This window comes from Typopeltis vanoorti, chromosome 7 (assembly GCF_054136105.1).
Source record: "Typopeltis vanoorti isolate ZY-2024b chromosome 7, IOZ_Tvanoo_1.0, whole genome shotgun sequence".
NCBI lineage: Eukaryota > Metazoa > Arthropoda > Arachnida > Uropygi > Thelyphonidae > Typopeltis > Typopeltis vanoorti.
Genome location: NC_143555.1, coordinates 59987668 through 60276025, shown reverse-complemented (window position 1 = coordinate 60276025; position 288358 = coordinate 59987668).

Genomic DNA, 288358 nt, shown 5'->3' with positions numbered 1-288358 from the left:
AACGATATGATGTCCCAGTAAGTCAATAAGAGTTCAATAAAGTGATTGGTGAAGCTGTGTCGTTATTCGGAGAATATTTGCTTTTTGTGAGAACCATTCCAAGAAGAAGTCAGTAAATAATAAGAATGGGAAAAACAACATTGTTTTTTTTTGGAAAATATAATGTGTTATAGTAATTTTTGTTACTGTAATGGCTTTATATTAGAATATTCTGAGTTTTCTTAAAGTTACAAAAATATTATTTTATATAGAAATTAAAATAAAAGTATTGTATTTTGTCCAGTGTACAGCTACTCGCCACTATGGGCGACTACTGATCCTTTGCGTTGTACAAGAACGAAACCTGATCGGTTTAACAATACAAATTTCCAAGTGCTATTTTAACCACTCTGACGTATTACTTCATACAAGCCGGCATTTGTTGCATTGCTTGGTAAAACCTGATTCTGGTTAAGCAGTTTACTGCGATTGCAAGAGATGAGCTATTTAACATGTTCATTGCCAATCAAGCGATATCGCGTGATGCCAGTTCTCACCAAACGACCGATCACGCGTTATCGCGTGGACGTCGCTAACTAAATAAAAAAAATAAAAAAAAATTTGGCCACCACACGAAATTCCAATTTTCAGCTTGGCAATGAAAGTGTTAAAGAACAATTTAGGGAAACTCCAAGATGAAAGTCCTCCCTCTCTACATCTGCTGTACCATTGCCGTCGGCGTTATTACGTCTGCGAACTTTGATCTCACACAGTCCTTTCATCCCTTAATGTCTAGCAGCGCCACGTATTCTCGGGATCAAAGTCCTTCGTACATCTGTTGAGGTCCATAGTCTTATTTCCGCTCTTATAACTGATAAACGTTGCGAATTCTCGGGTTTTCTTACCACCATATAATTGGTTAGGTATAAAATTGCTTGATATCTCCTTTGGTAAACCTTCTTCGAAAAGAAGCAAACTGCACATGTATCGTACAGTATTATTTCCCTGATAAACATTCCAGAATTTTAGTTGGTTAGATGATATTAGACTGAATGTTTTTCTTAATTTCGAGTAAATTTAGCCGCAGAGGTTAAGTGGCCAGAAAGAAAGGAAATAAATATATCACTGCATAAGTGATGTTTTCCACGCCAGCAGTAATATGTAACTAGACCTCATCTAAATATGATCTTCAAACCGACATTGAAGAATGTTTTCCTTCTCAGGCATTTGGTACAACTTGCACGTTTGAAATTTATCATTTATATTTTTGTTTATCTAAGAAAAGCTTTAAGATTTGAGTGATCAGCATTATGGCCTTGTGGTGTTTCACTTTTCTTTTCAGGTTTAGATCTTTGGTTATGGCTATGACTATAGCTCTGGGGTTTCTCATTACTAACGCAGATTAAATTCGACAGAAATATAGTTTGCAAATTCGTTCATACTCTAAAAATGTGATATGGATTCGATCTTTTAAAAATGAAAACAGTGAAATAAAGATGGTGTCTTATAGTGAAATTTTCGTTGTGAAAATTTCACTCTATACTGAAAATTTTCAGTGAAAATTTCTTATAGAGTGAAAATATCGTTCCTTATTTCGCAGCAAGTAATTCATGTTTGTTTTCTGTATATGTTTTATCGTTAATTTTATACTGGCTGAGAACAAAATTTGAATATCATGAAAGCAGTTTACTAAATAAATGAATTGAAGGCAGAGAAATCGTAGCAGAATGGTGCTTGCTTTATTAACCTCATTGTATACGTCTACAGTGTACAGCCAAATCTGATCGCAAATCAGGATTACTGTAGTCATGGTTGATATGCCCTAATGGGTACCTTTCATTGCTAGGGGAATTTTCTATTGATGAGCTGTGCAGTCTAGACTGGCAAGTCTGTCAACTGATCTCATTATCTTCTCTAATAGTGCTGGTTTTGTTTTTCGCCTCTGCGTCAGAACACCCTATTTGTGCTGTCTTAATGAGACACTTGACCAGTGGCGGACTGCTTGTGGACATTAGATTATCTCGTCTGTAGAGATCAATTATCCCACCTCTAGAATGTCCAATGCATTTTCTCTCTCTCTCTCTCTCTCTCTCTCTCTCTCTCTCTCTTTCTCTCTCTCTCTTCTGCTCCGTAGAAGACACGTCTCCTGTTAGCGTACTAATGTTCCTTAAAAAAAAAAAAAGAAATCAAAATTAGTAGTAAGAATTTCTGATCGAATTATTCAAATCCCTCCGTTCCCACTTACTCACCAATTTATTTTCATTTCCTTGCCAGTCTAAGTTATCGACGTTATTATCTCTTTCTTTCTTTCCAGTTCATGAAAATCAGATGTCCCTTTATATGTTTTTTATGCAGTAATGGGTTTTCAGTTTTCTGATTTTTTTCTAAGATTTTTGACTTTGAATTATGTGCTTTTTCCCCCTCTGTACCGATCTTAAAATGCACATACAGAACACTGACGTGACGTAAAGCAATAGAACATATTTATTGTTTTTCAGAGTTATAGGTTGGAATTACGGCTGAAATAATAACCAAAAATTATGAAGCCACTTAACTGCATGTGTTTTAAGAGTATTGTGACTGCTACAGTACATTTGCTGTGTAGTACTTTGTGGTATCTTCTTACACAATTGGAAGAAAGATATGTATCCTTCCTTCTTAATTTTTATCGAAATCATTGTACTTGTATTCCATTTCATTAAACTTGTGAACACATTTTTACTTAAATTAGTACGTGTATAAATATATGAGATTTTATTAGAATATTTTTTTTTTTTTTTAACCTTGGGAAATTAACAGCAGTATCAGAGTGACAACTATGTAGGACAATCGCAACATCATCTGATGATACAAAAGAAAGACGACACGTGACTTAATCTTGAATAAGCTGATCTAAAATGCAAGCAAAGTTTGTCGCTTACACTGCGAAATTGTGTCGATGTAGTAGTAGTAGTACGTGTGCATAAGCTCTGATTTAAACTTTGTTAAATAGTCAGAGAAAGGCACGAAATATTACAAGTATGCGAAGAAACATTGTCGGCCAAATATTGGTATTGGCTGTAATTGTGGCCGAAGGAACTAGTCTAGAGTAATTTCTGTTAATTAGACGTGTGTTAATTGTGTATGTTATTCAGCATTTATCTGTTTCGCAGGAGGAGAGAAGCCCTCTATCTCCGTATGAGACAGGCTAACTCATCTCTAGCGAAAGCCTAATGAAGGCTTGTTTTTTCCTAGACGGAATTTGAATCCAGGTATTTTCGCCCGAAGGGCAAATGTCGTGTCATCCTTGTGACTGTATTATAAATATGGCGTTAGCTGAAGAACCAGAAAATATCAGGCTGTTCCGGAGAACCATTCTCCAACACAGATTGTGCACGATAGTACGCCCTACCATGCAAGGATGAGTGGACAGGATTCTTAGCCACGGTCAGAATCCTCGGGGTTTCCACGTTGCGGACTCTTCCTACTTTCACTTTTAGCTCCAGGCTAAAAATTATCTTGAAGAGGAAACGAGGCATTTCATTTCAAGAGAAACTCTTGAAATGAAATATCTTACTTTGAAGGTAATTACTCAAAGTAACTGATATGAACATTAATTTCTGGATAAAAATTCTATTCAGTATGTTTAATCAGGATTGAGTTAAATTTTCTGTATAATGGATTAGATTCACTTCATCTAATATGAAAACTTCGCATTATGGTTTTTAGGATACTGTAAAAGAAGCAAAACATTTTTGTATATCTATATTTATTATTATTATTATGATTATTACTAATTTATTACTCATTAATATTAACTAATTTAATTAACTAATTAATATTATTACTAATTAAGAACTAAAATAGTAATAGATAACAAGATCTTAGAACAGGTGAATTCATTTAACTACCTAGGATGTATGATCACATGTGAAAATGAAAAATATATAAACGTAAAAATTGCAAAATATTTAAAAATAACAGGTATAATTAACTCTATATTTAAACCAAACCTAGTTCAAAAACAAACCACACTAAAAGTATACAATACATTAGCCCTAACAGTCTTAATGTATGGAAGCGAAATCTGGACAATAAAACAAAAAGACAAACAAAGATTAACAACAGCAGAAATGAAGTTTATGAGGAAAAACTGCAAAGTATACCCTATTTGATCACAAAAGAAATGAAGAAATTATGAAAGAATTAAACCAAGAACAGTAATAGAAAAAAATTAAAAAATATAAACATAAATGGATGGAACACGTTCAAAGAATGAAAACAGAAAGATTACCAAAACGAGCCTTAAAGTACAAGCCATTAGGAAAAAGAAAACCAGGACGTCCTCTTAAACGATTCAACGATGACTTCTAAGGCCGGAACAGGCCATGCTAGGCCCAAATCCTTGATACGCATGATGATGATGATTATTATTCTAATACTTCCGCCTTCCACCGGAAGACTCAAATCCTTCAAGGGTACATAGCATTAACTCTAATTATTTTCAGTGTTCCATACTAAATTCATGATGCAAGAACCGGGGAAAACCCAACACTTGTCATAGTGGTGTCCACTTTTAGCCCATAATTCAGCTTCTTCAATTTCCTACTTCGAATAGCATTCCTCGCATTCATAACTCCTTCCTTGTTTTAGTTCTCATCCTTTTATAGTGTGTTCATATCTAATATCTTTAGAGTATTCTCGCAGCGGATCGTAATGGCTTTCAGTGATTAGATTGTAACATCTAAAGTTTTGGTCACTGCCGATCGTCAAGGAAAGATCGGCTATTATGCACTAGAGTAGTTCTATTGCATGCTATAGTTAAGGGCGACAGAATTTAATTATAATAAATATTTTTATTGTATTAATTTATATGCATGAATATAGCTGAGTAATCAGGTCAGTGATCTGATACAAATTTAGATTCCGTATGTAAACCAGAATCTGAATTTTTGGGATCAGGAAGAGATATACAGTCACTGGCTACCTATTTGTAAAATAGTCTGCTATTTATGTAGTGCTTTGTTTTCCTCTGGAATTAAACTCTATCCAAATTACGGAAGGTGATTATTTATTTGATTAATTAGGAGTTTGCCGATACGCGTATGAATCTTAAAAAGGTGTTACACAAAAGTTTTAAAACCACAAGATTCTTTTGATTGACTACAGGATAAGTAAGGATATTTACAGGATAACTATGTCCTTACACGTCATTATTAAATATTAATGGCGTGTGAAAGCATGTTTATTAAGCAAACTACAGCATTTCAGAATGAAAAAATGCTCGAATTATATTTTAATCAAGCATATGAGCTAAACCATGTGCTAGAATTTCATTTTTTCTTTTCAGTCCATTTACTTATTATAACGAAATCATTTTTCTTTTTGTAAATTGCTGTCTTGTTACTTATTACGTTCATGCTTATCACGCATGTGGCGTTTATGAATATATTTCCTTTGCCTTTTAGAAATAATCTTGAGGTTTAAACCTTAGAGGCAAAACTCGTGGTAGCAAATAAAACAACGTGCCACAGAAATGGAAATTCCACTTTAATTACTCCAAAAAAGAGCACAGAACAAGATAATTAATGAGATATTTTGCTAAACTTAACTTTCTCCTCTCTCTCTCTAGTGTGCTATTTTGCTCAATGTGGAGTCGTCCTCTCAGAGTCATTCACTCTACCTTGAGAAATTGCAAATAATTTTTTTATATAGGGTGAACTGAATTTTACCCTATATAAAATGTCTAAATGGGACAGTTCACCACAGCATAAGGGCAGATGTTGTGGTGTTTATGATTTAGAATAACCAATTGACAATTATGGAAAAAATAAAGTGAAAGTGGGAGGGGGGGAACAGCATATGACAGTGGAGAAGGTAAAGACAAGCTGATGCTTCATCTGTGGTATAATCTCTCTCTCTCTCTCTCTCTCTAACATTGCAGTATTTCAGCATTAAATCAACGAAATCAAAAACTATTCCAACCCCCCCCCCCTCCCCTGATATACCCAAGAGTCTACAAGATGATGTGCTCCTGTAACATCTCATATCTTGACAAGATAGAAAAATCCATCGAACTGTAAGCAAAACATGAGAGCAACACGTACACTGTATAGGAATACATGCCACGAAATTAGTCAGATACATTTCGACATCAGATCTGTTAGCCGAATGTTTGTTACGTCAACATCACTAAGGCTACGAAAGTTATTATGTTTTAAAAAAACATAATACACTTTCAAAGGCCACTTTCAAGGTTTGGTGGAAGGCAAAAAAATGTTACTTCCTTACATGACGTTAACATACGTTTACTTTAAAACTCCTCTTTATGTTATGACAGGAATCGAATTGAGGAAAATTATTGCTACGGGGAATTTCTCTGACGCAATATATCATTGGATTATTTACATAACATACAATGAGACAAAACTGGCAAACTCACCACTCTTATAGTAGACGGGAAAGAAGATCTTAGCCGCAACTGAAATGACCGAAACTTTCTGTAGCCAGAGACATCAGCTTACAGTGTACAGTATGTGGCGCGCTGTTGGCTCTGCTACGGTATTTTTCGTATTGCCCTCTCTCTCTCTCTCTCTCTCTCTCTCTCACACACACACACACACACACACACACTTACAGTCATTCAACCAAACGACATCAAGCAAACCATCAATGCTATTGAAAAGGTGTCTTCTAACTGGAGCGACATCCTTTTCCACTGTGCTTGATTTATTGAAAACTGAAATGAAATGTCGATCTTGTTCGCTAAAGCGATATAACATGACAGATAATTCCTTCTTGTTATATCGCTTTAGCGATATAACAAGAAGGAATTATCTGTCATGGCTGACTTGGCAACGTTACGAAAGTGAACACCGATTTGAACCTCGTGATTTAGCAAGACAAATTTTCCAAGGAATAATCACTTGTTTCTTGATGATCGTCTTCTTAAATTTGTCATTTAGAAGAAATCGGAATGCTTCATATATGAAAGTGGAACAGAAAACAGATTTTCCATTCTACTTTCACAATTCTGTGAGATTAATTCGTCTCTGAGACGAAACAAATAATGGAAATTCGTAATACTGTATCTATGATTTTAGAGTTATTCTGAAAATTCAGCTCTAAAATTTTTCGAATCATTTCAGGTATAATATGATGAAAGAAATATATAAAAAACAATTTTGAAAACTGTCTTTATTTTGAAGCGATGTTTTTATCTTTTCTGTCAGAAAAGGCAGAAAGGTATCTCTATGAATAGTAATAACTTTATAACTTCTATTAAGAATAAATATTAAATAATCTCTATATAATTCCGTTTAATGTGGTAGAAGTAAACCGATTACAAAGGAACTAAATTCTCTTCAGGATGAAAATAAAATAAGTACGTGGCAAGTGAGGAAAATAATCTTGAAGATTATTTAAATAATCAGGAAAAATGCTACTTGGTATTTAAAAAATGATTTGATGGGTAGATATACCCAAGGAAAGTTTGCTCCTATTCCTATTTATTTAAGGGAAAGGCGGAGAAAGGATGTTGAACCCAGGAAGTTTTAGAATATTGTTATCACAAATATCGTAGTTTTATCTACCTTATCAGAAATATAATTATGTTTGTGTATTTTTCAAAGTAAACAGTATCTTAAATCTCGAAATAGTGTTTATCATTGGACCATCACACATGTTAGTCAAAATCAGTAATTTCTGAGAAAAAAAAAATCCCTTTTTGTAATTTTTATGTGACGCTGTTTTTAATTAGGAATGTGCTGGAGGAAAAATAAATATTGAGAAAGATTAAGTCCTCTCTTTTAAAGTTTAGAAACGACAAGTTTTAAATAAGTTCATGATTTGTTTAGATATGGGCTTCTTCAGAACATTTTTTAAATGAAAAAGAACAGACATTTGTTGTTCAAGTTTGCTCCACTTAATATTTTCGAAAAAAAAAAAAAATCTTTTACACTGCTGATAGAACAAGTGCCGGAGATATACTTACTGACAGCATGTTGTTCGTTAATACCTTTCAGCGGTGGTACAGCTAACGATTGACGTTTCAGGACGATGGGTGTGTTGCAGCTTGTATTAACGGGACCACAAATATGTACCTATATAATTGCAAATATAAAACTAGCAACGAATTAAGAAGCAAATGGGCGATTGCTGGAAAACTGTTTTAACGCATATAACGTATTCTAACGTATATTTTCAGTAATCAGGCGTTGGTCTTTTCTCTGTGGATTGTAAACCTATAGCATATTAGTATACCAGGGTTGGTCTGAAGGTTAGATAAGCCGAGAATTCTACTCTCCAGACCAAACAGGATACTTATGCAGGATAGTGGCTCATATTTGGGCGACATCCAAAGCCTATTTAGTTGCAAAGCAGAAGACTTCACTGGACCAATCAAGTGAGTAATTTTGTTGGAGTAGTAGTAGTGGTAGTGAAGGAAGGGGGGGTCCTAATTCTGAATATCTGTATATATTATCAACAAATGATTGAGCACGCAATTTGTTTCTTTTTTCCTAAGCGTAGACATAATCTATGCCTTCACTGTTTAGCGAACCCAGGTTTCTAGGAGGAAAGCCATGCCATTTATGCAATCGAAGAACTTTTCTCAAGGTTTTTCGCGTTGCTTTTTTTTCTGAAAAAGGCAGAAATGTATCGGTATCAGTGTGACTGTCCCTTTAGTGTAATGTGCAGGCAGGAGTTAAGATAAAAAAATATGTGCTAATCTTCGATTTGAGTAGCTGGAAGTTGCAGTCTTTGGCGAACACTTTGTGAGAATGTCTTTTGAAAAGAGAGCATGCACATGGAATGAAAATGCAGTTGTACTGTAAATGGATGTTGAGCTACTAGTGCTGTTATTATACGTAGGAATGCCATGGAAAGTAGAAGAACACTAGATACCAGCTGAGTGGAACATTGCTCATGGAGATAACTGTGGAAAATGTTAAGCCTTTTTCTGCAGTTACGCTTTGAGATCGCAGTTGAAATGACTTTCTAAGAGAGGAATGGCAGATTAGTCGTACTGCCCTCTTTTGGAGAGCATCAATCGACACTACCATTGCGTAATTATTTGGTACATTATTTAAAGTCATTTAGCATTTGTGTTCAAACTGTCTTTCATTTTGAAGAAATTGCGATTTTTTTATCTTTTTTGATTTTGAATTGATGATGTACCAGAGCCGTTTTGATATTCAACTTGAGAGTAAGTTACTCAATACATCACTTGCATGATTATGACCTGATTAGGAAACACACCAAAAACAATCACCACGTTTCATTAAGTTCACATGGCTTTCTTTGTAAAATGGGAGGTGGTGTGAGAAAAAAAAAAGAGCTAAAGACGTGGGTCGGACAGAAGTGGGCTATATTTTGATAAAGAACGTCTAAACTAGCTTTCAATCAAACATTTTGAACTGCTCAAGTTAACTTTGAGCCAGTTTACTGGTTAACTGGCTCTTCCTGAGTTAAAGAATGTGCTTGTCGTGTTTCAACAGCACACGGAATTGTAGGGCGAAATGAGAAAGACTTACACTTGCTGAGGTTTCCAATTCGAAGTACACGCTGTCTTGAGAGAGTGACATTACAGCAGTGGCGGTAACTGTAGCAGCTGTTAGCAATATGTGCGCACGTCTGTACGTATGTCAAACTTGGCGCCAGGAGTTAGGCATTAATTCACCTTCAGAAGTTAAAGGCAAGTGCGTTATGTAGCCAGCCTTCTTTACTGCCGCTCTTGAGTTATTACATAATCACAGGATGAGCAAAGTCGTCATGTGTCGTTTTTAGTTTGCGACATTTTTCCATTCGATAACTTCTTAGCGTTGTCCATTAGACATGTGTTGACGCCACAATGGTGAGTAGTTGAAACTTTAATTTTTTTTTAATCTGTTGATGTTGTATTAGATTACCGTAATTTGTTTCTTGAAATGGGCGTTTTGGAATTTTTGAAAAAATGAAAAAAAAAACCTTGATATTCTGACAAAAAACAGTTGGGATTTGGCTGTATGCAACTCACTGCACGGTAAAGATCACATACAAAGATCGCGCGTTAGAAAGAACGCGCGATCTTTGAGAGCTTAGAGGAGGTCTTGTCAGAAAACAAAATTAGATGAGCTCGGGTTCGATACTGAACAATTACGGCATTATGTCTATTTGAATAAAATGGAATGTTTACTGCTTAAAAAATGAAATAAGAATCATACATGCAACTAGTAAAGTATTTATTCAGGAATTTGCCGGCGTGGTTGGCCGAGTCGGTAACTTATCCGCTCTGCAACAACCAACAAGCTGTGGTTCACATCCCGCATGAGCATGGTTGTTAGTGATTGTTTTTAGGTGGGAAATGAATTCGATCGCGTGATGTGAGACCACCGCTCCGCTTACTGGAGGCCTGAAGTGGCTTGAAAAGTTCCATGCTTAGTCTCTAGAGCAGGGTTTCCAGATTATGTAAAACATTTAATTTAAAAAATACAAAAAATATATAAAATTGATAAAAATCATGGCACATGTTTTTTATTTTTTACGGTACATTTTGTACCGTGAAAAAATCCTCGGTACAAAATGTGCTATAGGTTTGTAAACCTTCGCGTGTATGAGCAACATAAGAAAAACACGTTTACAATAGAAATATCATCTCCTAGCTTAGTTTGCAACGATGGGCTTAAAGATTCAAATGTTACTAAGCAATATTTCACAAAGCAAGATGATAATGTTTGTTGTTATACTGTATTCACAAATATATACATTTCCTCAAGGTATTGTATAATAATAAATTTCTTTGTAATCATTCGTTGGTGGTGTGTGAAGTATTGGCGAAAAGTTCAGATAATGCGCCATTTGTGTTGAACTGCATTCAAGAGTTAAACTATTTCACATAAATCTTTTGTTTACAAGTTTTTATTTATTTATTTTTTATTTATTTTTTTTTTTTGATAACAGTAAATATACGAGTATTATCATCATTCGGCCTTATGATAATACTAGATTTTGCAGTGACGTATATATAAAACGAAAGCTTAAGTATTGGTAATATGAGATTACTAAGGGACCCATCCTTTGCAAACACTTATTTTTCTTAGCTTTGCAAGTTTTGAAAAAAAATTTATTCAATGAAACCAAATTGCACTTATCATTACAAATATTTGCTTTTCCTGTATATGCGCGCGCTTTTAAATAGATGTTCAACTGAAGGTGAGTTAGGCAGTTTTTGATATACGGAGGTGGAAGGAGCCGCCGGTTTGTATGTTTTGCTGATTTATATCCAGCGGAACAGACAAACCAACAGAATAATTTGCAGCTTAATACTCTGCTTCATACATTGTCGTCGGCTGTGATTCCAGAACACAACAACACGGATTTTAAATATTTCAGCCTAAAACAGATAAATTAAGATAAATTCTCTGCACTTAAAACAGTATAGGCTTAATAAAAAAAATTATCTCCTTTAGCCTAAAAGCTTTAGTCTATAAAGGAGTTCTGATCAAACCATTGTCGACAAGGAGAACTCATTTGTTCTTAATCTTGGACTGGATTCCGGTTGTGAAGAAGGACATACGCGGGTGGTCTGAAAAGTTCTCGGCCTAACAGTGAAAAAACGAATTTATAATTTCAAAATTATTTTTATATTTCAACATAATTTCCCTTAAGACTAATACATTTATTCCAGCGCCATTATCCCGTTCCAGTAGTGGTTCTCAGTAAGATCTGCAAAGTACCGCTCTATAGCTGCAATCACCCATTGATTCGAAAAAAAAACGCTGACCAGCGAGGAAGAGTTTTAGTTTTGGGAAGAGATAGAAGTTAGAGGGAGCCAAATACAGAATTCATAGTGCAGATCCCTTAATTTTCTCATCGCCAAAACACCTTTGTGGGCAGGTGCATTGTCCTGATGAAAGATGATTTTTTCTTCTGCCAACCGATCCTTTTTCATGAATTTTTTCGTCTAGTCTGGTTAAAAGATCGAAATAATATCCCCCGGTTATTGTTTTATCCTTTTCAAGATACTTAAAAAAAACAACATGCCTTTAGTATCCCAAAACACCGATGCCATGACCTTTTCTGATGATGGAACCGACTTTGTCTTGGCGCTGAACAACCGGCTCCTGTCCACTGTTTTGACTACTGTTTGGATTCTGGTGTGTAATGGTAATCCAAGTCTCATCCATAGTAATAAATCACTCACAAAATAGTTTTATTCTTGTTAACACTCTCCCAGCACTGTTCAGAGATTTTCATGCAAGTGCGTTTTTGATCTGCTGTGAGCAAGAGCGGCACCAATCTTACGCAAAGCTTTTTCATTTGCAATTCTTCATGCAAAATATATCCTACACGTTCTTTTGAAATGCCTATAGTCTCAGCATTTTCACGGACTTTGACTCACCGGTCATCCAATACCATATCGTGCACTTAATCAATGATTTCCGGTGTTGTTACACTTTTTGGACGTCCTTCACGTGGATCATCTTCAAGGCCACGTTTAAACTCGGTAGCCCTTTTCTTAATTGTCGAAAACAAAGGAGAGGAGTGCCCATAAACTTTTATGAACTTCGAATGAATTTCTTTTGGCGTAAATTTACAAAGAATTTTATAACCGCACGATACTCAATTTTATCCATTTCAAGGGATACAGATAAAATTTTTTGCTTCAGACATCTGTATAAAACAAACTACTTGGTAGAATGAGTTGCAATTTCACATGGATGCTTATGACAGATGTACCAACTTAGAAAAATAAATCTTGCTGATAGTGTTGCCATCTATGGTCGAGGCCGAGAACCTTTCAGACCACCCTCGTAAATTATGTAATCGAACTTAAGACAATGAGTGCTTGAAAAGGATTGATATTTTGTGATGGGAGCGCTGGTATATGATGATGTCATGTCAGAAAGAAGTCGAAGCACTTTATTAGATAGAAATTAAATTTTATGTGATTAGAAATCCTAATCCCTAACAAAAACTGAAAAAAAAACGAAAATACTTTTTGAAATTTAAAAAAATAATTTTTTAAAAATTCAAAAGCCTTTTTCGATTTTTTTCCTTATATAAACTGCTGACATCGAATAATGCTACAAGAATAACAATAAAGCCTTTTCTTCTTTGTTTAAAATTAGACTACTCAAATTCAATTGAAATTGTAAACCTAAGGATCAGTTTAGTTAATAGAGCTCGAACAGCATTTGCCTGTGCTAATTGAGAAATATGTGGCATTTTTTATACAATTTAAAATGCGACGAAAAATGCTACTAATATAAGTGAAATATATAAAGTGAAAATAGTTGGTATATTACCTCATTATGATCAAAATTAATTACGAAGGGCTATGGTGGCAAAATGATTCGATGCGTAGGCTGTGTATAAAGAATGGGTGCAAGTTTTTGGATGTGTAGTGTGTGAGTTTGAGGGAAGATTAGACCCGAATAAGCGGGATGGACTGCACCTTCAAGGAAACTAAGTTATAAGGGAAGACATGGTGAGAATATGAGTATAAGAGCGACAATGTTATATAACTGTGTTATGACGGGAATAGGCAATATCATGGAAATGATGACGAGGGGAGAACGATTTCGACTTTGTGTTCGTCCGGTTCGGATCCATCAAACGTATGCAAAGATGTCTACATGTATAAGGTGTCAGAGAAGAATAGAGCTCTGTAAGTTGTCCAACTGTGTCATGCGGACTTCAGACAAAAGCATACAAAGGAACATGCAGGTAGATTATTATGTCTACAGGAATGCTAGAGGTATCAGAAACAAAGGGATAGAGTTTGTTGCCTTAGTGAATATGTTGGGACCTCATATTGTAGGCATTAGTAAGATTTGGCTGTCGAATCAGACATACTAACTGGTATCGAGTGTAAAGGGTGCAGTATTTTTAGGGAGGATAGGCAGGATAGGAGAGGAGGGGGGGGGGACATGCTACTCATGATATCAGATGACTTGAATCTAGTCAGAATTGAGAGCTATGATTGCAGTACTAGTAACAGTATTTCACGTGGCAGTGAATTTCAAGCCATCTGGCGTGAGGTGGAATCTTACAAGATCAAATGGGGTGCTGTTAGAAACCGACCTGGTGGATCGGTTGCTAATGATCAAGAAATGCATCACCAAATAACGACGATGGGCGCGAAAAGAGTAATCGTAATGGGAGACTTTAATTATCCAAACATTGATTGGGTAGCATCTCATGACAAGAATGAAACCGAATTTATTGAGCTGTTGCGAGACAACTCCCTCAAGCAGCATGTGACAGAAGGAACTCAAGGTCAAAGAGTGTTAGATTTGATTATAGTGGAGGGTCTTTCAGTTAAAGACGTAACTATTCTGCCTCCGGTTTGTGACAGTGATCATGCGGTACTCACTTGGAAAGTGACTAAGTTTATGAATGTTCCATTGAGAAAGAGTTACATGTTGAACTACAAAGCAGGAAATTATGACTAACTGAGGAGTATACTGATTTCAGTGCAATGGCATTGGTCGATGAATGGGAAGAATATCGACAGTGCATAGGAAGCATTTAAAAAATACTTAAATGATGCAATATCAGAATATGTCCCGAGATTTCGAAGAATAAATAGGGTAGGAGTGAAATGGAGGTGTAATCTTATTAAGCAAGAGACTCGAAAGAAAACAATGATGTGGAATGAATACGGTGTGCATAAGGATAACGTCCGTTATGAAAATTGTAAGCAGCAGGCCAGATCTGTCACAACTGTTGTAAGGAAAGCAAAGTCTGAGTATGTAAAGAAACTGGCTTTGCAAGTTAATGACAACCCACAAGAATTATATATGCTGTAAGTAAAAGAAAGAATGAACATGCAAGAATTGCTGAATGCTGACGGTGTGAGGGTGACAGATGCAGAAGAGGTTGTTCAACTGAGTGCCCATTTTGTTAAAAGCTATCAACCTGGTGTATGCAACATTCAGCTCACTGTTACCTCTTCACTGGATGAAGAAACTCAGGTGTATGAAAAAGGAGGTATTATAGCTGTTGCACAAACTGAATAAGAATTCAACAATAGGGGCTGATGATATATCAGCACGGGTGCTAAAAGATTATTTAGCTGAACTGGCTGTTCCTTTGACCAGGCTATATAATGTGAGTCTGAGAACAGGGAAGATTCCGCAGGAGTGGAAAGAATGTAATCCCATTGCACAAGGGTGGTTCAAAGAATGATGTATCCAACTATCGACAATCAGCATCTCAGGAGTGGTGGTGAAGATTTTGGAAAAATTGATTAGGACTCGCATTCAGAAATGGCTTTACTAAGGAAAGTTATATTTTAGCAATTTGCTCGTATTCTATAATAATGTTACCATTGAACTAGACAAGAGGAATGGATACACCATGATACTTTTGGATTTTTCTAAGGCTTTTGACAAAAAGCAGCATGGCAGACTGTTGCAGAAATTGGAGAATTTGAGTTTGGATTATAGAATATTAGCTTGGATACGAGGATGGCTGACTGACAGATATCAAAAACTGGTATACGGGAGATGTGAGTGTGCAAGATTTAAGTAACCACTAGTGTACCACAAGGATCAGTATTTGGTCCACTGTTATTTAATCTATACATTAATGACATTGGGAAGGATTTGACAGGCGACATACAGCTATTTGATGATGATGCAAAGATAGGTAGGGTAATCAGGAATGCTGTCGATATGCAGTACTTGCAGAATGATTTGAATAGGCTGGAAATGTGGGCATGGGAAAATATATGTCAATTCAACGTCAGTAAATGTAAAGTCATGCACTTTGATTAGATATCCAGTGTCGTATTATATTGGTGGGATTATACTAGTAGAAACTAATATAATCCCACCAAAGTGAGGCTAGGGATCTTGGAATGCTAGCTGACAGAAAGTTGAAGTTCAGGGGTCATGCAGCAAGGATTGCAAATACAACTCAAAAGATACTTGCAATGCTGAAACGAACTTTCATGTAGTGAAAGGATGTCATTTTGTCTCTTTATAAGGCCTTGGTAAGGCCTCATTTGGACTATTGTGCGCAGATCAGGTCTCCTGGTTTCCGTTATGATTCTGATTCAGTGGAGTGAGTGCAAAGGAGAATGTTAAAAATATTACGACTGTGGAATATTGATTATGAAGACAGATTGAGAATTTGTAGACTGCATACACTAGCAAAAGGATAAAAAGGGGTTATGTGATTGAGACTTCTGAAAGGGTCATACAGGATTTCAGTTGATGGAATTTTTTATTTTATGGAGGGTGGGGAAATGACAAGAGAGTATCATTGGAAGCCGAGAATGAATACCTCTAAGAAGGGGGGGGGGGTTGAGAGCTAGATTTTTCTCTCATGGTGTGGTGCGTAATTGGAATGGATTACCATTGGATGTTGCGTGTGCAGGCAGTGTGAATGAATTCAAGAACAAGTATGATAGCTGGTGCGTGTAATATGTGGTCCCCCACGATTATTCGCTGACTCCATTGAGGTCTCTCTTAATAATAATAATAATAATTTCAATCAATTTTTTTCAATCACTCAAACTTTATTATTATTCATACATAATATTTACAATCGATACTTGCACACTAATCTGCATACAAGTATTTACACGTACTGTTAACATATATTTTTAAATAGTCATAATAATAATTTTTTTTGCCTAAAAGTACATGCATCCATATACATTCACATCACATATACATCTATTAACACTTTATATGCCTCAGATAAATTACATACATATAATAATAATAATAATAATAATAATAATAATAATAATAATTTTTTTTAATTTAATTGATTTTTTTATTGATTTCTGAAATATTTACAGAATTACAATAATCATCTTTATTGACATTCCAACTTGTAATTTTTACAAATTCAGCACTAAGTGCTGCATATGTGATTAATTTTCTACATTGCATTTCAATTAAAATTTTGATAATCTATATTTACAACACGTGTTCTTCTAATATTAACAATGAAGATTACACGGAATTTTTGAATAATGGATAATAATATGATAATGTCTCAGATAAATTATATACATATGATTATTACAGACATTTTTTGCATGTTTACACGTTATGTATAAAATAACATTTTTCTATTTTCATCGTAGAGAGTATTTACATATTTACAATTAATACATATTACACTTGATGCTCTGTACTAGCGTTTCCAAATTCCCGACATTTTGGAACCTTCGGGAATCGAGAACGAGAAATCGTATTTCCCGAGAATTCTCGACAATTCCCGAAATGATCTTTTTTTATTTAATTTTCGTTGATCATCTGTAATAATGGCTTATAACAGTAAATGTTAATAAACAGAAAAGCCGTAGAAGAAGGTGGGGGCAACCGGGGTTCATGGCTCCGGCGCAGTCTTTCAGAGGTTTCGAGACACTCCTATATGTAAAAGGTCGAAGCAAAAAATGAGTAAATGGAGGTCGACCGGAATTTCATGACTAGTGCATCTCTTGCCCTGAGCGCTAAACAGGGGTCACTACGGTATCATTTTGGCTAGTTTTCTGTTATATTTCAGGTTTTCTCAAAATATAAACAATGTAATTAATGTAAACTTTATTTAACCAAACCTTATAGTATACAGTGAGTTTTTACATATATCACACAATGTATTAACATTCCCAATCTCATTTAAATATTTTATTTATTAAATTAAACATTAATAGAAAACAAATGCAAATATTATTCTTTTGAAAATTAAAAAACTTCAAATAGTTTTTATTTGTTATTTTTAGAATGAAACTTTAAGAAACATAGAACATTAATTGCTCGATCAGACAATCGTGATCTTCGCTTTATAGCAAATATACTTGATGTGGAAAAATTTCTTTCATTTTCTGTAGACGTTGGTCGAATTGTTAAGAGTGCGTCTAAAAGCATCTTCAAGTTGGGAGTGAGAGAATGGTTGCTTCATATAAGCTCATTTCCTTCCTTAGAGAAGCAAATATTTTGTCTGCATGCATAGGGCTGCTAGGCTTTGATGTCGAAATTGATATTGCTTTAGTCAATTCACTCTTCAGATCAGATTCTGATTTAATGTCAGAACTCTCTGTAAGGACATCCTTTATTTCTTTTATTGAAACTTCTTCTGCTGTAAACGTTCCTTTAAAAAGTCTTTCTATTAATGATATTCGCCAATTGTGCAATTTCATTCTTACTTGACAAGGCAAAAAGTTCATTCTCTTCCATCTCACATAAACAACTCACGTTGCTCAAGTACTTTGTGAGAGACACAAGATCTCTATTTCTACGTTTAACCAATTCAAATTTTATTTCCTTTAAAAGCATTTGGCTCATTGAAGAATTCTGTTTTTCTAAATTACTGAACAGGAATTTAAAAATTCCTTACAGGTTGTAAGCAATTCAACATACCTCTCAATATTTCATAATACTCTTCTTTTCATAAGTGATCGAGTTTCAGCTCTCGTAAAACAGTCTTAATCGGATTTACGATCTTTAAAAATCTCTCTATCATTCTCTCCAGTGTGTGCCAGCGTGTTTTACAGTCCAAAATGACTTCTAGTTCCCTCTTTTCACTCTTGGTTATTTCGTGCTGCAAAAGAGAATTTTTTACTGGAGAATAAAATATTTTCATAATTCTTCGTACGCTGCTAATTGCCGAAGATAGATCATCTCGCAAATCATTCTGATCAGCTCGGGCCACACCATCCAACTCAGAATGACTGTTATCATCTTTATCGTATTCAGAATCTGTATTGAATTCACTATCACTGCTACAACTCACCGATGCTTCACCTTTCAACTTTTTAACATAAAATACTTTTGTTACAGCTAGATGTAGCGCATGGGTGTCGCAGTACTGTTGAATAGTCGGTGATAATTTTGAATCAAGGATAACACTTTTTTCGCAGGACAGTTCCCATGTATTCTTACTAAACCAAGTTCATAGAGGTCTCATTGCAGTATACGTGAACATTCGTGTATCTGTGATTCTTGCAACTGGTCCACTCGTCTATTGAAATACTCAGTTTTTTATTATCACATTTGAATACTTCCAATTTCTGGATGTACAGTTGTTTCACTTTACTATAATAATTATGTATTAGTGTCATAACTGAAGATGAACTTCTCGGCAACTGCATTTCTTTGCTTGTGAATCTTTCCGTAATAAACTCACTTTTTGTGATGGTGTTGACTGATATCCGACCCAAGGTTGCTAATTTGCTTACGGTTTCTTCTAAATCCAGTCCCTTGACATAATGTAAAATTGTCGTTTGTCTCTTAGAAGATGAAGACATAGGCTCATCATTATTCAATTCAGACTATTTTTTCCTTTTCATTCCATGAATGTATACTAGGTGCCTATGTAGAACCGCTGGTTGATTATGCTATGCATTGCAAAGTTTTGGAGCATTCTGGCAACGAGCTGATTCGTTATATTTATCTTTTCTAAAATATTCCCAACATTCTTTATACTCTTTACTCATTGTGACGGCAATTTATAAAAAAAATATTACAATATGATTTATGATTTACTAAAAAATAATTTATTAAAATTTTTCTCAATTTCCGACTAAATTTTTTCTGGATTTGGGAACGGGAAAATGAAAAAAATTCCCGAGAACGGGCAAAAATTCCTTTCCGCCCGGAAACTCTACTCTGTACATTATAGTGTACGCAGTTTAAGGCACACTATTTCTTTTCAATATTTTTTTGAAAAGAAATATTATTATACACCGTACTGACTGTTTTGTTACATAATTTGCAGTCTTTGATTATGAGGAATACGCGTGGATGAGTGAGGCAGATTAATCCCACCTACTTCGAAGCTTGGGTTAGCTTTTATGAAGAGAGCGGGATTAGTCTTCACTATTTATCTTGTTGTTACTGCTTATGGATGGGATGTAGGCATTGGATGCTGGTGATTTGTGATAAGTATATTATCACAAATGGCATATTGGTTTTGTTGGTATATTTTCCAGAGGTCATGTTTTAATGTTCTGTAGTTGTCTGTTTTAAATTACCTGGTAGGTTGTTGAGTAGCGTGGGTATCTGATGTAATCGCACCAAAGAACCATATGAGTTGTTGAGGGATGTAAGGATGTAGAGAGTTGTTGTGGGTCGTTGCTGTTGTTTCGATAGATGATGTTGAAGTAATTCCTTAGTAGTATTATATAGTGTTTCAGATTTTTAATGCTCAGGATTTTGTGTATTGCCATATGGTGGTCGAATATTGGCTGTTGTGTATAAGGTGGTAATAGTAATAATAATAAACATGAACTAAATCATATATATATATATACAGTATATATATATATATAATATTTATGTTAAAATAAAATTTGTAACGATAAGTGTAATTAAAATAAATTAAATAAATATTATATTTAATATATTATATTATATATATTTATTTATTTTATTTTATTTTATTTTTATTACATTACATACGTTTGTTACAGTTATTACATACATTACATGCATTTGGTTATATATGATACATACTTTTTTTTATTTTTTATCTTGGATGAGAAGTAATTTCTCAGCTTTCATCCTCGAAGCTTATCCTCGAAGTACTGTAGTCTCAGTGTACTTTTTAACTAATACTTTTGGCAAATATAGATTTGCATTTGCAGTTCACTGGTAAAATCCGCGCTGGAACTTCTTCCGAACATTCTATGTTCGAACCGAACTTATGCCACAGGTATTTTTTAAATTGGAAAAAAAACGAAGAAAGAAAGAAAAAGGAAAAGGAAAATGAGTAATATTTTCTAGCTTTAAAGGCTGGCGCACACTCACTCACTCACGCACACACATATATATTTAATTAATTAAATTATTTATTAAATGCACGATATTAGTCACGCCTTCCATTGAGACGTATTATAAATATTCACGAGAATTTTGTTGGATTCAAAGAAAAAAAAAATCAGAAAAATATACTTGCTGCATGTACGCAGCTAATCACACAACATGCAGTCTTTCGTCGCCTCATTTATCAGAATGCGTGTTCCACGAATAGCTGAATGATTACTGCAACCTCGACTCTAAACCGCTAGTGGTTAATCGATAGAAACATATACTTCACGTGGCATTAACTTTACCATCGCTCACATTAAAGTGCTCCGCAAAATTGTTTGAAGCACTAAAACAATCAGAAAAAGAGTCATTTAAAAGAAATTATGGAGAAAACTACTGAACAGGTTTAATAGAAGCGCTACCGAGCCATAAACAATCTAAAATATTCATGTCTATAAAATTACGCATTGCATCTAGTTATTTAAAAGGGATAGAGTAGCTTTTCATTGGTATCAGTAATACAAAAGTGAAATAAATATTCAAAACATATTTATTTACTGAAGGACTAGGTTCAAGTACATATTTTATAATATATGTGTTTTTGAAATACATTGTTTTCATTTTAAAATTTAGTTTAACAAGCACACCAATTCAACAATTATTTAACATTGTCTTGACAAAGTAAAGCGCTAAAAAGTCTTCAATCTGGCATTCATATGGCAGGGGTAATTATTAAAAGAGAGGATAACAAATATCAATTGTTATTTTTATAATAAGTAGGCAAAGAAAGACAAAGAAGCAATATTTCTTATTTAACTCGTAGATGTTTTTTTTTTTAACACTAGATGTATTTCTTCGACATGTTTCGCTGTCCATATGGCTGACAGGTCCGCGCGGTTAGTCGAGTGGCTTTGCGCTTCGCAACCATATGACTGGGGAAAGAGTGTCCCAGGTTCGATTCCCTTCGAAGACGTGAGGAATTTGAGGATCTGCCATAGCCAAGTTAGCCGGTCTTGGGCGCGGGCAGTAGGGTTTTTTCCGCCAGTTTATCTGGCGCTTTTCATCCTCCAAGCAGGCAAACCGGCCCCGTGAACACACAGGATACAGTCATAGGATATAGTACGGCAAGGAAGGCAACGAGAAACCACCTTGCTCATAATCATTTCCCTAGATGATGGCATATATATAGATACCCACAGACAGTCGTAAGGCTAAATACTATCAATAAAATGGATGACAGCATCTTCAGGAGGTTATTTAACATAAATGAAAAACCGACAAAAACGAAATGTTTCCTAACTGCCGTTACAGTATTTGTATAAATTGAAATGAATGGAATGATAAATTTTAATCACGTGTATCATTTAGGCATGTTACGTGCAATCTCTGAATTGTTGTGTAAACTATTTATATATAAAAATGTTTCCTATTTTGAAATTTAGAAACTCCGGATATGACCGAGAGTTTACTAGCACGATAAAGCAGTCCTTGGCATTTGAAATTGCACTGCTTGAAAGTAATGTCCATCCTGAGCATGTATCAATATGGTCTTAGCTAAAATCAAAAATTAAACACACTAATAAGAAAACGAGCTTACGGATACGGGTTTTTAACAGTTTGTGACGTTAATTTAACACCTTATGCCCAAGGTTGTATTGCCCATAAGTTCTCATTCACGTTTGGAATATTTTCCCCAAATTTCAAAAAGTGACAATTGTTGCCTAATTCCCCAATAAAATAACAATGATTATTTATAATATTTCTTTTAGTAACTTATCAATCAGTTTTACTAATATATATATATATATATATATATATATATATATATATATATATATATATATATATATATATATATATATTAGCATACTGTGTACCTCAGTAAGTTTTCCTAGCTTTAGATAATCATTTTCGAAATCTCTCCATTTGCAATCTTTGTGTATTCGGTAACCAGTAACGATGCGCTGTGATAACATTTCACTCATTTATATTAGTGTACAGTGAAACACAGACCGAAATATCTCCACTAACTGCTTGTGACATAATAGATCAATGTCCTTTACTGAACACTGAAGCAAATCCAACCAACCTCATCACAATAGCACTGATGAATGTTCACAACTCAAACAACGTGATGCTAAAAGACGTTTATTTTGGCCAAATGTTTAGATTTCCGGCACGTAGTTTCCTAAATGTTAGCTTTGTCGCAACATTCAGCAATAATTGGTACATCAACATCTCGTTCGTCAACCGTAAGTGTGACAATATCCAGCAAACGCAGTATAAATATTTATAACTGTATGCTTTATTAACTTGGATTCACGATGCTGGAATACGCTAACTGCTATTAGATTTACGCATGTGCCATGTTTCACCGCTTTGCACTGATGTCCATTCATTGTTGAATAATAGCCAGTGAAATTTGAAACATGTCGATGGTAATTTAGGACCGGACATTAGCCTTTTCATGTTTGTAAAACTTCTTATGGTGTCCATATTGATGAAACTCAAAACATGTATTTTATATCTTAATTTAAGGCACATCTGTGTGTGTGTGTGTGTGTGTGTGTGTGTGTGTGTGTGTGTGTGTGTGTGTGTGTGTGTGTGTGTGTGTGTGTGTGTGTGTGTGTGTGTGTGTGTGTGTGTGTGTGTGTGTAGTCCAGTCAAAATATTATGACCATCCCTGTTATTTCACAATAGGCCAGGTGTTCCGAACTTGTCGATCAACATGGGGAAAAGAAGTGATCTGACAAACTTCAAAAAAAAAAAAAAAAAAAGAAAAAGAAAGAAAGAAAGAAAGAAAGAAAAAGGCAGAATTGAAGGATACCGGCTGAGGGATAGAAGTATCCAGGAAACGGCCACTGTTGTAGGCTGCTCGCGGATTGGTGTAGTTAAAGTTTTCTAACAGTGGAAGGAAACTGGGCAAACAGCAGAGACTTGTGGTGGACTTAGGTTCCTCCCCTCCCCCACTCTTATGCAAACCCATGGACGAAAAACTATGGAACGGCTGACCGTGGAATTTGACTGATATACGAATGGTGGTGTTCCCAGACCACAATCTAACGTACTCCGTATGAGCCTCTGTAGTAGCAGGCATCCAGTCAACACCATGATTATTTCTGCAGTTTGAACTGGAGAAGCGTCCTTGGGCTATTTAAGAATAGGAGAACGTTGCCTTTTCAGATGAATCTTATTTCTGACTTATGCCGTATGGACGATAAGTAGAGGGTTTGGCGATAACCTGGAGAGAGGAATTACCCTGATTCCTTTCCCCACATTTTCACCTGACTCTCATGTTACGTCCATTAGAAACAGGCAGCAGCGTTATTGTTTGGGGGGGGTTGTCATGGAATCTCTTAAAGCTCTGATACCTGTAGAGTGTAGCCCGCATTATGAATGCTACAAAATATCTGTCCCTTGTGGCTGATTCTCTTCGTAGTGACTTTCTTCCCAGATAGCATAGGTGTATTCCAGCAGGATATCACGTTGCAGGTATTACTTGAGAGTGGTTCGCTGAACATGAAAACGACTTTCAGGTGTGGCCACTGAATTCGCCAGTTTTGAATCCCACTCAGTCCCGTGTATTGTGCGGATCGAGGGATTCGAAAATATTGCAGGTACATAGGTATATTCCTGATTAAACTATATAGACCGACTTTAGTTTCTTCAGTGGTGCGTATTCAAATAACTTCTTCTGAAGAAATTAAAAATAATCCATCGGTATGTGTATTTTATACCATTTTTCCTCGTACTAAATGATCGCATAAAGCGTCAACAGTTACATGTATATTCCACTATGCGAATCAACCTAGTCTAAAATGCTAATTTGTATTTGTTTAAACCTTCTCCGCCGGGCAGATCAACAGTTCTAATTTTAAATATAAAAAAAATAGACTAAAATGTCAACTGACCCTATTATTTATTTAAATGTGTGTATAGCCGTGGCATGACAATGTGAGAAATTCTCTGTGTTAAAACGTAAATAACATAATTCAGTTTCTCAGCCATAGAGCTGGGAAATTACACTACCTCTGTGAATAGTGAAATGCTCTTTAGCAGAAAGAAATAAATTAACTATGTTAATTATACAGAATTAATATTGAAACAGTGTACCTTAAGGCAAGATCAATGTATTTCTGTAAGTGTACCTCCAGATTTGGCTTTAAATCAATTTGCTTATCAATATTCCTTTATTCTAGAATCCGTGAACTGAAGAATATGTGTATTTGTTCATTATAATCTATACGTGACAGTGTTTGAAAAATGTCATTTTCACAATTTCTCTGATTTATAAGTTATTTAATTGCATTCGTGGAAACGATAAATTATAAATTGTTAACTCATGCTATGGTGACTTCAAAACGTACATTGTTATTGAATAACTGCCTTATAACAATAACTTTCTTGATCATTGTATACGAGTTATCAAGAAACAAACCTTCTTAATCCTTTTAAGGTAATAAATAATAATAGTTATTATTAAAAAGAGAGGATGCAGCATTCTGTTTTGAATTATTATTTACTAGCTCTGTCTTTCCACATTATTATTTCCTCATATCTTTCCTCACTTCTAATTTACATTTTTGATAAATTAAAGGAAGGCATAATGTCAGAGGAAAAAGATACTGCATTTTCTGATCTCTATGTGAAATATAAAATACAATAATCAATGCTTTGTGAATATCTACACGGCGTAAATATTAAGCATTTATTAAGCAAATATTAAGAGAGAGAGAGGGGGGGGGAGGTAGAGTAATGCAGTAACACCGACAAATTACGAATTTACGGTACAAATTATTCTAAATAGACTGACATCCGTTACGTGAGAATACTTTGAACTTTCCGTAATTGTCCCCATGTACCTCCAGGATGAGGGCTCGCTATCACAAGGCATGCCACAGTCGCATATATATAGGCTGTGAGTCTAGGTCATAACTAAATAGGCGGAGTTTATTAAGAGGCAGTTTATTGAGTTTGCATGCATGTAAAATTAGGTGCCTGGTGTTGGATTTTAGGATTATTTTGGGATATGAAGGGAAATAATAATGATGTGATTTCCTAGTGATGAATCTTCAAAAATTTATATTGATAAACATATGTGAGGAAACTGCCTCACTTTATAAACCGTAAGAACTATTCTTATTGCTTTTCACATTCTGTGAAATAGGTTTATTGAGTTTATTAGGTGCACATAGCTAACGGCAAGTAACATACACAACTTCTCAGATGGTTTCCATGGCGCCTAAAGCGTTGCAGGAGGAAGCTGGAGTATAAACATTCGCCTTTCATGCTACTGGGATCATTTCCGACTGTGTTTATCATTCTATCCTGCTGAAAGTAAGTTACCAAATGGATAATCAGTGAGCAACAAAGCTCTGATACACCGTTATTAGGGGATATAACATATACCAAGTAAGCACTTCCCAGAACATTATATCACCATAAATCTGCACCACCGTTGTCACTTAAATGCTAGTCCATTGAGTCACGCTCTTGCTATCCTCATATTTTGGCCTCCCCGTCATCTTGAGACAATTGGAGACTTGGTCCGACGAATTCTTTTTTCGTTTCTTTAAGTTTTCGGTGTCGGAGTTCCTGTTGTGCCCATACCTGCTTATAGTGAAGCGAGTTGAAGTCGTTTGCTGGTATGCCCACATCGGTCATGTTTTCCAACATGCTTCTTTACAGACCGCTGGGTTGGTTGATATTTAACCAGTTGGTATCTATCTAGTAGACGGCACGAATTCTTTTAACGTGTTGACCTCTCACGTAAATAAATAAGAACGCCGGTTAGTTGGATGTCTTGGTATTTAACCATTTGGTGGACTATTCTCGGCACATTCTAGACACTTTTACGTGAACGCTCCTGAAGGATGGGGTGTTTACAATTTCTGTTATATATTCACCTGCACGTTTGGTACCGACTTAGTATGACAGTGCTGTTCGCTCATTAGCGTGTTTTGAATTATACACCCTTAGTCCCTCGATATCTTACTTGCCGTACGCAGTCCGGTACAAACAAATAACCCGTGACGCTGTTTCTTACAAAGTAAAGGATTTAATGGATGATTGTGGTCTAGTAAATTGTACACAGTACATTGTATACATCGTAAAAATTCTAGTTTCCACTTTAGGGATTTTAAACATTCTTATAAATAAATAATGAAAAGAATATGTAATAATAATAATTGGCATCGTGGCTAGCCCAGGTATATGCCAAATATTTGAGAAAGAAATAATGAAAATGGAATAAATCTGGTACAGTTTTGTACAAATAATTAATTAAGGGAAAATAATATATTCTCTGACTATACGACATACAAAACGGGATAATAAAAGAAGCCAAATATCTATGAGTACATTATAACTAATAGAGAAATCACACCAGAAAAATATTAATGTACTTGGAAAGTTAAAACTATATAAAATACTATATATAGTATTTTATTTATTTGTTTTTGTTTGGCCTACAATTTGTTTTTCTCTGTATAGAGGAAAAACAAAATGTCAGGCAGAATTACTCTAGGAAGAAAGTATAAGATAACAATACCAGAAAAAAGTCTGTTAGATAAACTGGAAACGTAAAAGACAACAACAAACAAATGGTAGAAAAAAATTGACTCTTTTAAAGATATTGCACGTAAAGCAGCAAAAGAAACATTAGGAGAAATAAAAACAATTAGTTCAAAAGTAATGAAAGATGGACATCATGATATAAAGAAGAATAAAAAGCTTAGTGACAGAAAAGAAATGACAGTCGCATTCCGCCGATACTTCCGGGATAAATCAAATACACCACTATATGAACAATATAAAATTATACGAAACAAAGTAAATAATGAGATAAAGAAAATTAAACAGGAATACCGGAATAACTTCATCAAAGAATTAAAACATGGTTTTTAGAGTACTCAAAAAATATGGAGAACGATACAAACTCAAAAGAAAGAACTAAATGAAAGTATAAAACTAACAAATATTGGATTCGATAATTGGAAAGATTATTTTCAAAATCTATACACAGAAAAAAATCAAGATAATGAAGTAACTTTTGAAATAACAGAAATATATATTGATCAAACTCTTAAGGAATTGGAAAAAAAATCAGCTGGAATAGATCTGACACAGAAGGAAGTATTAAAATATGGAGAAAAACAATTATCAAAAAAAACTGTGTGTTATTCTAAATACAGTATTTTAAAAAATGAAAAATACCAAATGGCTGACGAAAGAGCTTAACAATATCAGATTTCAAAGAAAGGAGACAGGACAAATCCAGAGAACTGCGGAGGAATAAATCTGATGTCTACCACATTATTAAAATTATGCACAAAAATAATTGGAAATATGATAAATAATTTGATTGAATTATTCGATGAGCAAGAAGGATTTAGGATAAATGGATCAACCATAGATGCAATATTTATATTAAAGTAAATAATAGAGAAATCAATGGAATACAATAAATAAGGCCTCTTTAAATGCGCTTTATCGATTTAACAAAAGCAGTTGATAGAATGCTGTTAGAAGACATAATAACCATGTTAAAATGGGAAAAATACCAAAATGAATTTCAGAACTATTTTTGAATAAATATATACCGATAACAGTACGATAACAGTACTATAATAAATACAGAACCCGGCATAGACCGAACAAATCAAAGGACTTATTAGACAAGGTGATTCATTAAGTCCCGCCTTATTTAATTTAGTGATGGATGAAATAATAAAAGAAGTAAACAAAATGGAAAAGCGTGGAATACAAAATAAAAATTAAAATTAAGAATGATTGGATATGCTGATGATATAATCTTACTAGCAAAAATGAAGATGATTTACAAAAGATTACAATATAATATAAATATTCAGCATGTATTATTGAATATATTCAACAATGAAACAGAAAAGAAAAATATGAATATATCAGCAAACAATAACAACAACAACTAAAACTATGACAATTGCTCGAGAACCCATAAAATGTAAAGATGTAAATTAGATATCAATTATTGAATAATTTAGTAAAATAAAATATGTAGGAATAGAATTAATTAACTATGGCATACGCAAAATGAAGTACAAAATCAATCAGTGAAAGCAAGTAGAATACCCGGATGTCTCACCTGGAAGAAAAACAACATAAGTAAAGAAACACACACACACACAAAGGACCAAACACAAAGGATTTATCAGGCCAGTATTAATATATGCAGCAGAATCACGTGCAAAAACTACAAAAAATTACACAAATGAAAGGAACCATTAAGAAGTGAGCATTAAGAAAATCTGAAGGAGTGTGACAATATTAAACAAAACTAGGAACTCACAAATCAGAGTAAAATACAGCTAAGAAATGATTGGTTCCAAAAATGGAAGGAAAGATGGCAAAATCATCATATAGAAATAATGCAGGATAAAAGACGGGTTAAGAAAGTAAAGAAATCCGCACTAAACGACAAGAGAAGTAGAGAAAGATGGAAGCAAGAATTGAAAACAACAAGCATTTTGGCTTAATAGTGTAAGAAGAAGAAGAAACATTCACACTAAACAGGTTTTTGATGAACTTCCAACAGCAGTTCACAAGACGAGCAAACATTACTGCAGTTTGTCTATATACTTTGCTTCGATGAGTGTGGTTTTGTTTCTTTTCTTTTTTGTGTGTGAGATAGATCTCTTACCTTTGTATTATATCTGATAGTGCGTATATTCTGTGAACAGTTTGCCCGTCTTTTTCGAGAAAAACCTAGTGTCGCTAGAAAATCATGCTTTTGAGACCGGTTCACTTAGCGAATTGAAAAGCTCTTACACCGCAGTGCTTTTCAGTCACACAGATGACGCATGGCGAAACCACTGATTTGAAAAGCACATTACTGAATTAATATCATAGGAGCACAGTCAGGTGTAATATGCAGTTTGTAAACACAGATTCACGATTAACTTCCTAAACTGTGTTTAGTTAAGTTAATCGTGATTAGGATAGTGTTTGTTCATCGAATACGTGGGATAATATAGAAATGGATATGTATATAATGCAATTCTCTTCAAGGCAGAATAAGTACCTATCAAATACATAATCATTATGAAAAATAAAGTTAAGGTAATGCGAAACATTTAAAGGTAATGGAGCTTTCCTGGTATTCCAATCTATGTGTAGAGTAAAAACTGTTTTATTAATTAATAAAATTATTATATTAGAATATGAGTTTGATATACTTGGTATGTATATGTTGAAAGCATGGATGACATGACATATTATTTAATAGAGAACTTAATGGTTGAGCGAAAATAGTATGAAATTGAGAGCGATGTGACCGATTCAGTAAATGCGAATTGGCTGAATCAGCCGATTCAGTATATTCACATTTACTGAATTGGCTAATATGCACTCGTTGGTAAGTCCATAATAAAAATTATGGACTTACCAACGAGTGCTGAAAACACGTTTTGAATGCATTCGGCACAAAACTCAGTGAATTTCCGTGAATTCAGAACTCAGGAAATTTATCTGCTTTATCAGGAGGCTCTCCCTGGTCGTCAAACGTTCGCTCGTCTTCACCACGTTTTTAGAATGGCACTGTTTCTGCGCCAAGAAATGAAGGTGAGATGTCGATGAACATCTCGGAAAGCGAGGTAAACATACTTTATCTTTTTTTTCTTTCTTGGCTCTTTTTTCTAGTGGTTCGCAATCCACGCATTAGCACACGGAAGATTGCAGTTGAAGAGGATGGTGCTCAAACAGCTGTGTGAAGGAATACTACGTGAAAATCAGCTAGCCCGTATCACTTCCAGAGGGTTCCAGCACTTTTAACTAGACAAAACATCATCGTAGATTGGTATTTTGTCAGTGGTCTCTACACAACAGTATACGTGTACAGATTTCTGGCTTCTGTGCTTTTCATAGACTCGGCGATGTTCACTCGAGATCGTATTTTCAATTATCACAATAATCATATGTGGGCCAATTCAAAATCAGCATGCAGTTATTCAGTCAAGAGATTAGCAACAATGTTCAATCAACGTGTAGGTGGGTGGGTGGGTATGTTTGGAGACAGGCTAATAGGACAGGTAGTTTGTATTAGAGAGTACATCATCTAATATGCTAGATGATGTACTCTCGGCGTGGAGAAGAGACATGTGGTGTATGCATGACGGAGGAACATCATATCATTTGCGAGAGCCCAGGGTATCTTGATCAAAGGTTTTACTGAAAGATGAATTAGCCGAGGTGGACCCATTAATGACCTCCTCGGTCACCTGATAGTCCACTTGGGCATAGTATACCAATGATTTCGAATGGTCCAAAATAAAAATCCACAGGATTTTTATTTTAGGCCATTCGAAATCATTGGTGTACTATGCCCAAGTGGGGAATTTAATAAATTGTAGGGATTTTTAACATGTATGCATGAAGTGTGAGGCCTTTAATGGTAAGACATGTCACTGGCTTGTGTGGCTAGCAACAGAGATCGTGAGATAGTTTTCAACACTTGCTGTCTACAGTGTTTCTTTTGTCAGTTGCTAAGAATTTATTCTTTTTTTTTTTCTCGGCATTCTGCCTTCTGTTTGCATCACAGGTTGCCAGCGTCTGTGCTACCACTACGAAGTGCTGTATGCGTGTGTGTGTGTGTGTGTCAGGAAATCTTATGTTTGTGCGCTCTACATTGCAAATAAATTTTCATCATTTTGCCATTCATAATGTTGTTAATAAGATAGAAGAGGAACGATGAAGTTTTTGGCTATCATCAACTTGAATAACTTTTTTTCCGTTTCTATTTTTCAGCACAGTTTGCTCATTTAGTAATTTTCCAATTAGTATTCATAAACTTACGCAGGATCATATTTTCTGAATCTCGAAATTCGTAAGAAATAATCGATGAACGAATTAGCAAATGCAGTTAGAAGTGCATGCACAAGCAATTATCGAATAAGCACGACTTTGATAAAATGATAATTTAATTAGCTGTACGTAGATACCATGCAATATATCGGAAATTTGTTTCTGCGTGTTAAGAATACTAAGTGCTCATGACATTAATATTTTTTTATGGTTTATGTGGAGTATTCTTTGGTCACAGCAATTTATTTTACTGTGAAAGGTGTCCTAGCTTATCTCCTACTTCCTATATTTCTTACATAGTACGAATGCGCTAGATTCTCTTTTAACAGCAGTTTCACCAAGCGATCTAAATACAAAATAACACAATACTCGTTATTCATGTTTTCTACATTTTTCAGTGTGTAGACATAGAAGACAGAACAGAAGAAACTGTGACAGAAAAAAATAATGAAACATGATTTCTTGTTTTCAATCAGACTACATATGCATAAATGACATACAAGAACACAACATTTCTCCAGAAATCCGTCAACATTTTACGGTAATTTTTATTGATCCATTCTCAGGTATATATTCATCATAATAGAGAGAGGGGGTGATGGTGGTAGTAGTAAAGCTAGTAGAAATTAAATAGGATATCGTATCATTCCACTTCACTTCTACCGAACATTAAGCCTATACGAGACTCAAGTATTAATTCTGCTCACTAAGCAGCTTAGGCTGGTAATCATATCGATATTTTACTTGTTTGCTACTTTGATTGCCACCGTTATCGACACTCTTTTCAATAATATTTTATGTTACATTTTTTTTGTTTGCCTGAAGTTCTGAATAATTAAAATACATCAATGAACTCCATTGTTTGCATTACAGTAATCTGCGAGGTGATACGCAGATCAAAAGAGTGAATAAAAGAATAAATAAAACGCAATACTTTACATAAGATGGACATCCTGAGAGGAAGGTATTTTCAAATATAGCTATTGAACTCTTTTAATAATCAAAATGTATTATCTATTGCTACGCAACAGCTCGTATATTAAAATATTTCATATATCCATTTCTTAATTTAAATGTCAACTTTAATAGTTGTGCCTAGTTAGTTCAGTATTCCTTGTTTCGTGTTCTTGTCGCTAGGGCTGTTGCATGATAAAATCTGGTAATTTTATCATGTATTTGAATACAATTATTATTTTTTTATCTGATCATTACTCAAAAGGATAATGAAGAGGGCCTGTTTCCTTATTTGTTATTTTAACAAATATGAAAATTTGAACTAATGGCCCAAGGGGAGACAATTTTCATTAAAATTTTCGCATTTTTAAATTGAGCGGTATATATTTACAGTTTAATGTTAAGTATCTCATTTTGATACCCTTCATTATTGCAACAGTTGAATTGATTGCGATGTAGAAAGTCCTGTTGCCAAATTAGAGTTATTAGAATACGGTCTTCCGCTGGATTCCATCCTTTGCAGACTGGTTAAATTATTTAGGACTATTCGATACTATTTGATAACGCCAAATGATTTATGTGAGCAGTCAATAATTAACACTAGCAACTCTGGTCCGAATATTAAATGAGCTTGCAAGCGATAAATTTCGTATGTGTCATAAATGCGAGTCCATATAACATATCACAGCTGCGTTTCAGTTACATCGTCACAGGCAATCAAATCTGATCATTAATCAACAATTAATATTCAGAAAAAAATTGAAATATTCTGTAATTGCTTATTACAGGTGCGATCTACAGAACGTTCTCGAAAACATGGCTCATCGATCATGCCGAGTTAACATAATAAATCGGTTATCCATAGTAAACCGGATCAAGTATTTATATGCACTTACAAAAAATCATAATCCCTGAATGTACATCATGGGAGAGCAAGCAAAAAAATAGCAAAGCATCTTTTCAGGCACAGAATTTATATGAAACATTTTTAATTCGCTTTAGGTTTCTCTTGGCGTATTTCGTATGCTTTCACAAGTCCCGATATGAATAATTTCCTCGCACAGCTATCACGAATGAGAGATGAGACGTGTGTTCTTCTATAAATGCTATTTCCTGTCTGCAAACACTAATATGTTTAAAGGCAACAGGCTATTTATGGCTTCCGTACAAGATATAACCTTATGCTAATACGTCAATTAGCTAGGATCAATTGAAACAGCTCATTTGTCATCCTGTTCCTCCAAGGATATTTACTGAAACGGCCAAAACAGGAATATACGGATGAGTTTATAATCAAACATCGAGTAAAAGCGATCGATTGAAATTCAAATAATTATACACGCAATTGCAGTCCTAACTGTATTTCCATTCTAAAATCTCCTTAGCCGTCCAAAGGAAGAATCTGTTAATGCTTTCCCTCATCGATTGGCTATCCTGACGTAAATGTCGTACTGGATTTCACAATTAGAAAATATACTCAGAGTAATACAACCGGAAGTCTCTAGCATTTAACAGCTCACGAAATCTGTTTCAAGCGATGAGATTAGATTTCGTGCAGTTACACGTGCTAAATAATGTCTTTGTTAGTGAAAATAAGGTAATTACCTTTACTGCCACAATTGGGAGATAATTACAACGAGTATATGCTTTGCCAATTCCTTTTGTAGTTAGCTGGAGAAGAGAATAAACTGAACCGGTATTGTTTGTTCGAAAGTTGACATTAAAATGCGGAATATATTTAGGACAGAATAAGCCTTGGTTTATCATTTATAGTTCAGGATTTATTCTTGACACGTGTAGTAGTTGCTCATTTCAAATTGAATTTTTATCTGATATGCTTGCGATAAAGGAATGTTCCGCTGGCTGAAAAAAAAAGCAAAAACAAAGTAGCAAACCTTTCCATTATAAAACGTGAAGTAAAAGGTCGATTAAATTTCTCCTACTATCATTGTAAGATAGAGCGAACAGTAATCTCAGCAGAGAAAAACTCCTCATCACTTTTAACCTTGTTTTCTTGTTCACATTGGTTTAATTTCACCTTAATTTTGATTGATTATATGAATGCTTGTTTTAGATGTTAGCTGATCAGGTTTTTTTTTTTTTTTTCCCACTTTCGTAATGACTTTCGCACTGGATGTAATTATTTTCTCGTTTCTGTTTCGCGCTTTCTCTTAGATTAACGACACACGACTATTCTTCCGCGGTCATTGATATAAGTTGGCGTCTCTAAAAAAAAAAAAAGGAAAAAATCTGGAATTAAACTGAATTGTTTTCTCTGGAGTACAAATAGTTTTGTCTCTCAATTTAAGTCAGGATATTTTATTAAAATTATAACCTGTACCCCGTATACCGACGAAGTGTACAGAAGAAATTTTTTAATAATGAAAGTGGAAATATCTTAAAGTAAGAAATTTATAGCGATAATTTCCCTGTTATTCGAATAGTTTAATTACTTTTAATTATAAATCAAAAAAAGTTTCATGATCAAATCTTTGACATTCAGTTTATAAACACGCGACGTAGTTACTAGAAAGCCCATTCAAGTGGAAACAATGGTCTACTGATATAAGTTAAAAAGCCAAGTAGACAATGGTCTAATTCTTTTCATGTATATTTTCCGAACATAAGACCTTGTTGCCATACAGACAGATGCTCTGTTGTTAGCAGAAACATATCGCGAGACATGCTTAAACACGAGCTGATGTTTAAACAATAACAGCGTAGAAATTTGAGTTACTCTGCGCATGCCGACATACCCCATAGCTCATGCATGCTATACCACGAGATAACAGTGATATTTGACACTTCTGTCAAGCCACGCACTTAACTGCGATAGATAAGCGAGGTACAATATTAGATCCATTTGGACTTTATGTAAGGAACAAATTGATCACGGTTTTAATTCCAGCGTTATTACTCACGAAATATTAAACAGAACACTACTTGACTACAATGCTCCCTTTATAGCCACAACATCTAAATACAGCTCTTTCTCGCTTAAATTGAGTAAAACGTACTGTGGGTTATTAATTAGACTTGCTACTAACGCTAACCTTTATTAATTACTAAGTAACGTGCTAATTAAGCCAGCAAAACATTTAAGAATTACGGAATGTATGCAGTTATTTATCTTAAAGTAAAATATTCTCCTAGAGATTGTCATTTTACAGCTTGGTAACTTGGTCCGAATTCTGTTTAGATTAATTGACTTCCAAAAAATATTGAGTAGGTAGTCGTGAGCCGTATTTATATGCTACTGCAAGAATATTATTATTTTTTAAACTAACGTAATTTTTGCTACTATTCTTTATATTTTGAATATACTGCCTTCCTTGATGAAATGCTAATATTGATTAGGAAGATTTTGTACGCTATTGTGAACCTTCTTAAAAACTTGCTAAAATTGCTATTTACACGAAACAGCTACTGTTTCATCACAGATATACAGACAGTCCCCGGGTTACGGACGAGATAATACGTTCCTGAGAACGTCTTTATATGTCGGATTTGTATGTAACCCGGATCCCTGATGAACAGCGCATATACGGTAATAATAATAATAACAATACTATAATGGTTCATATGTGGCAATAATAATACAGTGTAATACCGTAATAATAATAATACCCCTGTACTGTAATAGTAAGTTACAGAAACTATTGTGCTCTTTCTTTTAATTTAAACCAAACAGAACATATGCTTTCATTGGAGCACTGCCTTTCACATGTTCCTTTATTCTCACTTTATTTTTTATAATTGTTCCGATAGTCGAGCTACCGAAGTCTAACTTTCCCAATGAATGATGGCGTCTGGCCTCTCTCTCTCTCTCTCTCTGAACGCTTAATTTTTTCTGCTTTCGTTTCCATTGTAATCGCCTTTCTCTTCGCTGCAGACTCACCTGGACTTGCAGTGGACTTTCGCTTTGGAGGCATGGTCATAAGGGTAATCACAGATTCACAAAATCGAATAAAAAACAGTTAAGACGAAAGTAATACTGTGCGTAAGCGACCGTATAAACAATAAGACTAGCCGCCAGAGTAAAGATGCTGCGCCAACGAACTGCGTACGCTATGCGGATTTGTTCACATGCGCTGAAGAAACTAGTTCCCGAATTATTAATTTAATTGTTAATTATCCTAATGGGAAGCCCGTCCGTAAGTACAGAACTTCGTAAGTCAGGTCGTCCGTAACTCGGGGACCGCTTGTAATGCGAAAGTAACATTATACTTATTATTTCAGGTTATCTTAATATCCTGTAAGTACAGTGTGTAGTAGAGTCGGTCTAGTTTCTTATTTTTTTCGTATTTATGCACATTTGCCTGGATCACTAGATGATCAAAGATGTCAAATATCTATTTTATTTTAAATAGTGTATTATTTAAATGTTTTCTTCGTAATATTCGTCACACAATTAAGTTACATAATAAGCACCATACAAATCGAACGCATTCAAATTTGGAGCCGTTTACCCAAACTTAGAATGGCTCCGAATTCGATTTCTCATATCCACAAAACTACCATTCTTTCATTTTTTTTTTGATTTTTCTTTATTTGCCGAATACCAAACGTTTTGTGATTTATATACTGTATAAGTTGAACTGATTTTTCTTTGTAAATTGTTCGCTGAATGACTTAAGTTTGCCTTATAATTAGACATTTGGTAAATGTAAATGTCGTAAAGTGATTCAACGTCTTTTTTTTTTTTTTTAATCTCATAATGAAAACCCAGAAACATAAGTATTTCTATGAGACATGAATGTAATGTATAATTAAATATCAGATTAATATTATAGTAACAGATATATATTTAACGATCAATTTTACTTATTAAACATAAATTTACTCTAAATATCAGATTTGATGGGCATTTAATACGGGAGGATTGAGTAAAACGTCATTTTTCTCAACTTTGGTGTATGCAAAGAATAAGGCTGCACTAAAAGTGGAAAACCATGTGGATTTATTTAATTTAGCTCCAGCATGCTGAGTAAGCCTAATAACAGCTTTACTGCGATACTTGACGACTATCCGTCGAGAATGTTAATGTATTAATGCTCGCCACGCAACTATATAATCAAAAGAAAACCGTTAAGTGCATGACAAAAATGTATATGTATATCATAATTAAGAGCAATAATAATAATAATGATAATGATAATAATATATTAGTTATATTACAGTTATTTTTAGTTCTAATATGCGAAAGCCACATTTTAAAATGCATTTTTAATAATAATTTACGATAATAATTGTAATAATAATTAACAACAAATTGATTTTTAATAATAATTTATTTTGACGTATTATATAATAATTCAGTTAATAATATGCTTGCGTATTGGTCACACTGTACTTGCAATACTGAAATTTCATTCGAATTAATCATGCTGTTACCTTATAAGCAATCACCGGCACTGTTATTCATGGCTAAAAACGAACATATGCACAAACTGTTTTGTGTGTTCGTTAAGAGTTTGTGCTTCTCTGAACATAGTGTGTTGAATGATTTGAATTTAGTGAATTTGACACGATAGTTCTAGCTGCTTGTGAAATAATATTATTATTCACTCGATGAAAAAAATAATCAGAGTTATATGCTGATTTTATAGTAATTTTGCATTCCAAACATAAAACTTAAATATTTTAAAGTTCATCTTTGAGGTTTTCTAGTAAAAAAGGGATGATCCATGGAATAATCTACACCTTCTCCCTCCTCTCCAAGAAGGATCTGTTTCTCATTGATGAAAAATCAAAATGACGATTTATAAATGGAATTATTTTTGCCTTTACTGTTCAAGCTCCTACGAGTTTATAGTCAAGCTATACGAGTTTATAGCATGTTGGTAAATGACAGTTGAAAAAAAAAAACAACTTAAAATAAGTGTGAACGCTTTCCAGTGTGAATTCTACTTACTTCATTATGCATCTCCGATTTTTTAAAATTGGGTTGTTTTTAACTTGTGACACCATTCCTTTTCGTTGAAAGATGGTTTACCAGAAAGTTGACAATTGCTGGTATAATTAGAAACGTAAATTTCAACGGGTGTTTTTTTTTTTTTTTTTTTTTCACTAGCCAAAAGACTTTCCAAAAAAGTGACTACTGGTTGTGGTGAAATATTGTTGTCACTTTCGCTTATACCATTGACATAAAATTAGTATCGCTGGTCTTCCCCAATTGTATACTCTCCCCTCCCTCTCGGAATTCCATTAACCTCATGATTGGTGCAGCCTTACCGCAGACTTATGACCTTCTTTCAAATTCGAATATTTCTCCTGTTGATTCAGATTCAGTTAAGACGCGATTCTTTTTACTTCTGATCTTTTAAGATTTCCAAGGTTAACTTAGAAAATTAGGAAAGTTCAGTAAGTTCTGTTAAGGTATAACTCTCTCTCTCTCTCTCTCTCTCTTTCCACCTCTAACAAGTTCTCGAATTAATGGAACATTTCAGTAACATCTCGATGTTCCAACATGGCAATAAGCATTGCACTTGTGATACACAAAAACATATTTCTTTCCTATCAGCCCTCGAAAGGAAGGTGAAAGGCTTCGCACTGTTCACATAGACTTAAGATGTCGGAAGAAATGTTTCTTTTCGCAATGCATTCTTTTCCGTATCAAAGAAACAAGTAACTATGGAAATTTAAATAGACAAATAGTGTAAAGTCAAGCCGAAAGTAATTAAATCAAACGGGAGATTCACATACATACCAACAGGTAAGTCAGAACAAAAAATATTAATTAAAGTTAATTGTAACGTGTTTATCCTTAAGTCCTGACCGCGAGTCTGGCGACAAATGAAAATAGTCTCACAAAGATTTTCTGTAGTCTGGGAAAAAATAATCTTGTAAGGTAGAGCTGTCTCTAATTACATCATATATTAACTAAAATATGCGCCTAATTAGAATATGGTAATTACAGAGTATAATTTATTTATTCGATTTAGTTGTTTAATTGTGCTCATTTTCAGATTATAGCATCACAAACAGGTAGCTAAAGCTAGACGTGATTAACCATTCGACATTTCTCCTCTAAGTGTAGTTTGATTGGTCACATCTGCTATGATTTTCACCTTTTTTATTATCCGATTAGAGCAAAATCGATTAAAACAAAAATTTAATGATACTAATCCAGCATTTAAAAAAATTGGACTAATGCTCGGGTTTTTATCTTTTCTATTTAATTGCTAGAATCGAAAACAGCATCTGGCCAAAACACTAATTATATATATATATATATTGGCCATTTGCCCATCTGCGTATGGGCAAATGGTCAAAAAGAAAGAAGAAATTTGTTGATGTGTTTCTTGAACACCTGAAGATAATAGTTTTTGAGATAAAAACAGCATGAGAAGAGAGCCCAAAGAGTAGAAAATAACAGAAGAGAAAAAATTACAAGTTCTGTAAATTTACAGTTGAACTTATTAGGATGTTGATCAGCAGCTACTCGTATGATTATATTCTTAGAGAAATGATGGTGGCCGGTACGGTGAAACATTGTCCATGAAAGAAACTATTGACAAGGCATAAGGCAGAAACAAAACGTGTATGAAAAAATTATTGGAAGGAGTGCTTTCTTCTGGACAGCATCAAGAATTATTGAGGGAGGGGAGGTTTTTGATGCACCAATAAAATGTAAGATCTTTGTTTTAAGGTTAGACTAGTATGGTGTATAGTGTTACATGCTATGCAGGTGAGAAGTAATGTCTTGAACGGAAAAAGGACGCCAAGTTCTTTGGAAGCTGAGGAAGTCATAGATACGATGTGTTCGTTTTAGGAACGGCTGAAGATGTAGTCAGTCCAAGAAGAGAAATCTGATCTTGACTGTAGACCTGAGTATTATCAGCGATAAGGAGAAGCGGCATGAAACCATCTTATGTCACTGCTCACACTTTATAGGAAATACGGACTGTGGTTTAGTTTTGCTAAAATCCACTCAGTCGTTCTCGGCTAACTAGAGAATGCAAAAAATGACAAGGAAATCACTGTTTATGACATTTCCTATGAAAGACCTTGAAGCTTAGGTAAATTTTAGCAATGTAGGATTTATCGAATGAAGAAGACGAATGTACTGTCATTAAGTAAATTATGTGTTGGATTTGAGAATACTGAGAGTAGTGAGGGAATTTCATTAGTTATAGGGGAAAGTGTGTAGGCAAAGGTAAAGGGCTCTGGATTTCTCCGATATTCGTAAGAGAGGAAACCATCTATGATATACAATGAACGCTAACATATGAGACTTACGACCGCTTGCAAAGGAAGACAGGCCATAGCTTTGTAAGTAGACCTCCATTTTTGGGATTGCTTTGTTTTAAGAATATAATATAAGCTTAGGAATATAATATAAGAGGAAGAGACTGATGTTACAAGTCGGTTTTATAATTAGGTAATGTCACAAGCGTCATCATGATCATTATTTTACTTTTATTATTAGGCCCAGTAGCCTGTTACGGTCAAGTAACTTGGCTTCTAGAACCTTATTATTCCTCACGATAGGTCGGTTAATGCTGTCTACATTGTCTACTATATATGCAAATTGTCTGTATTCATCTGGCCGGTTTGCCTATTTTGCGAGATGAAAATCTCTTCAATTTCCGTATGAAACCGGCTATCTCACCTTTACTTGAAAAGTCCCGATTCTTCGCTTCCTGGACAGGATTCGAAACTAGGTTTTTTGGTCTTTCCGATCGAAGGGCGTCATCAATACTGATTAAACTATTAAGGCTTGCTATAATGGTAATACTTGGAAATAGTAGATAGGTGGAAGCGTGTGTGTGTGTGTGTGTATACATATATGATATTTATAAATAAAAAAATATATATATTTATTTATTTTTAATACAAATGGTATTGGTTGCCGATTACAATGATTACAAAGATCTATTTGAAATATGACGAACTTTTATCTGCTACGTCTTTGGCACATTACAGTCTGAGTTACAATGAAAACAGCTGACACGTATATTATATTTGGTAGGAGCGCTAATTAAGAAACTGTCCAAAGTTTTTGAGAGTGTGATGATTATCTCCTGTTTCCAAGTATTACCATTATAGCCTTAAGATGAGTGATTTGTGTTCGATCATTACTAAAAGGAGATAGTTCGACATCTTTTGTAGCTTGATAAGTAATGAATGTTATTTCATTGTTTGGATAATTAGATTTCAAAATCAAACTTGAGAGTAAATAATCAAAGCGGTTCTGAGTGGTTATCAGAATTTTGAATTTGCAATCAGGAAAGAAGTTCAATGTAATAAAAGGGGGGGATTTTTAATCCACAGTGGTCCATAAAATATAGTCTTTTTTGCGGAAAAATAAATAAGAAAAAGTGCAATTTTTTTTCTATAAATTTTTTGCCAGTTTCGGAACATATAATAGAGTAGTGATTAGGTTGCTGCAACAACGTGCGTTTTCATGTCTTTAAAAACACTTACGAACGCCAAAGTAAGACTTGTATCTGGAATTTGGTTTTAAAAGAGCTGATACGAATCAGTTCATAGAAAAGATTACACTAACTTATCTGTTAATAATACCAGTACTGGCAAAGCACGCTGGCCGGATCCCTTCGTTCACCGTCATTTACTTAACTTTGAAAAATAGGTAGGAACGTTCAACTTGATGTCTATGAATTACGGTTTGACAAAAAAAGTTTTAGTTTTCCATGAATTATATAAAAAGAATGGAGTGATGAAATGACGCACTCTAATGCAAAACTATTTTTGTTTTAGTTTTTTTATTTTAATTTCATTAATTTTATATTTTTTATCACTTACGGCTGACGAATGCAATACTGTATATCAACCACGTTGCACTTCACACGCATGCTATTTTAACACTATATATATGCAAAATGCATGATAGTGTTAAAATAGCATATATACCCGAGAGAGAGAGAGAAAGAGAGAGAGAGAAAGAGAGAGAGAGACGAAATGCATTTCACTCATATAACTAGAAAAACTAAACCATACAGTTGTTACATTTTATTACGCATTATTACGGATTAAAATGAAATCAAATATCACTAGAAAGAAATTAAACTGTTATAATTTCTGTAATAGAATGCTGTATTGGGATTTTATTGGTAGTGACTGTACTCGTAGAATTAGATTCTGATACATTAAGCGTAACAAATTTAGGGTGCTTTAAAAAGTTAGAATACGACACTGTCATTTCGTTCCAATTACCTTGGCGGCGGAAGGATGAATTTTGAAAACACACACACACACACATACAAAATTAACAGACATGATATGCTAGCCTCATAGCCTTAGTTGCCTCTAATGAAATCACAAATAACAACAAGTTATTTGAACCTAAATTAAATACATAAAAATATTTCTTGTGTAGTTCAGTTGCATGTAGATAAACAGTTTAGTTTTTTCCTCTGGTATAATATTATATAAAAATGCAAATTTTTAAGGTTAAAATATTATTTTAATACCTTACACACACACACACACACACACACACACACACACACACACACACACACACACACACACACACACACACACATATATATATATATATATATATATATATTTGGCTTTTATTACATATATATCACATATATATTGTTCGATTTTTCTGTAGTTTTTTTTGCCTTGTGACACTTTAAATTCGAAAAGAGTGTTAAGGCTTTCCCTTGTTATCATTCTTTCATATGTAATAAATCAGCCCTTTTTCATTAAGGAAACTAAAAAAAAAAAGATATAAGCTTTAGAATTCTAATTGTCTTCCTTAGTAAATGACAAGGAGCGACACCATAGATACAGCGGTGTCTAATTTCTTTGTCCTTACTTGTTATGAGGGTTCCAGTGAATTACTTATGGCATCCTAAATTAGCATAATAAATTATGTTATCTTCAATTAGCTTGTAACAAGATAGTGGCGCCATCTAAAAGCTAACGTTGTATGTATGCGAAGACAAGACTTTCTTCAAACTTAATTGCAAGAGGAGAAAGAAGGAAAAATTGAAGTACGGCGTTAATTTTCATATTTGAGTTAAACACGTACAGAAATGATTTAATATCGTATATAAACTATGGAAAGAAAAATCTCAATGACATTATTTTAATGGGAAATCACTTACTGTGTATGCGTATATAACGACCTGAAATCATTATCCCTTTGATTATAAAGAAAGAAATTTTAAAATTTCCTCGTAAAAAGTGGTTTCCTGGCTTCTGTTGGCTAAAGTGGATTCTTTGATCTTCACATTATGCAATTACTGAAATTATACTGGAGTACACGGATAACGTAAATGAATACTGTATAGCAACGATAGCAATCTCAACAACTTCATTTTATTTTTCATAAAAATGTTGTTATGGATCTTTATTTCTCTCTCTCTCTCTGTGTGTGTGTGTGTGTGTGTGTGTGTGTGTGTGTGTGTGTGTGTGTGTGTGTGTGTGTGTGTGTGTGTGTGTGTGTGTCGGTTTCTCTTTCTCAGAAATTTAACAAGCCTAATTAGCACCCCTGATATATATATATATATATATATATATATATACTGTTAGTGGTTTGACTGTCTCCGACTTTTCCAGAAATGTGTGTAAAAATAAATTTACTAATCTTAGATTTTCTTTGTTTTCCTTGTAAAATAAACGAGTTCTTTTCAAAATTCAATAGACATGTTGTAAACGTCTTGAGATAAATGAAAGTGTCGAATTTGCTCTTGTTTTTATTCTGTCTTCTTTTTAATTTACAGAAATCCTTTTACAGATTCATTATTAAGAGCATAAATGCGAGTTGTTAAAGACTTTTTGACTGTCAGAACGACCTACATCAAAGGATTATACCAGGCACAATAGAAAATAAAAGAATTTGACAAACGGATGCTTAAGAGGCACTTACGCTCTTTTGCTTTAGATATAAGTTTTGTTGAGCAAATGGAATTATCCGAAAGTTTTTATCTGTCTTGTCTAATACCGTCTTTCAAATATTCCGAAATTAATACCGCACATTTTCTAGTATTTGCTAAGAGTAAAGTTACTTTTAATTTTGTGATGTTTATTTGTTATTTATATTTTTGGAAGATCATGAGCAGCAAAAAGAAACGACGATTTAGATTTCATTAACTTTCACAGTTTTGTTAGTGGTTGTATATCATATTTTGAAGGAGAGAGAGAGAGAGAGAGAGAGAGAGAGAATACACTAGCTTCGGAGACTTAATTGCTTCGGTCTTTGACAATTGATGACAATTTCCTCAGCAAGTATTGTCGTTAAGTCGTTATTTATTTCTCACCCATGTACCTCTGGGATTCTTCTGTGCTTATTTTGATTTAATATTAGTCAATATTAATATTAGAATTAATAGGTTGTGCTTTTTATGTGTATGTGGTTTTAAGATCACTTTCAAGAAATATTTCAAAAATATGTAATTCAGCTATCAAAGGGCACAATTCCTTCCACTCCTCCAAATACCACTTTTGTCATATAGTCTAAAGTTGCGAATAAAATTTGTAATGATTAGCATTATGCATTTTCTTATTTCGTCTGCCTTTTTTTCTCTCTTCATCACCTTTGATGCCACAAGAGTTGTTCAGTCAGCTAAAGAATTGGTTTTCATCTTCTGTTTGAGACCGAGAGGCTTAAAGAACTATAGTGTAATGCTTTTTATAAGCAAAAGAAAAAAAAAACTTAATTTAAGAACTTAAAGTTGACATATCCGAAAATTGAAACATTGGAATCAAATGTAGAATAAATTTACAATTAATAAACTAAAGAATAATTGCTGAAATTTCTGCAGCTTGTCTATAGTATTCGACAGGCTGTTAGGTCTCGTATTACCATTCAATTGGCCTGAAAATATTGACTTTTTTTTGGCTATAGAAAGGGGTGAAATGATGATGATGATACATATATACTGAGTTATTCTCGACAGTTAATTTAAAGAGCAAAAATGTAGATGAACATAAATTTAAAATAATTTTCATTCGGGTAAGTTTTATTGGATTAAATTATATATGGAAATAAAGAAATATATAGTAAGAATTCAATATTTTGTACTAAGTATTTATGAGCTATTTAATTTGCCATTACTTAAAATAAATTTTAATGAGATGAACTGTTACAGAACTGAGATGAACTATGCAACAGAATGACAGAATGAGATTTATAGAAACTTGATCCTTCTGTGATATAAATGCAATCATTGCATAGGTGGGTTGTTTATGAAGTGCTTTGCTCGTATATTTCCTTTCAAATATATGTGGATAAAGGAAAGCATCCAATCTTTCTTTGCGCACCAACATTTTCAAGAACATCTGGAACAAATAAATCACGAATGCGCTTTGTTTAAATAGCTCCTTCTAAACAAAGCTAATTGTCTTCCTTGAGTTAAAGTGTCTTTTAAATGAGCTAATCTCGGATCTCTTTCGAGAGTTATGTAGTCAAAAACAAAGTAAAACTATTTTAGCTCGTCTGACGTTATCAATCATCCCCCCACAGATGGTCGCGATTTATTTTCCTAAAGCTCTAACAGCGAATATTCTAATAACATTTTTGTTGTTGCGTGTCTTTTGTTATGAAAGATGTGGCCTTCCAGTCCAATACAGTTTAATTGCATGTCTGTTTACAGCCGGCAAAATACAATACCGGTGACATCCTGGTGGCACGAAAGATGGACATTTTAAAAGAGGAATACAGCGATGGTTGGTTAATATTCAACATCACGGAAACGATGGAGTTTATTTGCCAGCCATGAATTATAGCCAAACGTTTATCATAGGATATTCAATTTCAGATTGATTTAAAATGCTGCTAAGATACAAATCACTTTATAAATATGAATCTTTCAGAATGCTGTGCATTAAAATTACTAAACCGATGTTATTAAATATCTTCCTATTCAGTATTTGTATGCAAACGATTTATCGTCCATTTATTTGGTTTCTGTACACCAGCTAATAAATGTAAATGCATTTCGAATTTATTAGATAACATCTTAAACTGGAGGTTATCTTTACATAATGATATCTTATATACTCGGACATTTTTTATAAATACAGATTTTTAGACTTTGGCGTTTAGAGGTCAGTGGCAATCTGCTGCTTAAGTATTCTTGTTTTGTTGGTTAGAATGCCAATTTACGAAATAGTTCTTATTTTTGAAGTAACTTAAATAGCTCATAAAAATATTCGATATAAAAATTAAGCAAGGTACCGAGGAAGTAGGTCAGTTGTTTAAAAGCAGCTGCTTACTGAGTGGATTTACATTATACATTTTCAGGGATTAAAAAATAATGTCAGTTAATCATCCACTTTTAAATCATAGCAAATCTTTTGTTTCTTTCGTATGTGGTCCATTTTTAGATGAAAGTTTTTTTTTTTTTTAAGAATACGACTTTTTTTTAGACGTGGTAGTTAAACAGTTGAAATAAATTTTAAGAATTGGTTGAGTGGTGAAACTTTATAGTAATGTCTGTGTCATTAACTCTGCCTTCGATGGCCTGATTGGCCGAGTGGTTATCGCTTGGTTTCCAAACCACCTGTGGGTTCGAATCCTGCAGTGGGCATAGATGTTTGTAAAATGTCTTTGGGTGGAAGATGGATTTCATCACTGTTGTGAGACACCTTCCCTTTTATTGACGATAGCAATTATCTTCACATAATAAAGTGCTGTGTCTGATCACTGTAGCAGAGTTTCTGAATTATGTAAAAATAAAAAAACAACAACATAGGTTTGCAATTTGTCGGAATCATTTTAAAATGTGGTGAAATTGTTTCTAATTTTATCGAAAAACGGTTAACCTCTAGCGGTATCTATGCCCCCCCCCCCCAATCTCTCCAGTTTAGGCTAATTAGGCTGAATTTCTCATTTCTCAGACGACCTTTAGAGAAAACAACTAAAATTTATATTTCAAATTTGGTTCAATCTGCTCAACAGATTCGATCAAATTCATTTCACTTTCTAATGTTTAAAATCATAGTAAGACACTATTATGACAGAAATCAGAGTCTGCTTTGCAAGCGAAAGAAGTGCCACCAAAGCATATCTCCAGCGTTTTTTTTTTTTTTTTTTTTGGAATCAAAGCAAAAACATTTGTTCCCAGATTTGGGATAATGCTTAAAAAACTTCTGTGAGAAGGGTTTGGCATTAGATACATTCAGAGGAGAGAGAAAGAGAGCAGTTGGATTAATTGATGCCCTTCTTTTACGGATCACATCAGTCACTTCCTCATGGAGGTTGTGTTTCTGCCTTCTTACAAATAGCGTAGCTATGTTTTTGGCACTGTTGGCAAATTCTTAGCTGTGCGCTTTTTTTTTTTTTATGTGTGTGTGTGTGTGAAAGTTTTGATAATTAATAAAATATCTTGACACTCACACCCTTCTGAAACCGACGCCCTTGGCAATTGCTCTACTGCCGTAGCGTTCTTTAGGCTTCCGCTTCTTATCTTTTCAGAGGGATTTTCACGGATGATATTCCGCTTAAGAGACAATCATCATTCGCAGCTTTCCTCAAAAATTGCAAGAAAACGAGTTACTGCTGGTAAATATCCATTTACTGTCCAAACTACCCAACCAGCTTCTCTTTGTTCTCTTTCGTTCCACCTATCTCTGTTCTTAAGTACGGCTTTCTCATTCTTGTATTTCCCAAAGGCAATTCAGGTTCTACTATTCAAGAACACATCCCCAGACTCCTACTTTCTCCTTAACCTCTTGCCCACGCACGGTACCGATGTTCTCAGTTTTTTTCTTTTTATTTATTTATTTTTTTACCACTTCAGTCTTTCGAGTGATGGGATGATATAAAATTTTATTGCATACTGTTTGCAAGTTCAACTTTTATTAGCGAATCTTTGAATATTTTGAGGACTTTTTCGATTTTCTAATTTAGATAATTATATCATGCTTTTTTTCCCCACAAATAATTATTGGATTAGGTGCCAATGGCATACAAAGCATGAGCGCATTGGATTCGAATCGTAAGCATTTGGGATTTTAATAATGCTTTCGGTAGAAATCAAGAAAATATCCGACATCTGTTAATCTTACCGCTACTTTTACTCGTAGTAAGCATGCAATGCGATCTGCGAGTCTTTCGCTATAAAATGGCGATTTCTAATTCTTTAACATAAATTCTGTGCTTGAAATTGGAACGTCGTAGAAACGAGAATAGAATCCTATCCATTTGAATAAAATTTCAAATGATTAATGTAGGAGATGATGAAAGAGCCGATTGTCCATTATTTATATAGAATATTAGATCCTCAATGAAAACATTTTGATGTGAAGTGCATATCATTATATCTCAACTAATAGTAGAAGGCGTTAAAGACAGAAATAAAAATTTCCATCGGTTATTTTCCTACATCCCTGCTAGTTATGAATTCAGTTAAATCTTTATGCAAATTCCTGTTTTAACTTTTGCACACTTGTGATGTGAATGCCTAATATAGCGTCATAATGCATTACGATAATTTCCTAGCTGAAATTCTGCAGATGTATTTGATTAGTTTTCTTTTCTTCTTTTTCTTGTAAATGGGTTTTGAAACGCCATGTCTTAAAAGCAGTTACACAGAACGAATAGGGAAGTCGCGTCGTCGCAAATTAACAGCGGCCGAGTTACTTTAATTTGCTTACAAAACCCGGGAGAAGCGAATTATAGTCCGCCATGCAGATAGATTCGATAGGATAAAAGAAAAAACTGCCTGATTTCAAATAGTTTCATGTCCTATATTTTCGAGAGGGTGTCATTAATTGAATTTCAGCAAAGCTTGTCTTCACAGGCAATGTGATTTCACAGGCAAAGCGTTGTCTGTGAAATCCTATTTTATCTGGCTCTAAGTTGCTGATCAGCACTGAGTTAATATTTTTCCCACAACAGTGGAAACGAAACTCAAGCACATTGCATAAATAATAATTAGAAACTTGCAGTGCCTAACATTTTTAACTTCGCAGTGTAACATCGCAATGTTCTTTTTTTAGCCCTTTTGAAAATCGGTAGTCTCCATTCATCTCTTCTTAGCGGCAGTTGAGAGCGTATTTCTGTTAGGTTATTAGATGAAATGTGACTAAAATATGCCTACCTCGCATTCCTAATCAGCAATATTTGTTGTATTTATGTATTATTCCATTTTTTTCCGAGTTGTGGGACTAAAAACCAGAGTTTCTTCATGGAGAAGTCTTACTTAGTTGCGCTAAAGATCAACAAACTAAAATGCCTGAAAAAAAAAAAAAAAAAAAAAAAAAAACACACACACACACACACACACACACACACACACACACACACACACACACACACACACACACACACACACACACACACACACACACACACACACACACACACACACACACACACACACACACACACACACACACACACACACACACACACACACACACACACACACACACACACACACACACACACACACACACACACACACACACACACACACACACACACACACACACACACACACACACACACACACACACACACACACACACACACACACACACACACACACACACACACACACACACACACACACACACACACACACACACACACACACACACACACACACACACACACACACACACACACACACACACACACACACACACACACACACACACACACACACACACACACACACACACACACACACACACACACACACACACACACACACACACACACACACACACACACACACACACACACACACACACACACACACACACACACACACACACACACACACACACACACACACACACACACACACACACACACACACACACACACACACACACACACACACACACACACACACACACACACACACACACACACACACACACACACACACACACACACACACACACACACACACACACACACACACACACACACACACACACACACACACACACACACACACACACACACACACACACACACACACACACACACAGAGAGAGAGAGAGAGAGAGAGAGAGAGAGAGACGTGCTCCTGCTTTTACCTTGAATTAGTGCGGTATCGAACAGAAAAACTGGATGTATCTGGCATCGACTGATAGCTCGTACAGTGCTCTATCTTACAGCGAGTAATTTACTCTATAGCTTCATAGTTCTAAGCGCTTATGAGTGAAATTTTATTTTATCTTTATGAACTGAATACTACTGGCCAGACACTCTATTGTTCAGCTACCTCGAGGATAACATCCCGGTCATAATAGGATTAGCTCTACAGCAAGGGCTAACTCCCCCCCCCCCCCCCCAACTGCTGCCACTGAAGCCTATTCAATGGAATCGCCACTTCTAGGAACAAGCAGAAAAACTGTAAGTACACTTTCTTAAACTTTGCATCTTAGAAAGCGTAGCAGTTTTAAGATGGCGGGACGAATTAGAGTTCGAAAAAGTCTTAGGTTTACTGCGTAACGTTGCCAAAGTAAAAAGTAATTTAAGAAACGATTTAAAAAAGGACATACTAACCGCAGTTAACGAACTAACGAAGGTTTCAATAAATTGAAAAACGAAACTAAAGTAGCAATAGAACTGCAGGCAGCTACAAACAACCAGGAACAGGTTAACTTAGCTCAGCCTACTCAGCTATACTCGCACGTCGTTAGAAACAATGATAAAAGCAAAGACGAATTTGAAAGCAATCCATGCTATAAACTTATAGTGAAACCGATAGTTCAACTAAACAGCGAGGAAACTAAAGATGTCATCAAAGAAAAAATAGACCTAAGGAAAATCAAAATCGGAATAATAAAAATGAAAAGCATTAATGACTGAGGAGTCTTAATTGAATCCAAAGAAAAGACTGACATAGAGTTGCTACATAACGAAATCGAAAGAATGCAAAGACACGTTAGTAGCAAATCCCAGCAAGAATTATCTTCCAAGACTAATTATATATGATATTCCCAGTGAAATTGATACGAACAACGCAATCGACTCAATCCGCATGCAGGAAGACCTCTTCAGAACCGATACAAAGCTGACAGAATTTTATCATGACAAATAAAAAACGAACAAGAGAAACTTAATTATTGAAGTCGATTCAACGGTGAGGACCAAATTGCTAAAAACTATTAAAATGCTGTGGAGAATTTGTCATTGTGCAGACTATGTAAACGTTCTGAGATGCTTTAACTGCAATAAATTCCACCATCACACACGAGACTGCAGGGGAAAAACCACCTGTCCATTCTGCTCTAAAGAATATACGTTCAGCGAAATAAGTGCGAGATGAACTGCATAAATTGCCAAAATCACAACAAGCATGCCAAAACCAAAATTGACTGCAAACATATGACACTAAACAGACTGCCCGACATACAACTACTACAGACAGCTCAAAATTCAAAACACAGATTATAGAAAGCAATAATAAAGCTAGCAGAAACAGCACTACTTCCCTGGCATGTCTTCAAATAAATCTTCAATGCTCTATAAAGGCTGTAAATGACTTAATAGAATGCATAAATAGAAAAAATATAGGACTTGTATTAATACATGAATCGTGCAACATCAACACCAAAATATACGGCTTTCCAAGTAATTATGAAATATTTTCAAATGGATCAGAAAGAAATTGAGCTTCAATACTAGTGATCAACCCTGAAGTCGAGGCAACATTAAGTTCTCAGCAATATTAATTCCTCTGTATGTAATTTCTATAAAATTACATACAGAGGAATTAAAACTTTTGCTGTAAGTGTGTATCTAAACTATCACGCTAACATAAAATACGACCTAGAAAAAATGGGTAGCATCGTGGATTTTACCATCAACCACGGCCAAATTCTAGGAATAGATAGCAACGCCCATTCGGTGTTATGGTTTAACGAAAACACAAACAATAGAGGAAAAAATTTGGAACAGTTCATAGCATCAAATTCCCTACACATACTAAACGACGATTGTAACAGTCCATCATTTGAAAATATCAGAGAAAGCAGCTTCATTGAGCTGACAATAGCAAACGACGCTATTCAACCCCGGGTTTCTGAATGGACATGCGAAGAAGAGGAAAGCTGTTCTGACCATCGCATATTAAGTTTCATTATCAGTAACAAAAATTTAAACGGAATACACAACACAAATCATCGAATTAATACCAAGTACTTCACCAATAAAACCAACTTAGAGAAATTTATGAAAGCATTAAAAAGAGAATTTTCACGCCTAATCTCAGAAGATCACTATAACGCGAACAGCGAACAACAGCCCAGCTTAGACAAAAACCTAACCATCTGAGCATCAGTAAAAGCGACACAGACTTCCTTGCTTCTACGCTTTCATCAAGTCTGATAAAAACCAGCGACCAAATACTCAGACCAACCAATAAGCTAAACATCGATGGAAGAAAATCAATACCTTGGTGGAACGACGAACTAACAGTCCTAAGAAAATGTGTTAACGCACTCCGACGACTATACCAAAGAACATAGAATAACCAAGATTTGAGAGAGAGAGAGAGAGAGAGAGAGAGAGAGAGAAAGAGAGAGAGTAGAAAACAGAACTACTATAAAGCCAAATACAGTTTTATACCAAATGCATTAAAAAACCACAACTGCAGCGAAGTTGCAGCTGTGGGCTAGGTTTCTGGAACATCCAGTACGACTCGCTTCTAAGACTTCCTTTCACTACTGAAACAAAAGTCATAGCATTCGCCGATGATGATGATGATGATTCGGGGACGCGACGGCTTACAGTTAGAAGTAACAGCCAACGAAGAACTCTTTAAAACTGCAGAGTGGACACGCGAGAAAAAAGTTACCTTCAATAGCACTAAGTCTAAAGTGCTCCACATCTCACGCAAAAAATCAAAACAATCATATAGTGTTAATAGAACAGACAAGAAATCTAGTTCGGAATCTCACTATAGTGGGATGGGAAATCTTGTTCTGCTGGGTGAACGCGCATACTGGGTTAGCAGGAAACGAGAGAGTGGAGCAGCTGGCTAAAGAAGCAGCTAGAAACGAAGCTAGAAACAAGTTACCAAAAGTACTCAAAATTTGCTATAAAAACACTTGCAGAAGAGAAAAGCGTAGACTTATGGGAAAAGAGAATGGGACATAAAAAACGGATCAACAACAAAAGAATTCTTGCCCAGCATCAGAAGCAGACTCCTGCTGAAAAGACACCGCCATTTCTCCAGGTAGGTTTAACCACGCTACTAACGGGACATGGAAAACTAAGACACTACTTACACAGATTCCATATCTTGGAATCGCTATCATGCACTTGTATTCCACACCTTCAACAGACTGTTGACCACATACTCTACGATTGTCAGCTACTGGACTCCATCCGGATGCCCCTAATACAACATGTCAACACTTCCGGAGACAAGTAGCCAGTATCAAAACAGAGACTATATAGAAGACTATATACAGAGACCATACCGAAAAGTATTACTCAGAATTAATTAAAATTTTCAATAAGATCAACTTCCAGTGCTTGTAATCTAACATAAATTACTGATATTGTGTGAATTATATGGTGTTAATATATGGATATATAAAAATATAAATGTAAATATGAATATTGATATAAAAACATAAATGTAAATATGAATATTGATACAAAAATATAAATGTCAATCAGTACTTGTAAGCTACATGTAATATGAGCATTGTATGCAATGGAGCATGTAGGAATAAATTACCTCCTGGTAGGTTACTATTGGGAGGAAAATGCAATAACTAGAATACAACTTATAGAAGCTGCTTTTTCCGATTCAGTTTTATACAAGGGACCACGACGCTATGCAGGGAAATGCTTTATAATTCATTTCGATTATATTTTCTGAGATAGTTGACTATACTTTTCTTGTGGTATCACTTTGAAGTCGTTATTAAGTGGATATCCTTAGGCTAAAAATCCTAGTCTTTTTTCTTTCCCGCATTTTCTTTCACATCGTCACAGATCTTCACACCTCTCCTTTCCCTCTTCCTCCTCCTTCTCATCCATATCGCATCTGAGATTAAAAGAAAAAAATATTCATAAGCGCATAATTTTGTTTAAAATATGCAAATGTTTTATTTTTCCATTTGTAATGGTTATAGAGATACACTGCTTGGAAATAAGCCAAAGGACAACATATTGTGAGGAACAAACACCCATGGCACCCATCTTAATAAGGTGTAGGAGCTCCTTCCGCTGTAATAAGTGCAGTAATCCTAAAGGGCATACTTTTCCACAAGCTTACGATAGCGATCAATGGTAATTTTGGGCCATTCTTCCTGTTGGCATGTACTGAAATCCTGGACTGTTGTGGGGATGGACATCCCGTGATATCACCCGACGCTCCAGTTCATCCCACAGATGTTCAGCGGGTAACTCCTTCTTTGTTGGCAACTCCTGTCAAAAGATGGAAAGCACTTTTAGTTTTTGTGTAGATTTTGGTACATGATAATGTCCGAAGCCTTTTGGCAAAACTCGTCAATCGGCTTTTGCTCAAGCAATATTTAGAAATATCGGTGCACTTAACTTACTCTCCATTTGCATGTTTTCTATGCGTACAAGATTTTCTGTGCAAGCACGACATTTTATTTTCAATATTCCAGGTTTCCCCCGCAGCGATTCAACAACGCTGCTCTGCGGATGGGATTCCTCACGCATGAGGGAAGAAGTTATCCGAATCGCTAGCGATATATTTTGAAGAATCTAAAGTCTTTCTACACTTTTCCCTAATCTCTGCTAGTATCACTCATATCATGTAAAACAATAAATTGCAAGTGAAAAAGAAAAGAGGAGAAACTGTGGACTGAAAACCCAATTCAGAACTTAACCGAAAGCCACTACCTAAAGCCATTTCGGGCCTAAGTTTAGACACTGGCATTTCTAATTTCCCTTAGAAAATTCTATCTAGTTATAGTTCTGATGGAATAGGCAGATTCTTTGAGACGGTTTTGTTATCATATTCTTATATCTATGGAATCTGTTCAGTAATTATGAAAACAGCTGCATATTTCAAATAAAGTAATTTTATTCATCTACTTAGCTTTCTCTAAGTGTAACTTATATTTTTGTGATTTTAAAAATAACGAAACAGTTCAAAAATTAATTCTCAGTCATTATCTAATTAATATATCATTTTCATAAAACGAATTTCTAAATCAGTTTAATTCTACACATAATTTTCTAGAATTGTTATTTATAACAGTAGAAATTGAAATCTTTTATACTTGAATTATTAAATTATAATTTTAGACCGATTTAGTTTGTTTTTATCATCAGCAGCATCTCTGAAAATTTTCTATTTTTACCTGTTCCCATTCCAGCAACTTTTAAAACTGCGGTCTAACAAGCAACAATCTTCAAGAATTTCCTCTTGGAGCCATTTGTTTCTTTCATTTTAAGACCATCCATTTCTTTTACCACTTCACCGCAATTCTCCATCGTTACTAACTTATTTATTATTTTATCCATTTATTCATTTTGTTTTCTGCCTCACAATGTTTTCGCTTTCATTTGTGCATTCATTTATCCCGCTAAACGATTTTTATATAGATTTTTTTCCATACCGGACATGCTTCTAGTACTTCCTTCTCTTGATTAATTGTTTGGTTTTCTCATTTACATTCAAATACTTCGTTATTCTGTCTGACTAGCTCCAGGGAAATGTAAGTTTCTCTGTGGATTTTGCTTTATTTAACTTAGCTGTTCCGTTATATTCAGAATAATTGCATGGTTGTTTTTGCTTTGTGATTTCGTTTACCCAGAGACTATAGCTGTATGATTAGGGAAAGAAATCTGCCATATCAAATCACTGTATCGTTATCTCTTGTTTTATTTATTTTTTTACACGCTATTTTAGAAATGTAAAGCTTAAGATGTATCAGTAACTAAGCTAACAACATCTGGAGAGAGAGAGAGAGAGAGAGAGAGAGAGAGAGAGAGAGAGAGAGAATAATTCGCCCCTCCATCTTAGGACAACTGGCAGTTTTCTATCACATCTCACTCTTAACATTTTTCCAAGTTTGGCATATTCTGGAGCAGCATCGTATGAACTAGTGTTTTTATTATTTCATTTTACGTATTATATTACAATTCAGACATTACTTATTAGTTGAATTGGGTTGCTTCTGGTTATTTCTCTGTAATCCGATTTCGTGCTGCTTCTGTCTGAAGTTCTTATCTCTGAATTTGTATCTCTCCTTTATATAAATAAAATATTCTCATAACCTTCTACCGCTACTATGTATAAAATGTATTTATTTAATAAAGCAAGTATTCTGTGTAATATTGTTTATACATCTGTACAAATACAGATATTTGTATATCTGTAATGTACAAGTATCTACTGTATGTACAAGAGAAAGAGAATCGATACGTAAATAATAAAATCCGTCTGTAAATATGGAAAGAAAAGAGCCTAATAGCCTTCATTCGAAACCGCTCATATTTAGATCCAGTGGATTTTTGAGCCAGACGGAGAGAAAAAGAGAGAGCAAAACGGTATTTGTCTTTGTGACTTACCATTTTTCGAAAGTGACCGATAGTTCAAAAGAATAAAATTCGAATACAGTATATAGTTTTTTTTTTTTTTTGGACAGAGTTCATCGTCTTTTTTAGTGGTGCAAGTCTCACTCTATCTTTGTACTCTCGTAAACTGTCGGTGATTCAAAAATCTTAAAAGATTCGAAAGCAACAAGCAAGCATTGGTTTGCTCCTTGGCTATAAAATAATAATAGTGTTTATTATACACTTTTTTACTGATGGAATACCATTTTTTGGTTAGTTTTATCTATCCCGTTACCTGTCATGAACTATTTTGTACACAGTAAAAATTAAGCCTAATTTGGTCTGTTCTGAGATGCTTACGTAATGAAATCGTTTTATTTTTTTCTTTTCTTTTTACTTAGTGGATCAGAGAAGAGTAGAAACTGGCAGTATGGTCAGGATAGTTAGGTTTTACTTATCTCATGAACTATTAATTGAAGTTCAGTTCACTATAGGATATTGATGAATAAATGGTCTTTGATTTTCTTCCTATGTCTCTCTTCATCGCTCATCCTTCTAGATGTGTACTAACAGACTTCATTCCAAACCTATTTTATCATATCGCCTGCTCTTCAGTTGAAATGCTCCATCTTTGTGACCCATAGAGAAAAACATTTCGCAACTTGCGAAATTTGTAAGAAACATTTCGAGAAGTAAGGTGAGGGGTTCTGTTTTCCAGATCACCCTTACTGATAAGTACATGGAGATGTCATTTGTTGGCGTTTTTGTGTATGTTTTAGTAGCCTTAATGAAAAAAACCTTTCATGCTAAATGTTTTATTATTCTAAATATTATACTGATATTGTCCTAAAAATGATATAGCAAAACATCTTAGTAATCTTCTCTCCATCAAGTACAATTGTCTGTGCTCACTGTAGTTGCGGTTCATTGTGTGAAGAGTTAGATGGATTTGGATGAAATCTGGTATGCGATTTCATTTTTTATTAAATATAACTCAAAACTAAACTACGTGTATTTATCATGCCAAATTGTTTAATATAATAATTTATTATTTAATAACCTACCTAATTTGAGTGACTGAGAGTTAGATAAGCCCTGCCTAGAGACGATACATGATTTCTTTTACACATCGAATAAACGAGATGGTGGTCTCAGACTGGGCGATGAAACTCATCTGTTGGTAAATCATTTATGATTTCATTACTTACAATATTCATAATATTAATTAAAATTATTAATTATTAATTACTCACAATATAATATTAATTAAACTGTAATATTACTCACAAATCATTTATAATTAATGATTCGTGAGTAATATTATTGGCAGCGACATTTCATTCTTAGTTTCAGTTTTGTAGTCTGATAGACTCTTTGATGTTTTTTAGTTCATATAGATTCATAAAGAATTTTTGCTCATGCATAATATTTCATTCTTCATCCAGTAGAATTTTTATTTCTTAATAGTCATTGATGAGCTGCAAAATACGTCATCAGCACATTTATTGCAATACGCATTTATCACTCTCTCTCTCTCTCTCTCTCTCTCTCTCTCTCTCTCTTTTGCAATATTAAAAATGCAATGAGTTGCATGCACACGAGAGGGACTCTCATTGCGAATTTATTCTTAATAATCATAAAACTTGTATCTTCTGAACATATTTCCAATAACTGCTTTTAAAGAATTTACATTTACCGAATATCTATAATATTGATCACAAAAGAAATCAAGAAAATATGAAATAATATCAGTAATCAGTAATAAAAAAAAGTAACAAATATAAACCTAAATGGAATGGAAAACGTTGAAAGAATGAAAACAGAAAGATTACCAAAACAAGCCTTAAATTACAAACCATTAGGAAAAATAAAACCAGGACGTCCTCTTAAGAGATTGGACGATGACTTCTAAGGCCGGAACAGGCCATTTAGGCATAAATCCTTGACAAGCATGATGATGATGATGCTGATCTATAATATTTTTAATATAGCTATTCTATAGCTTTCAATTCAGCATAGAACCACACTGTAATCTCAGGATTTCAGTTTTACTCATATCTGCTATTCAGTTCTACTAAAAACGTTTCGTTTGAAGATGACGTTTTACTGTTCAGTGACAAGACTGATTCTAGAAAAGAACGCGCATTCATAATCGATCAACTAAATATTTTCATAATGGAGAAAATAAGATAATTTAAAGATGTTAAATGACTGTATTATAGAAGTATTTACCAACTGAAGTTTGTTAATATTTATTATTATTATTATTATTATTACGAGAAACTCCAAGGAGTCCCTAGACTTATCGAGGTAGGCACTAAACATCATGTCAAGAACTATTCAGCATTTGCACAGTATCTATCATACTTTGAACTAATTCACAGTTGGCACCCACAACAGACTCTGGCAGCTTATTCCACTCATTCACCACTCTCCAAGTAAAAAACTTAGTTCTAAACACTCTTGCTCAGTTTTTCATGGATAACCCCCTAGTTCTCCCACCACCACCACACCTGTTCTGAAAAATTTCCTCTGAATTAATCTTGTAAAAACCCTTCAGTAATTTGAATGTCTCAATCTTATCACCCCTTTTCCGCCTATCAACCAATTTCTGTAACCCACAGATCTTCAATCTGTTCTCTTAAGGTTCATTCCATAGACTAGCTACCATCTTGGTCACTCGCCTCTGGATCCTCTCTACCTCCTCTCCATCAAGAAGATCTGGACTTCTTGACATCTTGACTTCTGTACCCAGATCTGGACAAAGAAGTCAAGATGGGGTCTTATCAAGACTCGATAAAGAGAACAATAACCTTCTTATCTCTGCTCGACAAAGTATTCTTTAGTAACCAAGTGATTTGATGAGCTGATTTAGCCACTTTTGCTGTGTACCCCTAAACTTCAACTCCCTATCCATCAACACTTCCAAATCTCTGGCTTCGTCAATATCCTGGAGTACAGTTCTACCAATGTGGTATTTAATCTTTTCACCCCCAAAATGCATAACCTTACATTTTGCCCATTAAACTAACATCCATTCTCCTTAGCCCAGTCATCTGCCAATCTATCCAAATCATCCTGCAAAATTTTGACATCATATATATTCATTATTGCTCTACCCAACTTTGCATCATCCGCAAATAAATGAACAGTTTCTCTCAGATCCTTTCCTGTATCATTAATGAACAAATTAAATAGCAGTGGTCCAAGAACAGAACCCTGTGGCACATCACTAGTCACAGGCCTTCTTTTGGAACTCTACTCCTGAATAAACTACTCTCTGATATCTCTCCATCAACCACCCTCCTATCCATTTCACCAGCCCTATATCCATCCCCCATGTGATGCAGTTTACTGATTAGAATTAGAATTCCATGTGGTATCCTGTTAAATGCCTTAGCAAAGTCCAGCAAGTATCACTGTAAACATATTACCCTTATCCAGTTCAGCCGTCACTGTATTATAAAACGTGAACAAGTTACTGAGGCATGATCTACTCCTTCACAAACCGTGCTCCCTGCCATACAGTATCCCATTTCCATCAATCCATTCCTGTATTTTGCTCTTGACTAATTTCTCCAATACCTTGATAACGAGTCCTGATATGCTGATCGGTTGGTAATTTGTAACATCAATCTTGGAGCCTCCTTTATGCAATGGAACTATTTTCCCTCCCTCTTTCCACCCCCTCGGGACTAACCCAGAGCTGAGACTTAAATTAAACCATATGGTCAAAGGCACTGACAATTCCTTTGCCACTTCACGTAAGACTCGAGCTGGTATACCATCCAATCCCACAGATGTATTCACATTAAGGTTCTGTAATATACTATTCACCTCCATTTCATTCCATGTCACTGTGATACGAATCGAACTAAAGGTTTGTTTCTCTCCCTATTAATTTTATATACCAAAAGAACACTGCTCTTTTGGTATATTTGATATCTTTGTCAGTCATAATACATGCTGTTATTTCATTAATAATACAACTCGACTACTAAACTATTGAATTTGAACTGTTGAAGCTTCTGAATAATTGGGATCGAAATGATGAACAGTAATTATCATGTAAGGAATTTTGCATTTGCTTGGTTGCAGACATTTCCATGGCAGTGGTGTGTTGTGGATTTGAAATGCCACAAAAACTCAGTATTAGGATACTGAGATTTCTTGATTCTTAAGTAATCATTAGTGAGTAATCACTATGGAGATTATTTATGTGATCAGTTTATACTACATGTGATCATTTTCGTAATTTTTCAGTAAATAATAATTTCCATTTATAATCTACGTCAATTGACTTTTTTATACTTTGAAAAGAATGACGACACTAATCATTATCAAGATTCTCTCTTTCTTTCTTTTTTTTTTCCCTTTCTTTTTTCCCCTTTGGGCTGTGCTCTTTTGGTATATAAAATTAATAGGGGGGGGGGAACAAACCTTTAGTTCGCCTCGTGTCACAATAACATCTAACTATTTTCATAATATCTTTAACGACTTAAGTGCTACATATTCATACAAAATTTCAGGGAATTAAATGACAGTGGTGTGAATCATAGCCTGAAATTTCATAACCATGAGTTTCAGGTTGTTTTTTAAATTGTTCTGCGTATAAAGATAGGCATAATAAAAGAACATAAGTAAGAATATAAATTTTGTACTTTTTGAGACTTTTTTATTGTATTTAATTTGATATGCAAATTATACACCGAATGTTATGTTCTTTTACTTTAAAATCTAAAATATAAGATGTTCTCGATCCAATTTACACTATGTTGAAATAAGTATTAGGAGAACATTCCAAAGAAATTTGAATTACACACACCAGTAATATGTAAGCTTTCCTTTAGTCCCAATCACACTTTCCATCCCTTTAGATATCCCAATCACACTTTACAGTTCTTCTCAAAAAGTATTTTGTTGGATTGATAGCCCGCCAATTTTTTCATCATCACTTTCCCCAAACTATGTTGCTATAGTACCTGCAGCATGACTTGAAAGAGCATGAGTCTTCTTTTGCCGTTCATCCTTCTAGGATCAACGGCAACGAATATGAACGAAATAGGATGAATGGAGATATAATGTCCTGTAGCTATTACGAAGATAGAATATTAAACATAACTGACGATTAGAGACCATTACATCTTCGTAACCCAATTTCACTATTGAGATGACTGGTCGAAAACGATGTAGCATGATTCGTCGCTCAATATCACAGATATTTAGTACTCTATGGACTAGTCACGATGTTTTTACATCAGCTATTTCAAGTCACCGCTGAATCAACTAAGGCAATGAGGGTAGCTTATTATGTCTGTTAATTACGTTTTAGCCAGCTTAGTTGCTACGGTGTTTACGTCCATGGTTGATATTTGACTTCGTGCGGCTAACTGTCTGTAAAAACTGAGATTGCAGCTCTTTATGCAGCCCTTTTTTTATTAATGAAGTCTTGTAGACTCTTTGAACCTTCTGATAGATTGTTCTCATATCGGACTTCCGATAATTCCTTACCACTTTCAGAATAGCCTTTGAACCCTTGGTGTTAGCATCATGTATATTTCTTAGTTGATAATATTGCCTTTATTTGATTTTTAGGTGACATTGTACTGTGTCATACTGCAATAAATCTGTCGTCATTGAAGTACTTTTAATGCATAGAAGGAAGAAAGAGAAATATATGGTTATTCATGACTTTCTTAGTTGTCCTTTTTTAATGTGAAAGAACTACTAGCTGACATTATTCATGTTCAGCTGATATTTATCATCTAACATAAGTTTCATCCTTTTCATTAAATCTATGTTGCATTAAAATTTTACGATATAATTATGTCTCGTAGAATCAAGCAAACAACTTTGGGTTCAGGTATTATATTCATTACAAAACTTCCTGTTAATTTAATACTGAAATCATCTTAATTACCACGCTTCATTTAAAATTTAAAATAAAACGCTTATTAAACATAACTGATGATTTATCTTTACAACAGACGCTAGTACTTTATGCATGCATGCCACTATAGGAGGTAGATTATTCAATGTAAGATAAATCTAACGAATATTATTTTCGCATTGTCTCGAGTACTGTAATTAAATTTCACTATTAGTCTTTCATGTGCGTGCGCGCGTGTGTGTGTGTGTGTGTGTGTGTGTGTGTGTGTGGACGCCGTTAGAAATTTTAACGCTAATGATTAACGAAATGTATAACTGCAGCTGTCAATATGTGATTAATTTGAGAGTTCTTGCAAAGATTTAGTAAATTAACTGTGATAATTATTTTTAAGATAAACCCGTTAATCATTAAGGTACAAGAATTCTTTGTACCTCATGAAAATTCGAAATGAAAATTCTTTACCTACTACGTACCTAAACCGACAGTGCAAGTTATAAAAAATCTCAAAAAAAAAAAAAAAAAGAGAAAAAACGAAAATTACGTTCTAAGAAATAGCACTGTGACTTGGATATGCGATTATCTTTTTTAAGTGGTAGATGATTTTATCATCCATTCTGAGCCCTACATTCCGCTTATTGGATCCCTGAAATGAAAACTTACCATGCTTGGTCTCCAGAGCAAGCCTGGTAAGTTTTCATTTCATTTTAATTTTCATACGATTCCTCCAGCAAAAGCCTGACTTTTGCTGGAGGAATCGTATCGTCATAATAATAATAACGGTTTGTCCGTTGATCATTAAATGATACTAAGTGGATAATACTTTTTAAAAAAATTCAGACCTCTTCAATTCATTTACTCATTTCTGAATGAATTAGGTAAATAGGATTCTCGCATGATTGCAGCATGGTTCGGAAAGAAAAACTAATGCTCTGAACACGTTAGATTTGGATAATAAAATAAGGACCTATACCTGGAAACAGTCAAGGCTCTTTTTATTTAGGTATGAGAAAACGATAAACAGTAGTCACAACATTTTTTTTCCATTTCCAGTATTAATATGACTGAGTAAAGGAACGATGACGGATTTATTTGTTTATTTCCTGCAAATTTATTTGCAGGAAAATAGTGAAACCGATTGCAAATCATTCAAGCAAGTTATTGATGTATAATACGGAAAAACCGAACTCCAATAATAACAAAGCCGGCCATTGATAATGAATTATGTTCATTAGTCGTCGATTAATACCAGATAATGAATTAAATTCGAACATTTATTTCATAAACCTATAAAAATGTATTCTTGCACTAGCTCATTAACTGGAATCCTGCATTTATAAAGCCAAAAACAACATCTCACTTTCTTCACTGTAAATGTCGCAGTTTTGATATCAAAGATATCAATTTTTTGATATAGTTTTGATATCAAAAGGTGATATCGAATTTTGATGTCACTTTATTACACCTATAATGTAATAGGATGGTTCACTTGCTGTTTGGAGTAAAGTTTTTGCTTTACTTTTACTTAATGAATTTTTATGGTGCTATACCCAACATATTTTCGTGCAGCACGAGAACTTGCAACATCTCTGTAAAATTTTACTCTTTTTTTTTATAATAATGTTATATGAATACGAATGATTTGCAAACCTTTATAGTACTTTAGTATTGCTGGTGGTGAGCTAACAGTTAAGTAATTCGAAACCTACCTTTCTCTAGAGACCACATGCGGAACGTTTTCAACCTGTCACCTAAAGAATTCTCAGACGTTCGTGTCCCAGCGGGGTGATTTATTCTTTACTTCATACATGTTCAGAAGGTAGCTCTCAAACTGTTCATCCTAAGTGACATGTGCGCAGCAAACTGCATGATATGGAAAATTGAAAAACAAATAGATGCCTAATTAGAAATTAAAATCAGTATATTTTTTATAAAAACGCTGTCTGTGCATTTACAATTAAGGTAACAAGATCTATCAATGACTAGAATGCATTGTATAACGTGATCTGCCAAGTAACTCGCACTAATTTAGAGTATAACAGCTTGTTTGTCCTTTATGAATAAATAATGAAATACTTTAATATTTAATGGCACTTCCAGTAAAACCTATTCTAGTAGTTAATATAAGTCAAAAATATTTTTGTTTATTAAAAATATAATGTTCCTTTCTAATTTATTTTCGTATCCTGCTTGTTTTTGCTCCCTCGAGTTCCATTGTTGACGACTTCATTAACAGAATAGTTTCAGAAACCCAAGGTGATAAGATAAGATTTTATTTTTTATAGCCTATCGATTTTCTTTTCGTGAACCGAATATTCAGATGTTTACATAAAAGAATATCTTAACTTTATATGAATATTAAATTCAAGTTCATATATACAGCGAACTGCAACGCAGGGAAAACAGACAAATCAAGAGATGCTTAATGACGAATATTCAAATATTAGAGCCTCCGTGGCTCAGTCTGTATAGAAGAAACCTTTTGGTCAGAAAGACTTCGGTTCGATTCTCGTTTATGACTTGAGGAACCTTCATCTGGTCTATTTCGATTAACGGTGAGTTAGCCGGTCTCATTCAGAGGTTTTTCCACCCGGAAACTTGGGTTTTTCGTCCCTCAGAACAGGCAAACCGGCCCCGTGAACACTAACTCATCTACGGAAATGGGACACACCGGAAGGCATAAGGCTAACCACCATCTTCGAGTTACGGTTGCGAAATCCAAGAATACTTGGAAAGGTCGTGTGGGCGCTTTGTTAGAACCACTGATAAGATAGGATCCTTCATCAGGAGTGCTGAATCCATCTCACCAAAAGGACTGGGGAGAAAGAGGGGCGGGGAACCCCATATGAATATTATTATTATTATTATTCAAATATTAAATAAAAGAATGCGTTGATTTTATATGGATATTAGAATCAATTTCACAATAAGTATAACAAATTCGATTGAATGTAATACATAGAATGCAGGCATATAAACTCAAGACCAAAAGTGTCATATGGAACTCTACGTCTTCTTTCCCATGCATATCTTGTAGTTTAGAGAAGACAAGAGTATTGTAAAATTTATCGTAAATATTAATTTTTTTTATGATACACTATTCCCATAACTTGTTTAACAAAAATATTTATCACTGCTGCAATAATTCAGTGTAGTGGAGAGGACCCATCCTGACCATGACATCTTACAGGAACGACTTCGCTCGCCTTAGTCCGTTTAGCTACTGGGTGGTAAGAACTGGAACAGGATCACCTCAGATACGAATGAAACCCTACGCTTCTCTCTGAACACTTCAATGCTTGTTTTTATTTGTACTGTTCAGTTTTCAGTCACTCTTCTTGTACATAATCTGCCATTGGTTGATTATGACAGAATCTGTTTTGCGGGATGATAAACTTGAGTTTCCGCTAGGAGACAAAAAAAGTATTATCTCATTGAGCTGCTTATTAGAAGTGTTTCACTGGGATGTAATAAAAATATATCCTCGAAAAAGAAACAAACCAACTAATTCTTCTTGGCTGTTTTTGCTTGTTCAGTTTTCAGTCACTTTTTTTCGTTTCTTTTTCTTTTTTCCTTTTTCCCAAAACAAGGAAAGTAAATTATCCTAAGATCTGGTTTTTTTACGACATTGGCTGGAATGGTTAGAATGTAAGTTAACACAGTCTACCCGATGTTTGGTTATTTATAGTCAGTGAGATTACATTTAGTATCTTTTGATTTCGTAACACATAAAATTTTACTCCTACTGCTATAGAAGAAAGAAACGATAAGTCATTCTGTTTATTTGACCTGTTAATTGTCCAAAAGGCGAAATGGTTCTATGTCATAAATGACTTTCGAAAATTTAACTAATTCTTTTATAGAATCTTTAAATTAGTGAAGAAGCACCATTTCAACAACTTTCGCGTAAAATGGAAAATGAAGAAGTAATTCTAATCATATATGATTTAATATGTACTTAATTCATAGCAACCTGAACGAAGCAGAACGTTTTGAACTTTATGAACTAAATGTATCTCTTCAAGTAAATTAGTATAATAGACTCTTATTGTAACATAAGACATTCGCCTCTTGAGCTGCTACAGTTGATGATATTTCTTACCAAGATTTTCAGCAATAGTGTAATAGTGGCAAAACTTCTGAACATTGCATAGTCTTGAAAGAGATATTATTTCGAAAACTAACAAATCTCAACAAGGACTTGTTTTACCGAGTTGAAAGCAAGTTAGAATTCCACCGCTGAAAGACGTTTGGTAAAAGACATCAGGTAGTGGTCATCACCAAGCGTGAAGACCATTACCTGACTTATTGGAGGCCATAAGTGACTGTTTGAAAAAAGTTCGATGACTGATCTCTAGACCAGGGGAACCGAATTAATTTAATCCATACATTAGATGGGAGAAGAATTTCATCGCCCAGTGTTACACCATCACTCCGCTTATTTGGAGGCTTGAAGTGACTTTAAAAAGTTCCATGTTTGGTCTCTTGAGCGGGAATTTTGAAACTATGTAAAAAATAAATTAAAAATACAAAAATATATAAAACTGATAAAAATAGAAAATAATATCCTTTGTCTATCCACGGTAGAAAATATACTATAGGTTAGCAAATAACCTTTCTCGGGTGGGAACAACATCAAAAAATGCTCATGCCGGCACGAATTAATATATAAATATTGATTAGTATTAGTTTCTTAATATACTGTTAGTACCTTAATATATTTGAAAGCTTTTGTGGAAGGTGTATACAAAAAAGAAGCGTAGGCTATTTACAGTCCAAAAGAAAGCAAGAAAAAGTTCCGAAAATCAGTGAGGAGTTTTTCATTTACGTTGTCCTTTTTCTTTCCCATCGAGGCGCTATATTTAAAAAAGGAAGCGGTTTTCAAACTAATTATCACAAATATAATTTATATTTTAATTTTATCAAGTAGCAAAGATGATTATTATCAGTGGTGAGCTATGGAAATTTTAACAAAGAGCAAAAAAAAAAAAAAAAGGGCTAACTTAGCCCTTATATTGCAACTTTGTAGAGCTTCTGACAGATATGATAATTCCTGTAGGATATCAATCATTAATGCTAGATCTTTGAAAAATTCCAATTTGAGATGTCGGTTTAAAAAGCCCTTATATTTATCGTTCGATGCTAAATGCTTGCATAAAGCTTCATAACAGACGCCCGATCTTTAAAATTTCGATACCACTATTTTTTTTCAATAGTATTTAATTCTCGTTGATTTTTTGGTGATTGATGATAAAAAGCATATAATTTATCCATAAATATTTCAAAATGATTTATTTCTTTAATGTTTTTTTATCGAATCGTCTAATGCTAATTGTAAACGATGAGCAACGCAATGCTGGGAATCACAATGTTGGGAAATTTTTGTAGAAATTTGATTGATACAAATAAATAACGGAAAAAACTCACGTAGAAAGATTATTTAATAGTATAATTTTCGCCTGTGTGTCACAGGCAGCTTCAGTACATTAAGCTCAAAATTAAACACTAACTGACAATTCCAAAAAGCGCCACCTAAGTAGCTGGTGTAAGATAACTAAAAAGGTCAATAACTTTCCTAAAAAAAAAAAAATTAATACAATAAAAAGTTAGGAAAGATTAGCTGATTTGTAAAGTACTATCTCCCATAAAGGGGATAGACGTAAGCCGTTGGATCTGTTTAAGTTAGGAGAATGAAGTAGAGTTTCACATGTTTCTTTATAAAAGCGTTCCATGAGAAACTGACTTTTGTGAAGAACTCTTGTCTTTCTCCAATGAACTCTGTGTCTAGTGAAGATGGCATATTCAGAAAGTCCAGACTTTTCAGGTTTAAAGTATTCAATATAAGATTGGTGTTCTTCTAGCCGAATAGAGGCAAAATATTTCGGACAAACAGGAAGATCTGCCCCTATTCGGCTAGAAGAACACTAATCTTATATTGAATACTTTAAACCTGAAAAGTCTGGACTTTCTGAACATGCCATCTTCACTAGACACAGAGTTCATTGGAGAAAGACAAGAGTTCTTCACAAAAGTCAGTTTCTCATGGAACGCCTTTTTAAAGAAACATGTGAAACTCTACTTCATTCTCCTAACTTAAACAGATCCGACGGCTTATGTCTGTTCCCTTTATGGGAGATAGTACTTTACAAATCACCTAATCTTTCCTAACTTTTTATTGTATTAATTTTTTTTTTAGGAAAGTTATTGACCTTTTTAGTTATCTTACACCAGCTACTTAGGTGGCGCTTTTTGGAATTGTCAGTTAGTGTTTAATTTTGAGCTTAATGTACTGAAGATGCCTGTGACACACAGGCAAAAATTATACTATTAAATAATCTTTCTACGTGAGTTTTTTCCGTTATTTATTTTGTATCGATATGTCTACTCACGGTTTACCTCTTTTAAAACTTAGAAATTTGATTGCAACACCTGATTTGTCTCTAATTTTACACTAGCGCCATCAGAACAAAATGCAATGAGATGATTTTTAAATAGTTATCAGAAAATTCATAAGAATTTAAAGTAGCAGTTATAGTAGCATGTATACATTCTGCGGTGGTATTTTCTAGTTCTACAAAATTATTAAACAAGAAGAACAAGGGGCTCGCAAATTTGAGAAAAATTTAATATGGTGAGCCCCTTATAGCTTACCATTTTTAAAAAAATTTTTTTTTTTAAATAACGAAGTCTGTGGTGCGATCATAATTAAAAGAAACACACGTATTAACCACAGTGAAAATTATTTAATTGTAAATATTTCATCCTAAGTATCTTAGGATATCATCAGTACAGTAGTTTTAAACAGTAATAGGAATAACATACAGTTAGGGCGCATGATTACAATAGAATCTCATTAAACATGCATAACGTGCTATAGTAGTACAAAAAAAAAATTAATTATTTAACACAATATTGTGTGACAATTTCCCATACTTTAGGTAATAGTAAGAACGTTGTTGCGGTTTAAGTTTGGTCTGTGTAGTAGGGCTTCAGAACTCTCCTTGTATAAACGTTCATGTTTATATAAAGATCTATGTAAAAGTTTAGACTTTTCCCAATGGATCCTATGGTTTGGATTTTCAATTCCGTTCTGAGAGAGGCCAGATTTCTGCGGTTTAAAAACTACTTACAAACGTACTTACAAACCCATCAACCAAATTTACAACGTTACCTTCTCCTAAGGACAAACTCTCACCTTTGATGTTGCCTGGCGTTTATGAGATTCCATGCTCATGCAAATTATCTTACTTTGGACAGACAGGTAGGTCTGTTCAGAAACGCATCTCGGAACATCAAGACCACATTCTTTTTTAAACCGCAGAAATCTGGCCTCTCTCAGCACGGAATTGAAAATCCAAACCATAGGATCCATTGGGAAACGTCTAAACTTTTACATAGATCTTTATATAAACATGAACGTTTATATAAAGGGGAACGTTTATATGAACGTTTATATACAAGGAGAGTTCTGAAGCCCTACTACACAGACCAAACTTATACCGCAACGAAGTTCTTACTATTCCTAAAGTATGGGAAATTGTCATACAAAATTGTGTTAAATAATTAATTTTTTTTTTGTACTACTGTAGCACGTTATGCACGTTTAATAAGATTCTATTGTAATCATGCGCCCTAACTGTATGTTATTCTTATTATTTTTTAAAACTACTGATGATGATGTCCTAAGATACTTAGGAAGATATATTTACAATTACATAATTTTCACTGTGGTTAATACGTGTGTTTCTTTTAATTATAGTTTACCATATAAAACAGCAAGAACTGCACTTGTTATCGGCATCTGCATTTTCTTCTTGCTGTTGATTATCTGATAACCTATTTGATATTCTTACACTTTTTTTTTTGGTTGTTTCTCCGTTCTAAACTTTTGTGTAGTATTTAAATAAATGGCGGTTTTTATTTATACCCTTAAAAAAAGGAAGAAAGAAATAAAAGGAAAAAATATAATTAAGTAAAATATAATTAAATAATATAAGAGCGAATTAAAACATTATTTACCAATGCAATTGTTTATGATCAAATTATTTTCAAAATTTTTCTTTTCAGTTTATGAAATAAAACTAGTTTTTTTTTAATTTTTTGGACTTGAACTTGGTCTTAGACTACGCTGGACTCGACTCGTCGAGTTTCAAAACACCAAGTTATCTTAAATTCTACGTAGAGCGATGCGTTTTGAATTAATTAAAATTATCTACAGGCGCGTTTATGTAGATTAAGATGATTATTTGCGAGGATACGAAGTTTAAACTAAATACTGTATTACGAATACAATGAGAAACTGCTTAAATTTCATAACACTTTGAACCAGTTGTTTGCCATTTATGTTCGCTGAAAATCAGTGACAAGTATTAGTGATTTACTTTCATGCTATACAAATTTGTTCCTCGCTCTGTAAGCGGTAACTTTGCGGTCGATTAGAAAACAGTGATGGGGAACCTATTCTAGCTAGTGTGATTCAGATCCACCAAAAAAGCAAAATCTTTTTCATTTCATGCGACAAAACTGAAGCCCTCTTTAGATGTTAGTTATTAGAAGTCAGTCAAGTTTGCGCCTGCAAGTGTTGCAAGTCTAGCTGACCCTGCACGTAGTGCAAGACCAAGGCAACTCATGGTAAAAGTAGAATAAGCTCTGATCAATATTCTTAATATTTACCCTTAATGTAAAGCACATCTCCTGGAGGAGATGTATGATGCTATGTATTAAAGGCAAGGGGCCACTACCCAGACCGGTTTCGACCTTATGAATAAGTAAAGCCGTCTCTAAAAATTCGGACGATCCCTAGCCACTCAACTGTGGGCGAAAGACCGTCCATCTCAGTATTGGCTCCACTCAGTGATGGCCTTCCACCCACCGCCACCACCACCGAGCAGAACCGCTCATATTCCGAAGAAAAGCATTCACCGACAAAGCCCCTCACCGGACGGTGCCGGAAAACATTTTCCCCGGAGACTCAAAGTGCTCCCTTAAGGCAAAAACCTTAAGAGAGCGAACTCATAATAGCCCCCACCGGTTTCGACCTTTATTGAGGTGTATTTAAGTAAAGATCTCTCTAAAAATTAGGACGATCCCTAGACCACTCCATAATGGCCGAAAGACCGTCCAACTCAGCGTTGTTCCATTCAGAGACAAGCTCAGCTCGTCACCGAGAAGAACTTCTCAGCGTTGGCTCTACCCAATGGCAGGCTCACCCCATCACCAGTCAGAGCCATAATCTCAGCGGTGGCCCTACTCAGACAGGAAAAACCTATCCCCAAGCAGAGCCCCTCAAAGCCAGCCCCCACCAGTTCCGATCCCTATCGAGGTGTATTTAAGTAAACACCTCTCTAAAAATTAGGACGATCCCTAGACCACTCCATAGTGGCCGAAAGACCGTCCAACTCAGTGTTGTTCCACTCAGTGACAGGCTCACTCCGTAACCGAGAAGAACTTTTCAGCGTTGGCTCTACTCAATGGCAGGCTCACCCCACCACCAGCCAGAGCCATAATCTCAGCGGTGGCCCTACTCAGACAGGAAAAACCTATCCCCAAGCAGAGCCTCTCAAAGCCAGCCCCCACCAGTTCCGATCCCTATCGATGTCTCATCAGTGGGAGCCAGGCAAAGAAATACTAAGTTTTAAGTAATACAGAGCTTATAAATATTTTACCAACACAAGTTACCATAAGGTGCTTTGACCTTATTAAATAAAAATCTCAGGATGAGAGATAGATGTAGAAAGTTTTTTACCTTGGGTATAATATATGTTAAAGATACCAAGTTATTTTAAATATAAACCTGGTTTTAAAATAACTTGGTATCTTTAACATATATTATACGCAAGGTAAAAAACTTTCTACATATATATATATATATATATATATATATATTATGCAGCAATAAAACTTAATTTTAAAATTAAACTATTAATTTTTAAACCTTAAGCGAGCCTTATTTTTGAATATGTGCATTCGCAGAACGCAGAATATTACTTGTTTGTTTGGTGAAGCACTAATGCTTTTCATATTCCCCTTTGTCTGTGAGGGATAAATTCTTTGAGTGGAGTGTTGTTGAGCTCTAGGTTTGCCCGGTGAGGGCATTGAGATTAGCTGTGTTCAGCTGAGCATAAGATAGATTTGGGTCTTTTATATGTATAGTGTTCCGCTTCATTGTAGTCCAAAGCTTGTTTGATTAGCGGGTTTGGATGATTACTTGCCTTGATCTAGCAGAAAAGTTCATGAAGAACTTTTCTACTAGATCATGGAGAAGGGAGGAGATATAGGGAATGTTAACTGCTCTGTGAATCTGGGAGTTTCTTATAAACCATGGGGCATCCAGAATCATCCTTAGGCATTCGTTCTGTATCCTCTGCAGTTTTTGAATATTTGTATTCGAGGTATGACTCCATGCAGGAGATGCGTAAGTGATGACTAGGCGTATTACCATCTTATATATAAGTAGTTTGTTACGCATATCCAGCTAGCTTCTGCTGTTGATCATGGGGTAGAATGGGGTAGAGTGCGCGATTGCTTTATATGTCTTCAAGCTTATGTGCTTTATGTGCCTGCTGAATTTTATTTTTTTTTGTCAAACAGCACTCCGAGGTATTTAATTTCAGTCTGCCACGGAATCTTGACTCCTAATAGGTGTATGTCCTTCTTGCTCTGGACCTTCTTTTTGGAAAACATCTGATTTGTGGAGGTTTACTTGAATCCTTCAGTCCATCAGCCACTTTTCTAGTATATGAATTCTGCTTTGGAGTCTTTTGATTGTCAGTGGGGGAGGGGGAGGGCTGAAAGATCTTGCTAGCAGAGCGGTATCATCTACATTTAATGCAGTGATGGGTGTACTAGGGTTTTCGGGGATGTCAGCTATCTAGATTGAAAATAAAAGTGGGGCCAAGAGAGGAGCCCTGAGGCACTCCAGCCAAAATTTCCAGTCTTGTTGATGTAATTTTATTTATTTTGACCTGCATATATCTGTCTTTGAGGTATGCATCAATCGTTTTTATTAGCTTGATTGGTAGGTTGAATTCTATGAATTTATAAAGCAGGCCCTGGTGCCACACCTTGTCAAAAGCCTTTGCAACATCTATGAAGACTGCAGCTGTATGGAGGTTCCAATTGTAGCCTTTTGTGATATGCTCAACCAGTCTATGTATCTGATGTACAGTATTATGGTCTTTACGGAATGCAAATTGTTCTTTTCGAGTGATTCCTAACTTGTCCGTTTCAGATTGAAGCCTTGTGAGAATAACTTTTTCAGCGACCTTACCTAGACAAGGCAGAAGACTGATAGGTCTGTAGTTTTCTGGGAGTTGGGGGTCCTTTCCAGGTTTTTTGAAAGGGATGATGTCGGCATTCTTCCAGATTTTGGGAAATTGCTGAAATTTAAGAGTAGCGTTGATTATGTTGACTAAATGAATTATAGCTTTTCTGGGTAGTAATTTGATTAATATGTTGGTGATGCCATCTGGCCCTGAAGCCTTTTTGTTGTTCAGGTGGGTTATGATACTTGTTATTTCTGCTGGAGAAGAAGGTGTGTGATAGGTTCTGAATTATCTTTTTGTTGTCTTAAGGCTTGCTTGATTCGGCAGTGAATTTTGAGATAAGGTTGATGTTTAAAATTTCGTATGAGGGGTTGCATTGCATTTCCAAGTTGTCTGTTACAGCTTCAGCTTTTTCTTTGTCTGTGTGCGCTGTTCCCTTCTTGATCTGTATTGGGGGAATAAGTTGTCTTTTAGTGCGGAGGGATCTGAAGAATTTCCAGATGGAGTTGTCCTCTGGGTTTAAATTAGTCAATTTGGTTTCCCAGTCTTGGTTTCGGTGTTCTTGAAGAGCTTCACGAACTTGCCGATTTAATCTGTTCAGTATTGTTTTGTCTTGTGGGGCTCTTGTGTTGTGGTATCTCTTTCAGGCTTTGTTTTTTGCTCTTATTAGGTCCATGATTTCCTCTGGGATACGGCTGATCGGATGAAAGACTGTAGTTTGGGTAACTAATTTTATTGGATTTTTAATTTGGCTGGTTAGGTTGTTTACGGCAATGTCTATCTCCTCTCTATTGTGAATAACGGGGAACCGATGTACTCTGGGAGAATTCTAGAGAGTTTGTCCCATGGTATAAAGGAGTGCGAAGGAGTAAGTTGCTCTTGCGTACCGAGCTTAAGCAGGATGGAATTGTGGTCGGAAGACAGCTCGTTTAGTGTTTCCAGCTTATACTGGTATCTAATGTTTCTGAGGATGACTATGTCAAGTACATCTGAGCTTCCGACTCAAGGTTCTTGGTTTGCGGATTGGTCAGGGCGTTCTGGCTTAGATAGTTTTTAATGAATATGGCTATGCCTCCTCCTCCTTCTCCACTGGAGGTGAGTCTATCTGTTTTGTACAACATGACTATTAGGCCTGAGATGTGTTTCATTTACTAAGACTATATCAAGGTTGTTCGCCCACCGATTAGAGATCCTTCGACACTTCTGCGCATGTGTCAGAAAAAGGAGAATCCATTCCGATAATAGGGTAATCAGTCCGTATTGTGGGATGAGTTGTTTATTATTACAGATCGGAAAATTAACTTCTCTTTTATGATTATTGTAGTTAATTATGTTGCTTGTATAACAGTTGGAAAATTTTACCTATAAAGCATGTGATTTCACGTGTTGGCAACCAATTCGTACGTCTTTCATTTCTTTCTCCCCTTCGGCATGAATCGACTATTCTTGGCAAGACGCCAAGCAGAGACCTACAAAACGGTGGGTGAACTATATCTTTGAGTGAACTCTTGCAGTTCCAGGATTTTGTTGCTCAGTCCATTTGCGTTCCACGCAGAGATGATGAGGGAGTTAGGCTTATATTTTCTTTTATTCATGAGGGCTGTCAAAATTGAATGGGTGCCTTGCAGGAATCTTTTCGTGGAGGATGGCGAAGGATTTGTCATACTGAATTCCTGTAACATGGTAGCTAGTGAGGCAGTTAATACTGACGTTAGATTAGAGCTAATTTGTTCATGGGATGGAATAGCCTTAGTTCGTACGGCCTCGGCATAAGTTTTGGTCACTGCTGCAGTTCGTTTTCTTTTCTGAATTGGCGATCTGCACGCTGCCTTGAGTGCCGCTGCGGGGTGGTGGAAGGACAGCTTTTGCCAACCCGCGGTTCTTTGGGTGTGCAATGCATCCGTTGTAGTTTGCCGGGTGAGGTCCTTCGCAGTTGGCACATTTTGCTGGAGTGGATCTTGGTTTGGTGCATGTGATGGTCTGGTGGCCCTCGCCACGTTTTAGACACTTGAAGTTGGCCTTGCAAAGTTTTTGGGCATGGCCAAACCTTTGGCACCTCTGGCACTTCCCAAAAACTGACGACTTTTTCCTTAGCGGCTCAGTAGAAATTCTGAGGCCATAGTAGCAGTCAGTTCGTATATCTGCTTCTGCATCTTGTCAATCTCTGCTAACACCAATGGCATAGGCTGCAATGGCATAATCTGACCGGAGCATCCTGCTCACTTTGACTAGGATCAGGCCTTGACTCATAAGATCAGCAGTGATTTCTTCAGAGGCGACACTTTGGGTGGCCCTACAAAGTACCATCTTCAAATTATTTTCACTTGGTAAAGCAAATATAAGGTAAGGAAGACTTTTGTAGTTACCTTGGTCATTTGTCTATAGTCAGCTACAGAGGCTCGCTAGATTCCTTCATCTAGGTTTTAGGCCCAGGAATATGAGATGTTAGGTTCCCTAAGGGCTGATGAGACGATGGTCCATTTACCCTTGTCCCTTAATATAACAGGGAAACCTTTTTAGTGTTCCTCGTGACATAAGGTGTTGGTGAGTCTTCATCCATCTCGTCTTCTGTAGTTCTGTGTCTTTTGTTTGAATGCTCCCCTGTGAGTTGTTTTGGAGGAGAAATTTTGATGGCAGAACAGTAATGAATTCACCTTGTGTTACCTCCTCCTGCTCCCCATCCTGATCACTAGTTTGAGTATACTGCTTTATAAAACCCGGCAGTCGGATTCAAGCTTGTTCATTACGAACTTTAATACCTCCAGTGACTGCTCCTTATTAAGGATCCGGATCTGCTCTTTGATATTTTTCATATCAAGGTGGCGTTTCCTGCCGGCTGGAGCTGTTTGAGAGCAGTAAAGAATGAGAGTCTTTACAGTGAAGTAAGCCTGTTGTCCTATAAATATAATTCCGCAGTGATAGGGGCCTACCAGCAAAAATCCTATAGACCGAGGTGGTCTACTAGCAGTGTTTAAACTTGTAATGCCCTACTAAATGGGGAAAGGAGGTCAAGAACTCACTTGGCCACAGAGTAAAACCTCCCTCCCTAAAATAACATACATCCACCACTAGTACTCATAGCGGGTGGGGCCTACACAGCCATCAGACCTCTTGCATGTTTTATGCAGAGGAAGAGGCAGTAGGAATCAAACTGTGTCAGCATCAGTGCAATGTGAGTTTCCGAAAAACCTTGTATAAAATTCAATCAGGTGCAGTCTAAGATAACACATCCGATCTTCAAAACAAATATATCCTCCCTTCCTCAATCAATCAATCGGATATGTGCATTTTGTATATGTGAGTAGATATATACTGCTAGAAATAAGTATGAATTAGCCCATAGCTTATAGTTTCAATCGGTAGACGGGAAATATCCATAAAAAATTCGATTAACTTTATTTTATATGGTTATTTATTTATTTATTTATCTAATTCAACACTCGTTCAACGTTATTGATTTGTTGCATCTATTGAATTGATTTCTTACATATTTCAATAAAAATTTTGTTGAAATCTTTCCATCCTGTATATACGCGAATATGTTATATTTATTGTCATTTTTCATGAGAAGAATACACATATTTAAACACTCAAAAATAAGGTGAGTTTCGCATGTATTTCTTTTAATATTTATATATAATATTAACGCTTAAAACATTCTTATGCAAAAATTAAAAGTGATATATTGCACCCATAAAACTACTTAGCGAAGAATTATATCAATGTTTTGTTTTTCAATTTTACTGCATGAGATTGTATTCTTGTATCGCCTAACGTGAGCTCGTGCGTTGTTAAGTCAACAGATTTTTAAGTCCAAAGTTGAAATCTCGTCTGCTTTTGCTCACTGCGCTCGTTTCTCTCCTTTTTTCTGTTCAGCGGAATGACACATTGAAACTACTTGCGAAAATAATTCATCAATAAGTAGCTGTAAGTTCACGAGAGTAAATAATAATAATAACAAAGAAAGAAAGAATCCATCATGAATCCAACATTATCTGTATTCTGCATTTTATTTTAGCTAGGAAAGTTAATATCAGGTAACTATCTTCATTGGTGGAAGGAGATAATGGTAAAGTTACCCGTCCATCTGTTGGTGAATGAGTTGACAGTAAACACCGGAACAGCAGGTAATACGAGTAAAAGTGAGGTTAGGTGCAAAGTAGGTCTTGCTAGTGTTAAATATAGTGTTTAGTTGTCTTCTTTTGTTTATTTTTCAGTCAGGATTATCATTTGTTCTGGAGTCCTATAACAGGTAAATAATTATATTTTATAAATTTCTAGAAAACATTTTCACATGAGTAATCAGTAATCTGTATAGCAGTGAATATTATTTTAAATAACATTTTAATGTTTATAATCATAATAGTGATTTCGGCAGTATGTATTTTAGGTTAAATAACGTGTAACTGTTACATGTACTGCATTCACTTAAAAATAAATGAAATAATTTATTCACTGATATTGCTCACTAATATATGAAATATGAAGATTAAGAGCCAACAACACCATATTTCCGGAACTGTAACCTGTGCGACCTCGTCTGGTAGTGTAGTGCGTAAATTGGCCTAGATTGTTTTAAGCATTTGTGACCTGAAAATGCCGTAGCTAAGCGAAATTGTGTGAAGCTAGCCTTAGGCGTCTTCCAAGCAGTCTATGGGCTGTTTGACTGTTTTCACTAGAAATATAACAACATATTCATGCCTGCTTCGTTGAGAAAGGAAAAAGGTAAGCCTACTTTTCATCCCCTCCCCCCGCCGCTTCCAATTATTTTAATTTTCTAGCTATGTGCGAGTAAATGTTACTGTATTAAACATCCAGAAACAAGTGGTTTGGAAACTTTTCGTTCCATTATCGCTGAGAACTTGTGAAAGTATGCGCACTTCGAAGAAACGCTCGACATGTTGTGATCTGCTCTCTTTTACCGAAACGTAGCCTAGTTTTTGTGAATAACTGAATAGAGCTCTGATTGCGGTTAGTTATTAACCCTCGTATTTCGTTGTTTTAGACATTTTCGAAATACTTCAAGTCAGTGGTATCCCCCAGACTTTGGCTTGGTTAATAATACGTGAAAACCCGTATATTTATGTAAACATTCTGAAAATATATAAAAATAATTTCTTGTCGTATATTAATTTAAATGAATTTTAAGCCGTGTTTAAATTAATTTTAAACACGGCTCACACCAAACCAACTTTTATAGATTGTTTTGTTAAACGATAGGAGAAATATACTAAGCAGTATAATTGCTCAATAAAGAGAAAAAGAGAGAGAGAGAGAGAGATTTTAATCGTGCGGTAGCAGATATTTCCGAAAGAGTACATTAATGAATGTTTTCATTTATTTATTTTTAATTTTTGGCTGCATTTCTGAGGAACCTTTTTATCGAGTATTTGTTATATTCTTACATATTTCTTCTTCTCACCCGCCATAATTTTGCGCATTCCAATATTATGCTGAGATGTATAATTAGCTACACAATCCTTGGGAATAGAAGCATCAGTTTGATATCCAACTGCTAGACCTCCTCAACCTCCTAATTGTGTCAAAATTGTCTGCGGGCTTCAGGCTTCTCCCATCCTCCTTGTAGCATTAGTAATTAAAAAAAAAAGTATTGTCTTTAAATTTAATTTTGTGACAATTTAGTTTTTGTTTCAACATAAATGTTCAAGTTTAAAACTTGAACATTTATGTTGAATATAAATGTTGAACATTTACACACACACACACACAACATACCCTGGTCATACGACATTATAGATTCCAGACGACTTTCGTGTAGCAAATTACGGCTTTTTTTTTTAATTTTTATAGTTGCATGTAATTGTTTAATAACGTTTTAAGTAGTTATATATCTGCATAAATAACGTAAATGTAACATTTATTTACGTCAGATACGCGAACGTAAAAGTTACTCTGAATGGCTTGTCAAGGGAACACGCCAACCAGCTTGGTTATTTATTTAAATACAAAATTAATAACGGAAAAACTCACGTAAAAAAGATTATTTAATAATATAATTTTCGCCTATGTGTCACAGGCATCTTCAGTACATTTTAAGCTCAAATTAAACAATAACTGACAATTGCGAAAAGCACCACCTAAGCAGCTAGTGTAAGCTAACTAAAAAGGTGAATAAATTTCCTCACAACAACAACAAAAAAAAATATATACTATTTTTTAGGAAATTAGGAAAGATTAGCCGATTTTTAAAGTACTATTTCCCATAAAGGGGATAGACGTAAACCATCGGATCTGTTTAAGTTAGGAACGTGAAATAAAGTTTCACATGTTTCTTTATAAAGCCGTTCCATGAGGAACCAATGAATTCTATGTCTAGTGATGATGGCATGTTCTGCAAGTCCAGACTGTTCAGGTTCGTGGTATTGAATATAAGACTGGTGTTCTTCTAGCAATGCCTGCTCATGGTATTCCAATATCAAAAGGCTGTTTATATAACTATACCATTAAAAGTTTTTCAATTTCAGCAATAAGATTGTCACGTTTAAGGATAACTGTAGTATTAACTAATTTAGCAATTTTCACATCACTTAGAACTTTAACTTTCTTTTAAACAACTGTAACATCAGAAGTTCATTGTCCGCAATTTGTCCGATTTAAACAAAAATTGAGACAGCCTTACATGTATGTAAGGATTCAATATAACGAATTTGAGTAAAATCGGGTCTAAGTGGGTTGATTAATTGTTTTAAAGTATGTCCGAAGCAACTGAAGATTTACAGGCCAAATGTATTGTCGTAATGCGCATATTTTTGGATCAGTCTGCTGTTTTGCGTAATGAAAAAAATCCGCATGTCCCGGAGGAAAAACACCTTTCCTCCGGCTAACCAACCTTCAGTTAAAAAAAACGTATATATGTTATTTTGTACATTATTAAGTTAGGAGACAAATTAAGACTTAAAATCACGTTTACTAAAATCACAGGCAACACTAACACGCAAGAATTCTATAATTATTCCTGGATTTGTGTGTAGGGAGATGACAAGACTTTTCATAAAAGAAGTAGATCAATTAGCCACGAGTGGTGTTATTTTATAACTACAGCGAAGAAGCCAAGGCTACGAGGTCGTGCATTATATCTGCTGTTTGTGTCCTTCTGGCCAGTTTGTATGTTTTACGAGATGGAGTGAAGCAAATCCTTACATGAAAGAATAGTATGTTTCCAGGTCCGACTGAACAGTTATAAAGTCTAACTACGTGTTGAGTGGGGCGGGTAGAGAAGAATGAAGTCACATCATACATTTGCATTGACTAGAAAATGATGTTAGTTATGGTAGTTTTTTTTTTTTTTTTTTTGTATCCCGCACATAATGTTTCAGTGTATTTTATTCCCTTTTATTTACTATTAATACTTTTAAGTATTATTTGCAATCTCTTATTGTCTTTCGTTATATATATACAATTATACTCATCTCATAGAGAACATCGTGAAGCAATTTAAAATGAAAAAAAAAAAATCTGGGAAGGAACACACAATGACCATTAATTTGATTTTTGTGACAATTTTGTCACACCACATGCTATTTTTCTTATTATGTCACATACTATTTTTCTTAATGCATGTTATATGCATGCCATTGGGTTTGAGCCATGTAAATTATGGCTTTGGTGAAGCATTTGACTGACCTGTCGGGATCAAATTACATAAAAATGTGAAAAGACATTGCTCAAGAATTTTACTCAGCTGTGCTCATTGTGTTTGTCCTGTTTTGTCTTTCAGTTGTGAACTTAATTTTTCTCTTAATTTCCTTTATGAAATATTCAAGTTGACTCTTCAACTGGAGTAATAGGAAAAGAAATGATACTTAAGAAAATTTTCCACCCAAACTAGCTGCAACTTTATTTTTAGAGATAATTTTATTAGTTACACGATATAAATAATTGCATGTAATTATTTGCCCGTTTAATAGTTAATTCTTTGATGTTTTCGGTAATTGGAATCATGTATAATAAATGGTTACAAGCAGGAGTTGCTAGTTTTACACTGTTGTCATATTGAGGTATTTTTCATTGGTTCCGAAATTTATGTATAAAGTGGATGAGAATTCATATACTACTTCTCTTTTGAAGTCTTTACCATACGTGAATATCCACAAAAATGAATGTCAAGGTTAGCAAATTAAATTAATTATATTTAATTATCTTATTCAAATGGATAAAATGTTTAATGAAGCTAAGATTAATTTATAGTGTTTAAAACTTACCAGTTAGTAATTAGTTAGTAATAATATTTATAATAGTCAATTACATGACTATTATTTCAGTGTGATCACCCTTATGAAAGCAGTGTATAATTGCATAAATTTTGTTTCTTCTAATGGGATGATTGTTTTTCATAAGAGAAATACGAAATTAAAGGGATTTGATTATTTGTACATAAACGCGTACCTGCTTGAAATATTAAACGCTCAGAACTATTAAGTGCGCTTATGGATTGCGTAGTTTGAGAAATTCTGAAATGCATATTTATAACTCTGACTAGTTGAATCATCACATAATGCCTACATGGAAATAAGGTCATATTACGCTTAACTTGTATGTGGGTGTATGGAACCGACGAGGACAGGTGCAAAGTCACATGATCCTCATTAAACTCACGTTGTAAATTTGCACATGTTTCGGAAGCAGCGTGCAGATACGTCTACATTGCTTTCATAAGGGTGATCAAACTGAACGTGATTTCTTGGCATGAATTCTTAACCGAAAAAGTAAACTACCTTCACGAAGGCATTAACTTGAAAGTAAAAAGAAGTGCGTTGCCAAACAGCCCGAAATTAATAAATTCTAGTATTTAATAAACGCAATGAAATAATTTCTCACTTTTATATGGAGAGTTTTTAAATACCACTTTAGATACTAGTATTTAAAGTGGTATTTAAAAATAATAATTCTAAATTTAGATAATTATTAATAATAATTAATAATAATTAATAATAATAATAATTATTATTAATTATTAATAATTGATAATAATAATTATTAATAATTATTATTAATAATTATTAATAATTAATAATAATAATAATTATTATTATTAATTATTAAATTACTTAGTAATTATTAATTAAGTCGTTCTATAACTTATGTAAATACACTTCATATATTGTCAGTTGGGAATTGCTGTCTAAAATGAACAATTTTTGAATGTTTATTTAGCGTTTCCGCATCCTGCATGTAATATTTTGTTATATGACATCAGTTATTTTTCATGGATAAAAGCTAGAGAAAAAGTATGTGTGTGTGTGTGTGTGTGTGTGTGTGTGTTCGTGTGTACGTGTGAAACTATTATAATAACACTTTTATAACAAACATTTCGCATTTCATTTTAATTGTCACCCTATGTCGAGTCTTCACATGTGCTTATGATCAGCATATGAGCCCTAATTTACGAAGCCCGAAAAGTAAAATGTATATTATATTAATATTTATTCATGTTTTTAATGTAATTGGACCTCAAATTCTTAAAGCTGACAATTTATTTATTTATTTATTTATTTATTCTTATCGAAAAAGGGATACAGAACAGCTACAGGTCAATGTCCAGTCTGAAAAGCCAATCCAAGGCCTCATCCGTCACCTTGTGAATGTCACAAGGTGATGGATCATTTCGCGGTGGTGGCCTGTTTCCACCACCCTGAAATTAGCGCCTTGGGCAGTCGTTCACAATATGAGTAATCGTCTGAGCCACGGGAGAACAATCACAATAAGGGTGGTCTTAGTCTCCATTTATGTAGTAGGTAACCACATCTGCCCTGGTTAGTTCTGATCCTATTGATAGCTGACCAAATCTTCCCAAGAAGAGCAAAACCAGACTGCAGAGCACAGGGATCTTCTAACAGGAAGCCGTTTGTTGGAAGATTGTTGGACCAGTATTCTCTCCACATGTCAGGTGTTGATGGCAGCGCAGCTGAAGAGAGTTCGTCCATGGGCTAGAAAGGTTTTCTAGATTTTAAGTGACGACTAGGTGGATTTATGAGAGTCAGGGGCAGGAGTGGGTTGCTTATTGTTTTATTAAATTCTTTAATTGAGGCTCGTCTTCTCCGTATATTTGGTGGAGCAATGTTAGATAGGACAGGCAGCCAGGAGAGAGGTGTTCTTCTCACTGTCCCACTAATTGTGCGCATGGTAGAGTTTAGCTGGGTGTCTATAATGTTTGTGTGTGTGTGTATTTCTTTCCCAGACAGGGATACAATATTCTGCTGCAGAGAATGCGAGGACTAGTGCAGACGACGTTAGGACTTTTGCACCACAACACCAGGTTGTTCCATCAAGCCTTGAAATGATATTTTCTCGTTTTAATTTGTTGGACAGATTGTGATGTGCTTTTTTTTAGGTTAGGCTTCTGTACAGGCTCAATTGAAGGTATTTCGGGTGAGGCTTGTGTTCTACTATTTTTCCACAGAAAGAAAGGTTGAGGTGTCGATTCGCCTCTGCATTGTTCAGGTGAAATACTGTGGACACAGTTTTTGTTGGATTTGGCTTCAAGTACCACTGCTTGAAGTACTCTTCCAGAATGTTCAGATCTGTGTTCAAGGTTGATTCCAGGTTGGCAAAGGAGGTAGATTGATGTAGAATCGCTATGTCATCAGCGTATATATGCTTGCTTGAGCTAAGTCGTACACATAGATGTTAAAGAGTAAAGGGATAACACAGAGCCCTGTGGGAGACCGTTGTGAAGGAATCTGGGCCTGTTTTTTTTCCCGCCAGTATGGACCCGGATCTTTTTGTTGAAGAGAATGGATTCAAAAAACTGGAAAGTTTTTTTTTTTTTTTTTGCACCTTATAATATTTCCTAGCTTTAGGAGGAGGTCCCCCCCCCCTGATCCAGACTGTGTCATAAGCTGATATTAGGTCAATGAAAGTGTCTCCGGATTTAAGCTTCTTCTGGAAGCCTGCTTCACTCTGTGTTGTCAGGATCAGGACTTGGTCACAGCAACTTCTTCCCGGCCTGAAGCCAGCTTGTTCAATCGGGAGTGCTCTTTCGATGAGTGGTGAAATTCTTTTAAAGAGAATTCTTTCAAAGAGCTTAAAGGTGGAGCAAAGCAAGGAGGTAGGTGGTCCTTGCTGATAATATTTATTTATTTATTTATTCGTATGGCGTTTCCTCCTTATTTCTCCCCCTTCCCTACTGGGGTGAGTTGAGCCCCCCCTCATGGGGGGTTAAGTATTTATGACTGTAGATCCGTGTGGTGGCTCTTTGATATTGTTGTTTGCTTTGAGCTCTCTATACTACTGTTAGTAATTCTCATTTGGTATAATTCTAGATCCAGCGTGAATACGTCTTTGTGAAAGTCTGTGTTTCTAGTCTGCTGCTTCCCAGAATTTGCGAATTTTCTTTTTATTTACTGAGAACATAATGACATTTAGTGAATGATTTAGAGTGACTAATCAGCTATTGATTTAATACACACACATTCATCACTCCACTTTTATGTAAGGGCCCACACTGTACTATGTCAGCATTCTGGCCAAATGGGAAGGATAGTCCGTATTCATGTATTCTACTATCTGTTAAGTAATCTGGCATATTTTCATGTTATTCGAGAGGAAAACCCTCTCATCCCTCCATAAGACCGAGTATATTCATTTGATTGAGAAGCTTTGTAAAAGGTTACTCGCGTCATCGACGGGATTCGAACCCTTTTCGACCTAAGGACAAACATCGGCGCTATTGTTGCTGATAACGATGGTATATACTGTATATATAAGTCTTTGTACCTGATATGGAGATAATGAGAAGCAACTTACAACTGTTTGCGCTGAGAGGTGGCGGATGTTATTGATTTACTAGGACATTTCTTTCTCCGAGTAGATTGTTCCAAATTAAACCTTGCATCCACTGATTGAAATTGTATATTCATTATTACATTTATTTTAAATTTCAGACTTAGAAGCTCGCGCATGCGCATTCTTATTTCTCATTCTGAATCTTACCCGGAGCATCTTTCGCTATTTAAAGTATCCTACGTATCACCTGCTAAATATTGATTCAAATTGAAATTTATTAAGACCGAAGAAGTTGTACAAATTATAACATAATACAATAAGGATGTATTCATGTTACAAGTACAAGTAATAATGGACTATAGAAAAAAAGTAATACTGTATATCAGGGGTGGACAAGTTCTTCGATAATAAGAGCCACATATAATACTTTTCATACACTACACTACACTAGTTATGTTCCGTTGCCACCACAAGCACGTAACTTGTGTGTACTGCATGAAGAGTGACGATGCAGAGTCCAAGCAAGGCGGTTAAGGCTCTAAATAGCTATTTTAGAGTCTTATAAGCAGTGGGTAATGCAGCGATCATAGTAGTCACTTTTGGAACTAATTTCGGCGGGAGCGACACAGGCCCTCAAATGTCGAAACACTTTTGACCAACCAAATAAGATAATAAAATCGACGCTAACACCCTTTTGACCGGTACCATTTAAAAGCTAAAAATTTAAAGTTTCAAAATATCTGTTTTTTACTTATCTTTAAAGCATTTACGAAATAAAATATTCTAATATTGGTACATACTATACTACTATAGATTATTAATATAAAAGTTTAGGAAAAATGGAAATGAAAACCATTATTGTCTCGGGAGCCGAGTTTGCCCACCTAGGTTATATATATTATAAATATAACATAACCACTTTAAATATACTGTAGTACTACCATTTGAACAGTAATATAGAGAACTATAGGTTAAGGAAATGACTTAGCATAATAAAATGGAAAAGGAAATAGAAGGAACTGCAATTTGCGTGCAACTAAAGGCCGTAGCCATAATGGTTATTAGAAAAAAATTAATTTAAGCGATACAATCACTACAAAATAAAATTACTGTATCTATGTGCATAATTATAATTAATTGTCGTCTTTGATTTAGGACTGACCGAAAAGACTTTTCTGGCTGTAGTTTGGAAATCATGATTTATATTAAAAATAAATATTTGTGTTTATTTCAGGGTCCAGATTCATATTAATTTGTGATACATGTTAACTCTACAGTTGACCAAAACTGAAATTTGGTGCGCCTGAAAATTGAAATAACACATTTTGGAGTATGCAAATAATAATAAGAGGAAAATAACTTATCCTAGTGGCTGAAACGTTTATAATTTCAACTGGCACCTTCTAACTAAACTCATAATAGTTCGATAAATATGAAATTAAGCGTGCATAACATCTTTATTAGGAAATTAGAAATATCGAAGTACTCAAATTATACGCTTACTCCCAGATAATGTCAATAGCCATTATAGTTTTTTACTTGTCGGTCATCATTTGTCGAAGAATTCTTATACATTAATTTTTTTGCAAATTGTTGAGATCTTGAACTTTTAACTTAGTTGTAAACTAAGTTAAAACTCTTAGAGGTTCATACGTCGGAAATAGTTTTGCTTAATTCCTCATCAAAATAGAGTTTTTCATCCTTTAGAGCATCTTAACCTGTCAGAGAGAACGCACGCAATCTGCAGACATAGAAGACGAAGATAGCTAGTAAGGAGTAAAGTGTAATTATCACCCATGTAATATTCCTGATCAATGTCAGACATACCCTATTTTCTTCACTGTGGGGATATGACAATAAAAAGAGTAACGATTCTTTCCATGTAATTTGTCTTTTTTTTTAATTTCATTTGGAGGATTCTAACATTAAGTGAACTTATTCATGTAAAAATGCGAAATATTTCAATAATGTGATCAGCAAGGCGCGAACGGATCTCCGGTTCGCATTCAGCTTCATAGGTTTTCAGCAGCTGCCAAAGTTTGAGAGCTTGAATTTCTTCTCACATTTTATCCTCGTTTCATATTAAAAACAAGGAAAAGTATATGTGTTGAGGGGACCTCTGTCTACTCTTCTCTCTATGACTTTTTTTTTTTTTGTTGTTGTTCTATTGCAGTGCTGCCTGGGGGGTAGGCGAAACTGGTAGCATTTCCACTATTTTTGTCCAGACGCGAGCAACCCTATAATGACTTTTCAACTGAAACGAGCCTACGTAGTTCAGCTGGTATGGATTATACTCCTTGGTTGAAAAGACCTGGGTTCGAATCCTATGTAAGATGCGAAAAACCTTTATAAGAACTTTTCGACTAAAGGTGAGTTAGCCAGTCTCACATGGTTGTTGGATTTTTCCTCCCACCCACATACTGTACACTCACAGATGCGAGACCCTTCGAAACTTCTGCGCATGTCAGAAGAAAGAGAATCCATTCAGATATTAGGGTAATCAATGCGTTTCGTGGGATGAGTGTTTATTATTATACGTCGGAAAATTAGTTTTTCTTTTATGAAAATTCTAGTTCTTAAAGTGGTAACTATTTTGCTTGTACAACAGATGGAAAATGTACGTATAAAGCACGTGATTTTACGTGTTGGTGGCCAATTCGTACATCTTTTATTTCTTTCTCCCCTTCAGCATGAATTGACTATTCTTGGCAAATTGCCATACTATGAAGTGTGGGCGTACAATACTCGGGTTTTCATTCCACAAAACAGCCAAACCGGCTAGAAGAACACAGAAAAGTAACAGACATAATGCACCGACCTCACAACCTGAGTTACTTCTCAGTAATCTCAAATGAGAACAACATTTCAACTACAGATGAGTTGGCCGGTTTCATATGGCAATGAAAAGGATTTTAATCTCACACACACACACACACACACACACACACACACACACACACACACACACACACACACACACACACACACACACACACACACACACACACACACACACACACAGTTAATTGATGTAATGCTCTGTCCTCTGTTTTATTTGCGTCTGCCATAATTCCGTTCAAACTCACCCAGATTCTGGATCTTTCCATTCTACTCATACTTCTCATATCTTCTGTTATTCTAATGCTCACTAATGTGGATTCCACCATTGTCATGTTGATCCTCCCAGAGATTTTTTTTTGTTAACACTGTCAGATAAATACCCATGAAAGTTTGCAAAAGCTTCAATAGTTGCTCTAGAGTTGTATTTATTTCTCAGCCTCTGATTCCGGGTTCTGCGTAGTTACATGCCGGTCTTCGCATATGGTTTGAGGTCTAGAACAATTGTGCTTATTGTCTGTTCGTATGGTATATAGTTTGAAGAACGTATTCTATACGACTCTTCAAACGAACGAAAATAAAATGCTACGTACTGAGGCCGCTTTTTTTTTATTCTTTCTTTCGAGATGGACATCGGAGATAGGCGTAAAACATGAAATAACGTTCTAATCCTATGTCTACAAGAATTTCGTTGGACAGAAAAAATATAATTTCACAGCACGTCAAGGAAAAAATGTACTTGAAATAGTTTTGTAAATCATTAGCTGCAGAGGCATAACTATAACATGGCGAGCTTCACAGTGTACAGGGTCCCGAAAGTTTTCCGGACCTTCTTATTTATTTCGAATCAGTGAACTCATCGAAAACTGCCAGCGTTCCTGCTAGTTTAGTTTCTGGTGCTTGAAATGCATTTTTAGAAGACGTTGGCCATCCGTCTTTAACAGAAATGCGGTTGTAGCTAGCCGAGGTTCGCAATGTGGAATAGATGGATGGCCTAGCAGCACTACATTTATACCATTGCTATTCACTAATTCATTCCACAATCCATTTTCTTTTAAATTTGTTTTATATCTGATCAACAAACGAAACTCCACAATACCTAGAAGCACATTAGTATCGTGTGTGGGCAAGACGAAAAAAAGAAAGGAAGAATTAGTTCACATTTTGTTTGAATTTCTGGAGGTTGTATTCTTAGGGAAAGGCAGAGTGGGGGAGACTGTTCCAAAGAACAGAAGTAGATGGAATGAAAGAAGAGGCAGTAAAGTTGGTTCGATGAGTTTCAAGGTGCCAAAAAGGTGTTGGTTAGCAGTGGCCCTTCTAATGATTTTGAAGGAAAGTTGAGGAATGATAGTGGTCAGTTGAGCAGAGCACTGCCCATGAACGTATCTGCAGAAGAGACACAAGGCAGAAACTGAACCTCTCTGAGAGAGGAATTGAAGTGAATATGTGAGAGAGGAATCATTAATTAGATTGCCCTCTTCTGGATAGAATCGAGCATTCCTAGAGAGGACTTTGGTTTACCACTCCAAATATGGGAGCAATATTCAACTATAATTTCTATAGCCGCCAAAAAGCTGGTGTCTGTAGAAGTTATGGTTGAAATGTGTTTGTGCCAGGAAAGATCGGAAGCGTAGGTCAGTCCAAGAAGGGAAATGTGACTGTGTTTGAATATCTTAATATTATTGAAGATAAGGGGGGGAATGGATGGATGTGATTTTTTTCTTGCGAGAGATCAGACAGGACTGAGTTTTGTTGGCATTGAAGTCTACAAGGTTGCTCCATTGGAATGCAGCTAGGAGATCGGAGTTCAGGCCACTATTCCTGGTGGATTCTGAGGATTGTAATACTTGGGCATTACAAGGTTTGTCAAATGGAATTAAAGACTGGAATGTAATGTCATCAGCAAAGCTATGGATAGGATTGAACGTTTGTGAGAGTAGGCCATTTATATATAAGAGGAAGAGAGTGGTGAAAGAACGGAACCGGGTACTCCTGTATTGGTGGTGAAATCTGAGGAGAGGAAACCGTCCATCATGACATATAGTAAGCGACCAGTGAGAAAGTTGGCGATCCAGTTGCAGAGTGAGGAAAGCAGGCCAGAACAAGCCAGTTTGCTAAATAAGTCCCTGTGCCAGACTCGATCAGATGCCTTTGAAATGTTGAGGACAATCACGTGAGTTCTCCAAACTTTTCCATGTATTGAGTCCAGATGGAAAAGTTTGGAGAACTCACGGATTCCGCCAGTAGCGATCTACAGTTGAAAGTAAGAAGATCAACTGTAGATCGCTACTGGCGGAATCCGTACTGCTAGTCACTTATCAGTTGGTAGGTCCCTGAGTGGTTCAAGTGTTGTTGATGATCTTCTCCATAATTTTAGAGAGAACAAAAGTGAGAGTAATTGAACGGTAGTTTGTTCGTTGGTATTTTGGCACCCTTTCTTTGGGATGGGCTGGATTTGGGTTTGTTTCCATGTTGTAGGGTAGATGCCAGTTTAACAGGATAGATTGAAGAGGCGATACAGGATAGGTGTTAGTTCTGAAGCAGAAATTTTTAACATATTAGGTGGGATACTGTTTAGAACCAGATTCTTTGTTTGTGTTCAGGTTATTAAGGATTCTTCGGTTTTCTTTCTGTCGGAAGACTATGGATGACACGGAGAGAGCTGTTCTCGGTGGAGTGGAAGCAACTTTTCCCAGGTCATCAATCCAGGAATTGAAAGAGAAGAGTGATTCCAGTAAGTCGGCGTTGTCTTTTGGTAAGGCAACTACGGTACTATTAGAATGTGAGAGCGGTGGAAACATGGGTGTGCGAAAGTTGCAACCAGTGGCGTTGGCAGTGAATCATAAATTTGGCCAGGAGGTGAATTTGCGGCATTTTGCCTTTTCAAATTCTGATTTGGATTTGATGATGATTCTTTTACAGCTGTTGCAAGCTGCAATATAAGCAGAGTGAGCCGGTGGAGTTTTGGTCTTGAGCCATTGGTGGTATGCAGAAGTCTTTTCTCTTGCTGCGTTGGCACTTTTTTGAGAACCAAGGCTTGGATAGTCACTGAGAATTTGGAGTAGAATAAGGGATGAAAGTCTTAATTTCCTACGAGAATGATTTCTTCTCTTCGATCGTCTGAGCAGGTGTTGGGATCAGAACTAAAGCAATAGTCACGGAGGTCGTCCCATTTGGCACCCATGTAATGCCAAAGGACACGAGACTGCGAATTGGTGTAAAGGTTGTTCTGTGACAGAAGAGACTTGTATGCGATTGTAATCTGAGTTAACAAGAAGAGAACTGACACCATAGTATGCTTGGAAGGGGAGCCTGTTAGAAAGAAGTCAAGTGTATTGGCGTATTGGAGGGGAGGAGGGGTTGACAGATATTCTGATAGGTGATATCGTTGATCTGTGATAGGTCATTGCTAATGGCAAACACCTGTTAGAAAGTCGAACTTAGAGAGAGAGAGAGAGAGAGAGTTAGTTGAGGAGGTCAGAGTGGTTAACAGAGTTTGGAAAGCGATAGAACATATAAAAAGGGCAGGTTGATTTGTTAAAGAAATTTTGAGCCAAAGAAGATCAAACGGTGGGAATTCGAGGTTTTGCAATCTCTGGTATGGTATGTCAGTTCTGATGTATGCACAAGTGCCGCCCTTGTGTCTGAAAGAGCTGTAGATGGTGGTGTATATCATTTACATTGCTGTTTAAGCCACGGATGTTGGTGGAGTGGATACGGAAACTTTATTTGGTGAGAATTAATGTTGGTGTTTTTTTTTTATTGGTTGGATTTTTGGTGTTTTTATAGAGGGGGTTTGGCTGGATTTTTTTGTTGTTTTTTATGATTTTTTTGGGGGGGAATTTTTGTCCTCTGCAGTCAAATCGGATTCCTTTGGGTTTTGATCATTGTCTATAACGAAGAAGAGATAAAAAGGAAGTGGGGCATGCAGTGAGAGGTGACAGACTCGCAAACATACCGCCCACACAGAGCGAACTCGGTCTTCTCTGCATAGGTGGCCTCGGCAGTTCCCCCTACAGCCACAGTATTTGGTTTCCCCTCCAGTCACAAACTGGAAAAATACGTGCCTGCATGATTTGATGGCAACTGATCGGGAAGCCTTTAGATTCGTTACTAACTAGTTGGGTCCCATTCATTAACCAGTGGCCGGCCTGCGGAACTGTTTTACTGCTATAGTCTCGAATGGGGGAGGGTCCGCTTCCCCTACAGTGTAATTGGTATGTCATTGAGAGTATCACTGCCACAGCATGTGGGAAGAGAAGGGAGTGACAGAAACCGGAGGTGACAGACTCGCAAACATACCGCCCACACAGAAGGAACTCGATCTTCTGTCCATAAGCCTCGACATTCCTCCTATAGTCCCATACTGTGGCTGTAGGGGGAAACTTTGCCCGGTTTCTGTTATTCCCTCCCCTCTAGTGACCAAACATGGCTGCAGCGACTTCAGGTCTCTAATAAGCAAGGTGGTGGTATTTCACTGGGCAATGAAAGACATCTACCGTTTGATGTCTAGTCGGCATTTCCTCCAACTAGGGAAGTTATACTTTTGCAGCGGTAATACTCGCTAGGTTCTCCAGAGCTCGTTTGTGGAAACAGGCTATACTGCAGGACTTGACTACGAAAGGCTATATATTGCGCACTGAGCTTTAGTAATGTTGCAACAAAAAATAGGCTTCCTATTTTCTGTTGCTTTTGAGTGATCAAATATGAGCTGCGTTCTCTTAGAATTATTATCGCCTTGCTACATCGCATCGTATAATCATACATTTTCAGTTTATCATTATGTATTAATTTCATCTCAGAAAGGTCACCAAGATTGGCAACCAGGAGTTTTATGTTCTCTGCTTTTTTGAAATGAAATTTAAGAATGACTGCGGTGACCCAAATGAAAGAGTAAGTTCATTGCTCATCTTTACTCTTCTTCGGATGTGAGTTTACCTGTCTTTCCGCATTATTTTCTTTCATGGGCTCCACTCACCTTTCCAGAGATGATATTGTGTTCGATGAATGGCTACATCTTGCATTTATTTAAATTGTCAGTAAAATGGCATAATGGGAATATCCAATCTTGTGAAACTGTTAGAAGAATGACAATAAATGAATCCTTTGTGAGTAACTTACTAAAAATTTGGGACTGCAACAAAGTTAAAAATGCAAGAATTTCAAGAAAAATATTAGAAATGGAACTTTATTCTAAACGGAATGTTACAAATGGAATATTGATATTGCTTCATATTCCATTTCCAACGTTCCATTCAGAATAAAGTTCAGCATTGAAAAAGTAAATCCAAGGTTTAATGGATTTACTTTTTCAATAGCTAATAAAATTCGAAAAAATTCCCTTTATTTTTAAAATTATATAATAAAAATTTTATTTTTAGCTAAATATTGTTCTTGAATTTGTTCCAAGCTTAAATTAGACTTTTATAAGACTTTTAAGTAAGCTGCAGAAATTAATCCTGTTAATATTAGCGGCTTTATTTTATTTTCACCGTTTGTTGTATAATTACAACAGCATAAATTGTTTTCGGTGAAATTAACTTTTAACAGGATGCACAGTAGAGATGGGAATTTTCAGTAAGTTACATCACCTTTAATATTATGTCGATGAGAGAATTCAAGTTATTCTGTTGCTCCTTTTCTCACCGCAAATGACGTTTTCATAGTTCCATTCGTCTGGATTTTGTCTCGTACATGTATGACGAATGCTGTTGAGAATGTTCTAGTCAGGGGGAAAAACTAGCAACCTATCTTAGTTCCTGTTTCAAAACATTATCTAATAACACACAGTAACTAGCACACCCTAAAGATCTTTGGAATTTTGAAGTAACACCTCTTTCATATTCCATGAAGCATTGTTTATGCTACAAAGTTTTATGAAAAACGTTCTCGTTTTTTTTTTTGAAAATATTTTTTTCAAACCCATTTAAAAATATTTTAACCCATTTTTTCATTGTTTATACTTCCATATTTGATTACTAATTTGAAAACTTCAAATTTAATTGAAATCAAAAGGATTGCTATTTGAAATAAGTTAGACGAAATTGCAGTTCCAATTTTTGACAAAATCACAAAAGTAAGAGATAGAGTAATAGGAGATATAATGGAAGTGATAAAAATAATTCAAAATGGAGATGGGCTGATCATGTAGGAAGAATGAGAGACGAAAGGTGGACAAGATTGATAACGAAATGCAATCAATAGAGGGGGGAAGAAAAGGGGGTAGACAGAGAAAAAGATGGAGAGATGATATCCAGACATGGAGAGGAGTGAAATGGTGGTCAGAGACAAAAAAGAGAAAAAATGGAAGAAGTTGGGGAAGGCTTGCAGTGGACGAAGAAAGGCTAAGAAGAAGAATACGAAGAAAGGATTGCTATGATATGGGATCTCCGTCTACTTTTTCATCTTCCTCTATCGAAGTAAATTATAATAGACAAGAAATTATTTCCAAGCTTAAGCAAATAAAGTGTGCGCGTTGAGTATCTTCACGAGTAGGCTACTTGTATATAGACCCTGTTGACTTCACATTCTTCCATCCAAAAATGGTTTGAGTCTCTTGAGGTTTTATGGTGATTTTTAATGTAGGCGGTTCCTAATTCCTTAGCTGCATCCCTTAATTGCCTTTCACAGGACTTGTTTGCACTCCTGTTGAATGAAAACTTTGTCCTTCCCTATGAAACTGGCTATTTCACTTTCATTTGAAAAGTTCTTAGAAAGATTCTTGTGTTCTAGACAGGATTCGAACTCAGATCTTTCTAGACAAATGGCATCATCTCTACCAACCGAGATACGAAGGCTCTACCAAGGGATTAATTACCATACAAAGATAAATGCACGCACGCACGCACGCACGCACGCACACACACACACACACACACACACACACACACACACACACACACACACACACACACACACACACACACACACACACACACACACACACACACACACACACACAGCGCTCTCGACAAATTATGCAAAACCCTACTCGGCTCGCAAAAAATGCATTCGCCCAAGACCTCCATTTTTTTAATGATATATCCCAATATGTCAATAAACTGATTAGGTGCTGCATCTGCGGTTTCTCGAAATTAAAAAGAATTTATTTAGAAAGTTATTTTTAATTAAATAAAAATCTAGCCGAGAGTAGCCAGCTAACAAAGTCAACTCGCCATGCGAGGTGCGAACGTATTTATTGAGTCCTGTATGTGTGTGTGTATATATATATATATATATATATATATATATATATATATATATATATATATATATACTGCCATGAAAGACATGCATATGCGTATATAATTGTTAGTAATAGAAGAAATTGGATTAAATGCAGTTCACTTCACTAGTACGTAAACTGCTCTATTTGACTTAGTTGAAATTGACGAATGCAATACAATATAACATTATTTGGTGGCTTATTATTGGCGAATTATAAGAATGGCGAATTATAAGAATAATTAACATTAATACTAATTATCATTATGTGTTATTATATTTAGTTTAATTTGTGCAGTATTGTTAATTTCAAACCTTTGTAGGTTTCGCGGTGTTAAAATGGTTTCTGAAATTTTACGGACTATAGATTTTAATGCTGGGAAGTGGCGTGCTTTCACTGCGTTAAAGACTGAAAATACTGCAATAATTTCATTGGGTTGTTATCTCTAGTCAAGAATTTATAGCTTCAGTATTGTAGTTACCTTAAATATTACACCTCTTGAGTTAGCCGTGTTTCGTATATACAATTTCCATACCAGGAAATTTCAGTTGGTCTTTCAATGGTAGGCAATAACAGATGATTTATGTCCCCACATGACGTTTGTCCACGGTCCATTGATAGTTGTACTACGGTAGACAATTTTCGCTATCCATGTTTATCGTGATACTGTTGTGAAATGTCCTGCCATTTCAACTTCACACGTATGGGTCATGGAGAAATTGAGCAGCTGATATCGAATTTAACTGTGATCTGTGTCACTACATATCTGAACGTTGCTCCGTTTAGTCCATTAATCTTTCAGCTACTATTCTGATATTTGTCTGTATCGTAGAAAGGAAGATTGTGAAAATCTATATTTAAAGTCAGTTTTGATCCGAATGAGCATTATTTATTTGTACTCTGGAAGAGGACTACAGAAGGTTTTCTTTCTACTTGTTACTTCGTATGACATTTTAAATTGCATCACATTTTACGTTACGTGTGCAGCATGTATATATTTTTTTCCATCTAAGATTAAATACTTATGAAGCATGGACACTGATAGCTATTTGAACGTACGTGTTCGTTAGGGCTGTTGTGAAAACTCTGTATTTACTTACTTTTTTTTTTAATGGCTGTGCAAAATGATATGTCATCTTGATGATTCACATTACCTCAGATACGTGGGACCGAAAACACCACTTTTTGTTAGAAATAAAATGATAGTAATGTCTTATGTTCATAATAATTCTGTAATAGTAAACATTTTGCTAAAGCCAAGTGTAGAATTTAATTGTTGAGAATGTAAATACACTTCGAAATTATAGCATTTTGATAACAGTAATATCACTAAAATGATGTTAGTATTAAAATAACCGCTTCTAAACTGCAGTCAACTTTTGTTTACTGAGAATCCAGCATAAATTTTTACATATTAGGTGTTTTTTTAATGCGACTTTACATTAAAGTCCAAAATAAAAAAAAAAAAACATTTCTGAATTATAGAAATTTAAGTGATTTTAAAATAACGTCTTTATAAGAGAGGGCATAAAAAGTATTTCATTGTTTTAATCGTTTGGCTTGAGTTTTCTGTTCTAAATTGTCTTCTGTGAGTTTTGGAAGTATTTCAGCGATTGAAATCATTTGTAAACTGATAGATTTGTGAAAACTGATAATAATTAAAAACGACAAAGTAGCAATGCATATTTTTATAATCTAGGTGAATCGCTATTTGCGTTCGTTGTTTTCTATACCTTTCGATGGTTTCATTGAAATTAGTACTGCAATCCAAACCGAGAAATAATATAGTTAGATACGAATAATATTTAATATGCTTTTTGAAGTTACTGCGTGCTTATTACTTTCGCTGTCGTACTCATTTTTCTTTTAATAGATAGTGTCCGGGAGTGCAAGTCTGAAGGTTTGTTTTATTAGTATTTGCATCTGTCATATTGTGGATGCTTAATCAGTTAGTTATTTACCGCATACGAATTTGTATTAGCTCTTATTCTTAAAAAACGAAATCAATCAGAGGAACAATACGAATTTCCTGTATTTTGATTTCATTGTTATAATTACGGTGAAAAAAAACTGGGAACGTTTTCGAACGTAATTATAACTTATCAAATACCTGCAGTCGAAATGAGTTAGAACTGCAGTTAAAATAAGAATCTAATATCCTACGCAGCACCTCATTATTGGCACCATATATAGAGTAGCACGTTCTTTCTTAAAGCGCACAGAAGTGGATATGGCTAACTGGAATGAAGACTACGAGGTAAAGGACTTATGGACCTTCAACGCGGAATGATTATTCCCGGCGCATGTGAAGTATAAATGCTCGTGCAAGTTTTGGTATCTTAAGTGTCGTCAGATGATAGGTAGCGTGATTAAGAGAGATCATTAATTGTCAGAATGAGAAGAGAATACCACATAATGTAGTAATGTTGAAAATTGGATACACATTCAAGTTTAGAGACAGTTTTGTAAACGGGAGCAGAGAGTCGCCTCGCGCCAACCATTTCGCAATCACTGAGCGTTGAACGAACGTACTGTAAGTGAGGTCAACACACCCGCGATCCAACGAGAATTGTATGGTCATGGTTTTCATAGACTAGCAGCTGCTTAGAAGTCATTGATTACAAGATCGGAAGCTAACAGCAGTGCTTCTCAACGCTCTTGGAAACTGAATTAATATTTTCAACAGTGTGAAGCCTAGTGTTGTTGAAAAATCATAATTCGCATGGTTTGCATCCAGTGGATGAATCTAGGTAACATATCGTGTTAAACCATATGACTGTGTGTTGTGCGAATGTAAAATTTGCTGCGGCAATGGTGGTGTCTGTTTGGAGGCTGTATTTCATATCATGATAAATGACAATAGCATACAGTAATCGATACAAAATCCCATACTACAAGATTTCGCGTAACAATACTCTGCGTGTAGCTCATATTCCTACTTATATTACCAAACATCTTGCCACATCGCTAATAATAGCCGGGCATTCTTTTCTCACACAGTAGTAAATAAGCATACTTGTTAAGTGAAAAGTGTTAAAAAAAACTAGACTTTTTTGGGCTGAATTAATCTCTCCAAAAATTGTCTCAAAAGATTTAATTTCTTTGTTTCATAGAAAAGAAGAAACGTAATTTGTCGGCACATGAAAACTAGGCGCAGTTGACTGTTCAGTAAACGAGAACTGAATGTAATGGAAGAGAACTGAGTTGCTTATTTTGCATTGTTTATTGAGTAACGATTCGAATCCAACAGAACTGTTTTTTGATATTTCTGAATACTGCTGATAGTCTGAGGAACGAATTGAACTTCGCGTGTAATATTGTGTGTCACAGTCTTCGAATATATAGATGATTTGCTATCTAATTTTATCACCCTAGTCCAGTCTCGAGGACGACGCGACATTTGCCCTTTTTATGGCAAGAGCCGAGTTGCCCATGCGATAAAGAGACCTTTTATAAGTCAACTGATCACTGACGGTATGTTAAAGGTCTCATACGAGGTGGAAGGGCATTTTCTACCAGGAACTCGGGATTTTCATCCCACAAACATATGAACTGGCCAGAGAATTAACGGACAATACTTTGCCCTTATAGCTTTAGTTGCTTTTGTTGTAATAATAATCACTCAAAATTATGTCTGATTAAATTTAGTTATTATAGTCAATTCTGAATCCCTCTCCTTTTATGAATTCATTCTACTTTTTTATTGCTTACCATTTGCCAAACTGAAAGAGATAGCATCGTGCTGTGAAGACGAGAGAGAAACAGGCAGGGCAGATGTAATTGTGTACATCAGCGTTTTTCTTATTTTTAATATTGATAAAGAGCGTGATATTTTTGAAAAATCATATAGTTCGCACACATCCCTTACATCAAGATCATTTGTAACCAGTGCATTAAACACTGATCTTCATACTATCCTTCAGTGGGGCAAGAATAACCCAGTGCCCTTGAATACCGCCAAAATACAGTCCCGCCTTTTCTTTCGCAAAAGGGATCTCAGCTCGCTCACCTTCCCTCATCCTCAGTGATAATCACCAGACAAGATGAACTTTTTCTCCTTAGACTGATATTTACATCCAACTCTCTTGACACAAACACGTCACATCAATAGCTTTCTCAGCTTCTAAACAACTAGGCATTTTTATCCGTTCAAGAAGCTATTTTAATTCTGTGCTGTCCAGAAGGGAGCAGTTCGGCTCATTGATGATCCTTCCCTCACAGACTCACTTCAGTCTGTCTCAGATGCAGTGTTTAATTTCTATGTCTCAGATTTAGATACTAGCATGGTCGTTGCTCCATTGAATTGGTAAACATCATTCCTCCGCTTGCTGTTAGGCCTATTAAAACAAGAGCAGGAGCTGTCTAACATCCCTTTACTGCACAACTGCAAACTCATTGAACCTTCTTCTCCTCTTCCATCTACCTCTATCCTCAGGAACGGCCTTCCACATGATGTGTTTCACAACAATTTCAACCTACAGCTCTTTAAGAAGAATATCAATAGGTTTCTTCTTTCTGAACCCTTATCTGCACCTCACACACACGCACTAATGTACTATAGGTTCTTGTACCTCTCGTGTGTAGGATAAATAAATATATATATAAACTTCCTTTTCAACAGCGATATCAGTTGTTCAATATTATTATTTAAATTAACTGGATATTGAATCCAACATTGTTTCAAAGCCGAATAGAAAAACTACAAGAGTTTCCTGCCGAATATAGAAACTGTAAAAGTTTCGGCGGATCCAAACGCAAGCTAACCTTTCATGACAGGGGCAACTCCTGGTAAAGGTGAAGTAAGCTCTGATCACTTTTCTTAGTATTTCCCATAATGTAAAGCACATCTCCTTGCGGACATGTATGATGCTATACATTATGAGGGGGGGGGTTACTTTCCAGACCGGTTTCGACCTTTGTTGAGGTCTCATCAGTTGGATAGGTAGACGATGCAGAAGTTATACTTTACCATACGACTTGCCAAAAGGTGTCGCATCACAAAAGGCACACCAAGAATTACTGAAATAAAGAGCCAAAAGGCTTGACTTCGGCGATGCAAAATTATTTAAATTAAGTGGATATTGAATCCAACATTATTTCAAAGCCGAATAGAGAAACTACATTACTATAGAGAAAGAGAAACGAACAGAGAAGGTAATAAACGAATAGAGAAACTAATATTATTATTTTAATACACTTGAAAATGTCTCACATTAAAGCTTTTTTACAATAGATATGTCAAAAATTCTCAAATTAAACATTTTTTCAACGAGTATTTCGCGATAAAATATTTTAGAAGGAAACATCTCTGGGAGTAGTACCGTGCGTAGCGTGTCCTGAGCGGTGGTCAGTCGTTTCTACATCTAAAACACACACGCGAACCTATTTCCGAGTTACAAGTTTTAAAAATGGACCACACTCAAAAGAAATGTGATGGAGACGTGGTGGTAGATTTAGTTTTATGGATAGAAATGATTGGGGTGTACTTATACAGTCATATGACCATCAAAAGCAATTAATAGTAAAATAATTAGTTTTGGATCTTTTTTGAGATACGCATGGTTTTTTGTATATTTTTAAAATATTTTTAATGTGAGAAATGCGACTGTTTTTGTTATTAATCTCTCTCGCTTTCTCTCTTCTAACAAGTATGACCTCGTTGAATATTATCACATTTTGTATTTTTGTTGCTTGAACAAAAGTACCTTCCTTATTCACTATTTCACTAGTGTCTTTGTTTCGCGTAAGCATACTGAGACACTTACATCACCGAAGCTTTTCTGATTTTGTATTCGGTGCGAATTTTTTCGGAAGGAATTTAATCCAGTTTTCGTGATAAAATTATCATATCATATTGTGCAATTTTGAAATTCACGCTGTTTTCAGTTAATTGAGAAAATTTAACACTTTATCTTTGTAACTAATTGCTTCTGTAGCAGTATGATGACTGATCAGAAATATGTTAGATAAATATTTTGAGGGAAAAAAATTTGTGGGCTAGGAAAATTTTGTAGGGGAAAAACAGCATAGAAGTAGTAACCATGTATGCTATTTGGCAGCATCTCCTAACGACTCAGTTTAGTTCCGTCGCCAGTGGAGTTTAAAATGCAATCGTATTTTCTTCTTCGTCGCATCGTGAAAAGGAGGTGTTGAAGAAGCAACACCTCCTTTTCACGCACGTGTGCGCGTGAGTTTCTGCTACAAACATGGTAAGATGCCCACAGAACTGATGAGTGAATGCTATAGCATTAGTAGAAAATGTTGGCCAAAGAAGCGAGGTCAGGCAGTACTAATCGCTTTCATATAACGATTTAGTTAATCTCAGTCGCTAGGCATGAGAAGTTTCTTTTCAAATATGTAAATTACATAATTTCATGTGCATCATAATCGCCTTTACATCAGCTAGCTTAGTTGGCGGAGTGGATTGGAGTATGCGCTCTCCAACCGACAGGTTGACGTAGTTCGAATCCATCCCACCACGGGCATGGATGTTTGTGAATAACTTCAAGTGATAGATGGTTTTTATCGCCCAGTATGAGACGACCAGCAGTTTATTGAAGATTTGCAGAGCATCTAACCTTTAACCCACCTACATGCTAATGTACTCTAAGTTTACAGTTTTTCGTGGGCAGGATCCCAGTTAGGATACGAATCCCGTCTTCTTAGGAAGAAAATAAAAAACTCGGAATATCTGGCCTGATGTAGACGTGGCAGGATTATCTCCCAGGAAAGTCTTTTTCCCTCCCAATACAGACAAACACAACGACAGATATGCAGATATATTTTTCTTGTGAACACTTAGTGCCTCAGCATAATTGTGAAACAACTTCAAATAACTGACATGATCAGGAGAAATGTTATTAGTTCAATTGGAGAGACAGAATATCTTTGAAAAAAAATCTTTAATACAGACAAACCTCTACTTATGAATTTTCAAAATACAAAGTACTTCGTATGCACGAACATTGCACGGACTAATAAACTGCGAATCCGAATTCATCAGAATGCTTTACGTTGCTTGAAGTTCACCGATATTTTACGATGCCCAATTGAAATGTTGAATCCAGTAATTCCTTCCCCTTTCTATGCTATATTGAATATTCTTTTTTCAGCTACTGAACATATTACACACGTTAATAATGTGCGCGTATTTCAATGGTAATAATAATAATAAAAAAACATCAGTGTATGTTTTTTTATAATTTTTATAACATCAGTGTATGTATGTTTTTTTATAATAATAAAAAAAAAATCAGTGTATGTGTAAATATATCCTTCTACTTTTTATTGCTCTCGAAATATGGAAAACAAACGGAGACGAGTGAAAGTGCGAAAAGTGACAAAAAACTTCGATTGATTTCAGTAGAAACTAAACTGGAAAATTAAACGATCTGAAAACGGCGAATCACTGACTTCATCTTCAACTAGTGGTGTTGTAATGTCAATCATTTTAACAGTTGCTGCACTTTTAAAAAAACAAAAAAGTGTGATTATTTTTCGCAGTGCAAGCGCTGTTCATCAGTCCGTAATTGTTCATAAAGAGGAAATGTTGCCAAAGAAATGGAATGCTGTTTAACAGTTTGCATTCAGAATCAAAATAGACAAACTAATGATTAGTTTTTCTTCACTGCAAAGGCATGCATAGAGAGGTGGCCCGGTATAAATAAACCTACGAAGACATGAAAAAAAAGTGGAAAAAATTTAATTATTTTCAGATCATGTATTTTCACAATGAACTTTTAATGATGCATAATAAATAGATTTTTAAAAATAAAATACATAATTCATATTTTGTATTAACTAATGAATACGAAAATGACTTTATATCAAGTTTGTTCTACCAGTTACGAATACTGTACTTATTTCTTACGATGATATCATATTTTAATCCCTTCGTGTTTAGTTAATTAGAATAAATTATTTTCGAATGATTCATTTATACTATCTTTTTATTAGTATTTATCTTGGGAATTGATAGGCGGTTGATAAATCATTATCTACTATCTATCAGTTTCTACAGAATAAGAAAAAAAAAAAAAAAGAAAACATTTTCACAAATATTGCCCTGAAGATGGAATTCCTCGGCTATCACGTGTTTCTAGAAAACGGTTATATATTGAAAACAATTATTTGAACGGGTTTATAACAATTCATTTATAGAAACGCTGCAAAAATGCATTTTTTTCTAATACTGGAGTTACTATGTGCTCCGTTTGTGGTTCTCTACACTTCAAAGCGATGTTGTTTCTCGCAAATACATTTTGTGATGACATTTCCCAAAAGTTATTTCGTATTCCTATGTTTACAATTTCTAGTATTGGTAACATTGGGAATACATAAATTTGATCCCTGATATAACGTAACAAGTACTCCAGAATGTGTAGAGAAAGTTATATCAAGAGAACACAGAAGCCAGGAAATGAGAAAATGAAAATGCGATTTTCGTTGATTTTTAACCAACGAAAATTTGAGGCTTGGGCGGGGGGCTAGGTTTCATGCACATCATATACAGCCTATTATGTTAGAACGAAATTCATTAAGTGTCACTTCGGAATTTGTTCTGTAGGGGGCTTTGATTTGATGTTTTTTTTTTTATTTGATTTAATGTTCTGTAGCGTCTGCGCGGTTAGCCGAGTGGCTATGCGCTTCGCAACCATATTCCTGGGAAAGGAGTGTTCTGGATTCTATTTCCGTCGCCGATGTGAGGAGTTTAAGGATCTTTCTCAGACATAGCCAAGTTTGCCAGGTGTGGACTGCAGTTTTTTTTTTTTTTTTTCCCTCCCGCCAGCAGGCAAACCGGCACGTGAACACATGCAGCTACAGACATAGGGCTAGATACCTTATCCTCGGGACGGGTACGGTTTAGAAGGGCTCAAGATAGCTCCGTAACAGGCCACTAGGCCTAATACTTGAAGGGAAGAAGAAGAATGTTCTGTAGCGTTTTAAGTTTTATTAAAGAAGAAGCGCTATTATATCACAATTTTTGAGACTGCACAGAAAGTACATGCCAGATGCTCCTAACTGATTGTATATACCTACCAGATCTGCTTGAACTTTTCAGATGCAGCCATTGTCTTGAATTTGACCATACCTCTCTCGAATTTAAGTTACGTACATAAAAGATTTTATGGGACTTCCTTTGAAATCTCCAGTTGAATTTTCACAGATTTTGGGAATCACTACTGGAGCACATGAGACGCACACTCGGGTCGAGTTGCCATTTTATTATTAATCACATTGTATTCCCGCCAGTTTATCTGCTTTGCAAGTAGGAGATAGTGAATTTCCAAAAGGAGAGAAGCATAAATGAATTTTAATATAATTAAAGTCAGCTTCAGTACTGACATGAGACGGTTTAACCAATTAAATAGATTCATGGGCAAAAGAGAGACATTGTTAGATGTATTTCGCATGAACCAAACTGAGACCATCTTTGTAATAGTAAGCACTTCAGTGGACTCGAAAATTATGACACCTCGAAAACATGGATTAAAAATCTTGATTCTAAAATTAGGTAAAAACATGTTCACTTCGTAGCTCATAAGTAGGAAAAAACAAAGGTATTTTCGTAAAACACCTGGATTCGAATTCAGAGATGCTAGCAGCATTTATAAGGGTTTATAAGCTAAAGTTGAGTTAGACAGCGGCTTCTTGTTTTCGAAGGAGACTAAGTTTTCCTTTACCAGAATCATAAAACGTTTGTTTATGGAGGTCGACTGCATTATTGATTTACGTAAGTAAAAGTCAATTAACTCACTTGAGATTAATTTGAAATATGAATTCTTCCTTGAGCAATGCAAAATAATTTTCAAATTATATCTTTTTCATATTTCTGAACATAAAAATAGGCAATTTAATACTTATACAAAGGTGCTGTGTGTGTGTGGGGGGGTACAGTGCGATTCTAAAACCTTTCTACTTATGTAGATGAATAAACGCCCTGAAATGTATCGAAATACGTGCTTTGAATATGTCTTTATATAATTCTTTGAACATATCAAAGAGAATGCCATTTACGTATCCAGGAATAGTTGCAATCGCATTTATTGTGTCATGAAATTTGAAGAGTATCGTTACAGTTGTTACTTTATTCTGGACATCGTATTGGCGTGAATGCTAGTGCCCTAGGAAAGAATATTTTTATGTATAATGTGAATCTCATCCCTCCGTAGCTCAGTTAATTTCGATAGGGCCCTTTGGTTGGAAAAACCTGGGGTCGAATCCTGTCTATGACGCAAAGAAACCTTCATCAGGGCTTTAAAATTAAAGGTGAGTTAGTTGGTCTCATACAGAGTGGGGGATTTATCTCCCGGAAATTCGGGCTTTTCGTCGCTCAAAACAGGCAAGTCTTCCCCGTGAACATATATCTACAGACATAAAATACTTATCTTTTGGGGATGTAGCTGAGGAATGGCAAGCCGAGTGCATTAATTTTCTAAAGCGATTTTAATTAGGAATTTCAGTCCGTTTCGGATGGACAAGAATTGTATGCATGGAATCCCACAAAAAAGCGGCTCTTAGTCTTAGTGCATTCGTATTAGCATCTCTTGGATGGGATAAAGAGGAGATAATCAGAGACACGCTGCTCTATGGACCAAATGTGTTACTTTTGATGCTGCTTCACTCCTTCAATAAGTAGAATGGTGGTCCACACTAAGAGATGAATTCATCGTTCCTGCTTTCACAAACTTCCATGCACGCTGTGGGTTTCGTAGCCACATCCTGTTGGTTGGAGAGGATACATGCTAACACTTCTGCCAACTATTTTAATTCACATTTTATCCCATTATATATAATTTTATTAGCACATGGTTTGCTAATGGCTCTTTATTGTATTAAATAAGGACATCTCCTTTGTTCAAATGATTTTCATACTTGCTATGTACCTATACCTCAAGTCATTATGGTTTTTTCGAAGATTTTCAAGTTTCTTGTGAATATATGAATGCACAAAACTCTCACTGTAAAACTCGCACATAGACAAATAGGCAGTTCAAGAATTTGTTATTTTGTACATTACATAATTGGCTGAAATGCATGGTCAATACTCTATTATTATTATTTTTAATTTCATAATTTATAGATAGTGATATTTAAGAATTGAATATCTGTTAATCGGAACAAATGAAATTTTCAAGAAAAGCAACTTCCTATTTTCAAAGAGAAATTGTTAGACCAAGTAATATAATTCCAACGTGAGTTCGCAAAAAACGACGTGCAGTTTCATATAGAAGTAGCACTCTGTGTTTCACATAGTGCTATAGGGGAGGATAATTTTTCCCCTTTACTGCGAACGTGAGTAGCATTCACTATTTATCTGAAACATTGCGATACGTTAAAAGAGCAGTTTCTTTGAAAACTGATGAACACTTATTTTAGTTTTAGTGTTGTCAACCCCGCCCATTCGCTGTAGCTCGCATGTTCGTGATATAGGAAAGTATGTGAGATGAAAGCAAATTTCATATTTTAATAAGTGATTTTGTATATCAGATAGCTAACTCAAATTTCTAGGTGAGATATCATTAATTATAGTCTCAGAGGGAGAAGGTGAGTTTTGTTTCGTCCATATTAGATTTTAAGATTAATAAATAAATACTTTAAAATTCCTTACTGGGATTGTATTTACACTTGTCTTTGCAAAATTGAGTGTGGAGTTTATGAAGTTTAGAATTTTGTATTGTGTGCATTTCAAATTTTGCGACGTGCTTATATGTATAATTTTTCATCCCGTCTTCCTTTAACGCATTAGGTTCAAATTGCCTGTCATGGCCAAATAACACTTGCCATATAAACCTAATTAATACTCCATAGGGTGGATAATCCTGTCTGTAAAATGTTTGAGTTATTTTTGTTGTATCTGATTTATTTTGTTCTATTCTAATTGTCTACCGGAAGATAATTAGGATTTGAAATACACCAAAAATTGTAACCAGTTTTACATTATCCTTGAGCGATCCCTAGTGTAACAATCAGTTAAACAATAATAGCGTGTGGAGCTTTGAGGTTGACTGTTATCCGATCGAACTTATTGCCAAGTATTTTGTATTATTTATTAAGTACTCTTTTGGCGTGAGAGAAATGCCTGATAGAGCTCATGTAATCACGGTTGCTGCGAGAACAATCCTACAACCAATGAAACATCTACTAATTACTTTGTAATTACTTTGTATTTGTAATTACTTTGTAATCAGTAGATGTTTCATGTAACTAGAACCCGTTGCAGCCATGAAAATATTACTTCACAACTATGTCAAAGCAGTCATTTTGATATTATATATACAGACAAGTATAACTTGTATAACTGTATCTCACACACACACACACACACACACACACACACACACACACACACACACACACACACACACACACACACACACACACACACACACACACACACACACACACACACACACACACACACACACACACACACACAATGTGTATATGTGTGTGTGTGGAATATAATGCATGTGTATTTTGCAATGTCTGTGATTCTGAATTATTTTTCATGTTCAGTTTCTCTATGTTGCCGCCATTATAATTGAGCTGTATACTTAAATGAATTCAAGTAATACATGTAGAATAACATTTGCCACATAACACTTGATCAATTCAGTACTCAAATAAGGGAGCGGTGGGGGGGGGGAGAGACTTAAGAAATTGTGATGAACAAAAACAGATATGTTGAGTTTTAAAGTAGATACGTTGATTTTTAATGAGTTCTTGTTCGTTCTGTGTTCGGTCTTTTAAGGGTAACTTTTCATTCTCTTTGTAAATTTATAATATTTTGTAGTTTTAATTCTTTTTTTTTCTTTTTCAGTTATTTCCCTCTGTATCTGTTGTTTGGCATATTTTACAGTTGTCATTTTTACTTTAACTCTGTTAAAGCATTATTCTACCCATGAACTTCTTATTGTAAAAGTTTTAATCACCATTTTCAATGTATTCATCGATACGACAAGAAATATCAAGAAGTGAATGTATTCCCACACTCCCTGCTTGTTTGTGAAAAATTTAAAGCGTTCTTCTCTTCTGCCCACTGATATCGATGAATTTTTCTCATTATAGCTACTCTTCGTTGCTTTGTCGAAATGATGGTTTCATGAACAGTGAGACAGGCGTCTGTTGGGACACTGATAACCTTCAAACATTTCACCCACCTCCGCATTAACTGGTATTACGTTAGATCGCTGGCTTGCAGATTCGCTCACAGCTCGCCTCCGCTTGATAGTCACCGTAAACATGATACTTAGAACAGATCGTAAAGTGTGAGGTGTCCACCTAAGAATGGAACAACTTTCTGTTGAGAGATGCCGCAGTGGAGTTGGAAAATCTCGTAAAATCTCTTAGAATGTTAGATTAATGTGTTTTGAAATGGGGATGCGTAGCTCTTCACGTATACAGCGTATGCTGTAATTTTGAAGTCTTTGAACTTCTTGCAAGCGTGTTGAGTTCTCAATTTGTTTCTGACGACTTGGAAAGAAAACTTTTATCCCAAGTTTGACAGAAGTAATTTGTAAAAAAACGAAGGATATTTAACTATCCTGAGCTGTTCGACAGATCATTAATATATCGAAGAGAAGTTAGAAGGACATTTTGATAAATTATGGTCCGGAAGGAAATGTAAGTTTCCACCCTAAGGAAGTGAAGAAATGTAAAGAAATAGAGAAGGCTGTACTAACTAGCTGGCGAACCCGCTGTTTATCCATGGTTAGTTTAGATAAATGGTTTCCCAAACTTGCTATCATTTTCTAACTTCTGTCACGACATATGACATCTATCAACACTCCTGACTGCACATTGCAGTGGAGGGTTCGATAGAAAGTTTGATATATAAGGTTTAGAGTGGTGCTTTTCTTTCCCCACATATTTTGGAGATATCGTATCTTACACTGGTATAAGGATCCTTTATCTCGTTCTTATCATAGGCGATGTACGTGAGAAAAGTGCGGGAAGGATATTCGGCTTGCAGTTAGTTTTATGCATTCTTCCTGTGTGGTCTTGGTTGGAAATTTTGACATATCGATGGTCATTCAGGAGTGACAGTTTCATTGGCTTTTCTGCTAGCTGAAAGCTTCATGTGTGGTTACAAGATCAGACCTAATGGCATTGCTCGTTGAAATATAGGCAAGTTCCAACTATTGCATAAATTGGCTTGTTTTCGTGAGATCTCTAGTTCGAAATTGTCTTAAACTAAATTTGGAACTAAAACAAAAAAATCCTCACTGAAATCTAATTATTGAGTAAAAGCATCAACTATTATCACAATTGATATTTGCTATTTTCAGAAATAGCTCAGTGAAACTCAGATTTGAAGTGTATGCTAGAATATGAATGAAATGCCTATTCTTCTATTTTCAGCACACATTTCTGTTTTGTACATGAATTCAGTGAAAGTTCTAGTTTTATAGTCTTTTATTTATATTAACTGATGGAGAGTAAGATTTTTTTTAAAAAGCAAATTGATGTACAACCTTTCTTAGTGAATGGCTGATATTTGGCCTTTAAAATTATTCCTTGATAGATATTAGAATAATGCTTTACTCATTGATAACATACATGTAATGCTTTTTAAAATAATATTCATAATAAAAAGGTAGATTACCTTACATCAACACGAAATCAATTTGATCTATCAGATTGTTTGAAAGAGAAAGAATAATTATAAATCAGTTAATGTATTTAATTCATATAACTTCGGGATTTTATTAATTTATTTTACTCACCGGTAGAATATACTGAACAACAATTTCGTTAACTTCCGTCATACTGTTAGGACTAAACTTTAAAAAAAAAAAAAAAAAAAAACACTGCGGTATCCATTGATTTCACAAATAGCATTTATGAAATTTCACAAATTTCATCAACCTACAGAAAATACTCTTCATAACGAGAAGAGTTAAGATAGAAATGGAATACAGGTTACGTTTTTCACGCGAAAATTTATACCAATGAAAAGACGGATTGATTATTATGTATACTTTTGTTAAAGATTAAATATCAAAATGAACATATTGAAGAAGTAAATTGATATTCGCGATATATTTCATATTTAGAAGGAGAGCAGAAGCTAGAGAAAATGTTCATTATAATGAGATAGGTTGCTGTTTGCTGCTATATTCCTTATTCATTTTTGTTTTTTTAAATCCAAGTTGAAGAATTCTTTTTCAATATAAAAACCGATCAGGTCTGCTTTTATATCGTTTCCATCATCTTGAAGTAACCATTTAGGGGGGGGGGGGTTCACTTGGTCAAGAAGCCTTAGGTTCTGATCCCATTTCGGGAATGCTTTTAGCTGGATGATTTCATCATTCGATGTGAGACCACCTTGCTTATTGAAGGATTGAATGACTTGTAAAAGTTCCAAGTTTAGAACAGGGTTTCAAGATTATCTAGCTCGCGCTCACCCACGTAGTTATGTACGGTTTACAATTTTTCGCATGTGATTAGTTAAAAAATAAAACTTGGTTAGCCATCGTTATAGTTTAGAAATGAAATACTGTATTATTCTTTATACAGAAAAATGCAGCATAAATCATGAGAAGTGTGTTTTATAATGTTCATAAATGGGTTGCAAGTTTTTTCTTTTAAACATTTCTGAGTCGTTACTCTGTGCATTAAAGAATCATGGTTTCATTTGTGATCATGAATCATGTAAAATAAATAACTGTTAAAGAACTCCATATATCTAGGAGTTATTTAAAATTGCATTATTTTCGAGTAAATACTGCAACTTTGAAATCAGGTGGCACGATGCGTCGGAATTTGAGTGCCAAAACGTGTCGTTGAGTGATAAGTATATACGGTCTCCTCAATGGCATGCTTGTATGGAAAAGCTAGTAACGATCTCACTTTATGTAGATGACTGTTATTTACACTTGATGACAGCTAATGTCAGAATATGAAAGGATGTTTGTAGGATGGAGTTAAAGTTTTGTTCGGAGACATAAATATCATGGTAAGTAATTCGTAACATATCCTTATGTAATAGAATTTAAGGAACGAACTGTTTCCAGTTTAATTTAACTGGGGCAATTTAGGATGCTGGCCGTAGTCCAACTGACATAAAAATTTGCTCTTGTAGTCTTAGGAGAGTTTTTCATTTTTTACTGTGATAATTTATATTTTTCTTTAAGGGGTTAACTCGACTGTTTCAAAATGAGCAAAAATCATATTTTGTGCCAAAATTTTCAGTAATACTACACTATATATTCTACCATTTTTACAAAAAAAAAAAAAAAGAAAAAGAAAAAGGAAACGCACATAAAAACGAATATCGACTCAGGGTTGAATTTAATCAGTATTAAATATAAGAATAGAATATATTAGAAAATACAAAACGTAAGTTTTCGCAATCTGTGAGGAATTTAAAAAAGAAATCTATTATACACTTTTTTTTCTCTCATTTCTTTACTGTTTGCTATCGTCTAATTAGTGCGATTACGGTCGTTTCTGTATTAGTTTTGTACACTGAAGTATTACTTATTAAACTAACTGTTCAAAATAAATATTATGCAGCGAGAGTTTTTGGCACAGATTAGTTTGTGCATAGAAGTATATTCACTTCTTGCTGTATTTGACAGCAAAAATGACTGACTTCGGATTCGGAGAGGAGAAAAGAATAATAATAAAAAAAACAGAGTTCGGTTTACTCAAGAACTAAATACACCAGTAAACATGCTCATAAAAGTGTTCCGTAGCTTAATTTTCTCAATGTTAATCTAACGTTATAAATTGTTTTATATGCTATTCCAGTTTTTTTTTTCTTCAAATGTTTTAAATAGTTGGTTTTAAGGTGCTTATGTAATTCTTGTAAATCTACTTTAGAATTCGCACCGTTTCCATATAGTATTAAGGATTAGTGGTAAGAGATGGCGGCAGTTTTGCCCGCAATTCCTCAAATTATCGGTACTCAATCACTCGATGATAACTAAGGGCGCTGATGACTGACTGCCAATCTCTTTCCAGAAAGGATTAAATTAGTTTTGCTTCTTTCCTTTGGGGAATGAAAAAAGATTAGGGGATTTCTTTATTTCATTGCAAGTTTCATCAACACGATTTTTTGTGACTTTGTTGTTTATATATGTTACATATGAAAATCACAAAGAAAGAGATACTTTGTGCCTTATTGGTCGAATAGAACTCAATGCTGCCGAGTTGCATTACTTTTTTTTAACTAGTCTCTCTGGTTCTAAAATAGGTTAGCACATGTGACAAACCACTAATCAGTTCAAGAGGCACAGTTTGTTTTAGAATGGAAAGCACGTGACTTCAAGTTGTTGTTTTTTTCTTTTAATATTTGTATTCCCTGTTCTTTCAATCAATTTTTATATAATAATAATTATGGGCTCCATAGATACTCGCTCTCAATACTGTCACCCTTTTATTCGACGAAAACATTAATGATTCTTAGCATAAACTAGCTAATACGAGTTACAGTTGTTAGGTATTCTGATGCTCGATTGCTGTTGGACATATGTACCTGCATCTATGGAAATAAGAGACCCACCTTAATCATGTTTAAACCATTGATTTGTAACCATAATAGCTGTATGTGGTCTGTATTTTGGGTAGTGAGCGTGAAATATCTAGTGGGTGTCTACTTAATTATCGGCTGCTTGAATGTTTCCCATCTCTCGTGACGTGTTGGTTTGCATCTTGATCTCTCAGTAGTAACGTCCAGGCTTAGGATTTGCAGGAAAGCAGATGTGATACTGAATGAATTATCTTTCCAATACACACTTGCTAACACGCTGTTTAAATTTTATATTTCTAATCTTCCATGGGGGAGTCTTTGAATAAGAAGTTCGTGGTATCTTGGGCAAATTTTAATCCCTTTATACTTAGGCACAATGAAGAAGTGTATCTTGTATTGTTAAAATACTCTAGATTAGAAATAGTTGTAGGAAACATCACTTCCACGTTAATTTAGCTTCGGTATTTCCACGGGTCTAGCTTTCTCTGAATACACCTCAGTAAAGGTCGAAAACGATCTGTATAGTGACCCTTCCTATAATGCATAGCCATATTAAAAGGAAGTGTACTGCGTATTATGGGATTCTGAGGTAAGTGAGTGCGAAGTCAGCAGCCTCTATGTAGCCTAGAAGTGAAGATGTTTCACGCTTAAACTTTTATTTGATTACATTGGATAAAGGATTAAAACGAGAATATGATTTCTTTTCTAGTATAATGTATGAAGTTATTTCGGTCATCTGCTTACTTCAGTTATAATAAAAACTTTTCTCGCTGGACGAAGTTCGGTGAAATTTTGGAATTTTCACTAAATTTTATTTATTAATGTGGTTTAAGTTAGAAAATTTAAACTAAAGTTAGCATAAATATGCAGTACACTTTTAAGATAAGTTATCTCATCGATAACCAATGATAACTGTAGTATGGATTACAGAATCATTAATACCTCATGAGTTTACCTTCTTTGCTGATCATCTATCCATAATCACAACGATCCATGCATCTAAAAGAACTTTATTATACAGGTTGGTGGACAGTTGCTAATAAGTACTATGTACCGATTGTGCAGCACGTACGAGTAATTAAAATAGATTTTTAACTTTTAATTCTTGAGAATATTAATATTCTCAAGAATGTTTTAATAGGTATCTCATCGAAAACGTACTGCATTAGTAAACCACAATTTTCAGCTTTTCATGAGGTAAATTGCTACTACTGTCGATGGGCCATTTTAACCTTTCAGTTAGCAAGGTGATTGCCACAATAGACGAAAAGTTATATAAGCTTCTTCAATACATATTCATCCAAACTGTTCATAAAAGCTTTTCAGTTATGTATATTACAATAATGGAAGTAATGGGGAAAATGTGTAAAGTTTAGCTATGTAATGCAAACGTGATAAAGATATGAATGTCTTTTAACATGGTTATGTATATGACGAAGGGGTGGAAAAATATGCTTTAGATTCGGACGTGTTCAGTATGTCTGGGGAGGGAAAAGAGAAAATTCTAGAACAAGAGCCAAATAGATTGCATATCTAATTATAAGAATAGCCTAGGTGGTAATTTATTATTGTAAGTGGAGGTTTCTGTGGTTTAGAAGTTCGCATGGTATATTCCGGTAATTGGACTACATTTTTTTAATAAGCTATATAAAACACAATGAATTATTAAAGGCCCGACAAGTTTCGTAAGTCGTTTGACTTACATCTTCAGGGGTAAAAGGTAACTTAAAGTTTAAAACACAAAGAAAATAGAAATTATTAGTAATAGTTCATGCTTATACAGTTGTAGCCGTCTGACTATTCATAAAATTAAAAATCAGAATGCAAATTCAAAGCAGTGTTGAATTTAAACAATGCTGGATGATGTAATTAAAATGAAAAGCCAAAAACATAGGATTTTTATCTCTTTAATAATGCTGGATGATGTCACGTTCTGTTGTTCACGTTCAAGGATTAATTCTCCACCAAGTTTGGTCAGCTTTAATAAAAAATATACCTCAGTCAGATCTCGGACATTATGAACGGGAACAACAGAACGTGGCATCATCCAGCATTGTTTAAATTCAGCACTGCTTTGAATCTGCATTCTGATTTTTAATTTTATGAATAGTCAGACGGCTACAATTGTATAACATGAACTATTACTAATAATTTCTCTCTTCTTTGTGTTTTAAACTTTAAGTTACCTTTTACCCCTGAAGATGTAAGTCAAACGACTTACGAGACTTGTCGGATCTTTTATTAATTCATTGTGTTTTATATAGCTTATTAAAAAAAAAGTGGTCCAATTACCGGAATATACCATGATAATTTATTATGTTTATACACAAATGCCAGAGGCATCCGAAACAAAGGGGTTGAGTTGGTTGCTTTATTGAATATAATGGCGCCTAATATTGTTGGCATTAGTGAAACCTGGCTATGAGAATCAGATATGGTAACTAGGATCGAGTGTAATGGGCATGCTTTTTTTAGGAATGACAGAAGATATAAGAGAGGAGGTGGAGTACTACTAATGATATCAGATGACTTAAGTCCAGTTAGGGTAGAAATGCAAGAAAACAATAATGGTAACAATGTCCCATGTAGCAGTGAGTTTGAGTTTATCTGGTGTTTATTTGAGTTTAACAGAATGAAATATATGGTGGGGTGTTGCTACAGACCCGGCGGCTCAATTGCAGGGGAGAAAGAAATGCATCGCTAATTTAGCTTATTGGTACCAAACGAGCGGTCATTATGGGTGACTTTAATTTTCTAAACATTGATTGGGTAGAAGAGAAATCTCATGATAAGAAAGAAGAGGACTTTATTGAATTGTTGCAAGATAACTTTCTCAAGCAGCATGTGACAGAAGGAACTCGAGGCCAAGAGAGTTGGATTTGCTCATAGCGTCAGAAGGGGTCTCTGTCACGAATATGGCTATTTTATCACCAGTTTGTGACAGAGATCATGCTGTTGTTTCTTGGGAAGTGTCTAGTTGTGTTAATGCTCCAATTAGAACAGGTTACATGCTGTGAACTACAAAGCTGGAAATTATGATCAACTTAGGAGAATACTATCTTTGATTCCATGGTATGTTACTGAATGAAAAAAATGTCAATAATGCATGGGATCTTTGAAAAACGTGCCTAAATGAGGCGGTATCTGAATGTATCCCTTGTGTTCGAAGAATACATATGTTGGGAGTGAAATGGATGTTTAACCTTATTAAGCAATAGACGATGATATGGAAAGAAGATCGTGAGAATAAAAGTGAGAGGAGTTCAGGCCATTTAAGCTCAGGCCAGAAAAGTAACGAGTATTGTGCGGAAAGCTAAATCGGAGTATGAAAAGAAATTAGCCATGCAAGCTAAAGGTAATCCAAAAGAATTTTATCGTATTGCCGAAAGCTAAAAAAGAATAACTTTATTGAATGCAAATGGTATAGTTCGCCCACAATTTGTAGGTCTCTGCTTGGCGTCTTGCCAAGAATAGTCGATTCATGCTGAAGGTTAGAAGGAAATGAAGGACGTACGAATTGGTCACCAACAAGCGAAATCACGTGCTTTATAGGCAAACTTTTCCAACTGTTATACAAGCAACATATTTAACTACAATGATCATAAAAAAGTTAATTTTACGACGTGTAATAATAAACAACTCATCCCACAATACGGACTGATTACCCTATTATCGGAATGGATTCTCCTCCTGTTGACATGCGCAGAAGTGTCGAAGGGTCTTGAATCTATGGGCGAACTTATACTCGAGTGTCGGAAGCTAATGAGCTTGTTCAATAAATGAGTGCTCACTTTGCTACGCTGTATCAACCAGGTGTATGTAACAAGATGCAATGTGCTACTGTTACATTGGACGAAGCGTTAGAGGTTCATGAAAATGAGGTTGAGGAGCTATTGCATAAACTGGATAAGAATTTGACTATAGGGACAAATGGAATATTAGCCCGTTTGGAATGTTCAACTAAATTGGCTAGACCCTTTCACATGTTTGTATAACTTTAGTCTCAGCTCAGCTCAGGAATGATACCACAGGAATGGAAGGAATGTATGATAGTTCCAATCTACAAGGGTAGTGCAAAAACTGATGTCTCTAATTACCGATCTATCAGTATCTCTGGTGTGGTAGTGAAGATGTTAGAGAAGTTGGTCGCGTACAGAAATGGGTAGACAAACATGCTATACTCTGCAAAGAACAACATGGGTGTACTAAAGGAAGGTCATATTTTATAACAGTGTTTTGGCCGAGTTGGATAAAGGGAATGGATATACTATTATAATGTTGGATTTTTCCAAGGCATTTGATAAGCTACCATACGAAAGGCTGTTGCATAAAATGGAGAATATGGGATTCGAATATAAACTTTTGACTTGGATCGGGGGATGGTTGATAGATATATCAAAAAGTTGTATGCAGTGGGTGTGAATCTGCCAGATTTAAGGTGACCAGTGGTGTACCTCAGGTTTCAATCCTTGGGGGGGGGGCATTATGCTTCAATCTATACTTTAATGACCAGGGGGTGGCTCATGCATAAGCACTGCGGAACTGCAGCATCCCCAATTTTTATCGATATATAAATATATTTATTAATTTATTTATATTTACTTGTAATATTTAATTTTATCATCAACAATCCTACACAATTCTCTTATTTTGTATAAAAAATAATAAAAATCCATCTTGTAGCAGTCATGAGGGCGAAGGACGCTAGCAGCACTGCGTTTATTGTCATATTGCTACGCGCGCAAGCATATGCACGTCATAGTGAGATGCGAGCTATTAGCGTAATGCGGCGTTGTCCGTCGCGCAGTTCCACTGTTGTTTATATGCAGTTTGCGCCAGTAGTAGAGTGTTCGTATTGCTTATCGTGTTTACTCCGTCTCTTTAAATATTTGGACATTACAATTAAAGGATTTAATTGTAATTTCCAAAAATTGTAAATCCATTCCTTTAATTACAATTAAAGGAATGGATTTTATTTTAAAGTAATTTTGAATTATACTAAACTGTATAATTTTATCGATAATAAACAATATTTTTTCATGTTTAAATTTTTTAAAAATTTTTACCATAATTTTGATATTTTATCCAAATATGTATACACTGTACTTAAAGTGTGTGTATGTATATTTCGAAAGTTGCAGCACCCCCACGATTTCAAGCCACGAGCCACCACTGTTAATGACATTAGTCAGGGTCTAACATCGGATGTGCAATTGTTTGCTGATGATGCAAAGATAGGCAGGGCAATCTGGGATGCTACTGATATCCAGTACTTACAAAATTATTTGAATAGGCTGGAAATTTGGACAAACGAAAATGGCTGTCAGTTTAATGTTAGTAAGTGTTATGGCGTGATTACATTTCCAGCGGCATATTATATTTTGGAGTTATGATACAAGAAACTGGGGGGGGGCAAGGGAACTTGGCATATTGATAGATAGGAATTTGAAGTTCAAAGGTCACATAGCGAAAGTTGCAAATACAGCTCCGAGGATAATTGCGATGTTGAAGCGAACCTTGACATGTAAGGATAAGGAAGTCATTTTGCCTCTTTATAAGGCTTTCATACGACCGCACCTGGATTACTGTACATATTTGGTCTCCCGGGTTCCAATGGGATAAAGAAACTATGGAAAGGGTACAAAGAAGAGTTACAAAGATTATATCCGAATTATGGAAATTAGATTATGAGGACAGATTGCGAGTATGTGGATTACAGACTCTGGTTAACAGGAGAAAGAGGGTGATATGATAGCGGTCAAACTTTTGAATGGGTGTTATAGGATAGCGTCTGATGAAATGTTTCGTTATATGGAAGGCTGAGCGAAAACACGGGGGCATCTATGGAAGTTAGTTTGTTCACAGTCAAAAAAGGGGTAAGAGCTAGGTTTTTCTCCCAGAGAGCAGTGAATGGGTGGAATAGTTTGCCTTTAGGGTTAGTGAGTGCATCTAGTGTAAATGAATGAAGTACTGTGCGCAGGGGCGGGGGGCGTGAGGTATGACAGTTAAGTTGGGTGATTTATAGCCTCCCTCGATAAGTCCTTGACTTCCTCTAGGTCTCAGATAATAATAATAATAATATTTTGCGCTATTATGCATTATTGATATACCTCCCCCTAAAAAAAAAACTAATGTAACGAAAAAGATGAATGCATTTGAAGAAAATATTGCTATAACATATAATATTCGCGCGGTTAGCCTAGTGGCTTTGCGCTTCGTAACCATGGGGAAGGAGTGTCCCAAGTTCGATTCCCGTCGAAGACGTGAAGAATTTGAGGAGCTTCCTTAGCCAAGTTAGCCGGTCTTGGATGCGGGCAGTAGGGTTTTTTCCCGCTAGTTTATCTGGCGTTTTTCATCCCGCAAGCAGGCAAACCGGCCCTGAGAACATACGCTAATACAGCCAAAAATATATCCCCCCCCCGGCGGCAGGCTAGGTGACAAGTCGGTGGGAGTGGTACTAACAAGAAGTCGCATCTAAGTAACACGCGGACCCTGCATAGGAAGCGGGAATAACGCGTAGTGAAAGAAGATTGCTATAACATCTAATCGGCTCGGTATGTTCCTTAAATGCATCTTTCTTCCCTAGTACTTTTGCGTTTTTGGTTCATATATTAACAATATGTAATAATGCTGATAAATTATATTAAAATAAACATATGAGGAACATCGACTAGTTTCACTACAGGGGACAGTAGCTTCTTCATGGTTATTAAAGATGGCGAGAGGAATACAAATTAACTCAAAATCCGCGAGAAACCGTTATATTATTAACAGCTGGAACATAAGGAAAGGCATATTCATCTCCTTTCTAGCACTGGTTAGAGGTGATTAGCTGAAAGTCCGGTATGTTAAGTAATCTATTCAGAGTTCTTGGTTTCTATTGAGCGAAGCATGTGATTGACTGACGGTGCTGGATTCTTTAGTCCGACGAGCATGAAAGTCCTCTTCAAGATATGACATAGAGGCTTTGTCCCATTCGATATCGTAATGTGTGTTGGAAGAGTGATAAGACATTTTTGTTCTCTGTTATGAGCGACTTCGCTGAGATGTTCCTTTCTTTCTCATACCGAAGCTTCTGACGTATGTGGGGAAGACTGGAAGAACAAGGAATTCTGTGGACTTCTGGATGTTAGTGGAAGGGAATAAGTGTCGTCTGGAGGAGAAAGAAGGTTGAATATGGTAAGAACAGATTTTAAGGCCATCTTGATGTTATAAATTTTAAGGAGGCTGGCAGTTTTAATAGAGAGATTACTGATGTAAGGGACTGAATCTTAGCATTCGCAGTCCGTCCTTTATATCGGTAATCAAGGATTTCTTATCACACACACACACACACACACACACACACACACACACACACACACACACACACACACACACACACACACACACACACACACACACACACACACACACACACATGATGATATCAACGGGACAGTCTCTATGTCATTTAAAAACTTTCTTGCTCTTTGGAAGAATTTAGCGCGATCATTTAAGGACTTATCCTAAATAATATATTAATATAAATTAATATAAATAAATAAAATTAATAAATTAATTGATAAATTTTGGTAAGCTCTTCCAATAAGAAATTTTATTCAAATGATTATCATATTCATATGATTCTCATATATCATATTCATATTCATATGATGTCATATATCATATAATATATATGATATATATGTATATGATATATGATATATAATATATATAATATATCATATACATCATATATCATATTCATATGATATCATATAATATATATGATATATATGTATATGATATATGATATATGATATATAATATATATAATATATCATATACATCATATATGATATATAATATATGATATATGACATCATATGAATATGATATATGACATCATATGAATATGATATATGAGAATCATATGAATATGATAATCATTTGAATAAAATTTCTTATTGGAAGAGCTTACCAAAATTTATCAATTAATTTATTAATTTTATTTATTTATATTAATTTATCTGAGAATCATTGTTTAGATTTCATTTAGCCTCAACTTTTCAGCTAATCTCCTCCAAACAATGTTGGTAAACGGATGACACGTGCCACTTCACTGGCTATGCTTTGATTGTTAATACTATAACAATATAATACTACGAAGCATACAGTAACGAACGTGTCATTTTGTATTCTCAATTAATGAACAGTTATGAAAAACATCTAACTGACTATTAATTATCAATAATCTTTGGTGGTTGTGCTAAACTTTTATACACAATTACCCTAGATGATGTAAGTCTTACGACGAACGAAACTTGTCAGATTTTTTATTTTTTTATTTTTATTGTTTGATAAACATATGGTCTCAATACCGAAAACTATCTCCAGAACTGCTTACCCACAGAAATCTGCCACCTTCGCTTAAATCTGCCATTGTATTTAAATAGTAATTTGTATTTCTGTCATCTGCTTCTTCATTTCGAAGAAAGAACTGATCTCTTGTGGTGATAATGATCAGTGTTTTTTTGTTTGTTAACGACCAACAAAAAACTCAACGTGCAATAGCAAGAAGAATGTGCAATATAAACAAAATAGACCACGTAAGACACACAGAAATCAGGAAGAAGTCTGGACTCACAGATATAATAAAAACAATCTACAACAGCAAAAGAAGATGGGCAGGACATCTCGCCAGAATGAGAGACAACAGATGGACAGTTACGAACTGGTATCCGAGAGATACCAAAAGGAAACCTGGAAGACCAGCCTTAAGGTGGGAAGACCTAATGATTAAGAAAGTTGGAAGAAAATGGAGAAGAAACGCCCAAGACAGGAATAGCTGGACTCTTTACGACATGCAGTCATGGAGAAATCCTGACTGAAACCACAGGTCCATCAAGGTAATAAAAATCCATCTAGTTCATAAAGTACAATAATGTCTAGTGTGTGCTATTATATGAATATACATATCAGAGCATCTTCGTTAAATGTTTTGAATAAAATCTCTTATTGGAAAAGCTTACTAAATTTATCAGTTAAATTTACTTATGGTATAAACTAGAGAATTCAGCATTAAATATCATTATACCGAAATATTTACGATTCGCAAATCATTTTGCATTTGAAACTTATGTGATCAAGCAGCTGATAGTGAGCAAAGGGTGAATAATGAATCACTCTGCTTAATAACAATGGCAGTGTGTTTCTCCTTGCAGTAATCATACCAGGTTGTATGAAAGGTATCTCAATTACTGCAGCATTTTTAATGACAAACACTAAACAATAGTGTGCCACTTCGAGCATCTTTTATCTGTTTTCTGGAACAAATTGTTAAAATCCAGTTCTGAAATTCACTTTATAAGTTGCTAAAACTTTTGTATAACTACTGTTTCTCATTCAGAAAGTATTATTTCGGTTATATTGTGTTGTTTAACATATGAATGATGTGGGACTGCAGAGGTGTCAATATTTTAATTATACCGCATGTGTTAGGTTTAATATAAAGTTTTCGCTCTAATATTACGATTCAGAAAGGCGCCTGTCGTTTAATTATAGTGTGATTCAAGTTGAATAGGAAGTTTCCTATATTGTATTTAGCGTTTGAAGAGTTTGTGACGATATTCTAATTATAGTGTCTTATTTGGATTAGTACGCACTTGTCTGTGTAATTCGTGAGACTCGAAGAATACAAGACTTAATTATTCATTAGTGACAAAGCATAAACCCATACTTGAGCTTTAATATAATAAATGATTACAGTAATAGTCCAATTGCGCTGAAAGATCAAGCGCCTTAAGAGCATTTGTGATAAACGACACGGTAATCGAATACAGGTTGAAGAATTTTACCTTGCCATCTCCTTGAAGAGCATACAGTCATCTACAGAGCAGATTCATTGAAGTGGAAAAGACGCCTTTAGTTCCATTTACAGACCTTTCGTTAATGACTGTCATAAAATTAAATCAGGGCTTAATCGGCATGAAGAAGGATATTAGTGAATTCATTAATAGGTCTGTGGTGATTACGGAAGAGATCAAGAAAATCGCTTGGCATTTTTAATAACGTAATACACCAAAAGTTTATTAACTGCGGCTGCACGAGAGCATCACTTTGTGAGATAAGCAGATCTCGACTGTGACGCTGATGGTGGCTACAGTAGTGAACGTTCATATCCCGGTTTAATTTCACTTCGCCATCTAAAATATTGTGTGCTTTAAAAGGCTGAGAAAATGAGTTCAATGGCACATCCAGTTTTGTTGTAGATATCAGCATCCCCTTATGATTTATGCCTGCGATAAATTTTCTCTTTGTGCTTTCATATCTCTTGCTGACTTGTATAATTAAAAAAAAAACTAACAAAACATTTGAATTCGTTTATGAAATGGAAATGTCTATTAAATAGAATGAATTAGAAAGCTGCTTCAACTGTTTGTGTCATTTGAAAATGTTATCAACTCCTGTACAGCAACGAAATGTTTATAAATGTCTTCAGAGTTAAAGGAGTAATCATTCCATACTCCACAGACCATAGGTAGATTACGTGGTTCGTTATTCCGATGTCAATGACCTAGAGCAATACCATACGATATACATTATATCTTTTATGAAAATTCCATGTACGAAGTTGGATATTTTGTTTTCAGAAAAAGCTGGTAAGCTGGAAAAGTTTTTTCCTTGCTGACAGACAATTTTCACAAATCATAATATAGTAAGCTCATGGACTATCGTCACATCTATTTTAATTTTAAACAATCTGTACAATTCTACATATGCGCTGCGCGCTCACATCACAGATCCGCATAAACAACGGTAAGAACTTTTTTTTTTATGATACTCAGTATACAGCTGTTTTGCAAAACAAAAGAGAAAATAATAGTTTATTTTATCCAGAAACAGAAATTATCTTTAAAACTTTATTATATTCATCATATTATATCTATAAACATAACACAAACATAAGAACAAAAATATCCAGTATAACATATCTATAACAGAAATTGTTACTCAGCATTTAACATTTTCCAAAAACGTTTCTTTAAGTATATTGAAATAATAATAATAATAATAATAATAATAATAATAATAAACTAATCCTCTCCTTTTCTTGTTCTCAAAGACCCCCCCCTACCCAAGCAGTTCTGTATAGGTCTGTATATTGAAAAGCAGTTTTAGATGATGTACTTGACCATATCACTACCCAAATAGAAATAGTATCAGTATTTTGTTTTTATCCCACCCAAGATAGGTTTGGAATTGCACAGCACTTTAGTATATGGGTGAGCTGAAGGTTGGATAATCCAGGAATCCTACTCGAGACATAATCTGGCTTTTATATAACAATCAAACAGAAATAGATTCCTTCAAATTGGAATCATTAGATATCTACCATCAAATGAAAAGATTTACCTGTTTAAGTTGTCGATATTCATAGAGAAATATTTGATAATGAATATATTGTATTAGATGTACTCTGAAGGAAAATATATAGTGAAAAAATTAAATATTCTTGTTTGGCCTAGCGTAGTAATAACGTACATTACACAGGGTTTCTATCCCAACAAGGCTAAAATAATTCTGATCACTTGAGAACTTTGCAAACAATTTGCTTATGAAATTACGTTCATAACAGTGTTACCTTACTAAAATAATTAAATTATCTACGCATTGTAGAGAATTCTATGAAAATCTATTAGTTTTCATTACAGAGAATTTAAGGGTTTATCCTTATATTACTGTTCAATTTGTTCCATGGTGCGGAATATAATGACTTTTGAACGTACTTGCGAGCTTGATATTGACCTCTTAAGTTAATTGCATGTCCTGTCGGTTAGCGAGCGTCTTAAGCATTAAGATTCTCGCTAGTGTTTCTTTCAGTTTTTTCCTCTCGTTTTCAGCAACTTTTCCCTTTCGAATCTAAATGAAAATTTATTTAGAGAGTTAATCTGTGTTATGTGATCCTTAAAAGAATTTTATTGCTGTAGAATAAGGCTTAATGTTCTGATCATAATCGATAACCTTTAATTGATATTTGAGTAAAGGTATGGTGACTTAAAAAGTCTTTTAGGATTCATGCATTATTATTATCGGAGTTCGACAAGACTTCAGTCCATTAAGGAGGAAAAGAATTGAACTGACGAATTACTCAGATTCACTTCTAGCAAATATATTTCGGGGTTAGTTTGAAAAAAGATCCTAGACGACTTCAGTTTTTTAGGTTGAGGATATTATTATATCCTCAACCTGAATCTGAAAGAAACTTTTTAACATTGACTAAAGGGTTTATGGGAACATAACCTCCTATATCTTTTACACTGGTTTAAAAGACACGAAGTTTGTCCCCTTTGTCTCTGAAATAACGACAACTTTATTCTTTCTTTCCTTTTCACATCTCCCCCCCCCCCTAGGACGGGTATTCCCCTTGATTAGGGGTCACTGCATTTTAATACAGCCTGTATGCCACTCCTTTGTTGCATCTCCTAAGGGCAAATATTTTATGCCTATAGATATGTACTCACAGGATGAGTTTGCCTGTTTTGATGCACCAAAAACCAAGTTTTTAGGAGTAAAAACCGACTACTCCCGTATGAGATCGGCTATCACCTTTACCACTGCTTTTTAATTGAAAGCAGTAGTAAGAGTTCTTCTCGTCATAGACGAAATTCGAACCCACGTCTTTCCAACCAAAGAGGGTTTGTAGAAACCTACTGACTGCTATCGAGGTTTCGACAAATGTATACTGTCTTCTGTTTCTATAACATTTGAAAATGCTAAATTGAAACCTTCAAGGTTAGTTTTATTTCCATGAAGATCAAACCGGAGCATGTGGAGAAAATCATTTACATATAGTAAATAATGGCTATAGTTTTATAAATATAAAATATAAATAATTCCTACAGTAAATAATTCATTGCATTAATAAATAAACGAACTGAAGGTAGATCATATGCTGAGTAATTGCTAGCGTAGACAAACCGATACGCTTAATACGAAATTCACTACCACATGTCCAGATTTCCTTGTGTATAATTGAACTATTACCTTATATTCTTTTTCTCATTCATTCTATGGCATATCATAAGTTCAACTAAGGTTTCTACATGTGATAACGATGTGAATGCTAGTGAGCCTGGTTATGAATCTAGTGAAGGGTGAACGTGTACTGATTTTTCCCCTAAGATTTGGGCGTGTTTTGGGATGAGGAAGAAAAAATGCTCAAATAGACCAAACACTCTGCATATTTAAGTACTATATACAAGAAAACCACATAACCAGGTAACTTGTTTTGTGTTACAAAACAAGGACAAAGGGGATTTCAGTTTGTTGTCTTGGTGAATATGTTGTGGCCACGATTTGTCAGCATTAGCGAAACCTGTTTCTCAAAGTCAGATGAAGTAACTTGAATCGAGTTGTAGAGGTTATAGTATTTTTAGGATGAAATGAGATAGGAGAGGAGGGGTAGATACTACTAAATAATAACAGACGACTTGAGTTCAGTTAGGGAAGACTAAGACTAAGGGGTTGAAATATACTTTGGGTGTTGTGTTGTTACATATCTGCCGTTTCAGTTGCTGGGAGCGATGAAATGCGTCTCCAAATTACCGTGATGATATTAAACGAGTAGTCATTATGGGTGACTTAAATTATCTAAAGACTGATTAGATAGAAGAGAAAATTCATGATAAGAGCTTAATAAATTCTTCTTTCTTATGAGATAACTTTTTAAAGCAGCATGTAAAAGAAGAAATTCGAGTTGAAGGACTATTATAATTGAATGTAGTGTCAAAGGGATGTCGGTTAAGGATGTGACTGTTTTACTACCAGTTGGTTAGAGTGATCATGCTGCACTGAGCTGGAAAGTAGCCACGTTCCAATTAGGAAAAGTTAGATGCTGAATTACAAAGCTGGAAATTATGACAAACTGAGGAGAATGCTGTATTCAGTCCTTTGGTCACTTGTTCAACGGGAAAGATATCAGCAAGCAGTGAATGTGGTGCGTTAGACATTTAAATACGATTTAGATTTTCTCTATCAATTACCATCGACTTATTGAAAATTTTGTGCACTGACAAGCAACAGGAGTATCGAAATCTGACTTCTGTATCTGTGTATACTATTACATAGTAATGATTGAGTGTATGAGCTTGATGTTTCCGCATGTTGCTTTGACTACATTAGTTGAATTTCTGGACAGTTAAAGGAAGTACGAGCTGACAGAGAATCTAATGGGGGATATTTTGCAAAGTTAAACATTCAAATGAGACTGTTTTGAATATTACATTTTAGGTATGAATGGTGATATGACAGATACAAAATACTTCACATGTGGAAAAAATGTGATCTCTAAACTTGTTTCTAGAAGTCGTAGGTATTGTTTACAATCTAGGAAACATAGTGGTCATAATTATAAAAACAAAAGAGAAGTTAATGACTTGAAGCATCCCTGATGTGAGTTACCAATTATGACTTATATAGTATGAACCACGAACAATAAAGATCAAGAAAAAAAAAGTTTTAAAAACTGTTTGATCAGCCAGTTTCCTATGATTTTTTACGCACATCTTCAGAATGAAATTATAAATTTGAAAAGAAATAAGCTTGTATTAATAGTACAGTTTCTAAAGTAACAACTGTCATATGTAGAATGAACTTAGCTACATGCTTAACATAGAGTCGATCTGTCAGAAGGTGATTCATTGTTACGTTTTGTTATGTAACGACTAGAGCCTCCGTAGCTCAGGCGGTATAGACGGAGTCCTTTCGTCGGAAAGACCTGGGTTCGATTCCCGTCAATGACGTGAGGAACCTTTATCTGGTCTCCTGCAAACTCGGGTTTTTCGTCACTCAGAGCAGGCAAACCGGCCAGGAGAACACACGCAATTGACCAACAAAAATACATTATAACTAATAGCTTCATGTTGCTTTCATAAGATGGTTCCGTACATCTTATATGGAACGCATGGCCGCTGTATCATCATATAATAACAATAATGTAAGACTATCGTATCCTTATTATATATTACGACGGCCACTGTTGGTTTAAAATAAGAACTTGATTTTTGCTAACTGCTAAACGTAGCATTTCGTTGGCTTTTTGAAATCTAGGTACATAGTTGTTGGATTCAATATATGGGGTTGAGCTTCCAAAGTACCTATGCTTTTCTTTAGTGGTGTGGTGGAATTTAGAATTTATTATAGTATTAGGTTGGATGAATTTAGAATTTACAGTCTTGAGTTTTACAGGCTAGATGTGATATCTTGAAGAGATAGAGGACACCAAGTTGTTTGAAGGTTGTGGAGGCTATGGATATGTTTATGCCGGGAGAGATTGGAATGCTAATTCCGATTTGGATTGGTGTGTGTGTGGGGGGGGGGGGACATCTACTAAGAGAATTTCTGCTCAACTCCATCAAACATTCTAGAAAAGGTTTTGGTGACATACCCCAAATGTAAGAATAGTATTTTTAGGCTGGGTGGATTTATAGTTGGAGAGTTTAGTGGATTTATAGTTGGAGAGTTTAGTGAATTTATAGTTAGGTGGGTTTAGTGGATTTATAGTATTAGGTTGGATGGATTTCGAATTTATAGTGTTGAGTTTTACAGGCTAGATGTGATATCTTGAAGAGATAGAGAACACCAAGTTGTTTGAAGGTTGTGGAGGCTATGGATATGTTTGTGCCGGGAGAGATTGGAGGCGGAAGTCAGTCCATTAAAAGAAATTTGATTTTGACCGAAGATCTGAATATTAAAAATAAGGGCGGGGAAGAGATGTCTCTCAAAAATAAAACAATAGTATGTTTTGTTAACATTCAGTTTCACTAGATTATCTTCACCCTACAGGAGAATGATGAGATCACTTCAAAGCATTGAAAAACTGCTTAAAGCAAGAAATTAGATGAATTTAAATGGGGGGGGGGTAATATCCTTAATAAGCTTTTTTTTTTTTGGAAGGCGCTAGTCACCAAATGACCTAGCAGTTAAGAATTTCAGAAATTATGCCCTCGTATCACCGAAACTTAAGACTGGAAATAAATGCTATAATTAGCCCCATTCTCAAATATCAATAACAGCTCCTCCTCCCCCTTTATTCACTTCACCAAAATTACAAAAAGTGCAAACGAGTTTTCAGGTTTTTCAGAATTTTGGCTTTCATTGTAAAGGCGCGTTGCAATTCAAGCCAGCTTAATTTTATTTTTATTTATTTTTTTATTGCACTTTCAAAAAAAGAGTGTTTCGTAAAAAAAAGTTTGCGCTCCTGTATTAAGTTACTTTTTTTCTTTTCTCAAAAGGCGTATTTCTGCATTATGTTAAAGTAGTACTATTGTGGTTATTAAAATTTTATTGCTAATACCATATGAAACGTCTTCTGTAAAAATGTTTTGTTTACAGTTTGGTAAGAATTATACTTTGGATCATGACCGGATTAATACCCTCACAAGTGTTTTTTTCTTTTTCACAAGTTGTTTTTTTATTATAATTTTTCATATTATTTTGTTGTTTATAATGGTTTCATAATACTTAGTTTATCATTAAAATTATATTCAAGCTGTAATGGCTGATGAATAATAACGTTTATACGTATTATCGAACTGATGAATAAATTATTTTTTTTTGTTGAAAGAATGATAATTTAGCAGGCCTTGCTGTTTAGAATTCAACTGATGTATGTATTTCGAACATCTGCTCTTGTAAAATATTTTATCCTGAAAATATTTGCAAACATATTTCTGCTCTAAATTTTGATTAAGGCCACACCTCATGTTTAATGAGATTTATTGCAACCTCGATCGTACTGCGTGTGAAGTTCTCTACTAGGCAGACCAAATAGACTTCAGAAATAATTCGGCTTGATGGCATCTTTTATATAAAATAATAACCTTGTAAAAAGCAGCACTGACACACTGAATTAGAAATAACGGGCATTCACTTTCAAAATCAGAATGTTTTATGATATTTATGTAATGAATACAGGGATAAGTATACCTGTGTACTTCTTCTTTCTTTGTCTTTAGGTGAATATGATGATAAAATATAGTAAAAGAAAGGAAACACATAAATGCCTACAAAAACATTTCACTGAGAATGATATAATAAATATAAAGCTTTCAAAATTACAGGACTTTTGAATACATTATAATAAATAAAATAAAAAAGGAGCTTCACATTTACTGAGTAATAACTATTGTATGATGCGTATTTTTATGGAAACTTTGCTCCTTTGCTTATTAGATTTATCGATTTCATAGTAATGTTACTCGACTATAATCTGTAAATTAGGAAGAATTATTTGATTAAATATAAAATATATCGGATGTTTATATGGTAAACTTCTCATAATGTTAAACGTAATTTAAAGTTTTTTTTGCTCCATTTTGATAACACGAAGACAGCAATTAAAACTTCGAAATATACAAGAACTGCTATATAATTCTGGCAGCATTTTATATATATATATACAGGGTGTCCCAAAATTCACGCAAGAAGTAATTTTAATAGAAAACACAGGTTTTTAATTAAAAATTGTAATTTCTTATTGATTCATAAAGTATACAGTATAGGGTTATGCATGGAATAGTATATCGGATAAATGGACTCCACGGCTTTGCTGGCACATACGCACTCTTTTGTCGAAATTTTTCATGACCGTTTTGCATAAATGTGGCTGAATTTCGTTGATACAGCGCTCAATTTCCTCCTTCAAGGCGTGGGTGGTCGTGGGCTTGTTGGCATAAACCGTAGACTTCAAAAAACCCCAAAGAAAAAAATCCAACGGCGTTAAGTCACATGATCTGGGCGGCCAATTCTGATCACCAAAACGGGAAATTACACGACCAGGAAACGACTCATGCAGTAATTGAATTGTTTCTCGGGCTGTATGGCATGTGGCACCGTCTTGTTGAAACCACATGTCGTCCACATCCATATCTTGCAATTTAGGCACAAAAAACTGGATTATCATGTCGCGATAGTGAGCACCATTAACTGTTATTGCCTTACCAGCCGCATTTTCGAAGAAGAATGGACCAATGATGCCTCCAGCCCAAAATCCGCACCAAACAGTGACACATTGTGGATGCATTTGTTTCTCAACAATCACTCGTGGATTTTCTGAACCCCAAATGCGATTAATTTTGTCGATTAACGAAGCCATCAAGATGAAAATGAGCCTCATCGCTGAAGATGATTTTGTTCGAAAAATAAGCATCCACTTGTTGTTGTTCCATAATCCATTCAACGAACTCTCTTCGCTGTGTGTGGTCAGTAGGCTTCAGTTCTTGAGTCAATTGAACTTTGTAGGCATAAAGATGCAAATCTTTCGTGAGAATACGCTGTAGAGAGCTTCTTGAAATGCCCAATTCAAGACCACGGTGCCGAATTGATGTTCCTGGACTCTCAGCAACACTCTCACGAACTGCTTCGATATTTTCTGTTGAACGACTTGTTGAAGGACGGCCAGAGTGTATAAGATCACATCACTAATTGATCCAGTTTCCTTGAATTTTTTAATTAATCTTTTCACAGTTGATGAAGTTAAATCACTATTCCGATCATATTTTGTACGAAAATTGCCAACTGTAGCTGCCAAACCTTCATTATTTTTAAAATATTGCTCAACAATGAAAATGCGTTGTTCTTTCGTGTAGCGCTTCATTTTTAATAGCCCTGAACTGTCAGCTGTCGCGCTGTCTTTTTTTTTCTCGTTGGCAACACTTTACTGTACAAATGGCGCTAAATTTAAATCTTGCGTGAATTTTGGGACACCCTATATATATATAATGATGCCAGTTTTTCTGATACAGTTACTGTATAATTAATTCCGTTATTAAACCTAAATCAAGCACTTTAACTTAATCTTACATAGATAATATTGCTGTTGTTATATGCCAACCTGTCGTTTCCAATTTATGATGACCTTGTGAACAAACCTCTCCATCTCAACGTGGTCTCTTGTCTTTTCTTCCAGCACTTGTAATTTCATGTTGGTAAATTTGTTTTTTGTTGTCCCTGCTGCTCTTCCCACTATCTTACTCCTCTCTTTCTCACGTCTCCTAAATCTTCTCTAACATACTTACTTTTTTCTGTGATTCATCTAATCCATGATATGCCCATAATGCATTAATTTCTCCTTAGCATTCAATTCTTCTGAGGAGTATTCTGGCTTTATGGTGTCTAAGACCTTGTTTAGTCATTCTTGTTGTCCAGAGAATTCTTAGTAGATCTCTTCTATGTCCATAATTCAAATGAATCAGTTCACTTTCTGTCTTTCTTAACGTCTATGTTTCGCATCCATACATCACGACTACTAGATAGACTATTGCTTTAACAGTTCTAACTTCCATGGCGTTACTGACATCTGTATATTTCATAATGTTTGTCAAGTGTAACAGACCATTTTTTAATTACATCTTCACATTGACCATTCTTAGCCTGTTCAAAAGTATGCTTGGATAAGTACAGTAATTTCTCTGTAATTTTAATTTATCTTCCTCGATCATAAATTCATCCAGCTTGCCAGAAGCTGTCATTTTTATTTTATGGATATTTAAATTAGGCATTGTAGATAATATAGGATGTCTTAGTGAGAAAAGTAAGTTGCTATTTTAAGTTGTAAATCAACAAATTGGAAACCACAAAGGGGAGAGAAAGTAGATAAGATAGAGAAATGTTCTTTGATGAAAAGAAATTCATTTAAAAGATGTAATTTTGAACATACAATGCATCATGTAATTAGATATATTATTTGTTAGAAGTAAGAAACTTGAAACATTTTGACGTATTCGTTTTCCACATGGGATATATACGTTTCATTAGTTACGTTTATTGAACTTTATTTGTGAAATGTTAAATAAAACTACTTTAAAAAACAGATTTTTCATGGATTCATGATCATCAAGTTCCTGATAGAACCATCCAGAGATATACAGGGTGGTGTGATAGTACTAGATGAAAAGTTTACTTTATTACGAATTACATTATTGCTTTACATCAGAGGTTTATATTATTATTCCTTTCGACAATTTCCTCCAAATTAATTAATCTGAGGGGACTCCAATATTGTCAGATCTTATATTTCGGTTTTCTAAGATAATTCTAACTGTATCAATGTTCCTAGATCTTGATTTTCTTTTAGATCTTTTTGCTGTCATCTGGTTATCAAACACCTGCTTTGCTAATCATTCCTCTCTCCTTCTGTTTAAGTTATCATACCGCTTGAGATTATTTCTGCGTACACATTCTCGAATACTAACAATGTCAAGTTCTTTTATAATTTTTAACATGACTCTGCCATTGATGGAAATATGTTCACTCTCCTGATTTTTCTCAAAAAAACCCATATCTATGGTCTCATCTTTGATCAAGTGTTTTACGGCTTACTTAGCTCTTAGATTCCTCAATTAAAATTGTTTGAACACTGACTCTCCTGGATACCAGCTTTATTTATTTTATTAATTGCGAACATATTTAAGAGCCTCCGTAACTCAGTCGGTATAGACGAAGCCCTTTTGTCGGAAAGACCGGGGTTCGATTCAGTCCATGACGTGAGGAACTTTTATCCCCCCCAAAGTCAGGTGTTTTTAATACTGACTTTCATGCTATATTTATTACAACAGTTATTCAATTTAGTTAAGCAATCCTGCAAACTTGTAATGGGTTTATTTAGGAATATATAATATATAATCTGCATAAATTAAAGAGCTGAGATTAATATCGCCAAATTTGATATCTGGTTTTATTATTATTATACGAATATCTCCATAGAACCAGAAGACTCATTGCGGGAGACCCACACTAACCATTTTTCACACAATACTATCATACCTCTCCTTAAACTAATTCACTGTTGGGGGCACTCATAACTACCTCTGGCAATCCAATCCACTCATTCGCCACTCTCCAAGCAAAGAACCTACTCCACACACACTTACTAACTGCACTCTTTTACAACTTATAGGGGTGAACCCTTGTTCTCACCCTATTACTCATGTCCTGAAAAAATTCTTTTATGTCAGTCTTATAAACTCCGCGAGGGGACACGACTGCCATGTCTCCTCTCCCCCGCTTGTCAATCAAACACTGCAACCCACACACCTTCAGTCTCTTCTCATAGGAAGCATTCCACAGATCTGTCACGAGTTTGGTCGCTCATCTCTGAATCCTCTCCACTACCTTCTGATCTTGGAGATCAGAAAGTGGTGGAGAGGATTCAGTAATCCAGATGTAGCCGAATCATAAACTACAAGAAAGTTTTTGCTTTTGTCTCCCTTGTAAGACTTTTATATTTCATTAACATCAGTTATGTCGACTTGGCACTTCTCTAATTCTTCTGGCAGTTCGACTTCTTTTACGTTGATACTTCTTGTTTATAGTACCTATTTGAATTCTGCTGATGTTGATCTCTCACGGAATCACACTTGCTGATTCCGCTTTTATTTGTCCTAATTCTCTGACAAAACTAGTGGAGACCTTGTTTATCTGGGGGAAGCCCCAGCCTATGTGACTTCCAGGGGCGACTTTTCATCTTGTTGAACCACTATTGTCTTTTGGTTTAAGCCAACATAGGATACGGTCGGTTTGGTCGACTAAACCCCAAATTGCCAACTCATCCACGTTCATTTAATATTCATATAGATACCTACTAATGGATGCACCACGAGAAGATAAGGATTGGACAACAGATCACCCGATCGATTCTTTACATCTCTTAAAACGCTACGTGAATCCTCCGAGTTATCTGACTTTGATCCAGCGAGAAAAGCTTGGATTATCGAATTTCAAATCTGGTCATCGAAGCCAAATAGAAGATAATTCTATTATGAAAAATAAATTTATTACATAAATCTAATTGTAGTATACCTCGTCATTCTTTAACATTCTGTTTCTAAACAAGAAGTGTGATGCTCTCTCTTTTTCTCTCTAAACCGTATGGCACGAGTATAATAATAAGTTATCACCTCCTCATCAGTGATGAAGATGTGTTACAGGACTGATACCAGTACAAGTTTTGATGATGATGTTTTAGATATTCCATCTGGAACTCATACACACAACATATAGTACATCAAGTGGTTAGTGTTCTTCCAGGCCTTTTCATGCCATCCGGGCACCTCATCACGACCACTTTACATTTGCTCAGCTTCCACATGAAATGATTATTATTTCAAGTCACTTTCTAATATCTTCATTTGTAATATGATTCTGCTACTAATTGTATCCATCTCTTTGCCTTAGTTTTACTTAAAACTTTCGTATCTCTGATCTCTTGTTTTCTGGGAGCTGTTTAAATATGCTAAAAATATATACAAGCTATCGTTTAGTAGTTTACTACTATTGTGTCTGTTTTGCATAATGTTATATCACACATTTTATAAAAGAGGATACACGAAAATAACATCCGTGTAAATTTAATATGAAATAGAATAGGAGTTTAAATTTTTTTAAAGAACTGCTTGATTTAACATAAAGACCAAAAAATAATCTTAATTATCGCATCCGTCAGTGATCACATAGAACACCGCTAATAAGGCTTCATTCGCTGGTAGATGTTTAGTAGCCATCATCTTTGGCATAGAAAAAGCCCTTGTATAATTTCTATCACTTGCATTATGTAAAGATCGGTGATTCATTTATATTATACCATTAACAATTGATTGTCACGTTAACAGTATCAGTAGGCATTCTTTACTGTACGCTTAAATATTTGTCCTTTGTGACTACAGAGAAATGCTCTTTGTAGTAACTTAAAAAAAAAAGAAAACTATTTTCATAAGACGGTTACTGTTTCTTTGGTTTCTAGCTCTCTCTCAAAGTACACTTTGTGATACATTCCTTCGTTATTTAACGACACACTGAGTTTGGTTGTCCGGTGTACACTAGTTGCGACTCTTATATGCGATTCTCTGTTTATCATGAGTAAGCCAATAGCCACTTGAGACGGAACAGCTTCAGAATCTGGCTCTTTTTTTTTCCTCTCTTTTTTAAAATAGCTTCTTTTTTTCCCTTCAAGTTAGATGTAACAATATGTTTGTGTGTACGTGCGCGCGCGCATAATATATGCATATAAGCATATATTATTAAGAACTAGAACAAGCTTTCTTGATTTGCAGCATTGCAAATCAGATTTGTGTTGTTAACACATTTTCAAATCTCTGTATGCCATTTTAATCATTATAATAAAAGAGCTATTACTCGAATTTGAGCGAAATAAGAGTATCAAAATTAACACAGTCCTAAACACAACCTGTTAATGTTTGCTCTACAATTTAAGATCCTGTATGATATATTCATGAATATTTTGTACTAATATGCAAGATTCTTTCTTATATTTAAAATCAAGTGAATTAACTACAGTAACTCAATCGAATTTTGGTCATTTTGCTTCTTGCGTTATAGTCTGATATGGAAACAATGAATCTTTTTTAAAATTACTTTCTTGGTAACTTTTACCATGAGAGACAGTTGCTCCTATTAGTATTAGATATTTTCTTTTCTTTCTTTTTATATCGACCCTTAGCGCCTTAGTAGTGTGTGGATTTGATTGATGTTCCTCTTGAGATTTTTGATTTTGTAATCTTTGGAATAAATTAGACAGGGAATACTGTTCAGAATATTAACCAGAAAACTGTTTTCTGAATAACTAACCATTCATGACAATAATTGTGTTGTTAGTACTCGTCCTCTTCCATGACGTATCATTTATCTAATCGTAATTTTTTTTTGATTAAAAGCTGCTCGTAAATCATTATCTGCTGTGTGCATAATTTGTTTCGAAGAATTTTTGATTATTTAAAAATTTGGGCATAGGTTTATGTGATAATTCATTTGTTATTTATTGCAATTTACAAGCTGATAAGATGTTAAATATTCCTGTTCATTTTTTTAAATTCCATTACGACAAAATGATTTACTCTTTTAATACCCAAATAAATTACTGTTTAGTACAGTGATTTATTACTATTTAATACAATGACATACTTCATGCTAATACTCTGTGATGTCTCCTAACCTCGTAATGCTTTTATCACAGGTTGATTTCTCTATAAACATCGTTCATAAATTTATTTTACATAGTGCGCTGCCTTATTATAGTATGATACTCAACTTCGAGTTCTAGAGTGATTATTTCCACTGTCTGAGTTATCATGGAAAGAATAATTTATTTCCTGTATACGTTTCAAGGTGTTATGTTTTGATGCTAGTATCGCTTATTCCATCCTTTGATAATCCCATTAGTATGGCGAAACCGAAAGAACAAAGCAATTAAACCAACATTTCCGTAAGTCTGTGTTTCTGCAAGTGACCCTGAGACCTCGGTCGTGATATGGCGCCATTTGGTTTACGGAGCATGCTTCATATTTGTAAGCATCTCATATCGTCCGCTGTTCTCCGAGTTAAGCTCGAATTTCGCTGACGCAGTGGGTGGTTTGCTAGCTCCTTCCGGTTCGTGTTACCACCAGCATTGTCGTTTGGCTTCGTCCGAGCTTTCCGCTGCACCGATCGTGACTCACTGTTTACACAGATAAACGAAAAGTATCTTGTATACTCTACACACTTTGCCCCAAGATACATCTGTTGCACGCATTGTAAAACAAAGAGCTCTGACTCTGTTTCTCCTCCCTCTTCCTCAAGAATATAGCAAACGGCTTGAACATACTGTGAGATAAAAGGAGCACGTTGTTCGCTAACTGCATCACCCGTGAAAGCGAAAACATTCTTATTGCCTTGAATTTTCCAAACAGCGTCGTACAGACTTGTACTGCACTTCATGGATTTGCTTCCCTGTGTTTGCTTGGTTACAAAGGAAAAAAATCCGAAAAACATGTACTATTTATATATAATAGGAAATTCACTAATGTCTTGAAAATATTACAGCGATTTTGCATTGCCTACATTCGTGCCATTGTTTATGATTAGTGTCCAGATAAATAAAAAAAAAATCCACTTGATGAATATCGAATTAAATCAGACTGGACTGGGAGAAGATAGCCACTTGTGCAGTTCTATACAATATATGCTCAATCAAAAGGAATAACAATTTGATAATACCAGTTTTGCAAGTTGGATTTGTCTGGGTCAATGGGATTTATAGTTCATCAGTAAAGTAGTATAATAATAATGTTATAGTTATATGACGTGCACATTTTATGTACTATAAATTTCAGTTTTTAATTAAAATATGTAAGTGTGCTGATTCACGAATATATTTTATACACATTGTTAAATATCAACGTTTTCACATTAGAAGAGAGAGAGAGAGAGAGAGAGAGAGAGAGAGAGAGGGGGGGGGGACTTATTATGACTTATTTCCTCGATAAAGCTGAAATTTTGTCTCTTGAGATTGGTTGTAAAATAATTTTTAAAGTTTCAGACCGCGCAAAATCGCAATTTGATTTTGATACACATTTTTATTTTACCTTTTCCTGATCATTTATTTTTATATTTTTTAATTTAAATCTTTAGGTGCTTGTTAATATTCATAAGGCAGTTCATAAAATGTTTCTAAGATTGTTCTAAGAATTTCTTTGTCAGAATGTCATGCCTGGTAAATGTACAAATGAATGTTTAATTAAGTCGGATTAAACATCCATATTTTAATAAACTGACAAGACAAAATGCCTTCATTGACAACTGAAGTTTCTGAGTAGCCTGTATCAAGCTTATTCCACTTTTACATATAATTTCATATAATTTCTATATATATATATATATATATATATATATATATATGTAGAAAGTATTTTACCTTGGGTATAATGAATGTTAAAAATACCAAGCAATTTTAAACCTGATTTTACACCATTTCCCAAGTAAGCAAACAGAAGTTTGCGCCTGCAAGTCTAGCGGATCCTACAGGTAGTGCAAGACCAAGGCAACTCGTGGTAAAGGTGGAATAAGTACTGATCACTAATCTTAATATTTACCTTTAATGCCAAAACACATCTCCAAGAAGGGTGATGTATGATGTTTTGTATTAAAGGCAAGGGAGCCACAACCCAGCCCGGTTTCAACCTTTATTGAGGTCTCATCAGTGGGAGCCAGGATAGAAATAGTGGCCCCCTTGCCTTTAATACAAAACATCATACATCCCCTTCTTGGAGATGTGTTTTGGCATTAAAGGTAAATATTAAGATTAGTGATCAGAGCTTATGCCACCTTTACCACGAGTTGCCTTGGTCTTGCACTACCTGTAGGATCAGCTAGACTTGCAGGCGCAAACTTCTGTTTGCTTACTTGGGAAATGGAGTAAAACCAGGTTTAAAATTGCTTGGTATTTTTAGCATATATATATATATATATATATATATATAATTTTGTCTTCTTTTGTGCTAATTGAATATACCCGAAGTCTTTAGCCGACATTTCATTGCTGTCTACACAGGCTGCTGTAAACTATAAGGTTACCTTACCTCCATTGGACCGAAAATGGTCAGAAAGGATTATCAGTGTAGAGAAACTATAACATATGTTATAATAAAAGGAGAAAATTCTGTTATCACGAGGATTGTGATTTTGAGGTATTTCGATGCATGTCGAGATACTGCATTGCATTCCTAGCTGTGCGTTCTGTTAATATAAAAGGCTAGTAAAAAATTCAGTTTCGTTTTTGTCTTCTTGTGGTTGGTGAAAAACGTTTGCTTTTATTTTATCCGATTTCACTGTAAGTGTAAAATGATATGCGCGGTGATGTGTTCCCTTTAAGTTTCACATTCATGAGGAAAGTTTACTCTTAATATTCCAAGAATTCACAATAGATATTGCAGATTAGTGAATTCAAACGACTCTTTAAAATTGTTTTAATTGTAATGCATCTTGTACACATCAATTTCAATTTCTTGAATTGGAATGGGATGTCACTTGTAATCTTTTTAAGATTTCCCAGCTAGTTATCTGCTCAGTTAAGGAAATTGCTTTTCATCACAAAAAAAAGATAAACCAGTTCACTTTTTGTCTTCTTCCACTTCAAGTGCTGTCTTTCGCTAAAAGTAGTAAAAAGGCGCATTCTAAAGATTTCTTATTTAATGGGTTTGAATAATATTTTATGGGCAGAAAAGCAATGCAGCCGACTGTGTATACTCCATAAGCTTTCCGTGTATCACCGCTTTCATAGTTTCTTTGGACATTTCGTGCAACACTTACAAGACGATCTCTAAAAGACTCTTTTATTCTAATTTATTTATTTGATTAAGAGTTCATACGATCTGAAAGGACTAATTTAAACTCGTGTGCTCTTCTGAGAATCAATTAAAAATCCAGGAGACTTTGAAACCACAGGTTTTCTGGCTATCAACCGGAGCTCTGATCAGCTACTTAACTTTCCTATGCGGTTTGGAAGTGCACCATCATTCGGAAATATAAATTAATTTTACAGTGATTATTTAAAATTTTAAATTTTAAATAGTTTAATCATTTTAAGTAATTTAAATTTTACCTCTTGAGGAAGAATAACTGCTGTTTTCGGTAATACACTTATAAAGAAGTTCGGAAATAAAAGATGTTAAAATCGAGGAAAGATATACGGAAATAACCTTCATTCCTATACACCTCATAATTGTAAGAGAAAATCTTGCATTCAGGCAATTTGCTAGCTTAAGCTGATCCCGTATGTTTTATTTTATCTCATCAAACGAAACAACGCATAATGTTCTAATTGTTAATCTATAAATATCCAAATTATTAGACACTAAATTACTAAATTTATTACTGCGATAGTCAATGGTAATGCACATCGTTTACTGATATTACCTTCACAGAGCTACAAAGTACTGTAATAATACTGTACAGTATACATTATTACTACCTTCCTATCAGAAGGTTTACCTCAAATTAATTTATAATTATTAAATCTTCAATACCAAATTCTTACCAAATTTGTAGAAAAAAGAGCCAACCTTGTACATCATAGAACAAGTGAACTTTTTAAAAACTGGAAACCAACAAACAGAATAAAGAAAAAAATCAACAATGCATGAAATCATAGAAAATAAACTTCCCTTGGATTGTCCAAATTAAAATAGCCGACTACCCAGCATTTCCTCCAAATCAAGACAGGAAAAATATAGTTATCAACTCTGAAATAGGGAAACATGAGAAAAAAGCCTAGAAAACTCTGAAATCTTGAAATCATTAGTCCTTTCAAAAATAATGGAATATGGACCTGACTCAATAAAGATCTACACAGATGGCTCAAAAAAAATCCAAATGGCAATTCTGGGAGTGGCGTACTCATCTATGGCTCTCATAATATAGAACTAAAAACAACTAACAGTATTGGATGCAACTCATACCATGCAGAATTAATAGCCATTAACACAGCACTGCAATATTTGGACAAACAAAACCCCAAGGAGTTTATAGTTTTCACATATTCTTTAGCAGCCCTTCAAGCTATTAAGAACTGCTACACTAGCCATCAAGAAATACTTAGAGATATAGCAAAAAAACATAAACAAACTGCATAAGGATTCCGAAATAATCTTCCAATGGATCCCATCACATGTGGGATTAAAGAGAAACGAAACTGCAGATGAAGTAGCAAAAATGGCCGCAACATCAAGTGATACCACAGATTTCGATCATTTTAAAACTACCCAAAAAGAAAACATAAAAAGAGCAATTCTTCAGGACATGACTCACCACTGGTGCTCAGCAGAAAATCCAGGAGCCATCAACTCCAAGTTTAATCGCAGTGCCACTACCATGATCTCTCGCCTCAAGACCGACCACACAAGACCAATCAAGTTTAGCAATAGCATAAAAGTCTTCCCCACCTGCAAAATCTGTGACATTGAGGAGGCATCACCAATGCATTTGCTAAACTGTATGAATATTTCTAAATGTGAACTCTATAACAACTCAGAAAAGATGCTGTATCAAATACATGAACTTGACCTCTATGATCTGGTGTAATAATACCATGGGATAATAATTTAAAAAAAATCTTCAATACTGCCATATATTACCTTTCGTTCCATAGCACTATTATGTGCATCAGTTCACTTACATATTGATTTTCCCTACCATCCTTGCATCAAACATTTCTTACTTAACCTCTTTACTCTGTTTAAGTGACGGGAAGAGAGAGAGAGAGAGAGAGAGACTAACAAAGGGCTGATTATATTTCAAGTTTTTTTTTTTCATTTTAAATATGTTTCTGCTATTGATACGACTTAGTTATTCCCATAATTTGCTGTCATATCTTGTTCTTTAGTGTTCGATCAACTGCTTTATAGAATTCTAATCAAATTTTCAGATCCATAAGTTAAATTTGTTGAGGCACTCTCATATATTGCTATGGTTAATCTCTCTCTCTCTCTTATTTTATATAATTTCATTCAACTCGCTCCCACCATGCCAGAACTATTTCTTCTATATGTTTTTCATGTGACTATTTTATAATTTATTCTTTTTTGTTACGCAGTTTTCAGTTTAATTGAAGAGTCCTGAAGTCTTGTTAAGACGGTCACTCCCGTACTTCATAGGGTTCGGGGATTGAAGCCTTCTGATAGAAGTGGTAGGGTCAGATTCTCTATCCACACAGAGTTAGGACAATCACAAACATCCATGCCATGTCGGGATTCGAATCCGAAGCCTCTTGGCTGAAAAGCAGATACGCTAACCACTCGGCCAACCAGGCTGGCTATTTGGTCAGTGAAGTCTCAAAGCAGCAAGCTTATCTTCATTTTTGAATATCTCGGCGAATACACCACCCCCACTTTACGATGATCCTCTTAATACGACGCTTTCCAGTTATTACCGATGCCTATTTACAACGCTGAATTCATTCATGACAATTTTAGCGACATGACTCTTAAATCACCGTTGCGCAGTTTTCTTGAGCTGTTTACGACACTGTTGCTCGCTACATCTGTTTCTGTGTTTCACTATGAAGTACCAAATATTTATAACTGTTATGTTTAAAATGGTAGATGAAATTTAGAGTACTGTTGCTTCCACTGGGAAGAAGACATATGAGTATTATATTTGATACTAAGGTTAAAATGAATAAATTTAGTGACGTTGGTGTATCAAACACTGAGATAGGCTTCAGGCTAAACTTACTTCGCACTACTGTTGTACAAAGATTCTCAGGGAAGTGAAAATTGCTACACAAGTTAATACTATGGTTAACCGTAAACGGGACAATCTTATTAGTGAAATGGAAAAACGTTTCATGGTGTAAATTAATGATTAAACTGGTTGGCGTGTTCCTTAAACCATGCTATTTAGAGTAACTTTTACTTTTTTAACTTTTACGTTTGAGAAAATTATTCTAAATTTTTCGTTTTCATATTTGACATAAATAAATACTTTATTTAGGCCATTTACGTGCACATTGGCTGCTTAAAAGCATTATTAAACTCGAAAAAAAAAAAAGACATTGACGTACTATGCAACGAAATTCGTTATATCGCCTATTGCTGTGGTCTGGAACCTAACGATTCGTATGACTGTTCTTACTAATTGTATCACCGAAAGTGAATATTTGACATTGGGTCTTTTTTTTTTTTTACTTGTTTTAAATGTTATGCGATTTCTCCTAGTTATCTGACATTGATTCTTAATTTGTGGGTAGCTCAGGAGATTTCTCCTTACAATTTCAAATGCTCCCAACAAACTTTGAAACAACAACGCTATCTGTAGTCACGCGAAGAAGGATTACATTTTTCCACTTAGCTAAGTGGAAGAGAAATATATGCGCAGTGACCTTGGTTGAAGTAAGATAACTATGTAAAATGACAAAAATAAATAAATAAGTAAATAAATAATAAAAAGAATCCTTAGCTCGCCCACGGTGCTACTGTAGGCGGGAGACAAATAAAAAAAAATTCTTCGAAAACCTAGAATCAGTTTCTAAAACGAAAGCAGTAATTTTGTTCTAGTTGAGAATGAGGAATATGAAGAAGAAAACATTCTCATAACCGAATGCTGTATTTTCTTCCCATAGATTTTGGAATATACGGGTTTGCTCGATCCAAACTAAACTAATATGTATACCGCCAGTATTCATAGTCTGAAGGGAAACTTGTTTAACAAAGATGGGTAGGATATTGATTTAATTTTTTTCCAGTTGAAATCAGGGGTGTGGGCTGCATTAAATAAAAATGTGTTTAATAAGGTGAAAAAATCCATTCTCGATTTCATTTAATATAGTTTTTAGGCAGAAATGCACTGGGAGAATATGCAAAAGTTGTTGAAATAAAAAGCATGAACAATTTTATTTGATATATATTCCAGAAAAGCCGCTTATTTTTTCGTTGAACTTTCTGAAAGTTAATGGTTGTATTATTAGTATAGTTGAAAAAGAAAGAGCGTCGCTGGAGTAGGCTGAAGGTTAATTGTGTCAACACCTGCATGGGCAACACGTGCTGTATAGCTGACGCTGTGCAGTTAAAATTTCATTAACGTTCGGGAGAGAGCGCTGAGAATATTTAAATTGTGCACAAAACACCATCTCTTCAACTGAGAGGAATAGAGAGGATATGCAAAACAAAGCAAGTGAAAAATAAAGGACTGGAAAATAAACCTGCTTCAGAAATAATTAACTGCTTTGAACATGGATAGAAAGAAGAAGCGTTTGAATGCACAGCGTTTAACAAAGGTCGGCGACAAAGGGTTCTAAAAGACTTGCTGACGCATGTTCTCCCTAAGTAATTTTGTGATTCTCATGATGTTAAGGGTACCCGGAAAAATAACAAGTAGTTTTATCATTAATCTAGAGGGTAACACAGATATTAAATTTTAGCTTTAATAAAGGATGATGCTTTATCTTTGAGCGCAATGCTCAGTGCAAAGAAGAAACCTTGGAGGTATTACATTCACACAAGCTTTAGAATCAGGAAGCACAAATCATCCTGCGGTTTGGCGCGTATAGTATTTAAATAACTGTGGTCAGTAGTGAGTCTAATGATCAGGTTGGAATTTAGTGTTTGAACTTTTTTTTTTTTTGTAATTTAGAGTTGCCAATAAATTATTATTATATGCTTATAATAGCTTAAATTCATTATGCATTCAAAATTAATATAATGTATTAATATATTTAAAAGTGTGTATTATTTAAAATAATGCATATTTAGTCGCTTTCATTCTACAGATTATTAATGGAATTGATTGGTTTGGAAAAAAAAACACATTAAATTAGAATTTACTGCTTCTTTTGTCTCAACGCAGAAAAACAAAACGGCATAGTAATGAATCAAATAAAAAGCTTATCGGGTGATAGCGCTTCCCTATTTACCAGCCAAAGACAAATTTACATATTATATAAAATTTAGATTATATTATGGGTAGTTAAAAAGACATACTTGGTCGTGAAGTTTCAGAAGGTAGGGATGGTAAGATAATTGGAGCTGAACTTGATGAATCGCACCGTACAGTACAATATGAGAAAGGTGTTGAGAATTAAGCTTAGTCGTGTGAATTTAAATACGTACATTGAATAGCCGAAAATGAAACATGAGTATAAAGAATAAACAGCGAAGGTGATGAATGGAATGGTTTTAGGACTTAGAATTTAAAATTATGAAATCTGGCATGAAATTAAACAAACGTTTATAAATTTCTGTGTGGAAACGTCATAATTCCCAAGTGGTCTATTGACTGTCGGAAGTTATGGCGGTTCTTTGTGCATGGATTTAATTATTCCCTTGTAAGAAAGGGCAGTCAGACCTCGTTTAGAATAGTGCATTCAGTGTGGGAGTTCCTTTATTGAATACAATATTGACATGCTGCAGAATGTGCAGATAGATAGATAGATAGAGAGAGAGAGAGAGAGAGAGAGAGAGAGAGAGAGAGAGAGAGAGAGAGAGAGACCAGATTAATATTTGAAACGAGTGGCTGAACTTAAACTCTCAGAATAACTAAGTTAACTAAGGATATTTTGCAATTTCCAAAGAACCACAAGTCAGGAACGTTGTTTTTAATCAATGGATGTTTACTGGCTTAGGAAGGTATTTTGCTGGTAAACAAATTCGAGGAAGCCATATTTGAATGTATTAATTTAGTATGACTGGTATTTTTTATACTTTATACTTAGGTACTATGTTTTTATTATTAATCCCCATATATTAGTTATCCCCAAATATTAATCCATATTTGGGGATAACTTTCAATGATAATGAGTATTTAGAGAAGTGAAAGCATGATATTCCACATAGATCGAGATGATGATGAAGTAATTTAAAGCATGATATTCCATATACGCAGGTATGATTATGCAATTTTACTACAGGGCCAAAAAGCTGTTTTCTCTAATATTGCTATATAATTGACTGTATCACCAGTTGCGATTAATACAGGTGATTCTGGTTATGTATACTAAGATTTGCCGTTTTCTTTATATGATGTTCGATTCAAGAATAGTATTTGCAAATAATTTGTGTCTGAAATTCATAATCTGACGTAGTCTTTGATGATATAATTTTAGTTCCTTTGAAGTAATTTTTTTATCACTTTCATTAGGAATATTTTGTCCTTATTCGGGATAAGGATATAATATGATAAGGTATTTTTGGAACATCTCGCTTGTGTTGTTTGGATTTACTACTGCAGCAAAACGTTTCCGTTAATTTCCCAGTTTCTTGATGAAAAAAAAAAAAAGTTTCCTGGAGATAAAACTCGGCCACCTCCGTAGGAGATCTAAAGTAACAGTACCAATTTTAGAATAAAACAAATATACCAATATATATAATAACAGCTTATTATTATTTCTTTCCAGAATGGTTTCAATCTTTATTTAGTGTACTGAGATAATATTGTTCTCTTCCCTAGCTGCTAATTAAATAGCCTTATAATTATTGTATTTAATAGGTATATATACATTTTCTTGTGACAGCACTGGTTGAAATCCTACCCAGAAATCCTTACTCACAATGATGTTAGAAAATTAAATTGAAGGTTAAATATACAGGTGGCGTTACACACCGATTGCGATTTGAATTCTGAGCAATATCGCAGGAGCGTGGACTCAAATGGCAATTGCATGTTAACATTGTGGCCTTTGCCATCACCCCCCCCCCCCTATATATCAGAGAAATGGCGATTACCAGAGAATAATAAGTTACAGCCATTTTCTCACGACTACGAATAGGCAGACTCCACTCGTTATTAAATGGAGGAAATTAGACTTTTGACATTAACTTATTGTTATACAGTAATTTATATGTACCTTACGTGTAAATGTATGCTAGTGTAGGTGTTGCGTTTGCACGCTCATATGCTTAGTCATTTATTAAAGTTTCGCGTGTTGCAGTTATGCATGATCATGAATCAGTAGATGTTATGTAACAAGAGAAATAGCTTGTACCATATATATGCATAAGTATTATCGTAAATACCTTATTTAAATTTGGTATATTCACAAGGATATTAAGAGACTTTCAGTTACGTTTATGTTTTAACTTGAAGACATTTTCGAAAAAGTGGGGAAAAAAGTGTATTTTCCTAACGCTTTTGTTGGTCATCTTTTTAGCATCCACACACAAGCCATTTTTATTTAATCTTATAGCTGTTCTTTTCTTTATTCCTTCTTTCTTTCTTTGAGAAACTTTTCGTTGTACTGTGTAGAGTAATACTCTTTTTAGAAAAATTCTAAGATGTTTAATAAAATATTCAGCGCACTTAATTCTATTTACACTTACATTTCTAATTCGAGTTACGTATTGCTTTAACTCTTTTTATTTAAATGATACCGAAAGTAATCCAGAAAAGAATAGTTAATGCTTTCATGTAAATATACGTAGTACATCGGTGTTTGGGCTGTCTTATTTGCACTTCGTTAAAGATTCACAACGTAGATAAAAGATTTTCGATTTTTTCTTTCAGCTTTGGGATGACTTTCTTATGCTTATGGGTCTGTATAATTCAGACGTAAGAAGTATTTCGGATAAAGAGGTATTTGCTTATAGCTCTTTTATTTCGTTTTGAAAAGAATAATTTTCAAAAACGATACCATATTAAAGAACTGTAGTCAGTTGATTTGTTTTGAATAGTTTAGTCATTGAAGTATGAAGTTCTTAGTCCAGAGGTGTCTGTAATTGTATCTTACAATTCTCAAATAATAATAATAATAATAAACTGAGTTGTAAATAAACTCTCTTTCAACCGTCATCTTAGAACAACTATCGGTTATAATGGAAATGGATCTCGCTTGTAGCGGAAAGATTACAGGGTCCAAAATTGCTCTTTTTCTCCAAGTGAAGATTATTTTGTAGATCCTTACTTCAAAGATTAAAACATTGAGCTACCTTTATGTAGTTCAGTGTTCTAAATTAACAATAGAAGACACGTAACGCAAAAGACCTCTGAGAGAAAAAAGGCCATCTGGACTGGTTTTATTTATCTATTTGCTGAAAATTGTACTATATTCATCCATTAAACCATACACATGTCAAATGCAGAATGAAAAGCATTTCGTATCAGTCGAATTGATAAAATTAATGAATTAATTATTATGATAATATTACTCGTTACACCTGCCGCTGTATCATAAGCCTAAGTAAATGGAGTGCAGCTTATAGATTCAGGAGGGTAATGATGTTTATAGAGCACCGCGGTGTCTGGGTAATGAGTCAAAATGATTTCCCTTTAAAGTGGTTTAGCACTGTATTCTACCGTTCAACTCCGGAAAGTCACTCAAAATAACCGTGCATTCTCCCATGAGCTCAGCTATTGGTGGCTACGTAGAAACTACATTTCTACCAATTTCCAAAAGTTGGTGGTTAAGGCTAAAGGATCTCCACCTTTTCCGTTTGGGAAATAAAAAAAGATGATAATGATTTTCTTTTTACAAAAATATTTTGGTTCTGGTGTGTGCGTGCGTGTGTGTGTGTGTGTGTGTGTGTGTGTGTGTGTGTGTGTGTGTGTGTGTGTGTGTGTGTGTGTGTGTGTGTGTGTGTGTGTGTGTGTGTGTGTGTGTTAGAATGTACATCCCTAACCCACTGAGATGCTTTAAATGTCAAGGATATGGACATGTCCAAACTGCCTGTCGTGGTTCTACTACCTGTGCTCGATGTGGTAGTAAAGAGCATAATAACAAATCTTGCTGTGCAAAAAAATCTAAATGTGTCACCTGTCAGAGATATCATCCAGCTTACTCTCGTGCATGTCAGAAATGGAAAGATGAAAAAGAAATACAAAGAATGAAAACAGAGCAAAACATAACATACCAGGACCCAAAAAGAAAGTTAGCCACTATCTCACCTGCTCTGAGATCCTCTTATGCTGAGAAGGTAACAATTAAGAAAGTGACAGTAGCAGCTCAAACTTGTATGTCTCTTCCACCATTTGATAATTTCACCATACCTGCACCTTATGATCACTAGTACTTCTCTGTTGAGCGCGTCAATCACATGACCTATGGCCTTACTCCAGAGACAACTCCAAAAATGATCCCACTCGATTAAAACCCACTTGTCAAAAAACATTATGGCAAAGATATTACTTAAAGATAAACCACCAGATACTCCCACAGAAAAAATGGATACTTCAGTACCCAGTGAAAGTAAACTAAACTTACCAACTGACCCTAACACATCAGATGTATTCAATACTCTACCAGAGGAAGAGATGGACACTGGCCGTCCATACTCCTCCAAAACAATTGATAAATATGACAAAGGTAAGCCCTCAACCTCCAGAAAACCAGACAAGTCTATAAAACCAAAACAATAGGAAAATTTGTACAATGGAACTGTCGTGGATTTCGCCAGAATATCGATGATATCAAGATTTTGTTGCAGAAACATAAACCCTTATGTTTCTGTCTACAGGAAACGTACTTAAGACCCAGTGGTTGTACCCAAGTAATCACTGTTGTACCCAAGGATAGAACTGGAGGTCGTCCTACTCATGGAGGAGTAGCTATCCTACTGGGCAGTCATATTCCTTTCCATCAGGTTCAACTTAATACTTCTCTAGAAGCAGTAGCGATTCGCTTCTCCGTGGGATTTCTTATTACCGTATGTTCAATTTATTTACCACCAAGTGCTGATTTAAATTAAATTGATCTTTATAACCTTATCTCGCAACTGCCTGAACCCATACTTTTGATGGGTGACTTTAATGGTCACAATATTCTATGGGGTAGTGCCAACACTGATAGACGAGGTAAAATAATTGAAAGAGTTCTTGATAATAATAACCTCTCCCTTTAAAATAATAAACTCAATACTTTCTTCCATATACCTACCCGTTCATATTCTGCAACTGATCTTACAATCTGCTCCCATTCCATTCTTCCACTGCTCATGTGGGACGTTGAAGAGACCATATATGGAAGTGATCATTTTCCTGTTCTCTGCACAATGTCTTCACAGGAACCATGTTCATCCACACGGATATCTATATTGAAAATGGACCAGGCTGACTGGAACACCTTCATCTCATCTTGCAAAATATAATGCTAATGGCATGTCAAGCGCCTATCAATGAAGTGACGAAATATATAACAGAGTGCATTGTCCAGGCAGCAACAGCCTCCATCCCAAAAACATCATCTCGGTTTCCACTCTATGCAAAGCCTTGATGGAACCCAGAATGTCAGACAGCCAAAAAAGATCAACACAGAGCATGAGATATATTTCGTAGATATCCCACCACATCAAGCCTTATAGATTTCAAGCGTGCTCGAGCCAAAGCACGCTATGGGAGGCGTCAAAGTCAAAAACAATCATGGATCCAATTTACTACATCAAATAATAAAATGACTAGTCCAAAAATTGTATGGGATAAAATCCGGAAAATGAAAGGCAGATATAGAACACATTGTTTGTGTACCTTAGACCATAATGGAAGTGTTCTTGCTGATCCCAAAGCCATTGCAAACATTCTGGAAGAAAATTTTGCCAGAATATCAGCAACAGATTCATATCCTCCTGAATTTTTAATTCTGAAAGAACAGCAAAAGAAACAAAGACATTATTTTCTACCAATGTTCTTGAGCCATACAATTAGCCATTTGTTAATAGGAACTAAAAGAGCTTTCCTATTATCTCACACTAGTGCAGTAGGGCCTGATAACATCCATTATGAAATGATAAAACATCTACCATTATCTTCTATGGATCACCTTCTCTTACTATACAATAGAATACTTGCAGAGAAAGAGTTTCCAAATTCTTGGCATAAGTCAATTGTCATTGCTATCCTAAAACCAGGAAAATATCAAACACAGGTAAATAATTATCGGCCCATTGCTCTGACCAGCTTTCTTTGTAAAATACCAAAGAATGGTTAATGCCAGATTTCTCTGGTATTTAGAAAGCAACAATTTCTCCAATACACAATGTGGGTTCCGTAGACATCGCTCAACTTTAAACCATTTGGTTCGTTTAGAAACTTGTATAAAAGATGCATTTCTGAAGCAAGAACACCTTGTTTCAGTTTTTTTTTTTTGACATGGAAAAAGCTTATGGCATAGGCTGGAGATATGGCATATTAAAAGAGTTCTATAACCTGGGCTTTAAGGACACCTTCCTATATTTATTAAAAACTTTCTTTCCAGGCGAATTTTCCAAGTCAGAGTGGGAAATACGTTATCTCGATCATATCATCAAGAACAGGGTGTTCCCCAAGGCTCTGTCTTAAGTGTGACACTTTTCGCTGTTAAAATTAACTCAATCACCGAACAGCTTCCTCCCACCGTAGACAATGCTCTATATGTTGATGACTCCACAATTTACTGCCACTCCCGTAACATGAGGGTAATTGAAAGACAATTTCACCACGCAATTGATCATGTTTCTCTGTGGGCTCTTAGTAATGGGTTTAGGTTTTCAACAGAAAAAGGTATCTCTGTACACTTCTGTCGAAAACGCACTCTTCACCCAGATCCTGAATTAAGAATGGGACGCACTATTATTCCAGTAGCTACAGAAACTAAGTTCTGCGGGCTGATCTTTGACAGTAAACCTGCATTTCTAGCACATTTGTCAACTAAGAGAAAAGTGCAAGAGAACGTTGAACCTCCTTCGCACTCTATCCTCTACTGAGTGGGGTGCTGATCGAGCTTCATTGCTCCATCTTTATCGTGCACTTATACGTTCAAAGCTGAATTATGGGTCTCAAGTGTATGAGATTCTGCAATACAGAGTAACCTGTGATGGTTGGATTCCATCCATCATCAGGGTATACGGATAGCTACTAGTGCCTTTCGCACATCACCCACTCAGAGTCTTTATGTTGAAGCAAATGAACAAGCTCTATCACTTCGACCGAAACAGTTGTCTCTTAATTATGCCCTAAAGATAAAATCTCTCCCAGATCATCCTACATAGACTAGTCTCTTTTCTGTGCACTGTGAAGCTCAATACCACACACTTCAAACTGCCATACGTCCTTTTAGTATGCGTGTTAAAGAGACTATGCAAGCTCTTGGTATAAATGTCGACAACATTGCCTACACTAAACATAACAGCATCCCTCCTGGCAGGTTTGCACACCATCCTGCAACCTCTCACTTTGTCTGCTACAGAAATCTCATACTCCATCATCTGTATACCTCTAATTGTTTAATGTACACAGAGAAGCACTCTCTGATTTCTTGCTTATCTATACTGATTATTCAAGAACTAATACCACTGTTGGCTGTGCTGCTGTGTTTCCTGACATTATTATCTCCAACCAGATCCCACCTGATTGCAGTAATTATACAGCAGAGTTACATGCCATTCAGCTTGCACTTGTGCATATAAAAGAAAACTACTACCAAAAGTGTATAATTTATACAGACTCATTGAGCTCTTTACAGACTATATCCTCTCCTATGTATAATCCGCATCCAGTACTTTATGAGGTATTACACCTCTTTCACAAAATGAAAATCCTTAATTTTGATGTTCAGTTGTGCTGGATTCCCAGCCAGATTGGAATTAAGGGAAATGAGGCTGCAGCTGCTAAATCAGCTCAAACTTTCTCCGCGTACTGTTTGACAGTACCATATACAGACAGTTTATACGATCAAAGCTAATTGCTGAATGGCAGTCATCATGGCAGGAAGCATTAACAAACAAATTATATGACATTAAACCTAAAATTAAGCATTGACATTCTAGTCAACGAATAAAGAGAAGAGAAGTTGTTCTCGCTAGGCTTCGCATAGGTCATAGTCATCTTACACATTCTTATTTACTGAGAGCTAATGACCCTCCCATGTGGGAAAATTGCAATACATATCTCACTATTTATCATATACACCGGTAGAGTGCCAGCACTTTGCACGAGAGAGGAATGAAATTTTTGCCTACCTGACCAGACCATATACACTCAGGCAGATGCCGACAGACTTGGGCAGATGTTTTTAATTTTTTACAAAGAATTAATTTATACAAACACATTTGACCGTAATTTTGTTTATATGTAAATACTGTATTTCTTCACTTAACTTTTGTACGCATACATTACAAAATATGTAATGTTTTGTGATGTATATGTGATTTAGTTGAATACTAATGTATATATTATTCATTAGTTTAATTTCTGACCAATCATGTATTTCTGTAGCCTTGTGTTACCTTGTTGTAATTTTGTTAATATGTAAATACCACACTGCTAAACTTAATTTTTATGCACATATATTGTATAATAATTCCTCTTTAACTCTATGTATTATTGTAATAACATTTGTTGTAATCTTATTGTAGTAATCTGATATGTAGATACCGCATTCCTTGGCTTGGTGTTGTATATGCATTTTGTTTATTAGCTTATATTGTTGTCTAATTATGTACTGCCTTAAATGCTGCAGTAATTTTGTTTTATATGTAGATACTACATTTCCCAGCTTAACTTTTGTGCATATATATTATTTACTAATTTTTTTGACTACTTATGTATTGCTGTAGGACACCTTGTATATTTGTTTACCTTTCTTGTAATTTTGTTTATATGTAGATACGACATTGCCAAATTTTATTTTTAAGGATGCATGTTGTATAATAATTACTTTTTGCCTATTTATGTATGGCTGTAAAAACATCTGTTATAATTTTAACTATATGTAGATACTACATTCCTTGGCTTGGTGTCTTGTAGACGCATTTTGTTTATTTAACTTGTATTGTTGACAATTTTTGTTCTACTGTAACCTTTAACCTGTTGCTGTGCCTTTTGCAGCAATTCTGTTTCTATGTAGATGCTGCTTTGTGGAACTTAATTTTTGTACAGACATATTGTTTACAATTTTTTAAACTGCTTATGTATAGTTGTAACCTTAGTATGGCACGGCATGCCCTTTGTAATTTTTGTGTCAAATAAACTCTAAACCAAACCAAACCAAACGTAGTTAAAAGCCAAGCATGGTATTTTCAAAGCAGTAAGTTATATGATGGTCCACATTGGCTTACTGTTTTTGCTACCTTCCCTACCTTCAAAGACTTCCCAAACGACCGTGTCACGGTAGAATATGAACCCATGTCCTGTTAGTTGGAAACCAGAGACACTTCCACTCGGCCAATCAGACGAGCAATATATGCAAATATCGCGTAGTATATGCAAATTATGCATTAATCGAAATCACATCTGACTTCTGTATCTACGATGCACCATACGGCCATCGTAAGATAGAGTAAATGAGAAAGTGCAGTGATATTCATAATCGATGCCACGATGTCGATTTATTAGTTGGTTCTATACATGCCATAAAAGACGCTGATAGGTTTCGTTGATGGTAGCTACAAGTTAAATGGTTGTTCTGAGGGAGTCTTATGCGATCATAAGAGTAGCAACAACAACAACAAAGATTGGATTTGAGGAAATACTTTTCACAGTACTTCTAAATCCATTTCTGGAACTGTGAAAAATTAGTTTTCGAAAAACAAATCTGTTTTCAAAGCTCACGTCGTTCTTGACAGGAAACTGGATATATATTATATTTAAGTTATGAGCTTAATGTACTTTATGGCTGCTACTTACACAATGAAGTGGGACAGTGCTTTATCGGAGAAGAGCATGGCGTGTACGATTTTCTTCATTGCATTATTTCGTCGTTCGCTTCTCTGTTATGGGTGTCCAGTAGTGACACCCGTAACACTATAGTGACAAAAGTATAATTTTTAAGCCCCAGGTCGTTATTTTTTACTTTCTTCTGGTGCCAAGATGCTAATGCATCTTAACATCCCTTTGATGATGATATCGATAAAAATTGAGAATTAGCATGCGAACACTTGATATTTTTTTACGCAAGTGGAATTCATGGCCAGCAGGTAACTTAATTCTTTGAAACCTAATTAATGCTTTAGAGCGATTAATCCTATGTACATAGCGTATTATGGCTGTCAGTTAACATGATAAGACTGAAATTCTTTAGGGCTCATCCGTTAAAGGAATTAAATTTATTGATAAATTCGAAAATGATTTATTAGAAAATAAAGTCCAGTCTCTTTCTGGTGGTTCAGCCGATTGCTGTTGAAAGAAATTAGGTTAGATGAATACATTTAATACAAGTTTATTTTTTAAATTTAATTATACGGTTACATCCACAAAATCAACTTATCATGAAGTTTGTGAAATCAACTAGCTGTTCCACTTTCGTTAAGCGTAGAAAGAAACAGAATCATGTTTATATATGCGATTAAAGTATTGTGGTCGCAAGTGTTATGAATGGCACACTTGAATATTGAAATTTTGAAAACTGCACATAGATTTCTTTTGCGTCAATGATTTTCCATGTTTTGTGCTTGCTGCATCTCAGCGAGAGAGAGAGAGAGAGAGAGAGAGATACACGTGTGCACTCATTTGCGGTCAAAGCCAGGTCAATTACATTTTCATAATAGATTTTTCGAAAGATTGTCGTTGTGCACGCGGAGAGTTGCATTAATCTGTGCCTGACTTAGAATGAAGCGTGCAGTCAATTAATCACCCTTAATGACTCTGGAATAACCGGTGCACGGGTCCGCCACACAAATATGTAGATCGACTCCATTGGGTGGAGACTTTTCGAGACTGAATTCTCATCGGTTGGCAACAGGGAGGAGTGTTTTAGAGGAAATTACGTTATTCTCTCTCTATAGTTGATGTCCAAGGACAATTTCCGACTACCTTGTGTCCGACCCCACCTATCATTGTAATGATTGCGACGTAAGTCACGTCGATCTGGTCCTCTCTTAATTACCGGAAATTCACTTGATTGTTGTAAAATGTTGGACATAGTCAACTAAAATTGTTCGGTGGATAGTGAGAGGATTTGGCCCTTCGCGACCAGCATGTCGAAGTTCTTCTATTTACCTGTGGATCTACACTTTAGTGGAATTGCAATATTGATTTTTTGCCGCATTTAGTAGTGTGGGCAGTTTTTTCTTCTTGTTTTCATTTTCCACGAGATAAACGTCCAGAAAGTAATTTTCTCGGCTTTCTTATGGACTTTTCTTCCAAGTCAAGTTGTTTTCACTGAAAAGGAAGGTATTTCATATATTTGGAATCTTTCAGAGCAATAAAGTGCTTACATCATAGCTTTGGAAATGCAGTCTGTTTTTCATTTCTAGTAAGCTTACTCCATTGATGTAGTAGAGCATATCCACAGTTTAGTGTAGTCATGATGTTGTTATCTCTTCCGATATCGTAAAATATTCTTACTTCTAACAGTTAGGAGTAATTTATTATGACATAATGTTAATAAAACTTGCTAATCGACAAGAAACAAGAAAATGCGATATCACGCATTAGGCGATTCAATTACTGGCTGATGCTACAGTTGTTATGAATTCAAACTATCATGTTTTGTTTCATAAGGTCTTCTCCTGGTAGGATTTGTATATATTTGATTTCGAGAAAGAATAGTGGAACGATTGAGAATGATTTAAAGTTTCTGGAATCACGGCTCAGTCATATTGAAATGACATAATATCCATACGAAAGATGAGAACATTAGAGCGTTTACAAAATTTAAGAGAAGTTTCAGCTAACCGTATGTGAGAGACCATCTGTGAAATACTGCGATTTTTCAACAATATAACCTTGTCTGACAAAAACGTCATTTGTTGTCTGCGCATTCACATTAGCCTTGTCATTCCATCTAATGTATTACTGGATGAACGAACTACTCTCCATAACAATATTTCATTTCATGAACTTTAGGGATGAATTCATTCTGCCATACAAAGTGCGATATGTTAAAATTCTGAATATACCAGTGCTTTTTTATTTTTTAGATGATGTATTGCAGGTGGGACTGTTTTTCTATCGTACTCCTTCCATGTTACACCTTTCGGCGCCTCAATACTTTATTCAGCTGGCCGTATTTTCTTGTTAGATAAGTACATCATGTAGCAGTGATATATACAATGCCTTTCATTGTATTTCTCATTTTGCCTATCGTAAACACTAAGCTACAGGATATTAGTTGAAAAATAATGAATGTATATCTAGTTGTAGGTTTGTCGGCAGTGCTCAAGGTTAATTTTAAGGTGTGTTGTAGGTAAATAATAATCTTATTTTGATGACAAATTGAAGATCGATTCTGGTGAAGTAATAAGGAAAACATCTGTTTGAGATGCAGTAAGGAACTATGATATGCAACTGTTGCCCTTAAGTAGTGCAGGTTTAGCAAAATTAAACAATAAATGACTTTCTTTCATATGTTTAGTCATCAGGAAATTTAAAGAATTTGGGTTGGATTATTTGGATTTAGAGTCGAAGCAATTAAAGCCTCATAGCCTCAGTTGCTTCGGCCGTAAATTCAAACAACCCAGTCTCTTTAAACTTCCTGTTGTCTCTTAATCGGTTTATTCTTCTTGCGTTTTGCTTCTTTTGCCAGACGATTTCCAACGAAGTTAAACCATGCTAACGACATTTTAAGCCGACTAACTTCCAATAAAAACCGAATTAAATGAATGTTTTGATCAAATATCGATAATTTGAAATTCGGCTTCATGGAAAATTAATTACAGTTTCAATCTAAAATTATATTTGAATTGCATTTTTTATTTTAAGGAATACCAGTATGCTAATATTAAACAGGTTGCTGCACCAATCACTTTGAATTGCGTTGAGCAAATTATTAAAAATAATCTCTGGAAAATAAAATTGGAAACAAAAATTAAGAAACGACGGCAGCTGAAATAACACCAGAAGGTAGGACGCAGCCATGCATTTGCAGAAGTTTCAAAATAATAGCAAGAAAAAAAGAATATGCACGTCTGCCTATATATTTTACTTTTGATTTATGATTTATTTTTGTTAAGCGGTTGGAATTTTGGAGGCAGTTCTGAAAAGATTCAGAAAATGAAATTGGAAAATCCATTTTCAAAAGAATAAAATCTTGAAAAACATCTGTTAATATGATCGTGTTTTTGTAAATATATTTGAAAGCCGTGATTAAACCAACGTGTATTTTAAACATGTCCAGAGATGAAACCTAATTAGCAAGTGTAGACTGTGTGAATTATGTACATCTGTTTCAGGATGGGTGATCTGGGACAAAGTTTTTGTGATAACAATTTTCTGCATATTATAAAAGAAGATATTATATATCCGATCTTTTGCTATAGCCAGCTTCAAATTTTCCTGAGAGTTGAGAATATTACCTTTGGTATCGGAGTTGCTTTGGTTTGTTACTACTTAAAAGACATGACGTCTGCTCAAGAGTCCACATGTTCACCTTTTATCGGTGCTTTTAGGTTTCATAGCTTTAATAGCCGGTTCATAGGTTTGATAGCTGCGGAGACCAGACAGAAACTATAAGAGAACAAAATCCCTCTATTCAGCGGTAGCAATCACATTATCAGAAAGTTATAATACAATAGTACTATAATACAAATCTAAAAGGCTTATTCTGGCATAGTTACGATGGCTCAGTTTGTAAGCTATTCATTATAGTATTTTATATACGCAACTACCTAGATTTCACTTGTGAAAATAAAACTTTCTGTCAAAGGAATTGCTAGAGGTTGAGTAGAGGGTTTTGCTGTTTTAAGGCCCGTTAATTGCCGGAGGTCTTTGTCGATTCCTCGACTAAGCTGCTGTTCGGCACGTAGTTAGATTTTGTCCTCTTCAGTATTGAACGGACGCTTTGTGAGATGGTTAACCTTACCTGTGGCGATGGATAGGTTCACTGTGATCGGGCGGAATGCAGAAATTCGTAAGATATCCAGTTTTGGAGATACATGAGAGGAGAGAGAGAGAGAGAGAGAGAGAGAGAGAGACCTTTTTGGGTCACATGGTGTATGGACTCTTGGGCAGAGCCCGTGTCTTTTAATTAGTGCAAACTGAAGCAACTTCTATGCCAAAGGTAATATTCTCATAAGCAAAATTTGAATCTGGATATAAGAAAGGAATGGAGTTCAAATATAATTTTTAAAATAATGAAATGAAGCCTTTTAGGATCTTCATTATAATATATTATGATTTACTACTTTTTGCCTTGAATGTTGTGAATAAATCAAAAAGATATATGAAGTACGATAAAATGTGTTTCGGAATTGTATTTTTTCCCTCTTTAATTAATGACATATATCTACACTTTTTACATCTACATTTATCTGCATTTATGCCACCTTTAAAACTTATTCTTTTCAAGATATAGGTTAAAAGGCTACTTCCGCATCTAAAGGACTATACTTTCATTCTCTTCCTCGGTCTCCTCTATCCCTTTTCTCCTTAGGTTTATATTTTATTACTCCGTTTGTTAGCATTCCTTCTTTCATTCGATGTACATATTTTCTCCAATTCTTTTGATGTTTTTTTTATTTTATTATTTATTGCCTGTATTTAGAATTCCCTCCTTATTTCATAACTTCCTATTCTATCCATTCCCGTACATCCTTCAACTGCCCTAAGTTTCATTTCTTCTGCTTGTGTTCTATTTTCATCTTTTTTTTTTCCATCTGTGTTCAACTTTCTGAGCCATAAAATATTGTTGGAATTGCCATGAGTTTATAAAATTTTAATAATTTCTTTCCTTGTTTTGCCTTTTGTTATTCATCTTATGCTTGAAAACAGTAATTTATCATCTACATCAAACCTTATATCGCATCTTAAATATTGAACATACGTTACTTGTACTAAACGAGTAATCATGATGGGTAACTTTAATTATCCAAACATTGATTGGGTAAAAGTGAAATCTTATTATAAGAATGAACCAGAATTTACTGAATTCTTGGGAGACAATTTTCTCAAGCAGCATTTGAGAGAAGAAACTCGAAGTCAAAGAGTGTTAGGTGTGTTCATAGCATCAGAAGAGATATCTGTTAAGAATATGACTATTTTACCACCGTGGTGACAGCGATCATGCCGTACTTTCATGGGAAGTAGTTAATTATATGGGCGTTCCAGTTAGCGTAGGTTACATGCTGAACTACAAAGCTGAAAATTATTAACTCAGGAGAATACTATCTTTGGTCCCATGGTATCAGTTACTAAATGGGAAAGAGATCAGGAATGCATGGGAATTTTAAAAAATATGCTAAATTGAGGCTGTATCTGAATGTATTCCTAGAATTTGAAGAATAAATAGAGCGGGAGTGAAAAGGGATCCACAGCAAGAGATCCACAAGAATAAGATGATGTTGAAAGAATATCGTGAAAATAAGAGTGAGAGAAGTTCTACCTTCTACGTATTAGACAGGCCTGTTACAGAGCTATCTTAAGCCACTTTAAGTCGTACCCGACCGGAGTATTAGGTGACTAGCCCGATGCTTCCCGGTATATTCTGACTTTAGCTGCGTGTGTTCACGGGGCCGGTTTGCCTGCTTGAGAGAGGAAAACCCCCCAGATAAACTGGGGAGAAAAACCCTGCTGTCCACACCCAAGACCGATTAACTTGGCCATGTCCTTAAGTTCCTCACGTCGGCGACGGGAATCGAACCCAGGATACTCCTTTCCCAGGCATATGGTTGCGAAGCGCATAGCCACTAGGCTAACCTCGCGTACGTGGAGGAGTTATGAAATATAATAATAATAATAAAAAAAAAAATAATAATAATAATAATTATTATTATTATTAACACTTAACGAATTAGTAACTCGAAAAAGGAAAACATCAGCACAAGATTTTATTGCAAAAAGTTTTGGTCAGAATACAAACCAAGAGGAAGTAGCAGACTCATTCAACCATGCCTTCACAAACAATATCACACAACTCAAAAAATACAATCTACCAACGATCAACAAAAAACTACCGACATAAAGTCAACAACAAACGATTTATTTTCCACCTGTAACAAAAGAGGAACTGAAAGAATCACTCCTACACTAAAACCAAAGACCACTCCAGGAATAAACAAAGTAACACTCACAAACCTTTTAACATACGTTGAACAAATAAATCCAATAATTTTGCGACTCGTGAACATAATATTCGACACTTGCATTATTCCACAACAACTAAAAACTGCAATAATTACGCCAATTTACAAACATGGTAAAAGAAACGATACTCAGAACTACAGACCAATAGCTACCCTACCAGTCATTTCAAAAATTCTACAAACAAAAAAACATGCACCAGACTACAGAACTATTTACAGAAGTACAACACAATATCATCTCACAAAACTAATACGGCTTTCAGAAAACAAAAAGCACCATCACTTTATTAGAAGACATCGCCGACACAATAAACAAAGCTCTCGACAAAAACAAGTACGCCGTCCTTATACTGCTTGACTTAACCAAAGCATTTGATACACTTGAACATGACATACTACTCACCAAACTATACTCAATAGGTATAAGAGGAACATTGCATACCTGGTTCAGGAACTATCTCTCAAACAGAACACAAGTAACAAAAATAGGTACATGTCACAGCCAGGGTATTCAAAAAAAATATGGTGTCCCGTAAGGCGCCATATTATCATCCACTCTATTCAACATATACATTAACGATGTTCATAACCTGGCCATAAAGAGTCAAATATTTCAGTACGCAGATGACACCGCACTACTATCAATCCACACAGACATCAACACGGCTGTCTCCAAAGCACAACAAGACCTAAATGAAATCACAACTTCTACCAAAACACAATTGTACTCAACGGCACCAAAACACAGATGTTAATAATACACAACCCGAGAATCATGCGCCCCGCACCACACAACACTGTCACGCATGCCGCTTCATTAACAACAAAAAACCTGCCAATGTCCCGAAATCAAACCTGTAACACATGCAAAATGCCTTGGTCGCTACATAGATGGCCACCTTAAATGTACAAAACATATAGAATACTACATACCAAACTCCACATCATCGCAGCAAAACTCTTCCAAGTAAAAGACATTATTTGATTCTTTAAAAGACATTATTCCATCTAACATAAAAAAAAACTCCTATATCATAGTATCTGCGAATCACTACTCAGACACAGTATAACAGTCTATGCAAACACATCAAACAGCCACCTAACAAAATTAGAAATATTACATAGGAAAATTGTGTCAGTAGTGATTTGGATACTGTATACACAACAGCCAATATCCGACCAGTACATGGCGATACACAGAATCCTGAGCATTAAAAATCTGAAACACTACATAATATTACTAATGAATTACTTCAACATTTCCTATCGAAACAACAGAGACATATCGTATAACACGACCCACAACAACTCTCTACATCCCTACACCCTTCAACAACTCATGCAGTTCTTTTGTGAGATTACATCAGATACCCACGCTACTCAACAACCTGCCAAGAAATTTAAACACACATAGATAACTACAGAACATTAAAACACGAACTCTGGAAAATATACTAACAAAGTTAATATACCATTAACATTAATGGTATATATATATATATATATATATATATATATATATATATTAAACTGCGTACAGATAATTGTACAGAGCATCAAGTGTAATATGCATTAATTGTAAATATGTAAATACTCTGTACGATGAGAATAGAAAAATTGTTATTTTATACATAACGTGTAAAAATGCAAAAGATGTCTGTAATAATCATCAATGTTAATATTATAATAATATATGTTGTAAACAATTGTTATTATTTAAAAAATATTATGTGCGTGCACGTATCTGTTATGAACAACTGTATTCGTGTAATGTATATTATAAATATTATATATATAAATTATTTTATTATTATTACTATTAATATATGTATGTAATTCATCTGAGATATTATCATATTATTATTATTATTATCCATTATTCAAAAATTCCATGTAATCTTCATTGTTAATGTTAGAAGAACACGTGTTGTAAATATCGATTATTATCAAAATTTTAATCGAAATGCAATGTAGAAAATGAGTCAGATATGCAGCACTTAGTGCTGAATTTTTTAAAAATTACAAGTTGGAATGCCACTAAAGATCATTATTGTAATTGTGTAAATATTTTATTATTACGTGACACTGGCAGGAATTCGAAGACTCATCGAGGAAGGGTACCTACTCCAAAACTCTCCGTTTCTGATCAATCCACCAACTGTAACTACTTTCATCATCTACACCAATGCCAGTGTTTCCATAGACAATCAAACATCTATGCTATCAGCGGGATTCGAACGCGCAATATTTTGGCAAAAAAAGCGGATACGCTAACCACTCGGCCAACCAGGCTTGCTATTATAAATATATATATATATATATATAAATCACAGGTCAGAAAAGTAACGAGTGTTGAGAAAGCTAAATCGGAGTATGATAAGAAATTGGCAAAGCAATCCAAAAGAATTTTATCGTTATGCCGCAAGCAAAAGAAAGAATGAATGTGAGGAATAACTTTATTGTATGCAGATCGTACTCGAGTGTCAGAAACTAATGAGATTGCTAAGTAAATGAGTACTCACTTTGCTAAGATATATCAACCAGGTGTATGTAATATGGTGCACAGTGATACTGCTGCATTGGATGAAGAGTTAGAGGTACATGAAAACGAAGTTGAAGAACTATTGCATAACCTGGATTAGAATTCCGTAATAGGAACAGATAGAATATCAGCACGATATGTTCAGATATGTTCTAGCTAAAGATATGTTCAGCCGAACTGGCTAGACTTTTGGCATGTTTTGACTCGAGTCTCAGCTCAGGAAAGATATCAAAAAAATTAAAAGAATATGAAAGTTTCCGATGTACAAAGGGAGGTGCAAAGAAAGGTATGTCTAACTGCCGACTTATTAATATTTTTGGTGTGGTAGACCCACACGTAGTACTGAATGGGTTTACTAAAGGAGGTCATATTTTAGCAATTTGCTTATATTTTATAAAAATGTTATGGCCGAGTTGGATAATGGGAATGGATACACTATGATAATGTTGAATATTGCTATGGCAATTGATAGGATACCACACGAAAGGGAGTTGCATAAACTGGAGAATATGGGTTTGGATTATAAACTTTGGACTCTTGGATACGTCAATGGTTGAGAGACAGGTATTACAAAGTATTATGGGGGTTTGGTCACCGAATTTAAGGTGACCAGTGGTGTACCCCAGGATTCAGTCTTTGTATCATTGTTATTCAATCTATACTTTAATGCCATTAGGAAGGAGCTGTTCAATTTTTTGATGATGATGCAAAGATAGACAGGACAATTAGGGGTGCTATTACAGAATGATTTAAATAGACTGGAAATTCGAGCAAATGAAAATAGCTGTTGTTTTTATGTTAGTAAGCGTAAAGTTATGCACTTTGGTGTGATGAGATTTCCAACAGCATATTATATTAGCAAGATTATGCTACACGAAGCTGATGAGGATAGGGATATTGGCGTAATGTGAATAGGAATTCGAAGTTCTAAGATTTCCTATCAAAAATTTCAAACACAATTCAGAGGATAATTGCGTTGTTGAAGCGAACCTCGACGTGTAACGATAAGGAAGTCATTTTGGGTCTTTGCAAAGCCTTGATAAGACCGCATATTTGGTCTCCTGAATTCCAAGGGGATAAAGAAGTTGTGGAAAGGGTGAAAAGAAGAGTTGCAAAGATTATATTAGGATTAAGAAATTTAGATTATTAACAGGAGGAAGAGGGGTGATATGATAGAGGTCTATCAATTTTTGAATGGGTATTATAGGATATCGTCTGTGAAAATTTATCGTCCGTGAAGGAAATTATGACCTTCCTTCTCATTTTGGTTTGGGTGATTTATAGGACACTCATGAATCTTTGACTCTTAATAATAATAATATTTTTTTTTGATTTCTGAAATATTTACACAATTACAATAATCATCTTTAGTGACATTCCAATTTGTAATTTTTACAAAATTCAGCACTAAGTGCTCATATGTGACTCATTTTCTACATTGCGTTTTATTAAAATTTTGATAATAATACTTTCTTGCATCTTTATTTACAACACGTGTTCTTCTAATATTAACAAGGAAGATTACACGGAATTTTTGTGAATTATCTTAGCTACATTATCGCGCCTTTGCGGTACTCAGTTTGCGATTTTGCTGCACCCACATATAATGTGATCTACTGTTTCTTCCTTCTCTTTGCACAATCTGCATTTACTGTATTCTTGAATATTTATGGCCTGTTCTTGTGCTGCAAAAATTACCGTCACCGTTTCTTTCTTTAGTGCTCCATTTCTCAGCCATTGCCAGGTCAAGTTGCTGTCAGTGCTGTCTTCTATGCTGTGAAGGTACTTTCCATGCAATGCCTTATTTTTCCATTCTTCAGTCTTGGTCTTGTACTCCAATTTTGTCTCCATGGGTTTAAATAAATCCCCTTTCCTTACCTGAGTTAGAAATTTTTCCGTTGTTTGCTGAAGATAATCATTCAGATTTTTATTTCTTTTTCAACAACTTGCTTTACTTGTAGCAATCATCTGCCTTCTTTTTTGCGTGATAAGTAGAGTCTTGCAATGTCATTGCGAGGATTGAAGGCATGGTGCATTGTCATTAATTTTCGAGTTTTTCGTCTAAATTCTCCAACTCTAGCTGGATCCATTTAACAATGCCTGCTGAATATCTCAGAACAGATATGGCCTAGGTGTTAAATTGCTTTTATCAAATTTCCAGCGTTAAGCATTCATTTAAGGAGTTTTCTTAGCCACTTGGTGTATTCTTCTCTAGTTTTTTCTTTGATCTTACTGTGCAGAATTTCTGATGCTTCTAAAATTCCCAAATATTTGTAGCTATCTTCAAATTTTATTGCCTTGATTTTTTCGCCATAGAGCAGCTCGATTTCGTTCAGGTCTTCAAACTTTCCTCTTGTTATTCCAACAATTGCGCATTTGTCCAAGCCAAAATCCGTTGATATATGTTGACTGAATATGTGCACTGTATTAAGCAATGATTCAATGACACACACACACAAACACACACACTTAGTGTTTTCTTTTAGAAAACCTGGGAAGCTTATATACAATGAATTCCCAGCCCATATCAGCTTTTTATGATTCCCTCAGATCCATTTTATACTCGTGTGAAATATGAAACTATTTTAACAACATTGTATCGCTTCAACGCTTTCAAAACTGAGCTACTACTTTCTTTACAAAACCGTAACTCCCGATAAAAGTGCATCTAATAACTGGAATCCTGCTGATGACAGCTTAGAGCATTTCCTATTTGAACTAATTCAGATCTTGAAGCTCATCTACTACCTATATCTATCGGTTTTGGGCATTATTTTCGAAGCTATAATTCATTTTATAGTAGCATAAAAACGTTTCCCAGTAAAAAAAGAAAGAAGCTGACAAAAAATTGCAAGTGCATACACTTAGTTATTCCTTTCTGTTCTGATCAGTTGTGAGACCGCAAAGCAAGAAAATAAGATGTTAGAAATAAATTGTTAAAATTCCGTCATTGTTCCCATTGAAACGTGGTTGAAAATACTAAATAGAAATAGTTTGCTTCCTAATGGGCTAAGAATGCCTACCTAGGAATGAATAAAGAATAATCAACATTTGTGCATTTTATCATGCTAAAATAAGGCTGTGGGGTGCAGACTTATGAATTAGAGACAGTGTTGACCGGCCTTCCCTGCAGTTCTTAATTTGACAGTCTGACATTGTCAAGGAAATAAATGAGAAAAAAGAAGAATGGCCCTCTGGCAACATCGATCTGCCTACACTGTCAGAGCAGAAGTAATCAGGAAAAACGAGCTCGTGATGGAATCACTGAATGGAAGTTATCTTTTCTTTATTGTTGTTCTTCAGAATACATTTTCGTACAATCTCAGATTATAAAGAAAGTCATTTCATGCGTTTCGGAACTTTTCATTTTCCAAAAGGAAAAAGCGATGTTTATTTCGATTTATTAGATTCTTTGTAGCAACTTTTGCCCTTTTTACCGTATCTTAGCTGTTTTACCGTATTACAATTTTGTTGTTAAAGCCTACACAAAAGGAAAAACGTATTTGCCAAATGTAAATATAGATTTAGCCGAATTTAAATGCACTTTGGTATCTTACTAAATGAATAACTCATTTTCATTGATTTGTATGCAAGTAAGCATTCAAGTGAGCTATCTGCAAGAGAATAAGAAAAAAAGTTCCTGGAGTAATGATCTACCCAGAAAGATAAAAATTATAAATCGGCTTGACCAGTGGAATCGTTCTAATATTAATACTCTTCCTCTCTTTGGACGCACTAGGACGAAAAAGCATTTCCTGAACTTAGAATAACCTGAATTTTCGATTTAGAAAGAACATTCCATTGTACTAGTTACTTTTACTCATTTTCAACGAACTGTTGTTATCTCTAGTACAACGTTGTCTGCCTCCCTTCCGTCCTCAAAACTCCTTAAAAAATAATGAAGCATCGGACCAGCAAGGCTTCAAATTGGCATTGTGCATTATTACTCGTAAAAGAAAAAATATTCGATATAATTTGTTTTATATACTTGTATACAGTTATTTTATTAGTATACCAAGAAAACATGTTGCCCTTTGACACTTCTTCGAAAGATGTCGACCTTTCAAAGCGATCGATTGCTTACGAAGTTATTAAAAGAAAAAAATATTTAATATAATTTATTTTAAATACTGTATATACTTAACCTGTGTAATTATTATTTATAATTACATTTATTTTAAATACCTGTGTATACTTGTATACCAAGAAAACAATTTGTTTTTGACACTTCTTAAGACGAAAGATATTAATCATTATCAAAGTGATCGATAACTTATGAAATTAAATAACTTTCGGCATATATCACCTTAAATAGCTATTTAATGTATACATCAAAGTCATGAATGCAGTAAAAAAAAGTCGTGGTTTTTTTTGCTCAGTTCGAATTCTATGATGGGAGAAATATTTATAAGGAAGTTTTCAACTGAAGGTGAGTTAGGCGGTCACATCCGAAAGTTGCAAGATTATTTCATCCAAACGTTTCTCTAAAGTGTCTAAAATGTTTTCATTCAAGTGCGCGTGCGTGCGTGCGTGCGTGCGTGTAACTTTGTTTCGTTTGGTTGATAGACTGGCAACTATGATTTATAGGCTATATCTGTTAAATGCACTTGTTCTCCAGCAGTTGGCTTTGGGAGGTGATAAATCCAAGTTTTCCTTAGGAAAAATCTATTATCTGTGTATATCTATCTCAGATTAGGTTGATAAACTTCTTTAAAATCCACAGTATCCTAGATTGGATTCGAACAACGGAAATATTCTTTCAAGCTGAAAGAAAAATGTCTTATCTTCCTCGCAACTGGCCAAGTCAGTCTTTTGAATCTCTTATTTTTTACACATATTGTTCGTAAAGAAAACTTTGATTCCCAATTTATCACGGAAGCTTCGGTCTTCATTAAATATTATATCCTTTATAATGTTCCTGTTGTAAACTATCGAATGCTTATATACGTTGGCGTTTTTCTTCTTTAAATGAAAGAAACAAATAGTCGCGGATAGCGGACTTCAGGGAAAGAATGCTAAATATACTTTTAGTGTCTTTTACCTCTGCTTCATTAGTGTTTGTATACACTTCCGCATGTTCGATTCGTGACATGGATTGCATTACATCGCATTCCTAAAGGAACACTGCAGGATTCTTAATGTGGTTTAGGCTCCACCATTTCATGTGAAAATGACAAAAAAGTGGTAGCTGAATTCAGCAATTGACCTTTTACAATAGCTTTTGAGTTATCAGAAATAATATACATTTTCTTACTTTATACAGGGTGTTCGGGATAAATTTGACATATTTATAATTAATTATATTTTTCCGTAAGTTACATGTATTAACACACACTTCTCTTCATTTAAAAGTTTGGACCCTTCTTCATTCATATACAAGATGTCAGAAAGGATGGATAGCTGGAACCCACCTGAATCATGGAAGAGAATAACTTGTATCATGATGATTCGTGCCCGCCATCAAAATAAGGATATTACGACTGCTGCCCAATGCTCCCTGAATACAGTAAAAACAATCAGGCATGAACTAGAGACTTGCAATGGTGACTACGAGGATGTAGCAAGAAGAAAGATCCCTAGCAGACGATCTGATTGCGTTCGTACAGCAGAATTCCTCGCAAATCTGCAGGAACAGGTGTTGAAGAACCCTGGCATTGGAATTCGGGCTTTGTTCGTGGAGTTGCTAACTGTAGTCAAGCCCTGGATAACAAGGGTAGCCAATGGTAGGCCGTATGTATGGCAGCAGGATTCGGCCCCTTGCCACACCTCTGGGAAAAGTCAAAAATGGTTGTCTGAAAATTTCTACGACTTCACCAGTCCAAATGTTTGGCCTCCAAACTCCCCAGACCTTAACCCCATGGATTATTTTGTATGGGGCGCAGTTGAAAAAGACACCAATCGCACTTCCAGTAATACAAAAGCCCAGTTAATGGGTAAAATTAAAACAGTTTTTGCGGCCCTTCCCAGGGAGACTGTAGCATCAGCTTGTTCGAGGTTCCGAAGCAGAATTGAAGCTGTGATCGATGCTAATGGTGGTTATTTTGAGTAAATCTTGTTGATAGTATTGTAATTAACTCTGCCTGTAATGTTTTTTTGTCAATTCATTAAATTTAATAGATACAAAGAAGATTTTCTTTTTCCTTACGAAACTGTCAAATTTATCCCGAACACCCTGTATATTGTTATGGAAAATCGAAAAATCGTAATAGTGGACGAGGAAACCGACAAGTTTGCGCTTCATCCGCAGTTTTTAGTTCCCAAATACATCACTGCTCATGACATATCAGAACAGAGGTTTATTATTATTATTATTATTATTATTATTATTATGCAAAAAGAAAAATCTTGATCTTTTCAAGGGAGGCTTAGTTAACTGTTCTTAGGTAATGTAAACCCCCCCCCTCTGGAAACTCTTTTTTTTTCTTTCACAAAAACAATAATCATTCCGAAAATATTATATGTTCTCTGAACTAAACATAATTAAGTGATAATAAGGAGTTCATTAGTTTTATTTCATGAAAAATATGTTATTAATTAAGTGTGTACAAATATTATTACGCAAGTGTGCCAGCCTGGTGGCCGATTAGTAGCATACCAGCTTGTGGGTTCGAATCCCACGTTGGACATCGATATTTGTAAAAGCCTTCTCTAGAGGAGCATAATAGCTTTTTGAGGTTATAGGACTTGTCTTGGTTGTAATATATAATAATCAAGGCAGTGCTGTACGTGCTATTATATAGTGGCACGTCGATCATTATACAATATATCGTAACGTATTATATACATATGTATCGCTATTTCCTGCACAATGGTATTTTCTTTTCTCCATCATCTTTAGAAGAACATATAAGAAAAATATTTGCCTGAATAATTTTCTTCATACAAAATAAACGCTACATAGGCGTTAGCATTTGTAAGAATTACCTACCAAGCCCTTGATTTAATTACAAAGAATATTCTGCTTGCTCGTGAGTATAACACTGTTAACTGTTTTCCTTCGCTATCAGCAATTGCAATTTGAAAAATGCAGAATTCTGGCTTTATAGGAGTTTTGCCTAGTGATATAGTCACTACAACAGTATGTATTACAGTTAGGAAGCATCATTTTCGATCCTCTTCATGTTTAATGGATTTTCAAAATTACACTGAAAAGCTGAACTGTAGCATAACCTATCTTTTCAATGATTCTCTTCCTCGTTATATATTCTATGAATATTTCTAATAACTAAGCAATATCTGACTTATGCTCTTATTGCGTTATCTTTTCTTACTCAATGATTTCGCTGTTCGATATTTAATATAGTTATTCATATTGCTGTTTACTTGAATGGAATATGAAGATGCCGATTGGTACAGCACAATTTTCGCTGTCCCATTTCCACTGTCGTGTGAGTACCTAGGAAAGATTCCACTATCTCTTATGCTATCCAAATTTCCATTGTCGTAATTAAGTGTTAGCTGTTCGATTAAAATTGTACTGTATAATAATATATAGTATCACTAAAAATAGATGGATTTAATTAGATTTTATTCTCCTTACAGGTCCATAGAAAGAAAAAAATGAAAATTTTAGAGTATCCTTCAAACATTATTTAGGTTATAAAAAATAAGATAAATAATTTCATTCAATAGACAATTTGGATACAGTTGGAGATCTCAGCTACTACTCCATACAACCAACATTTATTTATTTTTTTAGCTATTTTTTGTGGAAAGTATCGTTAGGGGGATAGAAGCGAATTTATAGTTACTCATTACAAAAAAGAAAAAAAAATCACATTGCATTGAACTTCCAAAAATAAATAATGAAAATATTCGAAATAATTATAGATATCGTGCTTCATATTCCTTTAATTATAGAATTTCCGTTTGCTAGTAGTCCGCACTCCCATTGCTTTTAAGTAGCTAGCATCTGTAGTTTATTACATTTTATTTCTTCTTTATTTGCATAATGCATTTTCATTTCCATAAAGTGAGAGTGTTGCTAAGTGACAGCTTTAAGAACTATTATACAAAAAATAGTGAAAAAAAAACATCTGTTAATGGTATGTTACTAGCATACCGGAGATATGGCTATTGACCCACGTATTTTTAGAACGTTATTAACCCTCCTATTTATGCCTTCCCCTCCTCTCATTACATGCAAATATTCAACGCCCGAAATGCACTGTTCGCAACTCAGCTCATTCTCTAACATCTCTATGAAAAACATAAACAAGGAGATGGCAGTGCTTTTAACCATCCGAACTTAATTTGCGATCTATAAGTAATGACAGCATCATTTCTCTGGTTCTCACCTCTATGAATAGTCTGCTCATGATCGACACTCTATCTAATCATCAAAAGTGGATATTTGATAATTTTATCTCCCTCTAGATTTTCATCAGCAGTGTGTGTTTGTTCATTGCTACAGATATGGAATGGACGAGTAGATGCTTGTCCGTTATTGTTCATTCGCAATTGTTTAGTCAACCACCTCCGAATGCCGATCACGTAGACTTGAATAAAGCATTTCTGATGGTGATTAGTGCAAGTATCGACCGTCTCATGGCTCAGAAACAAAGCTCTGTTTCTGCCTCTCTGTACACGGAGGTAACTAATGGATGCTCACTGTCTCACATAAAGATTTCGTGGTGGTGGTGGTGGTGTGTGTGTGTGGGGGGGGGATATTAAGAAAGTATTACGATTAAGTGAATTTTTATACTAAACGGTTTTTTTTTTCAAATTGGAGTGATTTATGATATGCTAGCAAAATGGAGATTGGAAAATTTCAATTTCAATTTTTTTTTTTTAATCAAAAAGGACTGGGGTCTAGTTAGGTGAAATTACGGCCGAAACATCTAAAGTTACGAAGCCAAGTTTATTATGCCTTAATTAAACTCTGCCACATCTAGAAAGAATGAGTTGATCCGATTCCTCAGAGTATCATTGCGGACAACTGATTAAAAATTGTCACTGAAAAATCAGTTCAGACAAAGAATAGAGAAACATTAATATTCACATATGTTTTGAAAACAACCATTTTGGAATAATTTCTTTAATAATTAAAAGCGAAATTAATTTAAATAGTTCGTTTTAAATTAAATTGTCGTATTCCTTTGAACATCTAGAAATTTTTTATCAATTATTGTCACCACCTTTGAATTATTTTCAACTCTGCGATACAGTATCGCAGTACATATCTTTTTCTGTAATCAGGATCTTTTAAATGTCCGTACCATATATGTGATTTATAAAATACACTGAATAAAAATGAATTCATCAGTGTGTGTGTGTGTGTTTTGTACTTCACATTAATAAAGAATCAGCTAATTATTCTCTTCTCTCAAGACCAAACATGGAACATTGCTCTCTACTCAGCAAACTAGGCTGGAAAAAGACATTTAAAATTTGACAGATTTAATACGTTACATAGGAAAGTATGATGTCAGAATTCCTCTTATTTATGCTTCTATTTAATTATACAAATATTGCACCAACTAGAATGTCATCTCATGTCTGGTAATCTTGAGTAATTTTTATGTGCATTTCGCCAATCGTCACTTTGTTCAACTTCTGACAATCATGTAATATGATATTTTGATTTTACTTTGTATGTTTACAAACTGTTCCTTGTAGATCATAATTAATATCATTACAAGCTAGTGTATTTAATTGAGATAACAGTATTATAGTTGCCTATTTGACAAAGTAAGTGACATAATAGTATACATGACTAATGTATTATAATAATAGAATGAGATGGATAGATAGAAGAAAATGAAGAGGGGAAAACGAATGCTAGAAGAATAATCCACAAACAAATAAAGATGAAATAAACTAGGTAATATTTTGTAATTTTAGTACAAAATAAATTGAAAGAGAAAGTAAATTTGTGGGTTTGTTAAAATAATAATAATAGTAATCATATATGATGAAAGGTTAATGTTGAGGCGATGTAATCTCATTGCTTTCGAAGCTAAAGTAATGGGGTTGAGTATTTTGTTACTCTGTTATTCTGTTAGAGTATTCTTTTAGTATTCTGTATTTGCTTATGTGTTTTAGATATTGTGGCAGGTGGTTGAGCAGTGTGGGTATGAGATACTCTCATAGCTGCATCCAATGAGTTGTGCTCGGTTGTGTGAAAAGTTATAGTGGGTCTTATTATGCGAAATATGCCTCTGTCTTGAGATAAGTGTTATTGAAATAATTTCTTAGTACGTAGTGTTTCAGATTTTTAATACTGGGGATTCTGTTATCGCCATGACGGGTTTGTGATTCATGTTGAATCACAATAATTTGATTAGTTTCAAATTAGTTTTTGAACTTGAATTAGTTTTTGGTTAAATTAGGTTTTACTTCAGTTAAATTAAATTATCAAATGAGATTTACTTGAATTAGTTCACTTGAAATATATCATGACTCTTTCGTGGTCTGTTTATTGTTTTATTTTACGTACGGTTTTGTCATACCCTTTCGTTTTTCTTCTTTTTATCCATTTTCATTTCCCCCTATCCTATTCTTTTAATTGGTACCTACTGTTAATAGATCCCTTTTGATAATATCACAAATATTACACATATAAGCATTTTTAAAAGTTTCAACAACTGACTTTAGTTTAAAATTTTAATGAATGCTGTAATTACTGCTTACTATTATTATTGCGATATTTAAAGATTAAAAATTTCTTTAGTGAACAAAATGTTTGCAGCGCTCTGCACTGAAAAGTATAAAAAATTCTTATTTAGCTACCTCTTTTATTTTGTTTGCGCATTAAATAAATTGAATTATAATATGTTTTATTAAAAAAATATTAAACACTTCTATAATAGTTTATCATGTTCTAAATTTAAATCACGATAAATAGGAAAATATGTTTTGAAATCTAAAAGTTTCACTAATATTAACTTATCAGTTCCGTAAGTAACTGGGATAGTTAGAACTAGAAAAGTATTGACAATATAACGACGAAAATGGAATGAACTCATCATTAAAAAAATCATCTGAGTGCCGACTGCTGAGAATTTCGCCTAGAAGCAATACCATTATCTGAAGTAGTTTCGAGGAACGCAGGTGGGGTTAAAAGAATTGAAGTGGAAACAGCAATCGTGAAGTCGAGACCCGTGATTAACAAACTTAAAAATAAAGAATTTTGAAATCTCCAGTGATGGTATAGACTGCATCCAAGATTGGTTCAATCTAATTAACACCAGCGCACACTACTCTAGACAGGACTAGTTGAAAGGAAAACAGGACACGAAATACAAAGAGGAATTAAGTGAAACTTGTAGTGAGAAATCGAAGAAATTAAGCTCTCTCTCTCTCTCTCTCTCTCTTTCTCTTGATGCACAGAAGTAACCGAAAAATCATAAATGATGACTACGTTCTAGCACAGCTTCTCAGGCTGTTGGTATGCCAGCACTTTCTCTTGTTGAAAATTATGTGATCTGTTTCTCTGTCTTCTCGTTATTGCATTTTTTATTTCACCAAATATATAAACGAAATTTTAGAATATGTGGTAGCTACTCTCAGATGGAAGAGGGGAACCATCAGTAGAATGTAACAGCAGCAATACACAGAAACTTTTTCAATTTATTCCAAGTATCCAGTAAGCAGAATGGTTGTCTCGTATTGAAAGAGGTTCATCTAGCATCTAAAAATTCATAAAACATTAATGACCATTATTTGATTCGAACCCACAGCCTGTTGGTTGGACCACTCTGTCATTTATTTAGTAGCTCATTCTCGAGGTAATAGATCTTACGAATAAAAAAAATCCCCGTTTGCTGTTGTATTTAATTTTTTAATATGCTTACTGATTATTTTTCGAATAAACAAGAGAGAGAGAGAGAGAGAGCATCTTCACCTGTCAATTAATTTAACTGGTCCTATGGATCAAAAAAGGACTTTTTTCTGAGACGTTAATTTATTGGTTATTAAGTTTTCGTGCAATAATTATGATTTCTTTCTAACCGTTTGTAAAGGCATGTGAAATATCTTATTTGAAATAGGATAAAAATATGCATTTCTCTTTTATGCTAAAATATTTTAATAAATTTACGCCATAGCATATGCATCTAGATATTTAATAATAGTATCCATAAAGTGGCCTTATGGATTTCACGAAGAATCGAGAACGAAGTTTGTTTATTTCTAATGACACTGGCTGAAAAAAGAGGCTTAGGAATTACGCCAAGTTAGAATGCTTAACTGAAGACATTTATATTTAATAGCGGTCATTCTTTATTGTATAACGCTATCTAAATTTTAATGGGAATAACGGAAGTAATATTCATTTTAAATGGTTTCATTTATCGTCTTGTAACACAACCAGTGAAGTGTTAAAAATACTTTGGTGTAATTCTGCACTTAAAATATGTGCCACTACTTCGACAAGTGAAGATAACTTTGCAGTGTCTATACACCACACAATCATAATTTATGCATGAGTATTAGGTTACAAGTAATTCTAACATATACTGACATTAGAAATATAGGAAAACTATCATATGGTTCTCTTCAGCATTCCGTCATTGTTATTCATACATAGTTTCATTCATACGTTTTAACCAAATACACAAAAATCATTCAATTTTTACAACAAGAAATACAGTGGTTTATTCAACATAAATCATAGCGCAATAATGTTTGAGGATTGATGTGTGAAGTAAGTAGTTAATTGTTGTTTTAAAATGCATTAAATTTCAGCATACTGCTTTCTTCGATGCTCCCTCTTCCCCCCTTTTTTTTCTTCTTTTTCTTTCTTTTCTGGACATATTTCACTACAGACATAAAATATGATATTCTTGGAAAAGAATGGTTTCACAAGAAAGTTTTCAAAGTTAGGTCATTGGCAGGTGGTGTTATCTCATAGAAAATTGAATGTCTCCTTTCATCCGTAAGTTGGGTAACTGTTGTCGTATCTCGTTGTTAGCGTGTTTGGGTTTTCATAGCGTTTGCCTTTCCCCTGAAATGTGCATGTTTTGTTATCAGGACTTCAGCGCAGACACTGATTTGTCGATCGCCTCACAACACTTGATGGATGGTATCGTGCGATATGGACTGTGACTGTTCAGTAAGAGCCTCTTTGCCTGTGATCCCAGGGCTGCTCAGGGTAAGCCAATTATAATGCGTCTGTGATGTCGAACTGGAACGTCGTAGATGTGATGGATGGTTTGTAGCTAGGAGTCAATATTAACTGGTGTAGTAAGTCCTTGATGTTAGATCTTCATGACAGGGATCTGGGATGTCACTCTTCCCTATATCAGCCTTGTATAGCTAGGGGACACTACCCCATACAGGAATCTGTCAAGGAAAATTTATTAGTGGTGGGTCTCATAGGTCGTTGTCGATAAATAATAAAGACGACTACACTTATCCTAATTGAATGAACTGTAAGTAGTAGGGACTATCACTTAGTTCCATTTTGATTTCAGTAATTGTAATTTTTTTTGTGTGCGAAAATATTATAATGTATAAATTGTGCTCTCAATTGGTGCTCTTGGTAGTTTTTTTGTTGGGAGGGGCGGCGGCAGATTATATTTCGTTTCTGAATGAATGAAACGAGTGAAAAAACAAAGTAATGGCAAATTTAGAGAAAATTTTTTTTTAGATCTTTAGTTTCGATTTTACATCAAGATTTAGTTTTCGATTTTACATCATGAATTATTTGCTTCAGTTGTTATCAGTGTGAATATCGAGGCTCCTTTTTTATCACAAGAGGCTACGGAGTATGGAAAGTATTCTACAAACTTCTCACAACATAGGTTGCTTTCAAGAAAGCAACAGGTTTAGTTACTCTCTTAAGAGTTTAATAGTTTTTTCTCAAATACAAAATTACGATGCGATATGTTTTTTTTTCTTCTTCTTCAAACCTTCCCCTCCTCCAAAACTTCATACACCCTCTCTGGTGGGACGTCTCACCTATTCAGAACCATAGTTTAATAGCTGTTTTGAATAAATATGAATAAATAGAACAGCGTTAGTTTCCTTTCCATCCGTGAAAGAAATTTTACTCCAAGCTAAATCACTTGGAAGGCTGTCGTGTGAAACGTCCTGGGCACTTTAAAGACGTAACATGTTACATCTTCTTGTATGAATATAAAAATACTTTTTTCTGTGGATTCAAGGTGTCGCATTATGTGATGTTGAACTTGGTGGTAGAAGAAGGAGGTCTGTAGTAAAAAACAATTCCTTCATCGGTTCTATGGAAATACTAGGAAGCCTGCATCGTCTCTAAATACTGTAGCTGCTGTTCACGAGAATTTGTATCATTAATTCCCCCACCATCTGTAAAATTCATTCAAACGCATTCAGTAATTAATCAACACCTTCTCACGGTTCAACTCCAAATCCACAAAACAAATTTATCCTCCTCTTCGTTCATCTCCCTCCACTGCTGCCCTCTGGAACAGTCTGCCATCTCATGTGTTTCTCAAGGAATACAATCCACATCTTTTCAAGTCAAATGTGGAGAAGTTCCTTATTACCATTCCACAGTACTAATGTATAGGGTTATCAACCTTTCGTGGATGGGTTCTGCATAATATATATATATATATATATATATATATATATATATATTTACATTAATATCATGCCAGTCTTTTTATGGTATCAGAAAAAGATTAGAAAACCACAGAAAAATTATGCTCATTTTATATAAAGTTATGAGAAAATAATTTATTTTCTTTGTATCTAAATCCATTAAAAGTAAAAATTAAAATATGATGAATCCTACCATTATTAACAAGATCATTAGGTATGATGTTTCTTTGTTTATTATTATTATTATTATTCATCGAGTAAGATCGGTATAGTTTTTCTTATTTCATTTACCTGTTATATAATAGGCTTTGATATTACCAAGTGTTCTTTTTCCTGTTAGATTACTTTTTATGGATAGAAAATAAGCTATATGCGATGTGCACCCGAATGCAGTGTAATATCTCATTAATTATTTAGAGTAGTTTTCTGTTTCATCTGTTCCATTTAAATTTGAGTGCTAAGCTAAATTACAAACCATAGCTACTAGTCAGCTCAAATGGATGAAACATATATCACTAGGACATGTCTGCTGACTATTATCTAACTGTAGTACTAGTGCTACTATACGTAGAATACAAATACCATTACACTCTGTGTGCAGATTACCATATGCATCAGCGATCGATCGACATCTGGTACAATTCTAATGGCTCCTGAATAGCTTGCAGTCAGTTTTGTGAGTTGAGCGCAGCTGTAAGGGAATCTCAAGCTTCTCACATTAATTTATTTACTAATTCAATATTCATATATAGATCTGTAAATATTTTATTGTTTTATTTATTATAGTTTTTGTCCAGATAATAGACCTACCTGGCATATTGCATTATTTATACTAAATGCCAATATTGGAGTCTCTCGCTTTCAATCATAAGCCTCTGAGATCATTTACCACTAATTTTCACGAAATTTTCTACAATTGAATACTCATTTGATTTCAGATCTTAGACATGAGGTTTCACACAGACTTTTCCCTTACAAACAGATAAACTATTTGATAAATCTACGTAATGTTCTGCACATCATTCGAGGAAACGAAAATGTAATCTACCTCTAATCTACCTTATTTGTAGCTAGCACTAAGATTATAAAAAAATATTAACGTTTTAAGCCTGTTATATTACCCAAATTAGAACAACTAGAGTATTTGTAAAAACCACAGAAATATGCCTCGCAACTAACTCCTTATTTTATAAAGAAAATAAGCCGAAAAACGTAAGAATCAAAGGTAAGAACAACAAGATACCAGATGATAAAAATGAAGAACTTTTAATTTTAAGGAGTACTAAAACTGTTAAATAATTCCCCAGGGAACTTTACTAGAGTTGCTTTGCAAAAATAATAATACGAAAAGAACTTTCTTGTAACAGTTTTACGAAAAAATGATGAGAAATCACCAGGATTACACGCATAAAGATAGAGGCTATTAAACATGGAGGAAAATATGTCTGGAAATAATTACTGCATATTCACAATACAACTTTAGCTACATTCAACATTCCACCCTTTTGGTGGGTGAGTCTAATGATACTAGTACCCGAAAGAAAGTTTATTTATAATTCACCCAGAAAAATTACATATGAATAACATTACTCTCTACTACTAAAAATCCCTAACAGAATGTTCCTACACCGAGAATAACCAATTCTCAGTTATTATTATACCCTTTCAAATAATTAAAGCAATAGTAGAACGATACCAGAACTGCCACGCAAAAATAATGGTTACTGAAGAGATAACTGAGAGCATTCCTCTTTTCTCTGCAGTTCTTCGGGGGGGGGGATACTCTTTGGTACCATACCTCTTTATTCTTACCCTTGACTGCCCACAAAAAATGAGTACTGAATAATCTTGAAGATTCGACAGGCCGAATTCGCATAAAGCAGCATTTATATTACCCAAAAGTATCTAGACAATATGCGTAAAATGTAGTATTATTTGGATTAACGGTCAACAGCAATACAATTAGAATCCTAAAAAAGGAAATTTTTAAGCTAAATAGTCTGTACTCTAGAAGAAGCAGAAGATTTTTAGCAGCCAGGTTCCTGTGGAAATACAGTATACAAAACTCTTAACCTTCTTAAAAGCCTAACTAATATCTGGAAATCCATATTCATCACCAAAAACACAAATGGACATAATGTCTTCGATCAGTATTGTAATGTATATATAGATCGTGTCGACAATGCTATCAGTCTTGAGTCCAGCAAAGAGCTCTGATAGAAACCGTTCAGTAAAGTAATCCGAGGTAGTTTGCGACACCAACTTCAACCTCCATCATCACCACAACCAATGTTCTGTTTATTTGCGATCTAATGACCAAAAATGGAAAGAGGAAGAGGAACGCTAAACGCCAAGTAAACAATTTTGGAAATGCATAAGCATAGTTAGTTCTTTTTGAAGGCAAGATTCATGCACAAACATTTGCCAGTTGGCACATAATATGAGCAACTTGGGTCACTTTCATTTAATACACTTTATCTCCATGAGTTGTTATATGCATATTTCTCTATATACCTTCTGATTCATACACGAATACATTATGATGATGATGATTCATATTATATTAATATTTCATCGTGGTAATCATGAAATATGTTTTTTGGATGTATGCTACACTTTGTATTAGGAATATCTTTCGCTTTTCTTTTGATAATTTGCTTACCTGTTTTAGCCGATATACCTTTAGATGGTGAAATTATGAGTATAAATAGGCGAGATTTTTCATTAGTAACTACAAACATTTCTTTAGTTGGTATTTGAGCCTTTCTGAATATTTATTTGGAGAATCGCAAATGATCTAGTACTTTTCAGAGATTATAGGCGGCTATATCTATTTGCATTAAAAATAACGTAGATAATTATAACGAGGCTATTTCAAATATGCATATCGAAAACTCTTACCGTGCTATGGATGTACATAAATGTTTATTGCTTAGAAGGATTTTTTTCCGCTTAAATCTTCTTTTTTACACTTGCAGATCGAATTTCGATACATGTGTGTCCAAGATACACATTTGTTTATGTTTATATTTTGATTCAATAAATCGAACGTGCGCATTTTATTCTCGACAGCACTCCCAGAAGAGGCAAACTTTACTTGTGCGGTTCAGTAACTGAGAGATAGGTCACAGAGTAGACTTAGCAAGTTTTTGTTTGCTTGTCATTTGATGCGTGTTTTTTATGCGTCTAGACAATGATAGCCTAAACATCTCCCCAAACACTTAACAAATCCTCAAAAGGCGAAAAACCTTCCCCGGAGAATCTGAGATTGGTAAAAACGAGCTGCTTACTTTTACCACAAGGGAACGTTAACCTATCCAGGTTACCTTTTTTCTTTTTTTACTTAAAATATCACGAGTTGCACCTATAATAAAGAAATTTACGATCGTTGGATGATCATACTTACCGAGATTATCACTAAAGTTTATTATGAGAACAACAATAATAGATTTTGATCTAGCGCGTCTGCCTTATCTGATAGAATAAGAAGAATAGTTAATTTTTTAACACTTCTGGATGGATAGTTTATTTTGTACTTGTCGGCCGGATGCTTATATGACCCCCGATTAACTACTCATTCATTGTGCGACAGAAGCCCAGTGTTGAATACGTTCACTATGTTAATCATGTTAATAATTGGCCTTACAAAAACGATATCTTCAGTCATATAACACTTGAATGCAACTATGCCCGCGAATAAAAACTTGTGGATTGATGTTAATCAATTCCTTAAGCGGTAAAAAAAAAAAAAAAAACAGCAACACGTACATGATTTTAAAAGGTGTTGCAAGTCTCATTAAGAGTTAATTGCTTCGAAATATGGCTTTACAAAATACAATTTCGTAATTGTAAATAGTGTCTTTATGAACTTCCATGTTTTCTAACAATTGTGATTTTTATAGGTATAAATATAAAAACATAAAGAAATAATAAAAATAATAATAAATAAATAATAATATAAATATATAAAATATACTATATAAAAATATATACATTTTGTATATTATTATTATTATTATTATTATAACAATATATATATATTTTTTTATTTTATTTTATTTTTTTTATTTTTATTATGTCTCAGTATAAGTTACATACAATAACAATATTTACAGTATTTACAATAAGGATTATACAGAATTATTTATTTATTTATTTATTTATTTTATGTCTCAGATGAATTTGCATACATAGTTGCTGTAGTAATTATATGTATATAATATTTATAACGCATTACAAGTGTGTATAACAGATACTTGCAAGTTAGTAATTTTCTTCCTCGAAGCTTAGCAGAGCTTATCTGAGGAAGATAATAGATTACAGAGGGTGGTGGTTTCATGGTTGTGTTCCTATAGTGGTTACAAGCCAGGTGTTGATTTTACTGTTTGTTGGTACGTGCTTGAAAGACTTCGACTGCTATTACAGTTTAACTTTTTTTTTTTTTTTTTGTGCAAATATGGTTGGATTTAGACATGGTGTGTTTGTTTCTTTGTGTTCTTGTAGTGGTAGTTTTTTGAGAGGGGGGGTTGTCGTAGGTTTGTGTGTATGTGTGGTGGGGGAGAGAGAAACAGGAGTTGCTCTAATTTTCATTCTCGCTATAATATTTATATAGTGCCTGTTTCAGCTCTCTGTATGTTCCTAATAATAATAATAATAATAATAATAATAATAATAATAATAATAATAATAATAATAATAATAACAATAGAAACACGAACTCTGGAAAATATACCAACAAAGTTAATATACCATTAACACTAATATACACATCACAAATCACCAACATCCAATGCCAACATCCCAAACATAAACAGTAGCAACAACATAAATAGTGAAGGCTAAATCCCATTCTCTTCATAAAAGTTAACCCAAGCTTCGAAGTAGGTGGGATTAACTCGCCTCATTCATCTACACGTAAGCCTTATAACCAAAGAAGCAGATTATGTAATAAAACATTCAGCACGTGTATATATGAATATATATATGAATTTATATCCAAAGAAAAAATATTGAAAAGAAATAATGTGCCTTAAACTGCGTACAGTACGGAGCATCAAGTGTAATATGCATTAATTGTAAATATGTAAATACTCTTTACGATGAAAATAGAAAAATGTTATTTTATACATAATGTGTAAACATGCAGAAAATGTCTGTTTTTGCTTTATTTGAGACATTATTATTATTATTATTATTATTATTATTATTATTATTATTATTATTATTATTATTATTATTATTATTATTATTATTATTATCCATTATTCAAAAATTCGTGGAATCTTCATTGTTAATATTAGAAGAACACGTGTTGTAAATACAGATGAAATAAAGTATTATTATGAAAATTTTAATTGAAATACAATGTAGAAAATGAATCACATATGCAGTATTCATTGCTGAATTTTGTAAAAATTACATGTTGGAATGTCACTAAAAATGATTATTGTAATTGTGTAAATATTTCAGAAATCAATAAAAATTATTATTATTATTATTATTATTATTATTATTATTATTATTATTATTATTATTATTATTATTATTATGTGATCCCTCCAGGGAGTACAAAGACTCATCGAAGGTCTATAATTTATATAAATTATATAAATATATATAAAATATAAATTTTATATATAAAGTTTATATATATAAATAAATATATAAAATATATATAAATAATAAATAATAATAAAAATAATAAAAATATGTTATGAGAAAATAGAAAATAAGTTTTTTGAGAAAAGTGAACTGGAAGAAACGAGGGTTGAATATTGATGGAAAATACTTAAGCTGTCTATCATTCGCTGATGATATCATCCTAATAGCAACATCACCAAAAGTGCTGGAACACATGATTACTGAATTAAATGAAGTTTGGAGATAGGCCTGCAAATAAATAGGATAAATCAAAAATAATGTATAGTGAAATACTCTAGAAAGAAAACGAATTGAAATAAATTAAAGACAGATTGAAATAGTGAGAATATCACAAGATTCATACAAATATCTAGGACAAATCATCACAAGCAACCATAAACTTGGTAATGAAATTTCAGCTAGAACAACAGCAGGATGGAAACTTTATAATCATTATAGAAAGATATTTAAAGGTAACTTACCAACTTCCTGAAGAGGAAGTTTGGTAAGATCTATAACCAGTTTGTACTCCCAACAATGACCTGGAATCTGCCTATCTGCCTAAAAACACCTAGAAAAACTGATAACCACACAAAGAAACATAAACATGGAAAGAGCCATTTTGGGAATAACCGTTTAGATAAAAAGAATAATACTTGGATAAAGAAGCAAAGGTAATGGACATTGCATTAGCAATAAAAGGCAACAAATTGTGCTGGGTAGGACATGTGATGAGAATGTCTGACAACAGATGGAAAAAGAGAACAACACAATGGACGCCAAGAAGTGGTTATCGGAAACCAGGTAAACCAGTAGTGAGATGGTACAATGAGATAATAATATATTATGGATGTTTATGGAAAGATGCACAATTACGGCCAAAATGGAAGAAAAATAGAGAGGCATTCGTTCAGCAGCGGACTGAAGAAAGCCGTTGATGATGATGATGATGATGATGATGATAATTAGCATCTTGGACAGAGTAAGGGTTACAGAGTGCAGTAATCTTGCTTCAAAAAACAAGTACAATTATCATTTTTCTGATGCAGTGTATTGCTAATAGAAATGCACATATCCCAATTGACTGATAGGTGATTTTAGTTTCCTTCCGGGACGGACCGGCACTGATTTATTGAATAAGCATGCTTATGATTTATTGCATAAGCTTTTATTATTGAATAAAAGCACATGCAGTTAACAGACATCACACGCTGGCCTCGTAGTTTTAGTTGTTTTGGCCATAATCCAACCAACGTAACTTATCCTTGTTCACTGGAGGCTTAAAGTAGCCTGAAAAAGTTTCATGCTTGGTCTCGTATCTACTCTTTATCTCATACGTGGTATTAATATTCTATATTATTATTATTAATAATACTATTGTCTGCGCGGTTAACCTAGTGGCTATGCGCTTCGCAACTATATGCCTGGGGAAGCGGTGTCCTGGGTTCGATTCCCGTCGACGACGTGAGGAGCTTAAGGATCTTCTTCAGCCATGTCCAAGTTAGCCGTTTTTGGGCGTGAACAGCAGGGTTTTTCATCCCGCAAGCAGGCAAACTAGCCCCGTGAACACACAGGCTACAGTCATAGGATGTAGTACTTAATCCTTTATTAGGAGGGCTCAAACCAGTCCCGAGGAACGGAGGAACCCCATACGAATAATAAAAGTGGTTAGTGTATCCGCTCTCCAGCCAAAAGGCTGCGGCTCGAACCCCGCCGTGGGCATGGATGTTTGTGATTATCTGTGATAATACCAGTGGTGGGCAGTAGACGACATCGGTGTAGATCATCGGTTCCCAACCGGTGGTACGCGTACCGAGTACGTGCTGGGCCGTTCAGGAGTACACGAAAATTAATCAGTAATGGCAGAAACACAAGTAAACAAAATGCAAAACGTTAGTTATGGAACAATAAATGTTAAGTTTGAAAACAACTATTGTAAAAACAAGGGGTACAATTTATAGAAATGGGCTTAAAAGGGATACACAAGTGAGAAAAGGTTGAGAACCACTGGTGTAGATGATCGCTGCAGTGAGTGGATTGAGTGGTGAATGTGGAGAGTTGTAGAGCAGGTGCTCTCTCTCTCTCTCTCTCTCTCTCTCTCTCTCTCTCTCTCTCGATGTGTCTTTGGACTCCTGAGGTGTCACATAATAATAATAATAATAGGTTTTTAGTTTTTCGTGGGAGAAATTTTTGACAAAAAAAAAAAAAACTCCCTTTTCTAAAATAACCTGCAGTCTTTCTGAAGTAGATAAAATTATTCAGTTCTGTACAAAAATTGAAATCGCGATATATATTTGTAGTAAAGGTTACATTTTCTAAAATTCACGAAATTTTGTTTGTTAGTTTCCAATAAGTGTACGATATCTGCGAAATCCAAAAAATGAGTCTTTTCCTTTCTCTCTCTCTCTCTCGCGCGCACGCACGCACGCACGCACGCGCGCGCACACACACACACACACACACACACACACACACACACACACACACACACACACACACACACACACACACGTTCTGCATGCCACTTTTTCTGCTTTCAAAGCTTGCAAGTTTATTCCTGAGACAATTTAGGTTTATGTGTAATTTAGTGACGGCAACGAATGTGTTTTGTCTGTCACTTGTTTGGTATCCTTGCCATAGGTTCGCTGTCATACCAAAACGAATACCTTATGTGTCTGTCTGTTGTGAGGATATAAGACACGTCGTATCCGCAACAAGTTCTGCTTACTATCTATCAAGCTTGCTTATAAAGACCGGCTGATTTTAAAACAGTAAATTAGCATGTACAGAAATGGTTTTACTTGTCTACTGTCCCTCTGCATCCCACTCTAAATGGCTTCGCTAGCCTGCAACTAGCCAAAAACAGTATAATTAAGGATGTAAAAAAAAACGAGGAGTACAGGATATTTATCAAAAATCAAAGCCGTGTATAGGTAGGGGTTAATAGCAAGATAATCTCTTGATATTCTTTTTGAAGTGTTGTGGGTTATAATCTTCGGAGAATACTTTATTTGGAAGTTGTTCCATAGTAGACCCAAGGTAGATGGAATAAAAGATGAATGGTATCAGCATGTTCGATAAGTCAGCAGTTCAGTTTTATAACAGGTTGTTGAGCAGCTGTTGCTCGTGTTACTGTATGTTTAACAGAAATGAGTAGCCTGATGGATGCCAGTTATTCATTTCTTTTTAAAAGTATTACACTACCAAAGTATAGGAAATAATTCAGTTTATAACGGACAATACCTGAAGTCCTGATTTGGCGCCCCTCATATCGAACATAGCATTTACAATTTGCCGCTTACAATAACCAATAATATTCTCCTAGATATATCAATCATCCTGACCAAACCAAACTACCCGAAGCCATATAGCTCAAAATAACTAAATTAAAAAGGTATACAAGAATAAAATAAACATGATCATGATAACTAAATATGATAATACTATTGCAACTATCATTATGAATCCATAGGAGTGCATAAAAGAAGCAGGGTTTTATGGATAACAATTCTTCTTACTAAACTATAGATCAGCATTTCACTATGCCTCAAAAATAGTTCATAAATTATTAAAAAAAGTTACTGTTTTGGCCAAAGAAATCATTAACATAACTAAAGCCTTACTTAAATTAAGGGGATATTAAATCCCACATAGTTTTATGAAGCTTATTAGCTCTTTATACTTAAATAACTAAAGCCGTTTATTCTAAACCACTGCTACTTATGGGACACTAAAATTTCACAAATTTAGTACTCCTATGCCCTGTAGTGGACAGTTCAGGCAGTCCTACATTCAAACTTGCCAAACAGCAAAGTCACATGCTTTCCCCTCAAATGCAGAACTTTGGTAAAAAATCAGATTCTTAAATATTCCGACCTTGTGGTTAATTTCGATACCACATCTTTGTTTACTGATCTACTACCAACGGAGTTTATAGAATTAATGAGGTCAACTTCCCCTCGCCACTTTGAATTATTTAAATTTACCGTGTGTTAGTTTACTTGGGAAGAAATTATCGACAAATTAATTGCTACAATAAGTCCTCACCCATCTCTCCTCCTTTGGCTAAATTCTGTATAGGCGATTCAGAGAACGCAGTTTCTCTCAAATTTTTAGCATGTCTGTGCTGTGTGAATGAAGTGTTTGCCATTTGGCTCCATGGACAAGATACATTACTAGATACAAGATACAGTACATTACTCACACAAGTTTCAGATGGTTCACTGTCTTTGTCTATTAATAGAAAGCTAATGTACACACTAGAATATATTTATATGAACACTGACACCATCATCCAGCCCAACGGTATGAGATCCTAAAATGCTAACGCATAGTGTCCTAGCTAGAATCTGCATCACTAGAACATCACCAGAATTCAACTATTTCAGCCATGCATTTTTGGCTAATGGCTACACCTCTTACAACACAGATAAAGCATTACTCCCCCCCCCCCACACACACACACTGCCTTCTCGAACATGCACGATCCAAGCATCACTATTCCAATCCGATGTATCCGAAATACATCTAAAAAAAAAACAGCTAAAGTACTATAGAAATATAAATTTCACACCACATTCAAACTATATCGATTATCTCAACAAAGGATAAACTGCATCCCCTTTCACATCCTGGAGTGTAAAAAGTGTTCTGCAACGGTAACGTGGCATAGTATGGACACATTACAGATACAGTAACGTGACTTAGTATGGACAAACAGGAAGATTTGTTAGCATCCGCCGTGGAGAGCAAGAAATGCATTCGTTATATCATTATGGCAAGTCAGGACTTGTTTACCATGCATCGGATATCATCACACAGGATCAAATGGAAGAAACCTGGTGTGCTTTTATAGAAGTCATTACAAGTCGAACAGATTATTTCAGGGGTTAAAGTTTCTTTAATCCCTGAAAAATGTTATTTTCGGAATATTAGAGGGCGCCAACAATTGAAATGTGTCCTGTGCTCATGTTCACTTGTGCACTGTAGCAAGTAATCATGCTCTGGAGATGCTGGTTTGAAATCCAGTGGAATAGAAGACGATTATTAAACATATTTTTATGATTTATTATTTTAGTGTTTTCATATAGTGAAAACAGAGATGAATAACGTCCAGCACCTAAGCATTTCCACAAGGATGCCAGTTCTGCTTAACAGCCCTCATGGAAATATCTGTAGGAAGCAATGCTCAAGCTGATCATCTGTGCGACAACTGCTGAGCGTTGGGGGGAGGGGAGGACGCGTTGATTAGCTGCTCTTCTAAGATCGTCGAGAATGTTTAGAGAAAGATCTTATGTACACCACAAAACATGTGAGAGCAGTATTCCAAGGTAAAGAGAATTTGTCATTTGCACAATGTTAATAACTGAAGAGATAAAAAGTAACATCTTGAGCTAAAAACAAATTTAATTAAGAAACTGGCTTAGAAGTAATGTGGTTATGCCATAGCAGAAGTGTTAGTTTGAGATGCGCGATCTGGTCTTGACCGTTAAGCTAAGCATTATCAAAGGCAAAGAGGAAATAAGTAAGGTCTTTTTTGCAAGAAAAAACGCATAATTTTTAGTGCAAGTATTAAAGATAACCAAGTTGTTATCAGCCACCGAAGGATGATCTAGAAGTTTTTAGGGCACTAATAGTAGATGGTCGTAAAATTTGAGATGTTAGAGCACTGCAGGGTTTGTCGTTTAGTAGGGTGAGTGTAAATTGCTATCATTAGCAAAACTATGAATAGGATTTGAGGTCAGTGAATGTTTATATATATATGAGAATGAATGTAGAGGAAATAGCAGAACTCTGAACACCCGCATTAATACGAATATCTGAAGAGAGAACACGCACTGAACAAACCAAGGAGGAAAATGGTAATCCTGTTAAAAAGGGTAGAAGTCTCCTCGATATCAAGCTCTGTCAAATGCTTTGGAAATATCAAGTGCGACAGCACAGATTTTTTCCAAACATTTCCTTGACACTTATCCAGAGGCTAATGATCTAGGCGAGGAGATTCAACATGGAACTTGACACACGTAAAATATACAGGTGGCTACTGATCAATCGATTTCCTAGGTGTTGGTGAAGTCGACTGTTGATGACCTTCTCCACTAGTTTAGACACCACTGCTGAGAGGATAGTAGGTCGATAGTTTGATGTAGAAACTTATTTTCCTTTTGAGATCGGCTGTATATGGACTTGTTTGCATGTTGTAGTGCGGATGTTTGCAGAGTATAATATAGTATAGAGATGATAAAGCCAGCCATTAGGTCTAGGGTTTCTCATCAGTACAATGGATGGGTTTCCCTTAGGACCAGAAGCCGTTTTTGATGGTTCCATGAAAATTCATCGAAAAAAGAGTTAATCGAAAGACAATTCACCGAAAAGGCAATTCATCGAATGAACAATTCGCCGAAAATGCAGTTCATCTTGTCATTTTTTCGAAAAAATGACAAGATGTTCTTTGTTTCGAAAAAAACAATTCACCGAAAATTTTAACTAAAATTTCATTAAATTGATCCAGCCAAAGCGGAATTGCTAATATCATTTAGAAACTTTTTTTCGAAAATGTTATGATAAAAGTGATCCATTTAGAACAAAAACTGAACCGTGCAGACTGCTTCTTGTACCGACAACTTCTACTAATTCCGCTAAGTCAGAGAGTTATTGTAGTACATAATTTGGACACATTATTTCTTTGAATAGAATGAGGAAATGAAGATTAAGAGGGGGGGGGGATTAATACTTGACTGTATTAATGTCAAGCTGTTTCGGGATGTAAAACGCTACTACCACTTCTGTATGAGATTTTTTATTGTTGTAGCTAGGTAGGGATTAAAGATTAATTAAAAAATAGTTCATTTGCGAAATAAACCGCTCAGACTCTATATAACTATATAAACTCTATATCTAAAGTATTATGAATCTGTCCTCAAAGTTATTATTTATTTACTCTTTAATTATAGTTGCAGTTCCTATCGCAGTACTTTCTTTTTTCAATAAATGCGTAGTCGATTTTGAGAACTTTTCGCATACTGGGTTAAACCTTTCCACTACATTCGCCATCTTGTGTATTATTTTTTTCGCTCGTTACCTATAGCACAAATATACCCTCTTTTCTATTGCTGTTGTCGAGCTTCGTTTTTTTTTTTTTTTTTTTGCATTTGGAGTTTGACAGAGGATGGTTGTAGGTACTTAAAGGTGTGCTAACTGCGTTTATAACGTAGTTATGAATTTTTTAAAATATATTTATATGCTTTTTATATTACTGGTACATAGTTGAAGAAGCTTTTTTTTCTTTCTTCTTTTTTTTTTTCATATGCTCCATTGATTGTTCAATAGATAACCTCTTTTATATCGAAAACTGGATGGAGTGTCATTTAAATGTGGGTTGTCGTGTCTCGACGTAACATCTACTAGTAAATAAAATAAGTGGAGTGCAGACAGATAAGACAAATTGCAGCAGACATTGGTGCTATAAAAATGACAAGTAGCGCTCAATACTACTTCAGATAAAAAAAAGAAAAAGAAAGAAAAAAACGAGTATACGTTGAAAAGTATGAGTGAAGTCATATTTGACTGAAATCTGTTTTCTGTTTAGTGCAGCCATGGTAACAGCGCACGAGGAGAATAGCTACTTCTCGGATTACGAAGGAATTGTGGAGATAATCTAATTACGCATTCAGTGAGCATCTCGGTCAGCTAAAGTGAAGTGTTTTAGCAAATGTGAAAGTGCTCTTATCTTAAAAGATTTATTTTCATTCCATCCCTTCCTAAATTTGTTTCATATTAGGTTTCTGTTTTTTCTCCAGCACCTTGCTGGAAATAGCCAAAAGGACTCGCCATGTATAAAGAACGCCTTACATAGCAAGCGGATGTAATGAGAATTGAGGAGTAGCTATTCCTCTTGATCATTACTAGAGTGATTTCAATTGCGTGTCATTCAAATTTTAAACTGGAATTTGGGATTTAGGAATACGTTTTAAAGTGTGTATTATTTTGGTCTAATGAGTTAATATGACATTTTAATACTTCTAATAAGGAAAGATAACGGGAGCACGTAGTTTTTTGATGAACAGAAGAATCGTTATTGGATTAAACCTGTGTGGATGTTTGGTATTTTGTTGATGAATTTTGTTTTAGAGCATTTCAGTAGATTGTTTAACAGAAACACTGCTATTAAAATTAATGGAACCTTTCAGAACAAATCTAATAATATGGATACTAATTAAGACCTAAATTAGACAAAAAAAATAAAGGCAAATCCAGAAATAGTGATGCAAAATTGAATAAGACCAGATTTCACTGAGAATTTCAAGTTGATGAAGTTGAAAGATCTGTTTATGATGCTATAGAGCATTGCGTTGTAAATGGTGATAACTCTGCGGTCGTTAAGCGAACTTTCGATTCAGTTCGTGTGATAGATGAAATATTAGGGTTAACTGCTGTGTAGTTGTTGAATATTTTCATGAATGGAACTATGGTATTGAGTAGACCGTTTCCAGAATAAAACAACGATTTCACTGAGCCCTGAAATAATGCTGCCAATCCGGCATTAGGACTGTAAATTTCGTGGATTATTCTGCAAGTGCTGCTGTTTTACAGGATGAAAAGCTTGAGTTTCTGGAACAGAAAATCTGCCACCTCTATATAAGACGTGCATTGAGTAATAGCCGAACTTTTCTTATAATTATACAGCAGAATTCTTAAACATAAAATGTTATAAAGTATTGTCCTTCGGCTGAAAAGACACATGTTACAATCCTCTCTTACTTCTACAAAGATTTTTCAGCTGAAAGAGTCAGTTGAACTCATACCTTGGTAGTAGAGTTTTACTCCCCCCCTCCCGACTTAGCGTCTTCTGCTTCTTTGTCTTCCTTTCATAAATTTAAGCCTAAGTGGTGTGTTTATCTCTGCCCAGCGTTTTATCGGTTCACCTGTTAGACCTTTCTGTTTGCAATTTATAATCTTCCTCTTCTCGAATGAAAATCCTGTAAAACAATCCCGCATTAAAGCAATTACGGTGGTATAGCCGTAATTGCCTTAATTTTAATAATCCTAATTAAATAAAGTAAAAATTATAATATATAATAAACTCTTTAAGATCTTTATGTGTTAATGAAATATTAAGAAGTGCCTTATATAGATCTTTAAAAAACATAATTTTATAGAAAACATTCTAATAATTAAAATGAGAAATATAATAATTGTAGATTTTAAAAGGAAACGCAAGTTATAGTAAAATCAGTTTTTCTATATTTAATTCATTGTCACTATTATTTTAGGAGTACTATGTTATTTTTTATTAACAAACACGCAATTTAATAATATAACTAATGCCCAAAATCTAATTCAAAATTTTATGCTCTGCCACAAAAAAAAAAAAAAAAAAAAGCTTAGTAAGATATAAGTTGCACTCCATGCTGTCTCATTTTGGTAGAACAGCTTAAAGGTTCTTGTTAGTCATTTTAACAAACATCAATAAATAATATTGATTTATTTTTATCAAATGTTTTATGGTCACTTCATTCTTAATTCTTAGACAACAGCAAAAGAGACATCTATAGACAATAAATGAACAAGGCTGGACAGAGTAATTACCAGTGTCTTTTGTAACCATGATCTGCAAGACAAGCAAAACTAAAAATGGTTTGAATTGTCAATAAAAGGTAAGGATGCCCATTTTCTTGCTCAGAAGGTATTATTTGTTTCCTATTATTTAGAGCTATTTCATTTTTTTCTTATGATTGCCTGGTTTATACAGAACTAATTATTTGGATATAGTATAATTTATTTTCGTGGAAACTCGGATTTTCATTCTGCAATCAGGCAAACGTCCAGGAGAATGCAAACACACAAAATTTACACATATTTATAAAATTTAAAATTCGCGCGCGCACGCACCCACCCACCCACCCACACACACACACACACACACTTTTTCTTAGAATAATGGTTACGAAAGCCAAAAATCTTTGGTTTTCGTAACCATAATTTTAGGATCAAGTCATGCGCCTTAAGGCCTAAAGTACCGCGAATTATTATTAGTAGTAGTATTAGTATAATTTCTGTTTTTTACGTAGCAGATCGTATTTAGAGGAAATATATATTTAAAATTTGTAGATTCCGATTTCTTATTTGATATCACACGATCCTTTTGCAATTTGGATCCAAATCAAACACTTTAAGACTTTAAAAATGCAATATCTCTCTCTCGAATAGCATCCGGTCTTAGTTGTTGCTATAACCTGTGTTTCGAAGATGACTAAAAGTCAATTCTTTTAACAGCTACCTTATAAGTATATAGCTAGCCTTTTATAAATGTTTATGTATTGTTCCAAATGGAGACATTTTTTAACTTGAATATATATATATTGGGGGGTGGGGGGGGGGGGGGGTGGGGGGGGGGGGGGGTGGGGGGGGGGGGGGGTGGGGGGGGGGGGGGGTGGGGGGGGGGGGGGGTGGGGGGGGGGGGGGGTGGGGGGGGGGGGGGGTGGGGGGGGGGGGGGGTGGGGGGGGGGGGGGGTGGGGGGGGGGGGGGGTGGGGGGGGGGGGGGGTGGGGGGGGGGGGGGGTGGGGGGGGGGGGGGGTGGGGGGGGGGGGGGGTGGGGGGGGGGGGGGGTGGGGGGGGGGGGGGGTGGGGGGGGGGGGGGGTGGGGGGGGGGGGGGGTGGGGGGGGGGGGGGGTGGGGGGGGGGGGGGGTGGGGGGGGGGGGGGGTGGGGGGGGGGGGGGGTGGGGGGGGGGGGGGGTGGGGGGGGGGGGGGGTGGGGGGGGGGGGGGGTGGGGGGGGGGGGGGGTGGGGGGGGGGGGGGGTGGGGGGGGGGGGGGGTGGGGGGGGGGGGGGGTGGGGGGGGGGGGGGGTGGGGGGGGGGGGATATATACTTTTTTCTCCAATACATAACCAACTGGTGTCATCCTCGAAGCTTATATGTAAGCTTATCTGAGGATGACACCAGTTGGTTATGTATTGGTCTTTTTTTTTTTTTTTTGCTGTGTTGGGAAGCTACGAAATCTATGATTGAGAAATTCGCGCGCGCGCATATACACACGCACACACACACACACACACACACACACACACACACACACACACACACACACACACACACACACACACACACACACACACACACACACACACACACACACACACACACACACACACACACACACACACACACACACACACACACACACACACACACACACACACACACACACACACACACACACACACACACACACACACACACACACACACACACACACACACACACACACACACACACACACACACACACAAATTAGTTGGAATGTATTGATGCGTCGCTAAACTGGAAACCTGAACGAATATATTGTGTTTCATTAAGTTTGTATGGTATTTTGGGTGCGTGTTTCTTGTTCATAGCATGTCCTTAGAGCTCTTTTCAGGCTATTGTAGTTTGTCAGGTTTCTGTATTCAAAAGGTAATTTGTTTATCATGTCTGGGATGTAGAAGTTTCGCGTGGCCTTTCCGTAGTAATTATTGTATTTATGTGTGATATAATTAATTGTCTGAGGTCTTGTTATACGGTATGTATTTCTGACTGTCCTGTAGTTGGCATCGAAATAATGTTTTAGCAAGGCTGCATAGTGACATAAATGTTTTGCTGTCAGTATTTTGTGTTCTGCCATTGCAATGTTTATAAGGTCGTGGTTTTCTCTTTGTTCCCAAAAGATCAGTTTTGTCATTTTATACTGTAGCGACATTAATCTATTTAATTTGTAGGGTGCACAGAAAGCATACGTTGTTATAGCGTATCTTAGTATATTTTGGCATAGTGCTTTGTATATTAGTGTTTTTAGGCGTATGGGAACTATGTCTTTTAATCTGTAGAGTTTGCCACTTATTGTTCGGAGTTTGTTGTGTAGATGGTTTATGTGGCTATTCCAGTTCATACCTGCATCGAAGTAAACTCCGAGGTATCGTATTGTTTCAACCTGCTTGATTGTAGTGGTTTTGCTGTTCTGTGTGTTTTTTATGTTGGAAAGTGGATGTTGGATGGTTATATATTTGTCATCAACTGGTCGAGTCAGTGGATTTCTGAATATCATTAATTTTGTCTTTTCTGAGTTTAGGTGTATGGAGTTTTTAGTGAGCCAGTCTATGATCAGATTTATATCTTGTTGCATATTTGTTTGTGCTATGCTTGCGTTATTATGGATGGATATTATTGCTGTATCGTCTGCGTATTGGAATATCTTACCTTTGAGTGGTAACTGATTAATATCGTGCGTGTAAATGTTGAATAGAGTTAGGGAGAGTACAGCTCCCTCTGGCACTCCACAGGTTACTGGTAGCTCTCTGCTTCGGTTTGACCCGATACGTGTGATATGCTTTCTATTTTGGAGGTAGTTTGTAAACCACCTGTGAAGAGGTCCGTCTATCCAACATGCCTCAGCTTTTCTAACAAGGTTTGATGTGTAAGTGTATCGAATGCTTTAGTTAGATCTATAAAGACTACCATGGCAATTTTGTTTTTGTCTAAGGCGGTATTAATTACGTCTGTAAAGTTTTCCAAGAGAGATGCTGTTCCCTTATTTTTCTGAAAACCATATTGTGTTTTGGGGATAATATTAAAGATCTCAGTGTATGCTGTGAGTTTCTTCAGTATGATCCGCTTCATAATTTGATTGATAATTGGTAATGTTGCTATGGATCTGTAATTGCTGATTAAATTTCTTTTTCCTTGTTTGTATATGGGTGTGATTAATGCGGTCTTTAGCATACTTGGAATCTGTCCTGTTTTAAATATTTTATTTATTAGTTTTAGTAGGATAGGACTTAAACTAATTGCATGTTGCTTTATATCTTTAGGTCTGATACCATCTATTCCTGGGCCTTTGTTTGGTTTGATTTGATGTATTGCTGAGAGAAGTTCTGCTTCTTTTATGGTTGGGAACCATAATGTCTGTTTCGATTGTGGCCCAAGTGGAGGGTCTCGTTTTGTGATTGGGGGAATATTTCTATGCAGTTCTTGGATGGAGTCTGCAAAGTATTGGTTAAAGTCATTTGCTAGTTGTTGGATATGTTTTGCGTCTTTCATGAAGCTGTGTTTTATGGTTTCGGAGGTGGTGGTGGTGTTGGGAACAAAATCTAGTATCTCATTGATCAGATGCCAGGTTTGTTTCATGTTGTTTTGTGCGGAGGTTAATTTGTGTCTGTAGTAGCTTCTTTTTGCATTTCTGATTTGTGTTGTAAGGCGATTCCTTGTTATCTTATATTCAGTTTTTAAAAGTGTGTTATTTGGATATCGCTTTAATTCTTTCCATAAAGCGTCCTTTCTGTGTATTTCTAGGATTAAGTTTTGTGTTATCCAGGGATTTTGTGTTGTTTTTTGAACGAATTCGGGCTTTCTTTGTAGCTTTCTTATATATTTCCTCCAGTGTGAGTTTAATGTTGTTGTATAAGATATCTGCTGAATCTGATGCCAGGTTTTCCCAGTCTGTTTTTCTTATTTCGTGGTTGACTGTTTCTTCATCTATTATTGTTTTCTGTCACTTTTCTTCTGTGGGACATTGCATGGATAATGTCTTGGTGTGCAGGTTTAGAGCAGTGAAGTAATGGTCTGCTACTTTGCACTTTATAACTGATGCAGTGTAACTATTTGGTGGTGCTCGGACGTTTATATGATCTAGACAGGAGGCAGTGATAGTATTTCCGAATATTTCTTCTAGTACATGATGTTATTGTTGGTATTAGATTATACATGGATAGTGTGTCTAGGTATTGTACAGTGTTGTTCTGGTTTTCATTTGCAATATTTATGTTTATGTCGCCAATTATCATTAGGTGCTCGGTTGAGCATATTTCTTGGCTTGAAAGCCAGCAATTGAGTTCTTGCAACAATTTTATCATGTTTAGGTTTGGTGGCCTGTAAATAGCATTTAGTATTATGGGATGCTGTGTATTCGCGGTATTAATGATTTCGAGGCAGAGGGTTTCAGCATGCTCAAACTGATAGGCCGTTTGTTTTGCTATTAATGTTTGTTTGATAAATATTAATATTCCACCCCCTCTTTTTGTTTGGCGGCATGATCTATGTTGTTGTAAGCCTGGAATTTGGAAAGCATTCGCTTCGTCATTAGTTATGGATACTTCTGTAAGAATCATTATATCAATAATATCAGTGTAATTTCTCAGATAAGCCTGTAATAATAACCAATGTTTTCGGATGCTTCTGATGTTAATATGCAAGATTGAGAGACCTCTCGCATGCACTGTGTTTTGTTTCCATGCATCAAGCGATTCGAAAGTACAATTACTGATGTATTCTGGTGTAATTACATCTATCTGATGGTTCACATTCATTTTTGTTGTGTTGAGATCTTCTTATTGAATTAAGTTGGAGTCTTTTGTTTCACTCTGGCAACCTGTCTATATCTTCCGAGCTTCTTATTTGTATAGACTTTGAAGTCTGTGACTTTCTCAAGAATATTTTGCCGTCTTTGATCCATAAAAATTGATACTTTTTTTCTGTTTTTTCTTTTATTGCTTGGTACAAAAGATTCTGATTGAAAGGTGTTAAATACTCAGATATAAAGATTGGCGTATTGTCTTGCGATGCATTTAAATCATTGACTACTGGTTTTTTCAGTCTACTGGCTTTTATGAGATTGTCTCTTGTAGCCTTGCTTGTCAGACGAACTATGACTGGTGCGGGTCGTGGCGAGCCTTGTTTTCTGTTCTTCCTGGGAAACCGATTTATGGTCTGAATATCATTATGCTGTAGGGGGATGTTAATTGCATGGCCTAACTTTAAAACTACGTCTCTGAGATTTTCTGTGGATTTGGTTTCTGGAAGACCGTTTATGACAACGTCTTCTTTATGTTGTTATTGGTTTAAAACTTCGTATTGTAGTTTCTGGGAATTAAATTCTTGACGGAGTTCCGATGTGTCTTTTATCAATTTGTGCTGCCTGTGAGTTAATGCATTAATGCTGGTTTTGATGTCTTTTACCGTTTGTAAGACTTCTTCGACTTTTGAATTATTAAATTTAACAAACTCTCCATATTCGCTAATTTTTTTTTGTTATTTCTTTATTCTGTTTATCAAATAGTTCTTATACTAGATCTACCAAGCTGGCTTTTATATTTTCTAAACCTTTTTCTAGTAATAAATTTACGGAACTCAAATTATAAGACTCACCGGTATTTTGTTGTCTGTTCAGTTCATCGTCCGATTCTGCCTCCGGCGTAATCGTAATTTAGCATTGGATTTGCGTTGCCAGGTTGTTTCTGAAAGTCCGGAACATGTAAAGTGAAGATTCCTAAGGCATTTCCTGCAGGTTATATAACATCCGACGGACGGTAATTCCTTCTGACACTTGTTGCACTTCATGACTCACCTTTCTTCCTTTAGACAGCTGCAAAGATGGCGACGTCCTTTGTTCTATGCTCGTTAGCAGTCGCGGTGTACGCTTCAATTTTTAGCACACTCAGATTTTGGATTCCACTTGGCCGATTTAGATGAATTATATGTCACTGTCTTCATCGTGACAAGTAGAGTTACTTTATGACACTTTTAAATTAAAAACTGGAGTTAGAACCACATTAAAACTATAAAATCGGGACCAGCGATACAACCATGCAACCGTATGCCTACACAGCGCCCTCTATAATAATAATAATAATAATAATAATAATAATAATAATAATAATAATAGTATAGTGACTTGGTATGCAGTGAAAATTCTTAATATTTAACTCACTACTTAAAGTTATAAGCAGTATTCTTCGAGTTTAGACGTGCAGTGTTCCTTAGGTTCTTAAGTTCGCGATACTTTAGTTCTAACATTGATCCTCTCTTCGAAAAATAAAATAAATCATTATTCTAGACTCTGCGACAACTTCAGCATCTGCTATGCAGCTTAAATATTAGAAAGATCTGCATTCTAAATATAAACTACCATCAATATACAATAAACAACACATTTTTTTTTCTTTATTTTGTCACTTCCATTTCTGATATAAACGTATACAGCATATTAATTACCTATATTTCTCTAAAGATTACAGCATTAGAAACCTTCGTTCCAGAGACCAAACTGAGAACTTTTTTAACAAGCTATTTCAGGTTTACTGTTCAAAGTGGGGTTTGAGTTCATATTCTGCAGGTGGGAACTATACCTACCATATTGAAATCAAAGGTGGGAGTTAAAAAAATTAAGCCAACATCAGCATGTGTCTGGAAACATCTGTGAAAGGCTGGATAGTGGTCAACAGAATTGTAATCTTCAGCAGATATGTTGCAAGTTATCGAATATGGTATAACAGTTCTGACCATTGAGATTGCTACACTTGTCCAGCATAAGCAAATAGCTACGACTAAGAAGGACGAAGGGACATCCATTTTACACGAAGGACCAGAGAAATGTTGCAACGAGGAACAAATCCCGGTCACTGTTATTTTCATTGGAACAAGAGAGAGACAGCAACATTGGGAGCTACATGAAGCCGTGGACCCATCATGCGTGGTCCCAACACTGCAATTCGGTAAGCATGGAGTGACGATCTCGAATCTCTTTTTTGGTATTCCTTAGGCCATTTAATACCAACAGAGAAAGTTTGAATCATATGAGAATACCTAGCCGGCAACTGTGTTCAGTGCGGCCTCTTTCCAACAAATGGTTACATGAGCATGATAGCGGTTTTGCGTTCAGTCACTCTACCTCTATTCTACCAATTATCTTTTTGAAATGTAGTGGAAATGAGATATCATGACAGTGACTCTTCACTATCAAATCTCACTAAGCGTTATATTTGCGGTAGAACTGATGCTCTTTATCGAGGAAGCTGTTCTGAAGCTTACAGTGCTCCAGTTTTGCTATTAGGTGGGTATTTCTAATAAACGGTCTCGTATTTAACAGATTATTACTTGTTTCTTATTTGTATTTTTAATAAATTTCACTTTTGTATTTTCCTTTCTATTTTTAATGAATTAACCCAGACAGTTAAATAAACCCATTCGATAAAAATCAGTCAATGAAGTAACTGTTCCTCTTTCATTTTAAATATTCAAGCAACGCCTTTAATTTAACCTTTATGCGCCACTTGTCTAAAACATTCCCTACTGCTGACTTGTTTTTAAAGCGAACTTTTAATCTTTACGTCACTTCTCATTAAGTCGCTTGGATGTTGTGATAGCGACTACTTAAATACGCTTTCTGCTAGAAAACTTTGGATGCTAAATATAAGTGATCTTTAAATTCCTTACAAAATTATCTGTCGTGTCTTAAGGCTAACGGACACGCACCCATTAAACCATAAGAACATGTGATGTTAAGAACATCACTTGTTCTTAACAGTGTTGCTAAGAACAAGTGATCAGAAATATAGATGCGGACTGCGTTTGGATGATTATTACTCGGTCTCTTTCCCCATAGCTTTTCCACTCAGCAAATTCATAGTGAATTCGAATGAATAAAATAGCCGACGTAGAAGCTTTCTTATAAAAATTGTATTGCTGTAATTGCAGCTGTCGAAATGATGAAGATAGGTAGTATATTTAAATGCATGTCTAATATTTTTAATAAATTGACTTTCTCAGCCAGCGGATGTGCAGCAGTGGATATTTATTTATACTATTCTCAATGATCACTCTTGTGGTCATTTGTATCCCATGTGGGTGAAAATAGATGGATTTTATGCAATATGCAAACTCTTCGACATGAAGATCATCAGTTCGCTTGGAAGCCAGTTCGATCTTGTATAGAAAACGATGATGAATAGATGGGAAAAGCTAACATCATTTCAGGGAAATGATATCCAGATGCCATTTGTGATGAAATGTTTGCGCTGACTATTGCGTAGCAAATAAGCATTCCCAGTTTTCCATAACTAGAGACGTACGAAATAAATTGAAGTTCACGGGTGATACTGAGCCCGAGACAACACCTGGTAGTCCTAAAGTGCTGATTAACAGGAGCCAGTCCTCCTTGTGTAGGCTGATTACTTCATCTCGCCGTCAGATATTAGAGAATCTGTGGTTGGAGATTAGATTAGCTACAGTTTCAGAACTATTTCCACAACATGTCTTATAAAGCTTCACACCATGAGTTGCATGAAACAACTGCAGACCACAGCTCTTGTTAATAATAGCGAATACGCACTGTCAGTTGGCATCGACCAAGTTGTGCAGAACTTAGACTGCGGAGCAATGAAAATCGGTCACTGAGTGATGAGCCGTTCCATGCTTTTCTAGGTATAAATCTTGTTTATGTATGGTAGGATGTCTGACGAACCCTCTTTTTTTTTTCTTTCCTGCATGTGTTGTTCCAACAATGAAGCTTGGAAATGGCAGCTTTAATAATGTGGTGAGGGGATACTTACTGTCTCATTTTGTGGATTAGATCCATATGCTGCACGAAATCATAATTGCTATGTTTCTGCATTCATTCTGTACATTTGTGTGGGGCTTACATCATTGCAGTTTTATGCTAAGTACACTTACACCCCCCCCCCCCATCACGACGAATAAAGCACACTCTACTACCTTATCTGTCTTTGGACCAGTGCAGATACTCTGTTACATTAGCCAACTGCAGCTATGAGAAGCCTAAATTATAACTTTCTCCCTCGCTACAGATATTCAGCAATACTAAACAGTCAAATTTATTTAAAGCAACTACTGTTTCAGTGAATATCAGCATTTAATTTCGCATGGCCGTTGTGTTCTGTTATTATTATTATTATTATTATTATTATTATTATTATTATTATTATTATATAGTACAAAGTGATAGTTCCAAATCACTACTGACTGACGCATTTTCCCTTTTGCAATTTATTCCGAGGCTTCCATTAACTCTAATCTGTATGTTATTGTTGTTGACAGACCTTATATTTATTCCTAATGGAGTTGAGTTTCCTAATGGTGTAATAATATTAACAAGAAGAAGCCTATTGTGCCATAGAATTTCTAAAATGTTTTAAATATCCGGACAGCATTAGTCAGAGCATTTAGTGAATACGCGGCTCAGAATGTAAGCACATTTTTTAAAACTGTATGACAAGGGTATGTGATAATGTTGTAATTATTATCGGATTATAACCATTATCAGTTAATAACTAGCTATTTTAAAAAAGAAAGATAGGATAAGTTTATTTTATTTCATTTTTTGTTCTGTTTTACCTTTAATTGGAAAACTTGGGATCTTCCTCACTGCAGTTTCGTTCATATTGTTTTATTTGTCGGATATCACAATTTTCACACGAAATCAGTCCATTTTTTCTTTCTGTTATATTCTCGATCAGAAATTTGTATAGTGTATTTATATGTAGAGGTTTTGTGAATTTCCAATTTTATCTGTTGAATGCCTTAATTTTCCTGGTGCAAATCTTAATCTGTCTGTATTACTCTGGTGTCGCTTAAGCGTAGATCCACATCGTACCATGCAAACTTTTCAAAACCACATCCGACCGAAGAAGGTAGTTTTGTCGGATGAAAAATTTGAGTTTCCAGGAGGATTACTCTCATAACTCTGTATGAAACCTTCAAATGAAATGCTCAGATAAAGGTTAGTCGCTTCTTAGAGGGGATTCTAATCCAGGTCTTTCTAACCAAAGATTAGAAAAACCTATATTCGAAAGCTGTCGAAATTGACAGCGCCTTTGCATTGGCGAAATCCACTGAACTACGGAGGTCCAAGTACGTAAGTCGAAAACATCCTCATTGCTCATGGGTCCAACTCCTTTGGTATCCAATGCGATCCAATGCCTGTTTCACCATTCTTTGCCACTTCTCTCTGTCCATTGCCAGATAACTCAATTCATACAAACTCTTTCCACTCCATACTTGCACATCATTTACTTACTCTCGCCTTAGTCCTCCTCCTCTTCTATTTATATCGTCCATTGTACCAAGCATCAAGGTTTTGTTCTTTCTACTGTTATCCATTCTGCAGATATGTCCAAAAAACTTTAGTTTCCTTTGAATTATTTTCTGCATTAGATTTTCTTTGCAGTTTATTTTGAGATACAGTTCTTCATTAGTTACATTTTGTATCCATCCAATTTCCAAAAAATCTTTCTATAACATGTTCTTTCGAAAGCCAATCAAAGACTGTGCGAGACAAAGAGTTGTGAATATGTATTTTTCCGGCAGTCACACCTTTATAGGGAGGCTCACTAATTTACTTTTCCATATCTTGTACATTATCTGTAGGTTTACTTTTGTTCTCCGGGATCTTATTTCTTTTTCTTTTTGCTGTAAGTCGAAAACATACCTAGGAAGCAATATGCATCATATTGCTTCCTAGGTGCAAAGGTCCTCACCTCTCCAATTCTTGTCCGTTGACCGTTATTTCTTATTCATCCTCTTCTCTTCTAATGTCATTGTTTTTGTTTTATCAACGTTCATTATCAGCCCATATCTCTTTCCTTCTTCACTTAACTTCAGTACTGTCACTTAACTTCAGTACTGTCACTTAACTTCAGTACTGTTCCTTCTAGTTCTTTATCTTCTTCAATAAATGACTATGTCATATACAAATCACAAATTGTTTATTTTAGGGTAATATAAGGAGAATTGAAATTCCCCCTTATATTACCCTATATTGCATCCATTGTTCTTTCGAAAAGCATGATAAAGATGCCTGGGTATATTGATTCTTCTTGTATCGTGCCCATGGTTGTCTGGAACCATCTTCCTATTTCTCCACATTTTCTCACAGCAGCCTCTGCATTGTCACTGATGTTCTTCAAGAGATATATCACGTTCTTGTCCACTCCATACGATTCGAGTATAGTCCACATAAAGTCTATTCAACAATATAGACTTTCTGATCTATATAGTGTCAAATGCTTTCTGAAAGTAAACAAACAGGTATAAACATTTTTAATTTTACGTAGAGCTTTTTCCACAATTAATCTTAGCATTAATATTTGGTGCATAGTACTTCTTTGTCTTCTAAATCCTGCTTGCTCATCTTTGAGATGTTTTCCATTAGTTTCCTTATTCTTTATGTTAATATCGTCATAAGTATTTTTTCCACACGACTCGTTAAGAGCTATTGTTCTCTAATTTTCCCAGTCCATTTGACTTCCAGTTTTGTGAATAGGTATTAGGACTGATCTTGTCCATTCTTTTGGTGTTTTGCCTTCCTCCTATGCCATGTTACATAACCGATACTATTTGACTATTATCACCTCGCTGCCATGTTTCAACAACTCTCCAGTGATCTCATCATTCCCATGACTTTTATAATTTTTCAGATGTTTCACTGCCTTTACGACCTCATCTCTCAGTATATCTGTTTCTCTATCTGTACTTGGTGGCTATGTTTATCTCAATTCATTAGTTAACTTCTTTTGGACCTACACATCTCCCAGTGTCTTATTTAACTCTGAGCAGTATCTTACCCATCTCTCTACTATTTCTTGTGTTCATCAAGATTTCACCATATTCATTATTTATGTCTCTCTGCTTTGGACTCCATTTCCTCATGATGTTTCTGATCATCTTATATACTTCTCCTGTTCTTTATTCACCATAGTATTTATTGATATCCTCGCACTCTTTCTCTAACCATTTTGATTTGTCTCTCCTAACCGCCTTCTTTAATTCTTTGCAGTTTGCTCTATACTGTTCTTCCATTTCCGCGAATATCTCTCTCGTAACATTTAAAGCTATTTTTCTTCAGTTATCTGTAATGTATCGTGTGTATTTCACCTATTCTTTCACTTTTCTGTCTCTGAGACTGTTTGCTTTCTTAATTGCAATTGCAGACATCACCTTGTTGTTTCTATCCTCCACTTCCTTTTCCCTAATGGATTTCAGTTCTTCCTAGAGCACTTTCGTATACATTTTCTCTGTAATTTCCTTACTCAGTATCCTCATTTCCCTCTGACTCTGAAACTGTGCCTTTACTTGTCACGAGTTTCAACTTGATACTAGCAATCACTAAGCTATGATCCGATTCCATGCCTGCTTCTTGAAATTCAACACTTCTGAATTAATATGGCCCATTTTTGTCTATGAGAATCATGTATCATGTCTTGCATGTTCTTAGTTCTTCCATCTAGTGACTCTCATGTTCACTTCCTGCAGTCATTTTTCTGGAAATTTGTGTGTGTGTGTGTGTGTGTGTGTGTGTGTGTGTGTGTGTGTGTGTGTGTGTGTGTGTGTGTGTGTGTGTGTGTGTGTTTCAAATTACGATGTCATGGTTTAAGGCAAATTAAATTCAAGCATTCTTTCTCCTCTTTCATTGCTTTCTCCATATCCATATTTACCCATTATTATTCCCCATCCCCTTCATTGTCCTTTCCAATCTTCGCAATCCAGTCTCCTCCAATAATTAGTATATCTTTCTTTGGTATTAATTTCATTGTTATTTCTAAGTTGCTATAGAGAACTGTATTTATTCTTCGGTACTTTCTGAAGTAGATGAATGCTGTGATGTTAAATGGTCTTGCTGCAAATCTTGTCATTATTATTCTATCGTTTACTGGTTAGTATACTAATAATACTTCTCTTTTTTACTGAGAAGAAAAACTTCCTCATTGGACTCGAGTCCAATGAGGAAGAGTATTGGAGTATGAGGTAGTGGAGTGTACAGAAACGTTTTGGAGAATGATAGGTCGTTTGAAATTTCAATGGTATTTGATCAGGTGTGGCTTATAAGGCTTATTTAGCAAGCTATCATCTTAGATCTGTTAGACCTCTAGTAATACCCCTTTTCGAAGGTGTTTTGCGGATTAACAAAAAAAAAAAAAACGGTATGGGTAAGTGGAGTGAGATATTTCTTAGAAATAAAACGAACTATATCTTGATAGTATTAAAGTTCACTAGGCTGTACTCCTCCCCACTAAAGAATATCAAATAGATCAGTATTTAAGACCTTGGATATTGAAGATCTCCGAGCATGGATAATTTGAGTACCATAAAGTTTACTAAATCAAGAACTAGAATGGAGTGCACTTTCATCACAAAACTATGGATTAGATTTGACTAGTGAGCTTATTAAAGTATCAGTAGGAAAAGCATGTTCGAAAGTACACAGCCTAAGAATGCTCCATGAAGCCGCTCATGTTGAAGCATTCTTAGGCTGTGTACTTTTGAACATGCTCTTCTTACTGATACTTCCTATTTACAGATCTGACTTCTTAGGATCACTAATTTTCAAAGCTCATCGCAGACATTTATTTCTCTCACCTAATTAGTAACGATTCAATGTCTGTCGAGCGTTTTCAGGCGCTCTATGGTCAAAATCATTGATTTGCTGCAAAAATAATTTCGTTTCTCAACTTTTTACAACATTTTTTTCCCTTTTTTTTAAAGAAGTTGCCGAAGTTAAATAAACATTAAATGTTTAAAGCAATATATATATATATATATAGAATAGAATAATTATACTGACTAGAACCCGGATATATACATTTAATTCTAAATGTATACATCCCGAGTCAACTCTAGTAACATTATATATATTTATATATATAAATGAAACAATGATCATTAACTCGGTTAACATACATATTTTTATGAAGAATTGAATGACTAGAACCAAGATTTAAGTAAAACGGTTTTAATATAAAAACACTACTAGTTGCGGCCTGTAACAGACTTCATCAGGTGACATTATAAAAGAAAGAAAAAAAAAAGAAAAAACACTAAACACTGAAGGTTAAAAGACTATGAACAACATATAGAGTCTCTATACATAATTAGCATGAAAACGTTGTAGTTGTATTTAAAGCTGTTCTTTCGTTTGTTGCATTGTTGGGAGAGTGCGTGCTTGCAGCATCATCTGAAAACTTCTTTCGAAGTTAATGGATATTCCAAGAGAATTATTGAAAAATTCCTTCTTAATCCTCCTAGACATCACTCGGAAGAAACAAATAGATTCAAAAGCAATATATCTATTCCTTACATAAGTACAGTATCACATAAATTAGCAAAAGTTCTAAGAAAATACAATATCAGAACCTTGTTCACTCCACTTCCAAAGATCCGTTTCTTAATAAGCCACCCAAAACCTTGTCATTATCAACTCAAATACCCTGGTGTATATAAAATATTGTGTGATTGTGATATTCCTTATTTTGGGCAGACAGACAAATCTGTCGAATTGCATATGGAATAACACATGAGGGACATTACTTACAAGAGACAACGAGCCAGTGCATTATCAAGTCATATCCTTTTCTCGGCTAATCCTAATGATGATAACTAAAGTCACAAAGTCTGCTGGGAAAAATCTACTAACATCTTCCGTTGCAATGATGAACTAGAGAGAAAAATCGTGGAATCTAGAGAAATCATCTTCAATCCTGTTCATCTAAATAATAACTTGAGCTACAACCTCCCAGATAGTCATTCAGCTGTAATCATGTACTGGCGTTCACGTGATGCAGCAAAAACACGCACTCTCCCAACAATGCAACAAACGAAAGAACAGCTTCAAATACAACTACAACGTTTTCATGCTAATTATGTATAAAGACTGTCTGTGTTGTTCATAGTCTTTTAACCCTCAATGTTTAGTGTTTTTTCTTTTTTCTTTCTTTTATAATGTCACTTGATGAAGACTGTTACAGGCCGAAACTAGTAGTGTTTTTATATTAAAACCTTTTTACTTAAATCTCAGTTCTAGTCATTCAATTCTTCATAAATAAATAAATAAATAAATAAATAAATAAATAAATAAATATATATATATATATATATATATATGAAAATAAAAAGAAATTTATCCTTACAAATTTAGAATTAAGAATCTCTGTAGCTCAGACAGTTTCGACGATGCCCTTTGTTTGGAAAGATCTGGATCCGAATCCAGTCGGACGCAAAGAATCTTTTTATGGTATTTACAATTGAAGGTGAGTTAGCAGGTCTCATATGGAAGTGGAAGGTTTTCTGCACGGAAATTTGAGTTTTCATCCCGCAAAACAAGGAAACTGCCAGACGAACATGTGCAATAGACAGCTGTAATAAAGTATGCAGATATAATTAACTAATTAATGCTCCGAGCTATCGAAGCATTAATTAGGGTACCAAAAAGTCAATTTACTTGGCCGTAACGGAACCCGGAGCCTAAGATGCAAGGGAAAATGGAAAAGGATGAGACCTTTAGAATTTTAGAAATTGTTCGTAAGGCATATACGCTTGTCATAATAAAATATATTTTAATCTTCTTTCAATATTTTAATTTATAAAAAAATTATTATCCTCTCCTTCTAAAGTTTACAGAAAAAAACTTTCATTTTCTGAATCTCTTAAGACCATTTTTCTTAAAACTTTTTCCCCAAGCCTGTCCAAGTTGAACAATTTAAACAAAGACTTCGTCTTCTCCTTCTTCTTCCTTTCCAGGCTTATAGGCCAAGTGGCCTGTTCCGGACTCAATTCCATATTTTTAAGGGTCTTCCTTTGCATCGGGTATTTTTTGGTTGGTAATTTAGAATTAGTTTAGGTATTCTGTTTCTATTCATTTTGAGTAAATGTTCTTTCAATTTTTTTCTGTAGCAAATAACTGTTTCATTTAGGGAGTTGTAATTCCGAGTTTAGTTTCGATTTCATTACTTTACTATATTTCTACTTTACTTTACTTTACTTAATCTTCTTTTCTACCTTTACGATGTCGAGGTTTTATTCTTAGACTTTGCAATCGCAACCGTAACTCGAAGATAAGGTGATTAGCGCTATGCCTCCCGGAGTTTCCTATGTCTGTAGATGCATGTGCTCACAGGACCGGTTTGCCTGTTCTGGGGGACGAAAATCCCAAATTTCCGGGTGAAAAAAAAAACCCTAACCCGTGTACGACACTGGTTAACTCACCTTTTAGTTGAAAGAGACCAGATAAAGATTCCACATGTCACTTATAGGAATCGAACCCTGGTCTTTCCGTATAAGGGGCTTTGTCTATATCGACTGAACTACGGAGGCTCTGTATTACCATCTAATACTACATATTATATAGTAATATACGTATAATATATATATATATATATATATGTATATATGTAATGTATATGATATTATATAATATATAATAATATATATATATATGTATATATGTAATGTATATGATATTATATAATATATAATAATATATATATGTATATATGTAATGTATATGATATTATATAATATATAATAATATATATATATATGTATATATGTAATGTATATGATATTATATAATATATAATAATATATATATGTATATATGTAATGTATATGATATTATATAATATATAATAATATATATATATATATGTATATATGTAATGTATATGATATTATATAATATATAATAATATATATATATATATATAGTATATAATAAATATATTACAAATATTATGTATATTACTTAAATTAAGGGGATATTAAATCCCACATAGTTTTAAAACCGAATAAGAAACTCAAAGATTGGAATCAGAGAATTTCTTGCCGAATATAGAAAACTATAAAGTATCGGCGACACTAGCGTTAGCCAATGCAAGTGATCCTAGTACGTAGTACAATACCAGGGCAGCTCGTTGCAAAGGTGTGGGAAGTTCAGATCGCTATTCTTAGGTATTTTCCATAATGTAAAAACACATTTCCTAGGAAATGTATGCTGTTATTACATTATGGAGGGAGGTCACTACCCAGACCTGGTATTGTACTACGTACTAGGATCACTTGCATTGGCTAACGCTAGTGTCGCCGATACTTTATAGTTTTCTATATTCGGCAAGAAACTCTCTGATTCCAATCTTTGAGTTTCTTATTCGGTTTTAAAACTATGTGGGATTTAATATCCCCTTAATTTAAGTAATATTTTCATTGCCGAAATGAAGCTTATTAGCTCTTTATACTTAAGTAATTATGTATATAATATATTATATATTATACGTATATTATTATATAATATATAGTATTACATATCCATATAGAGCCTCAGTAGACGAAGCTCTAGGTTCGGAAAGACCTGGGTTAGAATCCCGTCCATGAGGAGTAACCTTTATCTGGTCTCTTTCGACTAAAAGGTGAGTTAGCCAGTCTCATATAGAGGTAGGGTTTTTTTTTTTTTTTTTTCATCCCGAAAATCGGGTTTTTTCGTCCCTCTGAACAGGCAGTCAAAACGGAACCAGTAGAACACACGCAATTAACAGACAAGAATACTTAGAGGCATAGAGGTAACCGCCTTATCTTTGTATTACGGTTAAGAAATCCAAGGATACTTGGAAGGCTGTGGGCGCTAAAGTGCCTGTTAAAACCACTGGATAGGATATAATATATTACATAATATATTACTATATAATATATAGTCTTGTATAAGTAATGTAATGTATAATATAAAGTAAAACTAAACTGTTAGTTTTTGTTAGCGGTCTATATATATATATATATATTTTTTTTTTTTTTTGAGAGAGAGAGAGAGAGAGAGGGAGACCACTTGAAAGAGATGCCATGTATAAACTAAGAGTTTAGTGCGATGTCCACGACTTCTGATGTTAGTGATAGAACATCAAAAAAGTGTGCTGCTTCACACCGATAGTGTTGAGCGATCGCAAAATATACGTACATAATGCAGTGCGTCAAGAAGCAGCCAAAAGAACACAGAAATGCTACAGATGATTAAGATTTAATAATATTACTATAAGATTCTCAATTTTTAGCGTAAAAGAGGTTTGTTTAAAGACAATTCAATTCAATTCAATTCAATAAGACATTGAAAATGATATTCATATTATGAATGCTGGTGGTATTTTCTCATTACGTATTAGAATAAATATTTATATAATAAATTGAAATTATTCACATATATACTACGTTTGCTAATATGATATGCTATGTCTCTAAAATTGAACTCATTTGCCTCAGAAATCTATTCGGTAAAGACGATTTTCACCACTTTGCGGTATAATCGACTTTCTATTATTACAGTTTGTTCTATGATGATTATTGCATTTTTGTTATAGTACCGATATGTCTTGTATTAAAGATTTCTCCGCACTTAAATCTATAATCACTATTTTCTTCCTAACCGCAGTACCTTCGAAACCAAATCGGACTCGAAATTATGATGCACTATTCACTTGCGAGATTATTTGGTTTCCCTAGCTGTTAACGACTAGTAAAATAGTAGTTCCGCAGGTGAAGATTAGGTCACTCCATTCAATGCTGTTCCATTTTGCTTTTTTGCGCATCTCACGCCATCGTGAACATTACACTTAAACCTTTAATCATAATATAATAATTCGCACACGCTATTAGAAGTAATATAGATGTCACACACACACACACACACACACACACACACACACACACACACACACACACACACACACACACACACACACACACACACACACACACACACACACACACACACACACACACACACACACACACACACACACACACACACACACACACACACACACACACACACACACACACACACACACACACAGGTATTCTTCTTCTCCCGCCTTATACATCTCTACCACATCCTCCTTATTCTCTTATTGACCAAACTCTGCAGTTTGCTCTCTCTTAATCTATTCTCGTCGTGTTCAACATCCCATAAATTCATATCATATCACTTATTCTCGCTCCATTATTTTTTATTGTTTCTACATCTACCTGAAATCCAAGGTTGTCAGCCTACTCGGATGCAGTCGGCGAAGGCCGTAGAAATAGAAGGTGCAGCTTTCTTATTTCTGTTTTCTCTCTTCATTTTCTTTTTCAACATCAGTTACTCTCCTGTAATTTGCTGCTTCCATTTTGGCATCTTCTTTTGTGCAATGGGACTATCTTACCTTCTTTTTACTCCTTTGGAGCTGTGCCAGAGTTAAGGCTCGAAGTAAACAACTACAAAAAAGAACCACTACTAATTCCTTCTTACATTTCTATGACACAACGCTGACATCCTACCAAAAAGTTGGTAGGATGTCATATAAACTCATAACCGTGCTTGCATCGAATTTTTGAAATATCCCTAAGCCCACATAATGAGTGTGTTTGGAGTGGACTTCAAGGTCCACTTTTACTTCTTAAATGCAAATATATACACTTTTAAGACCATGTTCAAAATTGTTACTTGAGGTTCCATGTAATCTTCTGATGCGTTGACAGCTAATGTCAGCCTCTGGTGGTGGTTGATTATTATTATTATTATTATTATTATTATTAGAATAACCTCCATGGAGTCAGTAGACTTATCGTGGGAGGCTCACTCAGCCCACAATGTATGTATCATTTTATTGAACTTTGAAATCATTTACACCCCCTGCATTCACAATGCACTCTGGCAATACGTTCCACTCACCAGCAATTAGCTTATCAAGCATAGTCCGTTCATTTTGCATATTGAAGGTCATATTTCATCATGATGAGGCCTGAAACTTATAGTATGAAGGAATTTAATTTCAATGAAAATATGATACCTATAAGTGTATGCTGATAACTTAATAGAAACATTATGACCTAGTTAGCAGAATGGATCGCTTTTCCACATTCCAGCCTGCAGGCCATGGGTTATAGTCTTGTTGTCATGGATGTTTGCGAATATCTTTAGGCGTAGATGATTTTCATCGTTTAATATGTGACGGTCATACTGCTCGTTGGAGGCCTGAAATAGCTTGAAAAATGTGCTATATTTGGTTAAGGTTATCGCATTAGCTTATCAAGCATAGTCCGTTAAGCCTACCCACGGTACTCAAGTACTTAGACTTCATGCTTTCGTTAAGTAGGATTATCATAAATAAATAAAAAATCATATTTAGATTTACACCCTTTCTGAGGTAGGATTATCATAAATGAAAAATAAAAATAAAGGGCTTTTACTTTTTTATGTGATTCCATCCACGAAAGGTTATTTACAAACCTATCGTATACTTTGTACTGTGGGTCGGCTAAGATTTTTTTCTTCTATTTTATGAATTTTATATATTTTTTGCATTTTTAATTTATTTTTTGCATAATCCGGAACCCTGCTCTAGATACCAAATATAGAACTTTATCAAGTCACTTTAGGCCTCTAATAAGCGGAAAATTTTGTTTCCATATTATTAAATTTAAAGGCGTGCATTCAATAGCTTTCTTGGCGTCTGTGTTCATTTGTTTAATTTTTTTATCTCATTTCTGAATTACGTGTTGGTCTGCCCTGTTTCTGCCAATGCGTATTAGTCAAGAATGTGTCAAAAGTTAATGCATTAGAAGACTAACACAATACCCTAGAAAGGCAGTTTGTCCAATGTTTCTTTTATCTTTGTTTCTCCTGTCCCCTCCAATGTTCTGAGTGTTGTTTGACTTCCGGCCTGTTAAGGCACTCGGATTGCCAGGTGGTTTTTCTTCCCCATTGACATTCGATGTTCGTATAGTGGGGAATCTCGATCTTTGTGCAGCTTGCCACACAAAGAAAAATGTGAAATGTTGTAGCCATTGATATTTCTCTGCTAGAATTTTTCATACAATATTACAGTAAACCTGCATGGTTGGCAAGTTTTACTGAGGGGAGTAAAACTTTTCACAAGCTTCACTACTTTGACAAGTGGTATTATCAGATTCAGCAATGACAGCGAGGGAGTCAGTTTTAATTTGAGAAAAAAAATGAAACAAATTCAGATTTATTTATTGAAAATTTCCATATTTGTTGAAAATTTCATTGAATTCATATTGAAAGGTTACTAAAACGCACTTCTTTAGACTTAAATGGTGGCATTAATAATTTGTCGGTTTAATCTTCCTACTGAAATTCTGTATATCCCTTGAGAATTAATATTTATTATATTATTAATGTTTACTTTTTGACAGCAGTATAAATATACTAATAAACTTACCCCTCCCACCCCATCAATGAAAGATTTGTTTTATATTCTAGAGATGAAGCATTATGGGCAGTTAATTTAATTAGAACCAAATGGGAAAAAATAAAATAAATAAAGGCATGCTTTTCTGCAGGAAGTATTAATCTGCTCCAAGTCTGGGATCACATGTGGAAACACGTCATCCTTCCCACGTGTATTCCTTCATTATGCACATTAGGTTCTCTTTTCATCGTGCCACCGTGTTTTCAAACAAGACGTTTTACATCTACTTCTATTTGATTCTATTTGATAAGCATTCTGTATTTAAATTCTAAATGTCTGATTAAAAAAGTGGAACTATCGGTATTGTAACGACTTTTTTGTGATATCATATATACTATTTTAAGTGCGAGTAAACAGGTTCCTGAAATCAAATTTTCAGTCTTCTAAGGGCAAGTAAGTATATTAATACGAATAATATTGTTAATTCATCCTTGTTTATAGCCAAATAGAACTAAAATTGAAGGCGTTTCATAGGCACTGCCTTTAGGTTTCATTGGCCCGACAGCCGCTTCGAACAGTTGTTTCTCATCAAAATCAACAATGTCATGTTATTTCATGTCGAAACCAAGACAACTCCGATGTCGCAGGTTATATTCTTATAAACTTTCTGGTAAATTTTGAAAAATTTTAAGTATCAGCTCTATCTGGCTATAAAAAGTATGGATTAATAATATCTAATAATTTAAAAAATGAATAATATGTAATAATTTAACCTGATGGAAGCCTTTTTTTGGCTCTGCATTCTAATATTTTATGAAAGTAAGTATATTTCATAATGCGGATCTACTAAGAAGTCTAAGTGAATATTTAGACATAGTTATTTGAACAAAAAGGAAGATAGAAAAAGAACCCATCCTTCCCTTTACTATGTTAGGTTCAATGGCCTGTCAGAGCCTAGTAACTTACTTGGCTTCATATAAAAGCGGCTGCTCTTCTTTTCCCAGTCTGTTATATCTATCAAATGCGTGTGTGCTTTGACTAGAGTGCCTGTTCGGCTGGATGAATAACCCGTTTCCAAGAAAAAAAAACCTTGCCACCTCTGTATGAGACCGGTAAGATTCACCCAAAGGCCTTTATAATGGTTTCTGTTGTATGAGATTTGAATACTCTACGGTGGTCTTTCAGCTACCAGAATATCGTCGCTGTGATTGAGCAGCGGAGACTTCGTTAGAAAAATATAGAAACGAAAATTGTAGGGAAGAAATGCCCAGTTTCACAGACTAAAAAAGACATATATATTGATTGATGTTGTTTGGACCCTTTGAGAAGACAAAATTATTCAGAACTAACTAAATTATAAAACTGATAGAATAATAGAACCGTTTCAATAAAATCATTGATAAAGCTCGTAAGGTCGTATTTATTGTGTTGGACTTTGCGATATCCTTCATACATCTTTTTACGCGACGGTAAGAGAGGTTATTCCAAACTTAGTAATGTTAACATTACTCGAATATCCCTCACCATGGAACTGTGATACCTAATTGATCTCTCTTCTTTTACCGTTTTAAACGTTATACTCCAAAATGCGACGCATAAAACGATCGATACCGTAACGATAAGACGATACCATCACTTAATTTGTAGACTTAGTTTATTGAACTCGGATGTTTTTCGAAATTACGTAAAATGTTACTATTCAGCTGTCGCGCTTTGTCGAAAATTTAGATAAAAATTCAGTTTAAATCAAGGTCAACGTGTTCGATTGATTGTACCATCATATTTCATCAACTTGACTGTGTCAAGTTGTTGATTTTAAATCCTGAAACTAACTGAAATTTGTTTAAATGTAAAATATTTTAATTATTTTAACATTTCGTATCAGTTTGTAATATTAAAATATCTTCTTCAGTGCTTTTAATGAGTCCATAAAGAATTTCACAATAAAAGACTAGTTTTTCAAATACGTTTGTTTTTTTATGAAGTTCCGCAGCTTTTCCCTTATTGGGTGCAATAGTAATTGCAAATATACCTTAAAAAGTAGAATCTGTATAATTTTATGTATATATAGATGTGCGATATACATACACCCCAATGGACAAAACATTAGAGATGCCATCCTAATAGTGTGTCGGTCCTCCTCTAGTGCGAATAACAGTCTGTACTTCCCGACGCATTGACTACACCAGATGCCCGAAGGTTGCTGGAGGTAGTTTCAGCCATGCCTGTTGCAGCATTGTCCACAACTGCGCTTTAGACATTGGTCCTGGATACATGGATCTTATGTCTCGCTCTATGGCATCCCAGAGAGATTCCATCGAATTTAAATCCGGGAACCCTTGGGGGGGGGGGACACGGGATGGTCTCCAACCCAGGTGAGTGTTTCTCCAGCCATGCATGGATGGCCGCAGTCCTTTCGGGCGGCGCATTGTCCTACTGAAATAGCTCATCGGCTGCAGGATGCGCGAAGGCCATAAAAGCGTGTGTGGGTGATCAGCTAGCACATTCTGGTAGCTCGCAGCGTTTAAGCATCTCTCTCCATACATATTAATGGATTTAATGTGTCATATGAGCCGGCTCCCCAAACCATCACAGAGTCACCACCTCCTTGAATAGAGCTGACCTGGCAACATGGCTTCATGCTGTCGACACCACACCCACACCCTCCCGTCAACTCGGTACAACTGATAACAGGATTCATCAGCCCACACGACTCTGGTCCGCACTGTGGAAGTCCAGTTTTGATGGTCCTGATACCAGACAAAGCGCACGATGACAAGCTGTCAATAGTGGTACACGATTAGGGCACGGTTCCCGTAACCCATGGTATGCGGGGTACACCATACCGTTCACTCACTGACGCTGCTTGGACCTCCGAAATTGAAACTGGATGTGATTTGTTCTACTAGCGTGGACATTCTACGTCAATCCCTGTCATTAATGGCGTGTGGTCGGCCACCACTTGTTCGCTGGTACTTCTGTTGATGTTATACTCGCGGTAGACCCTTGAAATGGTTGCCCTTGAGAACCGTATGGTTCTTACCACTTGCGCGATAAAATGACCATCATACACCATCAAAGTCGCTAAGATCGCCACATTTACCCATGTTCGTCGATACACTGCTAGAAAGCCCCTGATGTCTGCCTATTTACCATCTGCGTTAGGTTTGGGTACGTCTCACTCTGCCCAATGTTAACTTCCCATCACCCCTAACTCTAATGTTTTGTTCATTGAGTGTGTGTGTGTGTGTGTGTGTGTGTGTGTGTGTATACACATCACACACACACATACACACACACACACACATATATATATATAAACTTTAATGAATATTTAAACGTGTATCTGGCGAATACCAGATGAAACTTTTTAAAAAACAGTTTAGTAAGTTTATATAGTATTTATATAGTTTATAGTTTCTATAGTAAGTTAAGTAAGTAGGCAACTTACTAAACAACAGTTTAGTAAGTTGCCAAGTACACTGACAACTCACTATATAATGAAGAATTCAACAGTTACGTACGTTGATTTAAAGAAGCGAGCGAAATGATATGCTGTCATACCCAGTCCAATAAAAACCAAAGTCCCATCTTAAATCAGCTACGGGCTTTCATTATTATTATTATTATTATTATTATTATTATTTATTTTTTTTAATAAGGCTCCCAACCACGAAAGGTTTATTTGTAAATCTATAGTACATTTATACCGTGGACTGGCTAAGGATTTTTCTCCATTTTTATATTTTACATTGTCTGGAAACCCTGCTCTAGAGCCCAAACATGGAACGTTTTAAAACCACTTCAGACCTCCAATAAGCAGGGCGGTGAAATTCATCTCCCACCTAAAGACAATCACAAATATATATGCCCACAGCGGGATTCGAATAATTTGGCTACGAGAAAACTTATACTCAGCACACTGCAACAATAAGCCACGCGTATCATATCTTGCTACTTTAACATCTACTTTTCAACATGTACTTCATGTTTAATTTGAATAATAAAAGTTATTCAAAAATTCAAAAGATCTCCCCGTGTGCTCCCTTCTTTCCTCTTTGCTTTTTAATCTGAGTAAGTACACGAAACTAGTAATTAAATAATAATTTCTTAAAAAAAAGTTGCACGTGGTATTCGCGTGTACACAAGCAGGAGAGTTTCAAACCACGGAAACCTTAATTCCTTAATGAATATTGGCCAGGTCTTTTAAAATTTGTAAAATTTTATAAGAACTGGCATTAGCTAACAAAAGTTTTCTTTTATCTGGTTGTAAATAACAATTCTTTCGATGTTCAGTTTGAAGGATTTTGTAAGTTTACCTGGTTGTTGGATATAGCATGGTTAAGAATATGTAAATAATCCTTTGGTAAATTGATTGGAAATTAGAAACTTCTTTAAATTCAAATATAAAAATGGGCTGTGTTTACTCAATGAAATTCATAAACAAGAATTAATTGCGAATATGTCAATATAAAATCTATTTCCGAACCCTGCTCATCAAATTCAGTTAAAAGTATTAAAAAAGATTTGGTGACTTTCACCTCTTTAGGGGTTATTGTTTCTGCAGTATGAGCTTTCTCATAGTTGGTCTGACACAAGTGTCGTGTCGGTTTTTATTTATTTTTACTTCTCCATTATCGAATTTGCCACTTCTTCTTTCGTCTCCATAAATATGGCCACCGAATCCACACAGAGCGTGGTAATAATAATGCACAACGCTGTAATGAGATTATGGTGGACGAATATTTTACACTGAATGTGTTTGTGGGAAGTGTAATTTGTGAATACGATAACTATAATAAATTCATAAATAAAATATAAAAAATAAAACTGAAGTATTCTGTTAGAAGCTTTGTTTCATCTTGTTAAAGTATTCAGATTTTTCATTTTACAAGCTGTTACAGATTAGTACAGTTTTTCTGTAAAACATGTTGACTTCATTCATACTGCCTGATTCATAACCATCTCAGTTATTTCATCACTCCTACGCAACTTCGTCACTCATGAGTGTGCTGTTTTGAAACAGGATTTTGCGCTGTGTTTTAAGAAGTTCCGCTTTCTGTTTCTCCTTGCACGCCAAAGATTTTGTTTTTGCTTTGGTTTTTGCATAACTCGTAATATCGGAACCTCGAATACCCAATTATAATTAAAATAAAATTTTATAACATAGTATTATTTTGAAAAAACTACCTTTTCTAATAGATTTTTTTTAAAATAGATTTTTAAATAAAGTAGGAATACGTTTGTCTGAAAAGGTGAATGAAGTGCCAATAGACATAAACTCGCAAAAGATGATATAAAAAATCTAGCATGTTTTCATGTAACACAGGATCATGCTAAATATTTTAAGCACGGAAGTTTTGACAAATGGGTAGGCATTTAGTCTTCACCTTTCACGGTCGTCGTGGTTGTGTGCATCCCCCACCTTCACCAGTATGATGAGAGGCGATGTTCCTAACCCTGATTAGTATTTATTTGTATGTGTTCACGCGGGTACCTGTACCACGGTTTAGTTAACTTTGGTCGGTTGAAAAGAAAATGAGAAAAAAATTCTATATTCGAACCTCCTAAGTGTTTCTTCAATAGACTTTGTCATCACAAAGCTAGAGATGGCTTTCATTATTTTACTGTATGTAGACCGATTAATCTTTGTTTGCTTGAAAGAAGACTTAGAAAAGGTTGTTCTAGAGCAGGGATCGGCAACCTTTTCAGATTCGCGGGCCACATTCAACTTTTATTTTTAATAATCGGGCCGCAAGGGTTTAATTAATAGAAAATAATCAGTGGAAAAATACTCAAGGTATCAATTTTTATTATATCAATCTTAAAAAAATACAGAAATATTTAAAGTATACGAGATATGAAACAAGCATTAAAATGAAACTCAATGAAAAATTATCATATCATGTAAAAACAAAGTAATATATCATATATATTACTTTGTTTTTACATGATATATAATAATATATAATATACTGTAGTTTTATGCATCACAATATGTATGTCTTCCTACTTAATGTGACTTTTGTGATTGTTTTCCCTTAGCCAAATTATTTATATCTATATCCGCTTTATAACCTGAGATGTAAATTCCAATCGAAGCATGCATATGTTCATCAGTTAGTCGAGAAGAAAATTTATTTTTTTCTAAAACTCATGGCAGAAAATGCTTCTTCGCAAATATATGTGCTTCCAAATGCGACTGTCATCCTTTTTGCGAAACTGATTAATCCTTCAAATTTTTTGTTAAGCATCAATAATTTTTTTGGATATTTTCTAAAGAAAATGCGTTCTTTAATATTTCATTGTGCTGCAATTCCAAAACTTCCATCAGTAGTCGGTTTGGTAGGTAATCAATGTCGATATTAAAAGGATTCAATATCCACAAATCTTATTGAAAATTCCGTTTTGCAAATCTTCAATAATAGCAACAAAAGTTTCTTTTGTGTTTGCCATCCAACTGTAGATGCCGATTTGCAATCATGTAGAATTTCTTCCATCATATATTTCTTCAACAGACATAGTTTTGCCTTCAAAAGCTTTTATGTCAGAAAACAGTTCTGATAGTAATTTACATTGGGCATACAGGTTCAAATTAAGTTCATTAAGGAGCTGTAATGTCTACCATAAATGCAAGAGACATAATCCATTTTTTATCCGATAGTTGTGGGACAGTATTTTTGGTTTCCATCATGAAAATATCTATTTCTTCAAGTAAATTAAAAAATATTTTTAGCACAACAACTCTACTTAACTATCTAGCACTTGACTAGTAGATAACGTCCTCTTGAAATGTCCATAACGTCTTTTCTTGATGATAAAATTTTGCTGGCCACATGCCATGTAAGTATGGTCAACCTTTTATGGGCTACCAAAAATGCACGTTTGAATCGCCGGTTGTCGACCTCTGTTCTTGAGTCGTACCTTTTAAGTCTTTATTCATTAAAAATTGCGTCATCGCAAGGCTAGATGGTTTTCATTATTTTCCTGTATGTTAATTAATTAATTATGATTAATGAATGGACTGAGATCCCACCAAACTACACCATAATCAATGAAACAGTTTTGCCCTCCATGCAAGTAGATAAAGAAAGATAGACTATTCTTATGCAGCACAGTCGCGGTGTTTTCAGTGAATTTATTAGGTCATGGTATTAAGTTAGATCCTGCCTAGGATCACAGGAACATTTATATGGGCTTTTCAGTTGAAGGTAAATTAGCTAGTTTCATACGAAGATAGCAAGCTTTTTTGTTTAATTGAAACGTCTCTTTTTTCACTCTGCAGTAAAAGACAATGTGGAGAACACCCATCCATTGACACACATACTAAAGTGTGAAGTGTGGCGATAGCATTACTGTCCTATTAGGATAAATTAAGTAAATGAAAAGCTATGTTTCTTCTGTAGACAGGCCATTTTTTACCAAAGATTACAGATGGATAGAGATCTTTGCATTATCAAATATTCCAGTAGTTCCTTAACAGCAGGAAGAAGCAACATGCATAATTTTCTTAACATCCCCCCCCCCCACACACGCGCACACTACACAAACCATAAATATCAAAAAATATAAAAGTGAAATAGAAATTTAATTATATGAATATTTAAGAACTTATCGAATTGAATAATATGCTTATAAATTTGATTTAACAGGTCATTCTGATTTCGTCTTGAAAATGCGACAGTTAGTAAGATTACGGTTATTAACTGCATTGCACAAGATTGTTCAATACAGTATCTGTACAATTTTAAATTTATATATCGGACCATTTACACTCGTCAAGCCATTGCCTTATCTTTCGCAGTCACATTCAGTTTTTTTTTAGTTATTTTATTCTTTTTAATACATATTAGTCTCAAAATCCATGAACTATTTTGGAAAAATACCTGACGTCTCTAAAGCACCAAACTTCCTTTCTCTTAGATCTCTGCTCGATTCTGGTGAGGTTAGTTTCTGAAAATTCGAATCCTTCCGTAACATAATTGAAGGAGCGATCGTGCTTTGTACTACTCTCAGTTATGGGTTTCTTTTAATGAACCGTGTGCCCTATTGGACTGACTTGTAACGATTTTTCATTTATAGATCTAAGAAGAATGTCTTTGAAAGCCTTCTTTGAAGGACTTTTATGAAAGTAGAATTTAACTGGTTCAGTTTGTCTGAAGCACAAAGTATCGCTACGAAACCAATTTGTTCTGTTATTTTCTTTAAAAGAGTTTGGACTTTTTCCTATAACATTCTTCCCTGTAAAAGTAATTGGGAAGATTGATCAAGAGGTTTCAGATGAGCTCAATACATTTTATCCCGAAGTTCACAAGTAACTCGTCGCTTCATTTTGTTAATGGTGCTGCATGATTTCAGGGATCCACTTAACTCCAGATAATGCATGTTTACACTAACTGAACATTCCATGATATTAATGCTAGCTTGCTATTGCACATGTTTGTTTGACAGCTATGTTTGTTTTTAGAGGGAGAATGTTCCGTATTACAACTCTAGAATGAATAATATTTCTTTTTAAAGGAATTTCAACCATAAAACGAAAGATTTTATGGTATATGAATTTGAATTAATATATAAATTAAAGCTACCAAGAAATTATATACTTGGTTTAATCCTTTATCCAAGGGTAAACAAACAAAGTTTGCGCCTGAAGTATTTTCAGAACTGGGGCAACTCGTGGTAAAGGTGGTATGACTTCACATCACTTACCTTAGTATCCCATAATGCAAAGCACATATATATTTTTATTTAAGTCAGTTAAAAATTAGTTATGTTTGACTTAAAGAGCGCGATTAAATGTTATGATATAAATATAGAATTTGAAGGTACCTTTTAATTATAATTTAAGTAAATATGATATTAATTTATATTTGATTTTAAACAATACAAATTAAATAAATCCTGTGGCGCATTTTATTTTCCAGTATAGTATGCAGAACTACTGTATATATGTAGCATTTCCCCCCCAGAAATCGATAGGTCTTCCGTTTTCACCTGGCTTGTCATCGTCAAAGTTGAGCGCATTCGCATTCTCTTGTATGCTACATAAGAGGTGATGTTACGCGACCACAAATAGTATTTATTTTTTTATGTACTTGTGTGTGGTCGATTTTCCTGACTTCTTGCTGAAAAAAAACCAAACAAATTCGATTTACCAGAAAAGGAGAAATTCCTCTGGTCGATGACTAGAATCGAACCAGTTACCAGTAAAGTAAACTATGCCAGCTATTCCTGAGTTTTTAAAAGTTAAAACTGCAGTAAAATACGTTTGAATTAATATGTCTTTTAATAATGGAAAATTTAGTGTGATAGAATTATTTATAAATCTGTCTCATTTAATTTCTTTGTAGTATCACGAACTGGCATGGTGAAAATGAAATAATACTTGAAGAACTTATTTATTTTTATGGTTTGTGAAATCAGTTTAAATACCATAGCAACGATAACAATAATGACCGGCTGACAAATCCTATTTATACTGTTATTGAGGTTTGACCCGGATATTAGTTATGATATTGTGAGTTTCACTCTCATAAATGAAAGAAATGTTCCACAAACAATCAGTAACCCAAATAAAACTGTAATGTGGCTTTTTTGTTTTCTCATTTGCAAGGTGTATTTACTTCTCTATTCAGTTTCCACACCGAATAGAGGTGTATATATGAGCATAAATGAAACTAATGTGGTAAAATAACTCCGTTTTTCCAATTTGCACTTCTACGGAACAGTGAAAATCGCCTTACATTTCTAAGGAACTATTCGGATTTGCATGAGAAAAGATATTCTTTGGATTCACATATAATACATTGATTATTCTTCTAGCCTTCCACTGATTAAAAAAGAGATAGACTCAAAGCGAAAGGCGTCACTTGTTCCTTAAAAGAAAGTTGAAATCATTCAACATGTGTTACTTTAGTATCCCATGGCATTATGAGAGAGAGAGAGAGAGAGAGGGAGGGGGGGGCTGTATTATTCAGAATTTGATGTACAAACTTCAAGTACAGTAGACTCTTTTTTATCACTTTTCATAATGGCTAAATTCTCTAACTAAAGACACTTTTTCATGGATATTATTTGCATAGGACAGCATCTGTATTACTATTTTTTTCCCAATTTTAACCTATCGCTATCGTTTCTTAGTTCAACTTCAGATCTACCTAATATTTTTTGTTTTTATTTGATAAAGTCTCGATATATTTAATATTATTTTAACAGAACGTTTTTTTTTTTCAGTTAACAGGCAATTTTCATACAAATATTTGCAGATATGCAAATATAAAAATAAACGAATATGAGAGTCATTTTGTTGGTCTGTACATGCACAAGTTAATCACGGACACTGGACGTTTTTAAAACCTTATGGGATTTAGCATTCTCGCATGAAGTTGTCCACTTCAATTTTGGTTTCCCTAGGAACTTTTTTATTAGCAAAATTTGGCAAAAACGATTTCAGATAATATTAATAAATTCGCATTGGAAGTGCAAGGTGGATTTGAGTAAATTTTGGCATTCAGGATCGCACTTGAATTTATTGGTCATTTTAATTTCAATTTTGACTTCATTCGGACCATTTGTAATGAAAAATTAGGAAAACAAAATAATACGCCGTAGTATATAAGACAAAGACAGGCCGGTATTTAATAAAGGCATCATAATTTTCGAAATATTTATCAAATATTTTTTCACGTACTACTACTAGATAGTTCTTTTAATAAGAGCGGTGTTCGAAATTAAGAGCTGTCTTAATTTCGAACACCAAAGAAATCAAATGCCTGTTAATACGGTATAGATTATAGTGCTTGGCAGTAATCAGCATTACTTTCGAGATTACTTGACAATTTTTTCGTTATAATTCCGCTTCATTAGAAAAAAAAAATTGAAAATTATATATGTAATATAATCAAGAGATTGGTTCGAGGATACGTAATGGTTGGTCTGCGAATTTAGTGCCCTTGTAAAGTTGGTGATTTTTGTCGTTTTTATTATGTTTTCCCTTAGAAAATTAGTGTTTTGTAGTATACTAGTGTAGATTTGGATTTTAGTGTTTTATAGTGTATTTAGTATTTTATCATATATTTTTATTAAGATATTTTGATATTTGGTGTACGTTTGAAATGGCGCCAAAAAAGGGCAAGAAAGGTAATTCTAAAAAAACCACCTCAGGCGATAACAAGGAGTTAGCCCTGCCAACAAGGTTATTGTGCACATGGAGGAGGTTAACGAAAATGAATTAACCGCCAAAATTGCGAAGTTGAAGCAGATCATTAGAGAGACAACGCGGGAATTGCAAAAAGTTGAGAGACGTTTAAATGAGCACAGGGAGAAAAAGGAAAAATAAACAGGAAAATAAGAAACAAGAAAGCAACGAACCTGGTAAGTCAGAAAATAATGCAAATCAGGTAAGTGACGCTGTTAGTAAAAAGAAAGAAGTTATTTGGTATGGTGACTCTATAATAAAATATGCTATTGATGAGAGAGTTATAACATCGAGTTTTCCTGGAGCGAAAATTAAAAATATAAATCGAGCAATTCAAAAACAGAAAAGAAAAGTAAATGAAATCGTAGTTGTAGTAGGTACGAACGATTTAACTGGCGATAAGTTCAGTATGAGAGAGGACATGAACGGGTTGCTGTAAGAGGCGAGAGTGAAGAGTGAGAAAGTGAAAATCGTTAGTATTTTACCCCGCTATGATAAAAATGAATTAAAAAAATTAAAATGAATAAAAACGATTCGATGCGTAGGCTGTGTAGAAGGAATGGATGTGAGTTTTTGGATGTGTGGAGTGAGTTTGAGGGAAGATTGGATTTGTATAAGAGGGATGGCCGACACCTGAATGCGTTTGGTATCAGGAGTCTGGAAAAACTAATAACTGGTATGAGACCTAACACAGAGAGTCAGGGAAACTAAACTATAAAGGGAGGAACGGTGTGAATGTGAGTATAAGAGCGACAATGACGAGGCGAGAACGAATTCGCGTTTGTATTCGTCCGGTTCCGACCCATCATATGTGCGCCAAGATGACTACATGTGTAAGGCGTTAGAGAAGAATAGCGATCTGCAAGATGTCCAACTGTGTCAGGCAGACTGCAAACAAGAGTATACAAAAGAACATGCAGGTAGATTATTATGTCTGTACACGAATGCTAGAAGTATCAGAAACAAAGGGGTAGAGTTTGTTTCCTTAGTCAATATGTTGCGACCTCAGATTGTAGGAATTAGTGAGAGACCTGGCTATCAGAATCAGACCTACCAACTGGTATCGAATGTCATGGGTATAGTATTTTTAGGAAGGATAGAGTGGTTAGGAGAGGAGGAGGGGGTGTTGCTAATGATATTGGATGACTTAAATCCAGTTAGAGTTGAGAGCTATGAATCTAGTAATACTACTAACAATATTTCATGTCTAAATGAGTTTGAAGTCATCTGGTGTGATGGAATCTAACAAGGCAAATTACATAGTGGGGTGTTGTTACAGACCTGGTGGTTCGGTTGCTGGTGATGAAGAAATGCATCACCAAATAAGAAAAGGTGAGCGCGAAAAGAGTAATCATAATGGGAGACTTTAATTATCCAAATATAGATTGGGTAGCAGTAGAATATCATGAGAAGAATGAAAATGCATTTATTGAGCTGTTGCGGGACAACTTCCTCAAGCAGCATGTGACAGAGGGAACTCGAGGTCAAAGAGTGTTAGATTTAATTATAGTATCAGAGGGCTTTCAGTTAAAGACATAACTATTCTGCCTCCAGTTGGCGACAGTGACCATGCGGTACTCACTTGGGAAGTGACTAAGTTTATGAATGTCCCATTCAGAAAATGTTACATGTTGAACTACATAGCAGGAAATTATGACCAACTGAGGAGTATACTTAGTTCAGTGGAATGGGATCGGTTGCTGGATGGAAAGAATCTTGACATTGCAGGGGAAGCATTTAAACAATACTTAAGTGATGCAATATCAGAATGTGTACCGAGAGTTCGAAGAATAAATAGAGTAGGAGTCAAATGGATATGTAATCTTATTAAGCAAGAGATTCGTAAGAAAAGGACGTTGTGGAAGGAATACCGTTTGCATAAGGATGACGTCCGTTACGAACGTTATAAGCAGTAGGCTCTAATAGTCACAACTGTTGTACGAAAAGCAAAGTCTGATTATGAAAAAAACAAAAACTGGCTCTGCGTACTAAAGACAACCCAAAAGAATTCTATCGATATGCTGCAAGTAAAAGAAAGAATGAATATGAAAGAATAACTCTTCTAAATCCAGATGGCGTGAGGGTTATGGATGCAGAAGTGGTTGTTCAGTTAATGAATGCTCATTTTGTTAAACGCTATCAACCAGATGAACGCAACATTGAGCTCACTGTTACCTCTTCACTAGATGAAGAAACGTAGGTGTATGAGGACGAGGTATTAGAGCTGTTGCACAAACTGAATAAGAATTCAGCAATAGGACTGATGGGATATCAGCACGTGTGGTAAAAGAGTGTTCAGCTGAACTGGTCATTCCTTTGACCAGGATGTTTAATATGAGTCTCAGAACAGGGAAGATTCCGCAAGAATGGAAGGAATGTATGCTAATTCCATTGCACAAGGTTAGTGCAAAAACCGATGTATCCAACTATCGACCAATTAGTATCTCAGGAGTGGTGGTGAAGATTTTGGAAAAATTGGTTAGGGCCCGCATTCAGAAATGGGTTGACAGTGAATATCTACTTTGCAATGAACAACGTGGGTTTACTAAGCGAAGGTCATGTTTTAGCAACTTGCTCACATTCTATAACAATGTTACCATTGAACTAGACAAGGGAAATGGATACACCATGATACTTTTGGATTTTGCTAAGGCTTTTGACAGAATACAGCATGGCAGACTGCTGCATAAATTGGAGAAAATGGGTTTGGGTTATACAATATTAGCATGGATAAGAGAATGGCTGACTGACAGATATCAAAACGTAGTACACCGGGGAGCTGAGTCTGCAAGGTTTAAGGTAACAAGCGGTGTACCACAAGGATCAGTGCTTGGTCCACTGTTATTTAATCTGTACATTAATGATATTGGGAAGGATTTGACAAGTGACATACAGTTATTTGCTGATGATGCAAAGATAGGTAGGGTAATCAGGAATGCTGCTGATATGCAGTCTTTGCAAAATGATTTGAATAGGCTGGAATTGTGGGCATGGGAAAATGGGTGTCAGTAAATGTAAAGTCATTCACTTCGGCATGATTAGATATCAAATGTTGTATTATATTGGTGGGATTAGGCTAGAAGAAACTGATGAGGCTAGGATCTTGGGGTGTTAATAGATAGGAAGTTGAAGTTCAGGGGTCATGTAGCAAAGATTGCAAATACATTCTTTGCTACTCAAAAGATAATTGCAATGCTGAAACGAACTTTCAGATGTAAAGATAAGGATGTTATTTTGCCTCTTTACAAGGCTTTGATAAGACCTCACTTGGACTATTGTGCGCAGGTCTGGTTTACGTTGTGATTCTGATATATTGGAGAGAGAGTACAAAGGAGAGTGTTAAAATGATATCAGGATTGTGGAATATTGATTATGAAGACAGATTGAGAATTTGTAGACTGTAGACACTAGCAAACAGGAGAAAGAGGGGTAATATGATTGAGACTTACAAACTTCTGAAAGGGTCATACAGGATTTCAATTTATGGTGGGTGGGGAAAGAACGAGAGGGCTTCCTTGGAAGCGGAGAATGAAGGCCGCCAAGAAGAGTGTGAGGGCTATATTTTTCTCTCATAGGGTGGTGCGTGATTGGAATGGATTCCCATTGGATGTTGTGAATGCAAGCAATGTGAATGAATTCAAGAATAAGTATGTTGGCCGGTGTGTGTGTGTGTAGTATTTGGCCTCCCTCGATGAGTCTCTGACTCCCTGGAGGTGTCTCTTAATAAAAAAAATAAAATAAAAAATCAGCTAACGCCCTATTGTTTATAGGGAATATGTATCATTTTTTATATAATTTGATCGTTTTGTTACATTAGCACTTTATAAAAATCGCGTACTAAAATTGTGCATTTCGTAATCGCATTCTGTTATAGTGACATTGTTGATGAGCACAACTGATTCAGAAAGCCTTTGCCGGTATTTATACTGTATGCAATAGAGCTTGAGTGCTACTGGAATATGGGCTACTGAATTAATTCTAAACTGACTGCTGACTGATAAGCAAACGCAAGGCAGCCTTATCAAAATCAACAGAACTCAGAAAACTAGCGCATGGCTGAGTGGACAGCGTATCCGTTCTCCAGACAAAAGAATGCGGGTTCGAATCCAGCCTAGAGTATGGATGTTTCTGATTGTCTTTCACCTTCATACATACATTCATATAAATATATATACACTCTCCCAATATAGAGTGGGGATCACAATGGGAGAAGTAGCTTCAACCTTCCCGCAATGTGAGAGGCCTTCATTCACCAGTGAGGTAGAAACAGACTGAATGTCATAGAACTAGGCCATAGTAGAGGATATACACGATTGTGCAAATGATTTGTCAGTGTGATATTGTTGCAAATTAAACTTCATAAACTTAACTGATAAAGGCGAGCCTCTGTAGCTCAGTCGGTATAGACGAAGCCCTTTGGTCGGAAAGACCTGGGTTCGATTCCCGTCCATTACGTGAGGACCCTTTATCTGGTTTCTTTCGACTAAAAGTGGGTTAGCTGGTCTCATAGAGGGGTAGGAGGATTTTTCTCTCTGGAACTCGGGTTTTTCGTCCCTCTGAACAGGCAAACCGGCCCCGTGAACGCCTCTACGGACAAAAACACCTTCCGCTCCCAACGTCAGGCGACAAGGATCGAGCGCGTGAAAGTCGAATCATATAAAAGGCTGACCCCAAGTAGATGGGATAAGGCACACGAGGAAGAAGAAACTTAACTGACAATCGCGCCAAAGATAACTATACAAATATACTAATTATATGAAGAGCCAAAGGCTTCAGTTCGGCGACGTGAAATTATTTAAGTTAAGGGATATTACATCCCATATTGTTTCATAGCCGAATAAGAAACTCAAAGAGTTTCATCCCGAATATAGAAACTATATAAAGTTCGGCGAGTCCAAGCGTAAGCAAATACCTGGATAGTCCATATGGTAGTGCAACATGGGGCAACTCATAGTAAGAGTGGGGGAAGCTCCGATCACTGTTCTTGGTATTTACTCATAATGTGAAATCCAGCTCCTAGCAGCTGTATTGCTGTTCTACATTATGAGAGATCACTACCCAGACCCGGTTTCAGCCTTTATTGAGGTCTCATCAGTGAGTAGGCAGACCTAGATAACACCAAGTTGTAGCGAACAGATTTACATATCTTACTATAAGAATTGCCAAGAAGGTGTCCTAATAAATTACTAATTATATGAAGAGCCAAAGGCTTCAATTCGGCGACGTGAAATAATTTAAGTTAAGGAATATTGCATCCCAAATTGTTTCATAGCCGAATAAGAAACTCAAAGAGTTTCATGCCGAATATAGAAACTATATAAAGTTCGGCGAGTCCAAGCGTAAGCAAATACCTGGTTAGTCCATATGGTAGTGCAACATTTATATACAATGGCCACATCTGTGTATTTGCCAGATGTGGCAGATGTAACCAGAAAAACGCCATAAGGCCATACCTTTCCAGCTTTTATTGAAAAATAAAACCACATTTAGTGAAATAATAAGTTTTGCTGTTATTTGATACTCTGTAGAATAGTTAGCAATTTTTATGTCATGTTTTACTACTACAGCCATGGAAATCTTCATTGCTATAGTACTTTTTGTGAAAGCATGTCTTCGTACAGGTCTATCGGTCCACTCGAAACTTTTATACTAAAATTTGTTGGAAAAGGAATGAGAACAGAAATAGGAATATGGTAAGAAAAGAAATCATATTAAGTTCAGAATAAACGCTATGAAAGAATTTAATCTACAGAAATTAGGAAAGTCCGCAGAGTGTACATTCCTATGCAAGAATGGGAATGTATTTCATTACTTGATATTATATTTATGAATCATACTTTGGATGAGCATTATTAGATTTATTTCGATGCCTAATATGAATTAAATAATTTTTTTACACATTCAATAGTTCTCCTTCCCTCTCCCAATCAATGACTTCTTTTAACTAATTGTTATTGAGTACTGTTCATTTCCAATATCTATCCATATCTAGAAACGCCAAATGGCGTTGCAATCAATTGAAGCTTTCCACATTTCGACGAACATCGAGGTTTATCTCTAGAACTATACAGGTCGAGTTTGTTTCACTGCGCTGAAAGAGAGAAAGAATTTATCTGGGCTTCTGATAAGGCACCAGGTGTCATGAGAATTGGTTGCGATGGTGGTAGTAGCCTTTTTGCTACTAGCTTCATTTCTTTCAGTTTTTTTTTTCTTATACAGGCTATGATAAAAAGAAAGAGAAGAATGAAGAAAATCACGGTGTGTCGGTAGTCCGGATAAATACATTGCGTCTAGTTTGAGTCTGTAACTGAAATTCTTTTCGTTGAATGTTTGATAGGAGTATATTTGATACGGGGTTAAACTGTGTGCTGCACTGTGCATATCTGAAACTTTGAGTAGAGCACGTAAAGCACTTTCTGTTTTCTTGACATTCCTAATCCTTGAAAATGGAACTATACATAATATATTTCAAGAGACCTATAATGATGAACACAGCTCCTTGATGTTCAATTGATTCCTGTGTCGACAATTCCTGAAGATAATATTTTGTATAATCAGGAAGTGATATATATTCTTATTATTTATAATTTTCTAATTAAATTATTAAGTTTCTATTTAAGAACTTGTTCGTCAAGCGTATACTTAAAACAACTTGATTGGAATTTATGCAAAATGGTACACATTGTTCTTTGAGAACTGTGGGGAGATTTTATTAATGTTTTAAATATTTTATTTGTTTATCAAATTTGGTCGAATCTTGCGTATTTTCTGTTATGCCGGTACGTAATGTTTTTCGCTTATTCTTTCAAATTACGTTAAACTAAACCAGTATAGCCCAAATATTATGAATTACTTTATTATTAGTCATGTAACTTTCTAATATCGCAACCCATTCCGAATTTGGAAATTAACTCTAAAGCGACCGCAAACTTTGAAGGGAACTAGAGTACATAACCTAGAATAAAAATAGAGAAATGCACGAAAATGAGGAAAGGAAAGCTAATGATTTACGGATTATCTGTGTGAACTCTGCATTGAATTATTCCCTCTGAATTACGTAATAAAAGATTCAATTAGCGAAATTTGATTTCGTCTAGGACAAAATTTCAGTTCACAACGATAAAATGCTAACGTAATAAATCCAAAATCAAAAAAACATATTTTATTTGTGTACCAAATAAAAGAATGTGCTCTTTTTCGGAGGGATATAGATAAAAGTCAAAAATAACATAAATCCAACAAGATTAGGTAATCACTTTGGTTATAACTCCCTTCGGGTCTTCAGAACAATAACAAGAGATTAAAACAAACACCTCACAGCTAGATAGGGCTTATATTTTTACTTAATAAACAACACCACAAAATTCCATTTAACATACGCATCGCACCAGTAATATCTGTCCTATAAAATGTTTCCGCAGGCAAATTCGCAAAAGCACTTTTCGACGTGTTGCTTACAGGATCACCAGGCTGTGGGCACAGAAACATCTCATCTCACTTCATCTCAAATCATCCCTTTCTACAGAAAAAAATTCGACTCTGATCAGATCGGCGGCGTGCAACTTGTGTGCCATCTGTGAACTAGAATGCGAAATAGATAAGATTTACATAAGAATCACAACATCCTTTTTTTTTTGTTTCCTTTCCTTTTTTTTTTTTAACCATGTTATCGGACACCACTGAAAAAAAAAATCCAAACCAGCTTTTGCTGTTGTTTAGAACTACTGAAGAAACAACTAAAACTACGTAGCCAGTGTATTTTATTTTCTTTGGAAATATATGTGACATTAGACACCAACTCTATAAATATTCGTTCCATATTATATCTTCTGCCTGTAAGACATCTCAAGTCAACTATCGGTTGCTATTCTTTTACAGAATCCTTCTTAACCCTTCCCATGAAAGTCCCCCCCCCCCCCCAAATGAACTATCGCACGTTTTACTGTGTTTTATGTTCTCTCAAACTAATGCAAGCTATCTGCGTATTTTCATCTTAATCTCTTTCTTTTGATTCCTTGTTGATCTGATATTGGCATACACAGGAAAAAAATAATGATCCATTCTAATCAACTGTCCTGGCCTTGAATTTCTTTTCCCATTTATAACATTTCCGAGACTGTTTCCAAAACCGATAACTTTCTGTTTTATGCTAAAAATTCTCTACTGTTTTCTTCCCTCTCTCCCTCTCAGAGAGGAAGGACCAGAAGCACTCCACCCCAACTTTATCCTTTCCTTGCCTAGTCCATAGTTAAATAAGACGGCCACTCTGAAAAGCAAAAAGAAAAGTTATAGAGTTGCCACTCTGACGACAACTCTATAACTCTGAGCATTTCGGCTTTGCCATGAAAGTCTTATTTTTCTTGCATTGGGATTACAACTAAATGGTACACACTAATGAACTTTTTTAAGTTTTGCGTTTTAAGCAATCTTTATAAATATGTAGTGTAAATAGAATTACTAACTATACCTATTCAATAAAGATAAGTTTATGTTGAAATAGTATCAAGGCATTTTTAGACAATTTTTTTTCTTCTTTTTTACTTTATTATGCTGACACCATACACGAAAGGTTGGTTTATCAAATCTATAGTACATTGGTACCGTGTATGGATAATGGGTTGGGAAAGAAGAAACTTGTTTACATTTGATTTAAAAGCCTGTAATATTATATTCCTTGGGAAACACATAAGGGGGAAGATTCTTCCACAATACAGCAGTAGTAGTAGGGATGAAGAGCGGGGAAAGGAAACTTGTTCCGTGGGTTTCAAGATGTAAACTGTGAAGGGATGTTGGTTGGCAGCTGCATGCGTTCCAAAAGACAGTACTGTGTGTGTGTGGGGGGGGGGGGGGGCTTATGGATGCTAATTTTGGTACAAAGCTTTGAACATAACAGCAATGTCCAAAGTTTGGTAGACTTGAGATCTAGTTATATAGTGTTAGCATTTGAAAAGGCGAGAAGTAGTCTTGACTAGAAAAGGACTTTTTGTTTACTAGAGTATGAAGAGAACTAGGATATATCTATATGCCAGAAAAGACTACAAGTTTCAAACAGTCCAAGAAGAGAAATCTGATTTTGCCAAAATCAGGGTATTATCAAAGGCAAATGAAAGTGAGACATTTCTTGCAAGAAATAAGACAGAACTGTATTTCAATATTGCTGACATTCAGAAGGTCAGCCTCTCCCTCCCCATGAAGATCAGAATTTAATGCATATACCAAGGAGGATCTTGAAGTCTGAATGATCATTGCAGAGTTTGGCAAGTGAAAAAGAGAAAAACAAGAGTGTACTGTCATCAGCAAAGCTAAAGATAGGATCTTTGGTCAGTAAGATACGAAAGTCATTTATGTACAGGAGGAAAAAAGTGGATTAAAGTACCAAGCTCTGGAGAACCAAGGAAGCTGTCTACTATGATATACATTGACCATCATGAGAGGAAGCTAACAATCCAATTGCAAAGGGTAGAGAGCAGCCCATGAGATGGTTTTTTGGTGAGCGATTTTTGTGATATTTACGTGTTATTTAGCGTTTGGCTAAAAAGAATACATGCATATGCTACAACACACACACACAAAACACATACAAGACAACAAAATGCATAAAAGAATACAACAGTGTTAAGTGACACTGTAGTCATATATACATATAAAAATATACAAATAACATAAAATTAAAATTGAATGTCTAAGTTCGACAACCAGTCAACAGCATCAGTAGAAACTGTTATAAAGTGAGTTACTGGTCCCATGAAAGCTCTGTGAGGACAGTCAAATGTGATATGTTGTATAGTTTGGTTATCCTCACCACAGCCACAAGATGAGTTTGGTCTTATTCCCGAAGTAAATAAGGAAGCTCCGCACCTATCATGGCTGGTGCGATCCCTGTTTAGGGAGGTCCATATTTTTCGAGGTAGGTCGAACCCTGATTTGGGCTTTGGCAGTCCATTCCGTCTGAGTAGTGTACCGGTCACTTCAAACAAGATCAAGATGTGGATAAGATAAGGAAACGTGACGTCATTGGCTAATAAGATAAGAGTGGGCTGCTTGACGTCACTGCGATCGGTGTGTGTGTGTGTGTGTGTGTTGTTATCAGATGTAGTGTAGTGATGTCATTTGCCAGCTGTAAATAAGTTACATCATTTTGAGATGTAGTTTCGTGCAGTTATTGTAGGGGCATGTGTGACGTCATTTGTATGGTGGATGCATGAGTTGTGTCAGTGCCCTCTTTTTGTTTGTTTTCAGTGGTGCATTATGGGTAGTGGTTGGAGTATGCAATTCTGACAAGATTGAGATGTAGATAAGAATAAGATAAGTGACGTCACTTTTTGTGTTTGGTTTTAGTGTGAAATTGTAGGTGATGGTTAGAGATAAGATAAGGGTAAGTGACTATTGAGCTGATGATGGTTAGAGTATAGAATCCTTGATATTTCCCTGGGGGTAAACACCTCTCTTTGACGTCACGTTGTGTCTTTGGTTCGAGTATGGAATTGTGGGTAAATGGGTTTAAAGTGATCGGTATACTACTCATCTGCCATGCTATTGTTGCATCATAATCCTCAGTGGCAAGTTGGTGTGCCGTTATAATAGGCAGGTGTCTTAACTTAAGCCTCTGTGATGTAAAGCTGTCAATATCAGAATGTATAAGAAGCAATGGGTTCCGTCAAATTTTGTTATATTCGCGAATCAGGTTTTCTTGGTGTCGTAGTTGTGGCGGTTGTATGTGGCTCAGGACTGGTAGCCAATATGATGGAGTAGTCTTTATTGTTACAGAAATGATATGCATTGTCTGATTCAACACAATTTCAATTAATTTAAGGTGTGTACTGTTCAGCCAGACAGCTGAGCAGTGTTCAGCAGTTGAGTAGACGAGGGCCAGAGCAGATGTCCTTAATGTGGGAGCACGAGCTCCCCCCCCATTTTGTTCCGGCAAGTTTATGTAGTATGTTATTTCTAATTCTGAGTTTGGCAACAATATTTTTGTGACGCAATCAAATGCTCTGAAATGTCAGAAGAAAGCACATAAGTTTATCCTAATCTTTCCACAGCTTGTGGTGATCGCTATGTGAGAGATTAATCCACTTTTTCTGATCACTATTAGCTAGTGCACTCTCCTTCAGGTGATTGTGGTTAAGTTTGAATAGAAAACTAAAGTAAAAGTAATTGGATAATTGTTTAATGTCTGACTTTTTTACCTTTTTTCTGGAATGGGAAAGATAAGGTCTGTTTCCTTGCTGTAGGTAGATGCAGAAGAATAAAAAAATATTAAAAAGAGGATAGAGGATCGGTGGTCATTCTGGAGAACAATTTTTAAGCACTAAATATGTTGTTATGCAGGCTATTTATGACTCTTCTGATTTCTTTCTGAAGAAGATTAGAGCAAGCATGGTTGTGACCAATTTTATTATTGTGTGAGGTAATTTATCAGTCATTTGTGCAGGAATTGGAGGAAAAGGATGAAGCCAGGAGATCTGCCTAATCTTTGAGTGATGTTACACTGGTATAATCTGGGTGTCTGAGAGTTGTAGAACATCGAAGTTCAGAAGTTGCACCCATTGCCTTGGCCAAAATTAGAAGCCTCAACTGCCATTTGAACAGAAGTTGTGGCAAACAGAAAGTGCCAAATTTGCTTCATGTTATCTGATATTAATGCTTAGACACTTATTACTTTTTAATGGAGAAAGCACACATCTAAAGATATAATAATTAACTCACTAAATTTATTTACTTAGATTACTAAAACAAATATTTCACTTTGGTCACTAAGCCATCTCCAGGTGGATTCTAGAAAGAGTCTATCTTATTTATATTGTTTCCATTCAAGACGGAGGTTTTTTCCATTGTATTCAGTGATCTATATCCATGACATAATCTTTTATCCTGGAACGGCTACAGTGCAAATGCTGGACATGTATTGTAAGTTTTAAAGAGATATTTTCCTCAGTTCAGTTTTGTACTTCTCGTAACATACCACGATGCTGAAGTTTTTTCCTATATATATATATATATATATATATATATATATTTATTTATTTATTTATTTATTTTTATTATTATTATTATTATTATTATCGAAAAATATGCCACTAATTTTTCAAAGGAAGGGTACGCAGACATCAACTTCATCTACGTTATTTTTTAACGGTAAGACAAAAATTTCTGTTCACTGATACCGATAGCGATTTCCCGACAGTATTGCCAGTAATCGATGTTGCAATGACGTACGCTGCGTCTGTGGGATACTGGTTCTTATGCTATAGTCTGAACGTGATTAATCACCAAATTCAAAATAATACAGCAGTATATTGATATCCGGGAACAACTTCTCTGCAAATATCCTCTCGTCTTGAGGACTCGTCTTGAATTTACAGCCCACATACAAAAGCAGACTGTGAGATACGAGATACGATTCAGTGTTCTTTCCTCTCAATTCAGTTTTTTTCATAACATATTCAAGGGCTGCAGGAAATAATTATGATGAGATAGAATCTCCCTTCTATCCTATTTTTATTTTTATTTCTCATTATTTTCCATTTAAATTTATTACTTCTGAACGTCTCTCAGCAGTACTAAATGCTAGAAGTTTTAAAACATATAGGAATAGTCGAAAAAAGCCGTTTGATTGGAATTCCATATAGGACACGAGAAACTTTTATCAGGGCTTTTCAATTAAGAGTTAGCAGGTCTCATAAGAGGGCGGCGTGTTTTTTTCCCCCAGAAACTCCGGTTTTTCATCCCTCAAAACACGGATCCTCCCCCTCGGCTGTTCGCAAATGCCAGTCTGGTTTCGCCAAACAAGGAGTATACAAGCTCTGGTTTTTAATAACACACGATGTGGGTTCGAAATCGCACCGTGGGCATGGTAATTTGTAATAGCCTTTAGGTAATCTTCTAAACAAATTGTTGGTAAGGAGTTAGAAGTTATGTAAAACTTTTCATGTAGTACTACTACCATAATATCCTTTACGCTCTCCCTCTCAGATGATACATGTCAGGAATTTTGGTGAGGATTTAAGCAGTCGAAGTTGTAAGCACTATAAATACTTTTTGTGAATGGCCTCCGAGTTAAAACATTAAAACAGATTGAAAACGATAACAATACATAACATAAATTAAAACACACACACACAAAGCAGATTTTTTTGTTCCAGAACAAAGAATGTTTCAAATGCGCCTCTGTTATATACGAAGACATTTTGCTAAATCCAGAAATGTTAAGTGTTTAACGAAAACTGGCATTTATCATTACTGAGGCCACTAAAGCTGTGATGTCAGACTATTACGTCCGTTGACTGTGTGTGTGTGTGTGTGCGTGCGTGCGTGTGTCCTGACCGGTTATTCTGTCTTTCCAGATTACAAACACGAGTTTCTAGAAGGAGAAAACAATTCGAACTATCTATTTATAAGACTAGCTAACCCAATTTTGTTGAACAGTTTTTCCGTCCTTGGAATGCAGATCTGTCCATCTAAAAATGCATTATCGATATTAACTGAGCTGCGTAAGTTCCACGAGTTTTAATAGCAAAGTAAATGGAAATTGAGAAATCAACGTGTTAGTCTTTAAGTCATTTTGTTCGAAATTCATTCCTTGCTACTATCATGGCTAAAGATTATGTAAATATTTTGAATTAGGTGGTATGGTCCTATAAATAGTAATATGTCAATCGAGGTACATATATGAAAGAGAGAGAGAGAGAGAGAGCAGTAGACGATGAACATGGCGATAGCTCTATTTGGTTAGGACAACTGTCGTTTGTCTCTATGGAACCTATTGCCATACAAAAATTTTGCAAATCAACATGCGACAAAAATTGTTTTAATTTTTTGATTGTTATTATGTTTTACTTTGTATTAAATTTTTTATTAAAATTATAACGTTTCAATCGTTTACAAGCGATGGGTGATACACAGATTCTAATATCTAATTTGATTCGGCGTTTCCGAATTTATAAACATCAATATTTTTTTTTCCTTAAAGGACGAATTTCACTTTTATTTTGTTGTTCAATGTAGTGGTTTCCGTAAATGTTGAAGTACTTTTAGTCCTCAAATATTTTGTATTTATCCCACGCTATGGCTTCGGAGTGTTTCTGAAAATGACTATACTCATTATTGCATGTAGGGTGCGCAAACATAAAACGAAATAATGATTTTAAATTTTCAAACTGTTCATCTGTAAGAAATCAAAAAGGCTTTTTATATAATGGAAAAAGTCGCCACTTGTAACAGACTTTGAACGAGGATTCTGACCTCTTTGATAAACTGCACACCTTTAATAGCAGTGAAAATTATTTTTAAAATTCTGTTCATACTTTCCTTTATATCTTTCATCGCAATTTTTTTCCAGTGCCTAAAGAACATAAAATACCGATAAAGTCAAAACAGAACTAAAGCTAGGTCTTGCTGTATTTGGCATGCAAGGCAAAAGTCCACTTAAAGAAAATCGCATAGACAAATAGCAGTTTAAAGAACTGAAGTATTTTACGGCATTTGTGGACATTTTTAAAGGGAATTTCAGAAATGTAGCGTGAACGTGCTTATTATCACAATAAAGTACCGAAATGGCCAAATTTCCTTTATTTCGTACGTTTGTCATTGTAGTTATTAAAGTTTTAGATCGTTTAAATTCTTTACGTTCTTCACATGCGAATATAACAACCTGACAGGAAGCCAGTCTCGCGCAGTGCTGCGGTGTAGAAACGATCTCGTGTGGACCAACTGTTGCAGGAAAAGTAGATGACTGTCTTAAATGTTCATCCCCTTCATGCCGAAGCGTTAAGAGATTTATTGAAAGAATAAAGTTAATGTTACGTTATCAGGTCCAAGAAGTGGAAGCCGTACACTGCTGGAGAGCGTCTCGAATGGCTAAGTATCCGATGGAAACATAGCAGCCTCTAATGACGTCAAAGAGTTGCTCCTGGAAGTGAAATGGAGGCTGAATAATTACTCCGAATAAAGAGGCAGACGTATAAACGAATGTGTGCTGTCGTAGATTTACGGGCGGTGAACAGGGATAAAACTTTAGAAGCCTTTGTTAAAAGGGGCGGGGGGGGTCCGATATTTCTCTAACGAAGAATTAATGACGGTTTGCTACCAAGTCTTGTCTCCTGCAGCCTTCTCAACAAGTAAATTTATCACAGACGTACAAACCGGTTTTGCTAATGATGGACCGAACGGGCGGTGGAGAAATGGAGGGAGGGAGACGAGGAGAGTCGTAGAGAAACGAACACTAGTTATATCCGCAAGGTGGAATTTGCAGATTAGCTGCTAACGAACAAAGCGAAAGTTTGCATTCAGTTCACGTGCATCGGCGCTTGGTACTAAATATTTTACGGCTTCTGGTTAGCGGTGAGCACACGCGTGACCCTACTAATGTGTTGAGAATAGAGGGATTAATTAGGCCACGGATATAGAAGTCTCTGTTATTTGTCTTCCTGGGTGTATGTACAAGTTCTGGATCGCCTTGGGTGGTCACGATGTAAATAAATGTTTTCTTTTAAGTGTCACCAGCTACGTTTTTGGTCTTCGTATTGTTATGAAACACTTCCGTCGATAACCCTAACCTAAGACATCGTTCGTCAAGTAATAAATGATGCTGGACATTTTGACGTGGATCTTTGTTAAATCCACAGCTACAGCGTAATGATAATTTATAGACGTAAATGATAATTTTCTGTGTTCCGTTGGCCAAACAGGAGACATTTGCAGAAATAATTCATTAATTAATTTTTTTTTCGCACCGTGACACCTTTCCCATTAAGTGGTTGCTTATTACCTTTGCGATCTTCAGTGTTAACGTGCAGTGGAAATATTTAATTGTTCGTGCAAACTGGTCTTTCGGATAATATCTTATCCCCGTTTGGTACTAAAAGTAATGTTTTTAATTTAGAAGAAAATTGATTAAGCTTAATGAAAGTCTATCTTTTGGTATCAGTATTGACGAGGTCCCTATAGCCGTTTATTATTTTTTTTTTGTTGTTGTAAAAACCTGGATTCGAATCCGTCTAGAACGCGAAGAACGTTTATTAAGGCATTTCAGCTGAAGATGAGGTTTGCCGAGCTCAGCTTTAGATCATTTATAAACCTCGAATAATGTAATCAAGTAATAATATACCAATTTCTTTGGTTTGAAAGAAATTGGTATATTAAAACAAGAAAGATAGGAAAAACGCACGCATGATTGGAACGCATAATGTGCTATTAGTATGATGTCATAGAATCGTAGATTATTTACATATTCTCTATCAATATTCAGTCATCTTTCCTCCAAATTAAGTTTTCTCACATATTCAAGGGCTGTAAGAAATAATTTTGGTGAGACAAAATCTCCCTGCCTGTCCCTCTTTTTATTTTTATTTCTCATTCCTTTCCATTTAAATTTATTACTGCTGAACGTCTCTCAGCAGTAATAAATGCTAGAAGTTTTAAAACATATATGAATAGTCGAAAATGTCATTTGGTTGGATTATCATCTAGGACACGAGGAACCTTTATTAGGGCTTTTCAATTAAAGATGAGTTAGCGTCTCATAAGAAGGCAGCGTGTTTTTTCCCGTGAACACACATATCTACAGACGTAAAATATTTGCTGTGTTAGAGGGATGCAGCAGAGGAATGGCTAGCCAGTTCCATTAAATTGCATAAAACCTAACTGGTGGACTCAGTCCGTCTAACGGTGAACTAGAATTAGATGATTATCAGTACATGATTTTATTCAAAACAGAATACAGATTTAACACCATACACCCTAACAAATATGAAACATTAAATCCTATTAATGAAAAAAATAGAGCATCTTGAAAATAATTATAAGCATTGCGTCACAGAGCAGCTATTTTTTTCTCCCTTCCTTCTTCTTATTTGAGATTTCTGTTGGAATCATTTTAATTTTTGTTTCGACCGAACTATTTATAGTAGCCAAATTAGCAAAATAGAATTATACGCCTATCGTACAAAAACCAGAAATGGGTTGCCGTTTTTTATTTTATTTTATTATTTTTATTTTATTATTATCCCATGAAAAGCTATATATTTTAACAATCAATCAGTGTTATGAACGCGCCATAACTTTTGACGCACTCGTAGCATTTTTTATAATAATACCAGTACTGAATAATGTAAATTTGTCACAGACATCTTGATACTCTTATCAAGATGTCTGTGACATTTGAAATATCGGCGAAAATTCAACTCTGAACAATTACAAACGATATTGTGTGTAAACATTTATATGAGGATGCTAACCTAATGTTCATTTGGCCAAATGTGTATTGCGAAATGGTTAGTTTTCTTAATAAAACCATCCTAGTGTCAAGAGACTCTTTGGAAAAGAGATAATAATAATTATTATTTTTGCTATAATTAGACCTTTTAATTATCACAAACCGTTCGAAATGCGAATAATGAATCTGCCTAAGTGGAAATTTAATGAAGTTTGATGTTTAAGTTCTCTATTCATACTCGTCATTCAGTCGTGATTAATGAATGATATCACTATAAAAGAACGCTGTCAATTAAGAAAATATATTTTTTATGATTGTCTGTGATATTTTCCATTCTTTAACTGTTCATATACAAATTGCAGTTTGAATTGCTTATAGTTGAATTTTCTATTTTTGATTTTTCGTTTTTTATTTATTTATTTATTTATTTTTTTAAGAACTACCATAATTCCTGGCGCCTCCATATCTGAGTAGGTAAGACGAAGCCCTTTGGTCGGAAAGACCTGGGTTTGATTCCCGTCCATTGGTTTCTTTCGACTAAAGGTGAGTTAGCCGGTCTCAGACGGGATTAGGGTTTTATTTTTCACCCAGAAACTCGGGGTTTTTCGTCCCCAGAACAGGGAAACAGGCCCCGTGAACACACCATCTACAGACATAGGACACACCTGGAGGCATAGGACTAACCTCCTTATTCTCGAGGCGGTCGCGGTTTCGAATCGTAATAGGCCATGCCTAATACGAGCGTAATAGGCCACTAGGCCTAAATACGTAAAAGGAGGAGGAAGAGGATCATAATTCCTGTGATAGTTTCAGTGCACCGTATTGAAAGAATTCTATCGATTCTCGCACTTATGAGTATATAAGAAATGCACACCGAAGTATTTTTGATTTATGTACTCCGAACAAAATTTTATTTTGCTTAATTTCACCATTACAAATGATTTATTGAAACTAAAATTGAAATAATTTGACAGATTTTAAACGAGATCCTTAATAGTAAATTTCATTACTTTCCTTCTTTCTTTCTTTCTTTTTTTCATTTTATTAATTTCTTTCTTGTCACATTTGGTGGTTGTTTGAATGTATCCAGAAGAGGGCTGTTAGCCTAACTGATTCACTGATTTGTTTCTGCATTGTCTTTTTGTAGGTATTATTATTTCATGGACGCTGCCCCACTGAGCTAGCCTCCACTGTTACTCCGCTTTACTCTAATTATGTATAACCGGCATCCAGTGGTCAGTTTTCATACACGGTTCAACTGCAAACTTATCGAACCAGCTTCTCATGCTCTCTCCATCATTCCGTCTGCCTCTGTTCTTTCTAACACCTTTCACCATACCATTCTCCGCAACTATTAATCCCACTCCCCAACATCTCTTCAATAAACAAATTAGCAGATTCCGTTCTTCTCTCTGACCACTTTCGCACAAGCGTCACTGTCGTATTATAGGTTTGGTGACCTGTCGGGATTAAAATAAAATAAAAAAAAGTTCATTCATTCATCGCGGGATCACTAATATCAGTTCGAATTATTTTACAAATAAATTTTAAGGGTTGGAAACTCAAACTTATGGATTTCTTCTTATATGTATCCTAAATCTGGCATATTATGCGATTCCGTTCAGCATTGCTATTGCTATATACGATTTAGAATGTTTTACCCCTTTGTGTATCTAGAAAGCTATGAATAAAATCCGTGCAATAAGAGCTCCTGAATGACTTCAGTACGTATAAATGGACAAACCTGCACCCGAAACGACAAAACAAAGCGAATTTTTAAACGCATTAAACCTATTCTTCGTTAGTTTAAAACTCCTATCTGCGTAATACAGTAATTTCAGTTAACTTGATTCTCTGTTCGAGACTGATTCATAAAATAATTTATTTTGTTTCCTTTTTTTTTCTTTTCACAGAGCAGTTCAAAATGATAATAATTTTCCCCTGCTCTTATATCATTTAATGATTTATCTTTTTTTTTTCTCTAAATAAATTTCTAACCTTATTTTACATTTACGTACTGTGGATGCGCTAAGGACTAAATAATCTGCACCTCTGCTCTAAGGACCCAACATGGTACTTTTCAAACCACGTCAAATTGTTTCGCATTCTGCGAAGAAAATCGTCTACCACCTAAGAACTTTTCACAGACATCTAAGCCAGAGCGACACTCGAACCCACAGCAAGTTAGCTCGAGTACACAGACGTTCACCTCACCATTAACTCACCAACCAGGCCGGCATTTAAAGAGTGCTATTAAAATTTGTCGTTTGATTTGTGCAATTTGAATGGCAACATTTTATTATTTTTTGGGGGTGGGCGGAGAATTGTGTTTATAGCACATAATATACGAACAACAGCTCTGGGTTCGATTTTGATTATAATGAATTGGGTCCTATACAATAATGCCTATACAATAATATTGAAGTAACAACGTTTTCCCTCACTGGGAAGTTGAATATTTCATTCCAAAAAACATATATACCGACTAAAAGCACGAAGTTACAGACATAATTCATTGGTCTCATAGCTTTAGTTTGTTTTGCAATTCCAAACAACAACGCGACTATTCATCATTTCCTTACTTGTTTTCTTCTCTTCGTTCCGTAGATACCTCTACAGTTGCTTTGTTCAACGAATTTCGACTATATTTCAAATATAGTCGAAATTCGTGCAGCCTGATCGGAAAATTTTAGATAGAAATGATGGTAGAGTAAGTAATGTGAGGTAGTGGGGAGTAAGTAATCAGTTGAACAATACGACCACTTAGAAGCACCGTTCAACTAATTTTCTCCAAATTTGCAATGTAGTTATTCCTTAAGTTGTTTATGCTTGCCTGGGAATTTTAGCCAGACAGAATAATAATGAAGTAATTTAAGAAGTAGTGGCATCGTCTCATTCTGAGATACTCTATAAATCGTATTGTTCTAACAATTTTGAACAAAATTTGGAATATAGTTCTTTTTGGCATTTCTTAAGGTTTCCTGGAAAATTCAGTCCCCTTTACATTGAAATAAAAGCTGGGGGGGGGGGGATCTGCATGTCGCACAGCTGAATCATAATTAGAATATAGTTGTTTCAAACGTAGCTTCAGCTCTTCCACGATTAAGCACGACTGGATGAAAATGGAGAGAGACATTTTTTTGTTAAGGTGGAATAATAATAAAAAGAAAGTAAACACACACACAGGAGATTTTGCTTCGTATCGTAGAACTGTTGATTGCAGAACTGAATACTATCAAAGGTAAGGAGAAGTGAAGTGAGATCTTTTTACGTGCAGTAGGAAAAGTGTGTGTTATGGTAAAGAGAACGTTTATGACATTGGTTATGAAAGATCTTTAAGATTAAATCATTTTTGCACTAGAAATTTTGTCAAATGAAGAAGAGGAAGAGTAGAACGAACAAAAACAGGATATGAGGTCAGTGAGAGAAGATCATTGATGAGGAGAAAGAAAGGTGGTGACGAAATTACAGAAGAGGAGTTCCTGTTCTATAAAAATGGCGTACGACATATAATTTCAAAAACCAATGTGTTTGAAAGCAAAAAATAAGTCGGGAATTTTCAGAAATTTATGACTCTCATATTATAGTAATATGACTTTGATATTGTTTTGGACAAACGCATATTAGTTTGTTAATATTATTTACTAAACTGTAGTCCCATCATTATGGTTGTTAAATCTTCTGTTTAACTTTATAAATAATGAAAAGAAATTAAAAATTCTTATTAGAAATAATGAAAATTTGCCAGAAGAACATTTTCTCCAGAGAAATGAGAAATTCACAAATGATCCCTTGCATTATTTTTGACCTTCAAAAACTTTGATAGGAGATTTTGTATATGTATTAACATAAAATATATATTTTGTGCAAATGTTGTTACATAAAATATATAATTTGTGTATATAAGAAGTACCAACTTACTATTCTTTTTTTTTTCTAATTAAAGTTTCCTCTTCAGCATTCTTTTCTATTCCTAAGAATTTAAACTTTTCTAAATATGCCACAATAATGAAGGAGTTTTCCTTTATATTTTATAATTTTCAAGAGTAAATTAAGTTCTATTGATATTATAGCATTTACAAAATGTTTCTATAGTCATGAAAGTCTGTCGAAATCTTTATTTCATAGAAATACAGATTCTTCTATTTCTCCTGTGATTTTAGACCCCGAGATCTTTCTTTTTTCTGAAAATAGAGTACCCTCCATGTTGGACTATTCAGAAACTATATTTAGTATTAAAATAGGAATACGCAGTATATTGTCTTTCTAAAATATTCAGCAGAATAAACAAAACTGAAGCCAATAATATTAAGAACTCCTAGCCATCGTCCAGTAGCAACATGAATATGCAGTTAGTAGCTTTTAGAAAAATCGAGTTAAACAATAGCTGATTATAATGGTTTCTTTTAGCATATAGAGCGAATCCGATAAATATTCTTAACTTTGGTTTTCATAATAAATTTCTCACCTATTAAAAGAATACAGAATGCAATCTGAATATGATTATGAACTTTTTTTTATTCACCTTCGATTTTTCATTGAGCCGTAATTAGTGAAATTTGACCAAATCACGTTTCTTAAAACTTAATAAAACTCACAAAATTAGAACTTATAATTATTATCATAGTTGAGCTTTCTCCTTTTAATCCCATGCTTCTCTAAAACGTATCACGAATCACTCAACAACTCTGCTGGTTGGTATTACATCAGGCAAAAATGACCTCTGTTGCTCAGAGGCCCAGGGTTATTTCTGTTAATCCTTCATCGACGCGTTATCAAGGGGATGAACAAATTATTATCCACTAATCATTAGTAAACAGTAACGACCACGCAATGCAGCAGTGTATTTCAACAAGGGCATTCCAAGTAAGCTCTTGCCATCAACTATGATTGAGCAGAATAAGGTTAAGCTTCTGCCATTCCTCGGGAGAATTCTTTCTCTGAAACTACATTATTAACTTGCTATTTATACAGAAAATTAGGTTTACAAACACATGATATTCCTCTTAAAACTTTGAAAGTCTTTGCTTTTTTTTTTTTTTTCATTTTATACATACAGTATTAGGGTAATGAATATTTTAGAATAGGGCGCCTTTGTAGCCCTTCGGAAATGGTGTTTGTTTCCAGGTTGTCAGAAGAAAGATCTTTATAAATTTCATTCTAGCTACAGCTGACGGGGGAAACCTTTTGTAGATCTTTGTTCAGCTAGTTACCGAGTTAGTCGATCTGTGATATATACAAGGTTTTTTTTTTTTTTTTCTCACTGAAATTCCGGTTTCCAATACTGTAACTCTGGAAAATCTTCTAAACTGCAGAAATCACACTATTTCAGGATATAATATGTGGTGTTAAGTTCAGGGATTACAAGAGGGTGGCAGTTGTCTGCTATAGTCTCTTGCACGAATGCCTGTGAACTCACTGATAGCCTTGGGTCAGCTATCAGTCACTATTAAAGGTAGATAACGACTGAACGGCCTCTCCTCCTCACTACAGAGAATAAAAGTTTTTAGAGAATTTATTTATTTTCATTAAAATTTTGAATGTACGGATGAAAGGTTCAGCCTTAATTTTACTGCACGTAACTACATTACACTAACTTACGAGATTCCAAATATGACATCTGTCCAAAAAAAACACAGCGAAGTGTGCACATTTTCAGTGGTTTTATGTGATCATCATGAGATAAAAGTCACATCAATGATGTTTATCGTATGATTAACAATGACTCTTCTTTAAAGGAGGTGATAAAGAGCGTTCCACCCTCAGGAGTTTTGAACTAGATCACCTATGATTGCGGCGGGGGGGGGGGGGGCTAAGTTTTGTACCATCTCTCTGTATGATTCATAATGCGATCTGGAGAAAATCGGCCAACATGATTCCAGTAACGGTTTTGCTGTTTCAGTTGTTTTGATATCAACCAGGGATTTATTTTTCATTTCTATATTTTGAAATATTGATACCACTACAAAATATCAAATGACATAATGTTTATTGGAGGTTACGTAATTTTACCTTTCTTATTTAGTATGAATTGTATAGATGCATATGTAGGGATAGTATTCCTTTGTAGTTAAACGTATCAGGTTGATTATAATCGAAGTGAGAGTAACTACGTAGTCGTCATGTTTTATGATGGGAACGTGCGTGCTTTTCTTGATACTGTATCATATTATTGGAATAAAGTAGTTAATGGTACATGTTTTGAGAAAAATCACTATATAGCTGAATGTTAAATTAGAAGTTTTCGAAGATAAAGCAATAAACTCCTTTTCATTAAAACCAAGATTATGGAAAAGATAGATGACGTTTTCTTGATTTGGATCCGTGATCGAGATTCACGGCATGAGTTCTTGAATCGTCTTAACAACCAACATCGTAGGATGAAATTTACAGCAGAACTAGAAGTTAACAGTTAGCTTCCTTTTCTTGATGTAAAAGTTACTCGTTCGTGAAAACTAAAAATCTCCATTTAAAGAAAGCCTAACATACCTACAGATATCTTCACTTTCAGTCGCATCATTATCCACATCAAAAGTTCGGTATTATTTCTACTTTAGGAACCTGTGCGCTCACACTCACCAGCGATGAAGAAGAGATAGCCAAAGAGTTAAAGCTACTTTTATCAGTTTTCCAGAAGAATGGTTATCTTAAGCAGACAATTTCAAACTCTTGTTTAATCCTTTTACACACCGTAGCGAAGAGAATAATGGTGTGAGAGGTTATATCACCATTCCGTATATCAACTCTATTTCTAACAAATTGGCAAAAAATCTATCCTGGCTCCTGTAAATTCTAAACATAACAGTTTGAAATATCCAGGTGTGTATTGTCTTTGGTGTGGCTGTAATTCTCCGTATTACGGAAAAACAGAAAAATCAATCAAACATCGTATCGAAGAACATCTATGATAGAATCAGGCCACGGCCTTGTCTACTGTTGTGATTATTTCTTCTGATCCAAATGATCATCAGTACACTATACACTCAGTAAAATGGGATAGATCCGAAATTATTTACAAATGCTATGATCAAATTGAAAGAAAAATCTTAGAATCAACAAAAATTGCATTAAATCCTGTTAACCTCAGCCACAACCTTTCTGATTGTTGTTTCTCTGCTATTCAGCTATGGCGACCTCAAAACTACGTCCTTGTGCACAACAACAACAACGCAGCTAGTTGCGAATACATTCTAATGTGAGCAATCCGTTAATAATTTAAACCTGAAGTAATGTACCAAAGTAATGTGTTTTTGTTTCTCTTTTTTATTCTTTTTACTATGAGAATATATATTCTCAGCCAGTATATATATTCTATATAAAGGGTGTTTCAAAGAGAATGTCCCGATTTGAAAATTCTATATCTCTGCAACCACAAATGAATGCGACTTGTACCATGTGAACGGCCTTGGCCAAGAGTTTTTTTTTTTGAACAGATTTTTGTGCTAATCTGTTAGAGGACATGGAGGACGACACCTTCCTACAAAGGTTGATTTTTAGTGATGAAGCAACCTTTCATTTAAGCGGTAAAATTTCGCGCCACAATATTCGAATATGGGGACTTGAGAATCCACATGAAATTATACAACATGAACGTGATTCACCAAAACGTAATGTTTTTTGCGCCGTTTCTGTTAGAAAGGTTTATGGCCCTTTCTTTTTTGAGGAAAACACTGTTACGGGAAACTCCTATTTTTAACTGCTGCAGGACTGACTACTTCCACAGTTGAATGAAGAATCTGAAGATTATTTTCAACAAGACGGAGTACCGCCACATTGGAACCTCCAAGTTCGTCGGTTTCTAAACGAAACATTGCCTCAGCATTGGATTGGACGCACGGGACCCCACGACTTGGCACTACACTCTTGGCCTCCAAGATCTCCAGACATCACACCTTGTGACTTCTTTTTATGGGGATACGTAAAAGACTGTTTATGTTCCTCCATTACCTGCTGACTTGGATGAGCTCAGAACCAGAATCACGGCTGCAGTCAATTCTGTGACAGAAGACTCTCAGACGCGTTTGGGATGAATTCAGCTATCGGCTTGATGTCCGTGCAGCGGGTGGAGGGCACATTGAGCATTTGTAATTGTGGTGAGTGAAATTTTAGTCCTTACTACATATTTTGTAACTGTACCACATTTTCATTATTAAATATAATTATTTGAAATCGGGTCATTCTCTTTGAAACACCCTGTATATGCTGACTGGCTGAGAATACTATGCACCCGATGAAGTATTCTAGAAAGACGAAACTAGTTACCCCTTTAAAAATGAATTAGTTATATTCTAATTTAAAGTTCGGCTATATAGTCATATAAGTGTTTTTACTTATATATATATATGTAACAAAAACGTTACATAAAAACGTTTCATAAAAAGGCTTATCATTTTATATCTATAAGGTAGATATATATAAGTACGTAAACTTTGCCGGTTCATTAATATTTGATTAAAGTTTATAAGGCACTGGAATAAGTTGATAACATTTAAATATCCCATTTACCTATTTATATGTCTGAATATAAGCATCCTTTATTTTGTGAGGTTGATCCTGACCAAGTGTGGAAGGTGTGGATATAGAATGGATGTTAAATTTAATGCAGAATTAGTAGTATGATTGACAATGAATTTTTTTAGCAGTTGAGATATGTTTAGTTTAGTTAGTAGAGATTTAATACCAGTAATGTTTGTTTGTATTTCAGCTAACATAATTAGAGTTCAAATTACTTTGATAATGAGAACATACTATTAAAATTAGGTCAGTTACAAAAAAAAGTATAAATAATAGTGTATTAGAACATGATAGCCATGTGCATTTGCATGATGTTAACAGTAAAGTATAATATGAAGGTATAAGATAGTGCATGATGTATGTGATATATTGCGTTATTTATAGCGTGCTAATAATATTGCTAGTAAAAGGATGATGAGGCAGTGACATCGAAGCGAGAGTTTGCTTTTCTGAAGACATAAATAATTAATAATTATTTTGCGTGTTTTCAGACAGTATCTTATTTAAATTCATTTAAAATTAATTTTAACTTTAGACATCCTTAAAGATCCTCCTTTTCTATCGTAGAGAAGGAGGATTTTTTGTGGCTTGTGGTCCCATGTCGTTCTCACAATGGTGGTAATTTTATAATGTCTCTCTCTCTCTCTCTCTCTCTCTCATACGCACACTTTCGCGGAGCACATTTGGAGGAATACTGGCTGAGAAACAGCCCTTTAACTGTCAGAATGTCAAGTTGTCAACTGTTGCATTTTTATTGCCGAAAACCATTGCGTTCAACGAAATACTTATCTGTTTATCCAACTTATGTGTGTGGTTTTAGTTAATATATAGTGTAGTTTATGTTACGCATGTGCAGAATACTGTTCTTTCATAATTCCTATCCCAGAGAGAGTGGCAGTAGCTTATTTAAATTCATTTAGCACCACTACAACTTCTAACTGCCTTCTTAGCTTAGTTCTAAGGCACGTGAGATGAAAACGAATGAATGTTCACTCCTGTAAGGATTTTGAGAAAATGGATGTGCTCTGTTACCAAATGGTTTGTTTTTAGAAAAGCGATTACTTTCTTTGTTTTCTAGATATAACAATTTGTTATATAAGTATTGCACTGTAATGTTTCATTTTGTCCTTAGTTTTTAAACTATTGGATATAAAAAAGGAATGCGGGCGAGCAACATTCTTGGACTGGTAATATCTGAGGCTGCATAATATATTTTTTTATTGTTTTAATTTTATAAATAATCTTGTATATTTATAAAATATATTTATAAAATTTATAAAATTACCATGCTCTGTTATGGTCCGTTAGTAACTTGACATCTTATATTATTGCAAAATGTTATTCTGGCAATCATAATTAACGTCTTATAAAAGCCCATTGTTTACAGTATAACAGCTCACTATTTTCTTTTTTACCCCACACATGCGAGGTTTCAAAACCTATGGCACACCATTTCTATGTGTCTGTCGACAGAATGTACAAAGAAGGAACCTTTTGACGTATTTCAGTAAGGTCCTTGAAGAAAATAGTGTGCAGGGGGGGGGGGGGGCTTTTCCAAATTGGGGTGCAGGGGAATGCCAATGAACAAGATAAATGAATTGAAAGAGGAGGATGAGACGTTGAACTCTGCACATAATATGGATGTTTTCTAGATGCTACTCGTTCCTTTCACAGGTTTAAACCTAAAGTGACGGAATGATGATAGCCAGTTCATTGAAACATTTCCCCCAAAATTACCTTATGTCTTTTCTCTAGGTGTGTGTGTGTGTGTGTGTGTGTGTGTGTGTGTGTGTGTGTGTGTGTGTGTGTGTGTGTGTGTGTGTGTGTGTGTGTGTGTGTGTGTGTGTGTGTGTGTGTGTGTGTGAGAGAGAGAGAGAGAGAGAGAGAGAGTTTCATTTATAAACCGAATGTGAGTTAATGAGCAAAGGTTAGGGAGGATGCATGCCATCTATCATGTGTTGGAGATTCAGTTGCAAAGAGCGAAAGACACTATATAAGACAGTAGTTTGGTAAGTAGACCCTAGTATTTGATCAGGGTATTTAATCGCGTGTATGCTTGACTTAATCAATACGCTGGAAGTGTCATGAACGACCATGTGACAGTTCTCTTAATCCATATTGATGATCATGAATCAATTGCTGAACTTCCAGGCGGTGAAGCTGTTGAGTGACCCTTTATGATTTTTTTTCGCATTGGTTTTTATAAGATTACGTGGGAGCAATGGGATAATCGTGTAACGGTTAATGTTTATCTCCTTTTTTTTTTTTGAATGGCTGAATATAAGCATCCTTTATTTTGTGAGGTAAATACTGAAGAAGTATGGAATATGTGGATATAGAATGGACATTAAGTTTACAGAGGAATTAGTACCTGATGGCTTATTTGGGATTCATCTGATGTCCTTCTGTTGAAAGACTAGAGGTGACATGCGAGCTGTTCTTGGTGTAGTAACAGGTTATCTGCGAGAAACCGAAACTGACTACCGTTTGAATAGGAAAGAGAGAGAGAGAGAGAGAGAGAGTGTGTGTGTGTGTATGTTTTATTTGACTATTTAATTGTGGACGCAACATATCTTCATTGATATCTACGTTATTATAAGAAAAATACAACAAAAGAAATTATTGTAGACAGGTGTTCCTTCATAGAATTTTACGACAAAAAATTCTATGAAGGAAAATTCAATGTGACGACATTCACTTTCACAACAATGAACTAAGAGCCATTTTGGGCATTTATATATATACACGAGGTGTCGCGTGTCCATTTAGGTTGGGTGTACTGTCGTGTAGCTTATGCATCCCGCACTACAAAATTCACGTCACTATGACCGTACGATTGCATTTTTATTGATATATGAAAGTTTTAAGAGTGCATAGCGCACCAGCGCTCATCTTAATTGGTCCAATGTGGGATAAAATTAATTGTAGGATAACTTTGAATACTTTAATTTATCAGTTAATATAATTTTAAACATGGAAATCATAAAAATCAAATTAACAATATGCTTCACATGCGCGGTTTATGTGAGAAGCACAAAGGGTTTCCGCTTCATGGTGAGATTAGATTTTCGTTGGCAAATACTCGAGTGAGACACGGATAATTTGAATTTTGATACGATTTTTAAATACATCCATATACTACTCACAGAAATCGGAAAAAGCAATCATTTGGGGAAATTATTATTTTTCCGGATTGAACGAAAGAAAGGCTGAAATAGCTCGTTTTACTTATTTATACACAAGTCCCAAGCTCTTTCGACTATAACCATACAATCCTCGAGAGCTCTGAAAGAAAACGAGACATTCAGTAGATCGTCAATACTGTTTTCCATTGTAAAATGGGCAAAACGTTATAAATTATTTATACAAAATTATAAATATGTATTAAAACTTGTCTATACCGGTATCATAAACACGTCAGTTCACACTTTATACACGCAAAAGAGATGCAACTCAGAAAACAAAAACAGCAACTCATGACAAATGACAACGTTCAATTGAATTGGTTGACGCAGTAACCAATCACATCCACTAACGACTTCTGGGTGCTATTATATCAGTGCACACTCCGCTTCTCCTTCTGGGTGGTTTAAAACCACTGGAACGCTAAGAATTCGATCCGCTGCGCCATCTGTGTGTCTGGTTAAAGGGCTCAAAGGTGTCCGTATTTGTGACAGCACATCCGGTTATTAACCCAAATGTGATGCAATGTTTAAGCATCGAAACGTGTCCTATTCATAAAGTATTAGCATATTATGTTTAACTTCAGGAATCACACGAAGCCAGGAAACAATTAGGGCATTCTTTAACATGAATAAACGCAAAAATATAATATCAGTGATATTACTATTCCGTGGTTGTGCACTACACACGAATATGTATATGTAGACGCATATTGTCATTACAATCATTACTATGCTGAAATGCATAGTTATAAAATGCATTACGATATGAACAGTTTATGAAATTCATGCGATTGTGTTCCTGATAATCAGATTTTCATTTTTAGATGATTCGAGGTTATCTTGCCGGTTTGAAAAAGCAGGATCGTCTTGAGTTGCTTAGAATTACTACCTGGATAACCGATCATATCACATCACTTTATTGATTCTTGTTATTATTGGTCCAGTTTAAACTATTTTACAGTAGAAAAGCGTTCCTTTCTCCTTTATGCATTATTTGAAAATTATCTGCGCCGAACGGACGCGGAAAATGTCTCCCATTATCGATACCATATGAATTCGGTTCACTTCCTGGACGTGACTCATCCTGGGCGTGACAATGAACGTGTTAATTAACACGTTCATTGCCAAGCTGAAAATTGGAATTTCGTGTGGTGGCCAATGTTTTTTACTTGACAGCGATAACGCGTGATCGGCCGAACGGCGAGAACTCGCATCACGCGATATCACGTGATTGGTAATGAACGTGTTAACCATGAAAGCATCCTTGAAAGGTATTGTATAAAAATAATTTTGGATATTGAATGGGTAAGAATAATTGAGTACGTGATATCTCTGGGTGGAAGTTGTTTTGAATCGTTTTAGATACACATCAATTTTCAGCAGCTTCTGAATAAATCAGAGCTATTTTTCACAGAGAACACACACGCGCACAGCAGACAGTAAGAACTTATTTTGCTGACATTGCTATCTATAAGGAAAAAAAAACATATTTGTGGCGAAGAACAGTTCTTAAATAATTATAAAGCTATATAAAGCTATCGACTTTATACTGTTTGAAGAAAACTGGGCTAATATTAGGCATTAATGGGCTAATAGGGATAACAAAAAAGAGCTGGGAAAGATCGATTGCCCATAACAGGAACAATTCTTAACCCCCCCCCCCCCCCTCTCTCTCTCTCTCTCTCTCTTTGATATCTTTTTTTCTATTTCTCAGTAGCATCGAGGTTTTAAGAAATGCCCTCTTTCTCATCCAGTGCAGTGCGTTACACTACCAGACAAGAAAATCATTACACAAGAATTCTCACTAAAAGAAGTGTTTTTAGAATCGCTTCACTGACCTTAACTGTATTTGTCTGCTTCTTCGTCCAACCCAAGTCAAGACCACACTTGCTGTCATATCGTAAGGGTTTGCGACCTTCGCAGCTGGTGAACAGTTGCTTTACCAGCTTTCCGTTTGTGCACGCGCGAAAGAGACAGGATGGGGAGAGAGAGAGAGAGAGAGAGAGAGAGAGAGAGAGAGAGAGAGAGAGAGAGAGAGAGCATACCATTCGTTTGGACTAGTAATATTATTACGTTATTCGTCTGAAGAGTTTCTTGAGGACAATCAGTGCCGAAGATCACGTCACATAGACGGACAGCTAGCCGCTAATGTGAAAGCAGATAATTTTATTTTCCTAGATCGTGTAAACGACTGTGCCATTTACGCGGGATCACCTGAGGTGTTTTAGATTTAGTGCGGCTTACATTTATTTTATTGGCGTCTAACGTAGAAACAAAGGTCAACTCTATTTTCATAAAAACTAACGCTGTGAAATGGAAATTTTGACTTTATAATTCACTTTTTCTTACGATATTCGATGATAGTACAGTTTGGATTATCGAATCGCATGGAATATGAATATATTTAATAGGATACGGCTCGTGCATAAATATTGTAACGCTTTTGTGCTTGTGTTGTTGGAGGGGAAGAGTTCAATAGATATTGCTAGAAATCATAGGGGATCTTATTTGTAAGGAGAGGGAGAGAGATGCAATGTAAGAATGTATTCCATAACACACGTTTGCTCTCATTTATCAAAAATATTTCTGACATTTTTCTTCTAATTAGACTGTGAACACATGCCTTTGTATGTAAGCATTAACCGGCGCAGCATTATTATTATTATTATTATTATTATTATTATTATTATTATTATTATTATTATTATTATTATTATTAGATAGAGGGCTCTGTGTAGGCAGACGGATGCATGCACGCAACAGTCAGTACAACATAACCCATACAATTTACTCCTCAACAAGAGAAGAAATACACAACAATTTCACTAATACAATCATGCATTGATCACATACGGGCTCCCATCTATACATCATCAGTAATTAACGTCAAAATTGCCGATCACTACTTTGTCTCAACTTCGTTTTATTACGTTACCTACCCCCCCCCCCTCCCACCACCACAAAAGTCGACAAAACTCGATCATATTAAAGAGCATTGTCGACAACCTTGTAAAAAATACAGACTGGAATTGGCTACTTAAAATAAATTATCCTGTAACATTATATGAGAATTTTCAACTAAAGTTCACAGAAATGTACAAAAAAGCAACAAAGCCTACACAAACGAGGCGACAAACAGACAATAATCCATGGTTAAATGGCGATATACTAAATAGTATTACTGTAAAAGAAAATCTATGGAAAAAACTAAAAAAGTCACCCAGTAACACACATTTATAAACATTATACAAAAACACAAGAAATCTACTATGAACAAAAATTCGTAGAGCAAAGAGACACTGCTACTTCCAAAAATTCATGGAATATAACGACAACATGAAGCAAACATGGGCTACACTCAACGAATTAGTAACTCGAAAAAGAAAACTTCAGCACAAGATTTTATTGCAAAAATGTTTCGGTCAGGATACAAACCAAGAGGAACTAGCAGACTCATTCAACCATGCCTTCACAAACAGTATCACACAATTCAAAAAAGACAAACTGCCAACGATCAACAAAAAACTACCAACACACAAAGTCAACAACAAACGATGTATTTTCCACCTATAACAAAAGAGGAACTGAAAGAAGCACTCTTACAGCTAAAACCAAAGATCACTCCAGGAATAGACAAAACTCATAGACCATTTAACACATTTTGAACAAATAAATCCAATACTTTTGCAACTCGTGAACATAATATTCGGCACTGGTATTATTCCACAACAACTAAAACCTGCAATAATTAATAAAATTTACAAACATGGTAAAAGAAACGATACTCAGAACTACAGACCAATAGCTACCCTACCAGTCATTTCAAAAATTATAGAAAAAATAACACACACACACACACACACACACACACCAGTGTCGAATATTATGTTCACGAGTCGCAAAAGTATTGGATTTATTTGTTCAAAGCGTGTTAAAAGGTCTGTGAGTCTTTTTTAATGTGAGTTTTTAATTTGCCCATACTGATAGTCTGGACAAATTAAAGCCTTAACTTCTCTATCCCTAATTAATAGTGCAGTTATCAATAATCACGTAGTCTGATGTGCTGATTTGGCTACCTTTGCAATATGCTCTAACCTTTAGATCCCTTTCCACATTCACCTGCAAGTCCGTGTCCTCATCAGTTTTTTTGTAGTTCAGTTCCATGGATATAGTATACAGCTTGTGATCCCTTCTTTCCAAAGTGCATCGCCTTACACTTGGCGACATTAAACTGGAAGGATGCCCATATTTTGTCCATACTGCTAGTCTATTTCAGTCATCTGCAAGATCTCTGCATCACCTTCATTTACCATCGCCCTTCTCAGTTTAGTATCATCAACAATCAGCTGAATATTTCTTGTCAGATCATTTCCTATATCATTGATATACAAATTAAGCAGCAGGGGACCAAATATTGACCTTGAAGTACACCACTAGTCATTTGCCTTCTCTTGGACTCAACTCCTCCAGAAACCACTCTTTTATATCTCCTCACTCTCTCTAATCCAAATCACCAGATCAGTGACACACCTAGGATTTAATCTTGGGGGGGTGGGCGAGTTGAACGGATAAAAATATTTTTATCCGTTCAACTAAAATTCGTTAAATTTCATTAATTCAATAAAATTCATTAGGTGATTATAAAAATGTAATTAAAAAATAAAATCCAGTTTTCTTTTCTTTTTACAAAGCTCTTGAATTATTTCAGTCGTGGTTACATTAATCTCTCTGTGTATATACAGCAAAGCCAGTCCGTTCAATCGTGATTGTGTTATGGTGGATCATAAACAGGTTTTTAAAAGGTGTAAGTTAGAAAATGACCTTTCACTGACGCATGTTGTTACCGGAAGCGTTGCAAATATTTTTAATAAGTTATAGATGTTAGGATATATCATTTTGTTACATTTTGAAACTGCATCAACGGCATTTTTGCATGGAGCTATTGCAAACGGTTTTTCAAATTTCTAATACCACAACTTGAATTCGGCGTTCAAAATTGCTAGATTTGTATAAGGCAAATCACCGGCATAAAATTCACACAATTGACGAAAATCTTCCATTGCACTTGCTGTTGGAGCATCTTTTCCATTTGGTAGAAGAGAAAAAAATATACTGTATTTCAAAATGCTGGGGTGCCGAGTGAAACGTTCATGAAGTTGAGTCAATATTTGATCAATAAATGGAATGAAAATAGTGCTCCTGAAAGACTCTTCTACAGAATCGGCAGGAACATTGGACCTTAATGTTTGTTTTGATGAAGTGCTTGGCTTTTTAATGTCAATATTAAAATTATTGGCTTTTATAAATATCTTTAACTGAAGAATCTGGTGTTTCACGAACGGTATTTAATTGAGCCACAACATCATCAACATTTTGGGCAATTAAGAGGTCACTGTCAGATGTTTGCATTATTTTAGACAATTGTAAGGTGCACGCAAGTATTTTTTCAAGCTAAATAATGATATTATAAATCTTAAAAGATATTCATATTATAATATTATAAACAAGGATGTCCTGTCTTTTAGAGGTATTGAAGAAATTGTGTACCTTTTTAATTATGCCGATGCAATTTCTTATTTTTCACAGATATAGCATTTCCAAGTGCCAAATTCAAATTATGCGATGCACAATGAACATATAAAGCTTATCGATATTATTATTACATAACATCTCCAGGTAGTCCAAAGACATATCGGGGAAGGGCACCTACTCTACAACTCTCTGTCTTCACCAAGGTAACTACAATCATCATCATCATCTACAGTCTACACCAACGCTGTCTAACGCCGACCACTACCACTAGTATTTTCACAGACAATCACAAACATCCATGCCCACGGCCGGATTCGAACTCGCAGCCTTTTGGCTGGAGAGTCGGCCAGCCAGGCCGGATATATAGATAATAAATTAAATTTTGTGAATAAAAATTAAAACAAAGTTTTAATTTTTATTAAACATAAATAAAAGTATATAATTATGTTACTATTTACTTTTAATGAGATGGATGAGCTTCTCGACCTTGCAGAGTTGCTGGATATCTGGCTCAATATTGGTCAACTTCAGTCGAAGATCGGCACACACACACACACACACACACACACACACACACACACACACACACACACACACACACACACACACACACACACACACACACACACACACACACACACACACACACACACACACACACACACTAAGACAAATTCTGTATTTTGTTTTTATTTGGAGGAGCGATGAAAATCGTTTCTCGCAAAGATAGGTTGTAGAAAACTGCATGACGATTTTCGACTTCTTCAAATAATTCGGGAAATTCACTTCTCACTGAAGGCGAGATCCAGAATCGAGCCAAACCACGATCACGGAATTGCATTTTAAGCCCATTGTCATTCGATCTTTCAAAGTTGTCATATATATAATATGACAACTTTTAAAGATCGAATAACGTTACACGTGAGACAAATGAATTCCGATATGTTGCGAGCCACTGTGGAAAATGTCGTGCGCCGTATGCAGTTCCTGGAACATCAGAATGGTGGTCATATCGAATCTCATTTGTAATTAACAATAAGCGTCATGAAATTGATGTGTGATGTCTCTCATTTGCCATTTAGTCATTCATTAGTCACACCTACTAAAAATTAACTTGGCATCGCCAAAATTTCCCCTGTTGGCGACTTTTGGTACTATTTTTCCCGTTAAATCGAATCCCCATGTTCCACTGTGTACGTCTATCTAATATTGGTGTGTTTCGTCCAATACGTTACTCGCTAGAGGGCTCTGAACACTTGACGTTATTTTATAATCACCCTGTATATATATATTGAATGCTGTTATAGCAGTTTCACATATTATTGGTATTCGGTTGAAGAGAGTTAGCATTTCAACTCAATTGTCAGCTTGCTTTTGGCGCGATTTCCGAAAAATATATAAATGCTGGAGTTAACTCACAACACATTTTATCGAAGTATTACTTAGCACTTCTGAAGATATATTGAGCCTTGGTTGAAGGAGGAAAACCTTCAACAATAAAAATCAATAAACAACAAGCAATTGGTTGAAATGTGGTCATATGGACAACACATGCTCACTTCAAATCTGACAAAACAACAAGGAAAGGTGGAAGCAATAAAACCATATTGTTTATCACTTCACCCCTCTTTTATTACTCGTCATTCTGCCGCTATTTTTTTTAAGTATTCATTTTATTTTAATAATTTTTGCTTACTTATTAAATTTGAATTTGTTTTGTTTGGATAATTAAAATATATAGATTTATTTGGTTAATTTAAGCCTGTGGACTACCTGTCCTGTCGTCGCGGACCACGTTGGTCAGCGGACAATAGGTTGAGAAACACTGTTATAGGGTTCTCTCACCTTATGTGACCCTTAATTCATAAGTAGTATAGAAATAGAAGACATGACACAACATAAATAAAAAATGAATTTTAATTAGGAAAAGTATTTTGGAAATTTTTCTAGTGTTTTTTAACGTTTTCTTTTGGAGGGCCAGTTTCCCTTGCCCCCCCCCCTCCCTGGGTGCGCCACTGCACCAGATTCATATCCATCCCCCATTTGCTCAAATTTATGCAACAGAGTTCTATATAGAATTCTGTCAAATGCCTTTGCAAAGTCATGCAATATCACGGAGTAGTCATTTCCCTTGTCCCTCCATTTATAAATATAAAAAGTAAGCAAATTACTAAGTCAAGACCAAGACTTACCGGTTTTGTGTTGTTCCTTATAGAGTATCATATTTCTATCCGTCCAATCCTGAATTCTGTCTTTGACCAATATCTTTGCCAGAATTCCTGAGATACTAATTGACCTATAATTTACTACTTCTGTCTTGAAGCCTGCTTTATGCAGTGGGACTATTTTGTCCTCTTTCCCACTTCGTTGACACTTGCCTAGTACTTAAGCTTAAAATAAACAGCCTCGTCAGAGGAGCTGATAATTCCGTTTCACATTTTCGTAATACACGAGCCAATTTGATTTTATCTCATTGTCGTGTTTATTAAGACATAAATGATATAAAATAATTGATAATTGAGACATAAATTATTATTATTAAATCATAAATGATATACACTATTAGCAACCAATTAAATAATTGAAATTTTAATTTAAAGGCTAAACTTAAAAGTCTAACTTTTGAATTTCTTATAATTTAAGGTTTAATTTAATGGTTAAACTTTAAAAATGGTTAGATTTTAATTTAAACCAACAAATAAATTTGTTGAATGTTGATAGTATCCACACAGCTCTGTAGAGCTCCATTACGTTTGTAAAATTCCGAATGGCGTATATACTTTGATTTATATTTTCCTAATTTTGTCACATTGAGTAGACTAATTGGAACTAAAATTGTAGCGATTCCATAAATTCACTCAATATGATATAAGAAATATTCAAAACTTTTCTAGTTTTTGTTATCGTGGTTGATGAAAAACTTTAAGAAAGGTTCTGAGAGGAGCTATTACAATCTTTTTTTTTTTAATGAATTTACTAATGGTCTTATAGAAACAAAGAGTGGAACGACTCCTATGGGGTACGCATTATGTAAAATGCACCTAAAAGCAGTTCTAAGTTCAATTGATTTCATGTTTAATATGCATGATTTCATGCATATTAAACACTATTAAAAACGTACCTTTTCTATGATTGTCTGCAATAATTTCTTTGTTTTGTTCTTTTGGTTGTAAGATTCTGATCGCACTCTTCGAAAGAAAACGTGTGAGTCGGAAATATGCAAAGAGGTCCTGTAATTATAATTATCGAAAATAACGTGTAGAAGCGTTTTATTTAATAAAAATGGCTTTTGAGCTTACTTTTAATAATTAGGAAAGCCATATTAGAAAGACTTATTATGTGAGACCAGGCGCATGTTATCGCGTGTATCGATAGCAGTAACGATGGTTATGAAATTTTCTGTACATTCAATAAAATAGTCCGCGCGGTTAGCCTAGTGGTATGCGCTTCGCAACCATATGCCTAGGGAAAGGAGTGTCCTAAGTTCGATTCTCGTCAATGACGTGAGGAGCTGAAGGATTTTCCTCAGACATAACCAAATTAGCGGGGCGTGGACAGTAGGGTTTTTTACCCAGTTATCCTGGGGTTTTTCATCCCACAAACAGGCAAACCGGATCCGTGAACATACAGGATACAGCCATAGGATATAGTACGGTAAGGAAGGCAACGGGAAACCACCTTGCTCATAGTCACTTCCCTAGTATGGTAGCATAGCTTCCACTACCAGATCTATCTTCATGCATTTCGTTTTTATGGATGTAATTCGAGACTCGTTTCAGTTAGGGATTTGAACTTTTGTTTTGTACAAGAGAAAAAAAACGAGTGTAGATTCATTTTGTCAGTTGGTCCTGTATTATTTGCGTTGTTGCATAACTATCTACAACAGTGTGATAGCTCGCATTGAAAGTTAATCCATAGATCAAGAAATTGACATTTTTTTTCAAGGTGGGATCTACTAAACATAATTTCATTTAACTTCGTTATTTTTGCAAGTGACTAGGTAAAGGCCACCACCGCACGTTCTTTGATAAATGAAGATTAATTTTTAAACAGAAATCATCATGATGATAGAATTAGTCTCAATCGAACGATTGCTTATCCCCGTTGTATTCATACTGCACTCAGAAACTAAACTAATATTTGTAGTAATTCTACATTTTTATAAACTGATAAATATTATTCATTTTACATACGGTAGCAGACGACTTTCATCGTCTAATATGTAACCTACCCTGCTTATTTGAAACCTGAAGTGGCTTGAAGAAAAGTTCCATGTTTCTTTGTCATGTTAAAATAAAGAAACATCACTTCTCTTCCTTGAAGGCAGCGCTCCCAGTTTCACTGAGAAAATCAGGATTCTATGGTATAACAGACATTCATAATAATTCCCGAGTAAGGTTATCTCAGAAGTACTTCACTGTATGAGATTTACCATCACCCATTGCATAAATATTACCTATACATCTTTAGAATAACATTTTCTAATGATCAGCTCCTTTAATCTTTTTTTTTTTTTTCATTTAGCAGTAGTCTCATGGTTGTCGATATTACCAAGTTTGTGCACTTCTAGACGTTTCATGTCACGTCATGCATTTCGTTTTAATTAGCATCGACTTGGCTCCTAGTCATCAGTCATTTTTATTTAGTGATTTGGTCTAGACTTGTATTTCTCTACATAAATCTAATTTGGGAGCAGTTTGCCCTTGTTCGCAGCCCTTTTGAACGTTCTTAGTGTCCTAAATGAATTCAAACCCCAGGTGTTTCTGATCAGACGACGTCATCTAAGCTACCAATTCAGCTATATGAATTAATAACGACAGTATTAACTATACTGTCACTATTCCCAAAATTCCAAGAACTTTTGAATGTTCAGAATATAGGATAATAAGTTTAACAAGCCATGTTACAAAATTACTACTGAGAATAATCTTAGAAAGAATAAAAGGTACTTTATCAGTAGAAATAGAAGACACTCAGTCAATTTTCAAAAAGAGAAAAGGTACAAGAGAAGGAATTTTCAATTTGAAAACATTATGTGAAAGAAGTCTTGATAACCAGAAAAGCATTTATCTTGAAATTGTTATAATTGTTATAAAAGCATTTATCTTTTTTATTGATTACATCAAAGCATCTGATTCAATAGATCACAAGAAATTAATAAATATCTTACAGAATAACGGGTTAAAAGGAAAAGATCTACGTATAATTACAAATATATACTGGAATCAAATGTCCTCAATAAGATATAAAAATGCATATTCTGGCAACTTTGAAATCAAAATAGGAGTAAGGCAAGGATATGTCTTATCACCCTTACTGTACAATATATATATAGTGAGCAAATTTTTAAAAATATTTCAGAACTGAAGGGTGTAAAAGTCGGAGGTAGGAACATCAACAACTTCAGGTATGCAGATGACACAGTCCTCATAGCTGAATCTGAAGATGATCTTCAAAACTTAGTCACAGAAATTTACAACAGAAGCTTAGACATGGGATTAATTATTAACCTAAAGAAATCGAAGTGCATAATTATATCAAAAGAATCAATAAATAAGAAACTAAACATAACTGATAACAAAAAGAAAATTGAACAGGTTCAGTCTTTTATATATTTGGGACAAATGTTTAACAGAGGAAATTCCCTTAAAGAAATAAAAAGAAGAATAGATATAGCAAGAAAAGCCTTTACTGATATGAAAACTGTTCTAACATTCAGAGACATTAATATCATCATCATCATCAGTTGCATCAGTCTTGGGACTGGTAGCTCAGCAGCAATTTCCTCCATTCCGCTCTGTCATTGGCTTTCTTCTTAACCTCCTGGTAACTCCTCAAACCCGTGCTGTCTTTGACTTGGTCAAGAAAGCTTTTCCTTGGTCTGCCTCTTCTTCTTTCCCCCTCTATTTTGCCTTCAGTTATTCTTTTCACAAGTCCATCATGTCGAAGGATATGGCCAAACCACCTATCCCTTCTAATTTTGATCGATTTTATTAGAGTTCTTGTTTCGTTTATCTCTCTCAGGACTTGTTGGTTTGATTTTTTTCTGTCCATTTTATTTGTTCATGGGGCGCCAGCTCCACATTTCAAAAGCCTCCAATCTTCTTACATCTTCTCTGCCTAGAATCCAGGTTTCACATCCATACAGTGCAATGCTCCATATCAATGTCTTTACTAATTTTTTTCAATTGTAGGTTGAGATTTCCTGTTAAAATGCTTTTCATCTTAGGGAATTGGTCTTTTGCATTGTTTATTCTTGATCTTTATGTCTTCTATTGTTCTGCCATCTTCTGTTATTAGGCTGCCTAAATATTTAAGCTTTTCACTTGTTTTATTTGTTTCCCGCTGATGTCTATATGCTCTATATTGATAGGAATTTTGCCTGTAACAATGATTTTAGTCTTATCTGTGTTGATTTTCATTTTATATTTTTCAAGGTTATTATTTAATAATTCTAGCATTGTTTTTAAGGTTCTTCTGTTTTCAGCTACAAGGGCTATGTCATCAGCAAATCTCATACACATGACTTTGCTCACTATTTATCTTTATGCCACTATTTATTTTATCTTTGGTTTCCTGAATGGCCCTTTTCAATATATAAATTAAATAAAAGTGGTGAAAGTACACATCCTTGTCTTACTCCACTCCTTGTATTTATTATTTTCTCCTTATCATTAATTTTAATCCGTCCATTTTGATTTTTGTAAATTTGATAAATGATTTTCCTATCCCTCAAATCTATGCGGATATTAGTTAGACAATTTAGGAGTATTTGCTGGTTTACTTTATCAAACTCTTTCTCTAAATCAAGGAAGCAAATGTAAGTATTTTGACTAAGGTCTAATCTTCTCTCTATTATTGTTCTTAAACAGAGTATTGCCTCTCTTGTTCCTTTATTCTTTCTGAATCCAAATTGGTCTTCATCCAGTAGACAATCTATTTTTGAATAAATTCTATTTTGAATAAATTTTAGCAGAATTTTGCTAACAATTGTGGGATTAAACATGTGGGATTAAAGCTGTTGTTCTAAATTGGCTGCATTTGTTTGCATTATTCTTTTTTTTGGTATTGGTATTATGGTTGATTTCATAAACTCCTTTGGTATTTCTCCTCTATCATAGATTTGGGATATTAATTGATAGAGTAAGGTTTTTGTCTCATCACCTAGATTTTGCAGCAGTTCTACACGAATATTGTCTACACCTGGACTCTTTCCCTTACTCATTTAGGACAGTGCTTTATCAAATTCTTCTCGCATTATTGGAGGTCCTAGATTATTTTCATTTTGATTTTCTATGCTGATATCAACATCATGTTCGTCGCCATTATGGAGATTTTCAAGATAATTCTTCCTCCCATTAATATATCCTAATATTCTATTAGTAATTTTCCATTTTCATCTTTGGTGGCATTGTTTTTGCTGTTCTTATTAAATTTGAAATTCAGTTTGTTAATTTCTTTATAGGCTTTCTCTATGTTTTCTGTTTTAAATAATTCATCTATGTTATTACACAGTTCTTCTAGGTATTCTTTTTTGGCTTGTCTACATTTTCTTGTAATTTGATTTTTAAGATATTTGTATTTACATCTTCTTCTTTAACAGTATTTTTATATTTTCTTCTTTCATCCATAAGGTCAAGTATTTCATCTGTTATCCAATGTTTTCTTTTTTATTTTTCTGCATTTTTCAATAATTGATTTGATGAATTTGTAATTAACTCTTTAATCATAATCCATTGGTTTTCAATATTATTCTGACTATTTATGTTTTCTGGATTGTTATGATCAGTTGCCTCTTAATATCCTCTCTTCACTCTTTAATTTTTCAAGGTTCCATCTTATTGGTTTGTATCTTTGGATTTGTTTCCTATGTTTCAGTTCTGTTTTCATTAAGACAAGGTTATGGTCACTACTAATGTCGGCACCTGGATAGCTTTTGCAATTTTGTATTTGGTTTCTGTATCTTTTCTTGACCAATATATAATCTATTTGAAATCTATTTGAATCCCCAGGCGCTTTCCAGGTGTATCTTCTTCTTTTTGGAACTTGAAATAGTGTATTTGCTATAACTAACTGTTTTTTTGTGTACAAAATTCTATTAATTGCTTTCCTCTTTCATTCCTACGTCCAAGACCAAATCTTCGTGAAACATTATCATTGCTCTCTTCTCCCACTATAGTATTCCAATCTCCTATTATTATTTTATTGTTTCTGTCTTTAAAGCTGCTCCAGATTTCTTCTATTTGTTCATAAATTTCTTCTATTTCTTCATCGCTATGTTGTGATGTTGGCATGTAGACCATTATGATATTGTGGTTTACTGGTTCATTTTGAATGCTTATCGCCATGATGCAACACCTGACTCGTCTTTCTTTTGTCCTGAATATATTATCCGAAATTCTCCACTCCAGAAATCACCCTGTCCCTCCCATTTCATCTCACTAATGCCCAAAATGTCTATTTCAAGTCTTTCCATTTCTTTTTTCACATTTTATATTTTACCTGGTTCTAGAAGTGTTTTTGCATCCCATGCTCCAATATTCAGCTTATTTCTTGTCTTCATTTTTGAATAAGTACCAGGATTTCGTTGGCTGTCGACCTGAGAAGCCTGGTTACTTCTCCTGCCGGGTATGACTCCTTCAGTGAAGGCTCCATCGCCGATCTCTTGACTTCATTTTTAACTTCCATTGCTGCTTTTACTTGGGAATGTAATGTGGTGGTTTCCCTTGCCTTCCACATCGCATTATTTTAACATGAATGCTACAGGAGGTTAATACAAGTAGCGCTGCTGCCCACTACTATAACTATTAGTGGTTACTTGAAAGAGGAGGAAACACCCCTAGCCCTTGAGTACTCTAATAGCTTCAAGGAGAATGGAGGACCTCCTCCTGGGGTTAGTAAGCATGAAAAGAGACAGACAGAAAGTTTTAAATAAAGAATCCTCATTAGGAAGAATGTTAGTATGAGGGTAGAAGCAGGAAGTGGAAGAGTTAGAGAAAAGTATGACCAAAAGCTTCGAAATAGATCATACTTAGCTCTTGGACCCCGGGTTAGCCATGCCCGTGCCTGCAAGGCGAAAGCCCCATGGCGATGACATTAATATAGACACAAGAAAAAAGATTAATAAAATGCTATATCTGGTCAAGCCTTTTCTACAGCAGTGAAACTTGGACTCTAAATAAAGAATCAGAGAAAAAATTAGAGGCTTTCGAAATGTGGACCATCAGAAGAATGTTGAAAATACCATAGACAGAGAAAATGAAAAACGAAGATGTTTTAAAGAAAGCAAAAATGAAAAGAACATTAATGAAAATAATTAAAGAACGAAAACTTAAATATTTTGGTCATCTAACTAGATAAGAAGGCATTCAGAAATTAATATTAGAAGGGAAATTGGATGGAAAAAGAGGGAGAGGTAGATCCAGGAGAATGTGGTTTGAAGACATTAAAGACTGAACTTGAATTATCATAAATGTTCCAGACCATCAAAAGAAAGAAAAAGGTTCTGTGACCTGGTTGCCAACCTCCTTCTAGGTGATGACACTTGAAGAAGAAGAAGAAGAAGAAGAAGATTAACTATACTAAAATAAAAATATTTAAAATTCAATGGTTATGAACAGTAGAGAATTGTAATATATGTATAGGATCTGTAGAGACCGTTTTACGCTTAGGAAAATTGTGCTGTAGCTTAAGAAAATGTTTGCATTTTAAAGCTAATGCTCCCCTGACGGTGGTACAAATAAATTTCTTCGGAAAACCTCCTACTTGATATAATTGCGATTGTGATGTGTCCATTCGACATAGATGCTTTCGTTTGATCTCATTCTGAAAAATTTCACAGATAGACGGATTTCATTTAGAACTACTGATTTACCTGATGATCGCAATTCTCTGTCGGTGAATTTGAAACTAATGATCAAGACCTTCACCACGCTGACTCACACCGACCTACCTAGTACTGAATATAATAGGTTCATTATATGCTCACGGAGTCGCCCACATAAACGTGGCGCAGTAAATCGTAATGTGACGACCTCCGTGCTGCTACGACTTCTGTGCATGTTGTACATCGGAAATATGTCAAGTAAGGCTCCGCAATATCCTTTTAGAGCTCAGTTGGTTAATAAGAATACTATTGTTTTTCTATAATGAGGATCCTGTGAATAAATTGTAGCGTGATTTATTCAGAGGTCATTGATCGTTGTCAACCTTTTCATTTCAACGTGCTTGGTCATCATCAACAGAATCTTACTAGATATTTCAATTTTTTCTGCCATAACAGTTTGGTTTACTTGTATCTGAATTATAAGTTATTGATGAACTGTTGCAGATTTCTAAAGATAAGGAGTTACAAAATACTGCAAATGAAAAATTTGAAAACAAAAGTACGAAAGATTTAATACAACAAAATACACTATACAACGTAATTTTACGTAGATGTATTTTTAACATGACATATTTTACTTAGTTGATATGCAATTCTCAAATGACATTAACATCATCATCATCTACTGAATTTTTATAAAAAAATGCAAGTGCTCATAAAAGAACCTCCCTATATGACCTGATGTTTGCTGAGAAGATAGCTTCAACCAATTTATATTAATTGCCTGATGACTGGGAACATATTTCACACTCGATATGCAGTTACTGCTTGAAAGTCTATTACAGATAAACATATTACTGTCTTTAATTTTAATTTCTTCGCGTATTAGAACGGTTCATTTCAATATTTAGTTGAAATGAGCAACCCTCCTTTAGAAATGTGTTTAATGTGCTGATGTAATAATTAATAAAATATGACTTACGAATTGGTTAATAAAATCATTCCAAATCCGATAGTTCACGTTCTTTGATCTTTACGATCGTGGCGAAATACTTAAAATACTTTAGCCTCTTTCAGAGTTGTATATATTCTCCTCTTAATTTGTTTATTATCATCATCATCATCATAAATTTCCAGGGAGTTGAGCACTCATCGACGGATGCCGTAGATCACCTGCATCAAATATCATACATTATTTTAAACTTCCTCTTCCCTCATACAGGGTTTCCATCCTGGAAACTCGAGTTTTTCTTCTGCAAAGTAGACATACTGGGCAGAGATGCATGCGATTAAATGAAATAATTGGAAAAAGACGTTTAAGAGGCAGACCAAAAATAACTTGACCACGATATTTGAAGGAAACATCACAATTATCGAGCTTCAGAGAGAGACGACTGAAATAGCCAGAGATAAAACCAGGTGGCAAAAATTTGTTCATGGGGGGGGGACTCAACCCGTTATATGATGGATGAGAAAGAAAGAAATGACCACATAGCCCTAATTCAGTGTTCCCAATCAGTAGCGATTTCAAAGTTTTTAGATGATACTAATTAAGGTGTGTGTGTGTGTGTGTGTGTGTGTGTGTGTGTGTGTGTGTGTGTGTGTGTGTGTGTGTGTGTGTGTGTGTGTGCCTGCCTGCCTGCCTGCGTATTAGAGTATTAGAGTGCGGGCATAATGTTGATCCAGTGGACAGTTAATGCAAATATGGTATGAGGATTTAACCAAATCAAGATAAATTTTACTTTCTTAACACATCCTCCTTATAATTTATTTTTTTAAAATTGTTTATGCTTTAATTTACATCACCCGAATATTAATTACTCACTGTATTATTTAAAAATGAAAATTAATTGCAATTAAATGTATTATTTTTTAGATACTTTTGAGAATATAAAATTAGAATAATTTTGATTTCTGTAATGCACTTGTTTCTCCAGCAAGAACTAACCAACTGCATGTTATTTTACGATACTTGTTGTCAAGTGGAAGCTAGTTTCCTATGCTTCTTCTTTGAGTTTGTTGCAGTCTGTGAATAGTAAATTATGGAGGCCATTTGAGAGGACTCTTTGGGTAAATGTGTTGCGTAATAAATAAAGCTGTTTGCAGCTAGGTTTATGACAAAAAAAACGTACGATGTGGCTAGATACAACATAAAACCAGGGATTTAACAATTGCAGATCAAAAGGCCAAATTTCTTTGTCGACCAGGAGCAGCTAAAGAGGAAACGACAAGAGTCTATTGTTAGTTTATAGCTTGGGGAAGTGTATGATCTCCGGTAGAAGTGGTTGATGTGGCGAAAATAATGGTGCAGCTGTAAATACTAAACTTTTATTGACTGAGTTAGAACGCGCAGGTGCAGTTAGTTACTTCATAAGGTAGTTATTGTTACTTAAAAACTTATAGTCAGTAATTTGAGGTGGAATTTGCGATGCTTTTGTTGTTGCATTTCTGTAATAGGTAACAGTGAAAAGTTATGCGAAATTATCTTCTCGTTTCTTGAATGAATTTTCTTTGAGATGTATGATTCCAGACAGGATATGTAGAAATCACATATGTAACTATACAGAAAGATAGAATGAGACAGTAGGAAAATGTTCGCTTTATGGAGAAGTATTTGTACACTTACATTGAATTACGTATGGAATAAGAGTGTTCGTCAAGGCTAGAAATGATTTCAGAGAATCGTATAGAAGCACGTTTTTGACTAACTCCTATTGAATTTTTACAGTATAAATCAATTATAACCATGTCAAGGCATTTTGTTCTAGATCCCGAATCCTCAATGTCAGCAAAATTTAGAGATATCGTTCACAGCATGAAAAAAGGCAGAACGGATTTAAGCTCTCCAGTTCATACCAGAATTAGAATAGATGGACACCTTTTCGTAAAGAACCTAAATATCTAAACTATTACTTCTGATTCTAGTACGAACCGATTATCGAAGTTCATTAATATGTTATGTTTATTGAATGCTAGCGTCTTTTTCATTTTTATCTCTTTTTTTCTGTGGATATTGCACAATATCCAATTTGGCCTGTTCGTAGGTAGTTCAGTTTACAGAAAGCTAATATTATAGTGCCATTTTAATATTTAGCAACGGCAGTGATCATTAATGGGACCCGGAAAGATATATTTAAAATTCAGGCTTTTACTAAGTTAAAAATGGATCAATAACTCCTTAGCTTTCAAATATGTCTATGCTATGTGAACATCCTTCAAAACCAATAGTTTTCACACAAATCTTTACGTAAATTTAAAAAGAAACTGTAATTTCATGGGATAGCTTGCGATTTATTGCTCACCTTTTCTAGAATGACCCGGAAACCATTAATAACTGTCGTGCAATTCGAGAAGAATATTTCTAGCGTAGGTCATTGGTTTGGATTTCCAAGCGTATAAATTTTGTTTATTTTTTGTGCTCCTTTTACATTTTCGGTAAAGTAAATTACTAACAAAATATCATTATTATCTCTCTCTCTCTCTCTCTCTCTCTCTTCCTTCCCCCAGTTTGCCGAAGGCGTCCATGTTTGTTAAATCTCGAGATATCGGATACTAAGTGTAATTTATTATTTAATTTCATACGTTATTCATAATTTTTGTTTAGCGAGAGGAATTGGTAATCCCCCCCCTCCCATTCGGAAATCACCTTACCAATGATAGATGTTTATGATGCCCATTTTAAATTGCCTTGTAATACTTATAAAATTTTATAATTGTTTGAAGATGACATTTTCATTTATAAGAAAAATGGTTTTGATTTTATTTGAAATTAGCTGTTTCAAAACTTGAAAGCTTTCAAGGTAATAGTCGACGATAATATTTTGTTTCACTCCCTTTATTTGAAAATATCATATCCGTCGGCTCTTAGTTCAGTAATATGCAACGTATTAATTCATTAAATTATAAGTTACAAATTTTAATCGTATTGAACGCGTTTTGAATAACGATGCAGTTCCCTTAGTCCAATGTACCCAATGAACTTTATCAGGGCCTTTCCAGTGGAAGTTGGCGGTAAATTTCATAAGGTAGTTATTATTATTATTGCTTTTCTCTGTGAAACTTTGATTTTTCACCCATAATTGGGAATTGAGAATTAAATTATATAAGGAGAATGTGGACAAGGGGGGGGGGTGAGGAGCAGGGTTTTTGCATGGAGAGTAGTGAGTGATTGGAATGCATTACCTGAGAGTGTAGCGAGCGAAGAGACAGAGAATATATTTAAGGCACGGTATGATAAACTATGTGTGTAACAGTGGGAACCTCCCGTGATGAGTCTTTTGACTATATGGAGCTTTAATAATAATAATAATGATAGATTAATATTTTTAGAACGTTCGCTCGGTGTTAATAAATAATAAATATACTATTCCTCGTAGCCTTAGCGCGCATTCAATTCAAACATGACAAACTCAACTTCAGCGTTTTTTTTTTTTTTTTTTTTTTTGTGTGTGTGTGTGTGTGAGTGTGAGTGAGTGAGAGAGAGAGCTGAAAATGCATCTCTGTAGTGTAAATTAAAGATGTCAAGAAATTATATTCTTGGTTTAATCCTTTATCCAAGTATAAACAAACAATAGTTTCCACCTGAAGTATTTTCAGGACAGAGCAATCGTATATAGAGGCTAATAACTTCACATCACTTGCCATAATATCCCATAATGCAAAGCGCATATTCTTACGGACATGTACATCTATATTGCTCTGCATTATGAGAAGGGTCACTACCCAGACCGGTTTCGATCTTTATTGAGATCTCATCAGTGGGAGCCAGACCCAGAGGTGATACCAAGGTTGAAGTAATGCAGAAGTCATATTTACATATGCGAGTAGCCAGAACTTACTATTAAAATACTCTAGATTAGATATAGTTGTTGGAAGTTTTTCCACTTGGTTATACTATAAATTAAAGATGCTAACAAACTATATTCTTGGTTTAATCCTTTATCCAAGTGTAAGCGAACAATAGTTTGCACTGGCAAACAATATAGCCTCTATAGAGGCTAATGACTTCGCATCACTTGCCTTAGTATGCATTACTGTATTACTTCGACCTTGGTATCACCTCTGGGTCTGGCTCCCACTGATGAGACCTCAATAAAGGTTGAAACCGGTATGGGTAGTGACCCTTCTCATAATGCATAGCATTATACATGTCTGTAAGGATATGTGCTTTTCATTATGGGATATTAAGGCAAGTGCTGTGAAGTCATTAGCCTCTATATATACGAGTTCCCCTGAAAATACTTCAGGCGCAAAAAAGGATTAAACCAAAAATATAATTTCTTGATATCTTTAATTTATAGTATAACCAAGTGGAAAAACTTCCAGCATCTCTGTAGTGGTACTAATTTCCATTGATGTAATAATGATAACGTAAATATTATTAAAATATTTCTTTATTTTATTATATATTAGCAGTTAAATTTTATGAAATAGTAAAACGAAGAAAATTTATTCCAAATGTACAAACTTTCCTGTTGCTATTGGATCACCGAGTAATTCACCTCTCTGCGGGAACTTAATTTTGCACAGTTTTCTGATCATTGTACACGCAGCCGGAAATAAATTTCCGCTGCATTGTTGGAAATGGTATTCTACGCTTACGGAAATGAAAAATTAAATACAGTTACATACAGCAGCAGCTTATCTTTACGAAAGTTAGAATAGAACGATATCCATATAATCGTTCTCCTTTTCAGAATGAGCGACGGTATATAGTGTACGCATTTGATGAATACAACTAATATCTGAAGTTTGGCTGGATCTTATAGTAATTCAAAATTGTCTGAAAACTGTTGTCATGACGTAGCACTTTTATCTGTTGTCTTTAAAGCGAGACGAAGGCGACATTGTTAAGGAAGGCAAGAATTTTTTTTCTTTCTGCATGATAATAAATCATTGTTATTTGTATTTCTCATCTTACATAAGCTTAAACCTTAATATGATATCATTAAACTGCAGCATAATAATATTGATAAATCATTGTTTATATTTATTTCTTTGTGTGCAAGTCAATGGTAATCAACAGCTGGTATGCAGTTTGATCCTGAACACATACGGCTAACAACCATGCTTGCTTGCTTGCTTCCCAATGCACTCTTTTGATCTTTGACTTGAGGCGTAAATTTATTCGATATACATATTTTTATATCGTGATACGTTAATACTTAGTGACAGTTATAATACCGAATTTAGGTAAAATACTGTTATATACAAAACACATATAAACTGGGTTTAACTAGTCGGAAGTTTTTTTTTTTTATTGTAAAGTAATAGCCTACTAATTTCGCCAACTTGACTGTTGGCTTCGTCTGGGCATATAAGGTGGCAAAACAGCTTAAAAAGATCAAAAAACAAACTAAGGATATCAGGTTAAAACATAAACGAATGTTAAATATTATCTAAATTCAAATAAAACGCTACATCAAACGCATGGAGCGTGTATGTTATCAGTTATTGTTATACATGTACGATCTATAACTGGCAGCAAAATTGAACTCCGATATGTTGAGTGATCTTATGAGACTTTTCCGTATGCCTCTTAACGGATAATTACTGCAGCTTCTTTGATGTTGCGGGAAGGAAAATCTTCCAAGTACGGCATAGTACTTTTATCCCATTCGATGCTATGATTGGTATCAGAAAAATGGAGCACCAAGCCAGAATTGTCTTCTCTATTGTTATTAACGTCCCCGATATGTTCTTTTTTTCTTATCTCTAGACTTCTAGAAGTTTGTCCTATATAATTTAAACTACAAGAGCAGGGAATGTTGTAAACACCAGGATGTTTATAGAAAGCATTTTTGTCCTTCGGTGATCTTAACAAGTTTCGAATTGTCTTTATTGGTTCGAAGGCCACTCGGATCTCATAAGCTTTGAGCATTTTAGCAATTTTCTGTGAAACAGTCCCAGCAAAAGGAATGGAAATTGAGGATCTGTAGTGGGTTTCTTGAGTTTGTTATTGGGATGGGTTAGAGAAAGAATCTTATTTATGAAATTTTTTGGATAGCCATTGTTTGTTAGAGTTTCGAAGATGAGGTATAATTCATCTTTTAAACTCTTGTCATCTCTTGTGATGCAAGCTGCTATCTTTTTTCAACATATACAAAATAATCAACTTTTGCGAAATCTGATGTGATGGAGAAAAATTCAGGTCAGTGTGGGTCGGGTTTGCGGTAGACCTTTAGGTCAATATTGCATCCGTTTATTATACTGATGGTTTTGGATCTATTTGTGACAAGAAGTCTTTTTCAAACTTCTCCATAACAAATCGGCACATGGGGGAGATAGAGGGCTACCCATCGCAAGACCCGATAGTTGTTTATAGATCTTTTCATTCCATTTGAAGTAGTTTGAAGTGAGACAATGTCTATAAGATGAGCAATATCTTGAGGAAATATATTGTCTATAATGGTTATGACTTGGTAAACAAGGTGGGATATTGGTAAACAAGGACACAACATCCAGGCTAGCAAGAATATCTGTTTCTTGAATTTTCTCAGCTTTTCAATGAAATCTTGTGTCCGCGCGGTTAGCCTAGTGGCTGTGCGCTTCTCAACCATACGCCTGGGGAAGGAGTGTCCCAAGTTCGGTTCCCGACGAAGAAGTGAGGAATTTGAGGATCTTCCTCAGCCATAGCCAAGTTAGCCGGTCTTGGGCGCTGCCAGTAGGATTTTTTTCCGCCAGTTTATCTGGAGTTTTTGATCCCGCAAGCAGGCAAACCGGTCCCGTGAACATACACGGATCTACAGCCACAAATACCTAGCCTCCCCCCTCCCATGAGGAGGACTCAACTCGCTCCGGACGGGGGAGAAAAAGGGAGGAAACTCCATATAAATAAATAAATGAAATCTTGTGTATTTCTAATATATATGTCCGTATTACGAATATGTGTTTTCAGAAGATAAGCTAGGTGGTTTGATGGTAGGTAGGTAGGTAGCAGAGTTTATCCCATCCACTATTGGACGAAGAGGTATTTCGGATTTGTGAACTTTCATTGACCTATATAATCGTGGTGTCAGCGGATGTAATGACTTCAGCTTCTTTTTGAGATCTATCTGCCAATTATCCATATTGCGTAGTAGGTTGTTTGTTTTTGTGTGGTTCGTCCGGGTTGGTTCTAAATCTAATTCACAACAAGTGGATATGTCTGAGAGCAACTCTGAGATCTTTGATGTATAATCTCTAGTGTTTAAATTACGGTGGAGTTTCCTTTGTTCGCCTTAAGGATAATTATTCCATTGTTTTTCTTTAAAGTTGTTAGTGTTCTCTTTTCTCGGAAGGGGGTGATGTTTCTGTTCGGTGGTCGTGAAGATAATAGGATGATAGCGGTCTTCAATATCATAGCAACTGGTTCAGGTAGAGAAAGAAGTGCCTTCTCTACGTTGCACATGGTATCAACTTTCGGAATAAACTTTGGAACGACTGCATAGTTTAAACCTTTCTCAAGGATGCTGACTTCTGCGGGTGTTAAGTTGTGGTCCTAGAAGTTAAGGACAACTTTGTTATCCGAGAGCGTATGTCTTGAATTACAGCTTTTTTCATATCAGGTAGTGAATTTTTTTATCTGTCTATTCTTGCTGATTAGAAAGGTCCTATTAAAACTATCGTTGATCATGTTATCTAAATGAGACCATAGGTTAGCTTCTATATTATTAGAAACGATGTCGTATAAATGAAAGCAAGACAAATCTACCCGGCTCAGCTCAAATCTAGTATGCTGTATCCTTTCTCGTATTAACGCTAACGACGTTTTTAAATTTATCTATTTAGCTCTTCTAGAATGTAAGTTCTCTCATAAGTAGAAACTAGTATTAGGTATTAAAAAAAGTAATTTATCAGTTAACAACTGTGATTTTCAGAAGCAATTTAAATTGAATGTATCTTAATTTGTTTACTTGCTATATTCAGGCATCTTCAAGTCAAGGAATGTTGATCCCCCTACTATATTTTTCCCCCAATTTTCTTCATTATTTTCATGTTTCGTCCACAGGAAAATAATTTTATACTCGATTTTTAAGGTTGCCATATTATATGGATCAGTCATGTAAGTTTTAATTCTGATTAGTTTCTTAAGGAAATTAGGGATAAAACTCGTCCCTAAATTAGTTAACGATATTATTTCTGTTTTTAAGTACCTGTCGTCGGTTTATTTCAAATGGGGCTGTGCAAGTACGCTTCCATTAGGAAGCGTACTATGTTGACCTTTTTACCGTGCCTTTTTAGTATAGTCCCCAAAACGATTCATGTCCTGATTTTGAAAATACTTGGGTTGGTGTCCCATCTAGGACGGAAGGAAGAGAAAGAATTATTTTAAGAGATTTTCAATTGGAGCTTGGGGAATTTTAATTCGTAGACTTAGCTTCCCAAAACGTATAAACAAGCTAGACGTCATACTCAGCAGATATAATAGACTTTCCGTTATTTATATTCTTATCATAATTACAAAGAGGAGCAATCCTTTTATAATAATTTCAAGCATCTAAGCTCAACAGGAGCTGTTCCGGAGAAATACAACTTGAAAACGAATAGCACAATGGCTAGGTCGAATCTAGAACAACAATTTGTTGCTAAACAACTATTTAGCATTTTTTAGTGCTGTGCTGATGTGAGAATAATGCAGAAATTGATCGATGCCACGGTAAGATGATCTAATTACCCTTCAAGACGTGTCACACCATTGATTTTCATACTGTTTCACTTAATTTGAATCAAATGTGACTCGACTGAAATCTGAATATATTATTATTTTTTTAAAGATGCCTACGGATTACGGCATTCCAAAAAAAAAATATTTCGGTCTCCAAGAACTTTACTGCCAGTAGCGGTGAGAGCCGTGTCCAGAGTAGATTAATTCCTGAAGAGATGACACACCTAAATTTTGCAGTTTTATTACTTAATTGATTTTCCCCCCATGAAAGTCTGAAAACCTGTAATACACTATAATGCGGGTAAGCTAAGGAAAAAATTATAATTCAGCAAGTCTTCTCTAGAGCCTAATGGTTTCCAGGATAAAAAATTTTTCAAGCCACCTCAGGCCTAAAGTAGTGCCAATAAATATATCATATTTGTATTATGATTGAGTAATGATTAAGTAAAACGTATATTAACAGATGTTAAATGCACATAACAATATACGCATAACACCAGTTTTCTTAAAGCAGAGCTAAGAAATATGTGCACACATTGCACATATGGCCGGCGCGCCCCTGCTCGTATACCCACCCGTTCATCATGTAGACTTTGGAAACCAGATCCGAGAATAGGATAATTAATTCTTATTCGCATAGTTTCCTGTCTGTATATTGCAGGTGTTCTTCTGCCGATTTGCTATTTTGTCGGATGAAATCCCAAATTTTCGGGTTTAGAAACATTGCTATCCCTCTGTAGGAGAGCTGCTAACTCACTTTCAGATGAAAAGTCATGAGAAAGGTTCTTCGTGTCCTTGAAGGGATTCGAACCGAGGTCTTTCCAACCAAAGGGTCTCGTTGAAATTGATTGAGTTACGGAGGCTTGTCATGAGACTGGTCTGTTAATTTTTGTCAGTTATTTGCGCTGTTCTAGCCGGTTTGCTTGTTTTCCGAGCTGAAAAACTAATTTTTGGGAGGAAAGAAAACCCTGCCAGTTCCTTAAATGAGAGACCAGCTGAACTCGCCTTTAGCTGAAAGTCTTTCAGCTGAAGGTTCATCATTTCTCAGGCATGATTCGAATCATTTACTGAAGTTCAGTGATCAACGAAATTACTGTACTGATTTACACGTCAAAACCTTGAAGTGCCTTCCCTAATATTATTAGAAAACCCTTTTTATGACATTTTTCGATCATTTCCTTACTTCTTGATGTTTTGTTTGTCAATATGTACACGATGACGACAAATAAATCTTTAGGACTATATTCTGCTTAATTTAGTAAATTGAGTTGCCTTGGTTAACTCCTCTGCTGTGTTTATTGGAAAAGCAATGCATTTTTCTTTTTTTTTTTTGGCAGATTTTTATTGTAGAAGTCAGGGTTATTTACTAATCATTCCAAGTATTCTAATAAGTGCAAACTAACGGAAACTATGCTTGTTTTTAGAATATCTGCCATTTTATTGCTTTGCTGAGATTTATAGGAAGGGTCAGAAAACAACAGGCTTCTCTGATGGAATATTTGATGAAAGCGTGCGTTTTTCACTTGGTTTTCTCAGTTTGGTTTTGAATTATTTTGTATAGATAGAGTACTCACGTGATTTGCGATTGAGATGCCAGCTCGCCGATGTGATTTATTATTCAGTCGTAAGGCTGTCGAAGAAGTACTGCTCTGCTTTTTTTCTCCTTTTATTGCTGAGCCATAATGCATGAACCATATCTGATATATTAAGCCTGAAGAATCTAAATTTTGAAGAATCTAAATCCGCACTGGTTATATAAACAATTATTTTAGCATTACAATGTAGTATGTGCATACTGAATGATGTGCTTCCTTTAATAAAACTAGAAAACACAATGCAGTGAAATAGCTAAAAGATAGTAGGGAGAATATCATTTGCGTGCATTCTGATATGAAATATAATTCATCAACAATAGATTAAGGTAGTGATGTCAAATAAGTCAATTGTGTTATGGATTTCCACACTTTAACAAATACTATTGTGTATAATTCACGTCTTTATAATATGAATACTACCTCACGAACAGGAAACGAGCCATAGTAATTATTATCGGATTCCATTGAATGTATAAACTAGTCACTTTAATTGCGAAGTACATTGTATATTATATAATATAAGTTTTTGGAAAAAATTTATTGTAATTCTGTTTTTAGTTTAATATGGTATGGAATGAACAGAGATTATAAGATTTAATGTTTGATAAGATACTGCTATTACCAGTATCCTAAGTATAATGTAATTCATTAGAAACGTAGTTCTGGAGTTAAACGACTGACTACAAGGATTTTGTTGTGTGATAATTCACGCATTCTTCTGTTCTCCCTAATTAGTGCTTCAGTAGACAGTTAATTTGGTGTTTACACTTATTAAACCTCGTGTTTATTTAGCTTGTTTTTAAAAGGCATTTTAGGGAATGAGTCCAAAACTCTTTATCTTAGAGCAGAGTAGATGCCAACCGATGCGGGAAGAAAATATTTCACTCACGGATGTTGGCCACATGCACGAGTCGCCACATATTACACATACGCAGGAACCAGGAATCCGAGCAAAGAAATGGGGCATAAAATCAGCTGTCACAAGGCTAGTCACGTTTTTGTGGTGTCGGGGACGATGGGTTGGGGAGGAGTAAAAGGTTGTCCGAACAACAGAAGATACTTCGTGTTGAATTCTCTCTCAGTGGAATTAATAGAAAGTCACAGGAACAGTAATCTCAAAAATTATACTTTCTGGTGAGAATAAAATTAGCTTTTAAGGAGTGAAAAGCCGATTCATTGAATGTATAAAAATAAAAAAAAAAAACTAGAAAGAAAAATATCAAAATAGTGAAGTTTCGTCGTAATTTTAAGTATGTTGAAGAGACCACGAAAGGGTTTTTATTATAAATATTATTATAATATTTATATCATTTATGTCATGTTAATTAAAAATATGTGACTTTCTATTCATGGGAAAAATACTGCTTAGTTGCATCAGAAAATTCACTCATTTGTTATTTAGAAATAAAGCAAAATGATTCTGTTACAGAAAAAGAAATGTCTTTTCGTTACTCTGAGCATATTTGATAATGTTTTTGACTTTTGTATATTTCTTTAAAATTTCATTATTCGCATTTATTGTTCTTAATAACTTGAGTCCCAATCGCAGACTTATTAGATGTCGGTATCCATTATGCTTTACACATATTTTTGTAAAGTATAAACCTAGTATTCTATAAAGCACGATTATGAATATCTCGCTCAATTCGTTTCGTCTTATTTATTATTATTATTATTATTATTATTATTATTATTATTATTATAAAAAAGGGTCCAAAGACTCATCGAGGGAGAGTGTGCCAACAGCATCAAATGATAACCCTTCCAACTACTAACCGCGCTCAAACTTACTTAACTTTTTTGCGTGAACCATTAGTAGCAGAGGCTCTACCAATCAACCAGCCTTTACTGGCCAAGCAAAGGTTGGTCGATTGGTAGAGCCTCTTTGCTGGCCAAGCAACATTTGTTGCAATTTACCTGTTAGGCATGCCTGTTATGGACAAGTAACTTGGATTTTATAAACCTAAATTTATTTTCATATTTAGTTACAGTATTCTGGACTGTTTGTCTTTTTTTTCAGGAAGATAATTCAACATCGTTATTAATTTTTTGGCTCAAAGTTTGTTATGGAAAATTATAATAATAAATAGGAAATCTATTTTCATTCAGGCCCTTTCACTGCTATTGATCTTACATCAACAAGCAGTGATAATTTGTTCACGTGAATACCAAACTAGGGAAAGAAATCTAACTTCGAAGGATAAAAAAGTCAAACCATTCCAAATCGTTCTGATTTATTTCAAAAATCCATGTGATAATAAATACCAAGAACTGGAACAGATAGCCATATTTCGTGAGCAACTGAATTTTCGTTTACAAAATTCAATTTGAATTTGAATTTCATTTTATCTTAACAACAATTTATGTAATCTGCTCTTTTTACTATTCTGTAGTTTTGTTTCCGAGTTATTTCTGGATGCTTCTTCGCCCTAACGTGTTCATACATTTATACATGTTCATAACCTAAGCATGATGCTTTTAGGCTTTTCGCAGCAATTCATAATATCTATTACATAAAGCACATATTTTAAAATACAGCCATTCCTGGACTTAAGACATGTGCAACTTATGACCATTCGTACTTCAGCCATCCAATCGCAAAAACAAAAATATTATTCACGATTTATTTAGTGCTACAATAAAACTTCTACTGTAATTTGTTTGACTTGCAGCTGTGAAAAATGTCTGTGGGGATAGACTCATTGAGGTGGGAGATATGCTTTTCACTATAAAGGGTCATTTTTATTTCAGACGCTATTTATTATTAGTTAGTTTAAATATAGTTTATGTATAACAGATATAGAATTTGCCTTAATTATCGGTTTCTAATATGTACTGAAACAGAATCGACCCCTATTTACATAGTTTTGTTTCGAGGGATGCACATGCCAAGTTTGGGGCAGGCCCACCAAAGGTCAAGAACAGCATGAGATGATTCCCCCTACTCGTGGCAAACGTGTTAATCTTATATTATTTTCTACTTCAGACGCTTAGTCATAAAGTCTCATCACTGCTCCATCCGCATTAGACTTTAACATCTTTTCATTTGCGATTTTCATGGCTATTTGTTGTGGAAATAGCCATCATGGAAAAAAGTAGAAAGAAAGAGACCATCGAATTAGTAATGAAAGTGAACATAATGATATCTCCAGGTATATATAGATACCTGGAATATTCGCCTCTGATATATATATATATATATATATCAGAGGCGAATATTCCAGGTGTGCTAGGTATGCAGTACTCACCCATGAATTATCAGTATCACCGATATTATATTTTTGTATTTATTTCTGTTAAAGTGTCCTCTAATTGTTTGCAGACTTTGCATGATTCCTAAAATTAAACACAATATACGAATGCTTCATTGCCCTCTTCACCAGGATAATGAAGCATTATTGCTTCATGAAGAGGGCTCTTTTCGACGCGAAAACATTGTGTCACATTCGCGTAAATAGCCCGAGTGGGCTTTCAAAATGCTTACACCTTTGAGCCCATTGAAAAGATGTAAAGAGGGCTCAGCAGATCAAATTCTTAGCGTTCTAGTATTTTTAAACCACTCAGAAGGTGAGGCTGAGTGAGCTCACATTCAGAGCTCACCCATCACCTAGTGGCTGTGATTGGTTATGGTGTCAACCAATCCAATTGAAACTTGTCACTTGTCATGAGTTGAGCGCTTTCTGTATCCGATGTCTGTATTACAAGCAGCTGTTACACATGTTTTCTGGAACTGAAATTTTGAAAGTGGATGTTAGAAAAAACCTAAATGTTTCTCTTGCTTGTGCAGTATAGCATCTGTTGAAGTTACAAAATTTTGTAACCATACAGAGATATTTTAATTCTAGTCTTTAGAAACAATAGATAGTAAAAAATATCTATTCCTGAATAAAATGAATATTCCGTGTATTATAAGACATTGTTGATCTACAAAAATACCAGCATGCATAAGATTGATAAGACAGTCAAACTACTGATACTAAAAAAAATAATAATGAATGTAGGATTCCTGAAAGTGTGGATGATTCTGATAATGATCAGATGTTATGTACACTGAGTCTCAGTAAAAAGAAAATTATTGGAAACGAAGCGAAATATACATAATTTGTTCAACAAATTTTACGAAATGATTTACTGCTCCATCAAATTATATTTATTCCATACTCTCCGTCTCCTTGTAATTTTTTTTCTAATTATGCCATCATAAATTCACTTATTCATGTCTAGACTTTATAGGATCGAGCTATTTGCTCTACCCAGCAACTTATAGGACATACATATCACAAATATTAATTATTAATAATTCGTTTACCATTAATGAAAGTATTTCTACTGACACTTATTCTTTCCTTTCATTTCCTATTCTCACATATCTTGTAAATGATGGTTCACATATTTTCATCTTTGAGTATTTCAAATATACCAACCAAATATAGCATTCTCCTTCATTGTTGTTTTCTAATAAATCCTAAAACAGACAGATTGTTCCCCCACTCTTTGTGCAGAAGTATGCAAAGTTATCCTGCAATTAATTGCATTGGACCAATCAAGATGAGCGCTATGCACTCTCAATACTTCCATACATCGATAAAAATGCAATTATACGGTCATGTGCGTCCACAGAGTGGGTGGGGAACAGGGCACTCCACCCGGATAGAGTAAAAAATTCCACAGATTATAATCGTAAAAGTGATTGAGACGCTTTTTCTGTCTTAAAATTTTATTATGGATTAGCTTGTTTTTCCCACGGCGGCGTATCCATAGAACACGTGTTTTATTGCAGCAATAAAGCACATGTTCCTGTTTTTGGTGCATCATTTTCTGATTTGTGAAAATGTTCATTACTGTTGTGAATAGCGAGATCAGTTCGTTTGTCCTCTGTGTCTAGTGAGTCACTGAGTGAAGTGTGAATTGTAAATTTATAATGAAACAAATTTAAACAGAGAAATACATTTTTAAAAGGAACGTGTATATAATTTAATATTATTTTACTTGTTGGTTTTATGATTTTTTTTGCTTTTAAACTGAAATAATTCAATTTAGGATTTTGGAATTAATTAATTAGTTGATTTTTAATCAAATATACCGGTCAATTTTTTTATATATGAAATTGTGCTAAAAGCTGTATTAATTCCGAATACTTTTTTTTCCTAAGAATTAAAGATCAAATCTATGTAAAATGGAAATAATGTATTTATAGCTTACTTTGACAAATAATTACATAAAAATGTGTTTATTGATGTAATTAAATAATTACATCAATAATAATAAAATTTATTGATGTAATTATTTCTCTCCTCCAAGCTTTGCCCCCCCACCCCCTTCCTGGAAAATTTTCTGTGGATGGCCATGCATACGGTCAAATTGACGTGACATTTGTAGCGCGGATTGCATAACCCACACAAGCACACCCAACCGAAATGAGCACGCGCCGCCACTGATATTTCTATATATATATATATAATATACAAAAGAAGAGCTTTTAAATCCTAGAGAGAACTTGAATCCCTCTTCATTTTAATTACTAAAAATAGCAATAATTGCTCTTATAAATATCAATTAAACAAATAGGGCATCCTCATAAAAATAAACCAATATATTTTCATTAGAATAGCACAAGACAGTTGTTCAAAGCATATTGCCCTCCTTTAAACAAATCAATAAACGATTACTTTTTTTTTTCATTTATAACATGAACCATAAACTTAATGCATTTAATCGGGTAGATCTTAAGTCCAGATTGGCTAATGTGGAGCACAACTGATATTATAATTTTTTTATATAAAATATCAATATTCCATCCATGCACCCCTATTCTCTTCACCTAAAGGTGCATGACAATATACACTGCCTAGCAATCATTATACGCACAGCCCTGTTATTTCAAGTTATGGAACATTCTAGGTTTGCTAATAACATAAAAACGGGTGTACAGAATTACAGATAGTAGGAAGCAGTATTTCATCGTAGCAGTTGAATACAGATGGTATGGCAACACATCGTGAACTCAGTGACTTCGAGAGAGGTGTCATCGTGGATTGTCACATTGGTCTAATGCCCATACGTGCCATTGCCGCTCAACTGGAGCATCCAAAATCAACGGTTGACGATGTGATCAACAAATGGAGACGGTCTGGTAGTACTGTCATGTAGTACTGTCACAGTAGACTGTATACTCCTTTAAATTTACATTATTATTAATCTCCTATCCACAAATTTCCTCCAAATTAGTCTATTACTTGCAAGCACTCCAAATGTCTATGTAACATCTCGTTCTTCTTGGTCTTCCTCTGGGTCATTTTCCTGCCATCTTGGAATCAAACACCTGTTTTACTAACTTTTCTTCTCCCATTCTGTTTAAGTGGTGAAACCACCTTAGATTAGCTGTGCTGACATAATCTTGAATACTAATAATATCAAGTTTCTTTCTAATATCTTCATTTTTAATATGATTCTGCCATTGATGCCATCTGTTTACTTTCCTAATTTTTCTCTGAACCTTCATACCTGTGGTCTCTAGACTTTGATCAATTGTGTTTTTTTTTTCTAATCAACTCTCAGATTCATA